We start from the raw sequence: 218,070 nt of genomic DNA, 5'->3' as shown, positions 1-218,070 counted from the left end.
CTATAACAGTGATGGCGAACCTATGACACGCGTGCCAGAGGTGACACGCGAACTCATTTTTTTGGTTGATTTTTCTTTGTTAAATGGCATTTAAATATATAAAATAAATATCAAAAATATAAGTCTTTGTTTTACTATGGTTGCAGATATCAAAAAATTTCTCTATGTGACACGGCACCAGAGTTAAGTTAGGGTTTTTCAAAATGCTGGCACGCCGAGCTCAAAAGGTCGCCATCACTGTCCTATAACGTTATCTGTTCTAACCTAGCGGTGCCACTGCAGTCAACTCTCTCAGAGGCCCTGGACGCAGAGAAGCACTTGGCTGTTTATTTCTACGGAGACGCTTGGTTATTTCTTTTTTAACAGTGAGGCAGTCGCCTGTAGAAAAGGCCAAGTGCCCCTACACACATGGCTACGTGAATTTCATGTGTCACAGGTCCCACATGCAAAGGGACTAGGTGGACAGAAGCCAGGGTATTCGGTTTAGCTGAATTGTGACGGTCTGACCTCCCCAGCGTGTCCAGACCACGGGACACGGTCTAAACACAGACTCCGGCCTCAAAACATGATGCTCAGCCTGAAGAATACAGCAGAGCAGCTTAACCGCGGCGTCTCCGGGCCCAGGCACGGTCTGTGCTTCTGAGCAGTGACAGGTTTATTTACTGAGCAGCTCTCTCCTGCTCATGCTCGTAAGGGTTATCAGCAACACAATGACTTGCAGAAAGCATGCCAGTGATCACGTGAAACCCGTCATCTTTGCTTTCACTGACTCAAAGATACCCACTCCCTTGGACCTCTTTTTGATGCTGCTGTGCAAATGGGGCCATAAGAAAGGAACTCTAGCTTCTAGGGAACGCTGAATCCTGCTCACATAGACACCAAGAGACAAAAAACTGCCACGTGCTTTCACTGAGCCTAACACTTCCCTCCAAGTCAAGCAGAACTCTTAGCAAACACACAAAGCAAGAGGCCTACTTTGCCCCTGATAAACCACCACTGCTACCTTGAGTGATGTCTTCTTACAGCTGCAGGCCCCGGACATGCGCAGGGAAGGGGTGGAAGTTCTTGTGAAATTCAGACGTCGCCATTCCCGGTGGGCACCAGTAACTGCGAAAGGCAAAGGGTTCCTTTAAATGACTAAACGGGCCAGTGCGTGTGTAGAGGAGATTAGGTTTAATACATTTTCTCGATAATCCCAAGTCATACATTACGTTTCAAAGTGAGACCCATTCGGTCCATTATGAGTATGTAGATCTAAAAAATGTCAAGAACGAATTTCATTCATTTGAAAGGAGGTTAATTTTACAGTCCACTTACCTCTAAATGCAATGAACCAAAACTAAAAGCATAATCCATCAGCTTATACTTTGGGAGAGAAACTGAAATTGAGAATTCTCTTGTGTCTCTGAAAGTCAAGAAAACCAATCCCCCACCAGGCCAGTCTCTGGTTATTCACCTTTTCAAAGTGATTCGTTTAGATTTCCACGGGCCACAACGTACATGTTCAGGGAGTCGGAGGTTGTACCTCCAGAGCAATCAGGGGGATACCTTTTCCCAATACAACAAATGACAAAATTAAGTGAACCTCCTGTGGTGATTACTATTCCAATTAAATGTACGAATAGTTCTGTCTTTACGTTTTGATTTCTCAGTGACATGAATGTCAGAGTATGTGATATCACTGCTTTTGGGGATCACAGCAAAAGCCCAAGTTCCTAGAAATCGTTATACAGATAACAAAGCACTGAGGGTGAGCGAGTCCTGAAGTGACACTCTCCCATCCCAACAGGAGAAACAACTGCCAGAGTGGTAAATTACTCGAGGTCTGTTTGTCATTCATTCTACAGCTTTCTATCGAGTACCTATGATGGGGTCAGGTACTTACTGTCCTGCGTTCTGGGCACCTAGAGGTGAACAAAAATAGCGCCTGCCTGGAGGGGCTCAGCCCGTGGAAGGTCGAACAAGGAGGCAAAACAGAAACAGGGTCATCAGACTGGGAGAAGCACCGGGAAATGGACCTTCACCAGGGCCATCAGAGACGGCCCCACGGAGGACCCGGCAGCCGACAGGCCATCCCCGGGTGGGCCTAGAAAAACACATTCGAGAAGTCACATGGTGCAGTGGGGGACCCGGGAGGTAAGGGGCTGAGAAGGTGACCTGGAGAGGGGAGCAGGCGTGATAGTGCATGGCTTGGCGGCCGCCACAGGAAGCCAGGAAGGGTTCCAGGAGGAGGAGGTCATCAGAGTCTCCATAGTTTTAAGTTCACTCGTGTGGCTGTGGAGACGGACTGGGAGGCAGGAATGGAAGGGCCGTGGTCAGCATCGTGGTCCCGGTGGAAGTGCGAGGCCTCACCCGGAGCCGTGGAGTGTAGAACCGACAGGACGTGGCGGTGGGTTAGACGTGGAGGAAAAGGAGAGGCGTCGAAAATAAACCCGGAGCCTTTGGCTTGAACAACTAGGAAAACTTTGTTCCACTTACTAAGTGAGAAAAACATTTATTCTTCCACTTGCCACATCCCCCCATCACAGTGCTAGTGCCCCATAGCCAAGGTGAGTCACAGGGGACAGCCACCACCCGGGGTACACACAGCACCTTCCTTAACCAAAGTGACGCCCATGCCACTGTGAGCCCAGAGGCCCAAATAGTGCAGGTGAGAAAAATAAAATTGTGCTATACCGCCACCTGCTGGACAACAGAAGAAACCACACCACCTGTCAGCCTGCTGAATTGTATGTTCACAGCAGCACAATTTACAACAGCTAAGACTTGGAAATGGCCTAGGTGCCGCCCATCAGCAGATGAGTGGATAAAAACACCATGGTACCTTTACACAATGCAATGCTACACAAAAAAGGTAACAAAAAAGGAAGAACTCTTACCATTTGCAACAACATGGATGGACCTGGAGAGCATTATACTGAGTGAAATACGACAGTCAGAGAAAGATAAGCATCACATGATCTCACTCATATATGGAATCTAATGAACCAAATAAACTGATGATCAAAAATAAAAATAGACCCAGAGCCCTAGCTGGTTTGGCTCAATGGATAGAGCGTCAGCCTGCAGACTGAAGGGTCCTGGGTTTGATTCCGGTCAGGGGCACATGCCTGGGTTGAGGGCTCGATCCCCAGTCGGGGCGTGCAGGAGGCAGCCGATCAATGTTTCTCTCTCATCATTGATGTTTCTCTCTCTCTCCCTCTGCCTTCCTCTCTGAAATCAATAAAAAATAAAAATATTTAATAAAAAAAGATAGACACAGAGTCACAGAAGCATGAACAGACTGTTGAACCTCAGAGGGAAGGCAGGGGAGAGAAGATGGATGGGAAGAGATCAAACAATGAACTTGTATGCTTATATGCATATGTAAATACATAGACACAGACAATGGGGTGGTGAGGGCCTGGGGAGGGGGGAACGGGAGTGGAAGAGGCTAATGGGGGGAGGGGAAGGAGGACATATGTAATACTTTTAACAATAAAGATTTTAAAAAATACTAAAATTTAATTTTCCTTCTAAAAAAACTCCCACAAAACCACTATCTAAAGAAAAGAGCTCACCATCTCCAGTGCACAGGCAGAGAAACAATCCGTCAAATACCACTAACAAAGGAGAATGAAGTCTCCAGAACCAAACTCAACCAAGTTCAATGTCATGGAAGACTGTGGCAATGACAGAGTATAAGACTGCAGTCACGAAGCAGCTCAATGAGATACATAAAAGATATAAAAAACAATCCAACTTCTATAGATGAAAATACACTGAGTCGGATTAACAGCAAATTAGTGCAGAAGAAGAGACTAGTGAACTTGAAGATACAGAATAGAAACAATCCAAAATTAACAACAGAGAAAGACTGCAACCATGTATAGAATGTCAGCAAGCTGCCGGACAACTTCAAGCGGCCTCACATACATGTTACATACACAGAGACCAGAGGTGGGGGTGGAAGTGGGTATTAAAAACATCCAAACGTTTTCCAAATCTGTAACTCACAGATCCAATCCAGTAAGTGCAACAAACTTCAAGCACACAAAAAAAGGAAAACACCAGTATACATTATAAATTGTACAAATTCAATGATAAAAACCTGAAGAGCAGCCAAAACATGTTAAAGATATATGTAGGAATGACAGCAGCCTTCCTGTCAGAAACAATGCCATTCAGGAAGCAGGACAGCAAAATCGTCTTTAAAACCAGAATTTTATACCCAGCAAAAATATGCGTTTCAATGTAAAGATTCAAAAGTCCTTCTCAACAGGGAGGGCCTGTACACCTTGTTAAAAGTAGCAGCAAGCCATTACTGGATTCTAAATTATTAGACTTGCTTTTCAGAAAAGAGACATTCACTTTTTGAGAGCAGATTGGGCTTGGGGGACAGGGGCGCCCTGCAAATGTAAGCGCAGAAACTTGTTTAAAAAAAAAAATGCCGCGTTAAACTAGGGTGGCAGAGTGGGGTTACAAAAGAATGGATGGATTATAAAAATATCTACAAGATAATTATTCAGAGACTTGGTGATTGGATGCGAGGTATGTAGAATAAGGAGTTAAGAATGATTCCCAAGTTGCTGATATGAGCAACTATATACTTATGTGCAGGGTGGAGCAAAAGTAGGTTTATAGTTTCGAACACGTGAAACAATTTGTTCTTAACATTAATATTTCTTATTGTATGTTTTCAACATGAACAACTGTGAACCAACTTTGGCCCCACCCTATAGAATTTTTACCGCCTGAAAAATAATTTAAACCAACTTATACACCATCAAAATCGTAACAGAAACTGCATACGAGTAAACTATTCTAATACTGCTTTTAAAATAAGAATCCACAGTCTCAGGAGAAATTACAAATTTAAAAAAACGAAAAGCACTGCATCGTTTGTGGGAGAAAGAAGGCACCGGTCTTTGCTGAAATCTGCACTGAGCTCAGCCTTGGATGTGAGACAACTGCTACTGTTCCTCAGGGAACTAGGAAAAGCGGGACTTCTCTAGCCACCCGTGGCGACACTCGTGCCTTTCAGAACAGTTCCTCCTGAAGGTGAGTCGCTAAGGGGGTTCCCCCTCTACAAATGTAAGTAACTCATGCCCCATTGGGATGGCGTACTTTTGTCACCACGTTCAGTTCAGCAACCTTCTTCCTATGTTTCTGTTTTCACAGGAACCTATCAGCAAACATGTTGAAAAGGGTTTTAAGTATCGATAGCAGCTGTTTATTGTGGATTTACTAAGTGCTCAGTACTCTAACCTGTGCTCAGTACCTTACAAGATAACCTCATTGACAACCCTACAAGGGAGGTATCAGCCCACCTAAAGGGCAAGGAAACTGATACACAGAGAGGTGAAGGAACTTGCCCAGCTCATGAAGCTAATACGTGGCAGAACCAAGGGTTATGAACCCGGAAGTGTCTCACCCCAACCCCTGGTCTCTTGAGAAATTCATCTTTAAGCCTCAGACACCTTCCTGCACATTAGGGTACGTGGAACCCTGACGGTGCGCGCGTGCAGGCTGGCCTCGGAGATACTGCAGGCTCGGTTCCAGGAAAAGCAGGTCAGGATCTTTTTGCTGCTGGAGGGCCTTGCCTTCTATTTGTAAAAAAACAAAAACAAGCACCATCTATGAAGCACAATAAAGCAAAGTACAATGAAACGAGGTATGCCTATACAGACTTCACATATAATAACTGAATTTTCTAACCTTTAAAAATTCACAAAATCTTATTACAGTGTTCAGGTTTTCAATTTGCCTCAATAGATGCTTCAAAACAGGTAACTCAATGACTAAGAACTACGTGTAGCCTGCCAGAGTTTTCACTACCTGTGCATACGGCCGTGTGTGTCACCGGGGATACTGGTAGAGAATCTAAGTCGTCAGAGGCATCGTTTGGCTGAGGATAGACACCGAGGACCTTGAACCAAGGGCTGGATCCGTTAAACTGCACAACAGATAAGCCATGACTGCTTCCCTTCGAACTGCGACGGCAATCAGCCCAGACGATCGATACGGAGGCCGTGTGTGCTGGACGTGATGAGCACGCACACACGTAAATCTCTCCATGGCATGTCATACGCATGACTCGTTCACCAACAACTGTACGCTACCAAATTAACCTCAAATTTATAAACAAATTAAAAACGTGTCCACAGTTTAACAGAAACTCAGTTTAAAAAGTTAATTTTTTCCTTCAATGACAACAAAAAGAAGCCTAGAAACTGACATTCTCCAATAAAGTTCTTTTATTTGAGTTCAACCTAAAATAGTTGGATCTCTCTGCCGGAGAAATGACATCTCCAATTCTGTTCACGTACTAGGAAGGGCTGAATTTGCCATTTCCAATAAAGCATGTTGGCGTCACGCTCCGGGTCCCCGCCATAGTTACCCAGGAGATCATTTCCGGGAAACGTCCAGAACACACGCCCTGAGTTGGAGCGCGGCCCTGGTGCTCCCGGACAGTCTGCAGGGTCCTTGCTGTCCGGCTGCCGGAGCCCCCGAGAGCAGGTTCCGAGCGCGCACGCCGTCTGGACCCGCCTCGTGCAGCGCGGGCGGTGGGCATCTCACGGCTCCTCCGTCGTCTCTTTCCTTAGTGGGTACGTGTCGCCAGCAAGGGGAGCGCGTCCAGGCGCCTGGCTCAGCTTAGGACTTAATTTTCCACAGCTAAGAAAGGAAAGTCACCAAATAAGTTGGTGTTAGGACAAACAGGTGGGGGTTAGAACGCTTACGTGGCTGAGAACCAAGGACCCTTTAACAAGAAGAAAACTGGCCGTTGCAGCCACAGGCCACCGTAGAGAGAAGTGCGAAAAGTGTCCAGGATGGAGAAAGCACCTGTGGTTCCCGGTTCTGGGTGTCACTCATTCTGACTGGACGTGGCCTTCGACCAGAGAGACCCCGCTCAGCCCAGACTATGAATCTGACATGAGATTCAAGCTCCATATTGTGTGCAGTCCAAGAGCACAGGATACTGTGCTTCTGTGAAAGGAGGAAACCTAAGCTGAGAAGCCTGTGGGCCCCCCGTCAAAATGGCTACTTCTTTACTTCGAGAGTTATTTTGCCCTGGCCAGTTGCTCAGTGGTTAGAGCATCGGCTCGTGGACCAAAGGGTCATGGGTTCAATTCCCCGTTAAGAGCACAAACCCGGTCCCCGGCCGGGGTCAGGGCACATGTTGTAGGCAACCAACTGATGTGTCTCTCACATCGATGTTTCTCTCTCTCTCCACCCTCCCTTCCACTCCCCCTGAAAAATCAATGGAAAAATATCCTTGGGTGAGGATTAAAAAAAAAGTTATTTTCATGCCAGACACACACACACACACACACACAGAAGAACAAAGGTAATTATTACATATAGTTTTTAAGACCAAGGCGGATGCTACGGAGTGGCAGTCCTTACTCGAATATTAAATCCTAGGAGATCACTTATAACGCCCGAGACGGCAGACAGGATGACGACGCGTGTGATGTTGAAGATTAAGGGATTCATCGTCAGGCCGTAGAGGCGGAAGGGGGTGTCCAGCTCCTACAAAACCACAAAGAACCGAGATGAGCCACGTGGCTTCTCGGTGTCGGTGACCCGGGCTGATGTGAAGTCTTAGGTGAGGGCGACTGCTTACGGCCGTCTCCCCTTGACCTTCAGTAGCTGTAATAGGAGGTGCCGGGGGCCAAAGGGGAGAACAGAGGGGACGTCTGCAATGCCTGCCACAATAAAGGGGAAAGGAAGAAACAGCTGTAACAGGGCCCACCCTTTCCCATTCGCTAAGTCTGTTAGGCTGGGTCCCAGCAGCAGGTCATTGGTTATTTTTTTAAACGTGATGTAAGAGATGTGACGGACGCCCACAGTCGCCAGCACCCCGTAGCGACGGGAACCTTTTCCTGTACAGCCATCAGCGTGAACTATCGAGTTGGCATTTGAGTCTCCTCGGCCGGCACCGGCCTGTTCCCGGGGTCGTCTCCGAGAAGTAAAGCGAAGGCTTGATTTAACTGGTAGTGAAAGTGTCACAGGGCCCTACTCACCTTCAACAACTTGGTGGACAGTTTTAATACGTTGTTTACTAGAGTAAGCTGTTCCTTCTTGGTTGGTTTTTTTTCCATCTTAAGATATAAATTAATCTAAGGAAAGGAACAGAGATTACGGTAAATGTCATAGAAAAAATACAAATACTGAATTACATCTGGCAGATTGTAAGGGTCATATTCCCAAGCAAAATAAGTTTTGAAATTCCAGCAGCTATTTCTACGGAGCACATCTGTCATGGACCCTAGCTCCCATCCCTGATCAGACATGTTTGGCAAAAAGAAACTATTTAGTAAAGAAGAAAATGCTAAAGCAATTTAATACCAATACAATGAAAACTTTCATTATTTTTTCCCTTGTAGGACAAATTCTTCATTATAATTCTAAGGCAAAAAATAAATAAAAACAAAGAACTAATGATACCAAATACTTTCATTTAAAACTTATGGATAAACAAGAGATAAGGAAGGCCACTTCATAATACTAAAGGGATCAATACAACAAGAAGATATAATCCTGGTAAACATATATGCACCCAATGCAGGAGCACCCAAATTCATAAAAAAACTCCTGGAAGATATCAAAGGAGACATCGACAACAATACAATCATAGTAAGGGACTTTAATACACCACTGACAGCACTGGATAAGTCCTCTAGACAAATAATCAGCAAAGATACAGCAATCCTAAATGACTCACTAGATCAGATGGACTTAATAGACATCTTCAGAACACTTCACCCGAAAGCCAGGGAATATACATTCTACTCAAATGCTCATAGGACATATTCAAAAATAGACCATATATTGGGACACAAGCAAAGTATCCCCAAATTCAAGAAAATTGAAATCATAAAAAGCGTCTTCGCAGACCACGATGGCATAATATTAGAAATAAACTACAATAAAAACAACCCAAAATACTCAAACACCTGGAAGCTGAATAGCATGCTATTAAATATTGATTGGGTTACCAATGAAATCAAAGAAGAAATTCGAAACATCCTGGAAACTAATGACAATGAAAACACAACAATCCAAAACCTATGGGACACAATGAAAGCAGTCCTGAGAGGGAAGTTTATAGCTCTACAGGCCTATCTCAACAAACAAGAAAAAATGGTAGTAAATCATCCAACTCTACAACTCAAAGAATTAGAAAGAGAGCAACAAGAAAACCCCAGAGTGAGCAGAAGGAAGGAGATAATAACGATTAGAGCAGAAATAAATGACATAGAGACCAAAAAAACAATACAGAAAATCAATGAAACCAAGAGCTGGTTCTTTGAAAGGATAAACAAGATTGACAAACCTCTAGCCAGACTCACCAAGAAGCAAAGAGAGAGGACCCAAATAAACAAAATCAGAAACGATAGAGGCGAAATAACAACAGACCCCACAGAAATACAAATGATTGTTAAAAAATACTATGGACAGCTCTACTCCAACAAACTAGACAACCTGGAGGAAATGGACAAATTCCTAGAAAAATACAACATTCCAAAACTCAATCAGGAAGAATCTAAAAATCTCAACAGGCCAATAACTATGGAAGAAATTGAAGCAGTCATCAAAAAGCTTCCAGCAAACAAAAGCCCAGGACCAGACGGCTTCACAGGGGAGTTTTACCAAACATTCAAGGAAGAACTAAAACCTATCCTCCTCAGACTACTACAAAAAATTCAAGAGGAAGGAACACTTCCAAGCTCATTCTATGAAGCCAGCATCACCCTAATACCAAAACCAGGTAAAGACAACACAATGAAAGAGAATTACAGGCCAATATCCCTCATGAACATAGATGCCAAAATCCTCAACAAAATCTTAGCAAATCGGATCCAGCAGTACATCAGAAAGATCATACACCATGACCAAGTAGGATTTATCTCAGGGATGCAAGGATGGTACAATATCCGCAAATCAATAAACGTGATACATCACATAAAAAAAATAAAAAAATAAAAAAAATAAATAAAACTTATGGATAAGCATAAAATTATTTTACATGTTACATACTACCCTGTATTTATAAGAATCACTTCTCAATCGCAATAGCTACTCACATACTAACAAGCAAGTATTTTCCAAACACTGAACGTATCCCATGGCTGATACAGAAGAAATTCAAGAAGTTTATTAAACACTAGAGGCCTGATGCACAAAATTCATGCACTCGGCAGAGGGGCAGTGTGCAGGGGGGGTGTCCCTCAGCCCGGCCTGCGCCCTCTCACAGTCCAGGACCCCTCGGGGGATGTCCAATTGACGGCTCAGGCCCACCTGAGCAGCACTCCCCTGTGGGAGCGCACTGACCATCAGGGGACATCTCCTGTGTTGAGTGTCTGCCCCTTGGTGGTCAGTGTGTGTCATAGCGACCGGTTGTTCCACTGTTTGGTCGATTTGCACATTACCCTTTTATTATATAGGATACTTAAATGACAAATACTCCTAAAATCTAATACTTGATGTAGAATATGAGATTAACAGTATGCTCCAGTCCCACCAATAAGAAAACCTTTATAGTATACAAAGTATTTTCAATCCATTAGGTCTTAATTCTTATAACAATTCCTGGAGCAGGTGGGGAAGATACTGTCCTCATTTTATAAGGAGACAATCACACAGGGACAAAGGTCATGTGGCTAGAAAGTGACAGGCTGAATGCCACCCCGAATCTTCTGCACGAATCTTACGGTGCCATCTCTAACCACTGGGCAAGCCGGCAGGGACAGCAGTACCTGTTCAGTAAGCAGTATGGAGACATTGCTGTATTTCTTATTGGTTTCAGACCCCAGTGAGGCCAGGCGCAGTAAGAAAAGCAGTAAAGCTGTTTCCCAGATCAAAAACTCCCAATTATAAGCGTCATTCAGGAAAGTTTTATGTCCTTGGAGAACCTATACGAAGGACCAAAAAAAGTAAACTTTTTCATTTGTCTTAAAATTTATAATTGCTTCTCTATGCCAGCTACTTAAAAATGTTTACAAGAGAGCAATATCTTAACACCCAGAAGAGACTTAACTCATAAAATATTATCTATGTAATTAGTCAATATGTGTTTCTCCATGTTTACTAGACTTCTTCCTTTGCATGAAAGACAGCAAGGGTCCGGAAGTAACAAAGGGGGAAACATAAGTAAAATAAAACCAAGGCATGCCCAGCCTCTAACCACCGTGTGCCCACTCACAATGATACGGTGACCATTTCCAAAGCCCTAATTTGCCTGTGACTGGTAGCGCTCCCTGAAACGCGTGGCCCATCCCACCAGGACGACTAGAAAATCCTAAGGATCCGTTCTTCTCTCCATTTTAAAATCTGAACAGCAGCAGCGGCAGCTACCAGTTATCCAATACCTGTTATGTGTCAAGTTTTCTGGTAAAAGTTTTTGGTGTGTGTTTTTTTTCTTCAATTTTTTGTTGTTGTTGATTCCAAAGTAAAGACACTCATGCAAGCCCAAGGTAAAGTGGAATTTATTGAGAAATATACAGAGAGAGAGAATGCTCAGAGACCACATGCAGGCTTTTAAAGAACAAAGTCACCACCACAGCAGCCCCCTCCCCAGGGCCACTCCGGCTCCCCTCCCCCCACTTCCCCTCCCCTCTCCTCCTCCCCTCTCCCCTCTCTCCTCTCCTTCCTCCCCCCTCCCCCTTCCTCCCTCTCCCCCTCCCCTCTCCCCTTCTCTTAGCGAATTCCACTGCCTTCCAAGACCATTGTTGACTTTGCCACCATCATGGTGCGATGATTTTATCTTCACTCAAAAATTATCAACTAAACAAAACAAAATGACCAACTAAAATTAAATCAGAGTGATCCTGGAGTCCTAAAGGACCTTTACTCTCATGACAAAAGTTGGGAAAATTAGTAAGTATTCAAAAGAGCAAAAGCAATGTAGACACATTATATATAGACACTTAAATGCAGCGAAGTGTCCAAAACAGAGATGAAACGCTCACCTGGGCACAACAAATGAAAGCAATCGAAAGTGTCAGTAAGAAGACCGAAGAGACAACCACGTCCACGGATCGCTGCGGGCCCCGCCTCTGTGGAGAGACGCGGGTTCATTGCCAGGTCACCAACAGAGACGGCCGCAGCGTGAATTTCACTGCGTTCATGTCTGTCTTGTTTTGTTTCCTTTTTCTTTGGTCTTTCTGCATTAATGTTAAAACATACATTCATAAGAAGTTCCTGACATGGGATTCTAGCGCCTTCAGCTGTAATTAAGCACTGAAACCCAGGCTGTTCCACATTAAGGGCCTGAGTGATTCACTGACATATTTCCAGCTGAGATATTTGCCCCAAAGTCAGAAAAAGATGCAATATCTAATGTACCGCTCTGCCCTGGGAACTCACATTTTCTTTTTCCTTCCTAAGCTCTTATTCACATACACGGGCCTGGAGAGGTATCACCTCCAACCTGGTCCCAGCGAGTCTCCTGGCCACCGACACCATCAGAACGACCAGCCCCGAACTTCCCTGCCCGCGGCTGTCCCTGCAGGAATGTCGGCGCCTCCATGGCCCCTGCCCTGCCCCTCGAAGGAGACTCACCTTCAGGAAGGAGCGCAGCGAGAGCCAGATCTTGATGTTCTCCACCTTCTTCAGTCGGAAGTGAGGTATTTCGTATTTCCTAGCTTTCCTGGCGGAAGTAATATGGCTGAAGAGTTTTGCAAACAGAAATCTCTAGAGGAGGCGGAAAGAAATCACAAAGGGAAGTGGGCACGTGCGCCTGCGCGTTTGTCTGACTGTAAGCGATAGTCCCGGCGTATAAAAATGGCCAAAAGGATTACACTCGAGTCACCGATCACTGGGCCGGGCAGTGGCGAACCGTTACCCGTTCCTCCTCCTGCTGCTCCCAGAGCGCAGAGAGGGCCCCATGCTTCTCGGCGAGACCCGCTCCTCACGTTTGCATGGACTTTTGTTGGAGGCTTTGGGAGTCCCAGCTTCAAAACAAACGTTTACACAGAAGTCTGGCTTCCTCCCAAATTACACGTCCATTCAAAGCCCCGTTTTTTGCACATGCCACTGATGTATTAAGTCCTCAACCCCTAACTCTTATCAAATTTCAATCATTTTAATTCCCACTCGGGTATTTTTCACAGAATCCTTTTGCTGTGAGAACTACTCCATGTGCTACGGGTGCAAACCAGCAAAGGCACCCTGAGATGCAGGCCCCAAGCAGTCAGCGGGGCTCGCGCCCTGGCTCAGCCTCCTACTCCCCGCCCCCCCCCAATCTCTCCCCCCCAGCGTTAAACTCGCAAGTACCAGAAGCCCGCTGCTCCACCCTTCACTGCCCACGTTAACTTTCGGAGAAAGAACAAACCAGGAGAACAGAACTAACCCCAGAAGCGTCAGACATAAACGCAGAGGTGAGCAACTGTATTCCCACCAACCTGTTTATACGTCCTCTCCGCCACACACATCATGAAAAAAAAGATCCACGTGAGACACAGCCGTTCAACAAAGTTAATCACGGACAAAACAACAACAGGGGTAACAGGCGGAGCCCCACAAAACAGAGTCAAGAGCTCCTCGGCCGAGACGGACTTGAGCTGGTCCAGGCCCTTGGCGTGGAACAGGCGATACAGGAAAGGGAAGAAGGCCAGCCCCACGGTGACGGCGTTGCCCAGCATCTGGTAGCCCACGCCCTGCTGATACGCGTTGACCTGGGAATTAATTCAAAATGCCCGGCATTACCACATACTGAACGCAGTTAGGCAGCAGTATTTGTCAAATACTACTTAGGTGATTAAAGACTTAACCTTTACATCTAAAAGAAGTAAAAATAAAAACGATGTCGGGATTTATGTCTTTTATATCTTACTGCAAATCAGGCTCACAGGAGCTAAGGAACATGTGTAGGAAATACCTGAACAACGGGTCGTGCTCAGAGACCTTTGTAACACGACAAAAGTATTACCACCTAAAGACTCTGACTGCAAAATTAAAAATGCGTATGTCTGTGTCTCGGAAACTGCTCGATCACTGACCAGTTCTGTGAAACTGCTGCTGGTCACGAAATAGATTTTTGGGGGGGAAAAAAAAATCCAAAAAGTCACGACGAAGAGCTCACCCTGCTCATGATGATGCCGCTGATCTCCAGCACAGACATGTCCATCTTCTTGCACTCGTTTCCCTCCCAGATTATGGCACTGACTCGGTCAGAGGCGGGACTTGAGTTCTGAAGCCAGAACAAGTGGTTCTGAGAAGAAAAACAGCTGTTTCTATCCACGCTTTCTCTCCTCCATCAGCATGTCCCCCGCGTCCAGCTCCCAGGCGACCTCGGCCACGGCCAGCCTCCTCCTCCTACCGTCTCCCTCACAAAGCTCATCACCCCAATGGCCACCTCCAAGATGCTGAGTTCTGGCCCCTTTTTCTTTGCTAAGCCTTTTTTTTTTTTTTTTAACCTGGAGAGAAGCTGAACGTCTTCTACAGCAACCAGACCACGATCTCCAAGGTTGCTTCCCTCTCTAAACGCGTGGACGTGAGGACAAGCTTGGAGTACTCATCGGACAGCGAGGAAAGCTGTTCCAGAGTAACACCGCTCTCCTGGGAAGCAGGCAGTTAGCTAGGAGAGGCGCGAGGCCGCGGGTATCACGTGAGTCACTGAGCAAGAAGCCTTTCTCCAGTCTAACCAGGACACAAAAGCACAGGAACCCTCAGAAGAGACGGTCGCTATGACAGCAGCCCCTCCTGGGCCAGGTTCTGCCTGTGCTTCTGGCAGCGAGCAGCTCGGGTCCCATCTCGCCAGCATGGTCCTCTCTGGTCCCCACAGGCCTCCGGTGGCCGTCCCTGAAACTAAGGCCTTACAGTCTACGTCAGACAGGTCAGCATCTAATCACAGGCTGCATTTCCAGTGTCCTGGACTTATTCACCGAATCGTAATCTTATCCCAAACTGGACTATAACTTTCCAATCGAGGATCCTATGGTGCATGCTCTCCCTACCCAATGCTTAGCATGTTGATGAGCACGTACTGATTTGGCAAAAAAAAAATTATCAGGCGCCTACTATGTGACATGCACTATGGATACAACGTAAACAAGACAGATGTGGTCCTTGACATGAGCAAGGAAGGAGTGGCCAGAGGTGAGACTGTATCAAAACCAATAAAGGAACAGAATCGAATAATCCAGAAGGGGAGAAGCCAGGGACGTTAAAGGGCTGACATCAGATCTGACACATGACTCGGGCTGCAGCGTGGAAAATGCAGTGCAGGGGCCGCTGTGGGGAGCCACTGTGAGGACCAGCTGGGAGCCGATGATGGTGGGCACTGAGCAGTGGGCGGGGGGAGGGGGCCCAGGAGGACAGACAGATGCTCAACAGCAGGATCGAGAGCCAGTGAGGACCCTGAGAAACACGGGGAGGAGGAGAGGGCATGAATGCCCACAGCTTCTGCCTGGGGGGCTAGTGGTGGCCTTCAGAAACATGGGGACCGAAAGCTGCTGAGGTGTGGGGACTGGGGCATGGTGAATCCCATTTGACATGTGAGTTTACCTTACCTAGTTATCTATCTACTAGAGGCCTGGTGCACGAAATCCATGCACGGGTAGGGTCCCTAGGCCTGGCCGGCAATCAGGGCCAATCCGGGCCTTCTGGCCGGGGCCTCCCTTCATTCCGTGCTGCCCCCTGGTGGTCAGTGCACATCATAGCAAGCGATTGAACTCTAGGTCTCCCAGTCGAACTCCCGAGGGGACACTTTGCATAGAGATATGTAAAAGCCTAATATACAAAGTGTCCTCTGGGGAGTTTGACCAACTGGGAGTTCAATCACTCGCTGTGATGTGCGCTGACCACCAGGGGGCAGCGCAGAATGAAGGCAGGCCCCGGCTGGCAGCCGGCAGCCGCTAGGGATCCTACCTGTGCATGAATTTTGTGCACTGGGCCTCTAGTTCTTACATATGCCTTAAAATTATACTGTGAGTCCAAAGAGTCCAAAGGAAGTCAAAATCATCATGCTAGGCTCCATTTCCTCATCTCTAAATTAGGGATAATAAAAGCATCTCCTAATAGGATTATAAAGTGAAACGAGACCACACGGTGCTGGCACAGGGGAAGCACACAGTACATCCAGCTCCTGTTGCCATCGCCTGTACAGACCTGCTGAAACACATCCTCTTTGGGGTCACGTTTGGTCCCCGAGTGCAGGGTGGGCGCTGTCCCCTCACTGTCGCTGGTGACGGAGGACCTGCACTCCGGGCCGTGCAGCAGGTCGTCCCACAACATGTCCTCGGTCTCCGAGTCGTGGCGGGTGCTCTCGGAGTCTCTTCTCGACATATGGAGGCTGCGAGAGCCGCCACTCATGCCAGATCGAGAGCACTTTAAAGGAAGACAAAGGAATGTCTCACTCTATTTTTGAAGCTGTCACACATCTGAAGTAACAGGAACAAGTTATGGTGACGGCTGGCAAGCTTTCCCACGTCAACCACAAGGCTTCACCTCACATGATGGAGATGCTCTGCCCCTGTTCACAACATTCCCATGGACCACAGGCCCTTAGCTTTCATGAGGGGACCGTCCACTCCCACCTCTCAGGGGTCCTTTCCCAACAGCCTGTCCTCATCAGATGTAACCTCCCCTTTTCAGGTGAATATTAAGCAAGCTTCTTGTTACCTGGGCATCACCTATGACCGTAAGACTAGGTCACAATGGGGCGGTGAGTAAAGGGTGGCAGGGGACAAATATATGGCGACGGAAGACGATCTGACTTTGGGTGGTGAGCGCTCCATGCAGTAAATACACAGATTATGTGTCATAGGAACGCACGCCAGAAACCTATATAACCTTACTAACTAATGCAGCCCCAATAAATCTCATTAGAAAACAGTAAAAAAAATACACAAAAAAGATTAGGTCAAATGAAAAGAGTTCATTCTCTTTCTGGGTGAGAAGCTGTTAGGTGGACAGAGCTGGAGGCAGGGGAGGGGCAGGCAACTATAAACACCACTTTGGAACAACCACCCGAAAAGGGATGAGAAAGTCCCTGCGCTTGGACAGTGCTCTCTCCAGGGGACCCATTACCTGGCTGAAGGCTGCCGATTCGAACTCGGACTCGGCCAGACTGTCGGAATCCCGCATAAAGTGACACCACTTGGTGGTGGTTTTCGTTACCTGCCAAATATCAAGCCAGCGGGCGACAGGACACGTGTTAGCACGGTGTGACTATGCGATGACTTACAGGTTAACGCCTAGACTCACATCAACGACAACAAAGGCCACCTGAGAGCTGATGTGCCTCGGGAGCATCGACTTCCTGCTCCTGACGTCGCAGCCGTTGTCGCTCGAGGCCCCCTCCACGCTCCGGCGCAGGATCATCATCTGGTTCCGGGCCTCCCCGTCTTCCTCACTCGACAGGTCGTCGGACACGCCGTTCCCCACGCGCCGGAAAGCCTCCTGCGGAGAGAGCAGTTCCTCCGGGGCCGGCACGCCAGCAGCTGCACGTGCGCACACCACGCAGCACCACCCAGGACGCAGCGCCAGGCAACTCCACACAACCCACGACCCTACAGCGCTCACCGCAAGACAGCAAAATGCTGAACTTGAAACTAAACGGCCTAGGCCACGAGGCTACGGGGCGGTGAGAAGCACGGGCAAGAGTCGCACCAGGTCTGCGCCCCAGCCCGGCCACCTCAGGCCAGTTCCTGTGTGTCTGGGGCTCGGTTTCCGCCTGAAAAGCAATGGCAGTCAAAGTGCCCGTGTCACAGGCCTGTTGAAAAAATGGCCTGAGTGACTCCAGGCAAAGGCCTAGAAGAGTGCCCGGTTGTAGGAACGACTCAAAAATATTCGCTACTTTTGTGATTTCGTACTGTCACAGTTTAACAAGTGAGAACAACTTTTTGAGATAAAGCAGCAGTCCGTCTCCGACTCAGAGCAGAACACCTCTCCCCAAACCTAGAACGCAGGCTCCCACGCCTCACCACGGCTCACGCCTCTCCCCGAACCCGGCGATGACATCCCCAGCCCCGCTGCCAGGCTGGTCCGCAGCAGGTGCATCACAACTCTAGTCCCAGAAACGGGAAGAATAAGCTACAGCAGCGGTTCTCAACCTGTGGGTCGCGATCCCTCTGGGGGTCGAACGACCCTTTCACAGGGGTCGCCTAAGACCATCGGAAAACACATATATAATTACATATTGTTTTTGTGATTAATCACCATGCTTTAATTATGTTCAATTTGTAACAATGAAATTGGGGGTCACCACAACATGAGGAACTGTATTAAAGGGTCACGGCATTAGGAAGGTTGAGAACCACTGAGCTGCATACAGTCTTACAGCCTCCCTTTCACGGCCTGTGCGTTTATACGTCGCTTATTTGTTAAGAGAAAGTATACAAGCCCATTAGCACGATTTCCCATCTCTCAGGTGTCAGAAGGGAAACATTTCACACAGAGAGAAAAGATCCTGTGAGAGTGACACCCACAGCTCTTACCCTGCGGCACTGCTCCCCGTCGGAAAACTTCGCCTTCTCTGCTGCGGGCCACGTTTTAACCTCGGGCCGAGCCTGTCGCTTCTTAATGATGGGACGCAGGTAGCCGGTGTCCTTGTTGGTTTCAGTCTCTTTGTTGCATGTTAATTTTCCTCGTTTTGTCCTATTTTTTAACAAAGAAAAAAGATGACTGATGAGCATCCTGAAATTAGCATCTTCCATGAAACCCAGTAAATCCGATTTCACTCTGAAAATCTAGAACATTCAGAAACCATCCTGTTTAGACTTCTCGCTTGCTGAGGTGGAGGCAGACAATGATTACCCCTCCCCCCCGCCCTGTCTCTAAAGCCTCGGTCAGTTCCTTGAGAGGAGGCCTGTGCTGCCAGTTTTACCAGGAAGCAGGTGCCGTCCTCCCCACGTTCCCTCAAACACAAACGGCCCCTCCCTCCCAGCGCCTGACGCGCCGCTTTGTAGAATGTCGGTCCCTCTCCTGTGCCTCAAAGCCCGGCCACGCTCAGCTGCTGCGTGGCTCCTGGGGACTCCCCCCCTCCAGAGTGACCCTCCGTCTGGGGCTGCCTGGCCTGCGGTCAGCATGCGGTCATGTGACATCTGTGCCGTGACCGCCCCCTCCCCCCACTAACTCCACAGTAAGCCACCGGGTGGGGAGGCCAGTGCCCAGCACGATGGTCAGAACTCACACACACCAGCTCAGGCGTGTAAATATCTCTTTGGGGAAATATGTGAACATACTTCATCTTCAAAACGGTCACTAAAGAACTTTATTTTCGAGTCACACTCATTAATATGCGGCCAGTCTTGAGTCCACGCGTGTGGTCACAGCCTGCAGGGCACTGGGAGGGAGGGTGTCTTGGACCCACTTCCCTCCGCCCCACAGCCCCCCACGCCAGCTCCGCCTCCCCTTCCCCAGGCGGCGTCAGCGTGGACACTGAAAACGGCCTCATCTGTTCCAAATCCTTCCTCTCCCTGATGTAGGCTCGCATGGCTTACGACAGTCACCCTTTCGGAGGGTTGTATTTCTGGATCCTGTGGCTGATCATCACCAAAGGCCGAGCAGAAGGGGACACTGTGGTAGGCTACCGGGCTGGCAGGTGACTGGCAGACAGCGGGCACCTGCCAGTAAGCAGTTCATGCAGCCCTCCAACGCCAGCCGCGATGAGAACCGGGTGCTCCAGAGCCCAGCCGGCGTCTACGCCAGTAAACACCGATGTGAAGACAAAGTCACGTAAACATTCCCGCACGAGGCTGCTCACCTGCTGCCAAAGAGAGTCCCCCAAAAGCCACTGGCGAAGGGTCCGGGTTCCACAGTTTCGACTCCTCTGACTTTATCAGAGGAGTTATTTCCATTTTCTCGGCTCCCGTCACCATTCACAGTTTTTCGCAATTTTCTATAAAAAACACAAACATTTCAACACTTCAGATGATTCAAGACCTTTTCTATTTCTGCCCAAAATATCCCATCCAGAAAGTGATCCTAACTGCTGCCACCTGAAATTAAGGGTAATGAACTTCCTATAACGAAGATCAATTAGCAGGGATATTTCTGACTTAAGGGCAAAAAGAGGTGCCAAACAAAGACCTGTGCTATCATCCTGTTCAATCATTAGAGAAATAGAACCGCTATTCAAAAACACTGCAGGAGAACAGCTTTCACCTGCATGACGCCGTCCTCCCGGGCACCCCCAGCAGAAGGCACGATGCCTATAAATTCGGACGTCGGAAATCCACCCATTTGGCGCATTTAATCAGGAGAGCACAAAATAATAGCAACTGGTCACTTGGTACTGCTCTCCCATGCAGTTAACGGATGCGTCCTATAAATACCACCGAGACACAGCACAGCACCCGATTCCCTCAGCAAACATTACATCAACTGACCTGAATTTTCAAGGAATCTTCTTTTTGGGGGAAAAAAATTTATTTTGAAAATAATACTCAAAAAAAGAAAGAAAATTACTAAAAAATAAGAATAAATATGTTGAAATTCACTACATCAAATGGAAATAATCTTATTTAGCACCTGCTTAAGGAAACAAAAATCTACAGGTACCCTGAGGAAAAATAAAAGCACATATGCCTAAGAGACCTTTAACAATTGCAAAGCCCACACATAGCACCCAACCAATCACGACATGAAGGCAACGTGGAGAAAAGTCAAATCAATCTTTACTAGAAGTTCAGAGCACTTAGAAGTCCATTCTTATTATGCACTATTGAGACAAGGTGAAATTTTTAGTAGCAGTAACCCAATTGTATCAAGATCCTTGTTTATAGTGAGTTTTCACCAAATTTTTATTAAGACTGAATTCTGAAGAAGAATGTTTTTTCAAAATCATTATTTGATATATTTTAATAAAGAATAATATGAAAATAGTATAGGAATTTCCTTTTAAGTAACTGTCCTGAATGACAAAGTCCCACCTGTGACTAAAAATTCATGACAAGTCTTCTTAGCAACCGGAAGAAAAATGAAAAGCAAAGCATTCTTTCCTTTTTTAGCCAAAAAATAATAAAAAATACATGCAAATGGAAAGATTTATTACTTTAATCCAAGGTTTTTCAGGATCTACAGTGCCTCTCCCAGAACATACCCGACCACCAGTGCACGTCTCAGCTCACCTTCTTCTCCGACTCCCATTGCTTCCCGACGGCCTTGCGATCTGCGTCGACACGATCTGACAGTGGACGGTTCCCATGAGGAGCATAAGGCACAAGGGTCCGAGCACTTCGCTGACATTCACAATGGGCATCATCAGGAACAACACAAGTGCCATCACTGAAAAGAAGAGGTTTCAGGACGTAAAGCCTCAGGGGTCGTCTTAAACAATTCTAATGAGTCTATAAGTTATTTCTACGAAAAATCTATCATTTTACCAAGGACACCAGTAACAGCACGTGAGTCCCTGCCACACAATCCACCTGCACATTAGCTGAGTGAGAGCCGGAGCCCTTTCTGGCAGTGCGAGCCCAAGAATCAGCGCACGAGTCGATGGTGCAGAACGTGTAGTCCAGACAGAGACCACGGGTTTATGAAACCTAATACACAACTTACCTCAACACAAAAGAAACTCTTCAGTAACGAACACGTGGAAAAACATGGAACTTTCTCTTTACAAGTGACCAAAGAAATGCACATTAAAGGAGCACAATACTATTTTTTAAATAATTATTGCACAATACCATTTTTTGTATATCAAATTAGGTAACAATTTTTTAATTTATAATAATGCTGCTAAGACTATGGTAAAACAAGCACCCTCATCTATTATTTTCCAAAAGAACTGTGTCACCAACAATTTCACTAGACAAGGTGGGGCAAAAGGAGGTTTATAGTTGTTTATATGGAAAAAATAATAAATAATAATGCAAGAATAAACTGTTCCATGTACTCACAACTGTAAACCTGCTTGTGCCTAACTCAGTATGTACTAAAATCCTTAAAATGCTGACACCCTTCGGTCTGTCAATTCTGGTTCAGAGAATAAGTGCTAAAGAAATAACATAAAATATGGAAAACTTTGTTCATGGTGGTATTAAAAGAAAAAAATCAGAAACAACCTAAATGCTCACAATTTGGAAACAGTTATGTAAATTATGGATCTATAAAATTTTATATAATGGATTACTGAGCAACTATAAGAAGGCATATATGGTAAATCCATATGACCGACTATTACAAATACATTAAAATGAGCCCTAGCCAGTTTGGTTCAGTGGATAGAGCATTGGCCTGCAGACCAAAGGGACCCGGGTTTGATTCCGGTCAAGGGCACGTACCTCAGTTGCAGGCTCCTCCCCGGCCCAGGCCCTGGTCAGGGCTAGAGCAGGAGGCAACCAATGGATGTTTCTCTCTGTCTTTCCCTCTCTCTTCACTCTCCCTAAAAATCAACAGAAAAATATCCTCGGGTGAGGATTAACAACAACAACAACAAAGACATTAAAATGAGTGTATGCCCATATAATGGAATATTATACAACCATTAAAATGATAGTTATGAACTTCATCACAGTGAAATAAAATTTAAAACTCAGGTCCTTATTCACACTAACTACACTTCGAGCACCAGTAGCCACATGGCCGGCAGTTGCTGTGCTGGGCACTGTGGGTGCAGAACATTTCCATCGGCACAGAAATCCCACTGGGCAGCACTGTCATGCCTTTAGAAAATGAAACTTACAGGTTTGTAAATTCAGATAGTTTTGTCATTTTTATAACTTAATTCAAAAAAACCAACATAACAAACACAAAAATCCCTCTCAATCCTTTCACCCAACCCGACCACCACTGCTCTGTGTGCTAACCCGTGTCTTTTTGCACAGGGACAACCAGTGTCCACTGCCCTCCTGCAGAAGGCATCCCGGGTCGGCAGTGGCCACAGAGTGCTAAAGAGGACAGCCTGGTCCCTGCACAGGGTGAGGAGGGCGAAACATCGGGCGGTGCTGTGTAACAGGCAAATGAGAATGGATCCCTGCGGCCGGGACTGGGGGAGGGGGCTGATTAGGAAGCAGAGAGAGGACGGCCTCTCTGTGGAAGTGACAGCTTCCATCTGAGCTGAGAGCTTAAGGACAGAAAAAAGACAGCCCGTGAAAAGCCTGAGGGTTGTTTCGGAGCAAAAGGCTCTGTGTGAGGGACAGAAAAAGGCCATTGCGTGGAGAGTGAGCACGGAGGAGAGCGGTAAGACATGACGTCCAGCGGTCAGCAGGAACAGGTCACGTGGGGCGTGGCGGGCCACGGTGAGGAGCTGGGATTGATTTTATTTTAGAGGCAGTGAGGAATCACTAGACTAGAGGGTTTCCAGCAGGAAAAGGACAGGATATGGTTCCTGTGTTAAAAGATTCCTCCAAGTGCTGTGACGGGAACGGCTGGTAGGAAGAAGACTCAGAGCAGACGGACGCCGGTGCTGGGGACGGCAATGGCTCGAGACAGATAAATAGAGTCAAGATGTGTTTCGGAGGCTGAACTTACAGGCTTGGTCACAGGCTGGATGTGAGAGCTGATGGCAGGGAAGACTAGAAAGTTAATATTTCACTTGAAAACTGAAAACTGGGTGGTTGATGACATCATTTAATGAAATGCAAGTCCTAAAAAGGAACAAGCTAGTACAAAAAAAATAAAAAGTTTTTGGATAAAAAATCTAGAGTTCCATTTTGGATCTGACTAAGTTCAAGACCCCTGTTACATCTCCACGGAAATGTCAGGCCAGCAATGGCATTTGGAGTCTGAAGCTCAGCAGAGGGATGTGAAGGCACACATTTGAGAACCATCAGTGTATCCATTGTATCCATTATATTTAAAGCAACGGGGCTTGAGAATGCCCAGAGGTGAGAGGAGAATGGGGATCCCGCCTGGAGGTGACCCCGCTCAGTGCCAGACCGAGGAAGAGGCGGAGAGGCCTGGCGGTGAGGCGGAGAGGCCTGGCGGTGAGGCAGGTGGGGGAGGCGAGTTAGACCATTGTGTCTGCGCTCTCCGAGCAAATAATTTTAAGATGATCTCCAAACGCTGTACATCCCTACACGTCCCTTCATTTCTTTGCACTTTCAACCACCAAATGAAAGGGTCAATGTAAGCACCGTTAGGTCTGTACCATCTAACAGCAAAAACAGCAAGAAGAAATGGGCATAACTTGTTCCAATTCCTCCAATTACCTTGCATGAGGTAAAGCAGTAGCAGCCAAACAAAGATTTTTAAAGAGGTAACCTGAATCCACCAGTTGCTGAACAACGGGAAAAACACCACTCGAACGAGCCCCTTCCGCGTCAGAGATGTCCACGGAATTTCAGGTTTGGCTTTGGCAAATGTTGAACCTTTAAATGTATAATAAGACAAAACATCAAGCATCTGCATACACTGTACACTGATGCCCACTTGTAACGCTGTATGATAAACAGGTGAGAGCAAAAATCAGCACATAACAAAGTCAGCATATAGCCGAATAAAAAGAATCCTCTTAGACGTAATAACTTCTTGCCTCAATCATGAGGACACACGCTCAAAATGAGTCAGGCTCACCTGAATGTTATACCATGCTGCATATCTGTCTTAATTATAAGTTCAGCTCTCCCTCTTGACTCATGTGGAAAACCATGTAATTTGGGGAGTAGCCACACAGGACTTAAGCAAAGGGGGAGGGGGAATGCTAATGCCTGAACGGTGAGGTGAGATTACTTCGGGAAATTTAAGTACATTCTCACATAGAGACGATAGCTAAAAGTAACCTTTAGTACCGCATGAAGTAACAATACACACGAGAAACCAACCCAATTTCGAACTCACCTCGGATTAAGTCAACGTCAATCAAGTCTGCCTTTATGTGGCCCATCTTTTTTGGTTTGTTTTTGAAGCCCTAGGAGGGAACAGAAACAGGAGTAAAGAAAAGCCCTTTGAAATGCAAAGGTAGACTTACATTTCTTGGTCTCTATCTCTGACTCCCTCTAACTGGAGAGGCTTACTCCTCACGCCCCTTAAAGGAGCTGGTCCTTTCTAGACTTTTCACCTATGTTATCAAATGAAAACGAGCATGGACCAGCGATAAATACCAAACTATGAAAAGCTCCCTTAGCAACAGAAACACATTCGTTCGTTCATTCCATCCACAAATATTCAAGGTGTGTCTCCCACGTGCCAGACACTCCACTGGAGCTGGGGAGACAGCAGTGTCCTCACGGCTCCATCTTCGAAGGCTGTGCCAGCCCCCCCTCACCTGCCCGTTTAAACAAATAATACGAATGGAGTCGCAGCTGCCACTCCAGAGCAGCTGCCTTGCCCGTCTCACTCCTCCAACCTCTGAGACGTTCGGACTGGCAGCAACCTTTGGGCTGGGCCTCAACAACATTGTGCCCTAAAGGAACTGTTTGCAAGGATAACAAGGAAGCAGGTAATGTGACTAGAGGACTGAAAGGAAACAGTTTAGAATTAGCATCACCAATGAGCTGTCTGCACCTGTAGAAACACCGGCCTTCCACTGTGTACTCGTCCCCTTCCCTTTCTCATAAGTGCCCCTGCCTTTGCCTCCTGATTGGGACACTCGTCGGGCTTCTGCCTGAATCCGCGCTTCCCGACTAGCTTTGCTTTTATAAAATCTGAAATAAATGCTTTTGCCTTCCACCTTGGCCTTTCATGTGGTTTTTTTTCCAAATATTTTTATTGATTTCAGAGAGGAAGGGAGAGGGAGGGAGAGATTGAAACATCAATGATGAGAGAGAAATCGCTGATCGGTTGCCTCCTGCACGCCCCTTACTGGGGGTCGAGCCCACTACCCAGGCATGTGCCCTTGACCGGAATCAAACCCGGGACCTTTCAATCCACAGGCCTATGCTCTATCCATTGAGCCAAACCGGCTAGGGCTGGCCTCTCGTTTTTAATACCCCCAGCATAACTCCAACGACTGACCGATGTAGTCCTACCTTTAGCAGAGGGATGAAAGCATGGGGTGACTGCCCTCACGGACTCTATTTAACAGGGAATAAAAGATCAGTGAGCCCTGCCATACAGCTCGACCTCTCAGCGTCTGAAATTGCCACTGCATTGCCATGAAAAGAATCAAACTGCTCTAGAGCCAGGCACAGAAAAGGAAGTCGCCGCTGACTGAGGGCACGCGGTGAACAAGAGGATGGCGGCAAGGCGAGGCCAGCACGAGGAACGCGATCTGACTCAGATTTAAAGTCCCAGGAAGGTTCCCAAAGGAAAAGGTCTAACCTGAGGCCCGGAGGATGGACACGAATTTGCCAGGATGGACATGGGCACGTGTGGCAGCGGGGACTCGAGGAGAGCATAAGAAACGGGACATAGCATGACGCAAGCTGCAGGAACGTCAACAAGCGGAGATACCATCAAGCTGGGAATGTGAGTTTGCCGGGAGGACACTAGGAAGTCAGAGAACAGTTTCAGATACGAGAACGACAGCCGGATTTGTGTGGAAACATGAACAAGATCACAACAAGCCCGCTTCGGTGAGGATGAGGGGCGAGGGGAGACAGAGGCAGAGGAAACTGAAAAAGCTGCCCCAGTCGCCAGATCAGCATCACCAAGTTTTACCTGGAAGGGCAGGCGGATGTCAGGCCCGTGGGCTCCGTGGGCTCCGTGGTCTCGGGCAGCCACTCCCACTCGGCGGCTGCTCATCAAACTGCTCAGACGCAGCCGACACGCAGGGAGCACGCAGAGCCCGCTGTGCTCAGCAGAGGCGGCCAGGCCGGGTCATCGGGAGCATGAACTGGGTAACGTGTTATCTCAGAAGGTATTAGAAGGCAGAATCCAGAAGTTCTGCTCGTTGGAAATGTGGATCGGTGTGAGACGAAGCCACAACGTGAGCCCTCTAGCTCCTCAGTGAACAGGAAAGACAAGAGAAGGGACAGGACCATTCGGCTCTCATGCCACTCACCAAGCCTGAAGTCTGCAGGAAGAATTCTCCTCCCACCTGAAGGACTGCAAGTCACATGACCACACAGCCATCTTCTCACGGGACATTGGGATACCCACCCACCTATCAACATGCATATTTACTTCTATAACTATTAATCTACCTCAAACATATTCCATATGTCTATCTTATTATTCAGGTAATTTCATTCAATATATTTTCCATTTTTGGAGTATTAGTAAATGGAATTCTGATTCTTTATTTCTGTATATGATTTGGCCATATTACCCAAGGCAATATTCAGATACAATTCAATCCCCACCAAAATCCCAGTGTCATTTTTTAAAGAAATAGAATGAGAAATCATCAGATTTGTATGTAACCAACCACAAAAGACCCCGAAAAGCCAAAGCAATCCTGAGAAAAAAGAATGAAACTGGAGGTATCACACTACCTGACTTCAAATTATACTACAGAGCTATGATAATCCAAACAGCCTGGGATTGGCCGAAAAACAGACGCACAGATCAATGGAACAGAATTCAGAGCCCAGAAATAAAGCAACAGGAGTACAGGCAGGTAATTTTTGAGAAAGGAGCCAGAAACACCCAATGGAGAAAAGAAAGCCTCTTCAGTAAGTGGTGCTGGGAAAACTGGAAAGCAACATGTAAAAGAATGAAACTAGATTACAGTTGTCGCCATGCACAAAAATTAATTCAAAATGGACCAAAACCTAAATATAAGATCTGAAATGATAAATTAAATAGAAGAAAACATAGGTACTGCCCTAACCGGTTTGGCTCAGTGGACTGAGCGTCAGCCTGCGGACTCAAGGGTCCCAGGTTCGATCCTGGTCAAGGGCATGTATCTTGGTTGCGGGCACATCCCCAGTAGGGAGTGTGCAGGAGGCAGCTGATCGATGTTTCTAACTCTCTATCCCTCTTCCTCTCCCTTCCTCTCTGTAAAAAAATATATATATATATATTTTTTTAAAAAAGAAAAATTAAGAAACTTTAGGAGACAATTTTCATGGGGAATATGTATGACTTTCTTGTATACAACATTATGATGTATCCTATTTTTTCTATTGATGATTGAAGAAAGTAGCTATGTTGAGGTATAATGTATACACTATAAAATATCCATTTTTTTAATTGTACAGTTTTAGTAATTAATTAGGTAGATTTCTAATAAGTTTATAGAGTTGTACAACCATCAGCACATTCAAGTTTTGGAACATTTTCTTTCACAGCAATTTTTACTCATTAGTATTATTTTATGTTTCTCTCCCAGTTTATTGTAAGCTCCATGAAAATAAAAGTACTGAGTGTTTTTTGCTCATTATTAGTTACACCAAGTACACAGCCTCCTGCCTGACCTATGGTAGGTATGTACTCAACAAATATTGTTAAATGAAGAATTCATAGCGACTGTTTCAGTTTTATATTTGGCATTTCTTCCCCTTCTTTACTTTGACTTACTCTTTTCTTTCTCTGGATTTTTCATATATGAACTTAAATCACTGTACTCTTTCTTCTTGGTCAGTCTAGACTCTAGACATTCTTTTGTTAATATAGACATTTTGATGAATTGACCAACAAAGTAAGACCCAAAGCATGGAGGCATGGAACAGACTAACATACCTCAATATATGGGGGGAGGGGGGATGAAGAGAAACAAAAAAAACTTATATTTATATGCATAGTTCATGGACACATTCAATAAGGTGGTGAAGACCTGGGAAGGTGGGTAGGGGCTAAGGGCTAGGTTGTAAGGGGGGAGGGGAGAAATGGGAGACATCTGTAATACTGTTAACAATAAGTATGTGTGTGTGTATATATATATACATATATATACATATATATACATATATATATATATATATGGCTGCTAAAATATATGCGCACACACATACATTTTGAGTGATATAATTTCATCAAGTATTACTTGGGAAATATTCTGTAGCTTTTATTATATCTATATGACTTCTATCCTTCAAAAGTACAGAGAGGATGTAACCTTTCTCTATTCAAAAGCCATAAAAAATTTTCCATCTTCTACAGAATAATATCTAAAGTTCTCAGTAAAACAAGCGAGTCAGCTTCAAACTGGTTTATATCCTATCATCTCATCTACAAACCTTATCTCTAATCGGACGGGACTTCCTGCTCTTCCCTTTACTTCCATTTGTAAGTACTTTCTCCTGTGCTCATCACCTAGCAGAATGCCTTGAACACAGCAGCTCAACAGTTGTTTGTGGAGGAGTTCATACCACTTTTCATGATTCAAGTTAAGATTTTTTTTAATTTATATCTTTTATAATTTTGAATTATATTTTATTATGTAATTTTTAATTTTATCGTACTGTGATCTGATATTATTCTTTTGTTTTTTATTTCCTTTTTTATTTGTTTTCAAAATATTTATATTTATTTTCAAAATATTTATACTTGTGTAATCTATTTGTTGTTGTTATTAATCCTCACAGGAGGATATTTTGTTCCATTGATTTTTTAGAGTGGAAGGGAGGAAAACAGAGAGGGGGAGAGAGACAGAGGGAGAGTGAGAGAGAAAGGGGGGGGAGAGAGAGAGAGAGAGAGAGAGAGAGAGAGAGGAAAACATCGATGTGAGAGAGGCACATGGATTGGTTGCCTCCTGCATGTGCCCCGACCCTGGGCCGGATTGAACCTGCAACCCAGGCACGTGCCCTTGACTGGGAATCTAACCACTGAGCTACATTTGCCAGGGCTGTGTGTAATCTATTTTTAAATTACATTAAATACTACTTTGTATCCCATATTTTGGTCAATTTTAAACTTCTAAAAAGGCTTTTCTCCTACCACCATTAGACTGTAGAATTCATGAAGGCAAGAGCCATGTCTGTCACAGTGAGTGTACCAGTACCCTTAGCACCTAGGACATGTTGGCACTTGTTTAGCGTTGCCTTTAATTGTATTATTTCCATTGCTACTAAATGAAAAGTCATACATTAAGGAGTTCTTAGATTACCTTATGAGAGAACAATGAATAAAAATATACGTAACAGATGAGGCTCAATTAAATGCAACAACAGACCCTGAGTTCCTACTATGAACCAAGATGTGTTACCAAGTGAGCAGATACAATGCCCACCCTTGAGGCCTATGAAGACGCACAGATCAACAAATAACCTTGATCAGAGAACTAGAAGGAAGGTATGTGCACAATGGCTTGGAAGTAGACGTTGAGGAAATGTTTAAACTGGGTAGGGAAAGGAGGGAGGTAAGGGAATGTAGGAAACAGTTTATTGTCTTCACTATCTGATAAACATAGACAGAGAACCCTCACCCCCCCACCTCCCAACCCCAAGGCTGGGTGCCTTTGAAGCCCTAGCAAAGGTTGGAGCTGGGCGCCACCTCTGTTTGTCCAGACAGTGGTAGCTGAAACTACTCCCCCACTTATTATTATGTAAATCCTTGCTGATGGGCTAGTCTGCCTGTTGCCAGGGGTCACCTGCCTAAGGGCTATGCTATGGGTGCATTCCAGATCAATAAAAGCTTGGTGAGGCCTGAGCACGGGAGGAAGTCCTTCCCGTTGAGTTGGACTTGCCCGCCTGGCCCCCCAATATTTCAAATTATCTCTTGTCTTTTCATATTCATTTGTGCGCGGCTCTGCTTCCAGTTCCTGAACCCTGACCCACGGGGGACGTGGGAAGGAAACACTCAACAAGGGAATTCTACGGTAGTAAGTGAAATCCTTTAAAGGATAAAGAAACCGAACCCCCGACAAAGCATATCGCGTGCGCCAGATGCAGCTAGAGATCACCAAGGAGATAAACGCCCAGTTCCGTGCCCTTTCCCTTGCACCCCGCACACTAGCCATACTTCTTAGCTGCTCACAAAGGAGTCACAGGAGATACTGAAAAGTGGCAAAATGAAACTTGGGAATTTAATCATCCTAACCCCATCTCCCATTAACCTAAAAAAATCAAGGACTGGACAACACTCTGAAGTTAGCCAAGCACCATGTAGTTCAAACAACTTTCTGGTTGATGGGTCTATAACCAGAATGCACCCTAAACCTGTTGATTAAATGTCCTTCACCAGAGACATGCATGTCCCAGGCCAACCAATGCGACGCAGGTAAACAGAACAAACTATTAAACTGTTACACCCACATACACGTATTTTTTTAGAAACATTAGTAGAGGGTCTGTAGCAAATCTTTAGAAAGGTCCAAAACCACGAATCCGCAGCCCTTACTCGGCACTTTCCAAGGAAGTGAGACCCTGACTGCAGGTTTAAGTATTAAAGTCGAGAGAGAGAGAGAGAGAGAGAGAGAGAGAGAGAGAGAGACACAGACATTCTTTAGGGCAGGGCTGGCGTTTAGGCTTTCCCACATTTCAAGACTATCCAGTTCCAGGTGGCACCAAGCCGCCTTCCCATGACTAATCTGTACCATCCTTCCAGCCCCCATCCATGCTGGCCCCACAGCCCTGACTTTGGCACAGTCGAATGTGTAATGCCCCCTCCCCTATTATAAATTAACTAAGAGGCCCGGTGCATGAAATCCGGTGCATGAAAATCCTATGGCCTAAACCAGCAGACATCCCTCTCGCAATCCGGGACCACTGGTTCCTAACCGCTCGCCTGCCTGCCTAATCGCCCCTAACCCTTCTGCCTGCCTGCCTGATCACCTCTAACCCTTCTACCTGCATGCCTGCCTGATCACCCCTAACTTGCTCCCCTGCCGGCCTGATCACCCCTAACTTGCTCCCCTGCTGGCCTGATCACCCCTAACTTGCTCCCCTGCTGGCCTGATCACCCCTAACCACCTCTGCCTCAGCCCCTGACCCAAGCTGGCCTCCCTCTGCAGAAGGAGACCTGGCAGATCAGGGGAAGGCGCCGCCCCCATTACCCCACTGCTGCTGCCACTGCTGGCCTGAGCCTGGGCCCTTCGCAGCTGCCATGGCTGTGGCTTTGTCTGGAAGGACGTCTAGAAGACGTCCGCCCTAATTCGCATATTACCCTTTTATTAGTATCGATAAGCTGGCACTCTGAATCCCACATCAGTGTTGGTTGCTTAGTTAGCATGAAATAACCCCAAGAATTTGCTTGGTTCTAACAGCACTGTAGAAAAAAGTTTACTCGAAACCCGTAATTGAAAAGGTGATTCCGGCCACAGATGGATTTTATTTGGCTTGGAGGGGAAGAGGAAGAGAAGGAGGAGGGGGAGGGAAGGGAAAAAGAGGGGAGGGGAGGCGAGGGAGGGGGCATGGGTCTAGAAAGTCCAGATATCTCATATAAAAATACACATTCCCAGCTTCTCTTGAAAACGCGGAAGCTCTGTCAATAGTGGGCCTATACTGGCACAAAGCAAAGCGGGGCAGAGTGAAAAAGCCACAGCCCCATTGAATACAGGACATTTGTTTTCTGGTTCATCACAGACCAACCACTTCTTTCTCGTCCCCGGTACTGAGGCCAAAAGCCAACCGTCATTTCCCATGCTGCTTGCAGTGTTGTCTGCCTTACAAACTTCAAAGGCTAAAGAAAGCCATACCTGGTGGACCAGTGCAATCCACGCTTCACATTAACACCGCAAAACAAAGCGAGGGTCCGAGAAATCACTTTACCTTAATCTGAGTCTGTTCGATCGACTTCTCCCATATCTGCTGGTCATAGGCTCCAATCTGAAACAGGGAGAGGCTACTGAAATGACGCAAACCTCACAAAGTCGTAAACTACCAAATATCAACATGATATGTGGCAAATGCCTGTGCTGCTCAGACTTTGACTAAATTAAGTATGTGTGATATCTGGAAAACGTTTCCATGTCTTCAGGGAAACTAGAGAGGAATAAAAGGCAAGGGACAGACAGCTCAATAAGATAGCCGGCAGGACACAGACACCAGGGGGGTGAGGGCATGAGCGTGTGTGTGGGGGGGGGGGGCGCAATGGGGAAAAAGGACACATATTTAATACCTTAATCAATAAAGAAAAATAATAAAAAAGAAAAGTTGGCAGGAACCACCCTTGCCGGTTTGGTTCAGTGATTAGAGCATGGGCTTGCAGACTGAAGGGTCTCGGGTTCATTTCCAATCAAGGGCACCTACCTCAGTTGCAGGAGGCACATGCGGAGGCAACCAGTTTATCTCTGGATCTCTCTCTCTCTCTCTCTCTCTCTCTCTCTCTCTCTCTCTCTCTCTCTTATGGGTGTTTCTTTCTCTGTCCCGCCCCTTCCCTTCCATTCGCTCTCTCAAAAAAAAAAAAAAAATCGATGGAACCTGGCTGGTGTGGCTCAGTGGTTGAGTCAACCCTGAACCAGGCGGTCACAGTTGCGCCCCGGCTTGGGGCACACGCCTGGGTTGCGCGCTCGATCCCCAGTAGGGGGCGTGCAGGAGGCAGCCGATGGATGATTCTCATCATTGATGCTTCAATCTCTCTCCCTTCCTCTCCCTGAAATCAATAAACACATTCTTTTTAATCAATGGGAAAAAAATATCCTCAGGTGAGGATCATTTTTAAAAATTGTTGATGGCGTGCAGATAGAAGTTTCGGGTCTCACAAGGAGCGGTTTGATCAGAAGCTGTTTCCAAGTGGTTCTGGGGCGCGATGGTGTCGCCGCAGAAGGAGGCGACCGGGGGTCGTACTGGGGACCTGGAGCAGATACCGTGTCCCCCCGTCTCCCCAGGCCCGTCGGGGCGCGTGCAGGAAGCGGGGGCCTAACGGGAGCTCCTCGGGGCGCCCCGGCAGGAAGGGCGCTTGGCCAGTAGGACGCGCCGACGTTACCTTCTTCTGGTACCACGATATGGCATCGCGCTCGCCGGAGGCCATCTGTCCCCCGGCCGGAGGCGGGGATCTCACTGCAAACGAAGGAAACCCGGGGTGAGCGCAGCGGCGGAAAGGCGCTCATCCCGGCGGGGGCGGAACTCGGACTCCGCGTCGGCCGCTCCGCGCGCTGCCGTCCGCTTCCCTGACTGTTCGCCAGGAAATGTGGTTTTTAAAAAGCAAACCCCAAAGCGTCCGGGCGACGTTTTCCGCGAGTGTGTCCGCGGCTGCTGGGGGGGAACGGGGGAGAGCGGAGGGGAGCGGAGGGGAGTCCCCGGAGCCGCCCTGCCCCCCGCCCTCCCCGGCGCCCGGCTCTCACCTGGTGCCCGCTGCTGGGCAGGCGGGCGGCCGGGACCGTCCTCTTCAGTGGCCCCGGCCGGGCCGTGAGGCTGGGGGCCAGGCGGCGGGCCCCGCAGGCCGCATCTTCCCCCCGAGGCGGCGACGCCGGCGGGGCCGTTACCATGGAGACCGCGGAGGCCGCCTTCCGCCCGGCGCCCGAGAGGACGGTCTGTGGCTACAGACCCGGCGTCCTCCAAGCCCGACGTACGGGGTCAGCGGAGTGACCCGAAAATAAGCAAAGAATGAATGGGGGACGGAGGGGGCGGAGAAAGGCTGGGCTCGCCGCCGCCGGGCCCCACGGCGGTGGCCCAGGCTCGGCGCCCGCTGGAGAGCCAGGTGCCCCGGCCCCGGGCCCGGAGGCAGCCGCCGGGGAGCTCGGGGCGTCCTCGCGGGCGGTGGTGACTCAGCGGCCGGAGCGGGGCGACAGCAGCTCCGCGGACCCCGTGCGGCCGGCGCGGCTTCCGCTTTCCGGGTTTCGCTGCGGAGGTGGCCCCGCCCCCGCCCGGGCGCCCCGCACGCCCCCGCCGCTCCCCCCGCCTCCCCCGGCCGCCTCCCCAGCAGTGACTGTCCCGGGTTCGCTCCCGAGCAGATCGCTGTCGACAGTCGAATGGATCCCCGCTTGTTTCTCGGCGGTTCGTCCTTTATGGTCGGTCTTCCCCGTGGGCGGTGGCTGCACGCCCCGCACGGGCCTGGCGCACCTGTTCGCGATTTTGCTGATGAACCGCGTGGGTTTGCGCTGTGCTGGGCGCGGGGCTGGCAGGCTGCAGCTGTGACTCCCCGTGGGGTGCTCGGGAGTGAGGGATGCGGAGGGCGAGGCTTGCGGGGGACCGGGCTCTTCCCCAAATTACGGGGGAGGGTGGGGGGGTGCGGGGGCGGCCCGCAGGACCGTCTCCAGGGTAAGAATTCCAGGAGGCTGGCCGAGGCAGGACCCAGGCGCAGCTGCTGCTCCCTGACGTGAAGATTTAAGGATTAAGGCTTTCAGCCGCTCCCTCCTCCGTGGAGCTGTGGTTTGTTTTGTGCTTGGCTGTCATTAGGGAAACAGACCCCACCTCGGTGGCAGCGGTGCCCTGGCTTGCCCAGCCTGTGGCATCGGGCAGCTAACGCTCAGCACGTTGGTTAGACGAGCTGCCACTTCAGAAAGCCGAAGACGTGCGGTTCTGAATGCGTTACAAACATTTCTAATCACCCGTGGAAGGTGGAGCTATCCCCGTCTTATCCATGAGGAACAGGGCGTGAGAAGGGAGCGGTGCCTCCAGAGAGAAGGGGAATGACTTCACCAGGCTTCTTTCTACATCGCCTGTTGGCGGGGTTTCCTTTCTGCTTCTGCTGCTTGGCAGCTTTTCCCTTCTAGGCTACAGTAAACATTACAATTCTGTTGGGTCTCAAAGACAAATGGCCAAGTTAAAAAAGAAACACTGGATAAGTGACAAATGAGAAAGTCACTTTTTGTGTGTATCTAAATATTTGAGACAAAAATTACGTTAGTAGCAAACATTTCTCCTTCATTGCTCGGCACTGGATAGAGGCTTTGGGGGAGTTTGTCGAAGAACTGAATCAGGCAGATCACATTGGGGGAGTCCCTGGCGGGTGGATCACATTGGATGGAGGAGTCCCTGGCGGGTGGATCACATTGGGGGAGTCCCTGGCGGTGGATCACATGGGGAGGGTCAGTATGTAGCAGATCATCTTTCAGAAGTATCTACACTCCAGTGCTTCCTAAGGCTGCCACTGAGCCAACATGGCTTTGACCAGAACTGCCTTCAGAGCCCTGCTCCACCAATCAATCTTCCACAATTTGTCAACCTAGCAAGCCTGCTTCCTCACCTGTATTATGGAGATTGTTTTGTTACTTTCCTACAGAAAAGGCTGTGAGAATTAAGAGTGAGATTCCCTCATATTGTCTGGCCCACCGCAGTTACTCAAAACACATGAGTTCCCTTTCTTTTCCTTTACTAATCAGAGTCAAAGTTTGTCAGTGCTTAGGCTGGGTCCAACTAAAAAGTTCACACAAATAAAAACAGAGGGAAAAAATCCACTGTGTTGTCACTTAATACATCAATGACATCTGTTTGCAAAACTACACACCACCTTAACACTGCATGCATGCACTTTCAAAAATAATGACAGCAGCAGCATGAAGATTTAAGATTGTCCTCAAAAGTAGATCTAAACTAGTTGAAGCAGCAGGAGACATAACTGCCTCAATGTCAAGCATGGTTTTTCTTCTTCCACAAAACTAGTTGTATCTCAATATGGATGGGCTTTTCCCCAGACACCTATGACCTTTTCTAAATTATTAGGAAGTGATAGAGGACATGGATGCAGGGGATTAAATACTTTAAAAACAGGTTCCTGGTAGCTAAGAATTCACACATGCTATTCATTTCATCATGAAACATCAGTAAAGGACAAATCAGACTTTGTTTATTAAAAAAATACTTTACAGGAAAAAAAAAAAAAACCTCTATGCATTCCATTGTCCTATTTTACAAAGAAATAGCTTAACAAGTTAACACACTTAGACAGCTACAAAAAAGCACTGTGCTAAAAGATTATTCACACAAATTTAGGTTTAAGACTATTCATTAAAAACCTTTTTAAAACACTTGTTAATGTCAATAAACAAACTAAGGCCACACAACGCAAATAGTCCGCCAGGCAAATTATACATTTCATCTATATGCAAAGACCTTAGATAAATTAAAGCCACAGGAAAAAAAGTCTTAGCTGCCAATCAAAATGGAGTTTAGTCACAAAAAAACACCATTACATGAAAATTTACAACATGTGATAGAAGTAGTACATAAGTATTTCTTTAGCGAGAATTGAAAAGTGCTATATTAAGAGACAGTGGTCTCAACTACATGCACAAGTGGATCCTAAAAAATGTATGAAGAAAATGGAAGGCCATAATATTTATGGAGAGATACTTGCTTTTAAAGCAACAAACTTTAGCATGGGGATAGGTCCCTCCTATGCTAAAGCAAGACACCTCTTGTACATTTCCTCTACTTACTGCATGACCAATAAATACAGCTACAACCTGTTGTTTTAAATAAAACTTAGCAGAAATACTAGTGAAAGGTTCTTTTTTAAAAACCTGTAGCAATGACAAAACAGATTCATTAGAAAGACACCAAGTCAATTATCCTGAAGGCATAAACACCAATTTTTAATGGCAAATACAGATGAAAATATATTATGGGCTAATATTAATGATCAAGAATATATTCACTAAGGGTTTTCTTGAATTTTGGAGTCTTGTTCCTAAATTAGCTTTCATTCTAGACAATATTTATAGAGGGGAAGGCAATAAGCAAAAGTGTGAACTTTATGCCTCTTAAGACTGATGCAAGATGATGCAAGACATCTTTTCCTAACATTTAAAGAATTTTATTAAATAAGCTCCTTTTTCCTACTACAAGAGCTTGTAATATTAATCATCTGATATTCCAACTGTCTCTAAGGGGGAAGGGCACCTTTCAAAAGTCTTTAAAAATAATGAAGTACCAATGAAACAAATTGTTAAGTGCTGAATAAGCAAATTAATAAACGCACAAGCCAGCCTAGGAATTCCTTCTTAAAGAGTTAAAATTCTGAAGGGGGAAACTCATGTAGGTTTTATTGTTATTGCTTTATGAATTTGGAATACCTCTTTGAATCCTAACCCTACTCCTAGCATATCTTGGTGTAATTATAGAATGACTTCTGGGGCAGGGGGAAGACTTTTATCCTTATTCATGAATACCATAAAATCGTTCTAGTTACGACATTAGAAATACTCACATATTGGGTCCTTTCCATAAGCACATTTAAAAATATGTGCTCCACAATAGCGGTCACCAACCGGTGGTCCGTGGACCACTGATGGTCTGTGAGGTCCGAAAGGTTGGCGACCGCTGCTCCATAAAATACTAAAACTTATAGCCACATTCTGCAAGTCATCTCAAAGAGTTGGCACAACAGATAAGATACCAAAAAGGAAGATCAGCTTAAATTTCAGTTACAACTTCACTGCCATCAATACTTTACAAATCAGAAGACGCCAGTTTGCTCCATGCCTCACTCCACCAAACCAAATAATTGAACGAGTTAGAAAAGTTGCAATCATCTGTATCACTAAACTAGGATACGGCTTGGAAAGCAGTAAGAAACTCAAAACGGGCTTTTCTACTGCTCAGTCTTTAAAGCATGCTATTAAAATCTAATGCTCACTCACATGGGACACTCAGTTTCCAGGTTCATTACTAGCTAAATGTTTCTCTCTCCATCCTATTGCAATTCTAACGTACAATGAATTTATTAGTACATGATTTTAAACATTTTTATACTCTTTTAATGTGTTAATATTGGAGGTGAGGGTAGAATGTGTCAAAGGAAAGTGGGGATTTGCTTTTGATTGTAGGTCTTTGCAGATCCGCTGGTTCCTGAGTGATTAAACACAGTGCTGGCTGTCAGGAGACAGACTCCTTGTGTATTAGCAATGACCAGCTCAGATGACAGGTGGCATCTGCTGGATGGCAAGTGGGAGATGGGGAAATCGGATCTTGGAAGACAAGGAAGGAAAATAAAAATGAAAGTTTTTGCTTTAGCAACCTTGTTCTTCATGATTATTTTAAAAAACAAATGTTGCCTGAGAAGAATTTTACTTTGCACAGCCTCGTAAAGCTCTATGAAATTCTTCTGGACAGAAAAACAGAAACAAGAAAGAACCCAAACCCACATACTTTGTGATTAACCCCACCCCCTGATAACAAAAAACATCCTTAAAGGCAGGTCCCTTAAAAACTAGTCTTGATAAACTAGAATTTACCCTAGAATTTATACCCAAGATTTAAAAACACCCCTGCAATAATCACATTACTTTTCATACCATTCTAATTACCTTATTTACAGAGATAACGAAAACCAACATCACTTCCAATTCATAAATGGTTTACATTGAAATGTTTCTCTATTTGTCTTTATCCTTTTTAACAGAGAATACATACATATACATATATATAAGGAATAATACAGATTCTAACTAATCACTGCAGTATTTGCTGATGGTTACTTTTCTATCGGTTTACACAGTGACCTCTATACTTTGCTAATATGCATTTAACTACACAACAATATTGCACAAAGTAATATTTATATAAGATTTAACCTATTTCAGAATATTTTAGAGAAAAATTCATATTTGATATTTCAAAAGATGCAGCTAAGTTTTCATGGTGACAGACATAAAGCAGCATCTTTTTTTGCCTATGTTAATGTAAATATTCCAAATCTCACCCTCCAGGAAAAAAAAAATCTCCAAATTGCACTATAAACAGGTAGATATAAGAATCTGGTCTTAGGTGTGGGGAGTACTCTTCCTTTAATAAACAAAAGGCCTATAATATTATTAACTAAGAGAAAGTAAAATGTGTATCACATTAACGTTCTAAAATAATAGAAAGACTACACTAGCTATATGAACTTGCCTGTGTAAAAAAAATTTAAATACTCAGGCACTAAGCACTGGACTACCTGAAACTCTAGGATGAAGTCGGTGCCATATTCTTTACTGGAAAGTGGCTACACAGAGTCATAGCAAATAAGCTCTGGTATTCACTGTTAAAACTGAACTGAAGGATCTCAACAGTAGGTCTTTATCGTGAAGAGGTTGGTGCCAGGAGACAAGAAGATTTTCCTAAATGTCATGCACAGAATATGGCAGCCTCATCAGAAAGATTGCTATCATTCCCTCAGTTTGATACTCATGATCAGTTTAGGAAGCAAAAGTATCCACACAAAATGTGAGGATGCCAGGAAGCAGAACAGTAGAGTATCAAGTCAACGTTATCTCTTTTACCCAAAATATTTTCCATAGTTACCTTGTATATGAACCATGGATAATGAATGAGCAAGGACTATACATCTTTAGATATTTTTAATTGAAATATCCACTGGGCTTTAAATAACAGACACAAAGAAGACAGTTTGGATCAGAAAGTGCTGTGCTTTCTCTTCTGTTAAACCAGAGAGCCACTGAATTTTCCTTAGAACTACCTGTTCTTTACGGTTGGAACTAAATAACTTACTTGCTTTTGAACAAGATACAAGAACTCTTTCCTGCAACCTATACCGTTTTACTGTAGAAATTGAATCTGTGCCATAAAGACAGAGTACTAAACCATAAATCTGATCTTCTACCATAAAAACAGCAACTATGGCAAGAGACAAGACAAAATTAAGGGAAATGAATAATTTACCAAAAAAGAATCTGTTATTCCAGAGAGTTATTTTGCTTTGAAGAAGAGATTGAATTATTACCTCACACCTTGAAACGGAAAGTAGCAGCAGACCCACTATTACGTACTGTACTAACGGGATAAGATACAACTCTTAACTTTGCATAATCTGTGTAAAAAAGATATGCTTGACATTTGTGGAATGTCATTTCTCTTTTTATAGAATTATAGGCAAGATTTCTCCAATAAAACTTAACTTAAGCCAGTTATAAAACTATAACTTCACATCAAAATTTAAAAAAGTTAAAAAATGTGTTTGAATATGTACATATCACACAGGAGTGCTTGAATGTTCCTGTAGCTTGTGTTGCTGCTCGGAGTCCAGTCTACTTCCCACCTTTAAAACCGGGACAGGCTGTGCCATCTGGTCTTGCTGCAGATTCAGTTCTGAGGAAGGTGGGACGGAAGATGAAGCGGTTGTGAAAAGCTGCATCTCTGCGCATGTTTCTTCAGGTTCCGTTTTTATCCTCACACACTGGGAGTCAACTTCTAATTCTCGCTTTCCAGTTAAATCGCGGTCCATGTTAGAACTGCTTTCTGTGTTCTGAGTGGCTTCCACAACAGGGTGGTACTGTTTGAGCCTTATATGCCAGGCTAGGCTGCACACTGCGGACACCGTTTTGAACTGATGAATGACATTTCTGGGGATGAAGTAGATATCATTGTCGCACAGCTGAATTCTAGCATAACGAATGCCTTCCCGCCTCATTTGGTTTAGTTTGGCTTCATCCACCCACTGCACACACTAAAGAGAAGGGAATGCATAATGATTTAGTCAAATAAAATGCATAATTATTTAGTCAAATAAAATATTATTATTAGCACAGGAAAACAGAGGGGCCAAATGAAAGCTAAGCAATACTAAATGATAACAGCTTTTAATTTCCTGTAATGTCTGACAAACCTTCTTCCTCATGTTTTACTACCTCTCTAGCAACAAAGGACTGGCTAAAGTCAGCATGGGCCTAGGGAACCATTTAAATTAGTATTTCAAAGTGCAGTTAAAATCAATACTCTTTGCCACACAGGAGGGCAACATTTATCCGCTCCTTTAGTCTTTCATCCTTTTGCAGGTGAGGCACCCAGTGCAATGGGGTTAGCAGCTGAGGCTGAAAAGGGCCAGAACTGGCATCTCAAGTTAAAGAGATTCTCAAATATTCTGTTTGGGAAGCCCTGTTTCAATGATTTTTGACACCCTCCACACACAGCCTTAAATAGTAATAAAATTCACTACCCCATGTATCTAACTGTAAGGTAAAATGCTAAATAAAATGGGTAAAGATACTTCTCTCCAATTTCTCACTCAAAGGGTAATAAAAACGCAGGAGTTATTACCTGGGAGACTGGAGGTTCGTGAAGGTCTAACTGAAGTCTCTGTACAACATCAGTGAAATCCTCAGCATGAAAACAAATCACATCTTTGGTTATGCGAGGTTGGTCACTCCTAAGATGGACACAATGAAGTTTTAGGAAAATCATCTCATAATGGAAATAAGGACAAATTTCAGTGTTCCTGTTCCTGGAAATGCTGCTACTAGCACAGAAATAGGTATATAGCTTCCAAGGACAAAGTATACATTTGCTCCTTTAATCAACTTGAACAATAAACAAAACGCTAAAAAAACTGTTTAAAAATAAGAAAATTAGATTAGTTGTTATAAAACTAAAACAACAGTGACTAGAAGCAGAGTGTGAGTCTAACCTGGTTGCATTTGTAATCCTTTCACCACTTTACCCACCATCTCAATGCCACCCTGTGATATCATCATCAACCACACAAAGATCACACCTTCCAGTTTTCAAAGTATTGAAAGGGGGGAAAAACTGAGTAATCTTTCATTTGAAATACTCAGATCAAACTCTATAATAATATTGAAGGCCCTGACATAAATATGAAAAACAAAGTAAAAAAAAAGTTTTTAAATGAGCTGAATTCTATGTTCTGAGCTTTGTTAAAACTGTGCCCCCAAATAAATGTAAAAGGGTGCAACCATTAAGAAACACAGGATGGTGGTTTCTACAAAAATTAAAAATAGAATTACCACATGATACAGCAATTCCACCTCTAGGTGTACACAAAAGACTGAAAGCGGAGACATAGGATATTTGTTCAGAGCAGCCAAACGGTGAAGCAACCCAAGTATATCCACTGATAGCTGAACGTCTGAACAAGCTGTGGCATATACATATAATGGAGTGTTATTCAGCCTTCAAAAGGAAGGAAATTGACTCCTGGTTCAATATGGATGACCCTGGAGGATATTAAGCTAAATAAAAGAAACTCACAAAAGACAACTACTGTATGATCCCACTGATATGAGACATTTAAAGTAGTCAAATTCACAGAAACAGAAAGTCGAATGATGGTTAGCAGGAGCTGAGGGTGAGGAGAAAAGGGAGCTATTGCTGGTGGGCACAGAGTTTCAGTTCTGCAAGATGGAAAAGTTCTGGAGATCTCTTTCACAACAATGCCCATATCCCTAACACTACTGAACTGTACACTTAAAAATGGTTCAGATTTTACTTTTAATTTTGTTATGTGTGTTTTACAATTAAAAAAAGAAAAAAGGTCCCCAACCTTTTAAATTGAGTCTACATTTTCTTAGACAACATTAACCAACTTTGCAGTTGAGTTCCATTAACTTACCATTCACCAAACTGTACAGCTTTCAAAACCCCAACAGCGGCAGTACTCTGCCAGTCAAACCCCTGGCCCACATGATCAGCATGCGCTCTTGTCCTATCTTCAAAGAGGACTTCCCGGGGTTCACTGGTCCGAGGTAGGTACTGGAGATTTTTTATTTCATTCATTGATCTGGAGTTGATTTGGTTGTGAAGTAAAGGGAAGGACAAAAGTATTAATAGTAATTAGGCAAAAAAGTTGACTAAGACACCAAATTTCAAATAAGAGGAGGGCTGAGAGGGTTCAATGACTTTTATCATTAGTATTTAACAAACACACTCTATTGCAATGTTTAATGTGATTACCTTTCCCTCTTGGTATGTCATGATAATATAGAAACTATGTCTTAGGCTCAAATGTAGTGTTTGAATATATAAAATTTACTTGTCTAGTAACAGAAAATAAAATTCAAAGTTCAAGGCTACATGTGGCTTTACTCTGAGTCATTTTTGACTTTCAAAATACCTGTAACTCTCACAACATTCTAGGTGAATATTTTATAACATTGAATGAGAGTAGGCCTTGAAAGCTTGCCACTATGAGAGAAACCCCAGAGGAAAAGATATAGACTTGACAATATATAAACAAAAATTTCCTAAGGGGGGGGACCTGAAACATAAAGAAATCTGAAACTAAAAGAAAAACAACATTAAAAAAAAGTTAATAGTCATAATGTATAGGGAAAATTTACAAGTCAATATACCCCAATAGAAATACGGGTAAAGGAAATTAAAAGGGAATCACAAAAGAAGTACAAACCACTCAAAGAAAAGCAAATTAAAATGACACATATCTATCCAATCAGATCAACAAAGTTAAGAATGTTAGTAGAGGCTATGGGGAAAAATTTATATTCCCATCCATATAGTAAGGTGAGGATTCACAAAAGAACAAAAAACAAACAGAGGAGGCCTCACTCTGATGACTGTGAGCTGAGTGGACCAGACGAAGGGACTGACCACTAGAGACTTAGTTAAGATAGCTCTTCGAATCATCTAGACAAACGATGTTCAAACTGTGTGCAAGCCTCAATCATCTTTATAAGTTGTCAACTAAAACAAGTGCTTTTGCTTATTTGAGAAAAGTGATTGTTTACCGTCGTCTTTTGAAGGGTGACTTTGGCATATCTGCTGTAGGGATCATCTGCTCTCCTGGCCTTACCCACATGATGGGCCCATCATCACTCTGGGACCGACACTGGAGTCGGAGGCTGGAAAGTGTACCCCAGGGCAAAGTCATCTAGAAGTCAGATGAATTAGTCACATAAAAAAATTTTAGACTATTTACAAAATAGATAGTCTTTAGGTAGCCACCCCACCTAAAAGAAAACTCTGGGAAGCTTATTTTGTGTATGTATATGAAGAAATAAATGTATTAGATAGTAATATCTATAAACAAAAGAATACTGAAGTTAAATATTTTATAGCAACCGTTTTTTAAACATTTCTATTCAAAACATTGGGTAAAATTTCATTTTAACAGACAAGATTAGCTTAATACTTTTAAATGAAAAGTATCCACTTACGAATGATCCGAACTTTAATAATATGAATTAACACTCACTTTCAGAAATGGTGATTCTTCTAACATATCAAGGAACTCTGGGAAATAATCACCAACTTCTTCATCTACTGCTCCAACAAGACTTATCTGCCGCATAGGACCTGCTCGGTAGGTGCCACAGCAGTACGTCCTGTTGACCTGAGATAAAACCAAAGAGGGGAAGAAAGGCCTGAAGGTACTCTATAATATATTTAAAGAATCAGAATAGGGCATTGTTTCCAATGTTGCTATTTCGTCTTCATACTAAGAACTCAAAGGTCAGTACCTTGGACAAAGTCAACCGTTACAGAAAAGCACCCACACACACTGACAAATACATTGATATAAGTTCCACACCTGAAATTGCACGGTGCAAGTTAGTCTATGGTCCCAACATCTCAAGGAAATATTGAAGACATTACGATAGACTTAAACTTCTTTGAGAATAATAATTTTGCACTCTGTAAACACTTGAAAGTGATCTTTATTTAGGAAAATTAGTAAATAAACAATAAAATTGGCAGGGCAGACCATGGTCAGATTAATCCTCTGTATTCATTCTGTACTCTCTACCTTGAGAGCCTTCACATCAGGCCATATAGCAGGCTGACTGTTAACCAACCCAATCTTCCATATAAGATCCTCCACCCTAGGCAGGCTCATCCTTTTCTCTATCAAACTTACGCCAATGATTTTTCTCTTGAATCTGTCCTACTTGGATATCCTCTTTAAATGTCACCTGTTTTTGCCTTAATAGAAAGCATAAATGACCATCTAGTATTTCTTATACAATTCTTTACTATTAGTTCTTTAGAAGCATTTTCAGAACCAACCATTTTTTTTTATAGACAATTTAACATCACTGTCATGCATACCCACACACACACACACACAGAAAAGAAGGTCTTAGATCTTGTTCTCAAATAGCAAACATTTATTATTTAATTCCTTATAAATTTTCCCCCCAAGATCACCCTAGGACTAGGTGATCTTTAAGCAGCAACAGCCCAGCCCAGAATTACCTTGCGTATATTTGCACGAGTTACCTTCCATTCGTTTGTATGATCATCATGCTATAAAAAGCCAGGGGAGGCAGACTGGGAAAGAGAATGGTCATGGGATGTAGGAATAAAGGGAGGAAGAGGAAGTAAAACAGCTTTTCTAAGCATTGGTCTAACCTTTCTCAGCCAAGCACCCCAAAATGATTAAAGCAGAGTTAATTTTCAACATCAGTTCTAGAAATATCAGTCTCTCCCATTCCCAATTACCAGACATTTCTCTACCTAAAAAGACTTTCAAACTATACATGATGGCATCTTATGAGAGAAAATTCTAAAGACTTATCACAATTTAAAGTTCATGTAACTCAATACCAATCCTGAAGTACACTGCCTATAGTAATTTTCAATTTACTTGGTCTGCTAGCTTTGAGATTATGCAACTCAACACATTTTTAATCTGAATTAATATTTTTAGATCATAGTACTCCAAGTTTTCCTAATTTAAATACCATTTAATTCAACAGCACTGAACTTGAAGACAACTTAAAATGCAAATACCTAAGATAATTAATAGGTGACATAAAATATCCTTTCCTATTTAAAAAGAGAAAGTAAACCTGAAATGGGGGAATTGTTAAATTTATGTTTGCTGAGGCTAGAAATGAAGTAATCAGCTATTAAACTCTGGTTTAAAAAAAAAAGCAGTGGTAGTAGTAAAGCTGATTAGAGTGTCTATCACATGAGTAAAAATGTTTAAACGCTAATGTTTGTTCTGCATTTAAATAATTAACAGAAAGCTTAGAAGATGGACGGCATTTATTACCAGAAAGTCAGCAGCTACCACCTATGTGGCACTGATGCCAAACAAGAATATTACGAATTATCCCCTAGTTAGTATCTGATCTACCGTTCTTACCTACCATTCTGGATTTTAGTAACAGAACTTCCCGGGCATACAGCTCAACTAGGCTCCTTGGCAGCTAAGCGTGGCCTGTGACGAGGTTCTGGCCAATGAAATGCTAGCATAAGTTACATATGCAATTTCCAGAACATGTCTTAATAAGTAAGCAGCCTGCTCTCCACTTCCTCTTTCTCTCTTTGGAGGGCCAGGTTCAATCATGCATATGACACCAAAGGGAATGGCAGAAGGAAAGCAGAATCCTGGATGACCTCATGGAACACCTTTGGACTTACTATTCAAGAAACTTTTATTTTGTTCTGGCCACTATCTGTGATTTATAGTGGTTTAGCCTGCAACTTGTATCTCGTATACTCTGTACTGAGGAAGGCAATAGTCTATTGCACAGACAACATCTGGATTATCTCCTGCTCTGGACTAAGAAAAAAAGTCTATAACTAGAGCACTCCCAAAACAGAACAATTAAGATAATCAGAATTTCCAAGACAAGAACCTGAGATTCTAATATGTATCTGAAATGAACAACCCCAGATTATTCTTAGGATCTGGCAAGTTTGAGAAGCTTTGGCCTGGAAATCGCACTCAAAAGCAAAGAACAAGTTGAGTTCTACCACCCAAGTGTGTATACTGCCGTGAAGGAAGAAACAAGTGTTAGGATGACTGGAGGAAGGCAAGTAGAGACCAAAGAACAGAAAAACACTAAAGCTGCCATGGGAGCATGGAACATAATGCCAAGCAGGGAAAAGTTAGCCTTTAGTAAAATCTGAAGGCGAAGTGGGGAGGGGAAGATTGTGATATCAAGGAAGAAAATACCTCTAAGAAAATAGTAACTAGCTTTGCACGCATTCAAAAAATTTAATATAATAGCCATAAAAGTTTAAACAAGTATGTGTGAATACTATATATACTGCTGTCAATATATATGTAGTCCTTTAGATTAGACACTCAACTTTAAAAGTTATCCTGTACCAATTGCTAGGAGAGTTAAACATGCTCAATGTGCTCTCAATACATACATCCCTGTTTGTTTGCTTTTTAACCCTCACCTAAAGATATGTTTCTCTTTACTGATTTGAGAGAAAGAAAGAGAGAGAAACATCGATCAGTTGCCTCCTGCATGGTCCCTACTGGGGATGGAACCGCAACCCAGGCATCGAACCAGCGACCTCTCAGTGTGTGGGACGATGCTCAACTAACTGAGCCACACCAGCCAGGGCTACATACACCTTTTAGTAAGTCATTTAAAAACTTAGAAGATATAAGCTTCATTCATAACTGCCAAAAACCTGGAAGCAACTAAGATGTCTTTAGTAAGTAAATGGATACACTGTGATACATCCATATACGGAATATGACTCAGTGCTAAAAAGCAATGAGCTATCATGCCATGGAAAGACATGGAGGAACCTTAAAATGCATTTATTAAGTGAAAGAAGCCAATTTGAAAAGGCTACATACTTCAGGGTGGAGCCAAAGTTTATAATTATTCATACGGAAAATAATATAATAACACAATAAACTCTGTTTCAAATACTCACAACTGTAAGCCTACTTTTGCCCCATCCTTATATGGCATTCTGGAGAGGACAAAACTATGGAGGGAGTGAAAAGACCAGTGGTGGGCAGGGGTGGGGGTGGGGGTGGGGGTGAGGGAAAGGATGAATAGGCAGAGCACAGATGATTTTTAGGGCAGTGAGTCTACTCTGTATGTTACCTGATAGGTACATGTGAGTCAAAACCCACAGAATGTACACCAAGAGTGAATTCTAGTGTAAACTATGGACTTCAGGTGATTATGATGTGTCAACACAGGCTTACCAATTGTAAGGAATGTACCACTCTGGTGGGGGGTGTAGATAATGGGGACGGCTATGCACAGGTGGGGGCTGCGAGTATTTGGGAAAGAGGTCTGTACCTTCCCCTCAGTTTTGCTATGAACCTAAAATTGCTCTAAAAAATAAATTATTAAAAACAAAACACTAACCTAGAAATACACTATGTTGAAAACCCTGTGTGTGGAGTTAGGGAGAATAGTTATTCAACAGAACTCATGTTTCATGAAGAAACCTATTTAAGCCGATGGTTTAAAAAACAAAGAGGGAAAAGCTAGCCAGCAATCTTCCTAACCTTGTGGCCTGTGAATAAAAAGGCATTCCTGGTTTAAAACGTATAGTAACACAGTAGTATGAGTCAAAAGAGTATAAGCTATACTTAGAATGACAGAAAAAAGAACCAAGCATACAATTTTTATGCTGTTTTATTTTATAAAACTTCTTAAAGTATGTTTTCCTTTTCTCTAACACACTGATGTGTAGCCCTTAAGAGTTTCTCCATTACCATCAAGCTCCAAAGCACTCTTCTATTCTTAATTAGTACCACCAATTCACCACAAAATGTTAACTACCCTAATCAATCATGGCCCCTATAAGCCCATTGTGGGCCCTGCCACCACACACAATAAATGAAGAAATAACATTTGTTGATTTTCTCCGGAACAGTAAACATTACCACGTTATAGTAATAAAAGCAACATTTTATAAGAACTTCTAAATAAAGTTAAAGAGCTATGACCCTCAATAAAAGACTTCAATATTATATAAGTTTTGCAGAAATCTTTTTTTTTTAAAGCAGAATTTAAAATACACATTTGCCAGGTAAAGAGAAAAAAAATCCCATTATGGTAGATACACTTTTTAAATTCATTCCCTCTCCCTCCAGCATATACATATACACACTTTCTTTGCCATACATACGCTTCAATTACTTAGTTGCTGTAAGGTGAAAATAGTCTCAGATGGTGATATTTCAAACAACTCCCCATTTAACCTCACTGTATTTTTAGTGTTTTTGTTACTTGTTTGTAATTCATGTACAGAATTTAAGACCTACAGCCTTGTTGGTTTGTGGACCAGCAACATCAGCGTCATCTGGGAGTTTGTTAGAAATGCAGACTATAAAACAATTCCTCTTTGAAGAACAGCCACTCTTTACACTTGGAAAAGGTCACAAACCTTTTCATTGTGATCTTCCTCACCAATGAAACAAAGGCTAGGAAATGACCCCACCCACTCTGAAATCCTGTTAGTCCATAAGGTGACTAGAAGGATATCTGAACTGCTAATCAGTTTATCAGAGGCCACAGGGTTTTTATAAGGAGGGGAGCCAAGTATTGCATACTTATTGCAGAACACTTCAAGGTTTAAAACCATTAAAAATGTTTTTCTAGTGCTAATAGTTGCCCAATATAATTATCTAAGCCAGTGGTTCTCAACCTGTGGGTCGCAACCCTTTTGGGGGGTCGAACAACCCTTTCACAGGGGTTGCCTAAGACCATCGGAAAACACATATATAATTACATATTGTTTTTGTGATTAATCACTATGCTTTAATTATGTTCAATTTGTAACAATGAAAATACATCCTGCACATCAGATATTTACATTACGATTTATAACAGTAGCAAAATTACAGTTATGAAGTAGCAACGAAAATAATTTTATGGTTGGGGGTCACCACAACATGAGGAACTGTGTTAAAGGGTCGCAGCATTAGGAAGGTTGAGAACCACTGATCTAAGCAAAAATAATAAATTATATTATTCCTGAAAATACATGTGCGTGCCTGCGTGTGTGGTGGTGTGTGTGTGTGTGTGTGTGTGTGTGTGTGTGTGTGTGTATTCTTTGGGGGGGTGGTGGTGAAATACATTTATAATTTTTCTCCATTAACTGACCAAAAGATTCCACAAACACTTGAATGCTTTGGTCAAAACAGTTATTTAGCTAATGACTATTTAAAACTAATTAGACTTGAATAATTCTACAGAATTGTAGCCCTTTAAATCAAGAACTCAAACTTTACAAAGTTATCCTTGCATCAACTGCTGAGAGTTAAATAATCAAATTTGAGGATCAGCTTGGCGCTTTAATTGATATTTATCATGAACTTACCTCCTTTGGTGTTAGAATATTTAAGTTTTATAGAATATTCAAAGGAAAAAAAACCCCACCTATATGTGCATCCTAGCTTTACGACTATAATAGTTTAAAAATATAAAAATAGCAAAAGCTACAGGTTTTCTTGCCCCAAACAAATTATATTTTACTTCCTCTGGCTAGTGGAGGTGAGTTCTACAGTAGTGCTTCTCAAACTCTAGTGTGTATGTGTACTACGTGGGTATCTTGTTAAAATGTAGATTAAGATTCAGAAGACCTGGTTAAGGGTCTGAAAGTCTGCATTTCTTGCAAGCTCTCTGTTGATGCCAAATTCATATACTGAGCACACTTTCAATAGCAAGCTTATTTTAAAAAAGCATAACTTACAATATTAAGATGGCTATGGTTTGCAAAGCACTGGTCTTGATAATGTTTCCAATTTAATTCCCAATTGAGCAACCTAACATTTTCCCCACCTTATCTTACTTCATTCCTCGTATGGATATGACACTTAACCACTCCAACATTCATAAAAGCTAGAAAATTTGTCATCTAACTTCCTTCTACCTCTTTGTCTTTATCTCTTCCCGTTCCACACGTGGGTGCAGCACAGGATTCCATTCTTCACTTTCTCTCTTCCATTCTAATGCTGTCCCTGATCACCTATTGGCTAATGGATTCAACTTCTGCATCTCCAGCCTAGACATGTCTCCCAATCATAGATCCATATACTTAACTACCTAGTAGACATGTCTAATCCTAGTCTTCACAGGTACCTCCAACACAAAACACCTCAAACAGAACTCATCAATACCTTCCACCCCCAAAACAGCTTTGTCAACCCTGTATTGACTTGACCAGCACCACCATCAGTCAGTCCATTGTCAAAATCACATCTTAAGACTCTACGTATACTTCTCCCTCACCAAGTGCAAATAATCCCATCTTCTAATTACTGCTCAAATTTCATTTCTTCCTCTCTGGCATCAATATCAGTTTGGACATGAATCATTTGTCTGGTTACCACAGTAACCTAACCAATCTTCTTGCTTCCAATCTCATTTTCCCACTACTGTGTAATCTTTGCAACCATAACTTAAAAGCACGCCCCTCTTAAAATTCACCAATGATCCCCCATTACCTCTAAGAAAAAAACACTATTTTTTTAGCACATATAACGCTCTTCACAATCTTGATTTATGTCTATCTCTCTGGTCTCAACTCTCACCACCCCCTAAGTCAGCATGTATTCTTGCTATATTAAGCTATTCCCAGCTTCCTGAAAGTGCTGCATTCTTTAATATCTGTGTGTTTGCATAGGTAGTATTCTTTTAATGCCCTTCTTAAGCTAAGTACTAATCTTTCAAGACCCCACTCAAGCATTATTACGTGCTTTAAAATGTCTTTTCTAAGCCCTGACTGGTTTGGCTCAGTGGATAAAGCGTCAGCCTGCGGACTGAAGGGTCCCAGGTTCGGTTCCAGTCAAGGGCATGTACCTTGGTTGCTGGCACACCCTATTGATGTTTCTCTCTCATCGATGCTTCTAACTCTCTATCCCTCTCCCTTCCTCTCTGTAAAAAAATGAAAATAAAAATAAAAAATGTCTTTTTAATCACCTCGAGCCTGAGTTAGGTAACACCACAAACTGTGCTCCCTCTGCTATAACTGCTTTCCCTTTGCATACCTCTATGCTCTTGCTTGTCAAACTGCATTATAACCGCTGGTTTATTCATCTTCTCCACTAAACTGAGCTCATCAATTAGTCCTTTTAAGAACAGAACGTGCAGTACATGATAGGTTCTCAATAAATATTTGCTGAGCAAAGTATCTTGAAATATACTCATGAATAATTATTATGGCTACATATTTAAATTATAACCTCTAATAATTGTGTCTTTAAGGTAATAAAAAATTTACTTCACTTATTTTTGGCTCAACAGAACTTGATAAGACTTCACAAAACACAGAAGTCCAAAACACTTAAGGTATTCACGTAATTCCCAACAATCTAAAGGTATTTGTTGAAAATATTAGAATAGCCTCTGAATATTGTGTTAAACTGAGATATTTTCATTTCACTGACTACTGTGTTAGACAAATAAAAGCACTAGTCTCTCGTCCAATGGCTGAAGGAAGGGAGGAGTATGGTAAAATGATGCACATATTGTTCAAGTGGCCTAAGTTTGCAGTTTGCTCCCTGACTTCTACTTACTGGCTACATAACCTTGGATAACAACAAACATCCCCAACCCTCAGTTTCTTTGGTGGAAAACAGAGAAAAAATTGTTTACCTGCCACATGAGTTGTGTTTAAAATATTCAGATATGAATGTGAAAGCATTTCTATAAATCATGAAGTGCTAAATAAATCTGAACTACTGTGTTAGCTTCCATCCCAACATCTGTCAATGATTCCACCGCTGCAAATCTAAAGTTTCTTAGGCTATACCGACTTCCACACCCACCTCATCCTTCTCCTCAATGACTCAATATTCAGAAATAAAATGAAGTTCCCTCACCAAGGATCATCAGAGCTTGACAATTACTCAATAGTCCTCAATATTCTCATGTGGTTAAAGTATTTAATGACATCAAATTTTTAAATAATCTGATATGTTCTTAGAAAGTGGTTATTTTATAAATATGAAAGTAAATCTCAAGGTAAGTTGTTGGTACAGTCATTGAAATCTCAGCTCCATTGAAAAAAATCAATTGGAAGACAAAAATCAGCAGGGAATATTTAGAGATATCGGCTCTAAATATCTTGATCCACTAAAACTAACTAATATTAAAAAGTCATCATCACAAAACCAAAACTCCCCACCGTCCCAAGTTGCTGGCTTACTTCTCAGATATGCTTGCTGGTCTATCAATCAGAAGAGAAAATGTGCTGCAGCTTTCTAAACTAAAAAAGTGAAAGAGCGTATTAATTCTGCTCTCAGCAAGATCTTTGTTAAATAAGGACTTATGGGGACCATGGACTACATTAGGAGAACCGTTTTCAGTCCCTTTTGCAATATTGATAAAAATAGGATTCCTTAGGTTTTCAGGGGCTATACTCACTCCTTTGAAAAAAAAAAGGAAAAAGAAAAAACAAACTCTACTACAAAAGTCAGCACTTCGGTACCTGATTGTGGTAACAAGGCCAAAATCCAAGACGAAGCCCTTTATTGCACATCGTGTTCCAACATCTTGGGCAGCCCCATCTTGCGACCTCTCCAGATTGGCTGCTCCTGCTCTCTCTACTGCAGAGAGAACTTCAATTAGAGAAACTGTGAAGCTCATAAATCTAAACTGGATACTCCCCTCATTGGAGGCAAGGATGGTAAGAAGCACTAAAAAGATTCAAGTTAGAGGAGATTTCATATCTAAGTGGCTTGAAACCACTCTAATGCAGACAGCCGAGAGTCTTATGACACAAGAGACTATTTACCTACAAAAAAAAAACACCTCTTAAGAATGGCAGCAAATTATCAGATAACCTGAAAAAAACAGGTTATATCATTATAACTCTCTAAGAGTGTCACATTCTCCATGAAACTGTGTAGAATTTGTATCTATACCACAAACTTACAGCTGACCATCCACGTTCACAACCCTTATGAGAAAAGCAAGAAAAAAATCTAGAACATATTATCAACTGCAGTTTATGCCCTAAGATAACTTCAATGAAAAAAAAATGTTTCGTTTAAAACCACTGGATAGGAAAGAGAGTTTCCCTGCTGACTTAAGCCTGGCTGCCCAAGCAAGGCTTCAGAAAATGTCTTCACCCACAGCAGTGCGTAGGCAGAAGGAGCGGCAGCTATGGCGGTCTTCCCAGTGACACTTCCAAGTCACATAGAGAAGGGATGTTTCTGGGATAGACTGCCAACAAGTTACTGAAAGAAAAGCAAAAACCTGGCAAATAAATAGGTCAATGCCCTCGGATGTTTTATGATGACACAAAAGATGAAGTTTACTAGAGTTACCTTGAGGCTACCAGTTCTAAATCACACCGCCCATGCTAACATTGCCTAATCTGCAAAAGAATGCATTAGTTTTCAAGCTGGTTTTCCATAAAGACGTGTAATCATGTGTAACAGTTTATGTATAAAGCATTTCTTAGACCAAGCAAGTCATATGCCACATCCCAAAGAACTTCAGCAATCAAGATTTTTCAATTAGAGAAATAAACAATTTGAACCACATTTACCACCAGGAGTTTTTATTAAAAGCGTGCTGGTATGTGCTGAGCAACAAAATAAGGGTTAGCATGTACTGTAACTGTACTTACTAAATAATGTAACAATGAGTTCGCCTTACCTGAGTGTGGAAATTTGAAATGGTGGTCGTTTCGATATCTTTCTTGCCCAGAATTTCCATTTTCACTGGAGTGTTGGGGAAATTGAAAGCAAAATAGTCCAAGAAGTCCGGGAGATAAGCAGCCGCCCCGTGCACTATTGCTAAAGCATAGTAAGCGGCATTTTTCTCATTTTCACTGAATGTCAAAGCAAGAAACTCCTCAGAAAATCTCTCCATCTCCATTGGAGACAAAAATGAGAGTTCATCCATGTACGCATGAAGGATCAGAGCACCGCCATTGGACTGGTGCTCCTCATGGATAAAGTTGCTAAACTTAGTACCTGTTTTTAAGAAATTTCTACGAATAGAATGCTCCTGGTGGGTCATGAAAGGTGTTTGTACTCCCTGGGGCACCCGATATTCGTGCATGCCCAAGTTTAACCGGCACAGCTGTTCATCTCTCAGATACCTGCAGGACTCCTTGTTAACTCCCGACGTGCTATTTGCTTGTCCTTGGGTGAGGACTTCCTTACTGATGCGCGTCAGGCCGGCACAGACAGTTTGTACTTCCTTATTGTACATTTTAAGGCGTCTTCCTCGCATGTCTTCTCGGTGTTTCTTTTTCTTTTTCTTCTTTATTTTCTTCAAAACAAAATCATCAGCTCTCTGGGTTTTGCCATTTTCATCTGGTGTTTCTGGCCACAATAATTAAAAAGAAGTCAGTTGCTAGGTCTAGTGTCAACATACAAACTTCTTACGGTACTTTATATCAAATTAACTAACCTATTCTTAGTTTCTATGAATTTGTCATTATTACAGCTTACATGTTTATAAAATGAGACAAAAATCTTAAAATACAATAATATTCTGGTTTGAGGATTATGCTAAAGAGTAGATAATGCAAAGGTCAGCATATAACTTAATATAACCTGCAATCAAAAAACAAAAGGAAAGAGAGAAGTTATTGATTTCACATATGCTATGCAGTATGGTAACCACTGTAAGATCTACATTGGAGCTCGTCGTATTTTGCTATCAGTTACACATTACTATGATACATATAGGTGAATCACACAAAGGCAAATTAAGCTGGAAGACACCATTTTGCCTACAAAATCGGCAAAAACTTTTTTTTTTTTTTTTTGCATTCTCATGTACTGTTGCTGAAAGTATAAGCTAGTACAACTTTGATGAAGGGCAATTTGGTACTCTCCAAAATTAATATGTGCCAAAAGCCTTGAAAATATTTCTAATTTTCAGACCCAAAAATTCCAATCCCAAGTAAAAATTACCTAAGAAAATAACTGAAGACACATAAAGACATCTGTGAGCGCACTAGAGGCCCCATGCACGACATTCGTGCAAGAGTAGGCCTTCCTTCCCCCAGCGGCCAGCACAGGCTTCCCTCTGGCACCCGGGACCCGGGCTTCCCTTGCAGCCCCGGCTTCGTCCAGAAGGTCATCCGGAAGGATGTCCAGTCTAATTAGCATATTACGCTTTTATTATTATAGATTATTTAGGAAATCCCCCAATTGTCTATTAATAAGATACTGATTAAACTCTGGTACTTACATATGATAAAATACTACCCAGCCATTGTAAATTATATTACAGATGAAAAGAACTGACAAATTACAAGGTTACAAAATGCCTACATTGTCACTCTTCCAGAAAGCCTTCTCTTAGTAACTCCTACTGTATGTTTCCTATTACTGTACTTCTCATCACAGTACTTACCACATTCAGTGCTATTACTTATTTAATTTTCCACCTTTCCTCTAAATTGTAAGCAATCTACTCTTTCCAGAGCAGCTAACATATGCATAAATTTTATCCCATTTTTATAATATTAAACATTCATCATTCAGGCATTTATTTATTTAGTACCTATTATGTACCGAGGACACTTCTGGGCACTAGGAATGTGGTGTTAACTAAGAAACACATGATCCCTACTCTCTTGGATCATACAATCTAGTTGTACAAGAAAAAGGAAGTTATCAGTAGGTTACTCTAGATCAGTGATGGCGAACCTGTGACACACATGTCAGGTGACACGCGAACTCATTCTTTTGGTTGATTTTTCTTTGTTAAATGGCATTTAAATATATAAAATAAATATCAAAAATATAAGTCTTTGTTTTACTATGGTTGCAAATATCAAAAAAATTTCTCTATGTGACACGGCACCAGAGTTAAGTTAGGGTTTTTCAAAATGCTGACACGCCAAGCTCGAAAGGTTCGCCATCACTGCTCTCGATGCTGGGGAAGCTCTCTTTGGGAGATGACATTTAGACTAAGTCCTAACTAGAAGAGAAGACAAGCATGTTTTTGAGAGAAAAATATTCCAGGGAGAAGCGAAGTACCCAAAGAGAGGAAATATTCTGACTTATCTATAGGTATTTTGTATATGTACAACACAGAAAATATCTGGAGAAATATATACCAAAGTGTTAATGGTAGTTATCTAGGCTGGTAGGATCATAAATGTCTAGCTTTCTTCTTTTTTACTTACATGTATTTTCCAACTTTCTACAAAAACATATATTATTTTCATAATTAAAAAATGTATTTTTAATTTTAAGGGATCGTCATGGATTGGCAAATCCAAAATAGAATGGCATCTTTTATTTACTAGTTGGAAAATATATCTAGCAAGAATTCTTTAGGATTAAGTATCAGGTATTGTCCTGACCCACCTTCAAGCAGTTGTGGTATGTACTGTGTAGATTTTATCCAGCCAACTATAGTATTTCTATCACAATACAACTAATTCAGTGCTAAGATAGCTACGCCCACTAATCCTATCACTATATGTGGGAAGAACAGGCTCAATAAACTTTACAGTAAAAAATTTTCTTGGTATAAAATATGTAAATATATGATAGTTGCAGTAGTCTATACAAAATCATTCTAATAACCAGATACACAAGTTAGAAAATCTTCTAAAAAATTTTTTTAAAGTGCAAATCAAAGACTTTAATGTGATACCAAATGATTTTCATTCTATTTAATACTTGCATTTAAGCAATAAAAAGAAAACCATCTGCAAACATCACTTGTAATTAAACTGAGATCATTTACCAAAATATACATGTATTACTTAAACTGGCAAGAGAAAAAGCACTCTTTTTTTGGAGGGGGTGGGGGATCATTTATCCTCACCTGAGGATATTTTTTCCACTGATTTTTTAAGAGAGAGTGGAAGAGAGGAGGGGAAGGAGGGAGAGAGTGAGAAAAATATGTGAAAGAGGCACATTGATTGGTCACCTTCCCGCATATGCCCTGTCTGGGGCCCCAGACTAGGGAATTGAACCTTCAGTGCCCAGGCAGACACTCTAACCATTGAGTTACAATGTCCAGGGCAAAAAAAGTAATCTTTTAGCCCTGATCGGTTTGGCTCAGTGGATAGAGCGTCGGCCTGGGGACTGAAGGGTCCCGGGTTCCATTCCGGTCAAAGGCATGTCCCTTGGTTGCGGGCTCATCCCCAGTGGGGGGTGTGCAGGGGGCAGTTTCTCTCTCACCAATGTTTCTGACTCTCTGTCCCTCTCCCTCTCTGTAAAAAATCAATAAAATATATATTTTTTAAAAAGTAATCTTTTATTCTACATACAACTAAATATTTGAGTTAATTAAAACACCTAGTAACGGTCATTTATATTTCTTACCAAATAAATTAATCTAAATACTTTTCCTATATATCAAATCAGTAATTTAGGCAACTCTCCCAAGCAATTAAATGTTAATGCCATTAAATATAAAGGTTAAACCAATTTTTTAAAAATTATCTAATTACCCGTTGCTAAATGTTTAGCAATTTCACAGAAAAAAAAAAAATCTCTGAATAGATCCTGTTATTTCAAGCTTCAGAGGATGTATTTGGTATGCAGAAGATGAAATGTGACCTAGATCCAACACGGAAATTAACACCAAAGAGTTGCCTTGATAGTAACACATTTTCTATATTACTATCAGATTACCAATGGTACTTCTAACATGGCCAAATCTCTGTGGGTTTTATTCCAAAACTCATTATACAAGAACCATTCAATTAATTCAGCATGGTCCATCTCAAAACCACCACCACATAAGGAAACGAAAAAAGCCCTAAATTGGTTTTAATCTCATATTTCAACATGATAAAAGTTTAAAATGTGAAATTTTATTCACTAATCCTGTTTTTCAAATTTTGATTTTTATCTAAGGCTAAGGCTGAGATAGAGAAAGCTCACCTTTGATTATAGAGAAATCTGAGACAACTTGTCACACTAGCTGATGAATTTCCATGAATAAACTAATATTAACTTTAAGTTATTATGGTGGTAACTAATTGAGAATGGCACACATATACAAAGTTGTTAAAGGTTATTATACTAAGTTAGCCATCGCTGCTTCATGAAAATGATATCAAGGTTGCCTTGCCTTGAATTAAAAATGTTATTTAAAAGTCAATGTCTCTGCAATATAAATTATATCAAATCAATATGTTGTACATCTTAAACTTACACAATGTTATATTGTCAATTATATCTGTTATTTAAAAAATCAATGTCTAAAGAATGAACCATCTTTTCTTTTTTTGGTAGAGTGTGTTAGTGGTCCAACAGAGAATGTATTCAGGCCAACTATACTTAAATAAAGTAAAATAAAACAGCCTGAAACATTATATGTTATTTATATTAGGTTACAAAGTCAGTAGGTGACAACCAAGATTCAAACTCTTGCTTGTCTGACTCCAAAACTCCAACTCTTCCAATACACTCCGCTCTGTTCTCTTTCTGCTTCTCTCTCACCTCCTCTCTGCCGCTCTCCCACTGGATGATCAACTACAATGACCTCACCACCATCAATGGACTGGAGGTGGCTGGGAGGAACCTCCGATAAAGGCGCATTACTTCAACGAATATTTTACGGAGTGCCCGCCACATAATTCTGCATGATCATAATGATAGCCTTATGTTATACAAAAATACAAAAACTTTCATGGCCTTAAAGGCTTTTTTGCCTCTATCTGAGTAAGGAAAAGTACAGTCCCTGAAGTGGTTGCTCTGATAAATGAGATTATCTGTTTACTTCAGTTCTCTGTATAATCCCGAAGTAATTCCTCACTCTTATCACCAAGACAATCAACTGTTTCTGGATTTAAAATTCCTGCCTGTAGCTCTTTGACATCATAGAAACTTTCAATTAGGAGTTTGCCCTCGCGACATTCCCTGTGATAGCACAGCTGATCAAAGATGAAAAAAATGTGAAAAAGGAAGGCTGACTCACTGGAAATACATAAAAGCAACCCTGTCATTTAATGACATTGGAGAAGAGAGCTACAGGAATCAACTCACCCCTTTCCTTTTTTAAAAAATATTACTACAATAATAAATTTAACCAAGAATAATTAAAAAGAAGCATTCCTTCCTTTGATGGGTTTTGTGGAGGAAGTCTAAGTTTTGAATGCAGTTAAAAGGGAGGAAAAAAATTAACATTTCAAAAGACTCAGGTAACTCAGTTTAAGACTCAAGCCTGTTCCTTATAAGAAATAAAAAAAAGATTTTATATCTCTTAACATTTAGTATCTTCTAGATTCAGTTCTACCACTTTCTAACTAGAAAATTTTAAGCATGTCACTTTACCTCTTCAAAAATCAATTTCTGTACCATTTTCTAGATAAAGCAAGTTTACCTTGGTATTTACAGATTAAACTTTCGTTTCAACTATTTATGAGCAACTCCACATGTCTAGCATCCGACACTTATGGGAAGCTACACGTGAGCTTGGACTAGGTACTGCTGGGCTGGTATGCAGGGGCTGGTGTGCAGGAACATGTCTCTCTGCTGAATGAGCTGCCTCAGGGTCTGCAAACTTTTTCTATAAAAAGCTTTGAGGCCATCTGATCTGTCTCAACTCTCCTCTGCTGCGGTGGCGCAAAAACTGCCGCAGACCATGCATCTGAATGGGTGGAGTGGTGTTCCAATGAAACTCTATTTCTGGACACTGAATCTGAATTTCATTTGACTTTCACATGTCATGGGGTTTTTTTGCCAAACATTTAAAATATAAAAAATATTTAAGAATATATTATCTGTAATATATAAAGAATTCTCAATTCAATTAGAAAACAATTCAATTAGAAAACGGGCAATAGACATTTTAATAATGAGGATATATGGACGGCAAACAATGACACAAAATGTTAAATATCACTAGCCATTGGGGAAATGCCATGATGGGGAATCTCTATATATCTATTAGAAGAGATAATATAAAAATACTAACAATACCAGATACTGGCAAGGATGTAGAGGAAGCAGATCTCTCTTACACTGCCAGTGGGACTGTAAAATGGAACAGTCTAGAAAATAGATTGGCAATGTCTTTAAAAAAAACAACTAAACACACACTTACCATATGACCTAGCAATTGCATTCCCAGAGAAATGAAAATTACATCCATACATAAATCTGAACATGAATGTTCATAGAAGTTCTACTCCTAATAGCTAAACTGAAAACCAAAATGTCTTTTAAGAAATAGTTAAACGGTGGTATATCCATACCATAGAATACTACTCAGCAATGAAAAGAAGTGAGTTACTGATAAATGCAGTAACTTGAATGTATCTCAAAAACATCATGCTGAATGAAAAAAAACTCATAAAATGACATACTTTATTATTCCATTAGATAAGATTCTCAAAACCATGAAATCATAGCCCTAACTGGTTTGGCTCAGTGGATAGAGCATCACCCTGAAGACTGAAGGGGCTGGGTTCAATTCCAGTCAAGGGCACAGGCCTAGGTTGTGGGCTCAATCCCAGTGCGGGGTATGCAGGAGGCGGCCAATCAATGATTCTCGTCTTTGATGTTTCTATCTCTTCCTCTCCCTTCCTCTCTGAGATTAATAAAAATATATATATATATATTTTAAAATCATGAAATTATAAAGTTAAATAAGTGGTTGCTGCAGAATAGATTAGTGGTTTCTAGGGTTTAGGGAAGGTGGGGGCGACATAGAAGGTTTCTAAGACTATACATGGGTAGCATTAGGGGGATGTTCATGGTGTTGGAATAGCTGTGAATCTTGACTGCAGTGGTAGTTAAATTAATCTTCAGGTGATAAAATGTCACAAAAGTACACACACCCCAATGTCAGTTTCCTGGTGTTGATAGTATGCAATAGTTATGTAAGATATAACCATTGAAGGAAAGAACAGGTCTGTACTATTTTTGCAATTTCCTGTAAATATTTAATTACCTCAAAATAAAAAATTAAAGTAGTACCTAAATATCTGAGGATAAGGGAAGTCATAGCTTTTTAAATAACAAGGGTCTAGCCCAGGGGTGGACAAACTTTTTGACTTGAGGGCCACAATGGGTTCTTAAACTGGACCGGAGGGCTGGAACAAAAGCATGGATGGAGTGTTTGTGTGAACTAATATAAATTCAAAGTAAACATCATTACATAAAAGGGTACAGTCTTTTTTTTCAATAGTTTTATTCATTTCAAACGGAGGGCCGTAGTTTGCCCATGGCTGGTCTAGCCACTCTCCTTATTAATCAAGGATGAAGCATGATAAAAAAACAAAGACAGTTTTAACAGTGCCTAATATCAGCCAGACACTGTTTTAAGTGCTTCCCACGTATTGCCCCACTTAAACCACATAATAACCTTATAAAAGCAATACCACAACCTTATTCTACAAACAGGAAAAGGGAAGCTGATGGAGGTTAAAGTAATCTGCCCATGGTCATACAGTAAGTGGTAGAGCCAAGATTGAAACTCAGATGGACTCAGAGGCATGCCTCCTGCATGCCTCGGTAACAAGTATAAAGATGCTCAGCAAAAACATAAAAGGTATTCAAAGTGTGTGCAAAAGTCTGGATTATTTATTGATTTATTAGAGAGAAGAAGAGAGGGAGAAAAGAAGAGAGGGAGGGAGGAAGAGGGGGGAAAGAGAGAGGAGGGAGGGAGGGGGGAGAGAGAGGATTTGTTGTCCCACTTATTTATGCATTCATTGGTTGCTCCTTGTATATGTCCTGACCAGGGACTGAACCTGCAACCTTAGCAAATCCAGAGGAAGCCCTAACCCACTGACTGAGCTACACAGCCAGGGCAGAACCTGGATTAAACAAGGTTAAACCAGATTATTTTATGTAGGGTTCTAAGAATGCCAATGTGTACCCTGGCCAGTGTAGCTCAGTTGATTGTCATCCTGTGCACCGAAAGGTTGCCAGTTCTATTCCTGGTCAGGGCACATGCCCAAGTTGTGGGTTCCATCCTAGGTCGGGCACATGTGGGAGGCAACCAATCAATGTCTCTCTCTCTCTCTTTCAAATCAATATGAAAATATACACATATAAAATGCCAGTGTATCTCATGTATCCAGAAAGTAATGGTATTTGGCCAGGAAGCTTTTTTCCCCCATAACAATGTTCTCATTCAAACGTTAAAATATTTAAACTAGATTTATTCTGATCATTTCACAATACATACAAATATCAAATCCTTATGTTGTTCACCTGAAACTAATATAATGTTATATCTTTATTTTTTTAATCTTCACCCGAGGATTTTTAAAATTGATTTTAAAGAGGAAGGGAGGAGAGGAGGAGAGTGAGAGGGATGGGGGGGGGGGGGGGGAGAAGAGAGACAGACATCGATTTAAGAAACATTGATAGGTTGCCTCCCATACTCACTCCCAAATGCAACCTCCGTATGTGCTCTGACAGGGAGTGGAACCTGCAGCCTTTTTGTATACAGGATGGTACTCCAACCGAGCCATCCAATCAGGGCAATTATATCTCAATTTTTTAAAAATAGTTTAAATGACCTGATCTTAACCCACTTGTCTTCTTTACCTATTGGCAAACTACAACTGCTTCAAGCTACGCTGTCCGATGTGGTAGCCACTAGTCAAAAGGAACTATTTAACTATAAATTAATTAGAATTAAATAAAATTTAAAATTCAGTTCCTCAGTCACACTAGCCACATGGCAAGTCTTTTAGACTTGCTTCAGCCTGGCCAGTGTGGCTCAGTGGTTGAGCGTTGACCTATGAACCAGGAGGTCACGGTTCGATTCCCACAGGTTGGGCTCCATCCCCAGTAGAAGGCAGCTGATCAATGACTCCCGTCATTGATGTGTTTCTTTCTCTCTCTCCCTTCCTCTCTGAAATCAATAAAAAGGTATTAAAAAAAAAGACTTGCTTCAAGGGCCCCATATGACTCATGGCTACCATATTAGACAGCACAGATACAGACTATTTCCGTCACTGGAGAAAGTTGTTGGTTGGACAACACTGGGTTAAAGGTTTGCTTTTGTTTTTTAAAAAACATGAGGCCTGTACAATTTCCAGAAAAGCACGTTGTGAATTATTTACATGTAATTACCACTGTCCCCCCATAAACGAGGTGCTGTCAGGAATGCTTGGTGGGGCTGGCTACTGCCATCTCATACCCAAAGAAGTGGGAAAATGCATAGGAGAGAAAGCAACACTGCACAGCAGGGAGATGACGCTGACATTGGGATTCGGGAGATCTGGGTTCTACCCCCTAGTAGGTCAATGATTTGTTTAAGAATTTTAAAATCTTTTACGTGGTACTATTTTGGGCCTTAGTTTTTTCCTCTTTTACTATATAAATTTGAATTGGGTGATCTCTAAAATTACCTCTAGCTCTGAATGGTTAACACACACACACACACACACACGAAATGAGGTGAGAAATAAAGGTAAAAATAAAAGAGAACAAGATCACTGCATATTGATGGTGGAACTGGCACTCTGGTCAGCCCGGCACAAGTTCTACTCCTGAGATTAAGATTTGGATACCACCACCAGAAGAAAGATTTACCTGGATTCAATAAATGCCATTGAGCAATTATTTACAATGAACTGTGCTATTTGGAAGTAGCACCCAAAATAAGTAATGATTGGTGGTAGTCTTAGTTTTAGCCTAAGACCAAGTTTGTGAAGGAATCCAAGACTCACAACACTTAAGATTGGAAGACGGGTTCATTAACATGTTAATAACCTAACTGGCCCAGTACTAAGAAACACAAAAGAATCTTAAAATCTTCTTGAGAAGATGCAACTCACAAATCACATAAAATCATATACAAGGTACAAACTCGGGGCATAATCAAAATTCTACGAGAATATAAACAACAAATGCTACGGGTACTTGGAAATAGGAAGACGCCAATTCTGCCCACCCTAATAGCTCTCTAGAGTCTAGAACCCACATTTAACTAGGTAGCCCTACATTTTCTGTGTTAAAGATTCTTGACTTTAATCGGGTTATTGGGATTAAGTAAATTATCCGTTGGTTGTGCCAGACAAAATAAAATGCAACTGGAATTCTCGCCTCTGATACCTACTTCTGCACACCCCACGTTTTAGGGGGCCCGGTGGGTTCTGCTTCCTAGGATCGAAGGAGAGAGAAAACCTTCCCCATCCCTTTCCTGAGGATTAAGATCTAATATGAAAATTAAAAATGATTTTTTTTACCCGCAGATTTAAAAAAAAAAAACACAAAAAAAAACCACGAAGATAAACTGCGTTTGACATTTTACCTTGCAGAACCTCAGGCGATCAGTGTGAATCGAGTGAACCTCCCTACGAATTCAAACTCGTCACAGCCCCAAAACATACCCGGCAAGATTTGGGAGCAGAGGAGCGCGAGCATGAAAGCCACCACCGAGGAAAACAGGAAGGAAAGGATTTTAGCGACAAGCCTTCCCTTTGGAAAGGCCGTTTTTTTGGATGCGCCACCTACAAATCCCACGCCGGGGACCGCATCGCGCGGAAACCCTGCCGAATTTGAAAACAAACGTCGGCCAAGGCTCCGGGAGGAGCGGGCGGGGGGGACGGGGCAGGGGGCTCGTGAGTAACTGACAGCTCGGCCTGGAAACCAAGAGCCTCAAGTAGGTCAGGCTGTGTCCACGGGGTGCGATCCAGGGGCCGCCCCGGTGGGCGCGGGGGCGCGGGGGCGCGGGGCAGCCAGAGGCGGGCAGGGGCTGGGCGTCTTTCCGAGCGAAAGGGGCGGGATATCTGCGCCGAGAGAGACCCGGAGCCCCAGCTCGCGGCCGCCCGCCGGCTCTCACCTCTCTTGGGGGCCTTGATCAGGGGCACCCCACCGGCCCTCTCGCCGTTCTCCTGCTTGTCCTTGTGTCGGAGATCGCCCGGGACGCAGGAGCTGGGGCCACCGTCCGAGCCGCGGTGATGGTGGTGCCGGTGCCGCTCCTTGTGGCCCTTATGCTGCTTGGGCCCGGCGGCCGCGCTCACCGTCAGGGGCGAGAAGGTGAAGAGGGCCGAGGTGCCTGGGGCTGGGAGCGGGGCGGCGACGGCGGGCCCGGCGGGGGCCAGCGAAGGCGGCGGCGGCGGCGGCAGGAGCAGAGGTTCCACCGGGCCCGGGAGGGTCGGGGCTGCATTCGTTGGCGGCAGCGGCCCGGGATGTTGGCGGCTGCGACGCCGCCGGTGAGAGGGAGCCAGAGGGGAGTCCTGGCTCGGCCGCCCCCGCTTCTCCTGAGACCCCCCACTGCTCGCTCGGCGCTGCCGCTTCACGCCCCGCGGCGAGACCCCAGCATGGGGCTTCTCCTTCCCCTCTTTGTCCGGCTCCTCCTGCGCCGCCACCGCCCGTACTACGCGCACCGCTCCGACCTGCGCAGCCATTTCACCCACAAACACACATTTAAATGGCCCGACCGCCCCCCCGTCCGCGTATCGCGCAAGCGCATCCCGCGCACGGCCCGCTGGGCATTGGAGTCCCTCCGCTGCCCTCCACTTGTCGGCGGAGCCCGGTCCGGAGCTGAACATGCCGGAAACGGCCCTTCCCCGCCGCTCTCCACAGGCCTCTCCACCAGCGCTGGTCCAGCCCCCCGGGCCGCGCGGAGCCTCCTGGGAGCGGTAGTTCCCCCCGCCCCCCGCCTTCTGCCTGGCTGCGGGGGCGGAGGAGCGGAAAGAGAGCGTGCGCCGAGTCACGCTCCGGGCTGCGACGCAACCGCCGCTGGGCGGAGAGTTGCCGCCAACCGCCTTAACGGCCCAAACAGTGTTGGTGGCTCTCGGAGTCGGGCGGCGCGTTCCTATTATCTTCTTCTTCCCTCCTCCGTCATGGCACGCGGACTAGGTGGTCTCCATAGTTACTTTAAAATGGCATGTTCCTCTTTTGACCTTTGTGAGGTAAAGGAACCTCCGGCCTTTTCTCCTTAAACGAGCGATGAGATGAAGAGGGAAGGGGAACTTGGTGTATAACGCGAGGGCGGCTTTGCTTTCAGAGGCTAAGGGCCCCGCCCGTGGGCATTGCCATGGTGACCGCTCCGGGCGTAGCGAGGCAGGTGCCCGCGCCTCCGGGGAGCCTGGGCGCGCCGCCCCGCCCCGCCCCGCCGTCCGCCCACCTCCCCCCAGCGCCTGGGAAGGCGGAGTCCATCGCTATTTTGAACACATTCCTACAGTTAGAGGGAAATTCTAGCTGGAAAAGGGTTTTTAATGTTTAAGGTGTTTCACATCCTAAGTATCGGGTTGCATAAATCTGAGATGTGTGCCTATCGGAGAACACTCCCCAAGTCGCCTCTGTTCACCAAGGCTTCCGCGCAGAAACTGACGGACAATTTCCCAGTCACTTGAGTTGTGCCTAGGATTCTTGTAGCGTATTCGGTCCTTGGTGAGGGTATTGGGGCTAGTTGATTACGATGAGGTACGCAGATAAAAGCCAGTGGTTCGATGCCACACTCCGTCGAGCTCCCTGAAAAACAAGCTCGCGGAGCACCTGCTGTGTTCATTGCGCTGCAGTGACAGGTAACGTATCGCCTCACTGGGCTTCCCAGTGAGAATACTACGTATCCCTCCCAGGCTTCTAGAAGCCACAGACTTTTTTAAAAAAATTAAAAGCAGTTGAATCATTTCGGGGAACTCTGGAGAATCCTTTGTAATAATTACTAACATTTGTTACATAACATTAGATTGGAAAGATCAGATACCCTTAAAATATGTCAGATCCATACTCATTTAGAAAAAAAAAAAAAACACTTTAAACTAGTCGTGCTTCTGATTGGCTGTAGGTTGCACATGTTTACACAGAACCTGTGAAATGAAGAAAATGCTACCAAAAGATAGCTATTTTGTTAATCATTCTAGATTTGGTAATTGAGTAACTTTGGTTAAAACTTATCAGGGATGTAACTGAACATCTGGTTAGTTGATATATGTAAATAAAAAGATTACAGTCATTTTTTACATATTTTATTCTCTTAAATATAACTTCTTTTCTTACTATTCTAGTGTCCCACAACATTGGGAAAGATGTTCAAGGTATACTCCATTTAGGCAAAAAATAACTCCCAGGGGACAGTCATTGTCATAAGCAGTAATTTTGTATTTCAACCACAAGATAAGGTTTTTAAAAAAATTGTTTAAAGTAAATTCTGGCAATGTAGACATTTAATTGAGATCCAATTCTTACCAATCCTTCAAGTTTATATTTATGTGAAAAGTAAAGTCAAATATAAATAACTTCCAAAAATGAAAAAAATCCATTCCCAAACTCTTTCTCCTGTGGCTGAAGTGGCAAACTTTCTCTGCTGTTTCCAACCCAATGTAAATGAGACTCAGTGTAAAATTTTTGGCACTTAATTGTGCATTGCTTTTCTTAAGAGCTGTTACCACATTACCACATCTGCACTGTTGACATTACGAATCTAGAGCACTTTACTGTAGCTAGCTGTGTTCTGGTAATTTTTCTTGGCAGGTGCACTTGCAGCCTATAGTCCACAGTTCTGTTAAATATTCCAATTTGATGGTGGGTTCCTTGGTCCTTTGGGTTTTGAAAAACGATTTGCAAAACCTGGGAACAAAAATAAAGCTGAGAGTGAAAAGGGGGAAAGGATTAATATGTACAAATTGCCAGTAAAAAACAGTCATGGGGATATAGAATATCGTCAATAATAATTTAATAACTATGTGTGGTGTCAGATGGGACTTACCCAGGTGATCATGTTCTAAGGATAAGGGAATATCGTCAATAATAATTTAATTACTATGTATAGTGTCAGATGGGACTTACCCAGGTGATTACTTTTCTAATCACTATGTTGTACACCTGAAATTAATATAATATTGTATACCAACTATTATTGAAAAAGTACAAATTTTTTAAATAAAACTGAAAAAAGTTTTTTATATAAATATGAATACATGGATTTTTTTTAAAGGTTAGGCAGCATCTTTGATCAATTTAGCAATAGATTGTAAAGGCATAACAGTAATTAAGTTAATGCTGAAATGATTATAGAATGCTAATAACATTTTATATTTGTAGAACACTTACAAATTTAATAATGGTAATAATTAGATAAAGAAACCTGGCATAATGGTCTTTAGTAGTTCAGCATATTTTTTTTCAGCTTTGTTGAGATATTATTGATATATAACATACAGGGTGGGCCAAAAGTAGGTTTACAGCTGTTTGGATGGGAAACAATACAATAATAAATAATAGTACAAGAATAAGCTCTGTGTTTTGCTTACTCACAACTGTAAACCTACTTTTGCCCCGCTCTGTATCTAAGTTTAAAGTGTACAACATGGTGATTTGATACACATATAGTTATCTAACACCTCTATCCCCTCCCATAATTACCATTTTTTGTGGTGATTAAGGTTTACACTCTTCAACTTTCAAGTGTATAATACAGAACTGTTAGTTATCATTACCATGCTGTTCATTAAGTCCCCAAAACTTACTCATCTTATACCTGGAAGTTTGTACCCTTTAACCAACATTTCCCCATTTTTCCCCATCCCCGCAGCCCAGGCGACCACCATTCTGCCCTGTATTTCTATGAATTCAGCCATTTTAGATTCCACATATAAGAACACACAGTATGTATGACTTATTCACTTAGCATAATGCCCTCAAGGTCCATTCATATTGTTGCAAAAGGCAAGATTTCCTTCTTTTTTTATGGATAAATAATATTCACATCTATAACTTACCTTTATCCATTTTCTTTATCCATGCATCTGTCAATGGACACATGAGTTCTGTGTTTTGGCTACTGTAAATAATGCAGTGAACATGGGGTGCAGTATCTTTTGAGATAATGATTTCATTTCCTCTGGGTTTATATTTAAAAGTAGAATTTCTGGGTCACATGGTACTTATAGTTTTAATTTTTTTGAGGAACTTTCATACTTTTTTCCATAGTGACTGGACTATTTACATTTCTATCCACAGCCTCACCCACACTTGTCTCTTGCCTTTGATAATGACCCTTCTAACAGGTGTGAGGTGACATCTCATTGTGGTTTTGGTTTGCATTTCCCTGATGATTAATGATGTTGAGCATCTTTCCATGTACCTGTTGGCCATTTATCTGTGTTTCTTGGGGGGAAAAAAAGTCTACTCATGAACTTTGCCTATATTTTCATTTGACTTGCAAAATAAAATCCTTTATCTACATCTTTTCAGCTACCACTAACTTATCAAAAAAATAACACTGGGAAAGTTCAGAAAAATAAGCATTATCCTATATATTAAAACCCTAATATGCAAATTGGCTGAACCACAGAACAACTGGTCGCTATGATGCACACTAACCACTAGGGGTCAGACGCTCAACTCAGGAGTTGCCCCCTGGTGGTCAGTGCACTCCCACAGGGGGAGCACTGCTCAGCCAGAAGCTGGGCTCATGGCTGGCGAGCACAGTGGTGGTGGTGGGAGCCTCTCCTGCCTCTGCAGCAGCGCTGAGCAGCAGCAGGCGGGCAGTAAGGAGCGAGGCGTCCCGGACTGCAAGAGCCCTGGACTGTGAGGGGGCGCAGGCTGGGCTGAGGGGCCCCTCCAGTGCATGAATTTCGTGTACCGGGCCTCTAGTTGAGGCCCGGTGCACAAATTTGTGAATGGCTGGGGTCCCTTGGCCTGGCCAGCAATCAGGGCCAATCGGGGCCACGGGAGGTAGGCCAACCAACCTGATCAGGGCCATTGGGGCCGGCCGGGGCAAAGGGCCGCGGGAGGTTGGCTATGGGAGTGCGCTGACCACCAGGGGGCAGCTCCTGCATTAAGTGTCTGCCCCCTGGTGGTCAGTGTATATCACAGCGACCAGTCGACCAGTCGTTTGGTTGTTCAGTCGCCCGGGCGTTCGGTCCTTCGGTGGCTTAGGCTTTTATACATATAGATTGTATTAAATTCACTTATACTTCTGCTTCAGTCCAGAAAGCCCTCCATTTACTGAGAGCTTATGTTTGAAAAGCTTAGAAAAAATAAAGTAATAAACAATCCTGGAGAACTAAGTATGTAGCTAATCATTTATATCTCTCCCTCAAACACTCCCCCCTCACCTATCCCAAAGAAGGACAATGCAAAAATGTTGCACAACCAATAATGGCTTTTTCTTCGTCCTTTCAAAATATATGAAGAGTAATGACAGTTGGTTCTTTATCACTTCAGCAACACATGACTTCTCTTTTCTTTGATGGAGGATATTTTCAAGGTTCTCTTACACTTAGCCGCTTTAGGAGTGCAAAGTGAGCAATGAAAGATTTGAAATACCAAAGGAGAACAGAGAGTGGTAAGCTTGAAGATGTTCCTGAACCTTTCATTGCATCATCATCTTGCAAAATTGTGGGTAGGCCCTGCAGAACTGCTGAAAGCATCAGTGAGATATTTATTAAAGCATCCAGCACAATGCCTGACACATCCTAACTCATGTGTTGCTTACATCTGAACCATTTGGTTACCTAGCTTTATTTTCTGCATATGCTAGGCAAATCCATGTAATAGAATACATAGTGGTATGTAAGATGTTAAGCGGTAGCTGGGGTCAAAAATAAAAAGATAAATTGCATGAAAAAGAATATAAATATAAGGACCTATACATGCAACCTCAAATCCTATTTAAAGTTGTATTTCTTATACTATAAAAGAATAATTTAGGTAAACATAAACTGTGCTGTAAAATAACACACATACCAAAATTTAGCAAGGAGCTGGAGTTACTTGACTGAACAGAGTCTGCAGGCTTGTTTGGTGAGGAAGAAGTACAGAGACCTAGAATGAAAAGAAAAAATGTGAGGGAAAGAATAAAGACAAACTGAGATAACTTTTTACCTTTTTATTGAATCTATTGCGATGACATTGGCTAATAAGGTTGTATAAGATTCAGGGGTAAATTCTATAATACATCATCTGTATATTCTACTGTGTGTTCACCACCCATCACCATGCACACCCTTACTCAAATCATTTGTTCTCCACAGTAGATCATCCATGGCAAAGCCTGTGATTTTTCTTACACTGTCCTCTACTCCTGTAATATCTTTCTTCACTTTCCAGTCTGCCTTTTTCCCATTATAGATGATTCTAGTTAGGCCCAGAATCTCATCTCCCCCAAGCACTATGCTTCTTGGTTTTGCCATTTAGCTACTTCTTGGTAGGCTTAAAATATATAGTGTTTCTCTTCCCAGAACCTTAATATTGAGGTATCAGTTTCTGCCCAATTTTGAAAGCAATCCAGTGAAAACATGTCCCACATTTTGCGGGAGCACTGTCTAGCAGTGAAAAAAGATAATTTCAGGTTTGTATAAACTTTCTAAGAAGCAGCATATAACTGGGGAGAAATTATTAAATAGTCATTTTTTGTTTTGTTTTCAACATTTTCAGAATACAGTGTTAGGACTGTGTATGTTCATATACACATACCTAATACTAGGATTCTAGAAACATCTCCCCATTCATGGAAGTACTTGAGTATGAATCACTAAAGTACATACTGAATTTCAGTCAGATTCAATTAAAAATATATTTATTGAATACTTACTATATGCCAAGCATTGGGCTAAGCACTGACGATGGAGACAGAAACATCAATGATGATAGAGAATCATCTATTAGCCGCCTCCTGCAAGTCCCCCACTGGGATCAAGCCTGCAACCCAGGCATTTGCCTTGACTGGGAATTTGACCAAGACCTCCTGGTTCATAGGTTGATGCTCAACCACTGAGCCACACCGGCCGGGCTGATATGTTCTTTTAGAAAAAGAAACCTGTGTATTTCATAAGCTAAATTGATCAAATCAATCTTTGGCTATTCAAGTCACTCATTGCTTTTTTTTTTTTTAAGCTGTTTAATTCTCCTGTTTTATACTATAATTTCCTCCTCTTGAAATGCTAAAATTCTCTTTTGACTGGCTTTAGCCATCTTACTGTCCCATTATACTTAGTCATCATAGGTGAGAAATCAGTTCATTTCGGAGATCAAGTGTGGTGGCAATGAGAGCAGACTGGCACAAGTTTATGGAAAGATAGAGTGAAAACTCAGGAGAAAAGAGTAAGATTCAGCTATAAACCTTCTCACTTGGATAATACCTGACATCAAGTTTTCTCAGTATTTTGTCCCTCCCTAAAATACCAACCAGCTGTTTGGTCCTTGATGATTAACCAAATTGATCAAATTTGTAAAACTGTATCACCATCGCTCAGCCAGCGTCGCTCAGTGGTTGAGCATCGATCCATGAACCAGGAGGTCACAGTTCAATCGCCTGTGCTGCGGGCTTGATCCATCGTGTGAGGTGTGCAGGAGGCAGCCAATCAATGATCCTCTCTCATTATTGATGTTTCTATCTCTCTCTCCCTCTCCCTTCCTCTCTGAAATCAATAAATATATACATATATATAAACAACCATGTTTTATATACTTTATAGTTATAAATAAGGATTTCTAAGATAATCAAATTCCCACCGTTTCAGGAGTCTTTGAGTTTGTTTTCATTACAATATAGCAAAAGTAGTAAGCAACAGACTATTGCTAATAATACTTGGTAAAAATAGAAATGACTCAGTACTTTGCTTTATTAAATCAACACATTTGTTTCACAATATGCTTTGCTGTGACTGTTTTCAAAGAAAATACATCTGAGGTTAGACTGCTGGGAATTTTAAATAACACACTTGGGTGCCAGCATCTTAGGATGAGTAGAAAGTGACAAACATCATTCTACTATTCCACACCCCCCCGCCCAACCCTTCACTCCGTCCTCAGTATTATATTATCACTGTGGAGCCCAGCACAGTGCAATGTTTGGGGGTGATCTGACCCATAGGACCCAAGCAAGCTTCTGTTTAGGAATAATATTAACTTTTCATAGAGTGGTTATATAAGGAAGAATTAAATAATCATGAAAGTAGTATACATATTCTAAAAAATAAGTATAAAGAAGCTTACTCTTTTTCATGTTCCGCAAAATTTTCAAACTCTGCAAAAATGAAGAAGAGGAAAGTGTTGATTTTTGGTGTGAAATCCAAACTACTTTAATCAAGTAGAAATACAGATGTCAGTCAAATGGATTAATTTCCTTTCATAAGAGCCATCAAAGTGCACAAAACCATTTTGCCATTTTAAACTCAGTGCGAAGTCTCCACTTGATTTTATTTCACTCTCCCCCCCCCCATATGAGAATGACACTATGTATTTATAAATAATGTATCAGAATATCAGGGGAAAAAAGTTTCTACGTTTCTTTTTGGGGACCATTCCAGAATCCGCGATGCCTTCTGAAGATAGCTGTGACACACAGCCACTCCCATTCTAGCCAGGAATGTTTATCAACCGCATTCTGTACTCCGTTTCCTAGGGTCCACTCCATACTGTTAGCCATGCCACTTCCTTCACCTTTCTTTCAGCAAACCCATGGACTCTGCCTCGTTCATAAAGAACCTACCCACATTTTTTCTTTTCTCCACATAAAATAACCTACCCACATGTTTTTCTCCACATATCCTTAGCACGTACATTTTTAATCTGTTCCGTAATATTCAATGCCTCTTGATAATTTTCAGGTTGTTTCTTATGTAGGCATTCTGTTCAGTAGATTAACTGTCCTCTTCTCAAGGGCAGGTAGATGTCCTCTATGACATTTCTATTTTCCTAACACCTAACAGAAATGTATTCTTCTACATAATAGATATGTAATAAATTCTCTTTTTTTGAAAAATTTTATTTTGATTTTAAGAAATAAATCATTTATTTATTATTCAAGTTATCTTAGTAAAAATGCTACCATTCTTATTTTCCATCTACCCAGTTTCCTAACCCTCCCCCACATAAAGCCATCGTTATTAGCTTCTTATGTATCCTCCCAGTTACATATGAATACAGAATACAGATATAAATCATATTTTGTTCCTTTTAAGCAATAGTTAATGATTATAATAAATATAGTGAGAGACTTCATTTTTTAACCTTCATAGTATTCCAATTTCTGCACATACCATGATTTATTTAATCAATTTCCTTAATGATTAATATTTATGTTGTTCCTAATCGCCTGCTCTTATAATTTTTCAGTAAATAACCTGGTATACCCTTCGTTTCATATATGTATACACATATTTGAAGGATAAATTCCTAGAAGTGGGTCAAAGAGTACATGCATTTGATATTGTTAGATTGTCCTCCATAGAAGTTACACCACTTGACTTTCCCACCAATGCAGGCATGTGCTTATTTTCACAGTCTGCCTAACAAAGAATGTAGTCAGACTTTGGAATTTGCCATTCTGATGAATGAAAAACAGTATGTCAGAGTGGTCTTAATTTGTATTTCTCTTATTATGAGTGAGGTTGAACATGTCAAATGTTTAAAGGGCAGACCGTGCATATTTATTTTGCTTAAACTATTGGATCATGGGGTTGTTGTTTTGTTTTTTGTTTTTTTTGCCCACTTTTCTATTGAAGTTATCACCAATGAATTTCTAGGAGCCTTTATATATTAAAGAAAAGCCCTGGCTGGTTTTGCTCAATGGGTAGAGCATCAGCCTGTGGACTGAAGGGTCCCAGGTTCAATTCCAGTCAAGGGCACATGCCAGGGTTGCAGGCTCGATCCCCGGGGGGGTGGGGGTGGGGGCGTGCAGGAGGTAGCCGATCAATGGTTCTCTTATCATTGATGTTTCCATCTCTCTCCTTCTCCCTTCCTCTCTGAAATCAATAAAAATACATTTTTTAAAAAGAAATAACTCCTTGGCTATGATGCCAGTTGCAGATATTTTTCTCCAATTTGTTCCTTGTCTTTTGATTTTAAGTTTATTTTTATTTTTGCCATGCAGAGATTTTCTATTTTATTTAAGTGAATTTATAAATCTCTCTTCTTATGGCTCCTGGATTTTGAGTCTTTCCCACTCCCAGGTTGTAAAGTAAACTTTCCAAGTTTCTTTAGTACTTTTTTGGGGTTGGTTTTTGTTTCTCTCTCTCTCTTTTTTTTTTAAACACTTAAATCTTCTATCCATCTAGAATATATCCTGGTATAGCTGTGAGATATGGATCCTATTTTTTTTCAGGTGCTTATCCAATTTATCCAACGACAATTAAAACATCCATCTTTAATCATATACCAAATTCCTATACTTATTTAAATCTATTTCTGGACTTCCCATCTGCTATGTTGGTATGTGTTTTTTCATACACCAATATCATACCATTTTAATAATTGAGGCTTTACAATGTTTTAATGTCTGGTAAGGCAACCAACCCTCCTTCCACTGCTGTTACTTCTATTTTTAATTTTTTGAGTTTACTGGCCATTAATTTTATTTTTTAAAAATATATTTTATTGATTTTTTACAGAGAGGAAGGGAGAGAGAGAGTTAGAAACATTGATGAGAGAGAAACATCGATCAGCTGCCTCCTGCACACCCTCTACTGGGGATGTGCCCACAACCAAGGTACATGCCCTTGACTGGAATCGAACCTGGGACCCTTCAGTCCGCAGGCTGACGCTCTATTCACTGAGCCAAACCAGTTAGGGCTCCTTCTATTAATTTTAATTGTCATGAGACCAACAATGTTAGTGACCATATTTAATCTAATTTTCCATCTTAATGCTGGCAGCTGGTGGGAGAGAAGGGAGTAGCGGGTTAGGTGACACTTCCAGTAATGAAAAGCTTCTGGTGTATTTCCATAAACTCCTATCTTTTTTACCTTACTCCTTGTGAAACATTTTCCAGGAGTCTTCAATGTTTGTTTTGAAGATGTTGAATGTTCCATGGTGTTAGGACAGCTGGCAGAATAAGTCTCCATAGGTTGAGCCTGCATACCTGAAAAAAAAAGTATTTGTTGCATAGCTTCCTAAGCTTTCAGGTTTTATATAAGTATATATCTAGTAATTCTTGGCTTGGCTTTTTTATGCACTACTTTTACAATACAGTATGGGCCTTTAAAATGTCTTATTTTTATCTTACTTAATCATTTCTTGTGCCTTTTTCATTTAGGTCCCACTTTATTGCTAGCCTTTTAACAGTCTTATTTCTGCAACTTTTTGGAGAGAAAGTGCTGCACTTACAGTCCTCGTCAGCGAGGAAGAAGGACTCTCGGGTCCTTTCTGGGAGTGGAGGGGGAGGAGAAGAGCGATCTTCATGCACATCTGTGATGAGAACAGGGCACAATAAGCAAAAACATCCATCACTTAAAGTCTCCAGGCAAGACCCCTCCTTGATTTTGTGTAACTTTTCCAACTTCTCAATATTAACCTACCGCCACCAAATAAAAAGTTATCTGAACTGTGACCGGAGCCTCAGGAGCTTTGTCCTTCCAGCTCTTCAGCCAATGAGCCTCTCCTTCGTCACAAACTTGTAGCTCACTTACGAAAGTGTTTTTCCAAAGAAACTGAACCTGAATTGAATTAAGTTTCTAGTTCTTACAGAGCATCCTGAAACAAAGCAAAACTCCTAGCCTGGGAAACCCAGGAATAGATCAATAAACAGTGGAAGCTATTATGGGAAGCATGCCATCTCCTGAGGTGAATTACTCTAAACTTAATGAGCCATTCTCACAGTGCAGATGCTTAGGGCTAACATCTCATCTAAAGTTATGAGAATTTATTTACCTGATACGGGATTCCGGAGTTTTACAATCTAAAAAAAGAGAGAGAGAGAGGAAAAGTGAAGGAAGAATATGTACACAAATTTACAAACTCAAAGCAATGCATGGCATTTTTGAAGTTATATTGTATATACGGATAAAGATAGTTATGAAATGTTGACCCTATTTTTTGTAACGTGTAAGTGTGCTGAGTTATGAAAAGACATCAACTCTTAGTGATTTTTATATGTCACGACAGTTGGTCCTAAATTTATTCTGTTTTGACCTATTTCCTTTCTACTCAGAACATTTCCTGAAAATTTAATTGAGGGTAAATTGTTGAAATGGAAATTACTTCATGACATTGGAAAAGAGTGAATTTTCTTTTCTCTGGGAATTGTTAATTGAAACACCATTACTTGTAGAATATTATTAACAATAATAATAACAATTACTAGTAAATTAAAAGTATAATTAAAAAGGTACAGAGTATTTGCCTACTACATTGTGATTGTAGGCATGTTTAACTGTTTTAGTTAATTACTTCTATGATCTCTTAAATTGTAAGGGAGTTGGTTCATATAATATATACAAATGCATAACAGATTGTTGAAAGTGTAGAGTTTTCTTCTAGAGGCAGGGAACATTATTCCAAAAGGTTTAACTCAAATAATATGAACATGTGTCACTAAAAAATTTACTCTCTATAATACGTTATCACAGCTAACACAATACAGTCAACCAAATGACTATTGCAAACAAGCTACCTACTTATGAAACATTTACTTTTGCTTTAAGTATCCTTCAAGAATCAGCTCAAATGTTTCCACTTTCACTGTGTTTTCATTTACCACTTCCGACCTGAAGGGATCTCCCACACTTTCAAGTCTCTTCTCTTTCCCATGGCACTGGTCATATTTGCCTTGTTATAATAAACTAGAGGCCAAATGCATGAAATTCGTGCAAGGGGCTCAGCCCTCGCAGCCCCGGCTTCATCCAGAAGGTTGTCCGGAATGTCATTCAGCTGTCTCGTCTAATTAGCATATTATGCTTTTATTATTACAAATAGACAACAATACTTGTATATACACCCTATATCTCCACGGCTAGACTATGAGTTTCTTAAGGGCAATAATTGGATCTTATGCATCCTCTAGCACATTGTTTTATAAGTAGTATCTACTTAATATTTATTGGCTGATAGGTGTTAAAAATACAAGCAGTAGGACTATAGTCTGTCGAATCCAAATGAGTCAGAAAAAAAGAAGTTATGGACCTTGATTGGCCTAAGTCTCACCAAGTCATCAGGTTTGCTGGATTTAGGTGTTCCACTCCATTCTAGTGAGGTTCCAATTTTTGTCATCCCAGCTGAAGGTAAAGATTGGGGAACATGCAGTGGGACTTCTCCTGGAAGGAAGTAAATATGGTCCAATTCTTAGGAGAGTTGTAATTCTTTTAGACAGCATATGTTACTCAGCAATAGCATGTACAACATTGAAAGGACTTGAGAAGTACTAGTAACCTAGCTTTGTGTTACTTACTGAATGATACTCACCAGCTTCCTCTACCACAATGAAAGATTCAGGTGTCCGCTCAGGAAGTGGAGGGGGGGTTTCATCGTCTATTTTTGGAGAAGTTGCTATCCAAAATGTCAGAAGTAGAATTATAATTTTTAATTAGGAAAATCCAAAGAAAATTCTTACATTTCAACTTGATGGAAATCCCATCAAGTGCCATTACAATGTTTAAGCTGGTATCTGTTCACTCAAGGAAAAAGCAAAATAAATTCTCTCATCTTAAGTTGCAAACCCAGAAGCTTTATGCTTCTTCAAAATGTATGATTTCTGTTAAAAGCCCAAAAGTATTTTGATTGAGTCACTGAGTATCAGCTAACATAACAAAATATTATATTAACTTAAATTACATAACTCTTCCTTTTGTTTTACATAGAATATACAATACAGCATCATAAAAGCATTTTGACATGCCAGAGATTGTTACAGACTTGGTGAAATCATAAAGATTGTAGTATCTCTTATTCATTCTACAAGGATGAAGAACATGTATGTCTTTTTGTCTTTTAAAAAACAATGTTGTATTCTATATTTCTGTAGAAATATTCAGAATTTTTATAGAAAAATGTAATGCTATTATAAGAAACTGCCACCAGATGGCACACATGTAAATGTTCTTACAACCCTTGAAGATAAGGATTTGTCTTTTAACATTGATGTTCAGAGAATTTAACGTATTATAGGTACCTAGAAAAGTAAAATTCCTTTAAATTATAAAACAAGATCAAAATATATAAAATAATCTAATCAAAGAAGGAACTAGATCCAGATAAAGTATTTTTTGTAACAAACCTATGTGTCGACACATTTATTAAGACATTACTATACAATAATGTTATAGAGTAAAAGCTCTTTCTACTTCCTATTCAGGTAAAACATTTTTAATAAATTTCTGATGATACACCTAAGAGAGTTAAATTTACTCTTTGCTTTTTTTCTCTCACAGCCAACTTATAATCATCTCTAACAGGATATTTAAATCTATTATCAAACCACCCAGTAAAACAATATGCATAATATGCAAAAATACTAGTATAGAATTATAAAATAAAGTATGAAAGTAAAGATGTATTTATGATTAAAATCCCACCCAGAGCCCAGCTGGCATGTCTCAGTGGTTCATCATCAACCTATGAATCAAAAGGTTCCTAGTCAGGGCACAGGCCTGGGTCCCTGGCTCGAGCCCCAGTGCGGGGCATGCAGGAAGCAACCAATCAATTATTCTCTCTCATCATTGATGTTTCTATCTCTCTCTCCCTCTCCCTTCCTCTCTGAAATCAATAAAAATATGTATTTTTAAAAAATCCTACACAGAATATGGAACACATATTCTCACCTACTAAGTTATTATAAGAGGGCAGGAGGAAATCAGGTTCTCCTTTTGCAACTGCCTCAGCAAGTATAGCCACATGGTTGGGCAGTAAAAACTCTGAGTGACCACGCAGTGCCCTAGATCATATCTTTTCTTAAACTCATTTGGTAGTTGCTTCTGTGTGTGAAGGGAAAATTGTGGACCTTTCATATACATTTCCAGGAATGAGAATTGCCTCCTTTAAAAGCACTCCTGTTGGCTTCATATCAGGGATGGGGAATGTCTGGCCCATATAAGGCTGGAGAAATAATTTGGTCTGGCCTTCCAAGGCACTAGGGGTGAGTTAATTAAATGTTTCACCAAATATAGCAGGCTGATTTTTAAGTTGATGATTTTGTATGACCGGCAAATGATATTATAAATATCCAAATGGCCCTTGCAGAAAAAAGGTTCCCCACCCCTGGCATGGATGATGGATCATAGATCATATGGATCATGGAATGTTACATGTTTGTTTTTGTTATTTTCAATTTGTCACAGCATCAAAACACTCCTGGAATTTATTTCTTAGAAGGAGAAGGAAGCAGAGAAGGACAAGGGGGAGGATGAGAAGAAACCAAATCTTTTATAGAAACAAAGTGAAATCTAAAATGCCATATAAACAGACTGTGAATCTCAGAGGGAAGGTGGGGTTGGGTGGGTGGATGGGAAGAGATGAACCAAACAACCTGTATGCATATTTGTATAATCCATGGACACAGACAGTTGAGTGGTGAAGGCCTAGGGCCGGGGCAGGGGCCGGGGTGGGCTTGAAGGGGTCAATGGGGGATAAAGGGGAACATATATAGTACTTCCAACAATAAAGATTTTTAAAAAAATAAAATGCCATGTAAGCTTTTAAAAATAACTTACCGACATCTGCTATCTCTTGGTTCAGTGTGGAGGGGAAATTGGTTGGAGGATTCAGTGCTAAAGAATCATCTGGATCATAATAAGAAAATAGGGTTGCAGAGGATGTTGGCAACGAAGAACAAGGTAACACAGTTCTAGCTTGTTCCTCGGGTAAATCAAGAGACATCTTAGAGCCAGCACTTCTTGGAGACGATGGAAAATAGGGACTATCCACTAAAGACATGTGAGAATGTGCATTAAAAGCCCTAGCGTCATGCTGCTTTGCACTGGAGGCATGGCACACTTGGTGCTTTGAGTCACGCGACAGCGAATAATTCAGTTCTGCTGAAGAAACATGCATCGCTTTTTGAGCCTGCTCAAAACAAGAACTATTCGGTTGAGATGCCAAGCAAGAACACTTTTCCTTCATGCCCAGCTCATTGGTGTCTCTCTGTTGTATCAGTTCAAAGGGAGTTGACTTGGTCCGCGTTATTGGCCCCTTTGCGTTGAAATATCTTCCTGCTGCGTTCACAGGTTTAGAATCAGGACCTGCTCCAAGCAGAACAGAGCTCAAGTCCAAACTTTGATATTTCTGAAGAGGCTCCCCAACTATTGGAAATGTCTTTGTCTCCCATTTCATGGTTGTGCCAGCATTTTTGTTACAACCATAATTTAGTTCCAAAAACTCACAAGAACTATTCTGTTTAGCAGGGTGCAAAGCCAACCCTCCCTTTTCACTTATTTCAGAAGTCCTCGGCTCAAAGGAAGGAGCTTCTGCATTTTTCACCTGAATCCTTTGTTTGCTCTGTCGGTTCATCACTTTTGCTTCTTTCATGCTGCCAAAACCAAGAGGAGGTAATAATGATATCATAACCCCGGAAGGCTGCTTCCATAGCTTTTCCCAGCATCACAATGAGTGATAAGCATGAGCTATGCCCCCGAGACACAATTAGACAGCATGTAGAGTGTAAAATTATACTCACCTTTTTGGTAAATCCGGAGAATAAGCGTTTGCTTCCAGACTGGGATTTTGCTCAGGAACTGGATACTTTGCTTGAATCTTCAAGAAAAATAAGAGATTGCTTTTTAAGTGAAGCAATGAAAGTGTGATATTTTATACATAAGGCTGGAAAGTTATTTTTCAGAAAATATAAAGACAAAATAATTCATAAAAGAGATGAATTTCCAAAACATTGAAGCCAACAAGAGCATGTTCACAAACTGAGACCAAAAGGATGAGAATAAAGGATTGACAGTGTTATAGAAATTAGAAAGGATTTACCTACAGTAATCACCTTTTAAAATGGGGGCGTCTTAAAATGTTTTTGGGAGTAGCTTTATTCCTAAGAACACTCTACCTTCAGAAGTCTCAGCATCTTAACTCTGAATGTTAGTAGGTGTTTATTAGGTCCCCATACCTACCTCATATTGTTCTACCTTTCCTTCCTTACAATGTTCCAGCTACAATTGGTTTTCGCCATTGCTTAAGCATCGTAAACGTGTTTCCAATTCAAGGCCTTTACACTTTCTGTTCCCTCTGGTTGAAATACACTTGCTCCAGATTTTGCATGGCTGGCTTTTTCTAAGTAATTATTTTCTACTTAAATGTCAGCTGCATAAGGAAACCTTCCCTGACCACGCAACCTACAATCACACTCCCACACACTTGCCCAGCCACTCTCAACCTATATTTTCTTCACAGCAATTTGATCATATTATGAATTTTGTTACTGAGGCTCATGGAACCCAAGGTACCATTGAGTGAAAACTGTATCTTGATTTCAGAGATGTTTAAATGTAAAAAAAAAAAAAAAAGTCATCAGCAATTGTAAGTTTCCACCTGTTATGGGTTTGATTGTGACTTTCAAAAAGACATGTTAAAATTTAACATGCCCCTGATATCATTAACTGACCTTATTTGGAAGTAGGGCCTTTGCAGATATAATTAGTTAAGATGAGGTCATGCTGGGTTAGGGTGGGCCCTAACACCATGACTTGTGCCCTTATAAGAAGAGAAAACAGACTCTCAGAGACACTTGGGGAGAACGCCATGTAATGATGGAGACAGAAACTGGAGTGATGTATCTGCAAGCCAATGAACACCAAGAATTGCTGGCAAATGCCAGGAACTAGGAAGAGGCAAGGAAGATTTATTGCCCTGGAGCTCTGAGAGAGAGAGAGAGAGCACGGCTCTTGCTGACACCTTGATTTTGGACTTCCTGCCTCCAAAACTGAGAAAACAGACTTGTTGTTTGAGCCCTCCTCAGTCTGTGGTACATGTTACAGCAGGCCTAGTAAACTGAGTCAGAGGCTTTACTACTCCACTTCCAATAATGGATAGAACAATGAAACAGAAGATCAATAAGGAAATACAGGGCAGACACGAGCAACGCCATAAACCAATTAGGCCTAACAGACACACATACAATACTCCACCCAACAACGTGCACATTCTTCTCAAACATATATGGAACTTTCTCCAGGATAGACCATATGTTAGGCCACAAAACAAGTCTTACTAAATTTTAAAAGTATCCTTTTAAATCATAGTGAATTGAAGCTAGAAATCAACAATAGAAAAAAAAAACAACTTAAACATGTGCAAATATATTGTAAATTAAACACTCAAACAACAATAATCACACAAAAAGATGCTTAACATCACTAATCATTAGGGAAATGCAAATCAAAACTATGAGATACCACTTCACACTTATTAGGATGGCTATTATCTAAAAAACAAAACAAAACAAAAAACCCAGAAAATACTAAGTATTGGCCAAATTGGAACCCTTGTGCATTTCTCATGGGGATGTAAAATTTTGCAGTCACAGTGAAAAACAATATGACAGGACTTTAAAAAATTAAACAAAATTACAATATAATCCAATAATTCCACTTCATGGCATACACCCAAAAAATCTAAAGTAGCATCTTGAACAAATATTTTTTTACATCAATTTTATAATAGCTAAAAGTTGGAGACAACCAAGTGCCCGTTGAAACAAAATCGGTATGCACACACACTGGAATATTATACAGCCATAAAAAATAAACTTCTGATACATGTTGCAAAATGAATGAACCTTGAAAACATGCTGCATGAAATAAGCCAGATACAAAAGAATAAGTATGCGACTCCACTTATACAATGTATCTAGAATAGGCAAATTCATAGAGACAAAAAGAAGTTACAAGGTTTTGGGGCAGGGGATATTGATTTGGATGATGAAAATTTTTTAGAAATAAACAGTGACTGTCATACACATTGTAGGAGTACTTAATGCCACTACATTATACACTTTAAAATGGTAAAATACGAATGAGGAAGTGTCTCCTTCTCTTCTGCTTTCTGGTACAGATTGTATAAAATTGGTGTTAATTATTCATCAACCATTTGGCAGAATTCTCAAGTGAAACTATGTGGACCAGAAGATTTCTTTTGGGGGAGTTTTCAAATGGCAAATTCGGTTTCCTTAACCATCATGGGGCTATTCAAATATCTATTTCATATTGAGTGATTGTGGTAGTCTGTGTTTTTCAAGGAAATAACCCATTTTGTCTAAGGGGTGAAATTTATATGTGCTGAGCTGCTTATACTACATTCCTTTATTAATTACCCTTCTGATATCTGCGATATCCCCTGTTTCATTCCTAATATTGGTAATTTTCATCTCTGCCCTTTTTTTCTTTCTCTTTTTTTAGGGGAGAGTGAGAACACAGTTCCCCACTAGAACAAATTATGTTGTTGAGTTTCCCACATTTGGGGAAATTGCAAGAGTCAGCACATCCGGAGTGCAATGGATTAGCCTCGCCCTGGGAAAACCACCTTCGTGATCATGGCATCTCCCCCACCACATACGTACGCCCCTTTCCCCCCTTTATTAGTATTCCTCGAGGTTTGTAAACTTTATTGGTCTTTTCAAGGGACCAGCTCTTTGGTTCACTGATTTTTATCTATTGTCATTGATCTTTTTTGGCTCTTTTTGTTTTCTAGATTCTCAGAGGGGAAGCTCAGATTATTGGTTTGAGACTTTTACAGTTTTCTAATGTATGCATTTGGAGTGCTATAAACTTCCCTGTCAGCACTGTTATAGCTCTGGCCCACAAATGTTGACGTGTATTTTCATTTTTATTCAGTTCAATTCATTTAAAAAAATGTTTCTTGATACTTCTTCTTTGACTCAATGGATTATTGAGAAGAATGTGGCTAATTTCCAATTTTTTGGATCTTTTCCTGTTATCTTCCTGTTATTGGCTTCTAGTTTGATTTCATTGTGGTCAGAGAATACATTTTTTATAGTTTCAGTTCTTTTAAATTTTTCAGATTGTTGAATGGCCCATGGTATGGTTCATCTTGCTATACGTTCCATCAGCACATGAAAAGAATGTGTATTCATGTGTTATTGGACGGAGTGTTCTAAAAATATCTATTTGATCTGGTTGGTTGATGGTATTGTTGAGTTCTTGCTGATTTTCTGTCAAGTTTTTCTATCAATTGTTGAGAAAGGGATATTGGAGGTCTCCAACTATACCGGTGGATTTGTCTATTTCTCCTTTCACTTCTATCAGTTTTTGTTTCACATATTTTACATCTCTGTTTGGTCCATATGCACTTAGGATTGCTATGTCTTATTGGTGAATTAACCCGTTTAGTGTTATAAAATGTCCCTCCCTATCTGTGATAATTTTCTTTGCTCTATTTTATCTGATATTAATACAGGGTGCGGCAAAAGTAGGTTTACAGCTGTGAGGATGTGAAACACAGAGTTTATTCTCGTACCATTATTTATTAATTATTGTATTATTTTCCATGCAAACAACTGTAAACCTACTTTTGCCCACCCTGTAGAGCTACTCCTGCTTACCTTTTATTCGTGTTTACATGATATATCTTTTTTTCCAATCCTTTAAACCAACCTTATATTGGAAGTGTGTATCTTACAGACAGCAAATAGTTGAGTCATGTTTTCAATACACTTTGTCAGTCTATCTGTTAACTGGTGTATTTACACTACTTACATTTAGTGTAGTTATTACTTTTTTGTTTAAAATATTTTTATTGATTTCAGAGAGGAAGGGAGAGATAGAAATATCAATGATGAGAGAGAATCATTGATAAGCTGCCTCCTGCACGTCCCACACTAGGATCGAGCACACAACCTGGGCATGTGCCCTGACCAGGAATCGAACTGTGACTTCCTGGTTCATAAATCGACATTCAATCACTGAGCAACATTCGCTGGGCTAAATTTAGTGTAATTTTGAATGTTCGGGCTTAAGTCTGCCATTTTATTTTATTTTTTCTGTTTGTTCTCTCCATTTCACATTTCTCTTTCCTGCCTTTTTCAGAATTTGATCTTATGTATAGTTTTTTAAAGAAATGTTTTGGTATAGCTTTTGTAGCTGTAGCTCTTGGTATTACATTATATATACATAACTTATCACAGTCTACTTATTATTTTGCTAGTTAGTACAGAAACCTTACCTCCCTTGGCATTCTTTTTTTTTTCCCCCTTGGCATTCTTAACTCTTCCCTGCTTGTAATGTTATTGTCTTACATATGTTCTCTGATACATTTAAAACCATATCAGATACTGTTATAATTTTTGCTTCAATCATCAAAAAATTTAGAAAACTTAAAAGAAGGAAAACCTATTATGTTTACCCATGTTTTTGCTTACCATGTTCTTCCTTCTTTCATAATTTCCTTTCTGTTTAAGAAACTTCCTTTGCTATTTTTTTAGCATAAGTCTACTGTTGACAAATTCTCTTAGTTTTTCTTCATCTGAGAATGTCTTGATTACCCCTTCATTCCTGAAGGATATTTTCACTGGGTGTAGGATTCCGAGTTGAGAATTCTTTTCTTTCAGTACCTGAAAAATATTGTGCTACTTCCTTCTGGCCTCCATGGTTTCTGATGACAAATCCATTGTCATTCTAATTATTTTCCTCCTACAGTTAAGATCGTTTTTTCTCTGGCTACGTTCTATAATCTTTGTCTTTAGGTTCAGAGGTTTAATTATGATGAATCTTTCAGTACGTTTATAGCTTCGCCTTTTTTCTCCTCTGCTTCTTAGATTTCAATGACACAAATGCTAAACTTTTTGTTATAGTTCCTTAGTTCCCTAAGTTTCTGTTTTTTTGTTTGTTTTTAGTCTATTTTATTTCTGTTGTCCAGGTTGGGCAATTTCTGTTGTTCTATCTTCCAATTCACTAATTCTTTCTTCTATACCCTGCATTCTTTTATTGAGCCTATCTACTAAGCTATTTTGTTTCAGTTACTATATTTTTCAGTTCTAAAATTTCATTTCTTCTTTATATTTTCTGGTTGTTTTTTTTCTGAGTCTTTATATTTCTTTGCTAAGCCTTTCTATTTATTCATTTGCTTTTTTGTTTTTGTTTTTCGTCATTTGTTTTAAGCATGTTTGTAATTGCTCATTGAAGCATTTTTATCAAGGCTGCTTTAAAATCCTTGTCAAAATAAAATAATAAAAAAAGAATAAAAAATAAAATCTTTGTCAGATAATTCTAACATCTCTGTCAGCTCAGTGTTGCCATCTATTGATCTTTTATTCACTTGGTTTGAGATATGAGGCTCTGTATCTTAGTTTAACCTTCTCTTTTAGCTGTTCCTTTGTTTGTTTGTTTTTACTCCATTCTGACAGGAGAAGGGGGTGCTGCTAACTTGTTACTACCAGGTAAAATCTACCTCCGCCAGTCTCCTCATTTAATCTGTGGATACTCAAGGGAAGACACCATGGGAGAGGCTCCCATCTCATCTCTGACATTGTGGTGGAACTGGCCTCATTATTGTTGGATGATGGTGACGGTCCTGACTGTCCATGAGGTCTCCTCTGACCTTACTTCAGTAGGGAGGCATGGCGGTGCCGCGTTTCTGCCAGGTGGAAGCTCAGGCTCCCCATGTGGTCGCCACTGGCACTGGAGGCAAAACACATTGCAGGCCACTGGGAATGAAAGTCCTAGCTCTCTACTTGACCTTTTTGATGCCACCCCAGAACTTTATTACAATCTAGGGGATGGGGTTCTAGGCGCTGCACTCAGCCTTTGCTGGCATGGATGGGGTTGGGGGCCATTTTTTAAATTTGGTGTTGACTAGAGTAAAGTGGTTATTATCTAAAAGTCTTACGCCTTGCCCTACCTAGCCGGTTTGGCTCACTGGATAGAGCATCGGCCTGCGGACTGAAGGGTTGCAGGTTCGATTCTGGCCAAGGGCACATGCCTGAGTTGCGGGCTTGATCCCCAGTAGGGGGCATGCAGGAGGCAGCCTATCAGTGATTCTCTCTCATCATTGATGTTTCTATCCCTCTCCCTTCCTCTCTAAAATCAATAAAAATATATTTCAAAAAGATAAGTCTTATGCCTTGCTGGGCCACCCCTTTCCTGGTCCTTTGGCTAGAGAGAGTAGGCTCTTGTTAGTCTTCTTTTGTCTGTACTGTTGTCATTTCCAGGTTGTTGGCTTCTTCAATTCTAAGCCTGGAATATATGAGGCAAAGGAAAATCCAAGGAACTCCCCATCATGTCTTTTCTTGGGTCACAAGTCCCTAGCTGGTCTGCCTTCTTATATTTGTTTTAAATATAATGTCCAGGGTTTTTTGGTTGCACTTAGTGGGAGGAATAAGGAAAAGTTTATCTACTCACTCTTCCCAGAAACAGAAGTTCTCTTGGCGATCTTTAACCAGTTTCTTCAGTGGGAGCTTGAACCATGTACCCATGTTCCAATTTGCTGACTAAAGACCCACTCCAAACAACCCAGCTGACTGGAGTCACAGCATGGCCACTGGGCTAAATTTGAGTATTGACAGTTCCTGAAACCTAAATAAACTATTAGCCCACATGCTCTAGCAACACATTATAAAATATTTTTTGTTCTGGAAGGGTTTTCCTAAGAGTAGAAGGATGGCTTGATTTTAATAGGTTAAAGGAGAAAATCATTGTGATCATTCCACAAATGCAAACATATGCAATTGACTGAATTTAACATTTTTTCTGAAAAAGATTCTTAATAAAATAGAAATCAATGAATACGTTCTTTAAACAATTAAAATATAAATATCTCCAATCAAGTCAGCATCACACTTAGTAGATGCAAGTACGGAGGCAAAATAATAATAATAATAATAATTATTAATAATTATTATAATAATAATAATCCTGCCCATTAAATTCGGTCATCCATATCACTTCTATTATTTAACCTTGTTCGGGCAGTACTAGCCAATGATATAGTCACAAATAGGATATAAGTAATATTTTCTGGCAATTATACTTTTATTTCCATCATCTTCCACCATGTTGTGTTCCCTTGGAGTTAACATTAAGTATAGGATTGCTTAATTCATTCCCTATCCTCAACAGTTTTTTTGGCTATCTTTCCCTTTCCATGTTTCATAATGAACTGATAAAATTATGATCAGGGTCATCTCTTATATATTTTGTATTCTTAATACTGTGAAAACAGTAGGTCTTTGGTAAATATTTTCATGTTAACAATCCAAAATGTGATATAAAAATTAAATATATATATATATATATATATATATATATATATATATACACATACATACCCTGGGAAGGTAAGCCAGCAAGTTTGTCTTCTTAAGGTTTGTTCAGAACCTAATACTTTGTGATTACACAGTAAATATTTGACTTACCAACTTTTGAGATAAGATCAAAATAGGACATCCTAGAATACCCAATATTTTTGAATTGGAATTTGGTCAAATCATAATTGCTTTTATACCTAAGGCCTTCAGCTAAAAGTCCTTTGGATATCCTAAAACATTATCAAAACTTGATGAGACACACGCAATAAAAAGGAGGCTAGTGTAACCTGAAAAATTACATCAGTACTCACTCATGGTTTCGCTTTGTAACTGTCACCCTCATTTCTAACTCACCACACAACTGTCTAAAACGTGGGAACAGAATATATGCTTGCTCTTTCACACCTATTGTTTCTAAATTTAGCTAAAAGTTGTATGCAAGCCGAAACCGGTTTGGCTCAGTGGATAGAGCGTTGGCCTGCAGACTGAAAGGTCCCAGGTTCGATTCCGGTCAAGGGCATGTACCTTCGTTGCCAGCACATACCCAGTAGGGGGTGTGCAGGAGGCAGCTGATAGATGTTTCTCTCTCATCGATGTTTCTAACTTTCTATCTCTCTCCCTTCCTCTCTGTAAAAAATCAATAAAATATATTTAAAAAAAAAAAAAAAGTTGTATGCAAGAGGTTAACCAAAGGACAAATTTTCTAAGTTAAAATACTTCAATTATTTGTGTTCTCCACAAGAGATTTGCAGTGCAGCCCATGCACATTGGATCGGACACTCCAATTTAGTTATGATGATAAGTAATAAGCTAAGTCCTGCAACTAACCTAAGATCCTTCCACCAAATCTCATGTTTTTTTTTTTTAAAAAAAACTTACAAAACATCAAGTTTAAAGTTTACCTCTGTTCCAGAGTGTCTATCTCTGATGACATCCATATGCCTCTTAAATAGTTCTATGACGGCTTTGTAGACCAGTTCATACTGTTTCTGGGGAGCATCACAAACCGGAACAAAGGAAAACAAACAAAAAAACTTGGTAAACTACAGAACCTGATTTCAGAAATATGAACACCAATCAAATCCTAGGCTAGCAAACCTGAAGAGACCATTCACGTTAGTTCAACGACAGTGCCTTGTGCTTGTATAGCCCATTTCAGATTTCAGAGCACTTTTAGGCTGCTAGGAACAGCTAAATATTTGATCTACCTCTAACTAATATACAAGGAAGGAACTTGCAGCATGTTTTCTATGTTCTTTTTTGTTTTGTTTTGTTTTGTTTTTGTTTGTTTGTTTGTTTGTTTGTTTTTTGTTTTCTATGTTCTAATCCCCTTTTCTTACTTATCTTTCCCTCCATCTTCATCCCTCTATTTCTGTTTTCCTTGCTCATGTGTTAAAATTTTTATTTAATATTGGATGCATTTTTGTGTGTGTGCAAGCCACCTTTACCTTTTCTGGAAAACGGTAGATAGATGGTTTTAATATGTATCATTTAACTTGACCCTTATAATTAACCTATAAACAAGCTAGGCTGTCATTCCTGTTTATAGACTATTTGTCCAAGGTTATTCAGAAGTAATTTCCAGGACTTTGGTTAGAACCTGTATCTTCTAACTCAGTTTAGTGCACTGAGATCAAACTGCTGAAATTATGTCTTAGCAAAGACATCAAAGAAGACTGTTGAATAGAGTTTGAAAATGTATGGTTATAAAATTATTTCATTATAGAGAAATGAGTCCTCGACATTTACAATGTTTATGGGTTTTTACTACTCCATTTTTGCCTCCATACCTGCTCAAACACTTGATTTTGTATGTACCTTTCATCTGAATGGGCCTATTCAGGGTTTTCCCCTGACTCTTTACACAATCTTATACAAATAAAGCACAACTTTTTCCAAAGATAATTTTAGCAGGAGAACAATGAACAGTCGATGCCAACCAACATGACCATTGGTACACTCTTTAAATTTCTTAATAGAGAAAAATCACACAGGAAACACTCGTTTGGTTACTGTGCTATTTCCTGGTTAGAGTAGTGTCAGAAAAAGCAGGTACAATTGGTAAGATATTTGTTCCACTAGTCGTTGATAAAGCCAAAATATAAAGACTAACTTAAAATTATTTCAGCTGTCTTCCAACTCTTAAAAATAGGCTAGATTTGGACTTTTTCTGAGATGGGTATGGTTTTATTTATTGATTCAGTATTACAATTTAATATTATACAACTTGGTTGTATACATTGACATGGATCAGCTTTCTCTTAACTCTGACAGCCCTAAACTATGCTTTCATTTCATATAAACTTTCCCCCTCACAGATTGAATATAGAACACACCTACAGTCAACACATGAAAAAAAATTATTTTTTCCACTAGCTATTAGTGGAAAACCTGTGTGGGCCAAACAGAATGTTTATATTATAATAGCTCTTCATTTTTTCCCTTCAATTCACAGCTTCTAGATGAAAATATCTGAACTGCCACTGTCAATCATTTTACCTCTAAACCTATGTGTCAGTTAATTTGCCTTAAACACATTAGGGTTTTGCTATTTAAGCAGTAAAAAGTAGTTCTAACAAATTATGCAAGAGTGTCTGATCCCTAATATCAATAAATGTGTGATGAATGAATGAATGGGTGAATGATAAACTGTATCTTCAACATGGAGACCATTTAGATATGTGGGTAAAATTATTGGTGAGGAAATATAGGTGAAATTAAATATTGTAGAAAGTGAGAGATTCAGGCTGGTATTGTTTCACCTAGGAGGGAGAACTTGAACTTGGAAAGGAGGGGAGAAAAGGGAAAGAGCATTACTAATGGAGTGAATGAGTGTGAGCAATGTGGGCTGGGTTCAAATTTTGTGATACATATATAATCATATATATAGTGTGTGATTGTAATTATGTTTTTTTAAAAAGTATGCATAGAATAAGGACCAGGAGAGACTATAGAAAAATAGTACCAGTGGCTACGTAGGTGATAGGATAATGGTTGATTTTACCTTCATTTTTCATTATTTCCTAAAATGAGCATAGACTGCATGCTATAGATTCTGTTACCACCTACTGAAGTAGAAATATCTCTGATTTTCTATGGTTTCAGAAATAAATTACTACTACAAAGTTTCAAATTAATATGAACCAACTATTCCTTTCTAGGAAGTCAAACAACTTGTTGAGGTGTTTTTTTAAACATATTTTGTAAGAAATATTATATTGGTTTCTCAATATTTTCTGGAAAGTAAAATATAAGGGATGAAAGGAATTTGACCCACGGCAAGGGTTACCAGAAAAAATATTGGGATATTCAGAGTTAGAGAAAATGGGAACAGACTAATGTACTTAATAGTAAATTGGTGTTATGACTAAGGAATCAGCTGGTTTTGGATCCTTACTAATAAACAGAGAGGTGGAGCAAGACTCAGACACATGTTATGACCCTTTCACCACAGTCCATACCTGAGTTTGAACTAATGAAGGCCTCTGTGTTCGCATTTCCCGAATCAAAGTGAAAACACTGAAGTTCTCGGGAATTATCTATCAAATAAAAGGAAAAAATATCTTACTCCTTTGTTAATAAATTATTGCCAATTTCTCATGTCTTGATACTTCCATGATATCTGCTCTTCAAACATGGGATAATATCAGAAAATAGAAGTATTTTTAAAACTAATGAAGATTCTCATCACTTGCATCACAATTTACAGCCTGCTGTTTGCCCTAGAAAAGACTGAAGAAGCCCAGTCAGATGTGGTTCAGCAGTTGAGCATCGATCCAGGAACCAAAAGGTCACTGGTTGATTCCCAGTCAGGTCATATGCCTGGGTTGTGGGCTCAATCCCCAGTAGGGGGCATGCAGGAGGCAGCCAATCAATGATTCCCTCTCATCATTGATGTTTCTATCTCTCTCTCCCTTTCCCTTCCTCTCTGAAATCAAATATATATTATATGTATATTTGATCATTAGAGGCCCGATGCATGAAATTTGTGCAAGGGGCTTGGCCCCCGCTGCCCAGGCGGCCACCTCTTCTGCCTCGCCTCACAACCCCGGCTTTGTTGGGAAAGTTGTCTAGAAGAACATCCAGTCTAATTAGCATATTATGCTTTTAATATATATATATATATATAGATATATATATATCTATATATATATATATATAAAAGACTGAAGAAAGTCTTCAAAATGATTTCACATGGGGTGATCAAATCTCTAAAGTTAGAGGTAAAATGAAGAAGGCTCAGTAGATGTGCATGTGCAAGTAGGAGTTTTATGAAATAAAAGAAGTTGGCAGATAGTTCTAAGGCCCATATCTTAAATTTCCCATTTCTTATTTAACCTTTAAAAAACAATGTGTTGGAACACAGTTTGATTGTAAATTGAGTGCATCTACTAAAGCGATGTGCATACAGGAAGGGTGACTGTAACGCAGAGCAATGGTCCTCCAACTACACCATTGCATAGGACGCACCTGGAGAGTCACTGGGCCCAACCCAGAGTTTTTGCTTCAGTCCACCCCGGGTGGGGCCTAACATTTTGCATCCCTAACAAGTTCTTGGGTGATGCTGACATTAACGCTGCTCATCTGGAGACCACACTTTGAGAACCACCAACTTAGGGACTAGTTTAATCATCTGACAAAGCAGGTCTCCATGTCAACATTCTAGAGAAGATGAATTGTGGAGATAGGTGTTTTGAAGACCCAAACAATTCCTAAGTCTGAAAGTAGAAGGGTAAACCAATGGGAAGTGCCTGCTGAGAGAAACTCACCCCATCTTTTAGCAGCATCCACGTATAATCGATAGCACAGATAACACCAGTTCTTCCACAGCCGGCACTGAAATAAAAGATCACAGTCGTAGCATCTGTAATTGCAGACAGTGGGTCATTGACAGCAGCTGGACAATTTCCCCAGCAGATTTGAGGAAGTCGGAAACCTGGAGGCAATAAAACTTTCAAAACACCACCATTTCCCAAACCTGTTTGCAAATTGCCACATGTCACACTGAACTTCAGGACACATCCTGGGCAACTGCTCACAGCAAGAGTCTTTAGAGCTGTCCCGTTCACAAGCAACTTATCAGAAAACTATTCATTTAATTCCCATGTTGCATTTTTTTATAGCTTGTTTCTGCTGTGACCTTTCTCTTTCTGTCACTCATTTCTTTTGCTTCATTCCTTTTCGATCAACTGGACAACGTGAGGCGAGGATCAGGAGCCTACGTCCCGTGTGCTCATACCGCCTTCACTTCCAACAAAGTCAGTCTTCCTTCAGTTAAAGCAAGAGTCCTGGCCAGACTGGGACACATGGGTTGTTCTGGGGGGAAGGTTCACACAACAGCATCATACCTGCAGTGAATGCATATGGGAACCCTGTCATCCGCTTGGTAACAACGCACATCCCAGATGAGCTCAAGGATAGGGTCTATAGATGCAGGCACATCATGGTCAGGCCAGTTCTTGTAATGAAACTGGTAGATAGTTCGAGTTTCCTAAAAAAGTAGCCAGAATAAAAGGAGAGTTCAAGATTACTCTGAGTTACTAGGTAGCATCTCCTTTTTGCAGTTTATGCTGCTTTCTTCTCTATAGACCTCTGGTGACTATATACCTTTGAAGAACAATTAAGTGATTTCACGTCACTTACTATTGGCCTGTCCCTATCTGTCCCAATCAAAAGAAGAGATAATGCAACCAGAGCTTCCCAACTGGGAAAATTCAAATGGGTCACAGATATGCTGATAAATTAAATTCCTCTGTCTTAGCAAGACTGGGCAGCCTGAGTTCTCAAATTGCTTTGTAGTCCCTATTCACTGTACAGCCTCCACTCACCCTACAAAAACTATATGTGGCCACGGTGTGGAATAGATTGGGGAGCCCAGATTACACCAAAGGTCTTTTTTTTAATATATTTTTTATTGATTTTTTACAGAGAGGAAGGGAGAGAGATAGAGAGTTAGAAACGTCGATGAGAGAGAAACATCCATCAGCTGCCTCCTGCACATCCCCCACTGGGGACGTGCCCGCAACCCAGGTACATGCCCTTGACCGGAATGGAACCTGGGACCCTTCAGTCCGCAGGCCGACGCTCCATCCACTGAGCCAAACCGGTTTCGGCAAAAGGTCTTTTTTTTAATATGAAGATTTTCCCCAAACATCAAAGGCTCCACCACTCCCCAATGTCTTATGCCCAGCCCGAGTCACATATATATTCACCTGCCTGATCTCTGCGGGCTTTTGAATTTCTATACTTACACTGTTGAATTTGACTTTTAGAGTCCTGATTGTGTAATCAGATTTCCTATTTTCAGCTTCCTAAAAAGTAAATTAAAATATTAGTGATTTCAAAGACTAAGATTCAAAAACTACCCTCTGTAAAGCAGAGCTTGGGGCACCGGCTCAGCCGCATGGAAACAGGTGTCACACTTACACAGGAGACGGAGAAAGGGCCAAGTTGTAGCTGCATCTCTCCCGGCTCAGCCCAATAGCGCCCACACTTTTTCTGTAGCGCAAAGCAGAATACAGTGATTTTCCTCTGTATATTCTAGTCTTTGCTGAGTAACAACACCCGCTCCCCCATTCAGAAGTAAAGTCAGCCCTGTGTCTTTCGCCTAAGGAACGTCCCATCCCCTTGGCCTTCAAACCCAACTATATGGTCTGGAATCTCCAAGGATGGGAGATCAAACATTAAAGGCTATATAAGTTACAGACTTTCTAGAAGTCTGAAGAAGTAGAAATGGGAATCTGACATTTCCAGTATTTCAGAAAAATTAGCAAAAGTCATGTCTCCTAAGAGTTGCGCAAGCTAACTGAAACACCAAGTTCCCTTGGTTTTAGCTGGAATTGTATCAACTCAGAATGGCAACAATAGGTTAGAAGAATGCTGCTCAATAGAAATATAATGTGAGCTACATATGTAATTTTAAATTTTCTAAAATTTTGAATTGCCACATTCAAAAATGAAAAAGGTGGAATTAATTTTAATATCTTACTTAGCCAATATATCAAAAAATTTTCAACATGGGATCAATATACAACAGTCATTAAATATTTGACATTTTAAACTGTCTTCAAAATCCAGTGCATTTTTAATATTCATAGCACATCTCAGTTAATATGCTAAATTGTCATTGGAAATATTTTATTCCCATTTAGATTTCAGAAAATTTATAGTTGAAAAAGATTCACATACCAAAGTTGTTCCAAACATACTTAAAATTTTCTAATCACTGAATTCAGTATCAGTTTTTAAAATGAAATTCACTAAAGTAAAAATAATTGCGTTCCTCGGTCACACTAGCCATATTTCAAGAGCTCAGTAGCAATGTGTGGCCAGTGGATGCCATGTTGGACAGCATGGGGTTAGAAGCTCTGACTGGCAGTTAAAGATGTCTGATTAATAAAATAGGAAGATGAATGGTTACTTTAAAAAGCATACCTCAGTTTTATTAAAATACAGTCTACTGGGGAAATGGACAAAAGGAGTCCTTAGGAGTAAAAACAAAACAAAAACAAAAAAAAACAAAGCCTTGTGAGTCATTTCATTTGGCAGCTTTAGGAAAGTTTTGCTACCAATTCCCCCCCTTCTTTTTCTTCTTTCCTTTACCTTTAAGTATACTGAAAAGAACTCACCTTCCCCATTTCAAACTCCATGCATGCCATAACAATGATCTGGGGGGATGAAATAGATAGAAACTTAACTGTTGATATAGTTAGAAAGAGCAGTTAATACTTGGGTCCCAGGACCAAGAAGTGTTAATTATTCTTTTCTGTTATTTTTTAAATGTTTTTATTGCTTTTTTAGAGAGAGAGGAGGGAGAAGGATTGAGAGGTAGGAACATTGATAAGAGAATCATCTATCGGCTGCCTTCTTCAGGCTCCCTACTGGGAATCAAGCCCGCAACCTGGGCATGTGCCCTGACCAGGAATCGAACTGGTGACTTCTTGGTTCATGGATTGGCACTCAACCACTGAGCAACACCAGCTGGGCTTCTGGGGGTTTTTTGTTTTGTTTTGTTTTGTTTTTTTAACCAAAAAAAAAAAATCTTGATCAATTACAAACTGTTGATCCTACCCATCCTTCTTTCTGTCCTCACTTCCCTTTTCTCTATTCAAATTAGTAAATTCTCATTAACAAATGAGCTGGTCAAGATGAGAACTTTCATTTCCTTGAAGAGTGACATTGTGATTTTGACTAAAAGGTACCGGAACACTGAAATTCTAGTGCCTGACCAAAAAAAGCACTATTTTAATACATAGGAAACCTCAATAACATATTCCAATGCCCTCACCCCCTCTGTCCCTAAAAATGAGAAAAGATAATAACAAAAATAATTCTGCTCTTACCAGGACACTGTATTCCCAAATCATCCTCCAGAAATCCAGGAGAGTTGTAGACAAAGGTCCCTGCGTAGCAATATAAGCCTGGGGTCCATAAACTCCCTAAAGGGGAACAGAAATTACATGCGGTGACTACAACTAGTAACCTTTCGCTCTTGTCTAGTGTATTTCCTACCCCCTCCCTTTTTTTAGGAACCTAGAGAATATGCAGTGTACCTTAATGAAATTGGCATTGATGTAACTGGAATCTTCATCAGAGGTTATTAAGGACAGCTCTACTCGGCTATGATCATCTATAATACAAAAGAAAACTATAGAATCATTAAGGGGACTTAATCAGAGGCCTTTGTGTAAGTCAGGGACTAACACTGTGAATGGTGGTCTGAAGAGTGAGTGAGTGAATGAGTGAATGAATGCATATTCTTTTGTAGTCATAAATAGTACAAACTACATTGGCAAAGCCATGTTCCAGGACTAAGAACAGCAAGCAATGGGTGAAAAGAGATAGGGATCATTGAATTGGGGGGAAGGTAGAAGTCCATAGGGAGAAATGAAACTTACAGGGCAAGATATCCTTATATCTGTTTTTCTTGATATTCTTGGGCCTCTCAGCCACAGTTGAGGGATAGGTTTTGTCTGCCTTATACTTGGTGGCGAGTCTTTTCAGCTTCTGTAATAAAATTCCAACAATGAAATCTTCCCAGAGAAAATAGGTGAGGAGCTGTCTCTAGAGAGCTTTTGAAGGAACCAAAGTTTCACCACCCTGATGCTGCCTTTTGGGATATTAATTTGAAGCTGTTTCTTAAGAAACAAGACTCAGAAAGAAACTTTGACCCTCCTCCCTTTCCCACCCAAGAGATTCAGACAGAGAAACTTGCTTCAGGAAGGAAATCTTAGGATGTCCCTTTTAGCCCAATTTGAATTAAATATGATATATAGAGGGCTTCAAGGGAGGTAGGTCCCGGTGTCCTGTGGTTTCTGAGTTGCCTAGTTCCTGCCGAATACCTGTAAATCGCCCATTCTCACTTCTGAAATCTAATACCCAGTTCCCCCTCCCACTTTCTCATTTGCTCAAAAATGCCTTATACCCAATGCTGCCTCACTGTTTTTGGAATTTTCCTGGAATTACCATGCCTGTGTGAATGCCTCATGCGCATGTATTAAACTTTGATTTTCTCCTGTTAGTCTGTCTTTGTTAATTTGGTTATTAGCCCAGCCTATAAGAACTTAGAAGGTGGAAGTATTAAAATTTTTTCTAGTCCCCACACTTTCCTTCTCCACTACCCAAACATTCCATTTCGGCCCTTTTAGCATCCGCTAGGGCTGAATCCACTCGTGACAGAGCCCCAGGGCATACAGATGGAGAGTTCAGTAACATTTGGAGAAGTGAAATGATCACACTTACTTCAGTTGAGCCACAAATAGCTAAAACTTAGAGGTGAAACTGGTGAATATTTAACTAATGAACATCTTCTGAAAACAAACTTTGGGCACCACCCGAAAGGTCAGTTGTTATAAGTTTAATTTACTTTCTTTACAGCTACTACAGGGTATTTTAAGTAGAAATGGAGCTTAAGCTGAATAAAATCTCTCTAGACCTAGCTAAATTTCAAAGATTCAGTCCCAAAAGCAGTCTTTTTATATATATATAGGATCCAAACTTCAAGCCCACCCCATCAACTAAACGATGACCTTTAAATAGTACCATATTCTGTTAGTAGACTATGATCTGGGTCAGTCTGGGGTTAGCACAATATGATTGAATAACAGTCTGTAAGATAGTGAAGTAACTCCTTAAAATTATTCCCATTTGCCAATATTATATTATAGACCCAAATTTCAGGTCAGAGGAAATGATGGTTCTTCTTTAGAACCTTCTTATAAAACAACCTTGCACCAAATTTTGTTTAACACCCTGTCATTCAAAGAAGCAGGCAGGATAGAAAGAAGTTAGGGAAAACTCCAAACAAGTAGAATGAGGAAGTCCTCTCACCAGAGTCCACACCCCAACACATGATCAAAGGGAAATAGTTAATTGCAGGAAACTCCTGGCCACAGAAGTCAACAGCAACAAGGACTGGCTAAAACCTGATCAATCCAAGATGGAAGAAAAATAGACCAGAGAACAACCCAGAGGTCATAGTACCATCTGATCATGAAAACGGACACAATGGGGAGCAATGTCATGACACTTCTGGAATGAACCATATTAGGAATAAGACACACACACACGCCCTCACCCCCCAATCAGAAGACTGAGTCAGAGTTTGGCAACACAAAGTTTAGAAACAACCCACCCTTGGAAATACAGAAAATCCCAAGAATTGACTAATCCGGCACGCAACTTACATAAGTCGCCCACGTCCACTTGGAAGTGTGCTTTAGCTGCTTTCACAGTGGCGTCCTGTGAGACTTGCAACCAGAAGGGCAGCAGGCAGCTCAACCTCTGATCCTGTCTCCAGGAGCCTAAGGCCTGGTCTCTTTTTCTTGCCCTGAATAAAACTTGCTTTTACTCTCGCTTGGACTCGTTCTGAATTATTTCCTATGTGAGTCAAGAGCCTGGAGGTCCCAGACTCTGCGGGGGCAGGGACAGCCCCCAACACAGAACTGGTCCAGTGACAAAACCGCCTTTAATAGACCTGACTTTTGGGAACCCTTGCTCAATCTGAGAAAGATAAGGGGAAAACATCTGTGATAGCTAATAAATATTGGTTGAATTACAGAAAATAGTTATTATTTGCCCACTAATACTTGGTCACATGAAGATCATGAATTACTTCCTATGGTCAGATCCCTCAGGGTTTGCTCAGTTTTCATTCTCTTAACTTCCCTCTTGAAATTTCCTCCTCCTTCGGATCTTATTAGTCGACATTATTTTGGTTTTCCTCTTTCTTAAATGACTTCCCCTTCCTATTTCTCACTCTTACTGGCTCTCTGTCCATTTCCATCTTTTAATTGTGAATTATCCAAAATTCCCAAGTTAAGTCCTCAACTTTCTGCTCTTCTCTCACTATATACATATACTCAGAAATATCATATACTCTTATAGAAGGCATACCAATGTTTTTAAAATTTGTATGTAACTGGTCAAAATTGAATTATACTCCCAACCCCTACTGAATGTCTCAAATTTATATATTGAGATTAGATTGCTAAATTTCAATCCCACCCATGTCCTAGATATTTCCACTTGGGTAAGTTATCATCGTTTGTTCCCACTGTTAATGCCAACGGCACTGTCTTTTTTTAAAAAAAAATTTTTTACAGAGAGGAAGGGAGAGGGATAGAGAGCTAGAAACATCGACAAGAGAGAAACATCGATCAGCTGCCTCCTGCACACCGCCCACTGGGGATGTGCCCGCAAGCAAGGTACATGCCCTTGATTGGAATCGAACCTGGGACCCTTCAATCGCAGGCTGACGCTCTATCCACTGAGCCAAACCGGTCAGGGCCAACGGCACTGTCTTTATCCCAAGTAGCCATACTCTAGAAGCTGAGAGTCACTTTGGTTCCCCCTTCCCAAAATTCTCACTTCTAATTCAGTCAGCAAGTTCAACTGATTCTTTCTATGCAATATATTGCATCAACCTTCCTTCCTATGCCCACTGTACATACCTAAATTCAGGCCCATTCCCTTCAAGGTTGAACTGTTAACAGTTGTTCTTTAACTCATCCTCCCACTTTTCTGTCTTTCCCCATGGAAATCCATTAGGCATGATGATGCCAAAATAATATTACTAAAGCATTGCTTTCTTTATCTCTCTCATGCTCAAAACAACCTCAGTAAATCTCCCTTGTTACTAGGAAAAAGCCTATACTCCTTAGCCAGGTACTTAAAATTCTCCCCACTTGGACCCTGAAGGGAGCCAAAGTTTTGTCACCCTGAAGCTGCCTTTTAGGGAAAATGATTTTTAAGCTGTTTCTTAATAAACAAGACTCAGAAACAATCTTTGACCCTCTCCCCTCGCCTGCCCAAAAGGTTCAGAACAACCTGCTTCAGGAAGGGCGATCTGAGGACGTCCCCCTTAGCTTAATTTGAATTGAGTCTGGTAGATGGAGGGCTTCAGACAGGGGCCTGTTGGCTAGATACCCTCTATGTCCTATTGTTTCTAAGTTGCCTAGCAAGGATTTTCCTGCCATGTGTGTTATTCTCTGACTACCTGTAAATCGCACATTCTTACCTCTGAAATCTAATACCTTGTCCCCCAACCTCTCCCTCCCTTTAACCTTTGTCCAAAAATGTCTTATATACCCAGTGTTGCCTCACTGTCTTTGGAATTTTCATGCCTATGTGAATTCCCCATGCGCATGTATTAAACTTTGATTTTCTCCTGTTAATGTGTCTCTGTTAATTTAAAGGTTAAACCAGCCAGAAGAACTTAGAAGGTGGGAGGACAAGTATTAATTTTTTTCTTTAATGCTCTGATAGGGAATTGAACTATGACCTTCTGGTTCATAGGTGGACGCTCAACCACTGAGCCATGCCAGCCCGGCCAAGTATTAATTTTTTTAGCCCTCACAGAATTCTTGTGGTTTTTCAGAATTGGACTAGGAGAAAAGATACTGAACTAATAACTACCCTGCATATTTTTACACCAAGATGCATGCAAGTTTAGGAATTTAACTAAGGACATGGCCACAGACACGAGTGACTCTAAAACATCTGCACTCGCGTTATACTCTCAGCTCTCTTTGCTTGAGTGCACCTTCAGAATGATCATTTTCAGGTTACCATTGCCTCCAGTGCTGCTGAAAAGATATCAAGTCTCAGAACTGTTCCTTCTAGAAACCTCCAGAACTGAGCCTAGTGCATCTCCTTGTTACATTGTCTTATCTGTTTGTTTTGCTTTGCTTGCGTATGGAGTGCTTTCCAGGGAGAATGCCATAAGCAAAGCCCTTTTTAGAAGATATGCCTCAGTTAATTTGGTAAAATCTATAATAATAAAAGGGTAATATGCTAATTAGACCAGACGCCATTCCAGATGTCCTTCCTGATGAAGCCAGGGCCAGAGGGAGGCCAGCCCTAGCCCCGGGTGCCTGTGGGTGGCCTGAGGGAAGCCAGCCCGGGTCCCAGGTGCTGGAGGGAAGCCAGTGTCGGCAGCTGGGGGAAGGAAGGCCTACTCTTGCACGAATTTTCATGCATCGGGCCTCTAGCGTTACAGATAAAGGGTGTGTGTGTGTGCGTGCGTGTGTGTGACCAATGCTTGTTTCGCTGCCTTGACTGCCACCTTCAACAGTGGGACAGGATGGCTTTTTCTCTCTACTCCATTCATTCTCCTGGAGTCATCAGGCTGGATGACAAAGTGAGACACTCGGGGAACATCACAGAGGAAAGTCCTATAGAATTTGGAAAGTGGGAAAGGTTTTTACCCCTAGATATCTTACCTTGAGCTCAGTCCACTATGAAATCCTCCTTTTCTTTAATTTTCTTTTTCTCCCCACCAGACCCCCAGGCTCTAACACCCCAAGAGTGAACACAACTGAGAAGAACTGGGACAGAAGAACTGATACACCTCACTAGAAAAGGAGAAACTGAGAGTGGGGAGCAAAAGGGTCTAAAAGAGAAAGCAGGGCCATGGAGGCAGGTTGGGGTCAGGGGAGAAGATAGGTCAGAGGGGGGAGGTAAATTTCTCTGCAAATTACAAAGTAGGGGATGTGAGCTCTCTAGAGGCAGCACCAATGAGCGAAATGAAGGGAAGAGATGCTGATGCTGAGAGAATAAATAAAAGAGGCCCATACAGAATAGGGAATATAGTCAATAATACTGTAATAGTTTTGTATGGTGCCAGGCAGTACTAGACTTATTGGGGTGATCACTTCCTAAGTTATATAAATGTCTAAGCACTACGCTGTATACCAGACACTAATATAATATTGAATGTTTACTGTAATTGAGAAAAAAACCCAAACATTAAAATTGAAAAGAAAAAATAAAAGAGGCCAGTATCCCTCCTGGGCCTGATAAGCTAACAGTACACTCATTTGGTTTGTGGGCTCTACTCCCCCTTTTCCTTTCAAGATAGAAAAACAGAACTAAGGTCCTCGCCATAAAATTCTAGAAATCAGGACTGAATCCTTGGTGTGTTCTTCTCACTGATTAGTCAATTAATTGCTGATAAATGAATTAAGTTCACTCTCAAAAGAGAACAAGAAAGAAAAAAAGCACAAGGCCACAATCTCTTTGCTTCGAAGACGGCACTGTTGTGCAGAAGCCATCACGTAAGCTGTATTTTGGAGTGGGCGAAATGAAACGCGGTCCTCCTGTGCTAGCTGGGAGAAGGGAACCAGAGCTGGGCTGTCTCCAGAGCTCCTCAAGGTAGGTCCTCAGTGCCTTTCAACTGCAGGTCAGCATCATCTCTCCCTCGGCTCCCACAGGACTGAGAACGTGTGAGTGTGAGCAAAGGGAATTAGGAGCGTGGGCCTCTAACCCCAGCAAACAGGGCTGCTGCAGGAAAGGAGGGCGAGACTGACCTGGCCCTGAGTGGCCCGGCTATATGCAAAGATGGATTTCATAAATATAATGTAGGAGAGAGAAGAAAGGCATAAAAAGAAACAACATGACTTCATTTACATAAAGTTCAAAACCTGGTAAGATGAACGTCTAATTGTTGCGTGATATAAAAATAGGTCTTGAAGCCATGCGACAACACAGAACAAAAACAATGTCGGCACAGTGTTGACCACCAGTCTGGTGGGAGTTGGGGGCAGTGAGGATCTGGAAAGACACCCCTGGGATTTCTGGGGTGTGGACAATGTTCTACTTCTTGATCTTAGTGGCGCTTATGTGGGTGCCTGTTTTATTGCTAGCTGTTAAGTTGTGTATGTGTGTTTGAAGCACGTTTCTGTGTCTGTGATAGATGCTGCAATTTTTAAGTTAAGACCAGTGGATAAACTTGAATCAATGGAGTGTGGATGAGGGTAGGGAGTTAAGACCACAGGCTCATACTTAGAAAACTTTCAAGTTTTAGACCAAGATTTCAAATCCTGGCTTTGCCATTGTATGGGTAAAATAAAGCTGATATTTTCCTCTTGGACGGGTAGTGATTGAGATTATATATGGTAAACCACTTAGATTGCCTCATATATGGTAAGCAGTAAAAAATGTATATTATTTTTTATAGTTATTAAATTAAGACTAGCAAGGTGGTAGAGAAGATGATAAATTCAGATACTGCAAATTTAAAAATCTCTTTTGGAAATACATTTGGCAATACTTAACCAGTGAGATGCTAATATTCTTTGACCTAGTAACAACACTTCGGGGGCTCTCGCCTCAAATCCAAAAGAAAGGAAAACCCACATGCACAAACATAGCTACTGCAGTATTATCAATAATCATGAAAAATTAGAAACAGCCTAGATGTCCAACAGTAGAGATGTAATTTACTTATTTGGGTGCCTGCTAGGTGTCAGGAATTTTGTATATTTATTCTAGTACCTTCTCAGCAGCTCTGCGAAGTGAATATTATTTATTCTCACTTTTTATTACTTTGTTCAAGGTCACTCAGCTGACAAAAGGCAGAACCTAAATTCAAACCAAATTTATCCGACTCCAAAGTTGTTACAAGTACAGATGGTAAAGCAAGACGACCTGAACTCAAAACTCACTTCAACCGCATGCTAGCTGCATGACCCTGAGTGAGTCAATTAACCTCGCTGTGTCTCCATTTCCTCGTCTATAAAGTGGAAATAATAACAGTGCCTTCCTCAATGGATTAAATGAGTTGCTATGTAAGTACTTAGAAAGTTTCCATAACAGGTACAGAAGTATTAGCTATTATTAGGATTATTTTTTCATTATACCCTGCTGTGTGAGAGGTCACAAATGCAGATTTTAATCAACATGGTAATATTGGTGTAATGTTAAGCGAAAATAAGAATAATAAATTGCATTTATACTTATAATTACAATAATATAAAAGGATAAGAACTAGAATTTCTACACAAACAAAAACCCCCAAACTGTATTTGTTGGGATGTTGATACTATGATGAATTTATTTTCTTTTAACTTACAATGATATTATTTTATAAGAATAGCGACAATGGGGCTTTATTTAAAAATAAATTTTCAATAGTGTGGCGGCACACTGCAGTTTCTGCTATATAGAAACTATGTTACACTGGTAGAGAAACTATACTAACTTACCCTCAAGTCAGGTAGGCCCTTTGAGGGACTCAATGTTATCTATAGGTTGAAGCAAGATACTAATTTCACAGGTTCTGGAATGACAGCTCCAGGTTAAATTTCATGTCTACGGCTGAACACTGAGTGAGCTTAGACCAATTACTTAACCTCTCCAGCCTCAGTCTCCATGCCTGTAACTCAGAGATTATAATCAAATCATAGGATTGTTTTTTTTTTAATGTATAGTAAATAAGATAATGAATGTGATGCTTCCTTGACACCCCACCAGGACTAACAAATTATAATTAAGTATTTTATGGCGGAATCCGTTGTTTAACGTCTGCCTCGCTAAGACTTCCTCCAGTGTCTTAGGAAACATTGTCACCAAAGCAGGAGCACCGCACTGCCACGCCAGCTTCCAGCACGATGCTTTGCACACAGTGAGCACTCAGTAACTGTTTGAATGGCTGCCTGAGAACCTTACAAGGTGGTCAGCGGCAGTTTCAACTACAGAAAAGCTACTGGATTTAGTCTTGGCCCCGGGAACCAGACCTGAGCAGCATGGTATTGGCTTTTCCGGCCACAGCAGGGCTACGTGCTCTGCACAGAGAGAGCCAGCCAAGGGGTCGCGGGGACAAAGTCTAAGCCATGGACCCAGTGGGGTCTTATGTCACAGAATCAGTCCTTAACCTCAGAAACGCCAAATCCTGGAAGAATACATTAAGAGATTAAGGTGGGATGTGGGACATGATCAGGTGGAATGCCCCCCCCCCCCGCCCCAATTTAATGGCCGTATTTACCTTGTCCAAGCAAGCAATCTGGCCTCATCACCATTCCCTAACCCCCAACCCCTCAAAGCTCGTCTCTCTGGTATCTCAGCTGAACCTTTAGGTGGGGCTGAAAACAAGACTTTGTTTTTCCACTGGAGGACATGAGTCAGTGAATAGTGAGGTTCCACTTAATCACCCAAAAACAAGGTCCTTAAATCAGGAGCTAGAAAAGCAAGGAAGTGATTAATGTAAAAGTCAGGGTAGTGGTTATTCCTAGGGCAGGGCAGGTCAGGGTGGGGGTGGGGGTGAGGAGGGATGAGGAACCCTATGGGGAAGGGATACATAGAAGTCTCCTGAGGCTGACAATGTTCTAGTCCTTGACCTGGGTGGTGGTTGCTTTATAATTATACTTACACACATTTTATGTACTTTTCTAAGTGGGCATTATAGTTCACAGTTTTAAACAGCTGAAAAAAACACACACCCATCTATAAAAGGTTTCTAAGCAGGGAAAAAATGACCAGATTTATATTATTAAAAGATCATTTGGGTGTTGAACGGAAAATTGATTGAAGGTGGAGCAAGGCTGGAGGCAGAGAAAATAGGAGGTAAAGTGACTGCCTGATTTGGTGAGAGGTTACAATGACTGAGCTAAGAAAAGGTGAAATATTAGGGATATAGTCTATATTATTTTTTAAAAACACAACCAAAGTAAAACAGGCTAGCCCCCCTTGGCTCGCTTTTTACCTCTGTGCATTGGGTGAATTTGGCTCAGGAATCACAGTCCAGGGCAGACACATAGGCCCCCTAACCTCCCTCCCTACTCAGAGGGACTCTGATGGCCTGGCAGGTGGCAATTCGAGCACTTATTTCACGACAACGCAATATTATCCAAGTAGAGGTGACAGAGGGATTTCTATTATAATATGTTATAATTCAATCATAATATCTGATCACTAGAGACTTTACAGAGTACTTTTCCATCTACTATCTGGTACCAGAATGTTCGCTCCATGAGGTCAGAGATTTTTATTCTGTTCACTATTGTATCCTCAGTGCCTGGAACTGAACTTGGGACATACTAGGTGCTCAATAAATATTACTGAATGAATGGCCACATTTGATTATTATTGATATTTAATCATAACAACCCGGTGAGGATAGGTAGGACATGAATTCTTCTCCCCACTTGAGAAGTTGGAAAGCAGAGGCTTGAGGGAACATGTCAAATCATTGCTCATCTGGTTGGAGACAGAATTACAATTTCATTTCAGATGTTGTACTTCAGTTCCCTTGTTTTTCCCACTTCTCCACAGCCGAAGAGCTAAGGTTTGAAGTTGTGATAGCTCTGAAACACCAGCTGGGAGTACCCCAAAATACATGCTGAGCACCATCAGACACCCCATGTCTCTGCTGTGCTGGGTTACGGATGAGTGAGGCCTGCCGGCTCCATGGCATCAATAACCACAGCTCCTCAGAGATGTGGGGCTCCTGGGGGAATCTAGTCCCGCTGGGCCTAGGCTACCTCACGCTCATTCTTCTTCCACAGCCCTCACTTGTCTCTGCTCTCCATCCTGGCCATCCCACCCTCCGAGCAGAAGGTGAAGGAAACACTGTTATTGCAAACACACATGTTCTAGTATTTTTTTGTCTTAGAAGAAAAATTAGAAAACGTGGCAGCAGCAGTTTGGATGGTCTAGAAGAGCCTGTCATCCAGGGAAATCCCCCGGGGAGGCTAACAAAGTGTCCCATGAAAAGAGAGACCATGTTCATCTTGGTCTCTCGCCTCTTAATGAGAGTTCTCCACTGGAAACACACATTACAACAGAGACACCTGGGAATGCCAGATGCTCCATTAATATTAGTATTTATACACCTGGAATGATGTATGTCGACTGTAGATTCCTAGTCAGACTCCAAGAACTAGCAAAGAAAATACTAAAAGCCGTATTTTGGAGGGAATAATTAAAATACACCCAAAACGCAGAGAAGTCAAACTCTTCGGTTAACTTCCTCTGCTCTCCTCCTGCGAGGTCCGATATTCACCTATCCCAAGAGCAAGTTGGTCTGGGAGAGTTGGACCACCCGAGTCAGTTATGTAGTCTATGTAACTCCCCTGAGGGTGTCACACGTCGGACTCACCAGAAATTCATTGGCAAACTCCTCGTTGTTAATTTTCTTGCTCTGGGCCTCATCCAGGAGCCTCTGCAGAATTTCCCTTTCGTCCATGCTGCAGGGCCAGAGAGATCATGTACAACTGGGTTAAGGGAGGGCATGTCCAACGCGAGTCATGGCCGAGACACCGGCTGGAAGCCACTGGTACAGACCCAGCAGAGCATGCTGAAGGCTGTGGTTTACTGACTTCATCACAAGCCTGAAAGGAAATTAGTACGTAACCAGCCTCTGTGGTCACACAACAAAGCCATCACCTCACTCCAGGGCCCTAGCGCCTTCCTCCTCAAGGAAGGAACCTGGTTGCAACTCAAGTTTTTAACAAACAAGACACTAGCCAGAACCTAACGTGTGGTCTGCTCAGCCCAGCCCCGTGTTGCACCCCATCGCCCTTAAGTGAAATTCACCTTCTTTTTGTTCCTACTGAAAAGACAGAATTTACACTTTTCACCCAGAGATTTTGCCTCTCCCCTTCTCCCCAGTGAGCACAAAGGCCCTGTTGACACCTGTTTCTTCATGTCCTGAATGAACTTTGCAAAGTTCTGTTAGGCCCAGAAAGGGAGGCAGACACTATTTGGAGTTGAGAAGTTTTTTTTAAAAGTTTCCCATCAGTGTGATCAATGGCAAACTCCTGTTTAACCGAGAAGGCATTTCCATTCAGAACTCTGAGGTCTGCCATACAGACCTCAACCTCTCACAAAGTCAGCTGCTCCTGACAAAGCGGGTGCCTCACCCCGGGCTGGGGAAGCTGGCCTCCGTTAAGGGAAGTGTTGTGGATTTCAGGACTTCCGTGAGCCTCCAGTACTTTTTGAGCCTCAGTTGAGCTCTGGATATAAAGACCAAGAGTCCTGGTCTATATAGGACCCAGGAGCACAGGAAGTTGGTCACAATATCCCCCATATGTAATGAAGGGAACTAGGAAGAAATAGGAAAAGAGCGAGTCAACTACCTGCTGGCAACAGCTTGACTTCCAGGACATTTATATTCTGGGGGAAAAAAAAAAGGTCATTGTTTTCGGAAGTCACACTCTATGTGTGGCACTTGACCCCATCTGACAGGCAGGCTGCTCTAAGAAAAACTTCCCACATCTCGATTGTGTCCTCAGTGGGTACAAACCTACCCGAGAGTGTCTCACTGAGCGAGAGAACAACCCAAAAGCAGCATGTCATCTGTCTGAGGACAGAAGTTCCATAAATGTGGTAACAAAATTAGTCTGGCCCTAGCCGGTTTGGCTCAGTGGACAGAATGTCGGCCTGCAGACCGAAGGATCCTGGGTTTGATTCTGGTCAAGGGCATATGCCCGGGTTGCTGGCCTGATCCCCAGTAGGAGGTGTGGAGGCAGCAGTCGATCAATGATTCTCTCTCATCACTGATGTTTCTATCTCTCCCTCTCCCTTCCTCTCTGAAATCAATAAAATACATTTTTAAAAATTAGTCTGAAATAACCCTGAAGAAAATTCACAAATGTGCTGTCAGGACTTCCTCTAGTTATTAGCAATGCTTTCTGTTTTGCAGCATTATTCACAGTCTCCGTAGGAAATCATGATTCTGAACGCTATTAGGCTTGATCCACTTTGCTGAGCCTTGCAACAGGAAAGGAACAGTCGCTGAGGAATACTGCTTAGAGATCATGTGACGCCAATAAAAAATTTCAACCCCAATCCACACAATAAATTAAAATGAACCATAATTCTTCAACAGTATTTGTTGAGACTAGGATAGTATTTGTCAAATTATCCCCTTTAGCATTAAAAGAGAATTTCTTGCTGCTCTAAGTAATGCATTGTTTAATTTGGCTATTTTAAAACATATAAAATATGGGGCAATTTTAAATTATTTTTTTTTATTGATTTCAGAGAGGAAGAGATAGAAATATTGATGATGAGAGTGAATTATCAATCGGCTGCCTCTTGCACACCCCCTACTGGGAATTGAGCCCGAAATCTGGGCATGTGCCCTGACCGTGACCTCCTGGTTCATGGGTTGATGCTCAATCACTGAGACAAACCAGCCTGGAAATAGGGGGAAATTTTTAAAAGGCCAAAATTTAAAGTTCACAATAACTGAAACTATGTAAAACTATGTACGTGTTTAAATGAAGACTAAAAGATGTAAAAAAGAACCAATTGTGTAGGTGTTGGGATTAAAAATGCTTTTAAAAAGTATTCTTAAATTACTACATAATTTTTTAAATTAGAAAAACACACACAAAAATCAATTAATTTGTTCAATAAATTTATTGAGTATTACTAAATGCTGAGCACTGCATGTTGGGCTGGGTATACAAGAGTGAACAAGCCAGAATACAGTGAAAAAACATCCTTAGAGAGTTAAGAAAGCATCTCAGAAACTAAAGATGTGAACTTAATTACTGATAAAAATAAATATATTCCAAACTAACTTGCTTATTTGCAGAGTAGCAAAGCATAATCCAAAAAGGAAAATGATTTTTCTGTATTTGGTCAAAAAGAGATACATACAGTTTCATAATCTGTCCACTAAGAATGCCTTCACTTCCATCAAAACCGGAACTTTGCTATTAATAAACAAGAAGATACCTAATAAAATGAAATTTAAACCTATTTTCCTCAAGTCCATATTTCAGAACAATCTCTAACTTTCTTCTCTTCTTAGGGAGGGATAAAATGGAGATAGGTATAAGCAAGAAAAACATGCTTAGATGCCCTCCATAGACTTTTACCCAAAATATAAGGATCTGAAAACAGTGTCTTAGCAGAACTGCAGATCTTTTTCAAGCAAGCAGCAATTCTTAGGAGTCCGTTCAACTCTAAAACCAAAAGGTATAGAAAATCGTGAAATAACCAAACCTCAAAAACCCACTTAGCTAAAAGGTCATTTCCTGAGCAGACCACTCAAGCAAACAAACACCAAAGTGAAGGAGACAAGAAAGAAGATGTTTCATTTTGAAGGAATCTAAGCTACTGCTTACTTTTTCACACCTCCTTTTGCAGGTACTGGAGGGCAACAGGCACATAATGCTTTTGGATGATGAAGATTCTGGTAACTCATTTGTATCTTGTGGGAAGATCAAGAACAGGGAGGGGAAACAATTCATGCCGCAAAGATTGGCAGGTAAATTTTTTTTTTCAGAATTTACAATGAAACATTTAAACCAGTGTGGCACAAGCCCTGAGTGAACACAACAATTCCATGCAGTAAAAGGCGCATGAACACTTCATCAGAACCATCCAGGGTGAATGCCAGTGGAAAGTGAGCCGTGAATGAGCAGCTGAAGGCTGAGAAAGGAACACGCGACTGCTCCCTCCTGTGGCTCTGAGGCTTGCTCAGCAGGAAGATGACAACAGAGAGGAGTGCCCATGACACTGTCACCTGTTCCCACAAGAGGAGAGTGTGCCACTTGAAGGGGAAATAGCAGTGTCACCGAGGTCGGGAATTAGATGACAACAAAACTTTCACCAAAGAGAATGTCAGGGGAGATTACGAGCACAAGATACTAGTAAACTAGTCAATGGGTTTCTGAGAACCTCCTCCTCTCTCTATGAGGAGGCATGGTTTACCCGGGGGAAGCCACTTCCCCTCCGTCCCAGGGTCATGGATTTGATATGGGCTGTGTGTATTCTCTGTGAAACACTCCGTCCTTTGCAAACATCCTCTTGGTCACTGAGGCCTAGTGGTCCTTTCTCCTCAATGTCTTTTAGATGCAAGCTGCCTCTTCCATTCGCAGGTTAACCACCACTCCCTTTTCACATCTGGACTCCCACAGCAATAAGCTCCCAGCGACCTCCATGTCTATACATTTCCCACTCTAGTATCTACTAGTAACCAAGGCTGGGTGAACGTTCTGAAAACTCCACTTTAAGGCTGAAGAACCAAAGTACTGACTGATAGTCTATGGGAATAAGTCCGGATTCCTCAGCTCGTCACAAGCCCCTCCCCATCAAGTGTCCCCACTTGCCTATCCAACCACATCACCCATAGACCTGGCTCTGCTGCTGCCTCTCACCTTTCCCCCTAATTTTCACCAAGATGAAAAAGAAAGCCATAAAACCTAGTTACTCTTAAAAAAGCCTGTCCCTAACTCCATCTCACTGTGACTTTCTCTTAGCCTGGATCCTTTTGGTATAAATCTTTATATTTATATTCAGAAATTTTCAGTTTCTTCACATGCTCTTTGTCTCCCACCAGTTTATTTAAGAGTTCATTCAAAAGAAAACACACAAAGCGCCCCCTATAGCTTTGAGTTTATCAGAGGCAATGATAGTATCTTCTATGCATTTGCATAACCCATAGGGCTTAACGCGATCTTGAACCTACCTAAAAGCAGTCTATTGGGTGAAGTGTGCTGCATACAGGGATGTGCTTAGGCTTTGGTGAGAGGCCCCCGCTGACTTGGTCACTCGCTGCATCAGCTACTCCAAGCCTCTTGCCTGGCACAGTCTGTGCTGGTCCCTGGCTGGGCACTTTCGCTGTGCTGGGAGCAGAGGGCGGTCCAGGAACCTGGCAAAGAGGCCCTACCTGAATGTGGCTGCTCAGGCAGCAGGGCTATTATGACAAAAGGAATGGAGCTACTAATGAGACACACAGTCCAGCCCCGAAGCGCTGCAATGGACAGAAAAAAAAAAAAAATTGACCTCCTTTATTTCCAGACTAGCCTTCCTTTCTTCTTTTGTAAAGAGAAACAGAAGAGGTTTCTAAAGCACCTCTGCTGAAGCCTTTTGCTCATGTTCTCACATCATCCACAGCAGGGAGGTGCCCTGCCCATCTTCCAACCTGCTTCTCATCACTACAGCATTCTGAGACTCTTCAAGCGTGTCAGTTCAGCTGCTGTCAACTTCATAGTTTCCCACACACACCACTCAGGGACTCATACTCTGCCTTTGGTTTCACAAATACAATCCTCAGGAGGCAAAGGTCAACCAGTAAGTTGCAACAGAAATAATTTACCTTTTTTAAAAAAAATAGAGGTTTGAGATACTTGGTGAGGCTTGGTTGGCATCTTATTAAAACTATAATCAAACTTGAAGTCTCATCTTTCGTTTGATGATCATTCATTCATTATGAGATCCACACACGTGCAAGAGAATGGGAAGAGGGGTGCTGCAGAAGTGTTCAACAAATTATTTTCATTCGAGGATCCTTTACTCTAGTAAGGAAGGTAAGTACACAAATAACTGTAATTTAAGAGCATTTGTGATAAGACCATAGACGTGGTACAAACAAAATTTTGAGAAGGCAAAGATCACTTCTTGTTCGGGTTATCTGGCTAACCTCATGGGGGAAGTGACATTTGAGTTGGGTCTTCAAGTTGTCTACAGAGCCTGAGAGAAAGCAATACAAAACACAGAGGACAGCGGGAGGCAGATAGCGTAGTGAGTGGCTGTTTCACTGGAGTATTGGTTATGTGCAGGAGTCTGGAGTGATAAGCCTAAAAGGGCAGCTGAGGCCAGACCCGGGAGGAAATTTGACCCAGGCTGAAAAGTTGTGCTTTATTTGATGGGTAGTGGAAAACCGCTGGAGGATACTTTTTAACAACTTTATTGAGGTATTACTGACATACAATAACCCATACATTTCAAAGTATGCAATGTGGTAAGTGTTGGTGTGCGTATGCACCATGAAACCATCACCACAGTCAAGATAATGAACATATCTAATCTAATCAAAGCTCTGATGAAAGGTTTTAAGAGAATGGCAATCAAAGCAATGCTTTGGGGAAACGTTTCTTGATTTTTGAAAAATCTTTATTGTTGAAAATATGACATATGTCCTGCTCTCCCCCCCCCCCCATTGACCCCATCTAGCCCACCCCCGCCCCCCGCCTTCACCACACTATTGTCTGTGTCCAGGATTATGCATATATATGCATACAAGTTCTTTGGTTAATCTTTCCACCCACCCCGCCTCCCCTCTGAGATTCCTCAGTCTGTTCCATGTTTCTATGTCTCTGGATCTAATTTGTTCATCCGTTTCCACATATGGGTGAGATCATGTGATACTTGTCTTTCTTGGACTGGTTTATTTCGCTTAGCATAATATTCTCCAGGTCCCTCCAGGCTGTCTCAAAGGGTAAGAAATCCTTCTTTTTGATTGCTGCATAAAATTCCATGGTGTAGATGTACCACAGCTTTTTTATCCACTTGTCTACTGATGGGTACTTGGGCTGTTTCCAGATCTTCGCTATTGTAAGTTGTGATACTATGAACATAGGTGTGCATATGTTCTTTCTAATTGGTGTTTCAGGTTTCTTAGGATATATTTCTAGAATTGGTATCACTGGGTCAAATGACAGTTCCATTTTTAATTTCTTGAGGAGATTCCACACTGACTTCCATAGTGTCAGGATGCATTCCCACCAGCAGTGTATTAGGGTTCCTTTTTCTCCATATCCTCACCAGCACTTGTTGTTTGTTAAAGTTTCTTGATTTTTTAAAAATAAATGCTCCCTTCTGGTAAAGTTTTGTAAGTCTCATTATCTCCTTCAATGGTATATATAATTTCAAAATGAATTATAGCATATCTAAAATGGATAAAACCATGGACAAAGGGACTACAGCTTTGGTCAATCCAGTGGCAGGCTGTGTATAGGACAGACTGGAATGGGACAAGCCTGGGACAGGAGGATTGCTGAAAGCTTAACTAGAAGGCTTTACCAATAGCCCAGGCGGGTGTTAATAAACTCATATAGGAAGAATCAGAACAAAATGGAAGGAATACATGAGAAAGGCCTGTTGGGTGAGTAGAGCTGGGGAGAGGGAGAAGGGAAAACTGACGGAGGTTTTGAGCCAGCTGGATGGCAATCAGGAAGAGTATGGGAATATGAAGGATGTACAGAAATAAAGAATGAGAGTTTGTGGATATGGATGTTGGAAAAATTGCAGTCAGACTTAAAAATCACCCACATCAAGGTGAAAGGTAAAACCATAGACTGTTGGCTTGCCTTTGTGAAAAACAGAGTTAATGAAGAGAAAAAAGTTGAGCTAGAACTTCAGGAACTTCAAGGCACAGGGGCTCCGGACTGTTTAGGCAGTGCTCTCAATAGCCCAGGCACTGGGTTAACCCCTTTACAGAGTGCCCTGCTTCATTTACCCCTCACAAGAATCCTATGAATCAGTTACCAAATCATCTCTATTTTAAATGTGGGAACTAAAGTACAAAGGGATTGGATTACTTACTTAATTTCACCATGATCAATCTATGGTGAAATTAAATTGTGAAAATCAGATGACCTGAATGCATTCCTTTCTTTTCTTTTTTTAATATATTTTTATTGATTTCAGAGAGGCGGGGAGAGGGAGAGAGAGAGAAATATCATTGATGAGAGAGAATCATTGATCAGCTACCTCCTGCATGCTCTATACTGTGGGGTTTGAGCTTGCAACCTGGCTATGTGCCCTGACCAGGAATCAAATCATGACCTCCTGGTTCATAGGTCAATGCTCAACCACTGAGCCATGCCAGCTGGGCTAATTTTTAAAAAAATATTTTTATTGATTCCAGAGAAAAGAAAATTGTATAAATTTAAGGTATACAATGTAACGATTTGATATATTTGTATATATAGTGAAATGCTCACCACAATAAGGTTAGTTAACACATCCATCACCTCACATAGTCAAAATTTTTTGTTTGTTTGTAAGAACTTTAAAAATCTACTCTCTTAGCAACTTTCAAATATGTAATATAGTCACCATGCTGTCCATTAGATCCCTGGAACTATTTCATCTCATAACTGGAAGTTTGTACCTTTTGACCCCCTTCACCAATAGCTCCCAAACCCCCATCTGCTGCCCCTGGCAACCACCAATCTGTCCTGGTTCTATATCATTTAATTGAAGTTGCACTTGCTAAGAATTAGTTCAAATGCATAGACAGAAGAATCTTATTTCATGATCAGAAGAACATTAGTCTAAGTGAAAGCAGTGACTTCGTTTAAGAGGTCAAAAACCACAAAACTTACCATGTTGAGTTTATAGTAATATAAGGGACAAAGGAATACATCAAGTATCTTCAATTGGAAGCAAAAAAAAGCGCTAATTTCTATTAAAGAGAAACATGAAATCTTATTTCTAGTTTACTAACCTATTGTGATTTATCTAAGAATAGAGGAAATAGCCTACTTTGAAAAAGTCAGAATATGTTTGTAGGGCTGTGTCTTTATTTCTATATAGATTGCTGGCTGGCTGAAGAGAGGGGATGTGGTTAGCTCTGTAAACTTTAGCCAAAGACATTAACACCTCTTCAAAAATAGATATAGCAATGTTTTCCTTCCTGACATGTAGGTAGCTAACCTGGTTTCACAGCTTTTGGATGAAGTCTATGTACTTGATGATTGCCTGCTAATCTATGAGATTATTAAGGACTATTCTGATATATAAAAACCATATGCTTTGCTTCCAATTACCTCCACTCTCTTGTGGTGGGTCATGGGAATGTATACCTTTTCTGGACAAGTCAGGAGTCACAAAATGCTCTAATTTGCAAAAAGTCCTGGAGAAAGTGTAGACCATGTAAGAACTAAACACTCAAACTAAATTCTGGAAAAAGAGTTAGCCCACTTACACTTGTGTTTGCCAGGAATTATCCTGATGCAACAGGGTTTAAATTTCTCAATGATAAATGTTCATTTAGCTTTGTGGCAGGGGTCTACAAACTTAAATGGCCAAGAGTATATATATTTTAAGCTTTAAGGGGCCATAGGGTGTCTGCCATAACTACTCAACTCTGCCATAGCCATGCTAAAACAGTCATAGATAGTACGTAAACAAGTGAGTGTAGCCGCATTCCAATAAAACTTTATTTACAAAAAAAAGCAAAAAAAAAAAGCAGCAGGCTGGATGGGCCTGTGGGCTACAGTTTGCCAACCCTGGCTCTAAAGTGACAGTTCTTAAACTTCATCTGTACATCAAATCACCTGGAGAGCTGGTTAAAAGGTAGGAACGTAGGCTCCGACTGCCCCCCCCCCCCGCCCCCCACCCCCGCCCTTTACAGGAGCAGAATCTCTAGGATGGGACCTGGGAATCAGCAATGTGTAAGGTCCACAAGCGGCACGTGCCTCACTTTGAAAGTCAATGTGGCACGCAGCTAGCTGCATCTAAGGTGGATGGCCCTCCTGTCCTGGATGTGGGCCGGCACTTCCTGCATTCTGTGGCAGAAAAAATGCAGCAACTGTTTTATCTTTCTTTGACCTTTCTAATAGAAGGGCAAACTTCTAGTTTCACTTCCAACCTTGAAAATGCATAAAATAATCCCGCTCAGATGAAATTAACATGAAACTGAGACTATGAATTTAAAAGAAAATCCTCAACTTAAACTAACAAGATTTCCCAACCAAAAATCTCCCTTGGCTGCAAAATTAGTGGACAAGATTCTCACCCAAGATAGAGCTAAATCTGAAGGAATAGTTTACTGTGTGCTCCCTCCTCCCCCAAATAACTCCAGCAAAAGCCTGTCCTGGAATTCCACTGCTAACAAGGCACCGCTTTGTGTCTGGAGGTCTTTGCTTCAACAGAACCTCATTAAAACTCCCATCAAAACAGAAATACAAAATCTCTGTGGACCTCTCGAAGCTCCTCCCAACTTTATTGATAGGAAATAAATTATCCAACTAAGTTCAGTTGTGTCCAAAAGAAAGTGATTTTTGATTTGGTCGTTTCTGTTGTAATTGCCAGAAATCAGTCACCTGATAGTCAGAGAGGAAGCGATGTCCAGGCTGGGAAGGAGCTCTCCCTCTTCTTCAGCTCTCCAGATTTTCCTAGAAAGGACAAGGAACAGCCACCTGTCACAGGGATGCTCATCAGGGGCTTCCTGAGGAAAGCAGGAGTGATCTGAGGTTCCACCAGGGAATGCAGCTCTTGCTGGGACTTCTGCTGACCCTGCCGTGAAGGGGGTGGTCTCTGAGAGCAGATGGTCTGATGATGACTAAGACTGGGCTGAGAACGCCTTGTATAGTTACCGGCCCAGCAGACACCCCTAATGTACCAGCTAACAGAGGGAAGCCAGGCCGAGACTAGAACTCAACCAATATACTTTACAGATGTGTAGGGAGTGGAGATCTGCATTATATAGTTAGCAGTCAATGTTTTAGGCAGCGTGACTCTGGAGTCCAACATCCACAGGCTGGGCTTCTGAATGCTCCCCTTTTCCATGGCAAAAGCAATCCTGGCATTTTTAGCAAAGTAGGGAGCCATTTTCCTGCTTGGTTTCCAACTTACAGAAAGAATCATAAATTGGAGTCCCAGGTATTAGGAGCAAATGGCTAGCTAAGCCAGGGGCCCCAACATACTTACCCAACCTCCCTGGCCCTGGATGAACTCCCGGATGGCACCATTCCCATTGATCATATCTGTCATGGGGGTCGCCACCTGTCTTGCCATTTCTGGAGCTAGGCGGATCACACATTCAAGCAGTTTCACTGAAACTGCCAAAAAGGCTCTCTCATAAGCTAAGCTGGAATTCTGAGCACACCAGGCCTTGCTGAGAGATTTTACTGTGTTCTGAAGGACAGCTCCTCCCTGGGGAGAAACATAGGCTATATCAGTGGAGTTTCACTAAAAAGTACAGGAGTCTGCAGGTACAGAATCTAGTAAAGCAAGTGTTCTCCAGAGAGCAGCCAATGTCCACTGGTTGTATCTAAAGTAATGTTAGGGAGTAAAGGATAGGCTTTTCTCATTTTAGTATTTTATTTATTGTAATGACTTTTAGAAAAACCAGAAGTAGCTCATCAAACCCATGACTTCAGATATTATTGCATAGGATAAATCAAATAATTGAAAGAGAGACAAATGCTTTGAAAGAAAATTATTAAGTACATGATAGTACAGCTGGTCATATTGTTTGAACGATTGAAGTCTGGGAAGTTACAAAGTAAGAAAAAAAAAAAAGAGTAGTCTTCCCAAAAAAATTTGGTCCAAAAGCCATTAGGTAGGCCTAACTGGTTTGGCTCAGTGGATAGAGTGTCAGCCTGCGGACTGAAGGGTCCCGGGTTTGATTCTGGTCAAGGGCATGTACCTTGGTTGCAGGTTCCCTGGCCCTAGTTGGGGTGCATGCAGGAGGCAACCAATGGATGTGTCTCTCTCACATCCATGTTTCTTCCTGTCTTTCCCTCTCCCTTCCACTCTCTAAAAATAAATGGAAAAATATTCTTGGGTGAGGATTAATAAAAACACAAAACACAAAACCATTAGGTAGGGCCAAGCAAGATCTATTGCAATGTGGTGTAGAGGGAGGGGGCATGGCCATCAGAGCAGGGCGTCAGAGCCCAAACAAACTGAGAAGGGCATCCACCTAAGGGTAGCTAGATCTTGATATCCAAATATTGTTTTCCATAAAAAGGAACCAGAGCTCCCTGGAGAGTGGCTGACTTCCGGATAAAGATGAGAAAATACAGATCTTCTGATAGAAATTAAGGAAGTACTCAGAAAATGACAAGGACATGCCAAAAAGAAATAGTCCAGATTGAAAGGACTCCCACTGGCCAGAGCTGGATAAGGTTAGCATTCAAATAAACAATGACAGTAACAGATTATAACCCACTGAATAAAGTAGGAATTCATAAATCTATGTTGATGTAAAAAATAAATTAATAGATTGAAATTTTGATGAGATATGGGATTTGTACATGGTTTCAAAGTTCTGCCCTGTAAAACAATTAATTACAAAGGTGAAAAGAGTAACTTCACAGTGGAGAAGCCTTGCAGACACCATTGGGAGTGATTCAATTTACCACCAGTAATGGGACCAATTGAAATCAGTGCCACTTAATAGAATGACAACAACACAGCAACACTTCTATGATTTTCCAAAGGTACATACCCTAAATCTATTCAAGAGAAAATGTCAACCACACCCAAGTTAAGGGACATTCTACAGAATAAATGAACCATAACCTTCAATCTCAAGGTCACAAAAATCAGTGAAAGACTAAGAAGCTATCACAGATTGAAGAAGACTAAAAGGTCATAACAACTTAATGCAATATCTGTGAATCTGGCCTATGTCTTTCTGCTATTAATGACATCATTAGGACAACTGGCAAAATTTGAATGGAATCTTAGGATGAGATGAAAACGTATCCATGATAATTTCCTGGTTTTGATGGTTAGATTGTGATTATATAAGAGAATGCCCTTGCTTCAAGGAAAATAAAAGGATTAGGGGGTGATGGAATATCATGTTGGCTATTTACTCTCAAATGATTTAAGAGGGAAATTCTTTGTATAATACAAGCAACTTTTCTGTGAGTTTGAGGCTGTTTCAAAACAATCTTAAAATTAAAAAATTAAAAGTAGATTCAGCTCTCAGCTACTGAGGAAAGCATCAGTATGAGCAACTAAGAGTAATAAAGCTAGTCCTGCCTGAATGAATAGTAGGTATACTCCTCACACTATGTTCAGTAGGAAGAATATAGCATAATGGTGTTGGGATCTGTCTGGGTTCAAATCCTAACATCAATAATTATTGCTTAGGGATGTAAAGTACAGCATAGGGAATATAGTCAATAATATTGTAATAACTATCTATGATGCCAGGTGGCTGGTGGAAATACTGAGGGGAACATTTTGTAAAGTATATAATTGTCTAATCACCATGCTATACACCTGAATATATTACAAAATAATATTGAATGTAAACTGTAATGGAAAAATAAATTTTAAAAAAGAAAAGAAAAAAGAAGTTACTTACTGTGTAACCCAATTAATTTTTTCCCTAGTTCTCAGTTTCCTTTCTGCTTAAATGGGTATCAAGCCAGAAAATACTTTCTGAGGACCTATTATGTATCAGGCACTGTTCTAGATTGTGTAAATACTGCAGTGAACAAAATGGGTTAGGTGTTTGCTCTCATAGTGTTACATGCAGATGGGGAGAGGTTGTGCTTTGAACAAGTTTCTATAATACCTCATAAAGTGATGTAAGGCTTACATGAGATAATAAGTGTAAAGCATTTACAAAATCCCCTGACACATGGTAAGTGAAGAATTTATATTAACCATCACTACTGATGTCAATCAGCAACATTATAGAATATTGTCTATGGTCCATCTTTATATCCAATACAGAGCCCAAGTGCTTCTGTCAGTAATCAGTATTCTGTTGAAGAGCTAGATACACCCTAGTGGGCTCCTGTACCATTATCCTTCATTGCATCAAACTTGTCCACTGCCCATCCTTCCTAATGTAATGTCACTGCTGGGGAAAAAAAGGTGCCCACATCCAAAAAAAGAAGCATTAAAGCAGGTGCATAAAAGAATAAAGTGCTTTATATATGCTCTATGCCACCAAGCACAGCTTTGACAAAAAAAAAACCAAAAAACAAAAAACACCAAAAAACAAAACAGTATTAACAATGTGAAGGCTGACCAGCCTATGCCCAAAGCTTTTCATCTCAATACCACTTAGCCTTTGCTTAACTCCTAAAGAATTGGCCATCGGAAATTCATGCTGTATCCTCTTGGATAAATATAAGTCCTCAAATCTCTCACAGAACATTTCTGGTCACACTCCTGGAGTAGTAAGAAAAGGGTGTCTGAAATAGGAAAAAAGCAGTAAATAGAAAACAGCAGGAAGGTGACCTGTCCCCGAACGGTTTCTGCAATGACACTTCTGGCAGAAGCTTCCAGTTCTCCGTTGAACTCGTCCCCCAACATCCGAAGGCGACCAGCAATGATGGCCACGTCAAAAGAGCAAGCCTCTCCTAAAACAGAGCAGCACAGTCCACAATCACATTTGTCACAGTGTTTGAGGGGAGGGCAAGTCCTTGGAATCCGAGCATTGAAGAAAGTTCTCCAGAATTTTAAACAATTTGGGCATCATTTTCTCCCAAGAACATCTTCAATGTTCTGTCCACACCAACAGTCAGAAAGTCTCCCTTCACTGAGAATCCATTTCCCTTCCATGAAGATGCAGTTATTGCCCAGCAGGCTGGCTCAGTGGTTGAGCAGCAACCTATGAACCAGGAGGTCACGGTGCAATTCCCAGTCAGGGCACATGTCCAGTAGGGGGCGTGCAGGAGGCAGCTGGCCCATGATTCTCTCTCATCGTTGTTGTTTCGCTCTCTCTCCCTCCCTTCCTCTCTGAAATCAATAAAAATATATTAACAAAAATAAAGATGCAGGTATTGCTGAAAGCTTAGAGTTTGCCTATTGAAACTTAAATGGAAATAAGAAAACATACTTCCATTCTCCTATGGCCCTGCAATCACCACTGCAGGCCAGGAGCCTTACCTGAATCTGTTTCAAGTTCACCTTCACCACATAGGTCCCGGTTAGTCACCTTTGAAGGTACGCCTAATAAGTCCGTGAGTAGAAAGTCCATGATGCATTCTGTTTGCTCCTCAAAGGTTTTGGGGGTCTTCATTTTAGAGATTTGCTGCCAAGTTTTGTTTTTCCACCAAACAAGCAATTTTCAGTTCAGCGGGAAGTCAGAAACACTGGTAAGTGAGCAGGTGTGTTTATCTCTTGTGAAGTTCCCTAATGGGACAGAGTCCTTAGAGCCTTTCCCACCAACTTTCTTCAAAAACAGGTGCTCAGATATGTGGGACTGCTCTGAAGAGCTTACCATCCAGTCCTGGGAGATCTGCTGAAGACTTTCAGTTCCTTTTCTCAGAACCACACCCTCAGCAGTATAGCTAAAGTTAATGAATAACTGTATAGTTAGGTTGCCAATTTTGCACTGAGATGAGGAAGAGCCTCTTGTGTAATTTCATTAAGAAATACTTCCTTTGTGGTCCTTAAAGAAGAAAGGTTCTGAAGCTTAACAGACAGGCATTCAACTCCTAATGATTTGCCAAAATTACAGTGATTATTTACTGAGTAGCTATGTGTAAGGAACTATACTTGGCACTACAAATAACACAGAACAATGACAGAGACAAAGTCCCCGTCCTCATTGAGCTAAAGTATACTTTAGCATGAGTCACAGATGTTAAATAAGTAACCACATAATTGCTGTGCTTATTGGGTTACAGTGTGTTATCGTATATAATAAAAGGCTAATATGCAAATTGTCCCCTCCACCAGGTGTTCAACCAGGAGTTCAACCAGGGGCAGAGCTGGCTGGCCAACCGCCCTCGGCCCCTCCCCCCAGCCTGCCCAGCCCAATTGGCCCCAATCGGGCCAGGCTGGCCAGACCCCACCTGTGCACAAATTCGTGTACTGGGCTTCTAGTTAGTGTATAAATGGTTAACAAACCTAAGGGATTAGGAAAGCTTCCTTGAAGTAGTAATATCTGAGATGAGCACTGAAGGACAAGTTGTATTCATTTTAAAAACACATACACATACACACACAACTTGGGCATTTGAGGCATTGTAAATGGAGATAATACAAAATATTTCACAGGGATTAAATAAGATAATGTTATGTGGAATGACCAGCAGTGTCTGACATGCAGTAAACATTAAATGTCTTCCTTTCAGCCCAAGGCCCAATGACCAGGATGAAAGGGATCTGGGATTTACCCTTTAACAGGATTAAGTAGGATTTTCCTAAAAGGGTTAGACTCCCCCACTGTTTTACAAGGTCTCAGGATTGGACACTTGCCCACAGTGGCTTCCTTCTTAATGCAGCTACACCTAGATATTGGGTTTGGGTCCCAGAAGCAGCACACAAACCTATCAGCTCTTCCGGGGTACTCTGACCTGGTGAACTAATAAGAGATTCAAGGATGAACAGTAAGGCTGTTGCTCAGAATGGAATTTCTGTCTTGCAAAATAATCAGAGTCAGTCTTCTGTTTTCTATTTCATTCTATAAAAACAAATGATTCTATACTGCTTTGCACTAGGAACGGGAATTAGGTAGCTAAAGAGCCATTTTCATTTGTCATTATCTCTCCAGGGTTGAAATGTCAGTTACTATTAAGTAGGCTTCAGACCTCTAGGGTCAGAAGGTCCCTCACAGATAATTTGAGATCTTGCTCCCAGCATATGTCATCAGTTTGGCTCAAATAAACTCTTACTGGGAAAAAAAAAAGAAGAAGAATGTATCTCAGAGATAATTCTAGGCCAATCTCCTTTCATAAACAATCTAAGGATTCCAACACATACATTTATAACATACTTTTAAAACAATATACAAAACAAAAAATGTGTAAAATAGCTTGCCTCAGGTAAGTGGTAGAATAGAAACCAAGTCTCAAATAGTAAACCTTTTCCCACCTTCCTCATTTCACTACTAATATGCTTATGGGCAAATGCCATTTGTGGTCTCTAATCCTATATAATAAAAGGTTAATATGCAAATTGTCCCCTCGACCGGGAGTTCAACCAGGGGGTGGGGCTGGCCAGCCAACCTTTGGCCGGACCCCACCCATGCACGAATTTGTGTACCGGGCCTCTAGTCTTCTATAATGAATACTGTGAGGCTATAAAAACAGAGTATACACTCTCCTGGGCAATGTGAAATCAACCTTCTTCTTTTTTTAATTTCTTTTTGGGCCTCTGAAATCATCCCCACACCCCACCCCCAGCCCACATACCTTTTACTCTTGCATTTCTAATACTGGATTCCCAATTAATACTGAAAAATGAAGCCAGGTTTTTTTCACTATCACTTGCTTTTTTTGCCACTCTGACCACAATTTACATTTTTCTCCCGAAAGCCTCTTCTCATTATATCATTTCATTGGCTCAAAGTCCAGGATCTTGTTATGTGCACATAACAGGTCCACACGTAGATGAGAATCCTTGGATACAATTCCTCTCAAGGTGGAAACCTATAATGGAGAAAATAAGTTATTTGTCTTCCCCAAACACCCAATATATGAGCAAGGGATAGTGTAACAGAACTCCCATTCAAAAGGGAGGGTGGAGTGGAGGCATAACAATCACTGGTCCACAGCAATAAAATTATGGTCAGAAACTATGTAGATTGTCTCTGCCATGTTCCAAAGCAGCATTGTCATTACATGTGTTACATTCTATGAGAATCAGCTGTGTCTGCAGTGAACTTCTGTCCTCTAGGGAGGTGCTAATCTGGCGGTTGCCTGAGGCTATCAGGCAAATGCCTTTGTGCAGGGCTTGGGCAGGGCGGGTCGCACAGGATCAACAGGGTGGGCCAGAGAGAGCAGTTATGGCGGCTCTCAGTCCTGTCCCTAGGGGCTCTGCCTCTCTGAGTCCCAGCACCCGCTGCAAAACTCGGAGAGAAAGCTGCACTCGCTCTGACCGAAGCCAGACAGTCCCGCTTCTCCCGTTTGAGTCTGGGTCCCTAAAGACTCGCCCGTATCTGGAGCTCAGAGTCTGCGACTCCCTCCCGATTGAAAACGCCAACCGCGCCCTCCGCCGCCAGCCCGCTCCGCGCACTCCGCACCTCAGAATTTGACTTCAGCACTGCGCCTCCTCTGAGTGTCTGTATGCGTTTCTCTTTCCTCCTAGTTGTAGGACTTCCACTCAGCCAGCGTTCCTGTGGTTCTGGGTGATGTCCGTTCAGTTTTTTAGTTTCACTTTTGAAGTAGGTGTTCAAAGCAGCAAACTCCGGCGTTAACCTATGCCGCCATCTTGGTTCTCTCTACATGTGTTACATTCTATTTACCAACTAAGACAGACATTTGAAGACCATTTTTTCTAAAAAGTACAGCATCAACTACCCCCTCTAGTTTTTTAAAATAAACATCTAACATATCATCAAACCGTATGTCTGCAGAGGCTTCTAGGGGGAAGAAATATTAAATAACTACATGATATGCATGGTTTAGTGATTTTGCTTATAAATCAGTAAAACCAGGCTACAGTTCAATCATCTCTTCATTGAGATCACCTTAAAATTACACTTTTCAAAAGGAACAGTTTCATATTCTACTGTGCCCCTTACACAACAAAAAAGCAACCAATAGTTGGGAATCCTTCAGTAACATTTATTCAATTGCTGAGCCATACCTAATTTTCTTTTAAAAAAATCCTTATTGTTGAGAGTATTACAGATGTCCTTCCCCACCCCCATAGCCCTCTCCACCCAGTTCCTGCCCCACCCCAGGGCTTCACCACCCTACTGTGTCCATAGATAAGATCTTTGGTTAATCTCTTCCCATCCTCTCCTCCCCACTTCCCTCTGAGATTCGTCAGTCTGTTCCATGCTTCCATGCCTCTGATTGTTTTATTCACCAGTTTATTTGTTAATTAGATTTCTTGTTTGCTTATTTTGATTTTTAGATTCCTTTGTTGATATGTATTTGTTGCCATTATATTGTTCATATTTTTAATCTCTCCTCCTCCTCCTTCAATAATATCCTTCAACGTTTCATATAATACTAGTTTGGTGGTGATGAACTCCTTTAACTTTTTCTTGTTTGTGAAGCTCTTTATCTGACCCTCCATTCTAAATTAGAGCTTGGCTGGATAGAGTAATTTTGGTTGAAGGTCCTTACTATTCATCACTTTGAATATTTCTTGCCACTCCCTTTTGGCCTGCGAAGTTTCTGTTGAAAAATCAGCTGATAGTTGTATGGGCACTCCCTTGTAGATAACTGCTTTTTTCTTGCTGCTTTTAAGATTCTCACTTTGTAACCCTTGGCATTTTAATTATATGTCTTGGTGTGGGCCTCTTTGGGCCCCTTTTGTTTGGGACTCTTCCGTGCTTCCTGGACTTGTAAGTCTATTTCTTTCACCATGTAGGTAAAGTTTTCTGTCATTATTTCAAATAGGTTTTCAATATCTTGCTCTCTCTCTTCTGGTGACCCCATAATGCGAATGTTGGTATGCCTGAAGTTGTCCCAGAGGCTCCTTACACCTTCTTCATATTTTTGGATTTTTTTTGCTCTCTGATTGGGTGTTTTTTGCTTCCTCATATTAAAAAACATTGGTTTCTCAGAATCCTCTGCTCTACGGCTGAATCCTTGTAAATTGCTATTTAAGTTAGTGTAAGCTTAATTTCTGACTGGAACTTTTTTATGTCTTTGACATTCTCACTAAGATCCTTGAAAGTCTCATCAAGATCCTTGAGTAACCTTATAACCATGGTTTTGAACTCTGTATCCAGTAGTTTGCTTGCTTCCTTTTCTTTCATTTGTGACATGTTTCTTTGTCTCTGCATTTTGGCTGCTTCCTTGTGTTAGTTTCTATGTACTAGTTTCTACGTACTATGTCTCCTGGAATTGGGAAAGTGGCCTTGTATAGTAGGTGTCCTGTAGGGCCCAGTGGCTCAGCCTCCCCAGTCACCTGAGCTGGGCAGTTTAGGCATGCCCCTGTGTGTACACAGTCTTATAGTTGAGCCTTGATTGCTGTTGGTGTCACTGGGAGGAATTGACCTCCAGGCCAATTGGCTGTGAGGACCAGCTGCAGCTACAGTGGGGGAATACTGCTGTGCAAGAGGCTGTGAAGCAAGGTAAACTGGTGTTAGAGCTGGGCCTTGGGCCTTTTATTGATGGGTTTGAAGCATGCTGTCACCAGCGGTAGTTTGCCTGAGAGATTTTAGCAAAGTCTGAGGCCTGAGCCAGAACAGGCCTTTCACATAGAAAAGCTGCTGCAAATGGCTTGGGTGGGGCTGTAGATTGGACAGGGTGGGGTCTCAGGGGATCCCCAGAGTGGAGCAAACAGTGTGGGCAGGCTGAGACTCAGCTATGGCTCCCAGTCAGCCCTGTGACAGGGGAGGTCCCAGCATAGGAACAATGACCCTTTCGAGCACCCGTCTGGTGGAAAGCCACTCCTGAGTTTCTGCCCCAATTCCAGACAGTCCAGTTCCTCCCCATATGTGTCTGGGTCCCCAAGAGCCACTCAAGTGCTGGAGCTCAGAGGCATCAAGTCCAAATACGTTTGTGCGCTGGCCCTTTAAAAGGAACAGCTGCATCTCCAGCAGCCTGTGTGTGTCTGTCACAATCCCTGCTGGTGTTTACAGCCTGTAGTTACGGTGACTTCTCTTTCTAGCTCTGGAACCCTGGGCTGGGGGTCCAGTGTGGGCCTGAGACCCCTTGTTCCTCAGGGACAGCCTCTGCAGAGACAATCTTCCTCCCAAATAAAAAAGCAGCACATGCCCAGCTAGCATGGCTCAGTGGTTGAGCATTGACCTCTGAACTAGGAGGTCATAGTTCAATTCCCAGTCAGGGCACATGTCTGGGTTGTGGGCTTGATCCCCAATAGGGAGCGTGCAGGAGGCAGGCGATCAATGTTTCTCTCTCATCGTTGATATTTCGCTCTCTCTCCCCTCTCATTTCCTGAGATCAATAAAAATATATTTTTAAAAAATCAGTTTGTAACTTTTCCTCCCCAGTCGAGGGGAGTTGCTTCACTGGCCCAGGACAGTTCTAGAAGTTTGTACATGCTTTGAGCTCCTTGGCTGTGAGTTGAAGGGATGTGCTGAATCCCTGAGCCCGAAGGACACCACCATCCCCAAAAGCAGAGCACGGCCTCCAGCATCTACAGGACCTGGAGCCTGAGTTCCTTCAGCTGGTCTCCCTCTATGCGTGGCTGAGAAGGCAGGGCAAATTCAATGCCTGGACTGCTGAGAGGAACTCTGCCTTCGAGTGCTGGTCTCCTAGAAGTGAGTGACAGATATCATCATGCAGGGGGCCTGAAATGTTGGCCACATCCCGAGTGTGGCAGCCTACAAGGTGGCCCACAGTGATGGTGCGTGAACAGGACTGCGTACAGGAACCAGGGGCTGTAGACCGCAAGGTCTTCCCAGGTAACTAGGACAATAATTCCCACAAGAACATCTGAGATGCCCTTCTTGGCTTGCTTTTTGTGCATCCTGCCCATAGCCTGGCACAACCGAATCACTCTGCATGTGGAGCTGCTGGGCTGTTAGTAGGCCCCGCTAGTGACCAGGGCAGCCATGGGACACCTGCCCCTTCCCTGGTCCTCCTGACCTTCTGCCTCCTCCACCAACCCCCTTCCTGATTATAGTGACAGGGGTGGGAGGGGCATGGGTTGGGTTCAGTTACCTCTACCTCTCTCCATCCTCCTCACACCTCACCTCCCACATACCCATCTCCCACCTCTCCCTGGTGCCCAGCACTCATTCCATCCCATTTTCTTAGGCGTGTGGGAGTTGAATAGGTCTGGGATGGTCAGGGAAGAGTGAAGTCGGAGGTGTAGGTTACTGGCACTTTTCCAGATCCCCAATTCCAGCCTGTGTGTCCTCCAGAGGCCGCCCCCCACACCCCATGTCCCCATGGCCCTGAGGCTCCAGGTTGGAGATAAGTCTCCTGACCCTCAGCCCTGAGGCATGATGCTGCCACTGCCGCCACCTAGACCTCTGAGACTCCCCCCTTATCTCCCTGGAGACCCCTCTTGGCACTTATGAGACACCCTAGAAAGAGACAGAGGGAGTGGGATGGTCTGTGGAGACTGGAGGATGTGAGTGGGCATGGGAAGCCCTGAGTGCTGGCTCTTCACTGGAGAATGCACAGGCAGCTTCCAAAATACATTTATAGCACTTAAAAAAAAAAAAGTGAGGCAGAATGACGAGACAGCAGTAACAATAGTACTGCAATAGCAATAACAATAACAAATGTACTAATTGCTTTGACAGTGTGAAGGAGACGCTTCCTGAAGGCAGTTGAGGGTCATGGGGAAGTTTTCTGTGACGCTTACAAAACTTTCACCCAGTCTATCTTTCAGGGTCTGAACACTGATAGACTAGGTGTCACTTAAATAAAGATCTGAGGTGAGAAAATGTTCTAGGCAAAAAATAAAAGCAGGTGTCAAAGCAGAGGTGAGAGAGCCTGGTGTATTCAGGGAACTGCAAGTGGCTCGCATTGCCAGCATACAGGGTGCTTGGGGAGTGGTGAGACATGACACAGAAGACTCTGAACTCTGGCCTAAGAAGCACGATTAGAAATATGAGAATAGTCAGAAATTTCCTGCAATAATCCAGAAGAGAAAATGATGCCCACCAATGATGACTCCAGTTTCCACACACATCAGGCCCCTTTAATTAGTAAAACACCCTTAAACTGGGTAGAAAAGAATCCACACCCTATCCTGACTCCCATTCCTATCCCCTCACCACCACTACCCTTTACAACAGCAACTGGAAAAATGGGGTCATTCAACAGCAAGTCTGAGAGGAATAATTTGATGGTCTTTGGACAAAAACATAAAAATCCTGATTCCTAGATTTCCCAATGCCCTTCGCATTTGATATCCTCTGGACTTACAAGCATCTGCAATAAGAAAAATCAAGGAAGTCTGAGAGCTCTTCTTCTCCCTCAGGACAGGTGGCAGAACTCTTATGGTTTTATGTCTCCAATTGTTCCAATCACAGTTTCTAACACAGAAATGAAGCTGCTCAGTGTCTCCGTCCTCGCCTCAGTCTGTTTCACGGAGATCTGCATCTCTAAGTTCTCAGGCTCCAACAGCAGCTCTGTTAAGAACAGACAACCGGTGTCGTCCTGAGCACTGAGGTAGGCTTTCCATGGCTGAGCCCCAGCCCTGCTCACTGCGATGGTCTGGATGTGCACCACTTGCAGGGCCATCTGGAGGGTGTCTGGGTGGACTGCTCCCTGCCAAGGGACCACCTGCTGATGAGCAACTTGGAGGCTAAGCCAAGTTTTCTCAAAATACTCAGCAGTAAGCTGGAGATTGGGGACTAGCATGAGGGCTCCAGAATCAGAGAGTTCTTGCACCCTCTCCTTGTCCTCTTCAGGAATCAGGGGTCCTAAAAGAATCACAGAACTTGTGTTAAGAGATGTTCTTAAATCTATAGAAACTACATTTTTTTTTTTTTTAACCCAGATTTCAGAAAGTATACAATGTGACTTTCATCTTTGGATAAATGCCTGACAGAGCCCATGATGAACTTCTTTCTTCCTCACAAGTTCAGGCAACAGTCTGAGATTTAGGGTATTCTACTTTCTACTAGTCATTGCTAAAGATAACAATGTTTTGTGACAAGATATAAAGCAAGGACTATTTTACCTGATGCGGCCAAGGATGCAGTGTTGGGAAGCTCTAGGCCACGACGCTCTGCCCCCTGGCATTTAGAGATGGTTGCCCAGCGGGCTTTGCCATATACTGGCACCAGCGTGTTGAAGTCCAAAGCCCAGCTATTCACAGGTCTTTCTGCCTGATCCTCCAAAAGTCCAAGAGAAGGGTCAGATTTAGGGCTACATAGGATCCGCTTAACTTCATCAATGCCAGCTAAGAGGAGGCGATAATAGAAGAGACCACGGTCCCGTACTGCCATATCCTTTTCTTCCTCTGAGGCAAAACAACAGATGAGTTCATTAAAAACAAAAACACTCTCATGCCACGTCCAGGTGAGGGTGGCCATTGAGTTTTTCAGGGCTGGTGTCACCTTGTCCATAGCCTCTGTCCACACTGCCTGGAATGGGTTGGTAGAGAGCTCCAGGTATGGGGTCTCCCTCAGTTACCTTCTGCCCCCTCTACCTCTTTCACTCTTGTGGGAACCTCTATTGCTTATGACGATTAAGGGTATTATTTCTTAAGGAAGCAGAAAGTTTAATTAGAAATCCACAGCCTGGAAAGAAATGTTTCCTATCAACATAAGCAAAACGCAGCACACGTTAAATTCTTAAGTGGTTCCTTCTCTAGAGCTGCTTTCCCATGACTTTCCAAACATCAGGCTATTGAGGGGCTTCAGGTGTAACACTCTGGAAGTTGAGCAAAGCTTGGTGGACAGGAGGAGAGCCCAGGGAGTAGGAGCAGAAATGAATGGTCTGGTGCTTTAGATTTCCAGAGGAGGGCAGAGAACAGCTGGTCTCCAGGTCTGCAGTGGGTGCTGCCTGTGTGTGCATGTAGGTGAGAATGTGTAGAAGATGGGTGAGTGCAGCACACAGGAGCTCATGGAAGTGCAGATTTCAAAGTCTTGGCAAAGAAACAAACTCACATTAGAGATCTATCTTTATACTTTTAAGAAAAGGGGTGTGGGGGACAGCTGAGGTCCATCACCTTTTTTTTTTCCTCCTCCTCACTCCCATAAATTGTCAGCTGTAAGTGAAACTTTTAGTGGAAAAGAGGGGAGCCCTGGGCTAGGAGTCCCCATAAACATCTACTATAATTCTTTGTATATAGAAAAAAATTACTGTAAAGTTTAACTTTACTCTTAAAACAAAACAACACAAAAAACACACTCTCCTCCTATCTCTGTGCCAACCAAAACGGGGAAAAAAATAAAGGACAGAAACTCTAGAAAACATTAACATTTTCTTCTTGGTCCCAGACATGATTCACAAACCAGGAAAGCTGTGGGAATTTACAATGGATCATGGCAAGTCCTCATTCCATCGGGAGAACCTACCTATGCAGTAATGCAGCAAGCGGCCCAGCATGTCCTGGCACTCAGCGGGCCGTGAGAGGAAAAGGCGCAGCAGCGCCGTGAGGAGCTCCATCTTAACAGCTGGAAATGTCTCCGACTTCACGTTCTCTACGAAGTCTTCCAACACGTAAGGAGCATTGGGAATTCTTTCCCCATGGACACCGAGTAGCCAAATGAGCGCCTGCTTCCCCTGGGGAATGAAGGAGTAAGAACAGGTGATCAACCTCTGGTTGTCTAAAACACTGCAGACAGCACACAGTTATAGGCTTTGTTTTCCCACTAGTGTCAGCAGAAAAGGTGCCATCTTTCATTTTTATTTATTTATTGGGTTTAGAGAGGAAGAGAGAGAGAAACACCAATTTATATATTCACTGGTTGCTTCTTGTATGAGCCCTGAATCACGATCAAACCCACACCCTTGGGGTATCAGGACAACAATCTAACCAACTGAGCTACTCAGCCAGGGTGGTGAAAAATCTTTTTTCTTTTTTCTTTTCTTTTCTTTCCTTCCTCCCTCCCTCCCTTCCTTTCTTTTTTTTAAAATATGGAACGCTTCATGAATTTGCATGTCATCCTTGCATAGGGGCTATGCTAATCTTCTCTGTATCGTTCCAATTTTAGTATATGTGCTGCCGAAGTGAGCACCTTTTATTTATTTCAACTTGCACTGTATCAATCCTCCTCCTACACTTTCTACAACTAATAGGAATTAAATTCTACTGCACAAAAGGAAACTCAAGACTCTTATGGCCGATAGTGATGAAGCAACAAGGCTTCCTCAGCTTTGGGGCCTCTGTCCCAATTGGGGGTTTAATGTTTCAGTGAAAGTTACTGAAAATTTTCTCTAAACTACTTCGTGGTTCTAAGGTAATCATGTGGATTAACCTGTAGCACACATCAGAGTCATATGTGAGGCTTCTTAAAAAGATATGTGGCTGGGTCCTCACTCCTGGCACATTTAAGTCAGTAGAAGTGGGTAAAGCGCGAATATTTGTAAAAATTCCACAAATGATTCTGACATTCATTCCAGCTGAAAACTCCATGGTCTAAATTTGACTCAAAACTGTTCAAGAGAACAGTGATATAAAGTATCTGTAATAAAAACCATGTACACCTAAAACAGAATCTGAGGTGGCCATCAATTCTAAGAATATCAGACACTGGGCAGAAGGAATAGATTCCATTTCAGAGGTCAGGATCCCACCCATCACCCTCTGCTGAGAAATAAAGGAGAATTACAGTCTACCTCGCTGTCCTGAATGTTCTCCTCACAGCCGGGTAGGGCCTGGCACACAGCTTCCGTACACTGAGGACACAGCCACACCAGGTCTCGGAAAGTCTGCACCACCACTACAACACAGCTCAGGGCACAAAAGCACAGGATTAGAGCCTCCATGCAGGAAGGGACCTTAAGAAAAGTCCTAGGTTCAGACTAGATTCTAAGTGAATTTCTTTAAAGGATGTTGAAGGGTTGGTCAATGATTATCTGAGAGATGTCTGATGTGGGCAATAATTTTTTTAAATATTTTATTTATTTGAGAGAGAGGGAGGGAGAGACAGAAAGAAACATCTATGAGAGAGAACTATCAATCGCCTGCCTCCTACATGCTCCTTACTGGGGATCAAGCCCAAAACCCAGGTATGTGCCCTGACTGGAATCAACCAGAGACCTCTTGGTGCATGGAATGATGCTCAACCAAACTGGCCTTAGGCAGTTTCTTAAGTGAATGCTGCTCTTATGAGAGTGCTTTGGGGATAAATGAGCTAATGGATGTGAAAGCACTTGGTAAAACGCAAATGTGGGGCAGTGTTGAGTGATACTCTGCAGACAGTATAAATGGAGCCCCCAGGGCTGGGACTATGGTGAGCCAAGCAAGGTGTATAATTTAGGAAGACACGCAGGGTTAGCCCACGCATGAACCTGAGAATGAGTGACTCTTAAAATTTTTGCATCCTAGGCACTTTGCTTGCCTCAGCCGAGTTCCAGGCCTGGAAGCCACTGCTTACATTATACTGCCATTGCAAAAAGAGAAGTAAAGGTGGGGACATAACAAGTGAGGTCCTCCTAAACACCCTTCATTGTCCACAGTACAGCTTGCAGACACATGGCCACCTGAAGGCTACCGTGTTACATCCATAGGTACTACGTCTGTCTGATGGCAAAAGTGATGATGCAAAATAAAAGGTTAAACATCTGTCATTCAACAATATTTTTGGAGCAACTACTCTGAGCCAGGCAAGTGGCAAAAAGCCCTAGAAAGGTAGCCATTACCCGTGGTAATGTGCTCTTGTCGAAGCTCCAGCAGCTCCGTTAGAATCTGCACACACTGATCTGTGTAGGTCCTCGCAATACCACCTGCAAAGGAGGGAAACGCAGAGGAAATTGTGAAGTCAAATGCTAGCGTCTCGTTCTAACGTAATTTCCCACCAGCCAAAGACAACCTGAGATACCTAGAAACGATGAAATACAAATCTAAGTTTGTTATAAAGGGAAAGTTGGTAAAAATGAATCCATTGTTTGTTTGTTTTTCACAGACCAGTAGAAAACAAAGTTCACAGAAAAATAACTGTCCACTGACCAAGGTTGAAAACTTTGGAAACAAAGGTATTTATTTGGCAACCAGATAGGAGGCAGCAGCGCTTGCTGAAACATACGCGCACAGGAATGTTCCTGCTGGGAACACGTGGCAGCAGTGTCCTGACTGCAGGATTTCCACTCTCCTAGTTCCCTGTCTCTGCCCCTAAGAACAGCCACACTTCATTCTATGCAGGAGGGTTCCTTCCCCTCCTCCACTTGAAGCCCTCCAATACTTAGTTCCCTAATCGCTTCCATTTTGTGAGTTCCTTTTAGGAAGTTAACCTGTTGGTGCCCGAGTTTCTTCCGCTTTAAAATGAAGCTAATAACACTGCCTCACAAGACAGTGGTAAGATGAAGAACAGGAAAGCATTTTGGATAGCAGACAACAAAAAGCAACATCAACTTTAAGTATTATAGTTTGAGTTACCTGTATACTCTATCCTGGAAGATAGAGCCAATAAAACCCTTCCTCCCTCATTTGTCATCAATGACCCGATTCTCTGGTGCCTCTGAGGTAAGATTCCTTCCCTTTTGCTCTCTATGGTTCCACCACTTTCTAGCTGGGTAACGTAGGCAGACACCTACCTATGGCAAAGATGGCAGCCTGTGCAAAGTCAGCAGACACGTCAGTGCAGTACCCTCGCAGCTCCTCGAGCACCTGCTGCACGTTCTCGTCGTTCACCAGCTCACACAGCACCTCCACCTTCTGCAGCTTGATATAGTGGGGCTCCGAGTAGGAGCAAAAGAACTTTTTGTAGTGGCTGCTAAAGTGACCTGGCAAACTATGCAAGATCTGGCGCACGTGACAGAGGGCAGCAAAACAGAGCTCGCGGCTCTCCGAAGAGCAGGCAGCCAGTAAAGGTCCCTTCACCTGCATGAGCACATCCGTTTGCACGTGGGGGAACTTTTTTGCTAAGATCAGAAAGAGTTTGGCGGCTCCCATCACCACACTTGGGCTACTGCTCTTGAGAAAGCTGTCCAACAGATTGAGAATGTCAAACAGCTCCTCCTCACTGCGGGGCTGGTAGCGTAGCAGGAAGTTCAATACTTCAGCCTGGCCCCATTGGTCCAGTTTGGACATTCTATCCAAAAAAGAAAACAAAAGTGCTATTTTAGCAACAAAATTAGGACTATTTGCATACTACTGCATGTCACCAGTCATCTGTTCATCATAACAAGGGAGAATTCTTAAAAATAGGCTGTGCCGTAATCAAATTATTCTTTTTATGTACTACTTAAAGTTTACACAAAATAGTCTTTAAATTCTAATACGAGTTTACGGTACAAATGCACACTCATCTAAGGCCAAAGACATGATCATGATCACTTTACCCTCGATCTAGATCCTCTACCTTTTAAGACAGCATAAATGGCTTAGTCTGAGGGACATGACTAAAAGGAGGACAGAACCCACAGGATGTTTCTGCCATCTCTCTATATCACTAAAAGGAACTAAGGCAAATAAAAGAAATCCTCTCAATGAAATATGGGGAAGTTAATAGCTACGATAAGCTTTCTTTTTAAAAAAATTAACTTTCTTTACTATTCCTTAACTCAACACATCGATAAGATCCCACTAGGAGCAGATCTCGTCATAATTAAAAGAGCACCGAGGTGAGGCATCCACACCGATTTAAGAGATGGTGGGCGATGGGCTTATTGATGACAACACCTCCTTCCTGTTTCAGAATTTCCTCTAGAGACCTCAAGCAGTTCACCACCACAATTGGATCCTGGTCACGCAGCAAACTGTATAATTCATTTACCAGGGCACCATCTAGAAAAGAGAACAGAGACCTCAGATAAAGAAGGAAAGCTTCAGAGTCACGGGGATAAGGGAACAGAGCCCGAGTAATAGCTGTAAACAAAGCTGAACTTCTCTGCTACAAAAATCACAAAGGCAATACCAAGTCAGGGCCCAAAACTGCCATCTGCTGCATACCTAAGACAAAGGATCGCACCTGAGCCTCAAAGAAAGGATTCCTCTAATCTCAGAAAATATCAAGCCCTGCATCCTGCTTAAAGGGACATGCATAGAGTCAGGGCCACATTATTACTTTCTACAAAAGCTACATAATCTTTCCCAAAATCATATATATAATGCAGGCACAAATAAATATTGATCAGGATGGATCACACTGAAACTTACCCACTTCAGAGTCTCCATGAAGATTATGCATCTTGGCACAGCCAAGGACTGCCACCCTCCTGACGTATGAAGCCTTATCCCGCAGACCATTGAGAATAGGCTGTTGGATATACTCCTGTACACCAGGCATCCTAAGCAACACATCCTGGAATCAGCCAGATCCTGAAATCCTAGTTTTGACACATTTCAGCCCCTAGCAACTTAACGGACGGTTTAGTGGGTGTTTGAATGTCCATCTATCAGATCATGAATTGGTGAAAGCTGTTGTCAAACTAAAAAAAGCCTATTTGACTTTATATTTGGAATAATGCTACACACAATTGTTTAGAAACCTTTAACCCAACCCAAGAACTATTTCATCTAGAGTGAGAATGAAAAACTCCCTCTAATGAACCAATCCTATCCTATATAATAAAAGGCTAATATACAAATTGACCGAATGACAGAACAACCAGTCGCTATGACATGCACTGACCACCAGTGGACAGACACTCAATGCAGGAGCTGCCCCCTGGTGGTCAGTGCGCTCCCACAGTGGGAGCGCCGCTCAGCCAGAAGCAGGGTTCACAGCTGGCGAGTGCAGTGGCGGTGGCAGGAGCCTCTCTCACCTCTGCGGAAGTGCTAAGGATGTCCAAGTGATGGCTTAGGCCCACTTCCCAAGGGTGCAGGCTGGGCTGAGGGACACCCCCTACTCTAACCCCCATCTAGTGCACGATTTTCATGCACCGGGCCTCTAGTGTGATATAGTTTTCCAAGCTAAAGTGATGGCTGAACACTGTGACAACAGTGTTCTCAGGATAAAAAAGCTCAAATAAATTGTCATCATTGAAAACCTACCCCTTGCCCTAGCTGGTCTGGCTTAGTGGATAGACTGTCAGCCTGCAGACTGAAGGGTCCTGGGTTCGATTCCAGTCAAGGGCACATGCCCACATTGCAGGCTTGATCCCCAAAAGGGGGCATGTAGGAGGCAGCCGATCAATGATTCTCTCATAATTGATGTTTCTATCTCTCTCTTCCTCCCCCTTCCTCTCTGAAATCAATAAAAACAAACAAACAAAAAAAGCCCTACCCCTTCATGGACATGAACAACAGCATGGTGATTGCAGGGGGCAGGGGAGCAGATAAGGGATATAGAAGAAGGCATAGCTAGAGGGGATAAATGGTGATGGAAAAAGTTAAATTAAATTTAAAAATGAAATAAAAAATCTACCCTTTGACCCCCTAAATTCATCAGCCACTGAGAAACGAGCAAGCAAAAGGGTGCTCACCTGAGGCTGCACATGCTCCGCAGTGCCAGCCCTCGCACCATCGGGTTGGGGTCCGAACAGTCTTTGCACAGTGTGTTGATGGCCAGGAGAGCCAGATCTGGCTTCAGGGGAGCGTATGTGCACATGTAGAGATAAACCAACTTCTTCTGAACAATATCTACGGTGGCACTGGCCTTCACCATTTCCATGAAAACACCAGACATGTCCACGCCCTGAGTCATGTGCCTGAAACCAACACACATAGTAGGAAGAAGCAAAAACACGTTAATTCCCAACCTATAATGAAGGCTTTTTGGTTTTGGTTTTTTTCTTATACATGTCCTGGTTATCTAACTAGATTATGATCTCTGCGAGGGAAGCAACCAGGTCCACCTTGTCTATTATGTCACCCAGGGGCCTGCAATAAACATTCTTCTATTTGTTCAACACTTACTGAATTCCGAATACATTCCAGTGAAATTCAGCCTTTACATCCCAGGGATATGATCTGGGGACATAATCTTGAAAAAGGAATGTCTAGGAACTCAAAGTCTACTAAGGAACCAGACAAGAGCACCACTAATTACAGTACAACAGATAAGTACGATAACAGAAGACAAGGCACAGTGGGAATCCAGAGCTGAATGCGCAGGACTCACCAGGCAGGTGTGGTGGATAGGTAACGAGACGTGCCATGTGGCAGGTAGGCCTGAGCAACAATGGCACATTCTTTTGAGAGTCTGCAGGTAGTTGAGCTAGCCTGGCATTCCTTGGGTGCTATGATAAAACATTTGGACGTGCCCGGACCGGTTTGGCGTCAGCCTTCAGACTGAAGGGTCCCAGGTTGGATGCTGGTCAAGGGCACATGCCCGGGTTATGGGCTCGATCCCCAATAGGGGGCATGCAGGGGGCAGCCAATCAATGATTCTCATTATTGATGTTTCTGTTTCTCTCTCCCTCTCCCTTCCTTTCTGAAATCAATATATATATCTAATTTCGAGGTGATTCTGTAGATCGCCGTTTCTCAAACTATGGTCTCCGGCAGGAATCAGATGGGATGTCTGTTAAAAATGCAGATTTCTGGGTTCCATCCCATCCTACTGAGATCAGAATGACTGGATTGGATGAAAATTTTATATTAAAACTTAAAAAGCACCCCAAGGGGCTTCTGCGTATACTAAAGTTTGTGAGCCACGGTTTAGGCAAGACTTTTATACGTTCAAATTCGTACGCTGGAAAGCTCTCTCTGCCTGCAACGAGGGGGCAAGGTGACCTGCTGGTACCTAGGCTACGGCAATTGCTTTGGCAATGAAGCCGGGACAGCAGCAGTGCTTTTTCTTTTTTTAAAGGATGGATATTCAGAACTATGAACCCGTCCGGCTTGAGACGTGAAGTGTCATCAAGGCTGATTCCCACGCTTGGCCAGCGGGGCAGCAATGCTCACCAGCAGGTTTGGGGCGGGGGAGGATGAGGAACTATTTTGCATGACTTTGAAGAAACATCCAGGCGGAAACGCCAAGCAAGCAGTTAGGCCCTGGGGGTCTGAAGATAAAAAGACGTCCGAACTGGATGTGTGACAGGTAGGGAGTCAGCAGTTAAAGAGGGATGACACCGCCCAGCTGAGTAAACGAGGTCGAAACTGAGCCTCGAGGGGGAGACGCGGCCACGGCCTTAGACCCCGGGGCGGCGGGAAGGCCCCGGCCCAGCCCACGCGGGAAAGCGCCTTCGCTCTGGCGGAGGCGGCCGCCCCGACGGGCTGCGCGGGGGCGCGGGGGCGCGAGCCGGTACCTAATCACTCGCTGGATGACATTCCGGTAGCGCAGCCGGTTCGCCTGGACGTGAGGGTTACACAGAGCCTTCTTCAGCTCCTTCACCGCGTCCTCGGAGCCGAGGTACGGCATCTCCCCTTACACTCCCGGGCGGCGCCCACGGCCCGACGGGGAACCTGCGCAAAGGAAGTGCCAGTGAGGGGACCAGAGGCCGGACCCGCCGCAGCCAGGCCGCCGCCCCCGGCGAGCCGCCCACCCCCGCAGGCCCGGGGGTTCCTTCCCCCGCACTTTCCCGCCGGCTCGCACCGCTCGGAGCTCCAGCCCGGCAGGCCACAGGCCGAGACCCAGCCTCTCAGGGCCAGCCTTTCTGGCGCCTCCTCGCGGCCGCCGTCGCCCAGAGGCCCTAGCTCACGCTCGGCGGAAGTCCCGCCTCCTCCTCCAGAGGCCACGCCCAGCAGCTGCCACTCACCCTCTCCCCGGGAGCGCCGAGCGCCGCCTGGCCCAGACCTTAAAGCGCCCTTCCCCCAACCTCTCCCGGAGAGTGCGGCCGCGCTCGGTCCGGCCGGGCGGCGGCGGGCGCTCGGCAGTCGGCTACCTCGGCCTGTCCCGCCGGCAGCGCGCGCTTTGAGTGGGCTCCGCGCCGGCCGGGCCGGCTCCCGCGCGCGGGTGGGCTTGGCGCTCCGCCGAGCGCGGTCGCTGCCTTCTCTTTCCTGCCCACTCTGGTGACTTACTCCTCCCCGGGGCTGGCTTTTCCCTCGGGGTCCCCGGCCCCGCGCTCGCCCCGGCGGGACTGTTCTCGGGGCGGCTGTCGGAGGCTCACGCCGCGGGGCTGTTCCCATGCGGATCCCACGGCGACGGCCACCCCGCCACCATGAACGGGGTCCTGATCCCGCACACGCCCATCGCGGTGGACTTCTGGAGCCTGCGCCGGGCTGGCTCCGCGCGGCTCTTCTTCCTGTCGCACATGCACTCGGACCACACCGTGGGGCTGTCCAGCACGTGGGCGCGGCCCCTCTACTGCTCCCCAATCACGGCCTTCCTCCTGCACCGTCACCTACAGGTACGGCGAGCTGGAGTCGGCGTCCAGGACTCCCATCCAGCTCAGCCTTGGGGGCCTAGAGGGGCCAGAAGACTGGTTGTTACTAATGGGGCAGTTGTGCGAACCCAGCAATGCATCTTTAGCCGGAGCGAGAGTGTGGATGCCAACGGGCGGGCTTGGGATGTTTCAGCTATAAGCTGGAGAGATCTTTTAGCCCAACCAAGGAAACTCCTGTTCCTGCCTCGTCACATAGCTAGGCTAGTGTTTCCCCAACTGGCCTCATCATAAGAACCCGCCCAATAGGCTGGGTAGATAGATTCTCCCCCACCTCCCCTCCCCCATCTGGTTCAGTAGATATAGCTGGCGCAGGTCCTGGATATTTGGTGGGAAATTTTTTTTAAAACAGGTGCCCCCAAGGGATTATTATGATCTGGAAAGTTTGAGCATCGCTGACTAGACTGTTTTCTGGAATCTTCATTTAAAATTGTACAGAGGGTGGGGTGGTGAGTGGGAGAAGGCAGGAATCTGCATGACAGCTTCTGCTCAGCATTTGGCCAGCTTTCCCTCAGTCGGGAAAGAAATAGCTCCTGGCCCAGGGAGGTATCAGGGAGGGGAGGCTGGTTCACTGGCAAGACCTACTGTTTCCTCAGGTGTCTAAGCGGTGGATCCGAGCCCTGGAGGTTGGGGAGAGCCATGTCCTGCCTCTAGATGAAATTGGGAGAGAGACCATGACTGTCACCCTGATGGACGCCAATCACTGCCCTGGCTCGGTCATGTTTCTCTTTGAAGGATACTTTGGAACCATCCTCTACACAGGTGGGCCTCCCAGGAACCCCTCCCACTTCCTCAGCCTCCACACGACTTCCTTGATCAGCCTTAACTCGTAATAGAATGCTCGTTTCAGCAGCACATACGCTAAAATGGGGACAATACCAAGATCAGCGTGGCCCCTGCAGAAGGATAACACGCAAATTCCTGAAGTTCCATCTTTTTCTTGAAACCTATGGAACCCTTTATTAACCAGTGACACCCAATAAATTTGTTATAAAAAGAAGTCTGAAGGCCTCCTAGCTTAATCCCATAGGAGCACTGACCCTTTCTGGAGACTTCCCACTCCTTCAGGGACCAAACCGTGAACAGGAACGGGATAGAAACATTTCCACAAGGAAGCTGTACTAAGCAGAGTAGGTCGGTGCCGGACTCCAGGTTTCCCGAGAGCCAGAAAGCTAATGCCCATTTGTTGTGGGAGGTGGGAGGCTTGTCTTCTATACTTTTGTCTCTGTTGCCGCCCCCAGGTGATTTTCGGTTTACCCCGGCCATGCTGAAGGAGCCAGCCCTGCGCGTGGGGAAGCAGATCCACACCTTGTACCTAGACAACACCAACTGCAACCCCGCACTGGATCTCCCTTCCCAGCAGGAAGCGGCCCAGCAGATTGTGGCGCTCATTCGAAAGCACCCACAGCACGACGTGAAGATCGGTGAGTGCTTTCCGTTCCTCTTCTCTCGCCCGTAGGGAGTGCACCGAGGGTCTTTGTGGGCGTCTCACATCTCTCAAGTCTTTGTGCAGACCCCCCCTTCTCCAGGACACCTACACCTGTCCATCTTTTTCTTTTTAAGTTTTTAAAAATATATTTATTGATTTCAGAGAGGAAGAAAGAGGGAGAGAGAGAGAAACCTCAGTGATGAGAATCATCGATTGGCTGCCGCCTGCATGTCCCCTAGTGGGGATTGAGCCCCCAACCCGGGCATGTGCCCTGACTGGGAATCGGACCTGGCTCATAGGTCGATGCTCAACCACTGAGCCACGCCAGGAGGGCTGCGCTGTCCATCTTAATTTAAAATGGCCATCTGCTCACCGTCTCTGCCTCCACAGTCCCAACTCCTGATTGCATCTGAGCTACCTGCATCTGAGTTTGTTGCTTTGTTTTATATCCCACATGAGTGAAATCATATGCTTCTTGTCCTTTAACATCAGACTTATTTCGCTTAGCGTATTACTCTCAAGATCATCCATCCATGTTGTCGCAAATGGTAGTATTTCCTGTTATGGCTGAGTAGTATTCCGTTGTATGTATGTACCACATCTCTAATTACTCATTGAGGGTCTGATGTTACTGGTATTTCTTACCAGTTCCTTCTTTGTACTTTAGTAGCAGCAAACTGACCCCTCTTAACGCGTTCTGCCATTTCCTTCCCCTGCCAGCTTAACCTGGGCCCCCATCCCTGAAGACAGCGCAGTTGTCGTTTTTCGGGAAACCTTCCCTAACTTCATCAACTGGAAGATACTTTTCTGTGCCCCAATATTACTGTGTGCGCGCCTCTAACAGTGCCTTAACCACATGGTTTCTGGGTTCCTGTGTAGATCACACTGCAAGAGGACTGAGACTTTTTGTTCCCATAGTGCCTAACACTGGTAGATGCTTTTCTGTGTGGAACCGAATGAATGAGTGAATTCTGTGCTAACTTTTCCCTACCCCATTTTCCATATATCTCAGCTCAAATGCCATCCCATCCCTGATGCACTCCGATTGTCCCATTATATTGTGTGTTTTTGTTGCACATTTGGTTGATTTATTAGATTCCCCAATAGCTTCATTCTCTTTCTTCCTTTACTTTCCCCAATACTGTTACCGTTATTCAGGACTCTATAGCCTGGGGAAAGAGTCCCTGCTGGAGCAGCTGGCCCTGGAGTTTCAGACCTGGGTGGTGTTGAGTCCTCGGCGCCTGGAGTTGGTGCAGCTGTTGGGCCTGGCAGATGTGTTCACAGTGGAGGAGAAGGCTGGCCGCATCCACGCCGTGAACCACACGGAGATCTGCCATTCTGCCATGCTGCGCTGGAACCAGGCCCGCCCTACCATTGCTATCCTTCCCACAAGCCGGAAAATCCACAGCTCCCACCCCAATATCCACATCGTCCCGTACTCCGACCACTCCTCCTACCCGGAGCTGCGTGCCTTTGTGGCAGCGCTGAAGCCTTGCCAGGTGCTGCCCATCGTCAGTCGCCAGCCCTGTAGGGACTACTTTCAGGACAGTCTGGACCCCAGGCTCCCTGTGCCCTTGATTCCAGACTCTGTCCAGCAATACATGAGTGTCTCCTCCAGCAAACCAAGCGTCCTCTGCCTGTTAGAAAGGAAGCTCAGGAGGCCGAGGACCCAGGGTGTGGTGTTTGAATCTCCTGAGGAAGAGGCTGATCGATTTCAAGCTGACGGGGACTCCAAGAAAGCCAAGAACGAGGACCTTTCTGGGAACCTTGAGAAGCAGCCTTCCCTCCATCCTTTGCGGACCAAGAAGCAGTTGTTCCCAGACCGCTGCAGCAAGCAGGCAGTCCCTTTTTCCGAGTCCCAGAAGATGGTGACCGTGCTGACTGCCCCCTTGGGTCTTTCAGTTCATTTAAGGTCTCCAGAGGAGGAATTTCTCCCTCCGGAAACTGGGGAGGAAATTGGTGGAGGGCCTCACTTGGTCCCCAGGGGAGACAATGGTGGCACAGCAGTCTCCAGGAACTCGTGTGCGTGGGCGGGCCAGGATTCACCCCAGTCTCCCAGCAGCAAGGCTGTCCCGCTTCTGGCTCCTGAGTTCAGCGGCCTGGCCCTGAAATACCTCCTGACTCCACTGAACTTCTTCCAAGCAAGGTTCTCTTCCAGGGGCTTTGACCAGCAAATGGAAAAATACCATAAATCCTTGCTGAAGTGCAGACGGGAGCACAGCCTTGTTTGAGCCAGTGCCACAGTTTTAAAGACAACGGCTGATGGCTGGTGGGGAGTTTGTTTAGGGCCTTTTCTGTCTTCCCAGGATTCTTTTGGGCTCACCTTGGAGCAACACTCCTCAAAGTGTGATCATTGGAAGCCTAATGCTTATGGAATCCTCAGTATATAGTTGACTGTTTGAAAAATCATCTTCATTAAAACCCCTTTACATTGTGAGCCCCTGTAAGGTGGCCTGCAGTAATAATCTGTTTACATTTTTTTATATATTTTTTATTGATTTCAGAGAGGAAGAGGGAGAGATAGAAACATCAATGATGAGAATCATTGATCAGCTGCCTCTTGCACGCCCCCTACTGGGGACTGAGCCCACAACCTGGGCATTTGATGTTGACTGGAATTGAACCCAGGACCCTTTGGTCCACAGGCCAGCACGCTATCCACTGAGCCAAACCAGCTAGGGCCTGCTTAAATTTGTTAACACAGTGTTTCTCCAACATTTTTGAATGTGCAATCCTCTTAAGTGGCTGCAGAAATAGAGTCTGAAGCCAAAGGGCCCAGGGTATTCCCATTTTGTGTGTCATGTGCCATTCTCCATGTCCCCTCCTCCCTTTTCCTAGACAGAAGTCCCGAGGTGGTTCTGTTTTCTCACTTAGGAACTGGAGCGCTGGAGGATAAAGTGGGGATCCAGGCAGCACGTTCCAATCCTGGAGGTCACTGACTTGCCATGACCCCATTCCAGCTACTTCCTGTCTCTGTCTTGGGGAGGGAACAGGAAGTGAAGAGCCTTGGAACATGCAGAAAAATTCCATCTTTGCCCCCACGAGAGTTTGTAGTCACTGGAGACCTACCTGGAATGGTGCCAGCTGGAGCATTGGGCACCCTCCCCAGGGCGGTACCTGGAACCAGGATGAGGGTATGATGGGCCTCCCAGCTGCCTGGAGGCCCTGATTGTGACTGAAATAAAATTACAAAAGATCACATGTGCTGTCAGATATTCCTGATTGTTCACATAGCTGGGATGTTTACTGCCCTCCCCCCTTCAGGCCCCCACCCTTGGGTTGAGTAGGGAGCCAGAGCACACAGCCTGTTTGTTTTAGTATCCAGGGCAGAGACCAAGGAGCCAGCTGGTGGAAGGGGTGGGGGTGTGCCGTTCTGCCCTGTTCTGCTCACAGCCTGACGGATGCCAAGCCAATAAGCAGGACAGAGCCACAGGGCACCGGCATGCAGAGCCATTGCTTCAGAATGGACCCGCCAGCCCTCGCAGTAATGCAGCCTCTGTTTCTTGTCCAGGAAAAACAGTTTCATACTTTGCGAGGAAGATATGAAGAGTTTAGATATCAAAACAGGGCCTCGCTCTTGGGCAAGCTGTCCACAGCTGTGTTTTGTCAGTGGCCTCCACTCTAAGCCTCCCGTGGGCCCACGGGGAGCCGCAGCTGGGGAGCCTGTGGGGCAGCAGGAAGCGGGCATTGTCCTGGGCTTGAATCTGTGCTTGAATAGCAGAGCCTCTCTGAACCAGGGGCTGGGCTACCTGCCTCTCCTGGCTGCCATGGAGGTTAGAGAACGGGAAATTCCTATCTCAGTGCCTACTACTAGTACCTGATGGGTATTTCAAATATTGGTTCTCTTAGCTCCTGGTTCTTTACGAAGTTTATAGCCCCAGCCGGTTTGGCTCAGTGCACAGAGCGACAGCCTGTGGACCGAAGGATCCTGGGTTTGGTTCGGATCAAGGGCACATATCTCGGTTGCAGGCTCCTCCCCGGCCTGAGCCCTGGTCAGGGCACATACAGGAGGCAACTAATCAATGTGTTTCTCTCACATTGATATTTCTCTCTGTCTTTCCCTCCCTCTCCCACTCTCTAAAAATCAATGGAAAAATATCCTCAGGTGAGGAGTAAAAAGGAAAAAAGTTTATATATAAACTAAGAAACCTTGGGAATCATGGAAATATAAAGAAAAACTTTATAATTGCTCCATGTAGAGCAATTGTTTTAACTTTTTTCTGTGCACGTAAATGTATTAAATATATAATTTTTTCAAAATTTGGGTGATGCTGCATATAGTTTCATATCCTGTGGGTTACTTAATAGCTTAAGCATTTTTTGTATCATTAAATATTCAAAATGCCATTTTTAATAGCATATTATTTTAATAGTATAATGCTCTATCATATGGGTATATCTTAAGTCATTTCCATATTATTCATTTTGTGTGCCCTTTTTCACAATTATGCACATCACAGTGAGCATCCTTGTGCATATATCATGGTACTTTTGTTAGATTACTGGAAATGGGATGCAGTTTTGAGTTCTTAATGCAAATTGTGCCCAATTGCCCTCTAGAAAGATTTTCTTACCCTCCTTTTTGCAGAAGAGGATAGCATTAAAATGCCTGGAATGATGTTACTAGAACAATGATGTTACTAGAACAGTACATGTAAACACTTAGAGAGTCATCTCACGTGTTAAGATTCAGTAAGCTCTGTGGGCAAGGCTGAGCCTGGCTTCCTCCAGGAGCCTCAAGCTGGCTCACTTCTGTGCTGCCCACAGGTGTTTGGGAGAGATAAGGTACCCAAGCTGGCCTTATCTCCTCGTAACAGAAGGAACCTGTCCACTCTTGGCGGATGCTGTGTCACCCATATTCCTTGAAGAGGGATCTGTATGAATTCGAGTGGGGGAGTAGAAGCAAAGGGCTTGGAGTTTAGTTGTTGGTACAAGTTTGTGTTTTAGTAATGGGAAAATTCCTTACTATTCTAAAGTAAATTTGTCTGGTCTCTAGTAGAGATTGGCAACTGCCTTATTTGTTTTTATTTCTTAATACGCATATAAAAATGCTGCATGGCATAGATCTGAGTAGGCAATTATTTTTAGAATCTAAGGTTGACCCCCACAGAGCTATGAAGATCTTCCATTAGGCCTGAAGGTACCGGGAGAAAGGAAGTTCCCTGGAGGTCAGCTAGTTTTTTGTCTCAGGATCTGTGAGAAAACTTGTACTTTTCCACAAGGAGACCGGCAGTGACTTACATCCCTTTAGAGGAGAAAATCGGCCTCTCTGGCTTTGAAGGACCATCTCTCACTCCTGACTCAGACTCCCCTTTGTGGCAGGAAATAGGAGGTAAGTGGTCTGCTTGTTCAAGAAAGGGGGTTTGGACCTGGGTTCTCTGTCTCAAGTCCACTCCCAGGGACAGAGGTCACTCTACATTCTCGAAGTGGTCCTTCAGCAGGAGAAATGCTGGGGGGTGCATATTTTGATGCTACTGCTAGTGAGTAGCTGTCAGGCTGTCACCTGCCTCACACTCTTAACCCTCCCGAACCAGCACAAGCTACTTTGTCTTAGGTTCATGGCACTTCCCTGGGATATCCCACCGACACTGGTACAGAATGATTCTGCTTGCCCTTATAATCATAAAATAGCGAACGAGACAGAAACTGCCCTACCCACATGGAACTCACATTCTAAAGGAGAGAGACAGTAAGTAAATACCAGGTAGTGAAAAGTGCTAAGAAAAAAACAACTGGCTAACAGAGTTGGGGAGAAGTCAGATACAGGTCATGGAAGGTGTCTATGGGTTGACACACATAAGCTGAGACCTGAGTGATGGAAAGGAGCCAGTCAGATGAAAGACCACGTGATGGGCGTTAACTTGGTGCCCGAGGCACATCAAGGAGAGCATATGGCCAAAGGGAAGAAGAGGAGATGACCTCAGGGAGGGAGACATACCTTGGATCAGAAGTGACTTAGAGGTTAAAGTAAGAAGTTTGGGTTTTTATCTCAGTGTAATTAATGGGAGGCTATTGGAGTGCTTCCCTGGAAGGGAGTGATACGATCTGATACAAACTTTTATTTTAATGTTTTTCTTATTGTTTAAAGTGTTACGTATGCCCCCTGATGATACATACTTTTAAAAGCAACAGATGGAGCCCTTGCCAGTTTGGCTCAATGGGTAGAGCACCAGCCTGTGGACCAAAGGGTCCCGGGTTTGATTCCCGTCAAGGACACGTACCTTGGTTGTAGGCTCCTCCCTGGCCCTGACCCTGGTTAACAAAAAAACAAACAAACAAACAAATAAAATCAAAAATGGAGAAAGGGGCAGGGATGAAAGCAGGAATACCCGTTAGGAAGCTCTTGCCAGCAGTGAGAGGTATTGGTGAGCGGGACTGGGGGTTTCGGAAGATGGGCTTTGGATGGTGTTCAGATCTATTAGACTCTATTAGCGTTACCTCTTTAGCACAAGCACGTATAGGGACTAAGATAAACCTTTCTCCCACCAAAGCTTTCCCAAAGGAGAAATGTATATGTAACCATATATACACCCACAGATAGCATGTAGATGCACATATTTGGAGGGACGGAAGGAAGGAAGAAAATGCGTACGTTTATTTACAACGTAAGTGAATATCTGGAATACTTTATGAATTAAGACTATTTCCTATAATAGACATGTTTTGTAACTGTGTACTTAGGAAAAAAGATATGGTTTACTTGCTTTGGAGTCAACACAAGCCTTGGGGTTAGAGGTTACATTTCCTGAGAGAATAAGAGTCTTCAGTAAAAAAACTGCACTCATCAGAGAATACTTGCCTTTTAAATTATTGAAATTATTATGATGTTTTAACCATAAATGTTTATGAGAAAAACATTGGTCCTGATCTGTGAGTATCTGCGTTTGTGAGAAGAGATCTATGAGATGAAATGGAGAACGGGGCACAGTTGGAATCAGTGTGAATTGAGCCTTTTTAATTCACCAAGTTGTAATAGTCTGTCTCCTTACAGGGAGCACAGAACGAACAAGGTAATTTTTAGTTGATGAGAGTGCATCCTCCCGCTGCAAGGCTCCGAGTCAGGATAGACATAATTTACACCAGCCGTCCCTTTTAATCAAGGCAGTGGAGGTCCGTACCTGTTATTACTCCATCTTTCACTGCTCATAGACTTTCTGGTTTCACAGACAGGATCAGCAGATAGGAATAGCAATGGATTCAGAGTTATCTTGGAAGTAACATTAGGGAAATGCTCTGATGGATGGAATGAGGGAGGTAAGAAAAAGCATTATCACCTCCATTTCAGGGATGAGGAAATCGAGCAAGTCCACTCACACCCTAGTAACTAGAAGAGTCGGGCTTCCTACTGACAGGCACCGAAGCCTACGCTCTTCTGTACTGGACATCCGGGGAGCACTGAGCTTGGTCAGGCAGAGCCTACTTCACACTAGAGAATTTTGCCTCTAGTTATTTATATATATATTATTGATTTTCGAGAGGAAGGGAGAGAGAAAGAGAGACAAAAACATCCATGATGACAGAGAATCATTGATCAGCTGCCTCTCGCATGCCCCACACTGGGGATCAAGCCCGAAACCCAGTCATATGCCCTGACTGGGAATTGAACCTCAACCTCCTGATTCATAGGTCAATGCTCGACCACTGAGCCATGCGGGCCTGTCCGTCTCTAGTTTTGATAAGACACCTCCTACCCCACCTCGGTGGAGAGAACCACTTGCTAACCACTTGATGACAGCTTACCAATTTTATAAAAATGCTTCCAAAAGTAATAAAAAAAATAAGTTAAATTCACAGCCGAAGATGAAGATCGTTATTTTGAGATTTCTTTTTTTTTTTTATAATAACTATTTTTTTAATATATTTTATTGATTTTTTACAGAGAGGAAGGGAGAGAGATAGAGAGTTAGAAACATCGATCAGCTGCCTCCTGCACACCCCCCACTGGGGAAGTGCCCGCAACCCAGGTACATGCCCTTGACCGGAATCGAACCTGGGACCTTTCAGTCCGCAGGCTGACGCTCTATCCACTGAGCCAAACCGGTTTCGGCTATTTTGAGATTTCTTAAAGTCTATTCTGTAGTTAACAAATTTCGCTGCTTTGCACACTGCGAATAAACAGTTATTTACTCAGTAAAACAGTTGTTAGTGCCAACCACATCCCAGGACTTTTGTTAGGCAAGGGATACTGCGTTGGGGCCTTTTTCATTTCTGAGTTTGTAGGAAGTGCAAAATGACCTAGCACAAGTAATACCTAATTATGAAATTTCGAGTTCCTGCCCTGATTCATTGCCCTTCCCAGAGCATTTATTTTGGCTTTGGCTTTGGCTTAGAATTAATGAGAGGGAAAGATATGGAATGCAGGTGCCAAAGGCTTAACAGTTGGTCAAAGATGGTCAAAGAAAAGGGAGAAGATACAGAATGGCAGAGGCATGACGAGAAATGATGATGATCCAGGGAAAGGGAGAGAAAAGCACTGCCCCTTAGTTTTGTTGAATAAAGAGTTGGTACATGAAGAGCGTGAGGGAGGGTTAGATGGTTATGTGTAGACGAGGGAGGAAATAGACATGATTGGGGGGGCGGGGGAGGAATAAACATGGGTTGTATGAGTATTCAAGGTATTTGCTCTTTCCCCAGAATAGTCTCTGGGTTGACCCTTGAAAATTAGTTAAATTAGGGATAAAGTCTCTTGCCCGTTATCTCTAATTCCTATGAACCTCCCATGTTTGTTTTCTTGGGGTGAAATTCACATAATACACAATTAACCATTTTTAAAGTGTACAATTCAGTGACATTGGGTGTCTTCACAATGTTGGCAATTACCACCTCTCCCTAGTTTCACCTTCCCTTTGTTTTAATTACTGGTATTTGACTCTTATTCTTTCACCCAAACTCTTATTCCACCAAAGCCATCATTTCTGCTGGGAACCAGTCCCCAGAATGCCCTATTCTGATGCAAAAAGCAGACAGACTAGCAAGACTTAGACTTGAGAGCAGGCAGGTCACACTACTTAGCCCAGCAACCAACCCAGCTTTAGGGAGTTGAAGCTGGGGGAAGCGTGGAGGTGGTGAGGAGACAAAGCCTTCTCCCAACATGGGGGAGGGACCTTTTTGACAAAACCCACTCACTCACCTATTATTCTGGGCGGGTTCCTAATGCCCGTGCATACTTCTCAGCTTTGTATGTACCACACTCTAGAGCAGCAGACCGATAACCCTTTCTTCCCAAGAGAGTACCTGTCTCACCTAAGACCTCATGGCCCCTGTACATGATGGTATAATGGCATATTTATTCTTCTGTTCACAAGTTGCTTTAAAATGTACTTAAGATAGTTACTAAAGCCCTAGCTGGTTTTTCTCAGTGGTTAGAGCATTGGCCTGAGGACTGAAGGGTCCTGGGTTCGAATCAGGTCGAGGGCACATACCTCATATCTCGGTTGCTGGCTATTCCCCAGCCGAGGTTCTGGTCGGGACTCCTGCGGGAGGCAACCAATCAATGTGTTTCTCTCATATCCATGTTTCTCTCTGTCTTTCCCTCTCTCTTCCACACTCTCTAAAAGTCAATGGAAAAATATCCTCAGGTGAGGATTAAAAAAAAAGTTACTAAAAGCAAATAACATCTCACTGATGGCCCAGCAGACGTAGTGCCATCTTCTTTAAGTCCCTGCTCAGTCAACAGCAATACTTCTAGAAGCTTCTACAGTGACCTCCAGACACAGTTAACTCTTATATTCCTCAGTATTTTTAATACCACTTTGAAGACCAATATCATAGACTTGTGATAATTATTCCTAGTTGGCCACCTTGTGAGATCCTTGGGGGCAAGGAATATGCTTTACTCATCCTTTCATTGTAACTCAGGGCCTGGTACTTGTACAGACAATGAAATCCTAGGGGGAGCGAGAAGGTTCTCCTCTAACCTCCATCACACATGCTGGGTTTGCCCTCCCTGGAACCAGTTAGGAGGCCACAGCAACTTTTGTTTTTTTGTCAATCCTCGCCCGAGGATATTTTTCCATTGATTTTCAGAGAGTGGAAGGGAGGGGGAAAGACAGAGCCCAATGGAGGACTTGATGTTCTCTAAGTTTCTGTGAAAATAAGCAAACAGCCATCCTGTTTTGCTAACCCTGGTTCTCTAGGGAAATAACTTCCCTGTTCCCAATAAAACAGAACTGCTCCCAGTGGTGTTAAAACAGGGAGGGGGGGAACCCACAAAAACTCGAAGGTAGTAGCATTAACTACTTTAGCACATCGTCACAAAAATGATCTTTTTTGGCGTGGGCAGATGGGGATCCCAGGAGGCCAGGGATGCATGAGTGAGACCGAGGAAGAGAGGCTGCCGGCAGAATCTCGTCTGGGCCACTCCTGCCCACTTGTGGGGGAGTCTGCGCAGGTGCCCAGGGTGCTGGGCGGCCCCTTTCCAGGGCTCAGACCATGCAGCCTCTAGCACTGTGGGCCGGAAAAAAACAGCTCGATTATACCACTGTCTCCCTAAAAACGCCCCCACCCTAGAAACCAGAGCACTTTCCGCAGCGGGAGGTACAGGTGCGGTCAGTCCCGCGGAAGCTCAGGCCCCGGGAGATGGCGTCGGTCCTGGCACCGGGGCAGCCAGTTCTCACGCAGCCCGTCCCCTCCGCGCGGTGGGTGCCCCACGCCTTCCGTCTCCCCGATACCCAGCCTTGCGCTCCGGGGGGAGGCAAGAAAATGAGGGCACAGCTTCCGCTCGCCGCCGGTCTGAGGGGTTGGTCCGAGCACAGCTGTGCCTCCTCACTTCCCAGGGCACGCACAGGTCCCCGGCGGCCACGGGGAGCCCCCTGCGGGCGCTCAGTGCACCGAGCCCGGCGCCGATTGAACGCCCGTAGGCGGCCACGAAACCGGGAAGCCCCAACGGAGGGACCTCCTCCCCAGCAGGGGGGCTGCCCGGGGCGCCCCGCCTCCCCGCGCGCGGCCCACTCTCGGGGGGTGTCACACCGGCCCGCGGTGATGTCACACTTGCAGGGCTGAGGTTTTCCAGCCGGACCCCCTCCCGCCACCGGGCACCTTCAGATCCTCGCGGGGTCGGTGCGGAGGGGCGGGGAGCCCGGCCCCCGCCCGCGATCCACGCTGGCTCCCCACGGAGGCCCCCGCGGGGACCCACGGCGAGCCCCCGCGCCGGCGCCCTAAGGCGGTCCGGGTCCGCCGGCTCCCGGCACTTCCGCCTCCCGGCACTTCCGCCTCAGTAGGTGTCATGGCGCCGGCGGGTGCGGAGTTCCCGCGGGGCGGGGCCGGCCGGATGGGGCGGCCGCTCGGCGCTCGGCTCGTCGGGTCTGGCGACAGCAGCGGCGGCGGCGGCGGCGGCGGCGGAGCGAGGGGCCCGGCGGCGGCCCCGGACGGCTGCGGGAGGCCGAGGCGGGATCGCGCGGGGCCGAGGCGGCAGCGACGGCGGCCAGGGCCCGGGCGGCGGGGCGAGCGGGGGGCTGTGGGGGCTCCCCCCGCGGGACGGGTGCGGGGACGGCTCCGGGGGGCGGGGGCCGGGGCCCGGGCTGGCGCGCGCGGGGGGTATGATGACCCGGCGGCGGGGCCCCGGATCCTGTCTCCTCCGCCGCCTCCTCACGGCAGCCCCAGCTCGCGGCTGAGAACCAGACACACCGGCGGTGAGTCGGCGCGGGCGGGCGGGAGGGCGGGCTCCTGGGCCGGGAGCGCCCTCGGATCGGCTCCCCGCGGGGCACCGGGCGGGCCGCGGGCTGTCCGGGGCGCCCGGCCTGCGGGGGACGCGTCTCTCGGGGAGGCCCCCCCCCCCGGGATCGGGGTCGGGGTCGGGGTCCTGCGGCCCGGCCGCTCTCTGCCGCGGGCGGGATCGCGCCCCCGGGAAAGCGGGGAGGCTGCGGGCTGGTTTTCGGGGCAACTCCCCCTGCGTCCTGCCACTTCTTCCTGGGCGTGTTGTCCTCGAATGACAGGGGCCGCCGGCGTCTCCCCGCCGGCCTCTCCGCGGCTGCCGTGGCGGGTGCCCGGCCGGCCGGCGGGTCGTGCGTGCCGTCTGGGGCCCGGCACCGGCGCCGGGAGGGATCGGTGGCGGCGGTGGGTGTGGGCGCTCCCCGCTCCCCCCGCCGGTGCCGTTGAGCCCCGCTGGTGTGTAATCGTTCCGCTGGTCGTTTTGTAACGATGGGGAGGCGGCGGGAGACCAGCCCACCGATGGACGCATCTGTGTGTGCGGGGCCGAGCCCGAGGTCTGGCTCCGGGGGAAACTTTTGCTGTTTGCTGTCTGCTGTCACTTTCCCAAAGCTTTCGTTTAAGAAAAAAAAAAAAAAAAAATAAAAGGGTGAGGAAACAACCCAAACTCCACGCTCTTCGCCCGGCTCCGTGGGAAGGAGGAGGCCCTTTTTGTTGCTAGCAACCCGGACCGGGAGGTCGGTCGCCGGGAGCGCGGGTCCGCCCGCGGGTTTGCCGTGACCATCCCGAGCCGGGCCTGCGTTTCTGCTGGGCGCGCTTTTCCTGTTTATGGGGGAGGGGAGGGGAAGGGAGGGGAGGGGTGCAGAGCGGGGGGCCGGGGAAGGGGGAACCACCCCGGGCTCCGCTAGGTCTCCCCGGCTTACACCGCCGACTCCGTGGTAGGTGCACCCGTTCTGAGGCAGCCCTCGATGCTTGCTTTTGGGAATTTTCAGGAATTGCATCCAAATATGCATTTCCACTGGAGCCTGTTCTGCCCAGTATGTCCTTTATCTTGTTTGTTTCCTAGTAACTCTGATGAAAACAGCTGTGTGGCTTCCTGCCCCCGGTGAAGTGGGGTTAAATTAAGTGGCTGATGCCCTGAGCAAAACCTGCAATTTTGCTCTTGTTTGTGTAAAGCTATTTTTGATTCTTGGTCTGCAGTTTTGTGTGTGTGTGTGTGTGTGTGGTGGGGTTTTTTTTTTTTTTGGCTTTTTTTTTCTTTTGGCTTTTTTTTAAGATTACAGAGGGTGCAAATCATTACCAGCTTTTTTTCCCCGCATCGAGGTCTAAAGCTTTCTGTAAAACGTTTTTAAAAATCTACTAGCAAGTCACTTTACCCAGCAGTTGTTATTCAGCAAGGGAGTTTGGATATTTACATGTAATGATCTCGGGGTTCTGTGCTATAATACTGGTATGATGAAGGATATCATGGACTGAAAGATACTATTCCTGGTTTGAAGGAACAAAAAGGGCCACCCTTCACCTTGTGGTTGGAACTGGAGGCAGCCAAGCCAGTAAAGCATCTGATGATTAAAATGGTGAATAAGATCTTGTAAATATACTGGCTCTGATTGGTAAAAGGACTTTTGCTGGTGACATGTTCATGACTAGTTTATCCTCACTTTGGACATTGTCGTTTTACGGATTGCAGAGCAAGTCGATTGGTAACTTGAGATTCAAAACCAAACCAGAACTCCCTTCTAAAAGTAAAAAAGGATAGTCTCAAAATTCAAGGTTCTCAGGAAAATGGAATTCTTTCATCCTGTGGTTTTTGTTTTCATAAGCACAGCTCAGTGGTTGTGTTGGTAGAAACCAGCCAGCCAACCCTGCCTTGTAAACTTATGACACTTGGAACTTGTGCAACTTGTTGTTAGTTATATATTGTAACTGGTCCTTTTGTAATTTGAAGTAAATTGTAGACATGAACTTCCTGGTCTGCCCTCTTATTTTCATTTTCACAACTGTATAAAGTATCCATTACCTTTTTTTTTTGTAGTTTTTAAAAAGTTACAGTTATTAATTCCTTCCCAGTTTCTTTTTTTATTATTTTTATTGATTTCAGAGAGGAAGGGAGTGGGGGAGAGAGATAGAAACATCAATGAGGAGAGAAAATCATTGATTGGCTGCCTCTTGCATGCCCCATACTGGGGATTGAGCTGGCAACCCGGGCATCTGCCCTGACTGGGAATCGAACCATGACCTCCTGGTTCACATATAGGTCAACGCTCAGCCAGTGAGCCACGCAGGCTGGGCCCTCCACGGTTTCTCCCCTTACATTTCATGTTACTCTGAACACAAGTCATCAAAATCATTTTCCTTCCAGTAGCACTTCAACAGTCACTGATTTGCTTTTGATTCCTTTTCTGTTCCGAATCTTGCAGCTCTCTAACTGCCTAACGTATTTTGGTAGAGCATCATTTGGCACTTACAGAAATTTACATCCTGTTTTTATATTTTTCTCTTTCTTTTTGGTGTGTCATATCACCAAAGCACATTTCTAAGCTCTTGGGAGGTGGGGAAAGTTATGTGTATTTCTTTTGGATTCTTTAAGGACACCTGGTACAGTGCTTTCCCAGAGAGCTTAAGGAAAAAGAACCAGAAGGCCTGAGTTCTTTGCCAGCCTCGCTACTCATTAACTCTGTGAAACTAGGGCTTTCTTGGGTCTCCTTTTTCTCATCTTGGAATTAGGGAGTTTTAGAAAGCATGTAAGGTCTGTTTTAGCTGTAAGAATCCCTGTCTCCCCCCCCCCCCTTTTTTTTTTGCCAGTGTCTTCTCCAATGCAATATGTTTTTTATTCAGATTTTCTCCTTACTCTAAACAGTTCTTCATTTTTCCATGGCCCCTGGCACACTGGCAATAGTCATCTCATTCATCTGAAAGAGTGCTTTCCACCTTCCGCCTGCCAAACGGTTGTTACCTTGCCTGGGTCCTGTTTCCTTAGGCCTTTGCCTGTTGATCTAAATGGGGTCCCCTTTTAGCGTCTGTTTCAGATTGAGCTATGCTTTAGTTTGACGTTCTCCTTACACAGTTTTCTTTAAACTGTACAGGCCTGTAGACTGTCCTGTGCACGTACTGAAATAGCACCTTTTTACCAAACACAAAAGCACCTGCTTTCTTTTCTTTTCTTTTTTTCTGTTACTATAGATTCGTCATTCCAAATCCTAAGAGAGCTACTGGAATTTAGGAAACAATATCCTACCTACAAGGAAAGCCCCCTCAGCCAGTTTACTGAAAAATTACAAAATTGGTTTAAATGGCTGGAAATTGTATAGACTTGGAGAGTTACTTTGTCAGCTCACAGCACCTATTTCACACCCTGTTTTTGTGTGCTAGTTGGGGAACTGGCTTGTTTCACATGGTTCCATATGAAGGAAGTGCTGCAGGAAAGGGGGTGGGGAGCTTTGATTCAAATGATGTCCTTAAGGTTTCAAACTTATTTTTTCCTTCAGTATCATTATATTTAGAAAACTGATTACATTATATATATATATATTTTTTTTCTTGTAGACGTGAGACTCTAATTTCTATTTTTCATCATGTATTTCTCTAATTTAGTCAAAATGACTTCTGAACTCTTATGTTTTTATATATATATATGAAGTAACGTGATCTCTCTATAGTCATTCATTCTAGCAAACATTTTACACATACAAGGTGCCAACCATTGTGATAGATGCTGATGATTAAAAAAAGGGGGAGCACTTACTCTTCTGTTGAGATTTGCCCATGACACCTGCAGTTTAGAAGTCAACTTTTAAATAAATAATTACAAATAGTCATATTTAGAATAAAATCCAGAGCGGCCCACAAGTAACTAGCCCTGTCTCCTCTTTGGGTCCTGTTTCTACTGTTTTCTCTCTGTTCCTTTCCATCGATACTGGTGTCTTCTTCAAGGAGGCCAAGAGTATGTCTTGGCACTAACTCTTCTTTTTCACTTTCAGTGGCACCTTCTTGTCTGTTCGGTCTTAGTGTAAGTGCCACCACTTTATAAGGGCTTCCTTGGCCACCAAACCCAGGGTATCTCTCCTTGCACCTTCACTATCATGTCATTGTGTTTTCTTTTCATAACATTTATCACTAGCTGCTATTTTGTGTGTGTGTGTATGTGTGTGTATGTATGTATGTGTTTGTCTCCTCAATAGGAAGTAGACTCCAGGAGATAAGGGATCTTATCCATCTGGAACACCTCATCTCCTGTGGCTAGACCAGTGCCAGGCAGATAGACATGTTTGTTAATAAATGAAATGAGTAATTACAAGTGAAGTGTGTAGTAGTGAAGGATGCTATGGGAGCCTTTACCAGCAAACCTACCCTCTTATGAAGTGTTCTGGGGAAGGCTTTCCTGAGTATGTTTGTCAGCATAAGGTAGACTAAACAACATTCTAGCTGAAGGGAAATAGTTTTTCTCTCATGTAGCAGCCTGAATGTTCCAGGTTGCCGTGATCATTGCTGGTGGGGAGGTGGCTTCGCGCTCCATGGCCATTCGGGGACCCATGTTCTTTCCATCTCGTTGCTCTGTCATTCTTGGGTGTGGTTTCATGGTGGAAGCTGAGTCTCCATGAGTTCCTGCTGGTGGAGAGGGAAAGGAACACGAAAGCCTCCCCCCCCACATCACTTTCTATTAGAGAGAGGGGCTGGGAACCATAGTCGAGCCTAGGATGAAGGAGAAAGGAAGTTTGAGCCCAAGCAACACCCTGTACCACACTGAAAAAGGGAGCTGTGAGGGGAGATGAAAAGGATAAGTAGAAGTTAGAAAAAAGGAGGCTGAAGGGGAAATGAAGTTCAGAGAGGGGACATGATGTGTGAAGGAACTAGGGCAGGAGAAGGCAAGGCCTACTCTAGAAACACAGAGAAACGTGGTACTTCTGAAAGAGAGAACCTGGGATGGATAAAACGAGGCTACAAAACTAATCAGGGTCCAGATCTTACAAGGCCTGGAGACCCCAGCTAGGAAGGTTTTAAGTGGGGGACTGATACGCATTTTTGTAAGGTGAAGAGTGAATTGGGAAAAGGAGGCATAAAAAGGGGGCCTTCGGGGGAAAGGAGACATATGTAATACTCTTTGTAATACTTTAAGCAATAAAAAAAAGAAAGAAAAAAAAAGAAAATTCCAAAAAAATAAATAAATAAAAGTGGGCCTTGAGAGTTCAGATTGGGGGAGACAGGTTAGACTATTGAATTGTGCAGGAGGGGTAGAAAAAAAAGGGTGGAGTAGAGAGATGGTGTTCTGGTGAAAGAGTTTTCTTGCCAAACTTGTCTTGCTTTATTTTTACAGAACATGTATTCTTGTTTACCTACTTTAATGATGTGAATGCTCTTTATATATCGTGTGCTGGAGAATATGTACATCTGTGTACATGTCAGCTGAGGACAAGTGCTAGAGGAAGAAACAATATACTGTTTTTGGTTATTTAGATCACCAAGTGTTAAATTATATCAAAGAGGCAAAGATGACACTAAGTGAAAACAGTAGGAATATGTAATTGGTATGTCAGGGAAAAGATGGGAGTTATTGAAAACTAAAGGCAAAGTAATTACCTTGGTTGTCATACCCAGTTGTTCTATTCCTAGTTATAATATTTGAATTTTTTTTTTACTATTTATTTATTTATATTGGTTTCAGAGAGGAAGGGAGGAGAGAGAGAAATATTAGTGATGAGAGGGAATCATTGATCCGCTGCCTCCTGCACACCTCCCACTGGGGATCCAGCCTGCAACCCGGGCATGTGCCCTTGACTGGAATTGAACCTGGGACCCTTCAGTCCGCAGGCCGACACTCTATCCCCTGAGCCAAACCGGCTAGGGCTAATATTTGAATTTTTAAAAAAATATATTTATATTGATTTCAGAGAGGAAGGGAAAGGGAGAGAGAGAGAGAGAGAAACATCAATGATGAGAGAGAATAATAGATTGGCTGCCTCCTGCACACCCCCTACTGGGGACTGACCCTGCAACTCTGCATGTGCCCTTGACCAGAATCGAACCTGGGGCCCTTCAGTCTGCAGGCTGGTCTGTCCACTGAGCCAAACCAGCGAGGGCTTAATTCTTTATTGTAAGATTCTCCCTATGAAGTGACTTAGTGTGGGGCACCCAACAAATGTTGAGTAGATGTGACCATGGCAGGGAGTGGGGTAACTTTCCTGGTTTTGAAAGCCTTGGATTCTAGCAAGACTCGTTTCTCGTTTTAGTAGTAAGTACAAGTACCAGTAGCTTTTTGCCTTTTCGTTCTAGTTGGGGATTAACGCAGTGGGCAAATTTGTCATTATGTTTAGATGATTAAATCCTTGGAAAGTCAGGTTTGAAATGAAAAGGCTAGCTTATTGCTGGATCGAAGCGCCACATTTTCAGGAAGTCAGAGAAATAACGTCTAGTTTATTGGGAGCTGTTCTCCTGTGAATTGAAAATATTTGTGCTGTAGTTAAGTTTTGGAGGGTTTTCAACTGTGCAGGGGGGTCAGTGCCCTTAGCCCCCCCTGCATTGTTCAAGGGGCAGCTGTAATTTCCTTAACACAGTCGGCTGATACATGATAGGTTTCCCACAATGTGAAGTCTGTTCCATGTTTTTGTTTGCGAGGTCTCAGCCTAGGTAGAACATTGCCTGCCCATTTGCAAAGGCAAATTTCGTGGAACATGGTATCTTTATCCCGTGTCTACAAATGGCTGTTTTCAGCTGAATTTCAGAGTGTTACATCCATAAGAGTGTTGATTTTTGTAGGCATCTTTGGTTCTGTCTTTTCTTCTCTCCTTGTGCTCCTTGAGGTCAGCATGAGTCTCAGCCACCCTGTGAGTCCTGGTGCCACCATACTGACGTAAGCGTACCCTCCACCCTGGCTGTGGGGAAGGCCCGTGAAATTCTGGTTGTTCTTTTCCTGCGGGGAACTTAAATTTATCTCACTGAGTGAGAATTATATTCATTTATATACTTGAACCTTCTGAAACATTTTCTAGAACTGGTGCCTTTTGCAGTACTGAGTTTGAAGATTGAAGCCATCAGCATCTGCTATTTTGTTTATTGGGTGAAGAGTTGTCAGTAACATTACTCTGGTGAATGCAATATTTTTAAAAAGTGTCTAGTTATGAACATGCTTTTAAGAATTTGTATTACATTTTATGAATTGTTTTCAGTATTATTTTAAGGCCTCCTGTTCCCAGACATAGCTACAAATTGCAGTTTGTGTATTCTAATTCTTTTACTAAATTCTTCTAGTAGCTCAACAGATATACAGTGAAAAGCAAATTTCGCAAATTTTCTCCATTTCTTGCTCAATTTTATGATGACAAATATATTTGCATATATTTTAATAGGTACATTTTGTACAGGCCCTGGTACAGATTTTTCGGTTACTATAATTTGGTATTATGTCAGCGATATAGGTAGAACAAGTTGATTTGTAAATTTATAGCCTTGGAGTTAAATTGCACTGACTCTAGCCTTTAATTTACACTTTTTTCTCTTCAAGATTCATATAAATTATGGAAACTCTTGTTTGAAGTACATCCAGACCACATTTTTAGAAACTGAAGGCTGAGGGTTTGTTCGTTCCAGCTGTCTAGTCCAGTGCAGATGGTTTTCAGTTGCATTCAGGCACGAAGAAATGTACACACTGCTTTTTTATGTTCTGTAACATCCTTTGTCACACTTCCTTCCTTTCTAGTTGTGTGTGTTTATTCTCTTATGACTAGTAAAATTATACTGTGTGTCCTGGAGTGGAGACTTCCCCCTTTTTTCTAGGACTGCACAACTAAAATGGAGGGACATTAAAAAACGAAACCAGCGTCGACAATCCTGCAGTTTAATATGAATGGTAGGGAGTAGCTATGCCTTCGGTAGGCAGGGGTTGCATCACCCAACAAATACTGAGTGTCTGTCAATTGCCAGGGTCCGTGGTAGGTTCTGGCAATATAAGCGAAGCACAAGACAGTCATGGTACCTGCCCTCATGGAACTGATACTGTAGCTGGGAATGTAGTAAATAATTTCAAGTTGTAAGGGAGGAACAGGGTGCTATGGGAGTTTATGGAATGCGGCGGGGCAGTGGTGATGGTGATTGTCGCGGATGTGTGTGTGTGAACAGTTTTCCCAGCAGAGAATCTATGTTGAATCAGAGAGCCTTCTGAAAACTGAAAGAAGGGTGGTATGGCTGGAGTGGAGGATTCAAGGGGGGAAGACTTTGGAAGTCACAGCACTGGAGTTTGGGAGCTTTAGGGCAGGTTGAGGATTTTGGACTTTATCCCCAAAGCAGGGGAAACCTGGGAGGCAGGAGGAGAGAGAGGACTTTGCATCATCATCTTGATGCCTTTCTTTCTCAAAAAAGAAAGAGCAGTCTTTCAATTTGCATAGGACTCCCTCCCAACCTCAAACCTCCCATTCAAGATTCAAGATTAGTTTGGAGGCTACTGGAAGTTCCAGTGAACTAGAATAGTTCCAATGGGTAGAGAAAAACGGCCGATTGGAGATACACTTGGGAGGCAGAATGGAAGATTTGGTTATAGATTAGATGTGGGGGGGATAAGGGAGAGGAATGAGTCAGGGTAATAACAGTGAGTGAGTCCCAGGCACTATTACATGTATCAAATCTTTAGATTCTCACAATAACCCTACCAGGTAGATATTACTGCCAGTGTTTTATAGATGAAGAAGCAGACTCATGGTCTCCCTGGTTTTTGCCCTGAGGTGCTGGGTGTATGGTGGTGTCTCATAACTGAGTTAGAAAACTGGGGTGGGATGGAGGCTCCTTAGTTTAATTTTGGACATGTTGAATTTGAGGTGTCTGTAAGTTAATCCAAGTTGCAGTGTAGAGTGGTTAGGTTATTTAGAAATAAGAATTTGGGGGCCTTGGATGGGTAGCTCAGTTGGTTTGTCCTTCTATAACAAAAAAGGTTTATCCTTCTATAACAGGAAACATATTTTGGAAAATGTAGCAAATAAAACCCGGCCAGATATGTCTCCTGGTGGCTTTTCTAAACGAGAAACTGTGAACGAGGGTCTGACTCTTCCTCTCTCCGCGCAGGTATGGCATCACAGCTGCAGTTTTCCCCCCCATCAGTGTCGTCGAGTGCCTTCTGCAGTGCGAAGAAGCTGAAAATAGAGCCCTCCGGCTGGGATGTTTCTGGACAGAGCAACAACGACAAATACTATCCCCACAGCAAAACCCTCCCCGCCACACAAGGGCAAGCCAGCTCCTCTCACCAGGTAGCAAACTTCAACATCCCTGCCTATGACCAGGGCCTTCTCCTCCCAGCCCCGGCCGTGGAGCACATTGTTGTAACAGCGGCTGACAGCTCAGCCAGTGCTGCGACATCCACCTTCCAAAGCAGCCAGACCCTGACGCACAGGAGCAACGTTTCTTTGCTTGAGCCGTATCAAAAATGTGGACTGAAAAGAAAAAGTGAGGAGGTCGACAGCAACGGTAGCGTGCAGATCATAGAAGAACATCCCCCTCTCATGCTGCAAAACAGGACTGTGGTGGGTGCTGCTGCCACGACCACCACTGTGACCACAAAGAGTAGCAGTTCCAGCGGAGAAGGGGATTACCAGCTGGTCCAGCATGAGATCCTTTGCTCGATGACCAACAGCTACGAAGTCCTGGAGTTCCTCGGCCGGGGAACGTTTGGACAGGTGGCGAAGTGCTGGAAGCGGAGCACCAAGGAGATTGTGGCTATTAAGATCTTGAAGAACCACCCCTCCTATGCCAGACAAGGACAGATCGAAGTGAGCATCCTTTCCCGCCTCAGCAGTGAAAATGCTGATGAGTATAATTTTGTCCGTTCTTACGAGTGCTTTCAGCATAAGAATCACACCTGCCTTGTGTTTGAGATGCTGGAGCAGAACTTATATGATTTCCTAAAGCAGAACAAGTTCAGTCCACTGCCACTCAAGTACATCAGGCCCATCCTGCAGCAGGTGGCCACCGCCCTGATGAAGCTCAAGAGCCTGGGTCTCATTCACGCCGACCTGAAGCCAGAAAACATAATGCTGGTCGATCCAGTGCGCCAGCCCTACCGAGTGAAGGTCATTGACTTTGGTTCTGCTAGTCACGTGTCCAAGGCTGTGTGCTCAACCTACTTACAGTCACGCTACTACAGGCAAGTGGCCAACGCTAAAAAGCTTGTGTCAGACTCGAGATCTGTCTTTATAGTTAATATGTAGTACATAAGGCTACATAGAACAAGGAATGTATTTACAGATTCCAAGGTAGAAACAGGATCATGTTTTAGTTTGTGTGGTATTCCTATAAGCAACATTATTTTATATCTGAAATCTTTTTTAACACTAGAAAAATTAATTGTCTGATTCCGAAGCTTGTTCCTAGTTGAATTATGTAGTTGGCCCTTGAACAACATGGCGGTTAGGGGGAACCTGCATATACCTTTTGACTCCCCCAAAACTTAAGTTGTTCTCCAGTATCTGTAGGGGATTACTTCCGGGACCTTGCAGATATCAAAATTCACAGATGCCCCAGAATAATATCCCACTGTATGGACCTACCATAGTTTGTTTATTCACTCATTTGGTGGTGGACACTTGTTTATTTTTACATTTTTGGCTATTATGAATAATGCTGTGATGAACATTGGTATTCAGTTGCTTAAGTGTCTGTTTTCAGTTCTTTTGGGTATAGAGCTAGAAGTAGAATGCCTGGGTCATATGGTAGTTCTATGTTGAACTCTTTGAGAAGCCACCAAACTGTGTTCCACAGCTGCTGCACTATTTTGCATTCCCACCAGAAGTGCATGAGGATTCTAATTTCTCCACATCCTCACCAACAGTTGTTATTTTCTCTGGTTTTTATTTGTTTGTTTTTGATAACAGTCATCCTTGTATGCATGAAATGATACCTCATTGTGGTTTTGATTTGCATTTCCCAAATGATTAGTGATGTTGAACATCTTTTCATGTACTTGTTGGCCATCTGTATGTCTTCTTTGGAGAAATGTCTGTTCAAGTCCTTTGTTCATTTTTTAATTTGGGTTGCTTTTTGTTGAGTTGTAAGAGTTCTTTAGATATTCTGGGTATTAATCCCTTATCAGGTAATATGATTTGCAGGGTTTTTTTTTTTTTTTATCTCCCATCCAGGGGGTTGATTTTTCACTTTTTTTTTGCACAAAATTTTAAAACTGTGATGAAGTCCAATTTATCTGTTTTTTCTTTTGTTGCTTGTACTTTTGGTATCACATCCAAGAAATCATTGCCAAACCAATGTTATGAAGCTTCTCTCCTGTGTTTTACTATAAGAGTTTTATAGTTGTAGCTCTTATATTTAGATCTTTCATCCACTTTGAGGTAATTTTGGTATGTGGTGTAAAGTAAGGGCCTGGTTTCATTCTTTTGCATGTGGATATTCAATTTTCCCAGCACCATTTCCCGAAGAGACTATCCTTTCTCCACTGAATGGTCTTGACACTCTTGTCAGAATCCTTCAACTGTTATATGAGGGTTTACTTCTGGGCTCGCTGTTCTTTTCCACTGGCCTCCATGTCTGTCCTTATGCCAGTGCCACACCGTTTTCATTACTTGTAGCTTTGTAATAGGTTTTGAAATCAGGAAGTAGGAGACCTCCAGCTTTATTCTCTTTCAAGATGTTCAGTTATCTCAAGGACTCTCCCAAGATCTTTATGAATTTTAGGATGCTTTTTCTCTTTCTGCAAAAATACCTCATTGACTTTTGATAGGTATTGCACTGAATCTGTAAGTCACTTTGGTTAGTATTGACACTTTAACAATATTGTCTTCCAGTCCACTCTCATCTATTTTTTTTTATAGTTCTATAAAACTGTGGTATTTCTTACTTGAGTGAGATAAAGAAATTCCTAGAGTCTTTGATTTCTAGTTTCATGTTGTCTAGGCAACTTGACTAATTTTGAGACTCTCACCTCCATTTATTTATTCATGACTTGGGAGAGTTAGGTTCCAATTATTTTTGCTTCTGATGTTCTCCTTTGAGCAATCCTACGACCACCCACACGTACACATGTGTACAGCACATTCACAGGTGCGCTGAAGAGTTCAGTTCTGTGTCTTATTTTGAGCACTGGGGAAGTAAGAAGGAGAGCACAGCTGAGGGGTGAGGGCTTTCTTGATCTTTCATCTTGGCAGTGCCTGCAGGTGTTTAACTGTTTATCTGCCCTGTCAAAGACAAGGACGAGGTCTGAAGCCCTTTTAAGATTGAAAAAGAGCAGTTGAGATAAAAATTATTCATGAAATAATTGTGTGGTTTTCTTTTTTGCTTTTAAATGTATTATTATTGATTTCAGAAAGGAAGGGAGAAGGAGAGAGAGATAGAAACATCAATGATGAGAGCCATTTATCGGCTGCCTCCTGCACACCCCCAACTGGGGATCGAGCCTAACCTGGGCATGTGCCCTTGACCAGAATTGAACTCGGGACTCTTCAGTCCGCACGCCGATGCTCTATCCACTGAGCCAAACCAGCTAGGCCAGTGATGGCGAACCTATGACACGCATGTCAGAGGTGACACGCGAACTCATTTTTTTGGTTGATTTTTCTTTGTTAAATGGCATTTAAATATATAAAATAAATATCAAAAATATACATCTTTGTTTTACTATGGTTGCAAATATCAAAAAATTTCTATATGTGACGTGGCACCAGAGTTAAGTTAGGGTTTTTCAAAATGCTGGCACGCTGAGCTCAAAAGGTTCGCCATCACTGAGCCAGGGCAATGAAATAATTTTTTATGGAATTTTCTCATAAAAGGTAAAGGAGATGTGAGGGATTAAACATTTCTGGCTATTTAGCTTTCTCTAGTATGACATTTAAATAATTTTTAGTGTTATGTTGCTGGTCTTTGCCCCTTTTCTCCTTTTAATTTAAGCTGTCATTTGAGTAATTTGGTGGTTTTGTTTTTATAGAAACTATGATTTGCAGAATTTTAAATCCACTGGTAATTACTCTTCAACAAAGTCCTGTAAATCCGTGGCATTTAGTTATTGACAATATGAGTAATTTTAAATGGAGCTAAGTTTATCTCTTAAAAACAGGAGTTCACTCTGTATATGACTGAGTAATGCTTGTGCATTCTGAGGTTCAATATCCAGGTCTCGACTGTGTTTAGGATTTAACGTGAACGTTCTGTTGTGTCACAGAAATACTTGATACTGAGCCTGAGCACAGGGAATAGCCACTCAGGCATTCCTTCGCCGTCATGTGTTTTACCCACAGTGACTTCATGTTGCTTTGTTGCCTTATTAGAGTCCATTAGGTCCTCACCCTCTTTTCAGAAAACCTCCGTGAACTTTGGCCAGTGAAGCATTCTGCCTCCCAGGCTGCCTTCCTCAAGCCCTCCTTTTTAGTTTACATTGCTTCATCTTGCTGATAGCATGCCAAACTATTATCAGTTGACATACATTTTTGCCACCATGTTGTCTGTTGGCCATGGGATGGCTAAATAACTCAGGCAGTGGAAATAGTATACCTTATTTCCTGCCCACTGTGAATGTAGGCTAATCGCAAGAACAATTGGTGTCTTTGGCGGTTGAGTTTTATGCACAAAGGTTTCCATGCTTATAAGCTCAATGCTTTCACATTCTGAACCAACGAGCCGGCTTTCATTGAAAACCGAGATCACTTTATTTGTTCTGTATGGAAGGACAAGGTCTACAGAAAGAAAGTGTATTTTCACTTTGTCCTAGACCAGGGGTGGGCAAACTTTTTGACTCGAGGGCCACAATGGGTTCTTAAACTGGACCGGAGGGCCGGAACAAAAGCATGGATGGAGTGTTTGTGTGAACTAATATAAATTCAAAGTAAACATCATTACATAAAAAGGTACGGTCTTTTTTTTTTAGTTTTATTCATTTCAAACGGGCAGGATCCGGCCCGCAGGCCGTAGTTTGCCCCCGGCTGTCCTAGACAAACAATCTGGTTTTATCTGACAGTGAAATTGCAGCTTAATCTAAGCCACAGATGCAGGAAGTTTGCCTTTATGTAACATCTCTGATCTAGGAAGGTTGATGCCTCTGCAATGGACAGGAAGAAACAAGTGTGTTCATGAAAATGAGCAGAGAATGATTGCTGTTGATTCTCACCTCAGCTTGCTCTCAGTTCAGGTGAAATAAAGCTTTACGACCTTAGAGGATTCTTCAGTTTAAAGAAGTTTGAAATTGGGAAATCAAAAGGCAGGCATTGCTATTTCTGCCACCTGGTTTTAGTCACTAGCGCCCACTTAGTATTTGTTCTTTAAGGATGGGATGGATCTTCAAAGAGGAGACCACCATGTCCCAAGTGCAATTAGAGCCATTTTTGTACTAAAGTGAACACTGCCCGTTTTGTTTTTCCCCCTCTTGCCTGTGCTTTAATAGGTAGTCTTTTTTACTGCGCAGCTGTTAGAACATCAGAGCTGGAAAGCGATCTAGGAGAGTAATTATCTAACTCAGCCTCCTTATTTCACAGATGAAGTAGAACCGGAATTTCAGAGTCTAGATAAACGTTTATATTAAGGGATTGAGAAATACTGGAGGCCAAGGGGCAAGATGATACAGTAATGAAAATATTAGCAAGTATTATCATCGGAATTCAGAGTTGAAAACATTCAGTCTTTAGAGAGGAACATGCTCTAAATGATTTCCTTTCTGTTCAGTGTCTAGGTAAGTCTAACATTTCGAGGAGTAATGATAGTGAAAAGTGCTTCAGTAGACTGAACAGCCTTCTTTTTATTTTATTTTGACTGCTTTCATTTTTTTTTCTTTTGATACCTTTTTGTATGGTAGATGGTAGAGCTTACTGTTTTGTTGTTTTTAAATATATTTTATTGATTTTTTACAGAGAGGAAGGGAGAGAGATAGAAAGTTAGAAACATCGATGAGAGAGAAACATCGATCAGCTGCCTCCTGCACATCTCCCACTGGGGATATGCCTGCAACCCAGGTACATGCCCTTGACCAGAATCGAACCTGGGACCCTTCAGTCCGCAGGCCGACGCTCTATCCACTGAGCCAAACCGGTTTCGGCGAGCTTACTGTTTTGAGTGAGCTTGAAATCCTTAGCTGCTTTTATTACTCTAGAGGCAGGGTGAGTCCAGATGAAAAACTGATTCTAGCCAATGCCAAAGGTTTTGAGTTTTTGTTGTTGTTTGTTTAATAGAGTTTAAGGGCTGGAATTAGTGTTTCTCTGAAAGCTAAAGTTTTATCACATATTACTGCTCTCTTTTTAAAGAAGTAAGTTATTGGGTGCTGGCCTCTCCCTGTGACCTACCCTTTGGGGTTTAAAATGTCCTCCTGTTATAGTGGGAATGGCAGAATCAATCCGCGCTCTCCAGCTGATGCTTAGGAATGCTCTAAGCCCAGTTTTTACTTGGGCACAAAGCCATTTGCATGCTCCCTGCCAGCTATTTTTGGCACTGTCACGAACTTGGAAATTAATGATTCTACTCACTGAAAGTAAAATTTTGTTCCTTTTCAATTTTAGAAAAGCTTTTATGTTTCTGGGTCCTCATACCCTCAAACTTGTGCTGCCTTAAAACATGCCGTAGTGGTTGGGATTTAATTGCACTCACTCTGAAATTCCATCAGTCATGTGGCTCTAGCCACCTGCAACAGGAATGGCACTTCTGATGGTTGTTTCTTTGGCTAACAAAACCACAGTTCATTCACATCAGATAGCACAGAAACGGTCTATTAATGGCTCCACCCATAGCTGTCACATAGTATAAGTCTTGACAGGCCTGGGTCTTTCGCTCTTTCCCTGCAAGATCAGGGAAGCTTCTAGACCAGGCAGGGGTGGGCAAACTTTTTGACTCGAGGGCCACAGTGGGTTCTTAAACTGGACCGGAGGGCCGGAACAAAAGCATGGGTGGAGTATTGTGTGAACTAATATAAATTCAAAGTAAACATCATTACATAAAAGGGTACGGTCTTTTTTTTTTAGTTTTATTCATTTCAAACGGGCCGGATCCGGCCCGCGGGCCGTAGTTTGCCCACGGCTGTTCTAGACTCTATAGAGCCCTCTAATTTACCCTGTTTTCTCAGAAAATAACTTGGGGAGGATATTCTTATTTAGGGAAATATCTTGATACCCTCCCCCACTCAACCTCCTCCCTTTGCTCCCTCCACACACACCGAGGACGCTCACCTGACCTGAAAGTACAGCTGGGGAAATGTGGGCGCTCCACAAGAAGACACGGTCTGTTCGATGCTTCCCAATGGAAAGATCTGCTTTTCCATTTTTCTCCTCTAAAAGGAGGGGTCTGGATCTGGGGTCCTTACAGATTCAAATGCCATGACTTGTAAGAAGGAAAGGGAGTTGTTTGGAGAAGGTGCTAAAGTGTTTAAGAGCTCAGACCTTGGCTCAAGCCTGCCTGACTTCATCACCCAGTCATTGTGTGGCCCTGGGCAACTCACCTACCCTCTCAGTGCCCAGTTCCTCCCACCTGTAAAGTGCAAATGATACTTTATTACATAGAAGCCAAGATACCTTGGTTATAAGGTGAAACATTATTTAGGTGCCAACGAGAAAGTAAAAGCACTGCCATTAAACTAAAATACACCATGGTTTGCAAGAATTTTCTTAGTTTCAGAGATGTTAAAATGTAAAAGAAATTGCATCTTAGAATCGATGGCTTAAAAGTAATAATACGTTCATAGGATTGTTGTAAGGATTATAATGACCACATTTATAAAGAACTTGGAATAGTGCATGGCACATAGTAAGCACTATGTAAGTGTCACCTATTAGTATTATTGATAATAGTGTTACCTATTATTATCATTCCTGTTCTGAACCCATTTATTGGTCTCTTAAGTTTCGACACACTTTGCAAAATGCCATGGTATACCACCATGCCAAAAAGATTTTTATAGATAGGAATGTACTTAACTTTTACTTAGTTAGACACAGTATAATATACTCAACTCCATAGCTAGACTGTCAGAATTCAAATTCTAGCTCTGTCACTCATGTGATTTTGGGCAAATCACTTAATAATTTGCCTCGGTTTCCTCCTCTATAGTTGAGGATACACAGTTTTCCTTGGATGTGTTCGTATATACAAGCTCTAAGTACATGGGATTGCCTTAGTCTTCTCTTTAAGGCTCCTCATTTCTCACTTGGAGCATTAATGGAAATGAAAAGAATTCAAAGTTTAAAAATAATGACCCTATATATTAATAGTTGTTATTATATCTAACACTTATGCAGTACTTTATATGTGCTGAGTACAAGAGCTCACTGTCCAAGACCTTTGATACTTACTATTATTAATTGCTTATTTAAACCTTATAACACCCTATGCAGTGGGTACCTCTTCTTTTCATTTTATGAATGAAGAACCTGAGGCACAGAGAGATTGAGTAATTGTCTGCAGCTATGAAATAAAGGAATTGAGGCTCTGAACCCGGGTAGGCTGGCTCTAGTCTGTGCTGTCAGCCATTGTATCGCTATAGGACGCATTTCTGTCCCACAGAGGGATTTATTGACCAAGCCATTTAATTGGTTTTTCCATAATTAAAAAGGTACTAAGTAAAAAGAATAATTCCCCGATTCCTTATTTACGATTTCAAAATTCAGAAAGCTCTAAAAACTAAAAATCTTTTCCTGAGTTTGGTATAAACTCATTGATTGGAAAGATCTGACTTGAACCAGTGTAAGGCAGTTGGAAGTCTTTGTTTAGCTGACTTAGTATGACTGCTCATATGTTTTGTTGCAGAAACATTAATGTGTTTGATTCTGAGCACTTTCCTAAACTCCTTTGGGATTATTATGCAATATATAGTATAGTCATCGTAGTACCTTTCTGAAGTTAAAGAAATTCTGAATTCCAAAACACATGTGGCCCCAAGAATTTCAAATGACGGATTTTATACCAAAGATCGTTTTCAGTTTCATTAAATCAATGTATCTTTAGTTGATACTAAAACAGAACTTAGTCAGCACCGTTCATTTTCCCAAATAACGTGTATCTTTTTATCAACTATTTTTGTTTTTGCTAGAGCCCCTGAAATTATTCTTGGATTGCCATTTTGTGAAGCTATTGATATGTGGTCCTTGGGCTGCGTGATAGCTGAGCTGTTCCTGGGATGGCCTCTTTATCCTGGTGCTTCGGAATACGATCAGGTAAGAGTGTGCATTACATTTTTTAACGAATAGAATTTTCTCCACCTGCTTCTTAGTCTGAAGTTATGTTTGCAATTCTTCAATGAAAAGGGAATTTTATTTTATGTTATGTTAGACTGGTACTTTCCCAGATCTGTAATGATTTATTAGAGTATTCACTTTGGTTAACAAAGGCATCTTGTGAAATAAGACATGAAAGCAAAGTAAGGATGAGGAATTGAGATTTTAAGAATGAATTTTGGCTCATTCACACCTGTTACTTCCTCTCATACATGACACACACTGAAATGCGTGCTCTCAGCATGCTGAAACACTTGGGGCCCCAGAGGCTGGGATGTAGAGGGGGGTCTCGGTAAGATTGGCTTTAGGAGGGCAATCAGAGGACTTGAAAAGTGTTGCAATAAATGACCTGTCTCAAACAGACAAGCTTTAGAAGATATGCTACATTTCCTAAAGAGCTGGTGCTGAGGGCAACAGTTTTGCCATGGAAATAAATTGCAAATTCTAATTTTTTGTTCTTTAAAAAAAGTGGTCTAACCATTTATGCTTTAATTTCCTTAAGGGCATTGACTGTTTCATTCCACCAGTGTATCATCAGCTGCTACCTGTGTCTTAAACATAGTACACAAGGTATAGAAAAGGGGGGTTGCTTTTGTTTTAGTTTTCTATTTTTTTTTTTTTTTTTGAGAAATAAATGGTTATCTGGAATTGAAAGGCAGAAAGAGCAAAACAGTCCTTTTCCTATTCAGCCTAGAATTTTGACTCCTTGATATATTGAGTATATGTAACATTTACCAACTTCTAAAAGTTTGACTCTTTGGACATGCCTTTGAGTGAAACAGAACAAATGAGTTACTCATGTCATAAATAACCCGTTACATTGTGCTTTGGATTTTTTTTTTATCTTCTACCTTGAGAGGAGCAAGTCAGCGTCCTTATTTTTTTTTAAATTAATTTAAATCCCTTACTGTTAAAAGCAGCTTCCTTATTTTACAACAACAGAGAAGTATTTGGGAGATTAAATGATACAAAACCATAGCTGGTTTAACTAAGCTTTTGATTCTCCTTTTTGGGTTTTAGACCTTTTTGAGACTCTGATGAAGCTATGGATCTTCTCAGAAAAGTATGCTCACCATGTCTTGTGTATAAATTTAGGAGACTCATGGACCTCTGCTTCAGAAACCTTGCTCTGAGCAATTACAGCCGCCAAAGTGCCATTCCTAGCCCAACTGTTTACTGGCATCCCTTCAGCCTTAGTAAACAGATTGCCATTGTGAAATTTCCTAGGAAGTGGAACCAAATACAATTAAATTTAGAAGCTAAGGTACAGCTGGGGCTTTCCTTGAAAAAAAAAAAAAATGATCTGGTAGTTTGGAGAATTTTTGTTGGGTGCATAAATGTGAAACTGTGGGTGGAAGGAGGAAAACCACAGTTGGTTGAACCAAGCTGAATAAGTAGGATGCTGCTGTTATAGAGCAGGAAAGGGGGAGGGCGGGGGGATGAGGAACAGTTTATCTTGCATCTCTGGTTGTACGAAAGATTCCTGACAACATCCTTATTCTTATAGCTGACTTTTTTAAAAAAATAAGTTTATTGAGATATAACCCACATATCACCTAATTCAGCCACTTAAAGGGCACGGTTCAATGGTTTCATTATGTTCACAGGGTTGTGAACCATCACAACAGTTTTAGAACATTTTAATCACTATCAGCAGCCAATCCTCATTCTCCCCCAATCCCTGCCCTAGGCCCTTGTTGGTGAAGAACTCCAAAAACTTAGGCTCATCAGTTTTAGATTTGGCAGTTGATCTGAAGAAATGACATGTAGCCTTGTCCAGATTCCTAAAACTGTATTAGCAGGAAAAACTTACGGACACAGGCAAAGCAGCTGCTCCCAGTGTGACGGGCCAGGAAGAAACCATACCACCTCCAGGACAGGGCCCTTTTCAAAGGAGGTTAACTAATAACAAAACAATATGGTGGGTAGTCACATAGACCACTGAGAGAACAATACATCCCTAAGTTAAAAGATCACATCAGGCAGTTATTACACTCTATACATTCGTTAACCTCTCTCCTGGGCCTGGCATTTACCTCGGGGTGGCATTCTGGCTTTCTGGATAGTCAGCCAAGCCTGAGGTTGTAGAGAGTTCAACATCTCCCAGATGCCTTTGCTGTGAGAACCATATTACATCTCTGAAGTGAGTTCCCCTGTATTAACCACTAATCTACTTCTGTCTCTAGTTATGCTTATTCTAGTATATCATATTCATCACAAAATATGGTCTTTTGTGACAGGCTTCTTTTGCTTAGCATAATGATTTTTATCCATGCTGTAGCATATATCCGAACTTCATTTCTTTTTATGGCTGAATAATATTCCATTCTGTGTGTGTGTGTGTGTGTGTGTGTGTGTGTGTATTTTGGCCTTTGTGAATAATGGTGCTGTGAGCATTGGTGTACAAGTGTTTTAGTCAAATGTGTAGTCTCTAGATATTAGTGGCTTTGAATTTGTTGGAAACATTAGAATTGTTTAAAATGACAAATACTTTCTGTTTACATAGATATGGAGATTTTATTGTTGCTTTATCTTAAGCTATGTGAAAAGTAGTATCTGGGTAATATTAAAATTTTTAAATGTTTTAATTCCATAAGTGCATCACTGTAGAAAAATAAAAAAGATACAGTAAGCCAGAAGACAAAAATTTGAACCTCCAATAGTTCTACCCCTCAGAGGTAACCTTTTTAAGTTTTGGTTATATTTTGCCTTTTTTTTTAATATATGTATAAAATTGGTTAATTTTCATCATGTGTTTATTGAGTACCAACTTTGTGTCAGGTCCTCCGAGCACTGGGGATGCCATGCTGAATAAAACATAGTCCTTGCCTGGGGGCTATAGTTTGGTATGGGAAACAGACATGAAGTAAATAAGCATACCAATAATTTTATATTACAATTAAGATAAATTCCGTAAAGAGAAAAAATGTAGTTTGCTATGTGTGTGTGCACGCACGAGTGTATCTTCCGACCATTTATGCCCTCATGCCTCTTGAATATACTTCTTTTTCTCCACTGCTACTCTCTAGTCCAGGCTGTCTTACTCATGTGCCTGGGCTACCTGGCCATCTCCTGTTATTTATTCCGGCCTCCCTTCAGTCTACTTTCCAGAGAGATTTCTTTCAAAACAGAAATTTGATCATTCCACTCCCCGGCTCTTCAGTGGCTTTTCATCACTTTTAGAATAGAGGGCTAAGTCCTTAATAGGACCTCTGAGCCCCAGCCTGGGTTGTCCTGGCCCTTCCGGTCTTTCTCTCTCAATTGATCTTATGCTGTTTCTTCTTGATTTTCATACTTTAGTCCTCTTGGCATCATTTCAGCACTGCTTCCTTCCACACAGGCCCTTGCACACACTGTTCTCAGTCCGGAGCTTCCCCCCAGCCATCCATTTCATCCGGTCAGAGTCTAGTCATTTATCAGCTCGAGTGTCACTTCCTCAGGGAGCTTTCCTCAGCAGTCCCCAGTCTAGGTCAGGTTCCTTTTTTAAGTATTTTTATGGAATAATACTTATTCTGATTTGAATTATGCATTCACCGTCTGTCTTCCTCACTAGACTGCAAGGTCTATGAGAGCAGGAACCATATCTATTTTTAAAATCACCACTGCCAGGCGCAATAAATACTTATTGAAAGTATGAATGAATATATGCTATATATAGTTATGTTCCAAGTAAAAATTTATGGACATAGAGGAAGATATATATAGTATTTCATCAAATCTACAACACCACTGATTAAAAGATGCACCATTTTTCTGTACCTCTGAGAAAAAATGCTGCCAATTAAACCATGACAGTATCAGTGCTAAGACATATCCTGATTTCAAAAATGTGCATGTGAAAAAATATGTCTCTTAGAACCAGTGAAATGTAGTAATTTAAAAGAAAAAAGGATTATATTTAATTTGTAATCTGCTTTTTCTATTTAGTATATTGCAAACTATACATGTTAACAAATGTAGGTCTACCCTATCATTTTAAATGTCTGCATAGTATTTCATTGTACAGATTTTACTCTTTTTAAAAAAATACTTTACCTCTTACATGCAAAAGAAGTTTCTACTTAAACTTTTTTATTCACATTTAAAAAGTTTTCTATTTTGCTAATGCTGTGTTTTGGTTTTCACAGTTTGGGGTAATTTCCTGCTAAGATTGTCTCAGGGTAGAGAAGCATACCAGATTTTGCCTGTAGGTCAGAGTTGGCTTACCTGTGCTTTATACGCTTAAAAGTTGGTGAGGACCCTAAGGAGCTCTGTTTATGCCGAAACCGGTTTGGCTCAGTGGATAGAGCGTCGGCCTGCGGACTGAAAGGTCCCAGGTTCGATTCCGGTCAAGGGCATGTACCTGGGTTGCGGGCACGTCCCCAGTGGGAGATGTGCAGGAGGCAGCTGATCGATGTTTCTCTCTCATTGATGTTTCTAACTCTCTATCTCTCTCCCTTCCTCTCTGTAAAAAATCAATAAAATATATTTAAAAAAAAAAAAAGAGCTCTGTTTATATAGCGCATACTGAATTCGTATTTAAAACTGAAGAGGGGGGGCGGGGGAGGAGGGATAGATAGGAAGTAAGATTTATTTCCTTGCTTAACTAGTTTTTCTCTAATTTTATCTTAAGTATAGCCATTCATATATGAAGATGGGGTGGTGAAAAGAATTGCCTCTCACCCTAGCCAGTTTGGCTCAGTGGATAGAGCGTCGGCCTGCAGACTGAAGGGTCCCAGGCTTGATTCTGGCCAAGGGCACATGCCCCCGTTGCGGGCTCGATCCCCAGTAGGGGGCAGGCAGGAGGCAGCCGATCAATGATTCTCTCTCCTCATTGATGTTTCTATTTCTCTCTCCCTCTCCCTTCCTTTCTGAAATCAATAAAGAAATATATTTTTTTAAAAAGAAAGAGTTCCTGAATACAAAATTTCTAAAAAAAAAAGAATTGCCTCTTGTATTGCTCTTAGTAGTAGGGAGAGAAGCAAATTGCCTCTTCTATCGCTTTCCCGGATTGGGAGAAACAACCAGATGTGTGAACAGTTAAGTTGGGAAATTCATAAAACAAACATATACAAGTACACATTTCATTAGCCATCAGAGCAATGACATCATCCCCCATCACCTCTGGAAATTTCTACTGTACACCCATGAGAAGAGAAGGCAAAGGCAAATAACTTCTTAGTATTATTATGAAAATAATTTTTTACTTCACACCTCCCCTCCCCCAAAAGGGTCTTGGGGTCAGACCCTATGGGAGTCCCCAGATCACATTTGAGAATTGCTGGTCTAGTCCGCAGTAGGTGTTCAAAAATGTTGAATGTATGAACACAGTACTTACAGAGAAGCTAAATTAAGTGCTTGAGTTTATGGTATAAGAAATAAGCTCTGTGACAATTTAGAGTCGGGGGCAGTTGACCAGGAGTTAGAGTAGCCAAGGAAGAAAGAGGTTTATAGAAATTTTTCCTAATCATTTTAATTTGATAGTGTATCAAAAAACAAAAACAAAAAATCCTTGGTAATCCATGAAGTATAATTTCTTGAAAACCATTCTGTTCTGTCCTAAAAAATATTTCCTAAAGTTTTCTGAACTTTGTATCAGAACTTTACAAAAAAAGCAAGAGATTACACACAAAATTTTTGAAACAGGTTTCCTTGTAAATCACAGATATAGTAACAAGGAAGTTTCTGAATACATGTTTGGGAATTACTTCTGAGTGCGTTAGCTTATATATTTGTCTTTATAAATAGATTTCATTTTTCTTTATCAACGAGTTAATTTCTTTGCGATAGCTTTCTTTTTTGCCTAGGGCTAATAATGTTTTAGTATAAAAGTTCTTTAAAATCTTCCTTTTCATCCCAAATCAATGTTTCGATGGTTTTGATGTTTCAGATTCGTTACATTTCACAAACACAAGGTCTGCCAGCTGAATATCTTCTCAGTGCCGGGACCAAAACGACCAGGTTTTTCAACAGAGATCCTAATTTGGGGTACCCACTGTGGAGGCTTAAGGTCAGTCTCCCCGGCTATACTACCCATACCTGTACTTCTCACTCTTAACTTCAGATTCAAAGTTTATTTTTACTTTAATTTTTAAGGTTACATCACTTTCTGGTTGGTCATCAAAGTTTATTCTTGAGGTGGAGGAGGAAAAAGGGGTGAATATACGTTGCAGGAGGGAATACTTTGAAAAATTATTTTCTTGTCCCCTTCCCTTAATTAAAAAACAAAACTTTAAATGCGGGTTCAGTTGGCGAGGTTATTTTGACTATTTGAACCTGCAGCTGAGAAAGGGAGAGTATGTACTCATCATTAAGTCTTATAAAACTAGAGTAATTAGTAATGACTTTTTTTAGAGGATTCTCAATAAATATGACAAAACAACATAATTTCCAAACTGCCCGCAGTAAGTCCTTCTATATTTTCTTTAAACAAATACCTGCTTTTTACATCAGAGCCTGTTCCTTTAACTTGAGAGATTCCTGAATAATTTGATTAACCCTGTGACTCTCTGCCTGGGTCTTTGAATAGTTAGCATTTGAAATATCATCTCATGTGAAGGTAGCTGTAAGAGAAAAGTGGTAATGCCCCATCTTGTCTGACATTCTTCAGGAACTGGGCTACATCGTTGCTTGCACATTTACTCTGTGGAAAAGGTGGCTTCATATCAAGGCCACATCTCTGCACTGGGAGATTTTCTAGTTGCAAATTACTTTCATGGTTGTCATCTCTGGTTGGCAAGGTGACGACACTTGTTTCTTTGTATTCTGGCTTTTAATAGAATAAAATGTGGAAATAATATAAGGATGGAATTTTTTAAAAAATCTATATTTTATAGACACCTGAAGAACATGAACTGGAAACTGGAATCAAATCAAAAGAAGCTCGAAAGTACATTTTTAATTGTTTGGATGACATGGCTCAGGTGAGTATAGTATCTTTCAGAAAGCCAGACATTTATGTATCTGTTTAGAGATATACTTCTGTTGGTTATATTAAAGGCTGAATCAATCTGTTATCTTCCAGTATATGTCTTTATTTTTCGCAGAAAAAAAATGCATTGATATTTTGCCATGTAATAAAATAACATTTGAATCCTAACAAAGGATACTTTTATATATTTCTTCCTTGGTTTTGTGAAACTGGTTTTACTACATGTCAGCATTTTTAAAAAGATATTTTAATTGATTTTGAGAGAGAGAGGAAGGAAGAGAGAGAGGAAGAGAAACATCGATGTGAGAGCGAAACATCGATCAGCTGCCTCCTGCACACCCCTCTCGCCCCCCTACCAGGGATCGAGCCCAAAACCCAGGCATGTGCCCTGACTGGGAATCAAACCGGCAACCTTTCGGTGAATGGACAATGCCCAAACGACTGAGTGATACCAGCCAGGGCATTGTCAGTATTTTGATATATTGTTTGTGAAAGTTTTTTTCTTGTCCTTATTCTCTACTAAATAAATACAGGATGTCCCCAAGAAATGTATACACACTTTGAATAATTAATAATTCCAATGGGTTAAATCTGAAAAGAAAAAAACATCAACTGAGCTATCAGCTGTTAAAGTCTGTATACATTTTTGGGGGACACCCTATACTTATTAAGAGCTAACATTTATTGAGTACTTATTATGTCCCAAACTCTAGTTAAACATTTTATACTTATGTCATTTAATCTTTTTAACAATAGAAACTTATATTTAAGTAATACTAGTCATTTTTGCTTAACTTGTTTGATTCAGATTTTGAATGAACAGAAAATTAGTTAGCTTTATTCTCCCAACATACTCTACCAAATTGAAGATTTTATGTAGAATAAGAAGAGCTTCCACCTGTGAAAGTGATTAGTCTAATAAAAATAATTTCCTCAAATTTTTTTGAGTACTGTATATAGTTTGGAAGAAAGCAGATAATTCGTGGCAGCATTAAAGATTAAGTAACGAAGCATAACATTTCTTAATTTTCCTGGGAAGGTGAACATGTCCACAGACTTAGAAGGAACAGACATGTTGGCAGAGAAGGCGGATCGCAGAGAATACATTGATCTGTTAAAAAAAATGCTAACAATCGATGCAGATAAGAGAATTACTCCTCTGAAAACTCTTAACCATCAATTTGTAACAATGACTCACCTTCTGGATTTTCCACATAGCAATCAGTGAGTATGGTATGGTTTGGGGCATTTTACCATGATGTGCTCATCTGTTGTTACCATTTAATAGGTAAATGGAAATATCACATGAGCAGCAGCTTTAGAGCTTACGTATTTGGCTCACTGAAACTTTTCTTTCTCATTGAAAAATTATGCAATTAAAAATCAGATATGTATGTTTCCCTATGGTTATAAAAGCTCTTATTCATTTGATCTGAAAATACTTGGAGGGAGCGGGGATGTTGATCCATATTCATCTTGAGTTATTTTCATCTGTTTAAATCTCAGCATTCATTTCAATGAACCTTTCATCTCTTTTTTTAGTGTTAAGTCTTGTTTTCAGAACATGGAGATCTGCAAGCGGAGGGTTCACATGTATGATACAGTGAGTCAGATCAAGAGTCCCTTCACGACGCACGTTGCCCCAAATACAAGCACAAACCTAACCATGAGCTTCAGCAACCAGCTTAATACAGTGCACAATCAGGTAAATGATTTTGGAAACTCAAACTTAAGTGGGATAGAAACTGGTAAAAATATAGGTCGAAGTAAAGAAATCAGTCTTGGCTTTGGTGGTCTTATTGCTTCTTAAGAATTTTCTATTTGACAAAAGTGATGCTAGACAGAGTAGACTGATAATACCTACCAGTCATGTGCTGACAGAAGTTAAATATAAAGACCTTATCTGTGCCCTCAGACTTAGCATCGTCAAATAAATGCAGCGTGGCTATTGTACTCCTTACTGCTGTTAGTTGTACTGACTTCAGCCAAATGACTCTGTTAGAAGGATTTTCTATGTCTCTTTACATGTAGTGAAGGGCGTTTCCAATAATATTTTATATGCTGAACTGGAGTCCCAGAACTTACTCATCTATTCAGTGGAAGATTGTACCCTTTGACCATCTTTACCCACTCTCTCCTTCCTGTCCCTGTTCTACCCTAGCAACCACCAATCTACTGTCTGCTTCTATGAGTTCAGTTGGGTCCCTCCAATAATTAACTTTAAGAGTGGTTTTGCATGTAAGCTTCCTGCTTTCTTAGCTAGGTCTATTTTTAAATGAGATTTGGTGGAATCCAGCAATTTTTTGCATAGAAAGAAGAGAGAGGGGTTTATATAACCTCAACCAGTACAAGACCATTTTTTATGCTTTTTTTTTTTTTTTTAATCATCACGGGAGTATATGTTTATTGATTTTCAAGAGAGAAGAAGGGGGAGAGAGAGAGAGAGAAAGAGACAGTGATCAGTTGCCTCATACACACCCCTACCAGGGATCAAACCCAGAACCTAGGTATGTGCCCTGACGGCGAGTCAAACCCGAAACCTTTTGGTGCATAGGATGATGCTCCAGTCAAGTGAACCACCAGGCCAGAGCCCGTTTTTTATTCTTTGTGTTCTTATTCAACCTTATAACATGTCTGAAATATAGAGACTGGGAAAATTTCTTAAGCAGAGATTTCTTTCGAAGACAGTATTGCATTTTAACACTTGAAGTTTTTCTGGATCGATTCCCTGTGTATACAAATATTGTTCTCTCTGTACCAGTGTGCAACTCTAATCCTTTTGTTTCTAGGCCAGTGTTTTAGCTTCCAGCTCGACCGCAGCAGCTGCTACTCTGTCTCTGGCTAACTCGGATGTCTCACTGCTGAACTACCAGTCGGCTCTGTACCCCTCGTCTGCAGCACCAGTGCCTGGAGTGGCCCAGCAGGGCGTTTCCTTGCAGCCTGGAACCACCCAGATTTGCACGCAGACAGATCCATTCCAACAGACCTTTATAGTATGTCCACCTGCTTTTCAAAGTAAGTGGGGAATGCCTGTTCATACGGTCTTATGTCAGACTTACCTGCGTTGGGCAGATCCCTCTTAGTTTTGGTCTTTGACAAGTTTTAACTATCTCTGGTTATGAAGATAACGGAAGTTAACAAAGTGGATTTACCCTTTTTTATTTTTATCTAATTGGGTACTATCTGGCACATGACAGGAGTCCACTTAATGTTTCCTTATTTGAATTGCCTTATTTCAGTTTTCTTGCCCATTGAGGCCTAATATCAATGTCATATATCTTGTTACAAGCCTGTATCAAGATTATATATGCAGAATATATAATCTTGAAAAAATTTGTTGTAAACACAGTTGCTATATATTGAATCTTATTTCCTCTATCATTCCATATAAAATAGGAGGTAATTTCATTATAAAGTGTAAAAATCATGTTGAAGAATATGGAAACCTCTTAAGTTACATTTAGAAATAAAGATGTTTATTTATTGCATTGGAAAATTCTACAAGCTGAGGTGCTTGTATGGGGAAGGCATTAAGATTATCTGCTTCAGCTCATGAATCCTATTGTTCCTACAAACTCCTTCAACAGAGGAACAGAATAGCTGAAGACGGTGCTCTAATCCCCCAGGTGTTGCAATAAGATTGTAATTTTCACATTCCCATCCTTTGTCATTTTCTCCTTGTTGTTCAGTCTGTTCAGTTTCTTTTTTCTGAAATATGGGAAATGTGTGCTTATTGATCTAGCGAGCTATTTAAAAGGTAAAATTAAAAAAAAATATTTTTTAGCCTCATCTGAGGATATTTTTTCCATTGATTTTTTTTTTTTTTTTTAGAGAGAGTGGAGGGGAGGGAGGAGGGGGAGAGAGAGAGAGAAACATCAATGTGAGAGAGACACATAGATTGGTTGCCTCCCACACCTGCCCTGACTGGGGCTGGGGATGAGCCTGCAACTGAGGCATGTGCCCTTGACCAGAAATCGAACCTAGGACCCTTCATTCCACGGGCTGACACTCTAACCACTTAGCCAAACCGGCCAGGGCCAAAGGTTAGGGTTTTTTAAGGATGTTTCCTGACGACACACAGTGACTTTCCCATTAGAAAGTCAGTGTCAGTACCTGTGGGAATAAGCCAGGACTCAGGCTTCTCATAGCACTTTCCATAGGAGCAGGTAGCACTTTTATCTTTTTACTTCAGTTACTGACTGACTGTGACTTCTTTGTTTGTTTGGTTTCTGACAGAGTCGGAGCAAGCAGAAGGAAAAGAGGGGCTAGGGGAGACTGAGAGATTCCCGGGAGGAGAGGAGAGCGATAGTGATGTAAACTGGGGAGAAACCCCAGGGAAAGCGGAGGAGCAGATTCAAAACCCGTAAATGCAAATTTAGCCTCACTTACCCAATTGTTCCCTGCGCGTGCTTCGCAATAGTACATTCTGTCCTTTGGGTTGTTATATGCTGAGTGGTTCCGCTACTGAATTTAGCAAATAGCCACTCCCCGCCCCCTCACCTTTTCCAGGTTGAGTTTCATTGGAACAACTTTCCAATGTGGGACTCCCAGCTTTTTTGCTTCTTCTCAGATACTAGTTAAGAGATGAGGTACGCGACCTTTTTAGTTCCTTTAACAAAACAAAATGTCAGCTGAAGAGGTACAGGGCTAAAGCAGTATCACCACTCTTGATATAATTAAGAAAGTATAAACTCTGGAGAAATTTTCCCCATTTGGGAAGTCTAAGTCACCCGAGAAGTAGGTAGAGCACATTTTAAAATTTCCAAATGAAAGGGAGTTTTTAAATTAAGGTAATGGTGGTGATGAAAGCTGAAATGTGTTACCACATGCCAGTTAGTATTCTGAGTGCTTTTCCATGTGCTAATTCATTCTCACCAACAACCCTAGGAGGTGGGTAACATCATGCCCAATTTATAGATGAGAAAGTTGATCATGATTCCCTCAGCTGCCCAATTTTTTCTAACTAGTCAGTGGTAGAACCACAGTTTGAACCCAGGCTGTGGATTCATAGCTTATGAGTTTTGCGGTATTACTCTATACAACCTCTCAGTATTTAAACTCAAATAGCGGTACAGAGATGTCCGTTGGTTTGCCAGCCACAGCCATGTGCTGGTTTCTGCCGGGCAGTTCTGTTTATTCCAGGCTGTCTACTTTTCCTTCACCATCTGCTCTTTTGCAAGATGCCTATACTCAGAGGAGAAATGGACCCCCAGGATTAGATAGCTCTACTCTTCTTTCCAGACTCCGTGGTTTTTTATTTAAAGGGCTGTGCTCCACAAAAATAAAACACAAAATACAGTTTTAATCCTTCTTAGTTCAGGGAAGAACCTTCCAAAAGTATTGCCTTTTATTAACTTCTTTGTTTCCACTTGGGTTTCCTGAAACTAGCTTGACTTCTGTGGCTTAGCCTAAGTTACTATTGCAATACCTAGAGTCACAGTTGTAGGTCAGTACTATAAATACTACTTTCTGTACTACTCTAGTGGACCAAAATAGATGCACATTTTGCTCAGTGGAAACTTTTATTCTGCAGTTTTTGTCGCCTTTTACTTCGTCATCCTGGGACACATGCATGATCTTCTGTAGTGACCATTTCTTCCTGAGTTTTGCCTCCTTACTGTCTACTAATTTGTAGGAGGCTATTACAATAACATTGTTTTGTCGTTAGGCGTGTGTCCTTTTAAAAAAGTTATTAGAGTGTTTTAATTACCATTTTTGCTAGTCCCTCTTACGTTGCATGTTGTGTTTATGTTTCTCTCTATGACAGTTTGTTACTAAATTAGTTGGAAATTACTGAAATGAAATCCAACGACAACTTGCTGTAAGCAGCAGTATTAGAGTTATGTTCATTGGCTACCTCCATAGTAATATTGAGAAAAATTAATTGGTGATAGCTTAAAAAATACCACTGACGGAGGATCTAATTAAAGTGTTTGCATTCTTACTTAACAAATCTGAAGGCATGAATGAGCTAGAGGCCTGACAGAAACGTCAGTTCCCTCCACTGATTGTTTTGAGAGGGTAGGTTTAAAAGAAAGCTGTGACGGCTCTCTCTCAACTCGGCAAAGGGAGACCATCTTGAGCCCCTCTTTCCCCCAGAATGAGATACTCTTGTTTGTAGGAAACATTTATTCAGCATTTGTGCCAGAGCATAATGAATAGAAAGATAAGTGAGACATGGTTTTAAAGGCAGCTCAAAGTTCTTGATTTTCCTAGCTGTCCAAGCTACAAAAGGGCCTTGTTAGAAATCTGTCAGATTTCTAAAAGAGTAGAAAAAAGGGTTTCTGTAAACCCACAGGTCTACCTTTTAAGTATTTTTATTTTGGGCATAATTTAATTCACACATTGGTTAAAGAAAAAATATTGGACTAATTTGTGAACTAGGTGGTTGTTTTGAGGAGTGGAGTAAAATGTCCCCCTAAAATACCCTGAACAAAAGGTTAATTTACTTGATAAATTATTGAGCTTTTCATAATATTTTTCTTATCTAATTTAACCTAAAGTTATCATTATATTTTATTTAAGTCTGTGCTTTTTAATTGATTACATTTTAAGAACATGTCTTTTTTCCCCCCGAGTGGATGAGATTTACTAAGTGGAAGGTTTTTTGTTTCTACCTATACTGTTTGTTAATGAGAATGGGATGGGTGTTGTGCTTTAAGTTTTGTAGGATAAAAGATATTTCAGAATTCCCTTAAATCAGCCTTCCGTGTATCAGACATCTTTTCATTAATCCCACCTGAAGGGACCATGTCTCCCTTTCCTTAACACCCCAGACTTCCATGAATCTACTTTGTCTTAAGTGTGTAGATTTAGAACTAAAACTTAAGTGGCAGATTATTCGAACAGAAAAGCTGAAAACAAACACCCTATACCCCCAGTAAGTAAACAATAGCCCCAGACCTAGCAAAGCAGTTTAACTGTGATGCTGTTTTCCGCAGCTGGACTACAGGCCACGACAAAGCATTCTGGGTTCCCTGTGAGGATGGATAACGCTGTGCCGATTGTCCCCCAGGCGCCAGCGGCTCAACCACTGCAGATCCCGTCGGGAGTGCTCACGCAGGTAAGAGCCAGAGTCGCGTGCATCTGTGTCCTGAAGCACTGTTGAGAATCAGGTATTTTGTCCTACAAAATGGTGTTTGCTTTGAGTGTAAGATCTTTCTTGGCCATGATTCAGTGGACTTGAAGCGAAACATCTACAATGGAACAGTGTACTCATCCCACCTCTGCCAACATCTGCCTTAGACTTGCAGGGACAAATGGCCAGACTTGGAGAAATTGTCTTTTGAGTAAATATACCCTCATTCTGTGAGATGAAGTTAATTTTTTCCATGGGCGCTTTTAGAGGTCAGTACACGTGTAACAACATTGTGATTCTAAAAATGAAAGGCTCCCCTTTTGCTCCCTGGCGTCCCCTTTGGTCCCTCTTGCAGAATTTCTCCACAATTGAGAGGCTGGATATATGAGACGCCTCTTCAAGCATCACATGCCTTTATTCCCTGTGCCTCGCTGGCCTGTAGCGAGCTTTGAGTCTTTATACCTGCTTCTGAACTCACAACTAAGAGGTCAAGAAAGTCATAGAGTATTCGTACAAGCGACAATAGTATATATACTTTCCATTCTGTGTGTAAATGTTTATGGCCCACGACACATGGGCAATTCTGAAATCCCAGCCCCCTAATTTGTGACCAGGACTTGAACTGAGTTTGGTAGAACTGACCCTCTGAATCTGGCCCAAGAAGGATGCCTATACTTTTTTGCTTTAGGCCATTGACCTTTGACCCAGTGGGCCCCTGCTGAGCAGAGTTGAAGGGGAAAGTTGTGTTTGGTATGTGCGTTCCAGGTGATAGGAAATGAATTACTGCTTATTGTTGGTAATAACTTGGGGGGAATGAGAGCCCTGCTGAATCCAGATAACCTGCCTCCATGTTTGTTTCACTCACCTGCCTAATCTACGTTTCAGGGAAGCTGTACACCACTAATGGTAGCAACTCTCCACCCTCAAGTAGCCACCATCACACCGCAGTATGCGGTGCCCTTTACTCTGAGCTGCGCAGCCGGCCGGCCGGCGCTGGTTGAACAGACCGCTGCTGTACTGGTAATTCCCTCACTTGATTGTTACTAACGGAGTTTTTGTTTTCTTTGGTTTCTTTCTTTTTTATTTTTTTCATTTTTGTTCTGTTTTCTCATTTTTTCAAAAACATTTTCAACTTGGTCTTTGCAGAGGGGGCATGGAAGCATGTGCCATCTTGTGGCTGTGTTCTCGCTGCATCTTTAATGTCTCATTGTTTTCCTCCCCATTTGCTGAGGTGCCGTTTGACTTTGGGGTCCCGTGTGGCTCTGTCAGGAGCCAGGCCCTGACTCTTTGCCAGCCTAGTGTGGGAAAGGCTCTTGGTGTAGCTCAGAAGAGCCCAGCACCCTCTGTCTTCTGCCCAGTCTTTTACCTCTGCTCCTTGAGAGGGAAGAAATGGCTGTTAGTGTGGCTCTGCTGCAGGCACCCAGGTGGCCAAAATCTGAACTGCTTGCAAGTTAGCATCCTTCTTTATTTGCTGTTTTAAGCTTCTAAAACTTTTGTGCTGTAGACATGTTTAAGATGCTCTCAATTTATTGCTTCATCCGTTGCTATTAACTTTCCTCTTTTTGCCACTCACGATCAGTGGCAGTTTATATCTTCCATTGAAAGATATTGCCTTAGAATCACTGTAGATCGTATTTGTTGATTGAAATAAAGGTGAACTCATTTTTAGGGGTTTATGGATAAATTCTTTTACAAAGAAGTCTTTATACAAAGGTGAAAATATGGATCAAAAATTTTATGCAGATACAAGATTTGTTACTAAGAATTCTGAGGAAAACTTATTAAATACAGCTGTGAATGTAGTAGTACGGGGCTTAGAGAGAGGAAGAACATACAAACAGCACTTTGAGGAGTATTTCAGGATTTGTAACTTTAAGAGTGTTTTTTTTATGTGTTGTTTGGGAGAGTTAGAATTATTTATTGGACGTCCATCATTTCATTACTTTGACATTTAAAAGCAGGCAAGCACTTAAAACTTAACTGATACCAGGAGTCCAGATACTTCTGCAGCCCTTCAGAGAGGCTTCAAGTTCTCTTGTTTCTCAAGGACTCGTCTGAGTGAAAGCACTTCCAAAAACATACTTTGGTTGTTGGAATGTGTTTGTTTTTCAGTTTAAAAAGCCCTTTATCGCCTCCAGATTAATTATATCATAAGCATAACACCTAAGTGCAAGGAAGTCAGATATATTTCCAACTGGACTGATCCAAGCCACCGGTCTGGATTGCTCACCTGTAGGGTCTACGTTGGGAAGGTAGTTGACATTTCTCCTCTCCGCTTCTCTTAAGTTTGCACTGGCCGTTTGCTAAGCTTCGCTTATTTTTGTTCTTCTTCTGTCAAAACAGTTTCGTCGCTTGGAACGCCAGATTTCTGCCTCGCGTTGGAATGTTATTTCTTGCTTTGTATTAAACTACATGCTTTGTCTCGTGCAGGTGTTGGCTTATGGAAAGACGCATGGTGTGACTTAACATACTTTCTTATTTTTTTGTTTTGTTTTAAATTCTGCTTATGGTAGCAGACATGTTTGCAGTTTCTCTGCTTTGAAGGCTTCTTGTTTGGAACCAGTATTTGTAACAAGTGGATCTGTTACTTGCAGAAGTATTTTTCAAACAGTGTCTGATGGCCTTGCAGTTTGAAATGCAAGAAATAGAACCATATGTACCTAAGCACTGTAGGTGATTGTAGTACTGTAGACTTCAGGTTTTAAAAAGAAACTTTCAAATCTGTTGGTATTTTTTTTAGAAAATGCCAGAATTTCTGTAAGAAATACAGACAACATATCTGTTGCTGTCTATTTCAAGTGACATGGCTTGTGAAAAACTAGAAATGATATATTTTCTTGTAGTGATTAGTTTTATGTTGAAATATGTTTCCACAAATGATACATAAAACAATATGTTTTAGGTAACTGTAAAACAAAATATGGTGCTCTCTGCATCTGTTTCATAAATATTCTACTTACTGCCTTATTTTAAAATTCTACTAAATAGCTATAAATGATGGAGCCAGCTTTCTCTTGCTGGCACCAGCTCGATTGCCAAAGGATTTTGGCCTTCAGTCATCCACATCTGGCTCCATTCTCCAAGTACTACCTTTTCAAAAAAGGAACAGTTCTCCCCTTTGTTTTATGGGTTTGAAGGATCTGAAGTCTTATCTGATTGGTGCTAAAAATTTGCATTCCTATTTTGAATCTCAAGGGAGCCATCTTAATACTTTCTGGGATGTTCTTTAAATCTCTGCACAAACAGTACTCCAGCACTGAACCAGAGTTGACCTCTGAACTTCCAGACCCCTTTGCTCTAGAGCAGTGGTTATCAACCTGTGGGTCGCGACCCCTGAAAATACATTCTGCATGTCAGATATTTACATGATGATTCATAACAGTAGCAAAATTACAGTTATGAAGTAGCAACGAAAATAATTTTATGGTTGGGGGTCACCACAACATGAGGAACCGTATTAAAGGGTCGCGGCATTCAGAAGGTTGAGAACCACTGCTCTAGAGTACATACAATAGAGTCTCTAACCAGGGTCAGGTTGTGGAGGTTGCCGAGAGAAAGCAGCATGTTCTCTTTCCTAAACGTAAGACATATAACCTTGAGCCCCTCTGATCTTTCTTTTTTAATCTCTGCAAGTTAATAATCTACAAGTGACTTCTTTTAAGATGTGAATTTTTCTTTCATCTAAAAAAACACAAAGAGAAAGCCGAGAATGAGTCCAGTCTGGATCTTTCTGTGTGTTTCCTTGCAGCAGGCTTGGCCCGGAGGAACCCAACAGATCCTCCTGCCTTCAACTTGGCAACAGTTGCCTGGGGTAGCTCTGCACAACTCCGTCCAGCCCACGGCAGTGATCCCAGAGGCCATGGGCGGAGGCCAGCAGCTCGCAGACTGGAGGCAAGTGCCCTGCGTTCCTCTCTGGGAGATGTGCAAGGGCAGGTCCCCCAGGGCAGGGGCACCTGGTGATTTGGGGCGACTGGGGAAAAAATGAAGGAACGGAGAGATTTATCTCTGTTTGAAATCCTTCAAGAGGAGAACCCATATTAGACTAGGAGATGGAGTTTAAGCAGACTTTGAATACAGGAAAATAATGGGTGCTAAGTCAGGAATCGTGGACTTAAGATTTAAAGGAAGTCTGATACAATTAGGAACCCTCCAGGGAAAGCCTACAGCCTTGTGGTCCACGTGTCACATGACCAATCCAATGCAGCTCCTTTGGGCTCTTTGGCCCTGGTCTGCAGTGTTTGGGGGCATTCACTCTTCTCCATCTCTTCCCGTGGATGCAGGAGTGCCCACTCGCATGGCAGCCAGTACAGCACCGTCATGCAGCCGCCGTCCTTGCTCACCAGCCATGTGACACTGGCCACTGCGCAGCCCCTGAATGTTGGCGTTGCCCACGTCGTCAGACAACAACAATCCAGTTCCCTGCCTTCAAAGAAGAACAAGCAGTCGGCTCCGGGCTCCTCTAAGTAAGTCTCGCTGGAGCTGGGAGTTCAGCGGGGCCAGTTTGGGAGCGATGTTGCCCCGCACGTAGCGTGTTGTGTGTGGACACTTTGGAATGAGGCAGCGAGTGCTGCCAGGCCGAGGAGGAGCTACCCTCTCCTCTGGGCGTGCGCACCAGGTGGTCCTGGCTGTGCTGATCCCTTCTCTCTGCTGCCACCTGTGACCCTGGCCTTGAGGCTGCAGTCTGGTTTTCTTCTGCCCACTTTACAGAGGGAAAGTTAACCTGGGGTAAAGCGCATGTAAAAATAAGATTTATGTTGTATTTTGGTGTGCTTGTACCTGGAAACCCTGGCTAGAGTGGCTAGTTTATTTTTTATTGGAACTTTTATAGTTAAGTGTATTGGCTTAATGATTAGGTAAAAAGGAACCAAAGAGCAAATTGGAGAGTTTTGGAAAAAAGATTGTACACAGTTTTGGGGGCCAAGAACTGAATGGTCTTTCTTCCGATCTTTTCCTACAGGTCTTCTCTGGATGTTCTGCCTTCTCAAGTCTATTCCCTGGTTGGGAGCAGTCCCCTCCGTACCACATCTTCCTATAATTCCCTAGTCCCTGTCCAAGATCAGCATCAGCCAATCATCATTCCAGATACTCCCAGCCCTCCTGTGAGTGTCATCACTATCCGCAGTGACACCGACGAGGAAGAGGACAACAAATACAAGCCCAATAGGTAAGAGGGGTGAATGGTTCACTGTCTTGGTGGCTGCTACCCTTGGCTATAAACTGTTGGCTTCAGGCAAGTGGGAATGGGAACGGCTGAGGCAACATGAATCGTTGTTAGAGGCGTGTACTCTGGAGTCATTCTGTCCTGGGTCTGAATCCTGTCTGATCACTGTGTGCCCTTGGTCAAGTTTCTTCTTTTTCCTATGCCTCAGTTTCCTCATCTTCAAAATAAGGATAATAGTAGCTACTTCATAGAAGTGTTCCGAGTATTCAGTGGGATGTATGTAGAGGGTAAGAACAGTCCTTCAGAAGTTTGCTGCTGCTATTATTATTACCATTGTCACTGTCATTGTCGTCGTCATCATCATCATCGTTACCATGGGAGGACCAGAGACCATCAAAGAAACATGGCTAGAAGGAGGCTGAATGTGTATTTTCTCCTCCTCAGCTCTGGCCTGAAGGCAAGGTCCAATGTCATCAGCTACGTCACTGTCAATGACTCTCCCGACTCGGACTCTTCCCTGAGCAGCCCGTACTCCACCGAGAACTTGAGCGCTCTCCGGGGCAATAGCGGGCCCCTTGTGGAGGGGCCGGGCAGAGGCGTGGGCGAGGGCGCTGGCACCCGCACCATCATTGTGCCTCCGCTGAAGACGCAGCTTGGTGACTGCACTGTAGCAACCCAGGCCTCGGGTGAGTGTCTCCAGCTGGAGTTGGGTTCTCCTTTGATGCGTGTATCCTTCACATTTTGCTATCGTTTACTTGTGCCAGTGGTGGAGACCGTGCATAGATTTCCTTACAGATTACTTCATTCAGAAACTAGTTCCTTGTGTGGTGAAATTAATTTTGGCCGTCAGTTTCTCTTCCTGTGTTTATTTTGCTTGGATTAAGATAAAAACGAATGTGTAGTCTCACAAATACACTCACTGTTGATGGGAGAAAGTTGACAAGACATATGTTACGTGGCAGGGAGAATTAGCAATGTTTTGTTGTTGTTTTGCCATAGGTGATTTGATTTTGACAATCTATAAGTGGACAGGAACTGATAATATTAAAAATGACTGCAAAAATGTTTTTGGAAAACAACATGAACTTTAGTCCTTTTCTCTGCCAATGTCATAGCAGCAGTCCTTTGTGGGCTTTATTATCAGCCTGATCCCTCCGTCTTTTTTGCTGTCAGATGCTGGGCGTAGGCTTGGTTCAGATTTGGGTACTGCTCACTGCAGTACCAGGCCCCAGGGTTCCCCGGCTCGACACACGGAGGCTTCCTTCTCACATGACTTCCCAGACAAGTGTTTCTGGTTGGCAGGCCTGCGGTGAGTTAAGGACCAGAGCTTGGCCTCCTCAGCATCCAGTCAGAAAGAGGGAGAGACACACACATTTGTTAACCTCTTTAGCCCTAGAAATAGTGAAAACTACTCAGGCCACCCAGAGCAAGGGGGCCCGGGATACGTAGTCCTTGACTAGGCAGCTGTTTTCCAGTGGAAACTTACACCTGAAGAAGGGGAGCGTGCATTTCTGGTGTCAGCATAGCTCTCTGTGCCGTCCTGTGTGCATTAGTGTACTGCCTCTAATCTGAGGGTATCGCGTTAGGTATAGACCACTGTCCATTGTCGACAAGGCAGACCTTCCCGACACCAGGCCCCAAGCAAGAAGATGAGGAGCTCTGGTCACGGTTGGGTCCCAAGAATGCAGGCTGCTCCGCAGTCACTGAATCACTGCTCCAGCCTCCCAGTTTGGGGGGGGGGGGGGGGGACAGGAGGACGCAGAGTGCTGGAAGGTGAACTTGCTTACTCAGCTGCCCTGCAGTTTCTTAGAACTTGAAGACAGTGAGTGCCCACAGATATAACGTTGCCTTCCTTTCAACCCTGTGAATATTCAGCTGTCCTGCTATCACCAGCATTGTCTCAGCTTCACGTCCTTTCTACACTTGTTTACTCCCTTCCTACGTAAAGCCAGGTTCCTCGGGATAGGGACTGGGCTTTGCTTGTATTTCAGTTCCTACTTGACACCTGTAGAAGGTCAGAGAGTATCTGCTGCAGTGAGAATGGTGAGGACCCTTTCTGAGCTTTGGAGCAGGCAGGAGGGAAAGGGAATAGAGTGTGTGTGCCGGTGTCCATGGAACCAGGAAATAAGATACACCTGACACCTTCACTCCTGCAAGCCTCAGGCAGACGTGGACTGATGACGCTGTGCGATGCCATCTGAGGCTCAGCCCATGTCTGAGCCATGCCTCTTCGTACCTAACGCAGGCCTGCCCTCTTTTAGGTCTCCTGAGCACTAAGACCAAGCCCGTGGCCTCGGTGAGTGGGCAGTCCTCTGGATGCTGTATCACCCCCACCGGGTACCGAGCGCAGCGCGGGGGGACCAGCGCAGCACAGCCACTCAACCTCAGCCAGGTAAGCGCCAGGGGCTGCTGGCTTCTGTTTGGGGCCCCCCCTGTTGTTACTCTCTGGAGAACCCCACTTCTGGCTGGACTGCTGAATAAAGCCCAATGAAGCTCCTTTTGTGTCAAACGGTGTGGTGTTCTGTGGCCCGTGTCAGATCCGCACATGCTGTCTCTTCATCCGTGTGTAAGTGTGTGCAGGATGCACATCCCAGGGTTTCCATCAGACTGTCCTGTCTGTCCTGGGAGATGAGAGAAATGTCTGGAATGCAGAAGGAGCCTAAGGCGCTTTAGTCCGTGTCTGGTTCTGCACTACCACACGCTTTGAGACCAGATTCTCCGGCTTCATCTCCCAGATCATAAATAACATGAGCCTCACACTGCTTGAAGCAAGAGACAGGGAAAAGCTTTCTGGCCACCTTATCACCAGTTCTACTCCTACATGTTGTGTGAGTGCAGGGTTTGGGGCCTTTTCCTCCCATCCGAGCCTCTGATAGGGTACAGGGAGGGGTCACTATTCTATCTGCATTCACGCTTCCTCAGCTCAAATTCTGGTGCCTGTGTGATGTCCCCTAGTAGTGAGAAAGTGTACATATGAGGATGTAACTGCATGTGTGTGTGTGTATGTGTGCACGCATGTGTGAGAGAGAGCACACACATGTAAGTGCAAATGTGAATTCGAGTTAGTGCATGTGTTTTAGGCTCCACAATTCACGAGGGAGATGAAGAACTTAGAGGAGAACAAAAGAAAACATTGCCAAGAAAGAAAGGTTAGGAAAAATGCAGACTCACTGACGCCAGACTAGGGTGAGTTGAGCCACCAGTTACTACCTTGCAGGAGTGGGTAGCCCTCCTGACTCCCGATCCGCCTTCCTGCCATGCTTAAGAGCAAGGCGCTGCCACCTGGGTTGGGCTAGGATGTGCTGCCAGGAGGCAGAGGGCTGGACGGCTGCCTCCTGACAGCACGGCCCTCTGGGAGGTCAGCGCTCTGGCAGCCCAGCGGCAGCGGAAGTTAACACCTCAACTCTCAGCTTGGTCTTCGGTGCCCTGAACCAGTGACTGAGATGCCTGACTCCCTTCTTCCTCCTTCCAGAACCAGCAGTCATCGTCAGCTCCAACCTCGCAGGAGAGAAGCAGCAACCCTGCCCCCCGCAGACAGCAGGCGTTCGTGGCCCCGCTCTCCCAAGCCCCCTACGCCTTCCAGCATGGCAGCCCGATACACTCGACGGGGCACCCACACCTGGCCCCAGCCCCTGCTCACTTGCCAAGTCAGCCTCACCTGTATACGTACGCTGCCCCCACCTCTGCTGCTGCACTGGGCTCCACCAGCTCCATTGCTCATCTCTTCTCCCCCCAGGGCTCCTCAAGGCACGCTGCAGCCTATACCACCCACCCCAGCACTCTGGTGCACCAGGTCCCTGTCAGTGTGGGGCCCAGCCTCCTCACCTCTGCCAGTGTGGCCCCTGCTCAGTACCAACACCAGTTTGCCACCCAGTCCTACATTGGCTCGTCCCGAGGCTCAACAATTTACACTGGATACCCACTGAGCCCTACCAAGATCAGCCAGTATTCCTACTTGTAGTTGGTGAGCATGAGGGAGGAGGGGCCGTGGCGTCCCTCTCTGGCCCTGAGTTCTGCAGAATGGGCCATGCTCAGCTCCTCCCCTACTCTCTCCTGAAACTCCTTAGCCAGCCCCTCGCTCTGCAGGGCCCGCTGACAGAAGGTTTTTCTCTGGGGAACCTGTCTCAGTGTTGACTGCATTGCTGTAGTCTCCCAAGTCCGCCTGTTTTTAATTCCTTATTTTTGCGACAGCATTCTGGTGTTTGGAAGAGTTCAGATGCCCATCTTCTGCAGTGACCACGGGAGAGAGGTCATTCTGAAGTCACCCTTCGAAAAATATTTTCTCTCTGACTTTGTTTCTATAAATGCTTTTAAAAACAAGTGAAGCCCCTCTTTATTTAACTTTTGTTTTATTGTAGTTACTGGTCAGAGGAAAAATGCTGATAGAAGGACTTGGAGTCTGTTAGTGAGAAAAAAAAAATCATTGCTTTTTGCTTGTTTAAAAACCAAGACTTAATTGCCTATTTTAAGAGTAGCTTTCACAAGTCCTTATTTTCCTATCAGGCACTTCTCCTCAGAATTTTACTTTTGTCTGTGAGATATTTAAATTTACAGTGTTTTAGTTTTGTTTTCATGTCATAAACTTAACGGGCAATTGTTATTTCTGCAGAACTGGTTGTGTACTGCTCTGAGTTACTATTGGGATTCTCTCATTGCTCTGTGTTCATTACAAAGTAGCGTTAAAAAGGCAGCTCGCCGTTGGCTGGTAACTCAGCGCGAGAATCCATGCCTGCCATGAAAACACAATGCACCAGGTGTTCTTCTTAAACGAAGCACCGTGCATTATTTTGAAATTATTTTTTAAAATGTTCTCTGATTCAGCTCAAATTTTATTATGGAAAAGCCATTGAGGTGGTTGCTATTGTATGGTGGTGGTGGTTTTATTATATGCAAAATCTCTTTGTATTATGCGCTACTGGCATCGAGGAGCTTCGCCTAAAGATTAGTAAGTATTTTCAATAATCCACCTCTCTCTCTCCTCGCCTCACCTCTCCCTTCTGTTCTCTGTGATTGATGTGGGGAGAAGGCGAAAGAATCTGAGACCAGATGAAAACATTGTGTATAGCTTTTATACTTTAGACTAGCTTCCTTTGTATGCCAGCAGCAGACTGAATGCCCTCTTATTAAGACTTATACAATAAGTGCATGTAGGAATTGCAAAAAATATTTTAAAAATTTATTACTGAATTTAAAAATATTTTAGAAGTTTTGTAATGGTGGTGTTTTAATATTTTGCATAATTAAATATGTACATATTGATTAGAAAAATATAATAAGCAATTTTTCCTGCTCTCCCAAGATGTTATTTGTAATCAAATGTGTAGTGATTACACTTGAATTGTGTATTTCGTGTGTACCTGATCCTCCAGTGTTACCCGGGAGATGGAATTGGTGTCTCCATTGTATTTAAACCAAAATGAACTGATACTTGTTGGAATGTATGTGAACTAATTGCGATTCTTTAGAGCGTATTACTGTAGTGCTGAAAGCGCAGGGCGAAGCCTGCCAGGAGGGGAGACCGTTGGAATTGTTTTTGCACAGGTGTGTCTGGTGAGGAGCTGGTCAGTGTGTGTCCCTCCCTCCCCTCTCTCTTCCTCCCCCATTGTAGTGCCTTATATGATAATGTAGTGGTTCTAGAGTTTACAGTGAGCTTGCCTTAGCATGGACCAGCAAGCCCCCGGGAGCCCAAAGCTGGTCACTGGGTTGATAGAAGAGGATTAGTAGCTGTGCTGTGTAAATGCATTGTTCTCAGTTTCCCTGCCGACCCGGAAACATTCAAATAGCAGCTGTCCTCCTTTCCCGCCGCCTCTGCCCCCTCTCCATTCCGGCGGCTCAGCCTCGCTCTCACAGAAGCATTTCCCCACGTGGCTCTCTCACTGCGTGGCTACCTGCTCCTGTGAGCGTTCAGGAAGCAGGTGAGGGGAGTCAAGCCAGTATTCCATATGCATTGTTTCTTCTTTCCAAAAAGGATGTGCAATCACTTTGAGAATGAGATTCCGCCCCCCTTTTCCCGTGTGGTAGTCCTTCCTGCAGATAGCTGACATTCCTAGTAAAATATTTGCTTGTTGAAAAAATATATGACAGATGTGTTTATACCAAAGAGCCTGTTGTATTTCTCACCGTGTCCCCATACTACGAACAGTCTTGTGATGCCCCTGGTGGCAGCGAAGAATATTAAGAAAGTACCAAAGCCACTGGGCTTTGAGGTTCCTTTTTACCAACTCGTATATTCTCAGGGCCCTTCCGACTGTGAAACTGCCCTTGTCCTCTCAGCTCCTGCCTGGATCTGGGTCAAGTAGAGGGGACTGCGGACGGGATGTTCCTGCCCATGAAGATTTTGGGGAAGAGAGTTAACCCTAAGGCACAGAAGTGTTCCATCTGAATAGAAAATGCCGGTTGAGGGATACGTCTGAGACGGGTTCTTTGTGGAGATGGTGTAGGGAGGTGCAGGATGGAGATGGGGGATTTCATGGAGCCCGGGCAGCCAGCCCTGCTCGGGGTCGAACACCGAGGAGCTGTCAAGGTATTTGGAGTTTCTTCTTTGTGAGGAGTCTGGGCTTCCGGGAGGGGCAGTCAGCACAGCCTGCCGGGAAGGTGTCGGTCGGCGCTTTCTGTGTATTTTAAATTATATTGCGTCGTGTTTTCAGCACTCTACTGGCCAAGATACCCAAGCAGTTAGTATCGTTTCTGTCACTAGTGCGTTCGTGTTCTGGTCGGCGTGTGTGGTCTCTATGTCTCCTTTGTGCCAAGTCCATTCAGAGTTTCTTGCTTCAAAGGCAGAGCTAGTTTGTCATGGAAACTTTTTTGTGTTCCTTTTCTTTACAAGAGGTAGGAATTGTTTTTGTAAGAAACAAGATGCAGGAAAACAACCACAAAACACTCCACTCCTGCCCCCAGTCCAGTAGGTAGATACCGTTTAAAGATTCGGGAAAAGACGATGCCAAGATTTGTATTGTTACCTTAATCACCTTACTAGCATTGTGTGGCTTTAGGGATTCTAGAGCTTTTCAGTCAGTCTGTCAGTTGGCATTTCAGATCCACCCAGGTAAAAACCCACCTGTGTCTGCTGAATGTCTGTGTGCTCCGTGGGGCTTTCGATCCTGTCCCTGGGGTTCGAGCAGCTGGCCTGCGTCGAGGTGGCCTGGCCTCCGACCACGTTAAGGCTGTAGGCCCTCTCAGGAGTGCACTTCCTGTTTCTCCCCTTCCGGGTGAGAGAGAAGGTGGGGAAGGGTTAATTAAATGCAGCCTGATCACTCCAGAGTTCTTAATAGCTCCTAGGAGGTGATCCTGCAGTCAGTGCTCAGCTCCCAGCCCCAGGAGTAAGTACTCCATGTCAGGCGGTCTGCCACCCACCATCCTCCAGGGGAGCGGGGAAGCCTGAGGGCCCTCAGCCAGGCAAGTCCAGTCACGGGCATTTTTTTCAGCAGCATTATGCAAAAACCCACTGGTTAGGGTGGTCTGTTTTAAGTTAGGAAATGAAGTTGCCTCCCAGTGACAGGAATGGCCCAAGCCTGCTTCCTATTTTGATTGTGTTTTTAACTGATGGATGGTGCAGCATGTCTTCATGGTTGTTCGTGGCTAAACTTTATATAATGTGTGGTTTTGATTCAGCTTGAAAAATAATCTCACTACATGTAGCAGTACATCTATGTACATTCTATGTAATGTTAGTATCTCTGCTTTGAACCCTTGATATTGCAATGGAATTCCAACTTTATTCAGTGTATTTGATATGCTAGTTATCGTGTGCGACTTAAACTTTCGTTGCTTCCTCCCTTTTCTGGTCGCGCTCTTCCTTTGACAATGAGCCTCTAGAAGCAGTTTCTGAGAATTACTGAGCTATGTTTGTAATGCAGATGTACTTAGGGAGTATGTAAAATAATCATTTTAACAAAATAAATAGATATTTAAAATTTAATACTAACTACGGGGAAAAGGGTCCATTGTGTAAAACATAGTTTATCTTTGGATTCAATGTTTGTCTTTGGTTTTACAAAGTAGCTTGTATTTTCAGTATTTTCTACATAATATGGTAAAATGTAGAGCAATTGCCATGCATCAATAAAATGGGTAAATTTTCTGATTCATGTGGCTTTTTTACTTTTGTTATATTGAGTTGTGTTTTCAGCACTCTACTGGTCAGGATCCTCAAAGGGAGTCACCAAATGGCATCTTTGGATACCTGAATACACCTGAAAATCAGTAGACACATTATGTATTAGAGACCAATTCATCTTTCATACAGACCTCCAGAGTGGAAATGAGTGGGCATGGGAGGGGACATTTCCCAAGAATGGAGTGGCATGGCCCTCACTGGAGATCTGGCCCTTTCAGAGGCAGAAACCTCTGACACCGGCTAATTAAATAAATGTCATTTCCTAGCGCGTTCCACCTGACACTTCACATAGCAGAGTGAACATCAGGGTCACAACCAGACTGCTCCTCTCCCCTCCGCGCCAGCTGGTTGGAAGCCAGGTCCTTGTAGAGGAGGAGCACTTGTCATCAGAGCTCTCTTCATCCCAAAGAGAAAAATTCCTCCGGATCAAGAATTAGAGGTTTGTCTGGGTTAATCACTGCAGGTCTCTGAGTAAATGGAGTAAATGCTACATTCACTTGACTCCTTTGGACACGGGTTTCAGGGCCAGTTAACCCTCCAGGGGCCATTCACTCGTTTGGGGCTCCTGAAGTCATAGTGGGGATCTAGAAATGAGACACATTCAGAAACACCCTTGTGGACCATCACCAAGAGCAATGATCAGCAGTCCCCTCCCGTAAGTAGGGAAGTCATAATACATTTATACTGATTGACACTGCACATACATACTTTTCAGATTTTCCCCTGAATAAAATGAATGTAAAGTTAGTGTGAACTTGCTGAACACTCCCCAGTTAAGAGAATGTACCTCAAAGCATTCAGGCCAAGGAAAGCCGTCTACAAAGGCTCTGCTGTCAATCATGCTTCCAGTTAATCAAGAATTTACCGACTTCTCAATGACCTGTTTTGTTTTCAGTTTGTTTTTTATCTGTTATATTCTTGTCTTTAGGCTAAATAGGAGAGAGGCTGGCATAGCCCCATAAGTATTTGGGTAGTTTGTAGGGAAATCTGCAATTTAATGATGAAAACACCTATAAATTCAGTCTGCTTGGCTTGCTGTGTGGAAAATTCCACAAGAAGTTGAAGTGGTAGCCTTGGTTCCCCTGTTAATCCTGAGATGATATCTGGTGTTCAGCACTAGGTGGCGCCAACGAGCTACGGAAGACCATGATACAGAAGACCCACTGTAGCCCTTTTCCCCACCTCTTCCCCTCAAACCTCCTCTCCCGCTTCCAGCTTTCACTGACCAAGGCAGAAAACAGCCCATGCTATTCTTGCTGGGAAAGATTAATGAAGGCTATTTCTTATGTCAGCGCTGGAGGCCTTCTGAAACATGGGAACAGAGTTTGCTGAGTTTTCCCTGGGGCCTCCCCAGCGCCCCCTTCTCCTGGGTGACTGCCCAAAGGCTGTGCCCTGGGTTTCCATCGCCTCCTCTCCTGGGGAGCCTACAGCCTAGGCAGGAGGTGGTTAAGGCTTCTGGCTGCTCTGCAGTGGGGCCATCTGTGTTTGATCAGTCCTGGCAGAAAGGAGGGGGCGGGGGCCGTGAAGGCCTGAAAGCATTCCAGAGGAGTGAGAGAGACCCAGAGATCCAGAAGGAGAAGGCCCGCCCCCACCCCGCCTCCCAGGCTCACCCACGGGCTCCAGGGGCAGAGGCGCCTGCACACGGCTGCCCGTGCACTCCTGCACTGGCCCCACTCTCCCGCTGCCATGGGACCCTGCGCTCCTCTCCTCCTCCTGCTCCTTCTGTCGTGGTCCGGACCCCTTGGAGGACAGCAGCAGCACCTGGTGGAGTACATGGAACGCCGGCTAGTCGCCCTGGAGGTGAGTGACACCTCTCCTAGCCCAGCCTGGCAGGGCGGCACATTTTTTTGTTGGTGCACTCGGTGTCTCAGGCATCGAGGGATGACAAGACAGGGCTCTGTCAGAACCTACAGAAAACTCCATCTTTATTATTATTCTCAAAACTTAAAGCCCTCTTCCCCACATACACAGAGCAAGTCAGACCTTTGCGTCTTACCCCTGGGATTCGATAGAGTGGAGGGAAGAGTGCAAACTGGAGCTGGGACTGTGAGGACGCAGCTCAGGACGAGCTGGTGCTTCTGCTCAAGTTGGAAGTTCCCAGAGAACTAACTCTCTGCCTGTTTCCCACGTTGAAGTCTGGAGCATATTAATCCCAGGAGGATTGTGCTGTGGAGCAGAGAGCTCTCCCCACCGTGCACTTAGACGGCGAGGCTGGTGGCTCAGGGGCCCTGCTGGCAGAGAAGGCAGGCCAGAGGACGTGCTGTGGTGGCAGGGGCCTAGGTGAGCCCGAGCCAGGCTTTCTGCACATTTAGCGTCTCTGAACATCTGGTTTCCTTTCCGTGGAGGCTGCAGGGGATATTGCTGCCGGCTAAGTGTGTGCTCTTCCCCATTCCCGACTCCCTGGTTGGGCCTCTCCCTGCCTGGGAGTCGTAACCCTGCATCCTTTCCTCCTTCCCCCATTCCCTCCTCCCCCCATCCCCCCATCCCTTCAGGAACGGCTGGCCCAGTGCCAGGACCAGAGCAGCCGGCATGCTGCTGAGCTGCGGGACTTCAAGAACAAGATGCTGCCGCTGCTGGAGGTGGCGGAGAAGGAGCGGGAGGCCCTCCGGACGGAGGCGGACACCATCGCGGGGAGAGTGGACCGTCTGGAGCGGGAGGTGGACTATCTGGAGACCCAGAACCCAGCTCTACCCTGTGAAGAGGTGAACGAGAAGGTGCCCGGAGGCTCTGGGACCAAAGGCAAGGGCAGGAGAAATGAGAAGTACGACATGGTGACAGGTGAGCGATCTGGAGGCAGACCCCTGGCTCCGAGAACCTGTGTCCTGGTCCTCGGCCTGTCCGGAGGAATCCAAGCCTGCACGGGGAATCCTGAGCTGTCCGCCACGGTCCCCTCTTCCCTCCTTGCCCCCATCCGCTTTGGCTGAATACAGTGGGGCCTTGACTTACGAGTTTAATTTGTTCCATGATGGAGCTCATAACTCAAATTACTCGTATGTCAAATCAAAAGTGAATGAGTGAGACACATGATGCTGGGCTGATGTTGTGACGTTCACTGTGACGTTCACTGTGCCAACCAGTGGTGGGGTATCTGAAGCTGGCTCATAACCCGAATTTTAGCTCGCAACTCAAAGCAAAAAATCGGCCGAGAGACGGCTCGTATCTTGAAAAACTCGTTAGTTTTGACTCGTAAGTCAAGGCCCCACTATATTCTGGAATCTGTTTTAGGGCAACTCGGTAATGACGGGCCCATCAAGGAGGGTTTCTGGGGACCTTTTTCCCCATTGCAGTGGAGGCATCCACTAGGCAATTGCCCACTGTTCTCCAGTGGCCCACCCTGGGAGCAGGCGCTTCCTGCGTTGGGCATCTAACTCTTGCCTCTATTTCCTGTGCTTTCCTCCTTCCCCACAGACTGTGGCTACACCATCTCGCAGGTGAGATCCATGAAGATCCTGAAGCGTTTCGGGGGCTCAGCTGGGCTCTGGACCAAGGACCCCCTGGGACCCACAGAGAAGATCTATGTGTTGGACGGGACACAGAATGACACGGCCTTTGTCTTCCCGAGGCTACGTGACTTCACCCTGGCCATGGCTGCCCGGAAAGCTTCGCGCGTCCGCGTCCCCTTCCCCTGGGTGGGCACAGGGCAGCTGGTATACGGTGGCTTTCTTTATTATGCCCGGAGGCCTCCTGGAGGACCTGGAGGGGGTGGGGAGTTGGAGGACACTTTGCAGCTCATCAAATTCCACCTGGCAAACCGCACGGTGGTGGACAGTTCAGTGTTCCCAGCAGAGGGTCTGATCCCCCCCTATGGGCTGACGTCAGACACGTACATCGACCTGGCGGCTGACGAGGAGGGCCTGTGGGCTGTCTATGCCACCCGCGAGGACGACAGACACTTGTGTTTGGCCAAGTTAGACCCACAGACACTGGACACAGAGCAGCAGTGGGACACACCATGTCCCAGAGAGAACGCCGAGGCTGCCTTTGTCATCTGTGGGACCCTGTACGTCGTCTATAACACCCGCCCTGCCAGTCGCGCCCGCATCCAATGCTCCTTCGATGCCAGCGGCACCCTGACCCCTGATAGGGCAGCGCTCCCTTACTTCCCCCGCCGATACGGTGCCCACGCCAGCCTCCGCTATAATCCCCGCGAGCGCCAGCTCTATGCCTGGGATGATGGCTACCAGCTGGTCTATAAGCTGGAGATGAGGAAGAAGGAGGAAGAAGTTTGAGGAGCTGGCCTCATGTGAGGAATCGCTCCCATCTCCATACATTTATAGCCCCACTATGTTTCCTGCTCATTCTCTGAACGTGGGCAAGTTGTAGTTCAAGTCTCATCTTTTAGCCCATGGAAGCCGAGTTCCGATGGCCCCTTTGTTTCCTAGGGGACTCTGGATCTTGTGTACCCCTTTTAGAGCTGAAAGAGAAAACCCGAAGGGTTCACTCCTTTCTCCTGGCCCATGTCCACAAATTTCAGGTCTAAGATGACCCAGAGCTCTGGCCCTCGGATGGGGGCCACCCCAGTGAGAGGCAACAGAGTATTTGTTGCCTCCATGTGAGTTGGAGGAGAGAGGACTTTCAACGCTGCCCTCTCCCATCAATGCCCTCAAGAACGGGACTCTCTCCACCTCATTTTGTACTGACCCGTTTTGCATTAAAGGGAAAATCCACGGCTCCTCGCCTGTGTCTGTCTGGGGCAGCCCTCAGATCATATTTCACCCATGACCCTCTCTTTTCCCCTCCACCCCATCCCGGCTCCATAAACCACACTGGGGACTTGGCTGGGTTCCCTGGCTGAGGGAGAGGCACTTCTCTGGTTACAGATTTCACGGTGAGGCGCCGGGGAGCAGCAGAGCCCGCCACTTCAGGAGGCTGGCAAAAGCCCTCCACACCCACCTCGTCCTCCTCAGCCCTCCCAGATCCACCAGTGGCTCCCACCTCTGGCCGGAGACTGCCCAGGGGCCGAGCTTCCGATTCCAGCTCTCAGAGGTGTTGAACCAGAAAGTGGATTGATTGTAGCTGCATGGCAGGCTCATGTGTGTGGAAGCCAGCGCCCTGAACGCATGTGTTTTCAGTAAGAACTTGAAGTCCTACCTCCGGAGTGGACTCGGCCGCACTCCCGGCTCCAGCGGCGGGCTGGCCCCCAGGGTTGCACAATCGGACTTGGTCTGAGCCTCCCTGATTTTCCTGCTGCCACAGCGTCTGCGGTTTGGGTGGAGGGGCAGTGACCATGTCTCAGATGTGAGGCCTCCAGTTTCCCAACACACTCCCTCTCTCCACCCTCATCCCCCCACCTACCCACCCTGGGCCGGGACCCTGGCAGAAGTCTGCCCAGGAGTCCTGGAAACTTAACCCCTTCTGGATGGCCCCCTGGCCTCTGGTTTGCAATGGCCGGAGACCATCTGGGAGGAGGAAAACCCCGGGTTTGGGACCCCAGTCCCTGGGAATCTGCTGAGCTCTGGACCAGGCCCACCCCAGCTTCCTCCCGGTGCCCTGGACAGCACTGAGCAAGGCTGTTGGACGGCCGACCCCCTGCTGTTATGGGGACGTGGGAGTCCTCGTGGTGACTTACCCCAAAGGGAGGGGGGAAAGGAAGATGGTCTCCCCACAGTGACCAGTCCCCCCCCCCCCCCACGGTGGGTCAGCCAGGGCCCCACCAGCCTCCTTTGCCTTCTCCCCGCAGGCTGAGCCGCCCCCCACGTGGGTGGATGAGGAAGGGGGAAGAAAGGCAGCAGGGGCCGGAGGCGGTGGGGGCGCACCGTCCACTTCTCTCCTAATGGGGGGCTGGCAATGGCCGTCACCCCTATCAGCCCTCGGAGGGGTCTGCCCGCAGAGCGTCGGGCCCCAGCGCAGGTGCAGGCGCAGGCGGGAGGGGAGGGAGGCAGGAGAGGGAGGGAGGGTTCTCGGTGCAGCCTGGGGGGGGGGGGGCGGTCCGGCCATAGGGTGTGTGTGTGTGTGTGTGTGTGTGTGTGTGTGTGTGTGTGTGTGTGTGTGGCCACGCCCACTGCGGCTGAGCGCGTGCGTGCGTGCGTGCGTGCGTGCATGTGTGCGCATGCGTGTGCGCACCTGGCGGGAGTCACCTCCCGCCTCCCGCCTGCTGTGCGGGGCTGGAAGCTGCTAGAAGGTGGGTTGTCCTCATGCAGCACCGAACATCGGGAATGGCTTTTCGGTGACGGGACCGAGGAGAGGACGGTCCGACTCGGCGCCCGTGACGCCATGTGAGTATAAAACCGGGCTGTCCTCCCCCGCCCCCCTCATGGCGTCGTTCTTTGCCTGATTCCTCCAGGACAAGAGTTGTTGTTATTTTCTGGCCTTAACATTTCTTCGGGGAAGTTCCCTCCGACTTTTCTGAAAGGGCAGACATCTCTGGGGCCTTGTCATTTACTTCTTTCCGCCTCCCCCCCATCCCCCGCCCCCTCCTTTTTGGCTCCCGTACAAAAGCTGGTGCTGTGCGGGGCTTTGGGGAGGTGGATGGGGCGGTGCGGGCGGATCCGGGACTGTCCAGGTCCGTTCAATTAGACGGCCCGCCGCTCGGATCGGGGGGACTGTCCAGGTCCGTTCAATTAGACGGCCCGCCGCTCGGGTCCGGGGACTGTCCAGGTCCGTTCAATTAGACGGCCCGCCGCTCGGGTCCGGGGACTGTCCAGGTCCATTCAGTTAGACGGCCCGCCGCTCGGGGCGGCCTGGGTGCTGCATCCCTCACCCGCCTTCTTGGACCCTGCACCGCCGGGCTGGGCAGAAGCGAGTCCTGCACCCGGCGGAGGAGTGAGGTTGCAGGAGGCCTGGCCTCTGGTTTGGGTTGAACAAAAGGCAGCGCGACCCTGATGGGGGAGCAGGGCCAAAGCCCAAAGAGAAGGCGGCCCCACACCCGTCCCCGAGGCCTGGCCCCAGGACGGTCAGGGCAGGGAGGGCTGTGGGAGCGGCCGCCGGAGGCAGGAGGGACAGCCTCCCCGGATCCGGTCCAGATGCTGCCTCTCCGTCACCAGGCAGGGCTCAGGGGGCTCCCTGCCCCGACTCTGGCCCCACAGTGTCCTGTCCCCACGTCCCTGCTCGCCTCATTCTTCTCAGGGTCCCTTCCCCTGGCGCAGGCCTTGGTGTCTCCCTGCCAGAGCAGCCACAGTGCCCATCTTGTCGTCGTCATCACGGACCGAGCCAGTGTGTGTGACCCCTGCATGGTGGGGAGGGAGGGGCAGAGATGCAGGGGATGGAGTGTTGACTCAGCTGTCAGGGCTTCCTCTGGGACGGGGGCTGAGCCAAACGGAGCCCGAGCCCTTTCCCTCTCCCTCTCTCTCCTCCTCCTCTCCCTCCTCCTCCTCCTCCTCCTCTCAGTTTTCTGGATGCTTTCTCAATCCCTCTCCTTACACAGCTGCGCCTTCCCGGGGCTCCTGGGAGCACCCCTCCTCGGCTGCCCTTTTCTCCACCCGGTGCAGGTCAGAGCACGCTCAGTGTGAGAGCTGGTAGACCCTCCTGGTGTCTCCCAGCCTTCAGGACGGTTCCCTGTAAAAAAATTATTTTTATTGATTTTAGTGAGAGGAAGGGAGAGGGATGGAGAGATAGAAACATCGATGAGAAACATCGATTGGCTGCCTCCTGCACGTGTCACACTGGGGATTGAGCCCACAATCGAGGCCTGTGCCCTGACCAGGAATCAAACCGTGACCTCCTGGTTCACCAGGCGATGCTCAACCACTGAGCCACACTGGCCGGGCTGGATCGTTCTCTTTAGGGCCTGTGCGCAGGCTCTCCGTGGCCGTGTCTGGCCCCTCTGCCCTCAGCCCCCAGCAGCAGCCACAGCCTCTCCTGCCCCTCTGCCACCCGGCACCAGGGCTGAAGCTCGGCTCTGCCTGCTCCTTTTCAACTCCCGCTCTCACCATGCGGAGCTTAAAAGATTAAATCTTTATTTATGGATTTAATAACTCCGCAGAAGGATTAGACATGTGAAAGCCAGTGTATGAAAGGGCAGAGTGAGAGAGTAGAAACGACGCCCTCTCAGCCCGGCCCCTCCAGAGCCCGGGCTCTGACAGCCCTCGCTGGCCCTGCGGTCCTGGGCAGGTCAATTCCCTGAGCTTCGGAGAGCATGACCTTCCCCAGAGACCTGTGAGTGGGCGAGCCGGGGCTCTGACAGCCCTCGCTGGCCCGCGGTCCTGGGCAGGTCAATTCCCTGAGCTTCGGAGAGCATGACCTTCCCCAGAGACCTGTGAGTGGGCGAGCCGGGTTCATAAACTAACTGGGGCTCTAGGCATGCCCATCCCCAGGCCATGGCTCTCAGCGCCTTCCATCGGACACTCTGCCGGAGGTCTGGTGTTAGAGACCCTCTGCCCGGATCCAGTGGCTCTTCGGCCGCCTTTTCTCTCCATTTGCACATTGTCCGTGGGAAAACACGGCGCCTGTTCCCCACGTAGGTCTCTCCATTAGCAGTGACAGCCATCAGATGTGGACGCATCTGCCCCTTCTTAGTGCCTGAACCAACTCCACCAGCAGAGAGAGAGAGAGCGAGAGAGAGAGAGAGCTGGGGTTTTGGCTTTTTTTCTTTTTTAACATAGTGCTCCCAAGCTGCCTTTTTCCTCAAGCATATTTCCTCTGAAGATATTTTAGTTGTTCAGCGTGTGCCCTTGTAGCCCTCACTGTTGACTTCTTGGACTTATTCGCTGTTGATTCTGACAGATCCTTCAAGGCCGTTTTGGTTGCATTTGGTCTTAGAGATATTTATTACCGTCCGATTGCACAAGGTTTTCATTCTCTGGCTGGTTTGACGTTGTGTTCCAGACCCGTAAATCCGCCCAGTTGTCAAGCGCCCGAGCTGTTCTCCATCCATTCTGATTGCCCGTTGGAGGGAGGAAGACAGTGCGGAAAGGGCCCAGGGGTGGGAGTAAGAGGACCTCTCTGTTTTGGTTGAGAGTCCTGGCCCTGCTTCCCATGAGCTGTGTGACCTTGAGCCAGATGCCAACCCCTCTGAGCCTCAGTTGGCTCCTTTGCAAAACAGAGTTATGTTACCTGGGTTACCACTCACAGGACGGTCGAGGTTCAAGCCCTAATGCCTAAAGCTCTCGGTGTCCTCCGGCAAGGAATCTCGGGAGTCATTTCTTTCACTGAAGAAACGGAAGTCCAGAGAGCCTTTGAGGGAAGGACCGTGCCTTCTGTCTTCCCATCCCCAGACCCAGACAGGGTCTCGAGCACACTGGGTGTCCGATAGATACCTTGCCAATGAGTCGAGTGACCAGCTCATAGTGACACACCTATGACTTAACCTCTCTTGATGCCTCAGAATTATCCACATCAGTTATGACGCTTGCTGCTCTGCGACGACGCCTGCAGGGCCCGCGATACTGTGTGGAGCGTGGCCATTATGCTTGTCTACTCACTGTTCCTTCTCTGTCCTCTCTCACTGTCCCCTGTCCGTTCTCCCTGGAGCCAGGGACTCCACTCCGAGACACCGTCCTCGCTGTTTCTAATCAGCTGTCCACTTTGGGCTGGGACAGCACAAGAGTGACAGGGCTTGGAAAGATTTCGAGTTGACACACATGCCGGGTGCCTTTATTGAGTGTGGCAGAGTATTCCACAGGCCAGAGACATGGCCTGTTCTAAGCAGGAAGAGGCCTTAACATCATCTGGCCTGGCCCCTCACATCATGCAGGCGGTTTCTATCTCACGGTGCCCTGTCCAGCCACTTGTGAAGCAGGTGTTTTTGATGCTGGTAGTGGCCGAGGACACTATCGTTCCTACCCCCTGGACTCTCTCTACCCATGACCTGGATTCTTTAGCATTTCCTCTCCCAGCCCAGGGGACGTCAACACACATAGATGTGATTTTCTCCTCTCATTCCTGATAGTGACCTAGCAAAGTCCCTCCTCTTCCTCTCTCGGCCCTTTCCAGTCCTCCTTAGTCCTGATGGAGGTGAAATACAGGGTGGGGCCAACATAGGTTTACAGTTGTAATACAAATAAATGATACAATAATTAATAAGCAATAATACAAGAATAAACTCTATGTTTCGTGTACTCACAGCAGTAAACCTACGTTGGCTCCACCCTGTAAGAGTGTTGAGCTGCCTCACTGGCCCTCATTAAACACCCACAGAACATAAATCACAATTTATGGCTGGTCATTTGTCTGCAGCGTATAGGCTTTCAAATGAATGCTGAAGTTTGGTTTAAATGAGATTACTCCTATCTCAATTTAAAATCCAGAGTTGCAACTAGCATTTCCCTTGTCTCCCCTTACCTACTTAATTAGTGAGCTAGTGCTTCTAGTTACAGCTTTAAAGCTTCCCTTCGCTACTTACACAATATATGACGGTCAAAATACGGAGGTGGGCAAAGGTAGGCCTGCATTTGTTCATATGGAAAGTAATACAATAATTAATAAATAAGAATACAGGAATAAACTCTGTTTTGCATACTCACCACTGTAGGCCTACTTTTGCCCACCCCTGTAAAAAGCCAAAAAGCAGTGTTGGGCTGCGAAGTCACAACACCATGACAGTTAGAGCCAGGCCCACTGCCTACCTAGTTCATGGGGCAGGAAGAAAACGAGGGAGTGAGCCAGGGGTCTGAGCCAGGGAAGGCCACTGAAAGACGGCAAAGTCTGAATGAAGCCCATGGGAGAGGCAGCGTCTGTGGGAACACTTTAATGTCCAAGCCAACTGGGACAGGCCAGTTAATTAATTAAAAATCTATTGCATATTGATGCAATATTGACTATGGCTGTTCAGCTACGGCTGAGAGTGGGGAAGCTCACTTTGGGGGCAGGGATGGAGTTTGGGACAAACACCGTGCAGTGTCACGTGGCCGTACATTTTTTCTTCAAAGTGAAAATCCAGCGGGAGATGAGAGGGTGTTGGGCCGAGGGTAGAACTGGGCCCCTGCCCTACCCCGCTCCTGTCCTGGCCTCAGAGGGTGTCTCCTGCAGACGTTTAGAGGAGGGAGTTGAGTGTGGGTTTCTCCCTAAGCAGCTCTGCCTCCATGTCTCACAAGCTCGGGCTCAGGCAGGTGTCTGGCTGTGGCTTGACTCTGGTGTGTTTGCATTTCTGTGGCAGGCAGCTGCTGTGACTGGTTGCAGAGGAAGAGATTTGCACATAATTTAATCCCACGGTTAGTTAATGAGTTTGCTTCCCCTCTGTCAAGGGGAGCAACAGGCTCCCTCAGCCTCGCCTTCGCTTGGTCATTAGCAGCGATGTTGCTCTGCGTGCCTTGTTAGATCCACGTGATCACAACTCTGGTATATTACTGCGGCTCCTCATATTAAAAATGTCCGAGTGAGACATGTGGAATGAATAACGCTCTGTGGTGAATTTGTTAGTGAATTTCCTCTCTGCCCCCCAAAAGATGTGACTGGCAAAAAAAAAAAGGGGGGGGGGATCTTGGACCAGAGAAAGACCATGGTACTCCATAAGTCAGAGTTCTTGATGATTCTGGAGAGAAAAATAATCAGAAATTGCTTTAAAAATAACTCATGTTCTGTTCCCCGTAGGACTGTCATTAATTTCAGGGTAGAAGATGGCTTGGCATTTTTCTGATATGCTGAAAATAGAATAAGTAAGCATTCATCTTTTTTTTTTTTTTTTAAGTAAAAGGAGATGATGACCAGGTTTAAATAATCTTGGCTGGCTTCTGATTTGCATATATATGATAAAGGATGCTGCTGCTCCAAAGGGTGACTGCTGGGAAGCTGGACTCGCAAAGAATGAGAATTTGTTTAGCAACAGGTGAGGAGGCAGTGGGCCCTCCCCTCAACTCCCCTGGGCGTGGTGCCGATCTGCAAACCCGCACCTGGTAGGCCAGCGTCCTGCTCCAGGCCAGTGACCAGGACACCTTCCTGGGCATTCCCTCGGGGGCCCCACACTGAGAAGGCCCTACACCTGGTTTAATGCTCTGTTCTTGTTGTCTTAATTCTTAATTTTTGCAAAGGCCCCTCCCCCTGTTTTTATTTGGTTCTAGGTCCTGCCGATTATGTAGCCTGCCTGCCAATGGCTCTTTCGTTGGCCAGTGAACTGTGTTCATTTGCCCCTTGTAACTCTGGCCTTTCTCAGGGGGCAAAGTGTAAGAAGTTTGCTCTACGAGTATGTGTATTGGGTAGAATGATGTGTCTGTCTTTTAGAAAGATGGACCACGTATTGCTTTGTATGCCCTGTTTAAAAAGTAATACATGTTAACTGTGGAAAATTTGAAAAGTAGAAAGAAGAAAATCATCCATATACTCACCACACAGCAACCAATCTTTCCAGTCCTTTTTTGCGTGCATATTTTGTTTTGCTGTCTTTACATCATTGGAAATATGCTGAAATCATGTTTTGAAAAATGCTTTTTAAAATTCCCAATACAGCATGAGGTTTTTCCCCGCATGTTTTTTTCAAGAGTTTATACTATTCCACTGGACAAGAATACCGTCATTTACTCAATCTCTTGTTGCTGGGTCATTTATGTTTATTACAAATAACACTCCAAAGAGAACACTTACAGATATAAAACAAAACAAGCATTACCTTCTGGGGTTAGCTTTCTGAAAGTCAGACACGGTAAGACCTTTGCATACATCGCCACCTCACTCTCGGAAAACTGGCCCAGTTTACAGCGGGAAGGGAGGAAGGAGCGGTTGAAGGAGGTAGAAGAAAGTGACAGGAGAGGGGGGAGCCCTGCCTGGGTCCTTGGCCTCTGTGGGTCCTCAGGGGATTGTCTTCTAAGTTCCGATTGAGGCGCAGTGATTTAGAGCCTTTCCTGGGGGTGGCTGGTCCCGGGTTTCTGCCTCCACCGGCGCTGTCACAGGTGATCCGAGAGCTGGGGAAAGGGCGCCCCGAGGAGCTGTTTCACCCCAGTTGCGGTAGGTCAAGGGCACCTTATGTCCCTGCAAAGTTGCCACTGGGACCATTTTAGGGTGCTAGGCTTGGCTTAATGCCTGGACTCTTTTCAGGGTCTGGGGAAGGGGGGTGAGGGGAGGAAAAGAACCTGCCAGGCTTGGTGGTCTCTAGTAAGGGTCTCTAGTGAGAAAACAGTTTCAGAGAGGCAGCTGCCCTGGGCAGATTCATTCCCATGTCGGTGATGTTGGCATCACAGAATGAGTTTGCCAGCTGCTGTCGGGATCACTTAGACTCGCATTTAGGTTTCTGGGAGGGAGAATGGTGAGTGGCTGGTCTGTTTACTACTGAGGCCTCAGGATGTGGGAGGAGCTGCCTGTGCTGATGGGGAGGGAGCCCTGGAGATCTCTTTGAAATGCAAGTTGGGAAATCTAGAGGGTTCCCCTCTGGGTGGGCCCAGAAACAGGCTAATGCAAGGGGGGAGGGGGCAGGGGGAGGAGTGTGTTCTGGACATTGTGGGGTTGAGAAGTGGCATTTAGGGACCAGCTTTGCAGCAGACCCCAAAGGCCCCTTACTCAGCCCCTGCAGGGTCTGGGGCCTGGAAGCAGGGGGAACAGGGAAGGAAGGAGAGAGGGAAGGAGGGGGGGAGGAAAGGAGGGAGAGCCAGGGAAGGAAGGGGACTGGGGGCCCTCTTACTTTAGTTGTTGAGGTTCTGCTCTGCTTACCTTGGCGATTTTCCCAGCTGCTGGAGACACAAATTCCTCAGTTACTTTGTTTTCTCTGTACTCCCTTCTGCCCCTGCCCACAGTCCCTCTCCCCTCTGTCCCTGTCCAGGGCTCTGGTGGGAGGTTGCTCACACCCACAGGCTGGACCGGCTCCAGGCTAGCGTGGCCAGGGACACGCTGGTCTCCTGGCTTCTCCTCCCTAATCCCACCCCCATGGGAAGAACAAAAGGCCCGTCTCTGCAGACCACCAGGAAGAACGTCCCCTGGAAGGAAACCTCGCCGCCAGCCATGGCCATGGCCTCCCGCCTTCCTCTGCCTTTGTTTCTGCCCAGAGCCAACTGAGTAAACAGAGGTCCCCAGATGGGGGTCTGTGGACACAGCCTCTGCAGGTTCTCCAAGAATTGCTTGAATTTTGACTTTTCTATTTGATGAGAAGCTTTACAAAAGTGTTCGCACCATTTACAAAGCAAAACGCCATTCAAGTCCGTATCTTTGCATGTGTGTCCTCGGCGATCCTCTGAACATTTTTCTCTTTTCAAAGGGTTGGACAGAACTTTGCAGAGAAATTCTCTGCAGTGCCTCTAATGATAACAGCCCCCCCCCCCACCCTTCCACTCCCCCACCCCTGCCCATTGAGCCCTTCATCAGTGGCAAATCCTGCCCATAGCCCATTCAACTCCTTCCATAGGGCTAGGAAATAGGCATCACCATTGCCACCCCCATTTTTCAGAAAGAGAGAGAGAGAGAGAGAGAAGCTTAAAGGTAAATGGCTGGCCAAGGCCACACAGGTCAGGAAGTCGAGATGAAACTGCCAGTCCCATCCCAAAGCCCATCCTCTTAATTTTCCTAGACTCTCCCTGCGAGAGGCTCCGGGTGGAGTGGGAATGAGGGTGGAGGGTGGTTATCAAAATTCATTCCGCGATTCCTGGCCAGTGAGTTTATAACCAGGAAGCGATATAACCCATGTCCACACATAGCCAATAAAGGAGGCACTGTGATAACTGCTAAAAATCAACCGCAAGGCAGAGGTTAAGAGTGGAGGGAAGGTTAATTCTAGCTTAATGGGCTGGGTTCGAAGAGGGTAGGAAAGAGGGGAGGTGGGTAGAGGTGGAAGAGGGTATAGGAGGGATAAGTGGTGATAAAAAAAATTGTTTTTAAAGAAACAAACAAACAAACAAAAAGAATGGGAGTGTTGCATCCTAGAAAGCTGATGGCAGCATTGCCAGGTGGGGCAGGCAGGGTGCAGACTGGAGTCCGGGAGGCCGGACGGAAGGCGATAGCAGTCATGCGGGCCAGTGAGGCTGCCCCCATGCACTCAGTGTAAAGATCAAAACCATTACGACGACCTGCCAGGCCTCCCAGGCTGACCAGTTGTCTAACTTCATCTCCCACCCGTGTTCCCTGGCACAGCCACATGGACCTGCTAGCCGATCCTGGAACATGTGTGTCATACTGACCTCAGGACCTTTGCAGTTTCTCTTTCCTCTGAATGGTCTTCCTTCAGCTGTTCGCACAGTTCACTCCCTCATCTCCCCCAAGCCTTTGCTTAAAGTCTCCTTTTCAATGAAGGCTTCTTCCTCATTTTAATTAAAATAGTTTCCCCTCACCCCTGACTTGGTCCCACTTCCATGTTTTTTTCTTTCCCATCCCCATACTACATCTTTTACTTACCCATTTTCTGTCTTCTTCCAGTGGAATGGAAGTTCCTTGAGGGCAAGGCTATGTCTGTGTTGCTCACTGCTGTGTTCGTAGTATCTACCTCAGTGCCAGGCACACAGTAGGTATCAATACATATTGGCTAAATGAGTGAATTATTGGATGAAAGAAAAAAAAATTCATGAAGTCAAGGGTAGTAGCAGTGAGGTTGAGAGGAGGAGAGAGATGGGAGAAATTTAGGAGGGACTGCCGGCGGGACCTGAGATTGCTGGATGGGGTGGTGTAAGGGAGGGAGAGGGATCAAGAATATCTCTCAGGGTCTGGCTCCTATACCAGGTTAGTGGAGGCTGGGATAGTGGTTTAAACCATGCCTGGAGGACCCCTGCTGGAGGACCCCTGGGCGTGGACCCCTGGGGTTTCCTGGAGCCACTGCAGAGGTCATCAGAGGGAGGTAGGGGAAGCTGAGAGACCACGCCATAGCCAGAGAAAAATCTGCATTTCTCTATTTTGTTTTTGGTTTCCTTGTGTTTTACTTTCATCCGTGAATTCAATAATTCACCCATTTAGTCAATATTTATTGACACCTACTATGTTTGGTTTAATTTATAAATCACTGAGATCAGAAATTATGCTAAATTACAGTTGATTAAGTTCCTACTATGTTCAGGATATTAGACTAAGTAAGCACGCTAGCTCAGGGTGGGGAGGAAGGGGCAGGAGGGCAGGCCCCGCCTGGTTTCCACCCACCCGTCCACCCATCAGGAGTGCGGGGCGGTGTCAGGCCAGCTCCTCTGCTGGGGTAGGTCTCCAGTTCCATTCCCAGGAAAGGAACTCGCAGCATTGGGAAGAACAGCTGTCCACCCAAGGAGAGTTTGCATGAGGATGTGCTCCGTGTGAGAGTGGAAAGTTACCTAAAGTGGCGAGCAATGGCCTGAAACCAGAAAAAGCCAACTGCTGGGAGAGACACATGACCTGTTTCTGAAGATGTAAAACAGAGGACATCAACTGGGGTCAAGAAGGCAAAACCATCAAAAAAGATTGTCTGGTGGGGACTGTGGGCAGCCCGTGTCCCCTCTGAAGGGCAGTTGCTGGCCCCATCTAGCCAATTCTTGCCACCAGGGAATGTGCGCGTGGAGTTGCCTCAATTTCCTTTTTTTCTTTTTTTTTTTAAAGCTAGAAATCGATATTTTTGTGTAAAATCCTTTGACTTTTAAATGTTGCCAAAACACTGTGTGGTCCAAACCAATAAGCTCAGAGGTCACATCTGGCCTGCGGCCCTGCTTCGTGTTCTCTGACAAGGAGTCTTAACCTCTTTGGGTCTTGAGAACACGATGAAAAGCATGGACTTTTCCTCAGGGAAAGAAAATGCTTGAACAAATACAAAAATTGTGGGTATCTTTTGTGGGCATCTCTGTACCCCTGCGATCATTCTGTTTGTAGAGACATAAGTGACAAGGGCTTCTTGTGAACAGGCCTGAGGTCTGGGAAGGGACAGCTGACCTGTTGGTACCTGGGTGGGGCGTGTGCAGTATCTGAAAGGGATGGTCAAGTTTGTTGGGGTCAATCCGTCCACTTTTTTGCACCCTGCTAACCACACTGTGCACCCACCCTTCCTCCTCAGTCATGGTCAGTTCCATGTGGATCAGGAAGGTTGGCCAGAGGAGCAGGGCAGGGTCTGGGAGGCCTGGACACTGGACTGGAGGAGGTGGAAAAGCAGGTGTGGAGGAGAGAGGGAGGCTTGATGGACAGGAAGCTTTTGAGCTGAACTCTGAGGGTCCATAGAACTTGAAAAGAGGGAATGAATTATTTTTCTGCTCCTGGGCGAGGAGGAGGAGTGTGGATTTAAAGTGGGAGTGTCGTAAATGCCAAGGCCGCCTGCATCTAGGGCAGGTATTACACACAGCAGGCTCTCCTTCCCGCCAAGCATGTGTCCTGGCGAGGCCTCAGAACTTTTCAGGTGACAGCCCATCCTGAGCTCAGCCTAATAAAGAATATGGATCTGCCCTTAATTGGTAGCAGGGAGGAGCTGAACTCCATGTACTTGTCAGGAAGCATGACTTGAGCGCCTACATCTCGTCATTTACCAAATGCTCAGTTGCAAAAGAAAATAGCATTAATGGCAGCAAAAGACAAACATTCCCGCCATTCCTCTAGAATAGATTGCCTAAGTCTCATCCATAGATAAGTCAGACCTTCGGCGATCTTCAGAG

At 43.7% G+C, this 218,070-nt stretch overlaps 8 protein-coding genes and 3 non-coding genes across 41 annotated transcripts; 4 read left to right on the top strand and 7 right to left on the bottom strand.

The window, feature by feature from the left end:
- Positions 1–6,213: 6,213 nt before the first annotated feature.
- On the bottom strand, positions 6,214–34,427 carry PHTF1 (putative homeodomain transcription factor 1). 10 transcript variants are annotated; one of them, XM_036343678.1, is made up of 19 exons: positions 33,923–34,425; positions 33,565–33,638; positions 32,409–32,465; positions 24,715–24,784; positions 24,087–24,245; positions 21,060–21,216; positions 19,694–19,828; positions 18,426–18,585; positions 17,215–17,388; positions 17,017–17,106; positions 16,096–16,314; positions 14,069–14,197; positions 13,389–13,661; positions 12,547–12,678; positions 11,955–12,041; positions 10,743–10,898; positions 8,007–8,102; positions 7,387–7,512; positions 6,214–6,654 (listed from the first exon to the last, which is right to left on the bottom strand). In XM_036343678.1, exons 2-19 carry the CDS (start codon positions 33,607–33,609, stop codon positions 6,634–6,636), a joined length of 2,286 nt encoding a protein of 761 aa, XP_036199571.1. In that variant the 5' UTR covers positions 33,610–33,638; positions 33,923–34,425; the 3' UTR covers positions 6,214–6,633. The 10 variants fall into 10 exon arrangements, with proteins under 10 accessions (XP_036199571.1, XP_036199576.1, XP_036199570.1 ...); XM_036343676.1 differs by lacking the exon at positions 6,214–6,654 and adding an exon at positions 6,676–6,966 and having other exon boundaries at positions 32,409–32,481; positions 33,923–34,426; XM_036343675.1 differs by lacking the exon at positions 6,214–6,654 and adding an exon at positions 6,676–6,966 and having other exon boundaries at positions 33,923–34,426.
- A 2,666-nt stretch (positions 34,428–37,093) lies between these two features.
- RSBN1 (round spermatid basic protein 1) lies at positions 37,094–66,494 on the bottom strand. 5 transcript variants are annotated; one of them, XM_036342779.1, is made up of 8 exons: positions 65,678–66,494; positions 54,602–55,275; positions 44,470–44,607; positions 44,003–44,145; positions 42,871–43,038; positions 41,559–41,667; positions 40,561–40,968; positions 37,094–38,488 (listed from the first exon to the last, which is right to left on the bottom strand). In XM_036342779.1, the coding sequence occupies exons 1-8, from the start codon at positions 66,387–66,389 to the stop codon at positions 38,435–38,437; spliced, it is 2,406 nt and encodes an 801-aa protein (XP_036198672.1). In that variant the 5' UTR covers positions 66,390–66,494; the 3' UTR covers positions 37,094–38,434. The 5 variants fall into 5 exon arrangements, with proteins under 5 accessions (XP_036198672.1, XP_036198673.1, XP_036198671.1 ...); XM_036342780.1 differs by having other exon boundaries at positions 37,094–38,452; XM_036342778.1 differs by having other exon boundaries at positions 37,094–38,452; positions 40,492–40,968; positions 65,678–66,492.
- A 1,301-nt stretch (positions 66,495–67,795) lies between these two features.
- PTPN22 (protein tyrosine phosphatase non-receptor type 22) lies at positions 67,796–109,268 on the bottom strand. Of its 5 annotated transcripts, none has more exons than XM_036343179.1 (21): positions 109,134–109,268; positions 98,656–98,764; positions 98,311–98,387; positions 98,101–98,196; positions 97,387–97,425; positions 96,185–96,256; positions 96,010–96,069; positions 95,107–95,249; positions 94,528–94,594; positions 93,220–93,297; positions 90,661–90,747; positions 82,175–82,251; positions 81,213–82,027; positions 78,970–79,053; positions 78,712–78,821; positions 77,440–77,467; positions 76,897–76,977; positions 76,536–76,651; positions 73,786–73,816; positions 71,536–71,613; positions 67,796–68,430 (listed from the first exon to the last, which is right to left on the bottom strand). In XM_036343179.1, the coding sequence occupies exons 1-21, from the start codon at positions 109,218–109,220 to the stop codon at positions 68,348–68,350; spliced, it is 2,418 nt and encodes an 805-aa protein (XP_036199072.1). In that variant the 5' UTR covers positions 109,221–109,268; the 3' UTR covers positions 67,796–68,347. The 5 variants fall into 5 exon arrangements, with proteins under 5 accessions (XP_036199072.1, XP_036199073.1, XP_036199074.1 ...); XM_036343180.1 differs by having other exon boundaries at positions 67,796–68,412; XM_036343181.1 differs by lacking the exon at positions 96,185–96,256.
- On the bottom strand, positions 84,894–85,057 carry LOC118673873. The gene has a single exon (XR_004973526.1). It is a non-coding gene; the product is annotated as a U1 spliceosomal RNA (small nuclear RNA).
- On the bottom strand, positions 98,687–123,705 carry BCL2L15 (BCL2 like 15). Of its 4 annotated transcripts, none has more exons than XR_004973266.1 (5): positions 123,365–123,523; positions 122,714–122,835; positions 119,432–119,656; positions 118,825–118,896; positions 98,687–98,764 (listed from the first exon to the last, which is right to left on the bottom strand). XR_004973266.1 is itself a non-coding variant. In XM_036343184.1 (4 exons), exons 1-4 carry the CDS (start codon positions 123,495–123,497, stop codon positions 118,879–118,881), a joined length of 498 nt encoding a protein of 165 aa, XP_036199077.1. In that variant the 5' UTR covers positions 123,498–123,705; the 3' UTR covers positions 118,698–118,878. The 4 variants fall into 4 exon arrangements, 1 of the variants encoding a protein (XP_036199077.1); XR_004973267.1 differs by lacking the exon at positions 98,687–98,764 and adding an exon at positions 109,258–109,365; XR_004973268.1 differs by lacking the exon at positions 98,687–98,764 and adding an exon at positions 118,136–118,287.
- Positions 123,706–130,785: 7,080 nt separating this feature from the next.
- On the bottom strand, positions 130,786–154,817 carry AP4B1 (adaptor related protein complex 4 subunit beta 1). Of its 8 annotated transcripts, XM_036342323.1 has the most exons (12): positions 154,652–154,817; positions 146,684–146,789; positions 141,112–141,268; positions 139,345–139,569; positions 138,077–138,207; positions 137,557–137,704; positions 136,513–137,009; positions 135,622–135,705; positions 134,596–134,699; positions 133,332–133,539; positions 131,990–132,271; positions 130,786–131,729 (listed from the first exon to the last, which is right to left on the bottom strand). In XM_036342323.1, exons 3-12 carry the CDS (start codon positions 141,222–141,224, stop codon positions 131,302–131,304), a joined length of 2,220 nt encoding a protein of 739 aa, XP_036198216.1. In that variant the 5' UTR covers positions 141,225–141,268; positions 146,684–146,789; positions 154,652–154,817; the 3' UTR covers positions 130,786–131,301. The 8 variants fall into 8 exon arrangements, with proteins under 8 accessions (XP_036198216.1, XP_036198215.1, XP_036198213.1 ...); XM_036342322.1 differs by lacking the exon at positions 146,684–146,789; XM_036342320.1 differs by lacking the exons at positions 146,684–146,789; positions 154,652–154,817 and adding an exon at positions 141,399–141,513.
- Positions 133,888–133,994, bottom strand: LOC118673869. The gene has a single exon (XR_004973522.1). It is a non-coding gene; the product is annotated as a U6 spliceosomal RNA (small nuclear RNA).
- DCLRE1B (DNA cross-link repair 1B) lies at positions 141,930–146,815 on the top strand. Its single transcript, XM_036342328.1, has 4 exons — positions 141,930–142,152; positions 142,782–142,947; positions 143,427–143,609; positions 144,773–146,815. The coding sequence occupies exons 1-4, from the start codon at positions 141,964–141,966 to the stop codon at positions 145,843–145,845; spliced, it is 1,611 nt and encodes a 536-aa protein (XP_036198221.1). The 5' UTR covers positions 141,930–141,963; the 3' UTR covers positions 145,846–146,815.
- Positions 143,023–143,126, top strand: LOC118673889. Its single transcript, XR_004973541.1, has one exon. It is a non-coding gene; the product is annotated as a U6 spliceosomal RNA (small nuclear RNA).
- Positions 148,495–200,661, top strand: HIPK1 (homeodomain interacting protein kinase 1). 4 transcript variants are annotated; one of them, XM_036342319.1, is made up of 16 exons: positions 148,495–148,946; positions 164,309–165,383; positions 173,244–173,367; positions 179,297–179,416; positions 180,243–180,329; positions 181,377–181,561; positions 181,880–182,042; positions 183,127–183,352; positions 187,279–187,400; positions 188,301–188,435; positions 191,164–191,306; positions 191,696–191,878; positions 192,373–192,579; positions 193,021–193,262; positions 194,838–194,968; positions 196,049–200,661. In XM_036342319.1, the coding sequence occupies exons 2-16, from the start codon at positions 164,311–164,313 to the stop codon at positions 196,535–196,537; spliced, it is 3,630 nt and encodes a 1,209-aa protein (XP_036198212.1). In that variant the 5' UTR covers positions 148,495–148,946; positions 164,309–164,310; the 3' UTR covers positions 196,538–200,661. The 4 variants fall into 4 exon arrangements, with proteins under 4 accessions (XP_036198212.1, XP_036198210.1, XP_036198208.1 ...); XM_036342317.1 differs by lacking the exon at positions 148,495–148,946 and adding an exon at positions 155,091–155,244 and having other exon boundaries at positions 191,167–191,306; XM_036342315.1 differs by lacking the exon at positions 148,495–148,946 and adding an exon at positions 155,091–155,244.
- Positions 200,662–202,068: 1,407 nt separating this feature from the next.
- OLFML3 (olfactomedin like 3) lies at positions 202,069–205,364 on the top strand. The gene is made up of 3 exons (XM_036342329.1): positions 202,069–202,492; positions 203,185–203,470; positions 204,101–205,364. The coding sequence occupies exons 1-3, from the start codon at positions 202,379–202,381 to the stop codon at positions 204,919–204,921; spliced, it is 1,221 nt and encodes a 406-aa protein (XP_036198222.1). The 5' UTR covers positions 202,069–202,378; the 3' UTR covers positions 204,922–205,364.
- The last annotated feature ends 12,706 nt before the right edge of the window (positions 205,365–218,070 follow it).

Source organism: Myotis myotis, unplaced genomic scaffold, assembly GCF_014108235.1.
Source record: "Myotis myotis isolate mMyoMyo1 unplaced genomic scaffold, mMyoMyo1.p scaffold_m19_p_18, whole genome shotgun sequence".
In the NCBI taxonomy this organism is placed as follows: Eukaryota; Metazoa; Chordata; class Mammalia; order Chiroptera; family Vespertilionidae; genus Myotis; species Myotis myotis.
This window is presented reverse-complemented; position numbering and strand designations above follow the sequence as displayed.

Excerpts from the sequence above, each read along its gene's own strand:
- AP4B1 (XM_036342323.1), bottom strand. The coding sequence starts at position 141,224 with ATGCCGTACCTCGGCTCCGAGGACGCGGTGAAGGAGCTGAAGAAGGCT. Across the intron at positions 138,208-139,344 it reads CGGAGCATGTGCAGCCTCAG|GATGCCTGGTGTACAGGAGT; the intron begins GTGAGCACCCTT and ends TGTGTTGCTTAG. Across the intron at positions 137,705-138,076 it reads TCATGGAGACTCTGAAGTGG|ATGGTGCCCTGGTAAATGAA; the intron begins GTAAGTTTCAGT and ends TCTCTTTTCTAG.
- HIPK1 (XM_036342319.1), top strand. The coding sequence starts at position 164,311 with ATGGCATCACAGCTGCAGTTTTCCCCCCCATCAGTGTCGTCGAGTGCC. Across the intron at positions 173,368-179,296 it reads GTGCTTCGGAATACGATCAG|ATTCGTTACATTTCACAAAC; the intron begins GTAAGAGTGTGC and ends TTGATGTTTCAG. Across the intron at positions 179,417-180,242 it reads ACCCACTGTGGAGGCTTAAG|ACACCTGAAGAACATGAACT; the intron begins GTCAGTCTCCCC and ends TATATTTTATAG.
- PTPN22 (XM_036343179.1), bottom strand. The coding sequence starts at position 109,220 with ATGGACGAAAGGGAAATTCTGCAGAGGCTCCTGGATGAGGCCCAGAGC. Across the intron at positions 98,765-109,133 it reads AGTTTGCCAATGAATTTCTG|AAGCTGAAAAGACTCGCCAC; the intron begins GTGAGTCCGACG and ends ATTTTATTACAG. Across the intron at positions 96,257-97,386 it reads TGGAGTTTGAAATGGGGAAG|AAAAAGTGTGGGCGCTATTG; the intron begins GTGAGTTCTTTT and ends TTTGCGCTACAG.
- RSBN1 (XM_036342778.1), bottom strand. The coding sequence starts at position 66,389 with ATGTTCAGCTCCGGACCGGGCTCCGCCGACAAGTGGAGGGCAGCGGAG. Across the intron at positions 55,276-65,677 it reads GATCAAGGCCCCCAAGAGAG|AAACACCAGATGAAAATGGC; the intron begins GTGAGAGCCGGC and ends TATTGTGGCCAG. Across the intron at positions 40,969-41,558 it reads ACGAACCTCCAGTCTCCCAG|TGTGTGCAGTGGGTGGATGA; the intron begins GTAATAACTCCT and ends CCTTCTCTTTAG.
- OLFML3 (XM_036342329.1), top strand. The coding sequence starts at position 202,379 with ATGGGACCCTGCGCTCCTCTCCTCCTCCTGCTCCTTCTGTCGTGGTCC. Across the intron at positions 202,493-203,184 it reads GCCGGCTAGTCGCCCTGGAG|GAACGGCTGGCCCAGTGCCA; the intron begins GTGAGTGACACC and ends CCATCCCTTCAG. Across the intron at positions 203,471-204,100 it reads GAAGTACGACATGGTGACAG|ACTGTGGCTACACCATCTCG; the intron begins GTGAGCGATCTG and ends CCTTCCCCACAG.
- BCL2L15 (XM_036343184.1), bottom strand. The coding sequence starts at position 123,497 with ATGAAGACCCCCAAAACCTTTGAGGAGCAAACAGAATGCATCATGGAC. Across the intron at positions 122,836-123,364 it reads TGAACTTGAAACAGATTCAG|GAGAGGCTTGCTCTTTTGAC; the intron begins GTAAGGCTCCTG and ends GCTCTGTTTTAG. Across the intron at positions 119,657-122,713 it reads CAGAAACCGTTCGGGGACAG|GGAGGAGCTGTCCTTCAGAA; the intron begins GTCACCTTCCTG and ends GTTTCTCCCCAG.
- PHTF1 (XM_036343675.1), bottom strand. The coding sequence starts at position 33,609 with ATGGCCTCCGGCGAGCGCGATGCCATATCGTGGTACCAGAAGAAG. Across the intron at positions 24,785-32,408 it reads TCGAACAGACTCAGATTAAG|GGCTTCAAAAACAAACCAAA; the intron begins GTAAAGTGATTT and ends GTTCCCTCCTAG. Across the intron at positions 10,899-11,954 it reads CTTTCATTTGTTGTGCCCAG|GTTCTCCAAGGACATAAAAC; the intron begins GTGAGCGTTTCA and ends TCCTTCGTATAG.
- DCLRE1B (XM_036342328.1), top strand. The coding sequence starts at position 141,964 with ATGAACGGGGTCCTGATCCCGCACACGCCCATCGCGGTGGACTTCTGG. Across the intron at positions 142,948-143,426 it reads TGGAACCATCCTCTACACAG|GTGATTTTCGGTTTACCCCG; the intron begins GTGGGCCTCCCA and ends TGCCGCCCCCAG. Across the intron at positions 143,610-144,772 it reads ACAGCACGACGTGAAGATCG|GACTCTATAGCCTGGGGAAA; the intron begins GTGAGTGCTTTC and ends ACCGTTATTCAG.